This window comes from Lithobates pipiens, unplaced genomic scaffold (genome assembly GCF_037356315.1).
Source record: "Lithobates pipiens isolate NorthernLeopardFrog02 unplaced genomic scaffold, aLitPip1_a1.2 Scaffold_18, whole genome shotgun sequence".
Lineage (NCBI taxonomy): Eukaryota > Metazoa > Chordata > Amphibia > Anura > Ranidae > Lithobates > Lithobates pipiens.
In genome coordinates this window covers 623,102,119-623,390,476 of record NW_027507758.1, presented here as the reverse complement: position 1 = coordinate 623,390,476, position 288,358 = coordinate 623,102,119, and the positions used below count along the sequence as shown (strand labels likewise).

At 47.5% G+C, this 288,358-nt stretch overlaps 8 protein-coding genes and 1 long non-coding RNA gene across 13 annotated transcripts in view; 1 reads left to right on the top strand and 8 right to left on the bottom strand.

Moving 5' to 3' along the window:
- LOC143989527 (uncharacterized) overlaps positions 1-2,527 on the bottom strand; it is a 4,961-nt gene extending 2,434 nt beyond the window's left edge. Inside the window, exon 1 of the long non-coding RNA XR_013277043.1 lies at positions 2,461-2,527. This is a non-coding gene — a long non-coding RNA (uncharacterized LOC143989527). The remainder of the gene's footprint in view (positions 1-2,460) is intronic.
- A 17,373-nt stretch (positions 2,528-19,900) lies between these two features.
- LOC143986863 (uncharacterized) lies at positions 19,901-52,113 on the bottom strand. Its single transcript, XM_077485269.1, has 11 exons — positions 48,662-52,113; positions 48,254-48,388; positions 48,044-48,167; positions 46,101-46,841; positions 45,830-45,921; positions 45,657-45,773; positions 25,466-25,786; positions 24,139-24,267; positions 23,804-23,938; positions 23,592-23,715; positions 19,901-21,052 (listed from the first exon to the last, which is right to left on the bottom strand). The coding sequence occupies exons 1-11, from the start codon at positions 48,755-48,757 to the stop codon at positions 20,208-20,210; spliced, it is 2,859 nt and encodes a 952-aa protein (XP_077341395.1). The 5' UTR covers positions 48,758-52,113; the 3' UTR covers positions 19,901-20,207.
- Positions 52,114-84,241: 32,128 nt separating this feature from the next.
- LOC143989493 (uncharacterized) lies at positions 84,242-93,726 on the bottom strand. The gene has a single exon (XM_077489633.1). It carries the CDS (start codon positions 93,618-93,620, stop codon positions 92,646-92,648), a length of 975 nt encoding a protein of 324 aa, XP_077345759.1. The 5' UTR covers positions 93,621-93,726; the 3' UTR covers positions 84,242-92,645.
- Positions 93,727-94,769: 1,043 nt separating this feature from the next.
- Positions 94,770-97,589, bottom strand: LOC143986862 (gastrula zinc finger protein XlCGF66.1-like). The gene is made up of 4 exons (XM_077485268.1): positions 97,505-97,589; positions 95,307-95,407; positions 95,045-95,179; positions 94,770-94,958 (listed from the first exon to the last, which is right to left on the bottom strand). The coding sequence occupies exons 2-4, from the start codon at positions 95,400-95,402 to the stop codon at positions 94,770-94,772; spliced, it is 420 nt and encodes a 139-aa protein (XP_077341394.1). The 5' UTR covers positions 95,403-95,407; positions 97,505-97,589.
- Positions 97,590-112,714: 15,125 nt separating this feature from the next.
- LOC143989514 (uncharacterized) lies at positions 112,715-241,803 on the bottom strand. Its single transcript, XM_077489651.1, has 10 exons — positions 241,731-241,803; positions 238,923-239,045; positions 238,713-238,836; positions 238,499-238,596; positions 238,182-238,409; positions 237,897-238,100; positions 237,643-237,784; positions 232,650-234,165; positions 151,478-152,483; positions 112,715-115,812 (listed from the first exon to the last, which is right to left on the bottom strand). The coding sequence occupies exons 3-10, from the start codon at positions 238,795-238,797 to the stop codon at positions 114,532-114,534; spliced, it is 4,560 nt and encodes a 1,519-aa protein (XP_077345777.1). The 5' UTR covers positions 238,798-238,836; positions 238,923-239,045; positions 241,731-241,803; the 3' UTR covers positions 112,715-114,531.
- On the bottom strand, positions 116,589-131,196 carry LOC143989497 (gastrula zinc finger protein XlCGF66.1-like). 2 transcript variants are annotated; one of them, XM_077489637.1, is made up of 4 exons: positions 131,143-131,196; positions 118,867-118,995; positions 118,540-118,674; positions 116,592-118,451 (listed from the first exon to the last, which is right to left on the bottom strand). In XM_077489637.1, the coding sequence occupies exons 1-4, from the start codon at positions 131,155-131,157 to the stop codon at positions 118,260-118,262; spliced, it is 471 nt and encodes a 156-aa protein (XP_077345763.1). In that variant the 5' UTR covers positions 131,158-131,196; the 3' UTR covers positions 116,592-118,259. The 2 variants fall into 2 exon arrangements, with proteins under 2 accessions (XP_077345762.1, XP_077345763.1); XM_077489636.1 differs by having other exon boundaries at positions 116,589-118,674.
- LOC143989976 (gastrula zinc finger protein XlCGF66.1-like) lies at positions 153,795-154,644 on the bottom strand. Its single transcript, XM_077490221.1, has 4 exons — positions 154,520-154,644; positions 154,258-154,392; positions 154,048-154,171; positions 153,795-153,931 (listed from the first exon to the last, which is right to left on the bottom strand). The coding sequence occupies exons 1-4, from the start codon at positions 154,613-154,615 to the stop codon at positions 153,795-153,797; spliced, it is 492 nt and encodes a 163-aa protein (XP_077346347.1). The 5' UTR covers positions 154,616-154,644.
- On the top strand, positions 190,524-200,767 carry LOC143989459 (uncharacterized). Of its 3 annotated transcripts, XM_077489589.1 has the most exons (8): positions 190,524-190,586; positions 195,144-195,391; positions 195,518-195,845; positions 195,962-196,059; positions 196,149-196,367; positions 196,457-196,681; positions 196,771-196,909; positions 198,300-200,767. In XM_077489589.1, exons 3-8 carry the CDS (start codon positions 195,761-195,763, stop codon positions 199,295-199,297), a joined length of 1,764 nt encoding a protein of 587 aa, XP_077345715.1. In that variant the 5' UTR covers positions 190,524-190,586; positions 195,144-195,391; positions 195,518-195,760; the 3' UTR covers positions 199,298-200,767. The 3 variants fall into 3 exon arrangements, with proteins under 3 accessions (XP_077345715.1, XP_077345716.1, XP_077345717.1); XM_077489590.1 differs by lacking the exon at positions 196,149-196,367; XM_077489591.1 differs by lacking the exon at positions 196,457-196,681.
- A 28,677-nt stretch (positions 241,804-270,480) lies between the features above and the next one.
- Positions 270,481-279,283, bottom strand: LOC143989428 (uncharacterized). Of its 2 annotated transcripts, XM_077489553.1 has the most exons (7): positions 279,168-279,283; positions 278,956-279,079; positions 278,742-278,839; positions 278,434-278,652; positions 278,150-278,353; positions 277,420-277,540; positions 270,481-272,185 (listed from the first exon to the last, which is right to left on the bottom strand). In XM_077489553.1, the coding sequence occupies exons 2-7, from the start codon at positions 279,038-279,040 to the stop codon at positions 270,771-270,773; spliced, it is 2,142 nt and encodes a 713-aa protein (XP_077345679.1). In that variant the 5' UTR covers positions 279,041-279,079; positions 279,168-279,283; the 3' UTR covers positions 270,481-270,770. The 2 variants fall into 2 exon arrangements, with proteins under 2 accessions (XP_077345679.1, XP_077345680.1); XM_077489554.1 differs by lacking the exon at positions 278,150-278,353.
- Positions 279,284-288,358: the final 9,075 nt, after the last annotated feature.

Here is a 288,358-nt window from a genome sequence, read left to right as displayed (position 1 = left end):
TACATACTTGCCAACATTGTAAAAAAAAAAAAAATTCAGGACACTTTTTTGGCAGTAGGCGGAGTCGTGGTATAATTAGGGAGCGGGGCATGCATTTATAGGTGTGGCATAGGAAAAGGTAAAAAAGTGGGTGTGGTTTACGTAAATAGTGGGCGTGGCTTATATGGGGTGTGGCTCAAAGGGGTGTGGTTATAGTCTGAGTTGAATGCGGGACGGAGAGGGAAAGGGGGGGGAGAGGGAAAGGGGGGGCAGCAGCCCCCCGATCCTACGCCACAATAGCAATATGTGTTTTCCAGAGTTTGACAATCAGCAGATAAAGACACTCCAAATACCTGGTGTTGGCGCTTCAATCATCCCGGCGCCATGATTGTTATGGTGTCAGGATGATTGAAGCGCATTATTTCTATTATTACATTGTAATATAAAATGAAATCATTCAACTCACCATAATGCAGAATCAGTGAGAGCCATGAGCGCGTCACTAGCCACGTTGCCTGCCACCAGATGCCATCAGGTGTCCCAAGCGGAGTCTGTCCTTACATCAGGTGCCCCATCAGAGGTACCTTCCTCACATCTGTGTCCATCAGCGGAGCCCCCTCCTTACATCTGGTGCCCCTCTGGCATCCACAGACCGGCCCCCCCCACATCCTGCACAGATCTGCCCCCACATACTCCACAGACCTGCCCCCACATACTCCACAGACTGGCCCCCCACATCCACAGACTGGCCCCCCACATCCACATACCATGACTGGCCCCCGACATCCACATACCATGACTGGCCCCCGACATCCGACTGGCCCCCGACCTCCGTCTGGCCCCCGCCCCGACATCCACATTGACAGACTTGCCCCCCAACATCCACAGACTGGCCCCCACATTCACAGACTGGTCCCCGACATCCACAGACTGGCCCCCACATTCACAGACTGGCCCCCGACATACCACTGGCCCCGACCATACCACTGGCCCCCGACATCCACATACCATGACTGGCCCCCGACATCCGACTGGCACCCGCCCCGACATCCACATTGACAGACTGGCCCCCGACATGCCGCTGTTGCTGCGCGGAGAAATTTAACTGTGGCGCCGCCCAGCACACTTTACACTGACACAAACACACACTGGCAGCGGGGGTGGGCGGCGCCACAGGTGTAGACCAACTTCTGGTCTTCTTAAAAATGGCGGCCGGCCGCCGACCTCTAGTAGCCGGCGGCAAAAAAACGGGAAATTCAATTTCCCGGGACAAAACGAATTTCCCGGGACAAAATGAATTCGGGACAAATGTCCTAATACTGGGAATGTCCCGGGAAATTCGGGACAGTTGGCAACTATGCATATATCATTATAATTCCCAAGGGACAGCCAGCTTATAGCAGTCCTGTGTGGGTAGGAGGAGCACAGCAAGGAGAGGGGGGGGGGCTTGTTCTCTTGGTTGCCAAGTATACTGTAGTGTCCAGTAGAGTGACAGTGGGCTCCTGGACCTCTGAATTCCAGCACCGGGCACTGTCAGAGCCTGTGTCATGGGAAGTTATTGGATTGCCTCCCCCAGATGCAGAGCACTGACCCCTGGGTGCCCACTAGGCAATGATGTGCAAACAGACCTCCTCTAAGAATGAGTGCCCACCGAGGGGTGAAGGATTGTCCTTCTTCATTCCACTTGGTATCTCTGGACATTTAATTTGACCAGTGAGGTGGTAAGAGGGTGATGGTCGCCTTACTTTGTTGGCAGGGGTTCTGTAAGGAGGACTACAAATTAAATGGGGGTGTGGAGACCACCATAACCAAGAGTCCCCCCTTCATACCTTAGAGTCCTCCTGAGCCCTACATCCTCCTCTTCCCTCAGAGACCCGCTGCTGTCCATCCTTATCAAGGGCCCAGAGTCCTTCAGCTACATTACCCCCTCGGGTGCCACAAGGTCCTTCAGCCTCAGTACCTTCTCAGAGACCCCTCAGCTCCTCTACTTCCCTCAGAACCTTCAGCATTTTCCTCCCTCTGACACAAATGATGGAACATATTCTTCATGGCAGGCTGGGGAATGTTTTCTTCCTCCTGACCAGCAATGTAAGGGGCTCTATGCTTCATACTCCTGACCCCTGCACTCCATCATTGTGTTGGCTGCATATTGTAATGATTGCCCATTTACTGTCCGTGTAGTGTAATAATTGCCCTTTGTAGGACATGTATGGTCAGGATGGTCATCGTCTATTTATTGTCAGTGCTGTTTGTTTAGAGAACCATACTACTAGAATTAATCTCCAAAATGAGGAGAATGTTCCGGCCCCATAAGTGGGGAAATGTTCTGCCCCTGAAGGGGTTAATCTAGGTTTCCACACTATATATGTGTGTATCATCATCTGCTGGAGATAAAAGACATCACAGTGACTATGGAGGAAGAGGACGGACATGACGGGGGGGGGGGTTACTGGGTGTAAATAGAAAATAAGATCTTATTACCTCCTCTGCTGCCACTTCCAGCAATGTCTCCTCTCTACTTCCTCCCGACTCACCTCTCACCAATAACTTCCTATTTATAACTGACATCACTTCCTGTCTGTACCTGACATCACTTCCTGTCTTCTTCCATAGAGACATCCTGTCTGGGTAGAAGTGAGATCAACACCTTTTTGAGTTCAGAGGATCTGCAGCCCTGTAGTGTGAACACGGCCTTGTGCTATGTGTGCATGTACTGTATATCCTTATAGATGGAGTCATCTCCACTTCCAGCAAGGGGGATAGAAATATATTACTGCCTAGTCCAGCCTTTCTCAGTCAGGGTTCCTCCAAAGGTTTCTAGGAGTTCCTTGACCAATGAGCAATGTAAAATATATAAAATATGATGCTACATAGAGTAGACTCCAAGCATGTCCAGATTTAAAACTGCACACCCCTTTGTTGTTAAGACATGGCGTGACTCTGATCTCTGTCAAGGGCCAATCACGCGACTCTTTAACCATGTGATCTGCTGTGTCCAATCACATGTAAACATGGAAGTGCTGGTGATCGGCTTTCATGACAGTGTGTGGCGAGGAGAGATGATCGGCGGCATTTCCTCACAGGGGACACCCAAGCATGTAATCAGGGCACTGATCATCAGTGATCTGATTACAGTAAAGCCAATCAGTGACCACCAGTGCCACCAATCAGTGCCCATCAATGACACCAATTAGCACCCATTAGTGAAGCCAGTCACTGCTGCCTTTCAGTGTCCATCAGTGCCACCTATCAGTGCCCACCAGTGCAGCCTATCAGTGCCCACCAGTGCTGCCCATCAGTGCCACCTATTACTGCTCATCAGCATGGCATATTAGTGCCTCCTCATGAGTGCCACCTAAAGTGCCTATAAGTGCCACCTCAGTGAAGGAAAAAAAATTACTTATTTACAAAATTTACTGACAGAAACGAATGTAACGCTGGTATTTTTGCTTTCTAATGCTGTGTAATGCTAAACTATGGAAAATCCTATCAATTGGTATAACTAGTGGCATAAACGCGAAAGAGACTTTGTTTATTTCTCATTTCAAGAGCATAGGGAAAGCCTAACAGGAAGTGACGTAATAGTTTTTTCTTGCAAAAGGACTCACCTACCCACAATGCCCACTCCCTTACCCATGAACACTGAGTGGAAGAACTGCATGCTGGGTAGGTAATAAAAGGCCCAGTGCAGACATTTTCTTTCTCTTCTTGCTAGGACGCGTGGCCTGCCCACAAGGATCTGTGGGTGTGCGTCCGAAGAGCACTGCGGCCTGCTCGGTGCGGAGCAACATGTGAAGCCACCGGAGACAGTCTACACTACAGCTTGCTGGAGCAGCGGCATGGTCGGATCGGGGAGGATCCAGAGACATCTCAGAGCCAGACGGAGGTCCCGGTCATTGTGCGGAGCTGTGCAGCGTGACGGAGCTGACTGTGGCAGGACTGGGAACCCAAGGAGCAGAGGCATCCATCTGTCTGGGCCTGGTGTGGTGAAAGGGTTGTTGCCCAGAAGTCTAGTACTGCACCTCACACAATTAGACTAACTTTACAGCATTGCTGGGACTGGTAGTCCCACGGAACAGTTAATTTGAATAGAGTTACAAGTACATAGGCCTCAAGCTTGATTTCATTACCAAGGAACTGCCACTGGAAGTACATTCCCAGGGAAGGAATTCACAAATACTTTGCACAATTGAAGTTACTGCTTTCTATTATCCTACACTGCTTTACTGGTCGGAACTCCTGCAGATTATAAGTACTGCAGTATAAATGGCTAGCTGAAGACAAGAGACTATATTCCTTACTGTAAGGCCTTACAGTGTTGCTATTACCTACTAGAGACTGTAGGAGGAATATTGAGTAATCATACTGTCTTATCATTCTGTTTAAATACTGTGTAGCACATTACAGATCTCATAGTGTCTGCACAGTGTACTGGAAGTGGGAATGTGCCCAGTGCTGAGGGTGTTGCCTCAGCATTAGTCCCACTTGGAGACACGCCTGCAGGAGCGATACAGGTAGCTCTCATGACCTGCATGCTTTGGCCAATCCAGGCATTGTGCCTTTGGCCAATCATGGCTATGGGGGACTAAGTCCATGCCCCACACTATATAAGGCTGCCCATAAGGCTATATATATATATATATATATATATATATATATATACACACATACACACACAGCGTCAGTCTAGTGTGTATATATATATATATATATATATATATATATATATATATATATATATATATATGTGTAAGGCTCACCGCAGGGTAAGCCTGTATTTGTAGGAGGAGTCAGGCTGCATAAAGCCTGCCCTCCTCCACCTCCTCCTCGTTGGACGTCGGATCTCGTGGAGCTGACGTCACTTCCGGCGGATCGGAGGAGGATTTTCTGGTGCTCACGGACGGGGGTGCTTTTGGCCCCGCCGGCTCCATTTGTGGGCATGGGGGGGGGGGGGGGGCTTCACCCGCGGCGGCTGTCTGCACGGGGGAGGCTTTTTCCCGCCCGCCTCCTTCTCCGGCTGCCTGCTGGAGGGGAGGGGGGGTTTTCTGTCAGGCTTCCCCCGTGTGTTTCTTGCTTAGTGTTTGTCCACTGGGGAGCTTTTCGCCCGCCCGCCTCCTTCTCCCGCTGTCGCTGCCTGAGAGGGGAGGGGGGGGGGGGTGCGCCTGCCTCAGGCTTCCCCCGTGCGGTGCTGTTGGGGGGGTGGCTCTTGTCTCCATGAGGGAGCCCTTCTCCCGCCCGCCTCCTTCTCCCGCTATCGCTGCCGGAGAGGAGGGGGTGCCTGCCTCAGGCTTCCCCCGTGCGGTGCTGCTGGGGGGGGGGGGGGGGGTGGCTCTTGTCTCCATGAGGGAGCCCTTCTCCCGCCCGCCACCTTCTCGGGCTGCCCCGGCCGGAGGGGGGGCGGGAGGTTTCTGTCGGGTTTCCCCTGCGGGATTGGGGTCATCAGATGTGCAGGTAGAGGTGAGTAGTTTTCTGGCTGTTTTCTGCTCTGTTGGTGTGCCTCTTTGTTATTCCTGGGGCCGGTGGTGCCCATGTGCCGTATGGGGGGGGGGGAATGTGCCGTGATTGCAGTGCATCTGTGGGGCCCATCCCCCCCCCGGACACCCCCGTCAGAGGCAGAACACCATCGCTGACAACCTTCATTATTTCTCCATTTACATGGAAAGGAAACGTTCGCCTTCTGCAGGCTGGGAAAACATGAAGATTTCTCCTCGCAGTATATCATTTACATCCAATCCTCCCCCCGGGATCCGCGCTTGTCTGAGAGATAATCCTCCCAGATCAGTGTGTAGGACGAACGCTCCGGGCCCCTGATAAGAGGCAAGTGGGGCCCCTGGGGCCAACTTTAAAGATGGATCTCCTACTTAACTAAAATGATCCCGCGCCACGTGAGAGAGAAATAAGAGCGTTGGAAAAGAATCGCACGCTGGAAGCTTTACAGTGCCTGGAAAAGTATTCATACCCCTTGACATTCCCCACATTTTGTCATGTCAGATAGCAAAAAAAAAAAAAAAAAAAAAAAAAAAAACCTGACTAGGGTTCTACCTCGCCGCCCCGCCCCGCCCCGCCTGAGCTCCACGTGGCGTGCCCCGCCCCGCCTGAGCTCCACGTGGCGTGCCCAACCCCCGCCTGAGCTCCACGTGGCGTGCCCAACCCCCGCCTGAGCTCCACGTGGCGTGCCCAACCCCCGCCTGAGCTCCACGTGGCGTGCCCAACCCCCGCCTGAGCTCCACGTGGCGTGCCCAACCCCCGCCTGAGCTCCACGTGGCGTGCCCACCCCCCGCCTGAGCTCCACGTGGCGTGCCCACCCCCCCGCCTGAGCTCCACGTGGCGTGCCCACCCCCCGCCTGAGCTCCACGTGGCGTGCCCAACCCCCGCCTGAGCTCCACGTGGCGTGCCCAACCCCCGCCTGAGCTCCACGTGGCGTGCCCAACCCCCGCCTGAGCTCCACGTGGCGTGCCCAACCCCCGCCTGAGCTCCACGTGGCGTGCCCAACCCCCGCCTGAGCTCCACGTGGCGTGCCCAACCCCCGCCTGAGCTCCACGTGGCGTGCCCAACCCCCGCCTGAGCTCCACGTGGCGTGCCCAACCCCCGCCTGAGCTCCACGTGGCCTGCCCCCGCCTGAGCTCCACGTGGCCTGCCCCCGCCTGAGCTCCACGTTCTCGTGTTATTCACGGTTTTCCCATACAGTTTTACGTTCTGGTGCATTTTATGGTTTTCCCATGCGTTTCGGTCCCATGCGTTCCGGTTTCAGGCCATTCACGTTCTCTTAGCGGTCACGTTCTTAAAGCATTTGCGTTTTCATGCATTGGCATTTTCTTGCAGTTGCGTTTGTCATGCATTTGCATCTTCTTGCAGTTGCGTTTTCATGCAGCTGCATCTTCTTGCAGTTGCGTTTCTCAAACAGTTGCGTTTCTCAAGCAGTTGCGTTTCTCAAGCAGTTGCGTTTCTCAAGCAGTTGCGTTGCTCAGGCAGTTGCATCTTCTTGCAGTTGCGTTTCTTAGGCAGTTGCTTTTCTCAGGCAGTTGCATCTTCAGGCATTTGCGTTTCTTGCTTTTGCGTTTCTTGCATTTGCGTTTCTTGCATTTGCGTTTCTTGCATTTGCGTTTCTTGCATTTGCGTTTTGTTTCAATTACGTTTTCATGCAGTTATGTTCTCGTTCATTTACATTCTCATGTAGTTATGTTCTCGTTTCGTTTTCCGTTCTCATTCGAGTTGACGTTCTCATGCTTGTTGGTTTCAAGCACGTTGCTTACTGTTCTTACGCAATTTTGTTTTTCATGCGTTTTGGGGTCTCTCATGTGATTTACTTTTCTTATGAAGTTGTTGTTTCTCATGCAATTTTCGGTTTCTCATGCATTTGCGTTTCTCGTGCGTTCGCAGGCAGTTGGCGGTTTTTTTTAACGACGTACAGTTCTTACGCATTTATGGTTCTCAGGCATGTTAAAATTCTCAGGCTATTTACGTATTAGATGTTGTTTACGTGTCTCACGCAACTCCTTGTGTTTCTGACGTTTCCCCATGTTTTTATAGCATTTTCTGACGTTTCCCGTGGTTCTGACGTTTTCCCGTGGTACAGTTGACGGTTCATGCAACTACGGTTTCTCATGCTTTTTATGGTTTTCTCTCACTTTCCAGGTTTTCTCTCACTTTCCAGGTTTTCTCTCACTTTCCAGGTTTTCTCTCACTTTCCAGGTTTTCTCTATTGCTTTCCAGGTTTTCTCTATTGCTTTCCAGCGTTATGCGTTTTGCGTTTCATGCTTTTTGGCATTTCATGTTTTGCGTTCTCATGCAGTTATGTCCTCGTTTCATTTTACGTTCTCATGCACTCATGTCCTCGTTTCATTTTTACGTTCTCATGCACTCATGTCCTCGTTTCGTTTTTACGTTCTCATGCACTCATGTCCTCGTTTCGTGTTACGTTCTCATGCACCCATGTTCTTGTTTCATTTTAACATTCTCATACACTCATGTTCTCGTTTAGTTTACGTTCTCATGCATTTTATGTTCTCGTTTCGTTTTACGTTCTCATGCGATTATGTTCTCATTCGATTTGACGTGCTTATGCTTTGTTTTCACGCACGGTTCTCACTCGTTTTACATGCAATTGCCGTTTTCTCATGCAATTCAGTTTATGCAATTCACGGTTTCCATGCAGTTGGTGTTTCTTGAAGTTACGGTTCTTACGCAATTTTGTTTTTCATGTGATTTAGGTCTCTCATGTGATTTACATATGAAGTTGGTGTTTCTCATACTTTTGATGGTTTTCCATGTAATTTTACAGTTTCTCATACAATTGCGTTCTTGTGTGTTTTGCTGGCAGTTGACGGTTTTTAAACGACTTACAGTTCTTGCGCTTTTATGATTCTCATAAATTTATGGTTATCAGGGTTTTTACGTTTCTCATGCAATTCACGTATCGGATGCATTGTTCATGGCTGTTATTTACGTGATGCAACTTCTTGCGTTTCCCTTGTTTCTGACGTTTCCCCATGTTTTTCTAGCATTTTCTGACGTTTTTCCATGGTTTTGACGTGTTCACATGTTTCCTTACGTGTTGTCCGGTGTTTCCTTCCGTATTTCCCATGTGCCGCACGTTTCATGTCTCATGCCTTTCATGTCATTACCCTTGTGTAGTTTCATGATTCTCAGGCTTTTTTATGTTCCTCATGCTTGTTAGTGTCGGATGTATTGTACGTGTCTGATGCTATTTACGTGTCTCATGCATTTTCTCGCGTTTCCCATGTTTCTTTTGTTTCTCGTGTTTTCTTGCCTTTTCTCGTGTTCTTACTTATTCCGATATGCAGCACGTTTTGTGTCTTAGGCTTTTCTTTTCTCTTGTGTACCCCCCAGGGTTTTCTTTTATGTTTTTCATCAATTTGTGAAGCCTGCATTTCCTAGGCAGGTCGTGTTTTCTAGCAGCCGCGGTTCTTAAAGCCGCTCACGGTGATCGGTTCACGCTTCTCATGTTTTCATTCAGTCACGTTTCCTTATCGCAGGTTTCGTTTTTGTCGCAGGTGTTTTTGTTTGATCACGATTCTCTCGCTAGTTGGGTGCCATTCCTCACTATTTACTTTAATTTCCTAGCTGCGTCTCCGGCCAGGAGTTGTCCTGGGGTATGGAAGTTTGGTTAGTCAGTTTTTCACTGATCCACGGTTTTCTACTGGCTCAGGGGCTTTCGTGGATCACGGGGCCCGGGCTAGTATCTGTAGGCTCGGGTCTCAGAAGCAGGTTTCCAGTGACGCACTTTCTTGTCAGTTCCAGTTGTGGTAGATTGGTTTTCCATTTGGTTGGCACTGCAGCCTCGATCATTGGGTTTTGTTTTAAATTCCAGGAAAGCCCATGACACTGCTTGGCATGTTTCCAGGTTAGGTTTCCAGTCCTGATGGTGAAACGTCCAGTTCCCTTTGCTTTTCTGTTTTGTTTTAGTTTCCTTTTTTGGCTCCTCCAGCTGGTATCAGCCTTCAGCACTTTCTGGGCGTATCCAGTTAAGTCCCAGCATTTCATGTTGAATGATCTATCAGGTTGTTTTATTTTCGGCTTTTCCGTTTGAAGCCATCCGGGTCTCCAGCGGTGGGGACTCCCTGCTGTGCTTAGCTGGTTTTCCATGGTGGGTTTCATTTTATGACGTTCACGTACTCTCAGGTTTATCTTGTGTTGGTCGCTGGGTTGGGCTCAAGGGGGTGCTATAGCTGGCCTTGTGATTCCTGAAGCCAGGGGAGGGGCTACTGCCTTTCTTAGCGTTTCCTTCTCTGCGGCTAAGGCATAACTCATTTGCCACCACTCCAGGTTAGACGTTATTCACTGGGTCATCTGGTTGTTGAGCTTTCTTCCTACTGTGTTATTTTTTGGCCCCTTTAGGCATACTGACCACGTGACCTTTGGCACACTTCAGGTCTTTGTTTCCTTGTTGCTCTTTGTTCCTTTCCTCATCATCCACAGAGTGACTCTGAGTACAAGTGTAAGGCTCACCGCAGGGTAAGCCTGTATTTGTAGGAGGAGTCAGGCTGCATAAAGCCTGCCCTCCTCCACCTCCTCCTCGTTGGACGTCGGATCTCGTGTCCCACCCACCCATTCCCTTTTTTCTTTTAATTTCTTTCTTTACATTTCATACTTGGGTATGCCCCCTTTAGGCATACTGACCACGTGACCTTTGGCACACTTCAGGTCTTTGTTTCCTTGTTGCTCTTTGTTCCTTTCCTCATCATCCACAGAGTGACTCTGAGTACAAATATACACTCTGCATCCAGTGTAGCCTATATCTATAGTGCATTCCGTGGTGTACTGATCCAACTACTTTTCTGGTGGTGTACACCGTACAGTGCAGCCGTAGTGCAGTTGCTACTACTTTTCTGGTGGTGTACACAGTACACAATACAGTGCAGCCATAGTGCACTTGCTACTACTTTTCTGGTGGTGTACACAGTACAGAATACAGTGCAGCCATAGTGCACTTGCTTCTACACTTCTGGTGGCATACACAGTTCACAATTTAGTGCAGCTGTAGTGCAGTTGCTATTACACTTCTGGTGGTGTGCACAGTACACAATATAGTGCACTTGCTACTACTTTTCTGGTGGTGTACACAGTACACAATACAGTGCAGCCTCAGTGCAGTTGCTATTACTTTTCTGGTGGTGTACATAGTACTCAAGACATTGCAGTGTGGTGTTGCAAAACAAAATATACATCATGTCTGGAAGGCCACCAAGGAGCGGCAGATGCTCACAGACCACTAAAAGAGAGCAAGCAGGCTCTGTGTCTACAGTCAACAGTGCTGGTCGTGGACATGGTGCATCCTCTGCAGGTGGCCATGGGGCACGATTGTCCTTTTTTTCTGCTGCTGGCCATGTTATTGAGCCAGAACATGCAGAAGAGTTGGTGGAGTGGATAAGAAAGCCATCCTCATTCTCTGTCACCCAGGCTCAGAGTAGTTTGCGTTCCAATGCCGCTGCCAAAGTGCACTATTCCACTGGCTCCTTGTCCACAGTCACTCCTTCCGTAGCCCCACCATCATGCACAGAGGGGTCCCCCGAACTATTCGACCACAGTGTTGGGTATATGCTGTTGGAGGATGCGCAGCGATTTGAAGGCTCCGATGTTGGTTCCCAGGTTGATAAAGGGAGTAACGTGAGTCTAGAGAGAGGGGGAGTGCCCAAGAAGGACAATAAACTGGCAGTCATGTTCCCCCAGCCGCAGCATACTGCCAAGTTTGCTCCAGTGACAAGAAGGGAGGGGATCATGAGGTCACTGACTCTACTTGGGTGCCTGATAGAAGAGAGGAGGAGGAGGCACAATGTCTATGAGGCAGGATGTCCTCTAGGGGGCAGCTTAAGGGCAGCCACCCTACTGCATCACACCGCAGAGCTCCACAGGTGCAGGGAGCTGCTGACTCCCCGCTGATTTTGAAAGGTACATTGGTGTGGGCCTTTTTTGACACGTGTGCAGCAGATCGCACCATTGCTGTTTGCAACCTATGTCTGTAGCGGGTCAAGAGTGGCCAGTACAGCAGCTGCTTGGGCACCACATGCTTGACCACACATATGATGACCTCCCATGCGGTCCATTGGCAACAGCACTTGAAAGATCCACATCAAAGAAAAAGGCAGACTTCTCCTTGCTCCTCATCTGGGATCTCCAACCCTACTATACCTCAAAAACCTGCACTGAGAGGAATCAGTACACCTCCATCTGATTTTAGCAGGCAAATTTCCCTACCCCAGTTGCTAAACCGTAAAAAGAAATTTAGTCCCAGCCATCCCTATGCCCAGTGTCTGAATGCTAGCCTGGCCAAATTGCTAGTACTGCAACTGCTGCCTTTTCAGCTGGTAGGCTCATTCCGGCTCTCTAATAACATGTGGAAGGCAATGTTTTGGCCTCGTTGGACAGGACAGTCAGCAGTAAGGTGCATATTACCGCTGACTCATGGTCTAGCAGGCATGCTTTCCTTCATGGCGCACTGGGTAACTCTTCTGGCAGCTGGGAAGGATACGGGACAGGGTTCAGTATTGTTGGAACTCGTTCCGTCGTCACGCCTCCAAAATGCTAGTGGTGATTCTGCCACAGCTCTCTCATCCACCCCTCCTCTTCTTCTTCCTCTATGCTGCTCTGTAAGTGTTCAAGGGCCTACACAAGCACTCAGGCAAAAAGATGCCATGCGGTGATTGAGTTGGTCTTCTTAGGGAACAGGAGCCACACTGGGGCAGAGATTCTGTCAGCTCTGCAGGGGCTGGCTCAGAGGTGGTTGACACCATGCCAGCTTCAGCCAGGAATGGTTGTATGCAACAATGGCACCAACCTTCTCTTCACCCTCTGACAGGGACACTTGACCCATGTCCCATGTTTGTCCTGAATTTGGTGGTGCAGCGGTTTTTGAGCAGGTGCCCAGGCTTACAGGATCTCCTGAGGCAGGCCAGAAAAGTCTGTGGTCATTTCCATCGGTCATACAATGCCAGTGCTCGGCTGGCTGACATTCAAAGGCAATGCAACCTGCCCACCAACCGCCTCATTTGTGACATACCCACCAGGTGGAACTCAACGTTGGCGATGCTGCAGCGGCTGCACATGCAGCAGAGGGCCATCAATGAGTCCCTGTGTGAGTATGGCATAAGCACAGGGTCAGGAGAGCTTGGCTTTTTTTCACCACGCCAGTGGCTACTAATGAAGTATGCATGCACTGTCCCGTCACCATTCGAGGAGGCCACGAGGATGGTGAGCAGTGACAATGCATGCATCAGTGATACTGTCCCTCTTCTCTTTCTGTTGGATCACACGCTTCATAAAAAATAATGGACAGGGCACTTGAGGCAGAACAGCAGAAGGAAGAGGAGGACTTCCTTACCGCTCAAGGCCCCCTTTATCCAAATAGTATTCCTGCGGGACCTCCAAACGCACAGGAAGAAGAGGAGGAGGAGGATTGTGTCAGCATGGACTTGGAGGATAACGCTTAGCAGCAGTCTTCAGGGATGGTTTTTAGTCCCCAGAAACCCAAGGAATTGTACGTGGCAGGGAGGAGGTTGTTACGGATCATGTGATCCTTAGTGACCCAGAGGACTCTGCAAACTTACGCTGCATGGCCTCCCTGATTCTGCAAAAGCACCCTAGGATATGTGGTATCAAGGAGAGGGATCATTACTGTCTGGCAACCCTTCGCAGAGGATGAAACATCTTCAGGAGGCCTTGAAGAAAGGTTTGTGCAATGCGTTTCCAGACCCTGGGAGGTTACAACTTCCTGGTGCTGGACAACGTGTTGCTGAGGCTTAATTCAGTCATAGGAAGAGCAGTGGAGAAGGTAGCCAGCTGACCGACGCCTTTAGACAATTTTTCAGTCCTCCGCACCAAGGTCTGATCAGTTCAAGCAACCATTGCCAGCATCTGCATTACATAGTGCAAGAGCAGACTTGGGGACCTTTCCATCAGACCATCCACTAGGTTACTGGGTCTTGAGGATGCCCCACTGTCCAGAACTTGCTCAATATGCAATTGAGCTACTGGCCTGTCCTGCATCCAGCGTTTTTTTCTGAATCCACATTCAGTGCTGCTGGAGGGTTTGTAACGGATCATAGAGTGTACCTGTCCACAGACTCCGTTGATAGGCTGACATTCATAAAAATTAATCAGTCTTGGATCAGCAGCTATCAAGCACCTAAAGCTGATGTAAATGATTGATTTTTCTATGGATGTGGAATCCCTTGAAGACTGCCTATGCCGAGTGACTATCCTATTTTTCCTCAATGTTGGTGATGCTAGCTCCCAACAATATTTTTGGTTTAGGGCACCACCACCACTGCCTAAAGCCCAATTTTTCTGTTTAACAGGGGCATGTAATTACAATTTTTGATCTAATATTTCACAGCAGGGCCCGTTCCTGCACCCACCAAGAGTAATGTTGCGTACACACGGTCGGAATTTCCAACAAATGTTCGATGTGAGCTTGTTGTCGGAAATTCAGACCGTGTATAGGCTCCATCGGACAATTGCTGTTGGAATTTCCGACAACAAATGTTTGAGAGCTGTATCTCAAATTTTCCGGAAAAAAAATTACGAGCGCGTGTACCCAATTCTGACGCACAAAATTCCATGCACGCTCGGAATCAAGCAGAAGAGCCGCACTGGCTTTTAAACTTAATTTTTTTTGGCTCGCCATATGTCTTGTATGTCACCACCTTCTTGACGTTCAGAATTTCGGAAAACATTTGTGCGACAATGTGTATACAAGACAAATTTGAGCCAACATCCGTTGGAAAAAAATCCATGGTTTTGTCGTCAGAATGTCCGTTCGTGTGTACGCAGCATAACTGTGAGGGCTTACAGTATTGTGGCACCACCACCTCCAAAGGCCCAATTTTTCTTCCCCTGTTTAACAGGGGCATGTAACTACAATTTTTGATATAGTATTTCACAGCAGGGCCCGTTCCTGCGCTCACCAAGAGTAACTGTGAAGGCTTACAGTGTTTTGGTACCACCAACACCTAAGGCCCAATTTTCTGCAGAGTATACAGGGCAGGCCGTATAGTATATATACTTCTGTTGAGAGTATATAGTGCCTGGGGGCCCCATGCCATTTTTAAAAAATTTGGGTGTGGGGTTCCCCTTAATATCGCTAACAGACCCAAAGGGCTTGGTAATGGGCTCGGGGGGGGGGGGGGGGCATGCCATTTTTCTTAATGATTTTCATCTATAGTGCTGGGACCTGTCAATACATTAACTCCGCAAGCAGTTTTAAATTACTTTTTTTCCTTTAGAAATTTCATTTTGCTGTGGTATTGTTATACACGGGAAAACTGTGCCACTTTAAAGGCATACTATAGACACCTCCCAGACACAATATTTAATGGAATATTTCATTTTTATTGTTTTACTTTAAGGATTATTAAAATCACTGCTCCCGAAAAAACTGCAGTTTTTAAAGCTTTTTTTTCATTGATACATGTCCCCTGATGCAGGAGCCAGGTCCCCAACACTTTTGTGGCAATAACTTGCATATAAGCCTTTAAAATTAGCACTTTCGTTTTTTCACGTTCATGTCCCATAGACTTTGACGGTGTTTGTGTGTTTGAACAACCTTTTTGCATGTTCGCATGTTCTGCTGCGAACCAACCCGGGGAAGGGGTTCGGCTTATCCCTACTGAGCAGTATTCGTTATCATATGGGTAATGTCAGACATATTTATGGTTTTTATTGTATTTTTAGTGCATTTATTGCACACCCTGTTTGGGTGTATTTAGACCTTTTTTTTTAATTTAGACATTATTTATTTTAGCCTTTTTTTGCTACATATTTACCCTGGTCTCACTTACCTTACAGACACTTCATTGAGATATATATATATATATATATATATATATATATATACACACACACACATACACATATATATATATATATACATACACATACATACACACACACACATACATACACACACAAATAATCTTCATCTGTTAAATGCACACACTTTTTGAACTTGTACATATGTACTTGTTGTTTACAGTTTTTCCATTACAGTTTTTCACAGATCCACTCATTGGTTAGGCGGTTTTGGCATCTGGGTTGGTCCATGGCTGTCGTCTCCCCTGGCCCTTTCTCCAACTTCGGGGGGGCTTGGTTATTACCCTGCCTCAACCCTGGGTGAGACAGTTTGTTCCAGACCACCATTTAATCCCATTGCTGGAATTGAGCATAACTTGCGGGTTTCACTCTAAGTATTTTTTAGTAAGTGGCTGTCTGATCATTTCATTAGAAGGTTCTATTTTGTTAATAGTTACCTTATTATTTTTTTAGTAAACATGTGCATCTTACCCAGAGGCGTAACTAAAACCTTCAGGGCCCCGGTGCAAGAAACTATGATGGGCCCCCCCTTCCATCCAAGCCCTGTCAAGAATGTCAGTAAATTGTTTACACTGATAATCAGTTCCCCAATCATCAGTGCCCCCTATCAGTGCCCATCAATGCCACCTACAAGTTTTACCTATCAGTGCTCATTAATGCCGCCTAACAGCGCCCAGCCTATCAGTGCTCTTCAATGCTGCCTATCAGTGTTCCTCAGTGCCCATCAGAGCAGTCTATGGGTTCTGCCTATCAGTGGCACCTATAAATGCCCATCAATGCCTCCTATCAGTGCTCATCAGTAAATCCTATCAGTGCCTCCTATCAGTGCTCATCAGTGCCTATCAGTGTCCACCAGTGCCTCCCATCAGTGCCCCCTAGTACCTTTTGAGTGCCTCCTATCAATGCCTCCCTTCAGTGCCCATCAGTAAATCCTATCAGTGTCCACCAGTGCCTCCCATCGGTTCCCCCTTAGTGCCTTCTCGGTGCTCCCTAGTTCCTTTTCAGTGCCCCCCATCAGTGCCTCCCTTCACTGCTCATCAGTAAATCCCATCAGTCCCTCCCATCGGTGCCCCTATCAGCGTCCCCTATCCGTGCCTTCTATCAGCGTCCCCTATCAGTACCTTCTATCAGTGCCCTCTGTCAGTGCCCATCAGAGTCCTCTGTCTTCTCAGGACAGCACGGCCCTGAGCAGAGAGCGTGTCTCTCATGTAACAGTAGTACAGAGACACCGGAATTTACAGTTTTATTTCCCACTCCATCCATCCTCTCTCGCATGGGATGACACAGGACACACAGCTGATCTTCTCCCCCTTCTCCCCCCTCCTGTGTGCTCCGTGGGAAATGTAACTTGTTAGCTTCACACTTGACTGGTCGCGGAGCACACAGGACAGGGGAGGGGGGAGAAGATCAGCTGTGTGTCCTGTGTCATCCCGTGTGAGAGAGGACATACGGAGTGAGAAATACAACTGTCAATGCCGGTGTCTCTGTGCTGCCGTTACATGAGAGACACACTCTCCATTCAGGGCCCTGTGAATAGCAACCCGTCTCGCCCCCCCCCCCCCCACAGTGACGGAATGCCAGGGCCCCTGTCGTTTCTTTGGAGCCATCTAAAAAGATCTTTGCCTCCCCCCAGCACATCATAATTAACAATGTTCCCACCCGCTAGAACTCCATATTACATATGTTGCAGAGGATGCTGGAGCAGAAGCGTGCCCCGAATCTCTATATAGCAGAACATGGCAAGTTTACTACACCTCTAGAAGAACAAGGGGATATCATCTCAAATCTGATACTTACAGTGGGCCCTATTGAGGAAGTGACTTTGGATATCAGCAAGGCAGAGGCTTCCATCTCCTGCATCATACCATGCATTGCTGTGCTGAAGATGGTGCTTCAGGCAAAACGGTCACACCTCAAGGGAGATCAAAACACAAAGTGTGGAGAGATGATTTTCAAAGATGGAGGATCCCAAATGTTTGGTGCTGGCAACACTGCTTGATCCTCGGTACAAGGGTAATGTATTTGCAGGGGACACAAGTTTTTGGCTGCAAGAAGAGCATGCGATTGTGTCTGAACAACAAAAAAGAGCCACCAGTGGAGACGAAGGACCAGAATGAAAATGGACAAGGCCAAGGGTAGAAGAGGAGGAACCCAGTCCCTCTGGTCTTCCTAAGAAAATGTATGCAGACATTTTTGGGGGCTCATGGAACTCCTGCTGAAGAGAGTGATGAGCAGTTGGAAAAGTACCTCCGTCAGCCACTGATAGACAGATGGACTGGTCTGCCACTGGAATGGTGGAAACAGATTGCATTCCAACTGTGCCACCTTGCACCACTGGCAAGAAAATGTCTGTCCACCTGCCTCTTCTGTTCCCAGTGAAGGAGTATTCAGTGAGATTGGGAGTACGAAGAGGACTTTTAAGTAATGGATGCGGGTGAAGAAGAGAATCCGGGACTAGAACTGAAGCTAAAAGCCCAAAACTAAAGATAATGTGCACTTTTGTATTGTTTACAAACTTACCCCAGTAACGGCCATGACTGTTGAGGCTCAATGGGCCTAGCTCCCAATTAATGTAACACAATGGGATCAAATCCCTCACCACCCTTGCCCTTTACCCCATTAAATAAGACTCGTAGAACCATTAGGTTGGAAAAGCAAGGCCACAGCTTTATTAAATCCAACACATAACAGGTGACACATACTTAACCAGTGCCAGTCACAGTCGTACTGTGAGCACTCAACCAAAAGAGGGAAGTAGAGCCTGTCCTTACCATAAGTGCTGGACAGACAGCCTACTTCCAATTTTCCCATCAAGGGCATAGCCCATTACAGCAACTTCAACTTATGGCAAGGTCAAGAGGCCGCAACAAGCTGTGACATACTATAACAGAGGAAAAAAGGGGGCAGGAGGGTGGGCAACTCTTCCAATCGACTCTTTGGAAAGCCCAGAATTCCCTGGGGCACACATTCCCTGAGCTCAGGCCCATCCCATCCCCATGTTTCAACCAATCTTTCCCCTTGTCCGGCACCTGGCCATGCACCCATCAGTCAAGGCTCTCTTTGTTCCTCACCTGTTTTTGTGTATTTTTAAGATGCAGTATCTCACAAAAGTGAGTACACCCCTCACATTTTTGTAAATATTTTATTACACTTTTCATGTGACTACACTGAAGAAATGACACTTTGCTACAATGTAAAGTAGTGAGTGTACAGCTTGTATAACAGCGCAAATTTGCTGTCCCCTCACAATAACTCAACACACAGCCAATAATGTCTAAACCCACGGGAACAAAAGTCAGTACACCCCTAAGTGAAAATGTCCAAATTGGGCCAAATTAGCCAGTTTCCCTCCCCGGTGTCATGTGACTTGTTAGTGTTACAAGGTCTCGGGTGTGAATGGGGAGCAGGTGTGTTAAATTTAGTGTTATCTCTCTCACTCTCTTATACTGGTCACTGGAAGTTCAACATGGTACCTTGTGGCAAAGAACTCTCTGAGGATCTGAAAAAAATAATTGTTGCTCTACATAAAGATGGCCTAGGCTATAAGAAGATTGCCAAGACCCTGAAACTGAGCTGCAGCATGGTGGCCAAGACCATACAGTGGTTTAACAGGACAGGTTGCACTCAGAATTGACCAAAGAAGTTAAGTGCACGTGCTCAGCGTCATATCCAGAGGTTGTCTTTAGGAAATAGACGTATGGGTGCAGCCAGCATTGCTGCCAAGGTTGAAGGGTTGGGGAGGTCAGCCTGTAAGTGCTCAGACCATACGCCGCACACTGCATCAAATATGTCTGCATGGCTGTCGTCCAAGAAGAAGCCTCTTCTAAAGATGATGCACAAGAAAGCCTGCATACAGTTTGCTAAAGACACGCAGATTAAGGATATGGATTACTTGAACCATGTCCTGTGGCCTGATGAGACCAAGATAAACTTATTTGGTTCAGATGGTGTCAAGCATGTGCAGAGGTAACCAGGTGAGGAGTACAAAGACAAGTTTGTCTTGTCTACAGTCAAGCATAGTGGTGGGAGTGTCATGGTTTGGGGCTGCATGAGTGCTGCCGGCACTACAGTTCATTGAGAGAACCATGAATGCCAACATGTACTGTGAAAAAATGAAGCAGAGTATGATCATGATAACATAATGACCCCAAACACACCTCCAAGAAGACCACTGCCTTGCTCAAGAAGCTGAGGGTAAAGGTGATGGACTGGCCAAGCATGTCTCCCAACCTAAACCCTATTGAGCATCTGTGGGGCATCCTCAAATGGAAGGTGGAGGAGCGCAAGGTCTCTAACATCCACCAGCTCCGTGATGTCATCATGGAGGAGTGGAAGAGGAGTCCAGTGGCAACCTGTGAAACTCTGGTGAACTCCATGCCCAAGAGGGTTAAGGCAGTGCTGGAAAATAATGGCGGCCGCACAAAATATTGACACTTTGAGCCCAATCTGGACATTTTCACTTAAGGGTGTACTCACTTTTGTTGCTAGCAGTTTAGACATTATTGGCTATGTGTTGAGTTATTTTGAGGGGACAGCAAATTTACACTGTTATACAAGCTGTACACTCATTACTTTACATTGTAGACAAGTGTCATTTCTTCAGTGTTGTCATATGAAAAAATATAAAATAATTTACAAAAATGTGAGGAGTGTACTTACTGTTGTGAGATACTGTACATAGTTGCTTTTTATCTAAATTACATACAAGTGCACTGATTGGAGGCTTGTTTTGTACTTCTGTTGTTTAAAAATGCTTAATTTAAGCAATTTTCTGTTTCCCTTCTTTATTATTTAACTTTACCGTTCGATTTTATGAAATGAAAGGGAAAAAAAAAAAAAAAAAAAATCGGTAAATATCGGACAGAGAAAAACCCATATTGGTTGTACAGAAAGACAGGACTTCAGTGAGGAACAATTCCCTCACTCAGGACAGGAAAGTGGTTTCTCCCCATGTGAGTTCTTTGATGACTGGAAAGATGCGACTTCCTTGAAAAACATTTCCCGCACTCAGGACAGGAATATGGCTTTTCCCCCGTGTGAGTTCTCTGATGTTGAACAAGTATTGATTTTCGTATAAAACATTTCCCGCATTCAATACAGAAATATGGCTTGTCACCTGTGTGCAATCTCTCATGTCTGCGAAGATTGGACTTCTCTGAAAAACATTTCCCGCACTCAGAACAGGAAAGTGGCTTCTCCCCTGTGTGAGATCGCTGATGTTTGTAAAGACTGGACTTTTCTGAAAAACATTTTCCGCACTCAGGACAGGAATACGGCTTCTCACCTGTGTGCAATTTCTGATGTCTGTGAAGATCGGACTTCAACAAAAAACATTTCCCGCACTCAGGACATGAATACGGCTTCTCACCTGTATGAGATTTTTTATGCCTATTAAGATGGAACTTAGAACAGAAGCCCTTCCCGCACTCAGGACAGGAATACTCCTTCTCACCCGTATGAGATTGTTTATGAGCAATAAATCTGCATTTAAAACGAAAACACTTCCCACACTCAGTACAGGAAAACCTCTTCTCTGTTGGAAGGACGGCACCGTCCCTCACAGTCTGAGGTTCCTCAGGATAAGAGGAATACGATGGTCCATCTACACTGTGTGGTGCTGGATGGACATTTGAGGTAGTCGGGTTTTCTCCTGGACTATACTGTGTGATGTCCTCATCTTCTACTTTACAGTCTGGAGACAAAGTGAGACAATCCTCTGAGGTTTTCCTCATCTCCCGTCCATCTACTAAAATAGAAATAAAAACATTATTACTAGGGGTGGGCCGAACACCCCCCCGTTCGGGTCGCAGGAGAACTCCCAAACAGGGGAAATGTTATAACCCAAACGGCGAACCCCATTGAAGTCTAGGGAAGCCGAACAGGAAAAATGAAAAGTGCCCATTTTGAAGACTTATATGCAAATAATTGGACATAAAAGGGGTATGGGGGGGGGTCTGTGTACTGCCCTGAGGGACATTTATTAATAGGAAAAGAAAAAAAACAATTGTTTTTTTCCCAGGAGCAGCGATTTTAATTATGCTTGAAAATGAAAAATTCCTTTAACCAGTTCAGCTCCGGAAGATTTACCCCCCGCACGCCCATTTTTTGATATACCGCGCTGCGTTACTTTAACTGACAATTGCGCGGTTGTGCGACGTTGTACCCAAATTAGATTTCTGTCTTTTTTTCCCCATAAATAGAGCTTTCTTTTGGTGGTATTTGATCACCTCTGCGGTTTTTATTTTGCGTGCTATAAACAAAAAAATACCGTCAATTTTGAAAAAAAAAAAAAAACACTATAGAAAAAAAAAAAGCTATATTTTTTACTTTTCTGCTATAAAACACATCCAATCTAAAAATTTAAAAAATCCAATTTCTTCATCAATTTAAGCCAAAATGTATTCTACATATTCTTGGTAAAAAAAAAAATCCCAATAAGCGTATATTGATTGGTTTGTGCAAAAGTTATCACGTCTACAAACGATGGAATATTTTTATGGTATTTTCATTTTTTTTTTTTTTACTAGTATTGGCGGAGATCAGCGCCAGAAGGGGCGGGGCCACCAGGTGACATAACCAGTTGGCCCTGCCCCTTGCCTTTATAAGAAATGTCAAAGCGTGGAGCGGGCACCCAGCAGGCGAGAGCATTTTTATTTTTTTTTCTATTTTTTGGGTCGTCGGCATGATTAACAATGGATTTATATCAAGAAACACTGTTTTTTTCTTTTTTTAATAATTTGTCAAAAATGGTCTTATGTGGTTATTAGTTTCGAATACTTTTTTGGTAAATGAGTAGGGGTACTATGTACTTGATACCCATTCACCTGGGGGGGGCGGGATCTGGGAGCTTCCAGATTCAAATAAGCTACCTGCCCGCAGACCCTCACAACCACAGCCCAGGGTTTTCGGGAAGAGGCCCTTGTCCCCCTCAACATTGGGATGAGGTGCATTGGGGTGGGGGGGGGGTAGAGCCACCCTATCCCAAAGCACCCACCCCTCCATGTTGGGGGCATGTAGCCTGGTATGGTTCGGGGTGGGGGGGTTCAATCGATCCCCCATTTCCTGACCTGTCAGGCTGCATGCCGGGATAGGTATCAGATATGGAGTTTGGGGGACCCCACGCCATTTCTTTCAGAAAATGTTGGCGTGGGGTTCCCCTTAAAAACCATACCAGATCCAAAGGGCCTGGACTGGGTGGGACCCTATGCCACTTTTTTCTTTTATTTTTTTCACCAACGCTTTTTTTTTTAGTCAGTTGTCAGTGGGAAAACTCAGCTGTTAAGGACACCGCAGCCAGCTTCCTGGCCCTGCTTCTTAACAACCAGCTAACACTGCAACCTGATTGGACAAAGCTTTGTCCAGCCAGGGTGCAGAATGCCACTACAGAGCTCAGTGTATTGCAGGGTGTCCGTTGCAAATTCACGTGTTTGGCAAATGGCAGAACAGGGAAATGTTTGGGCCAAACCATTCCCCCATCCCTAATTATTACTAGACATGAGCCGATTGGTTCCCATAAACCAGGACTCCGCCCACATCAGGCAGCTTTGTCTCTGAGGATCTTACAATTCCCCCCTCAAGGTAACTAGTAAATGGGTCCTCTGATCTCCTACCAGATCATTTCTTTATTCATGGACCTTAGTCAGACAGTGAGAAAACATTGAGAACTGTCTTTTGCAGGAATGACAGTGATGAGCGGATTATAGGATTATTTTCCCCACCCCCCTTTATCAATCATCAATAATCACAGGGCTAAGCCCCACCAGAGGTCAGAGAGTGAGGATGTAGGGGGAGTAATCAAGATGAAGACTGGACTGATCCTGAAGACCCCCATCATTGACCTTTTGACTTATACCTCATTATCACTTTCTGTTAAAGGTTCCAAATGTATCAATATATTATCACATTATTATCAACAAGTACACAGACATATCCCTCCACATGGCACAGCTAAACAACAGAGTAAGTAACCCTGGGAGAATTGTTCTGTTAGAGATCTTGCTAGACACATAAAGTAGAAGATTCAAAGCACATGCATCAGATGAATAGATTGAGCAATATCTATGGTGAAAATCAACATTTTGCTGTCAGTTGAACCCCAGAATCTCCATAAATCCCGGGAATACAGAGGACGGGGACATCGCTCTAGTGGGTTCCCATTACTGGATCCATCTGTAGGAAACACACACACTGACTGAATACATTGTTTCTATGTGTTTATCAGATGATGGGGGATCTAGGTGGAGCCTCCGTACTGCTCTCTCCTTTACAATAAAGTCTCCTCTTACCCGGTGATGTGAGGGGCGGCTGATTGTCCATCATGACGTCCTTGTAGAGATCCTTGTGTCCTTCTAAATACTCCCACTCCTCCATGGAGAAATAGACAGTGACATCCTGACACCTTATAGGAACCTGACACACACAATGATACAGTCACCATCCAGACACATCCCTTGTCTGTTACTGGATAATGTCCCACAATTCCCAGAATCCTCCTCACCTCTCCTGTCAGCAGCTCCATCATCTTCTTGGTGATTCCTAGAATCTTCTGCATGTTGTGTCTCTCAGGTTTTAGGGAGTCACATGGAGGCACTGTGATGGTCATATGATCACCTGACTTCACAAGAGGAAATCTCTGTATTGAGGAACCAATAGGAATATCATTTTAGAATCCCAGATTCCTCCTCACCTCTCTGGTCTGGTCTGTGTTTTATTATTAGAAATAAGAGCGATGTCATGTGACCTCCCAGAACCCTCCGCACCTCACCAGACAGGTAGGTGTTTTATTAATAGAGATAAGAGAGATGTCATGTGACCTCCCAGAATCCTCCTCACCTCTCCGGTCAGCAGGTAGATGATCTCCAGGGTGAGGTTTAGTATCTTCTTAGTCATGTGACTCCGGTCCTCCTCCATCCTCATTGGTGCCGTCATTTGATCTATACAGGTCTCCTTGTAGACGGATAACTTTGATAAATTAAATTAAGAATTATTTGGATGGTATTGGCCACACAATAATAGGATGTGGATGTGGATGTGGGGGGGGGGGGGGGTAATAGGAGGGTTGCTGTACATTTAAAAGGACAATTTCATTTTTGGGAACATGTTACATGGGCGTGTGGGTCTGTGCTCATATGGCCTTGTGATTTATATACACAGCTCTGTGTGTCCAAATGAACTACAAGCTCTGACATCCGGCTGTCGGCTTGTAGTTCTCAATAAACTACCACGATGCTGTGGAGTGCTGTGGTAGCTCATTGAGTTTTCCTGTCAGCAATGTATTGGCTTACCCAAGAAGTACGGGATGTACGGGTAAGCCGATACACTGACAGTGTGCAGGAGACCTGCATGGCATCAGAGATCTGCTTTACAGGCTCCTACTACAAAAAATAATATATACATTTTTTTTACCTGCAAAAAAAAAAAAAAGAAGGTGATGGTTGCTTTCCTTTTCTGGCAGGGGTTCTGTAAGGAGGTCTGAAAGGAAAAAGCGGGTGGGGGACCACCATAGCCAAGAGTTCCCCCTCCATACCTTAGACTCCTCCTGAGCCCTACAACCCTTCTCTTCCCTCAGAGACCCGCTGCTCTCCATCCTCATCAAGGGCCCAAAGTTCTTTAGCTACATTACCCTCTTAGAATCCTTCAACCCAACTACAACCTCAGGTGCCCCAAAGTCCTTCAGCCTCCGTACCTTCTCAGCTCCTCTACTTCCCTTAAAACCCTGAGTATTTTCCTCCCTCTGACACCAATGATGGAACATTTTCTTGATGGCAGGCTGGGGAATGTTTTCCTCCTCCTGACCAGCAATATAAGGGGCTCTATGCTCCAAACCTCCTGAACCCTGCACTCCATCATTGGCTGCCTGTGTATAATAACTGCCCTTTGTAGGCCATGTACGGTCAGGATGGTCATTGTCTGTTTATTGTCAGTTCTGTTTGTTTAGAATCATACTACTAGAATATACTGTATCTCCAAAATGAGGAGAATGTTGTGGTCCTGTGAATAAGGAAATGTTCTGCCCCTGAAGGGGTTAATCTAGGTTTCCACACTATAGATGTGTGTATCATCATCTGCTGGAGATAAAAGACATCACAGTGACTATGGAGGAAGAGGACGGACATGACGGGGAGTTACTGGGTGTAAAAAGAAAAGAAGATCTTATTACCTCCTCTGCTGCCACTTCCAGCAATGTCTCCTCTCTACTTCCTCCCACCTCACCTCTCACCTTGAACTTCCTATTTATACCTGACATCACTTCCTTTCTGTATTCCATAGAGACTTCCTGTCTGGGTAGAAGTGAGATCACCACCTTGTGGGGTTCAGAGGTACTGCAGCCCAATAAAAATTTCGTAGTGTGAACTGGGTTTTGTGCTGTGTATGAACTGTATATCCTTATAGATGGGGTCATCTCCACTTCCACCAAGGGGAATACAAATATATTACTGCTTATTCCAGCCTTTCTCAGCCAGGGTTCTTCCAAAGGTTTCTAGGGGTTGCTTGACCAATGAACAATATAAAAGATGATGCATAGAGTAAATGGATACCAAGCATGTCAAGATTTAAAACTTCGCACCTCTGTGAAATCGGAACTACGGTACCTAAAACTGTTCATGGGTGATGCTTTAAACGCTTTTACAGGTTTAGAAGTAGCATGAACTATTGTCCTTGACTTATTGCTCTCACCGACTTTCATGGTCATACCTGTGCTGCAATCACCGTTTACATATGCATGCCAGACCTACATACATGTTTGTGTGACCTACATGCATGTGAGAATGGGGAGATGGGACAGCTTTTTATGTCTATTTTCATGTGTATTCACTGTATTTGCAGTACATTACATGGGTTTCCAGTGCATTTAGAATGCATTTTCAGTGTGTTTATATGCCTTTTCACTGTGTCTACATATTTTTACAGTTTGGTTTTTGCAATGATTTTTCTTTTAAATTTATTCTGCGCGTAATGCACTGCTGAACTCTGCATTGTGAGTGTAACGCACTGGTGAACTCCGCATTCTGAGCACAATGCACTGGTGAACCCTGCATTCTGAGCGTAGCGCACTGGTGAACCCTGCATTCTGAACACAACACACTGCTGAACCCTTCTGAGCGCAATACACGCCTTAACTACTTGACGCCCACCTGCCATTAAATTATTGGGTTCTGGGTGGACGTCATATGACAGCACCAAGGATGGCCACTCTCAAGCACCCACGTGGGTGCACAACATGGCGATTGGGGTCGCACCGTGTTGCTAGGAAATAGCGTGACTTCGATCTCTGTAAAGAGCCGATCATGTGTGAAAGGTGAGAAAGAGTTAACGTGACTAAAACTTTAAAATAGCTGACAGAGGAATATCTTTATTTTAGGGTCCCATTTGTCACAATGATCACAGGATAGATAAGGTCTGGTAAGAACTGGTTTTGAAATTATGTTTTCAAACAATATCAACTGCCAGCTATAATACTAGTTTAGACTATGTCTGAGATGCTACATGTTTATATAGGAATTATGCCTCATGTGATGAACCCAGTCCTCCCTCCCTCCTTTTCTTTGTGCAATATTTTTTGTCCATATCCTGTATAAAACTCCGCTCACCTGCCATTTAATTTAATTAAGGAGGATTTTATGTAAGGAGGGACTCCGTTGGGGACACAGATGTATGGAGGGGCTCTGCTTTGGACTCAGATGTAAGGAGGGGCTCGGCTGGGGACACAGATGTAAGTTGGGGCTCCCCTGGGAACACAGATGGATGGAGGGGCTCTGCTGGGGACAAAAATGTAAGGACAGTCTCCGCTGGGGACACAGATGTATGGAAGAGCTCCGCTGGGGACTCAGATGTAAGGAGGGGATCTGCTGGGGACACAGATATAAGGATGGGCTCCCCTGGGATCAAAGATGTAAGGAGGGGCTACAGTGAGGACACGGATGTATGGAGGGGCTGTGCTAGGGACACATATGTAAGGACGGACTGTGCTGGGGACACAGTTGTATGGAGGGGCTCTGTTGGGGACACAGATGTCAGGAGTGGCTCTGCTGGGGACACACATGTATGGAGGGGCTCTGCTGGGGACACAGATGTAAGGATAGACTCCGCTGGGGACACAGATATATGGAGGGGCTCCACTGGGGACACAGTTTAAGGACAGGCTCCACTGGGGACACAGATGTATGGAGGGGCGCTACTGGGGACAGAGATATAAGGATGGACTCTGCTGGGGACCCAGATGTATGGAGGGGCTCCGCCAGGGACACAGATGTAAGGAGGGGCTCCGCTGGGGACACAGATGTAAGGTGGGGCTCCGCTGGGGACATAGATGTATGGAAGTGGTCCGCTGGAGACACAAATGTAAATGGAGGGGCGCTACTGGGGACAGAGATATAAGGATGGACTCTGCTGGGGACCCAGATGTATGGAGGGGCTCCGCCAGGGACACAGATGTAAGGAGGGGATCTGCTGGGGACACAGATATAAGGATGGGCTCCCCTGGGATCAAAGATGTAAGGAGGGGCTACAGTGAGGACACGGATGTATGGAGGGGCTGTGCTAGGGACACATATGTAAGGACGGACTGTGCTGGGGACACAGTTGTATGGAGGGGCTCTGTTGGGGACACAGATGTCAGGAGTGGCTCTGCTGGGGACACACATGTATGGAGGGGCTCTGCTGGGGACACAGATGTAAGGATAGACTCCGCTGGGGACACAGATATATGGAGGGGCTCCACTGGGGACACAGTTTAAGGACAGGCTCCACTGGGGACACAGATGTATGGAGGGGCGCTACTGGGGACAGAGATATAAGGATGGACTCTGCTGGGGACCCAGATGTATGGAGGGGCTCCGCCAGGGACACAGATGTAAGGAGGGGCTCCGCTGGGGACACAGATGTAAGGTGGGGCTCCGCTGGGGACATAGATGTATGGAAGTGGTCCGCTGGAGACACAAATGTAAATGGAGGGGCGCTACTGGGGACAGAGATATAAGGATGGACTCTGCTGGGGACCCAGATGTATGGAGGGGCTCCGCCAGGGACACAGATGTAAGGAGGGGCTCCGCTGGGAACACAGATGTAAGGATGGACTCCGCTGGGGACACAGATGTAAAAAGAGGCTCCACTGGGGACACAGATGTTAGGAGGGGCTTCGCTGGGGACAAAGGTGTATGGAGGGGCTCCGCTGGGGACACAGATGTAAGGACAGTCTCCGCTGGGGACACAGATGTATGGAGGAGCTCTGCTGGGGACCCAGATGTAAGGAGGGGATCCGCTGGGGACACAGATATAAGGATGGGCTCCTCTGGGGTCACAGATGTAAGGAGGGGCTACGCTGGGGACACGGATGTATGGAGGGGCTGCGCTAGGGACACAGATGTAAGGACGGACTGTGCTGGGGACACAGATGTATGGAGGGGCTCTGTTGGGGACACAGATGCCAGGAGTGGCTCCGCTGGGGACACACATGTATGGAGGGGCTCTGCTGGGAACACAGATGTAAGGATAGACTCCACTGGAGACACAGATATATGGAGGGGCTCCACTGGGGACACAGATTTAAGGATGGGCTCCACTGGGGACACAGATGTATGGAGGGGCTCTACTGGGGACAGAGATATAAGGATGGACTCCGCTGGGGACCCAGATGTATGGAGGGGCTCCGCCAGGGACACAGATGTAAGGAGGGGCTCCGCTGGGGACACTGATGTAAGGATAGACTCCGTTATATGGAGGGGCTCCACTGGGGACACAGATTTAAGGACGGGCTCCACTGGAGACACAGATGTATGGAGGGGCTCTACTGGGGACAGAGATATAAGGATGGACTCTGCTGGGGACCCAGATGTATGGAGGGGCTCTGCTGGGGACACAGATGTAAGGATAGACTCTACTAGGGACACAGATATATGGAGGGGCTCCACTGGGGACACAGATTTAAGGACGGGCTCCACTGGGGACACAGATGTATGGAGGGGCGCTACTGGGGACAGAGATATAAGGATGGACTCTGCTGGGGACCCAGATGTATGGAGGGGCTCCGCCAGGGACACAGATGTAAGGAGGGGCTCTGCTGGGGACACAGATGTAAGGTGGGGCTCCGCTGGGGACATAGATGTATGGAAGTGGTCCGCTGGGAACACAAATGTAAAGAGGGGCTCCGCTGGGTACACAGATGTAAGGATGGACTCCGCTGGGGACACAGATGTAAGAAGAGGCTCCACTGGGGACACAGACGTTAGGAGGAGCTTCGCTGTGGACAAAGGTGTATGGAGGGGCTCCACTGGGGACACAGATATAAGGACAGTCTCCGCTGGGGACACAGATGTATGGAAGAGCTCCGCTGGGGACTCAGATGTAAAGAGGGGATCCGCTGGGGACACAGATGTAAGGAGGGGCTCCGCTGGGGACACTGATGTAAGGATAGACTCCGTTGGGGACACAGATATATGGAGGGGCTCCACTGGGGACACAGATTTAAGGACGGGCTCCACTGGAGACACAGATGTATGGAGGGGCTCTACTCGGGACAGAGATATAAGGATGGACTCCGCTGGGGACCCAGATGTATGGAGGGGCTCCGCCTAGGATACAGATGTAAGGAAGTGGTCCGCTAGGGACACAAATGTAAGGAGGGGCTCCGCTGGGTACACAGATGTAAGGATGGACTCCGCTGGGGACACAGATGTAAGAAGAGGCTCCACTGGGGACACAGACGTTAGGAGGAGCTTCGCTGTGGACAAAGGTGTATGGAGGGGCTCCACTGGGGACACAGATATAAGGACAGTCTCCGCTGGGGACACAGATGTATGGAGGAGCTCCGCTGGGGACTCAGATGTAAAGAGGGGATCCGCTGGGGACACAGATATAAGGATGGGCTCCCCTGGGGTCACAGATGTAAGGAGGGGCTACGCTGGGGACACGGATGTATGGAGGGGCTGCGCTAGGGACACAGATGTAAGGACGGACTGTGCTGGGGACACAGATGTATGGAGGGGCTCTGTTGGGGACACAGATGTCAGAAGTGGCTCCGCTGGGGACACACATGTATGGAGGGGCTCTTCTGGGATCACAGATGTAAGGATAGACTCCGCTGGAGACACAGATATATGGAGGGGCTCCACTGGGGACACAGATTTAAGGATGGGCTCCACTTGGGACACAGATGTATGGAGGGGCTCTACTGGGGACAGAGATATAAGGATGGACTCCGCTGGGGACCCAGATGTATGGAGGGGCTCTGCCAGGGACACAGATGTAAGGAGGGGCTCCGCTGGGGACACTGATGTAAGGATAGACTCCGTTGGGGACACAGATATATGGAGGGGCTCCACTGGGGACACAGATTTAAGGACGGGCTCCACTGGAGACACAGATGTATGGAGGGGCTCTACTGGGGACAGAGATATAAGGATGGACTCCGCTGGGGACCCAGATGTATGGAGGGGCTCCGCCTAGGATACAGATGTGAGGAAGTGGTCCGCTAGGGACACAAATGTAAGGAGGGGCTCCGCTGGGTACACAGATGTAAGGATGGACTCCGCTGGGGACACAGATGTAAGAAGAGGCTCCACTGGGGACACAGACGTTAGGAGGAGCTTCGCTGTGGACAAAGGTGTATGGAGGGGCTCCACTGGGGACACAGATATAAGGACAGTCTCCGCTGGGGACACAGATGTATGGAGGAGCTCCGCTGGGGACTCAGATGTAAAGAGGGGATCCGCTGGGGACACAGATATAAGGATGGGCTCCCCTGGGGTCACAGATGTAAGGAGGGGCTACGCTGGGGACACGGATGTATGGAGGGGCTGCGCTAGGGACACAGATGTAAGGACGGACTGTGCTGGGGACACAGATGTATGGAGGGGCTCTGTTGGGGACACAGATGTCAGGAGTGGCTCCGCTGGGGACACACATGTATGGAGGGGCTCTTCTGGGATCACAGATGTAAGGATAGACTCCGCTGGAGACACAGATATATGGAGGGGCTCCACTGGGGACACAGATTTAAGGATGGGCTCCACTTGGGACACAGATGTATGGAGGGGCTCTACTGGGGACAGAGATATAAGGATGGACTCCGCTGGGGACCCAGATGTATGGAGGGGCTCTGCCAGGGACACAGATGTAAGGAGGGGCTCCGCTGGGGACACTGATGTAAGGATAGACTCCGTTGGGGACACAGATATATGGAGGGGCTCCACTGGGGACACAGATTTAAGGACGGGCTCCACTGGAGACACAGATGTATGGAGGGGCTCTACTGGGGACAGAGATATAAGGATGGACTCCGCTGGGGACCCAGATGTATGGAGGGGCTCCGCCTAGGATACAGATGTAAGGAAGTGGTCCGCTAGGGACACAAATGTAAGGAGGGGCTCCGCTGGGTACACAGATGTAAGGATGGACTCCGCTGGGGACACAGATGTAAGAAGAGGCTCCACTGGGGACAAAGGTGTATGGAGGGGCTCCGCTGGGGACACAGATGTAAGGATGGACTCCACTGGGGACACAGATGTAAGAAGAGGCTCCACTGGGGACACAGATGTAAGGAGGGGGCTTCGCTGGGGATACAGATGTATGGAGGGGCTCAGTTGGGGACACAGATGTAATGACAGTCTCTGCTGGGGACACAGATGTAAGCAGGGGCTCCAATGGGGACACAGATGTAAGGAAGGACTCCGCTGAGGACACAGATATATGGAGGGGCTCTACTGGGGACACAGATGTAAGTAGGGACTCCGCTGGGGACACAGATGTAAGGAGGGGCTCTGCTGGGGACACAGATGTAAGGAGGGGTTCTTCTGGGGACACAGATTTATGGAGGGGATTCGCTGGGGACACAGATGTAAGGACAGACTCTGCTGGGGACACAGATGCATGAAAGGGCTCCGCTGGGGACACAGATGTAATGAGTGGCTCCCTTGGGGACACAGATGTATGGAGGGGCTCCGCTGGGGACAAAGATGTAAGGACAGGCTCCACCGGGGACACAGATGTATGGAGGGGCTGCACTAGGGACACAGATGTAAGGACGGACCCTGCTCGGGACATAGATGTATGAAGGGGCTCCACTGGGGACACAGATGTATGGAGAGGCTACGCTGGGGACACAGATGTAAGGAGGGGCTCTGCTGACATGGACACAGATGTTAGGAGGGACTCCGCTGATGGGGACACAGATGTAAGGAGGAATTCCATTGGGGACACAGATGTATGGAGGGGCTCCGCTGGGGACACAGATGTATGGAGAGGCTCCGCTGGGGACACAGATGTATGGAGACGCTCCACGGTGGACACAGAAGTATGGAGGGACTCTGCTGACTGGGACACAGATGTAAGGAGGGACTCTGCTTTGGACTCAGATGTAAGGAGGTGCTCTGCTGCGAACACAGATGTAAGGACGGACTCCTCAAGGGACACAGATGTATGGAGAGGCTCCACTGGGGACACTGATGTAAGCAGGGGCTCCGCTGGGGACACAGATGTAAGGAGAGGCTCCACTGGGTACACAGACGGAGGGGCTCCGCTGGGGACACAGATGTATGGAGGGGCTCTACTGGGGACACTGATGTAAGGATGGACTCTGCTGGGGACACAGATGTAAGGAGAGTCTCCGCTGGGGACACAGATGTATGGAGGGGCTCCGCTGGGGACACAGATGTAATGAGGGAATCTGCTGGGGACACAGATGTATGGAAGGGATCCGCTGGGGACACAGATGTATGGAAGGGATCCACTGGGGACATGGATGTATGGAGGGGCTCCGCTGGGGAAACAGATGCAAGGACGGACTCTGGGGGGGATACAGATGTAAGGAGGGGCTCCGCTGGGTACACAGATGTAAGGAGGGGCTCTGCTGGGGACACAGATGCATGAAAAGGCTCCACTGGACACACAGATGTAAGGAGGGGCTCCGCTGGGGACACAGATGTATGGAGGGGCTCCTTAGGGACAAAGATGTAAGGACAGTCTCTGCTGGGAACACAGATGTAAGCAGAGGCTCCGCTAGGGACACAGATGTAAGGACAGACTCCACTGGGTACACAGATGTATGGAGGGTCTCTACTGGGGACACAGATGTAAGGACAGACTCTGCTGGGGACACAGATGTAAGGTGAGGCTCCGCTGGGGACACAGTTGTATGGAGGGGCTCCGCTGGGGACCCAGATGTATGGAGGGGCTCCGCCAGGGACACAGATGTAAGGAGGGGCTCCGCTGGGGACAGAGATGTAAGGTGGGGCTCCGCTGGGGACACAGATGTATGGAAGTGGTCCGCTGGGGACACAAATGTAAGGATGGACTCCGCTGGGGGCACAGATGTAAGAAGAGGCTCCACTGTGGACACAGATGAAAGGAGGGGCTTCGCTGGGGAAAAAGGTGTGTGGAGGGGCTCCGCTGGGGACACAGATGTAAGGATGGACTCCGTTGGGGGCACAGATGTAAGAAGAGGCTCCACTGGGGACACAGATGTAAGGAGGGGCTTCGCTGGGGACAAAGATGTATGGAGGGGCTCTGCTGGGGACACAGATGTAAGGACAGTCTCCGCTGGAGACACATATGTCTGGAGGAGCTCCGCTGGGGACTTAGATGTAAGGAGGGGATCCACTGGGGACACAGATATAAGGATGGGCTCCCCTGGGGTCACAGATGTAAGGAGGGGCTACGCTGGGGACACGGATGTATGGAGGGGCTGCGCTAGGGACACAGATATAAGGACGTACTGTGCTAGAAACACACATGTATGGAGGGGCTTTGTTGGGGACACAGATGTCATGAGTGGCTCCACTGGGGACACACATGTATGGAGGGGCTCTGCCGGGGACACAGATGTAAGGATAGACTCCATTATGGATACAGATGTATGGAGGGGCTCCGCCTAGGATACGGATGTAAGGTGGGGCTCCGCTGGGGACATAGATGTATGGAAGTGGTCCGCTAGGGACACAAATGTAAGGAGGGGCTCCGCTGGGTACACAGATGAAAGGATGGACTCCGCTGGGGACACAGATGTAAGAAGAGGCTCCACTGGGGACAAAGGTGTATGGAGGGGCTCCGCTGGGGACACAGATGTAAGGATGGACTCCACTGGGGACACAGATGTATGGAGGGGCTCCGCCAGGGACACAGATGTAAGGAGGGGCTCCGCTGGGGACACAGATGTAAGGTGGGGCTCCGCTGGGGACACAGATGTATGGAAGTGTTCCGCTGGGGACACAAATGTAAGGATGGACTCCGCTGGGGGCACAGATGTAAGAAGAGGCTCCACTGCGGACACAGATGAAAGGAGGGGCTTCGCTGCGGGAAAAGGTGTATGGAGGGGCTCTGCTGGGGACACAGATGTAAGGATGGACTCCGTCGGGGACGCAGATGTAAGAAGAGGCTCCACTGGGGACACAGATGTAAGGAGGGGCTTCGCTGGGGACAAAGGTGTATGGAGGGGCTCTGCTGGGGACACAGATGTAAGGACAGTCTCCGCTGGAGACACAGATGTCTGGAGGAGCTCAGCTGGGGACTTAGATGTAAGGAGGGGATCCACTGGGGACACAGATTTAAGGAGGGGCTCTGCTGACTTGGACACAGATGTTAGGAGGGACTCCGCTGATGGGGACACAGATGTAAGGAGGAATTCCGTTGGGGACACAGATGTATGGAGGGGCTCCGCGGTGGACACAGATGTATGGAGGGACTCTGCTGACTGGGACACAGATGTAAGGAGGGACTCTGCTTTGGACTCAGATGTAAGGAGGTGCTCTGCTGCAAACACAGATGTAAGGACGGACTCCTCAAGGGACACAGATGTATGGAGAGGCTCCACTGGGGACACTGATGTAAGCAGGGACTCCGCTGCGGACACAGATGTAAGGAGAGTCTCCACTGGGGACACAGATGTATGGAGGGGCTCCGCTGGGGACACAGATGTATGGAAGGGATCCACTGGGGACATGGATGTATGGAGGGGCTCCGCTGGGGAAACGGATGCAAGGACGGACTCTGAGGGGGATACAGATGTAAGGAGGGGCTCCGCTGGGTACACAGATGTAAGGAGGGGCTCTGCTGGGGACACAGATGTATGAAAAGGCTCCACTGGAGACACAGATGTAAGGAGGGGCTCCGCTGGGGACACATATGTAAGGACAGCCTCTGCTGGGGGCACAGATGTAAGCAGAGGCTCCGCTAGGGACACAGATGTAAGGACAGACTCCACTGGGTACACAGATGTATGGAGGGTCTCTACTGGGGACACAGATGTAAGGACAGACTCTGCTGGGGACGCAGATGTAAGGTGAGGCTCCGCTGGGGACACAGTTGTATGGAGGGGCTCCGCTGGGGACCCAGATGTATGGAGGGGCTCCGCCAGGGACACAGATGTAAGGAGGGGCTGCGCTGGGGACACAGATGTAAGGAGGGGCTCCGCTGGGGACATAGATGTATGAAAGTGGTCTGCTGGGGACACAGATGTAAGGATGGACTCCGCTGGGGGCACAGATGTAAGAAGAGGCTCCACTGCGGACACAGATGAAAGGAGAGGCTTCGCTGGGGGAAAAGGTGTATGGAGGGGCTCCGCTGGGGACACAGATGTAAGGATGGACTCCACTGGGGACACAGATGTAAGAAGAGGCTCCACTGGGGACACAGATGTAAGGAGGGGGCTTCGCTGGGGATACAGATGTATGGAGAGGCTCAGTTGGGGACACAGATGTAATGACAGTCTCTGCTGGGGACACAGATGTAAGCAGGGGCTCCAATGGGGACACAGATGTAAGGAAGGACTCCGCTGAGGACACAGATGTATGGAGGGGCTCTACTGGGGACACAGATGTAAGTAGGCACTCCGCTGGGGACACAGATGTAAGGAGGGGCTCTGCTGGGGACACAGATGTAAGGAGGGGTTCTGCTGGGGACACAGATTTATGGAGGGGATTCGCTGGGGACACAGATGTAAGGACAGACTCTGCTGGGGACACAGATGTATGAAAGGGCTCCGCTGGGGACGCAGATGTAATGAGTGGCTCCCTTGGGGACACAGATGTATGGAGGGGCTCCGCTGGGGACAAAGATGTAAGGACAGGCTACACTGGGGACACAGTTGTATGGAGGGGCTGCACTAGGGACACAGATGTAAGGACGGACTCTCCTGGGGACATAGATGTATGAAGGGGCTCCACTGGGGACACAGATGTAAGGAGAGTCTACGCTGGGGACACAGATGTAAGGAGGGGCTCTGCTGACTTGGACACAGATGTTAGGAGGGACTCCGCTGATGGGGACACAGATGTAAGGAGGAATTCCGTTGGGGACACAGATGTATGGAGGGGCTCCGCTGGGGACACAGATGTATGGAGAGGCTCCGCTGGGGAAACAGATGTATGGAGAGGCTCCGCGGTGGACACAGATGTATGAAGGGACTCTGCTGACTGGGACACAGATGTAAGGAGGGACTCTGCTTTGGACTCAGATGTAAGGAGGTGCTCTGCTGCGAACACAGATGTAAGGACGGACTCCTCAAGGGACACAGATTTAAGGAGGGGCTCTGCTGACTTGGACACAGATGTTAGGAGGGACTCCGCTTATGGGGACAAAGATGTAAGGAGGAATTCCGTTGGGGACACAGATGTATGGAGGGGCTGCGCCGGGGACACAGATGTATGGAGAGGCTCCGCTGGGGACACAGATGTCTGGAGAGGCTCCGCGGTGGACACAGATGTATGGAGGGACTCTGCTGACTGGGACACAGATGTAAGGAGGGACTCTGCTTTGGACTCAGATGTAAGGAGAGGCTCCACTGGGGACACAGATGTATGGAGGGGCTCCGCTGGGGACACAGATGTATGGAGGGGCTCCGCTGGGGACACAGATGTATGGAGGGGCTCCGCTGGGGACATGGATGTATGGAGGGGCTCTGCTGGGGAAACAGATGCAAGGACGGACTCTGAGGGGGATACAGATGTAAGGAGGGGCTCCGCTGGGTACACAGATGTAAGGAGGGGCTCTGCTGGGGACACAGATGTATGAAAAGGCTCCACTGGAGACACAGTTGTAAGGAGGGGCTCCGCTGGGGACACATATGTAAGGACAGTCTCTGCTGGGGGCACAGATGTAAGCAGAGGCTCCGCTAGGGACACAGATGTAAGGACAGACTCCACTGGGTACACAGATGTATGGAGGGTCTCTACTGGGGACACAGATGTAAGGACAGACTCTGCTGGGGACACAGATGTAAGGTGAGGCTCCGCTGGGGACACAGTTGTATGGAGGGGCTCCGCTGGGGACACAGATGTATGGAGGGGCTCCGCCAGGGACACAGATGTAAGGAGGGGCTCCGCTGGGGACACAGATGTAAGGTGGGGCTCCGCTGGGGACACAGATGTATGGAAGTGTTCCGCTGGGGACACAAATGTAAGGATGGACTCCGCTGGGGGCACAGATGTAAGAAGAGGCTCCACTGCGGACACAGATGAAAGGAGGGGCTTCGCTGCGGGAAAAGGTGTATGGAGGGGCTCTGCTGGGGACACAGATGTAAGGATGGACTCCGTCGGGGACGCAGATGTAAGAAGAGGCTCCACTGGGGACACAGATGTAAGGAGGGGCTTCGCTGGGGACAAAGGTGTATGGAGGGGCTCTGCTGGGGACACAGATGTAAGGACAGTCTCCGCTGGAGACACAGATGTCTGGAGGAGCTCAGCTGGGGACTTAGATGTAAGGAGGGGATCCACTGGGGACACAGATTTAAGGAGGGGCTCTGCTGACTTGGACACAGATGTTAGGAGGGACTCCGCTGATGGGGACACAGATGTAAGGAGGAATTCCGTTGGGGACACAGATGTATGGAGGGGCTCCGCGGTGGACACAGATGTATGGAGGGACTCTGCTGACTGGGACACAGATGTAAGGAGGGACTCTGCTTTGGACTCAGATGTAAGGAGGTGCTCTGCTGCAAACACAGATGTAAGGACGGACTCCTCAAGGGACACAGATGTATGGAGAGGCTCCACTGGGGACACTGATGTAAGCAGGGACTCCGCTGCGGACACAGATGTAAGGAGAGTCTCCACTGGGGACACAGATGTATGGAGGGGCTCCGCTGGGGACACAGATGTATGGAAGGGATCCACTGGGGACATGGATGTATGGAGGGGCTCCGCTGGGGAAACGGATGCAAGGACGGACTCTGAGGGGGATACAGATGTAAGGAGGGGCTCCGCTGGGTACACAGATGTAAGGAGGGGCTCTGCTGGGGACACAGATGTATGAAAAGGCTCCACTGGAGACACAGATGTAAGGAGGGGCTCCGCTGGGGACACATATGTAAGGACAGCCTCTGCTGGGGGCACAGATGTAAGCAGAGGCTCCGCTAGGGACACAGATGTAAGGACAGACTCCACTGGGTACACAGATGTATGGAGGGTCTCTACTGGGGACACAGATGTAAGGACAGACTCTGCTGGGGACGCAGATGTAAGGTGAGGCTCCGCTGGGGACACAGTTGTATGGAGGGGCTCCGCTGGGGACCCAGATGTATGGAGGGGCTCCGCCAGGGACACAGATGTAAGGAGGGGCTGCGCTGGGGACACAGATGTAAGGAGGGGCTCCGCTGGGGACATAGATGTATGAAAGTGGTCTGCTGGGGACACAGATGTAAGGATGGACTCCGCTGGGGGCACAGATGTAAGAAGAGGCTCCACTGCGGACACAGATGAAAGGAGAGGCTTCGCTGGGGGAAAAGGTGTATGGAGGGGCTCCGCTGGGGACACAGATGTAAGGATGGACTCCACTGGGGACACAGATGTAAGAAGAGGCTCCACTGGGGACACAGATGTAAGGAGGGGGCTTCGCTGGGGATACAGATGTATGGAGGGGCTCAGTTGGGGACACAGATGTAATGACAGTCTCTGCTGGGGACACAGATGTAAGCAGGGGCTCCAATGGGGACACAGATGTAAGGAAGGACTCCGCTGAGGACACAGATGTATGGAGGGGCTCTACTGGGGACACAGATGTAAGTAGGGACTCCGCTGGGGACACAGATGTAAGGAGGGGCTCTGCTGGGGACACAGATGTAAGGAGGGGTTCTGCTGGGGACACAGATTTATGGAGGGGATTCGCTGGGGACACAGATGTAAGGACAGACTCTGCTGGGGACACAGATGTATGAACGGGCTCCGCTGGGGACACAGATGTAATGAGTGGCTTCCTTGTGGACACAGATGTATGGAGGGGCTCCGCTGGGCACAAAGATGTAAGGACAGGCTCCACTGGGGACACAGATGTATGGAGGGGCTGCACTAGGGACACAGATGTAAGGACGGACTCTGCTGGGGACATAAATGTATGAAGGGGCTCCACTGGGGACACAGATGTATGGAGAGGCTACGCTGGGGACACAGATGTAAGGAGGGGCTCTACTGACTTGGACACCGATGTTAGGAGGGACTCCGCTGATGGGGACACAGATGTAAGGAGGAATTCCGTTGGGGACACAGATGTATGGAGGGGCTCCGCTGGGGACACAGATGTATGGAGGGACTCTGCTGACTGGGACACAGATGTAAGGAGGGACTCTGCTTTGGACTCAGATGTAAGGAGGTGCTCTGCTGCAAACACAGATGTAAGGACGGACTCCTCAAGGGACACAGATGTATGGAGAGGCTCCACTGGGGACACTGATGTAAGCAGGGACTCCGCTGCGGACACAGATGTAAGGAGAGTCTCCACTGGGGACACAGATGTATGGAGGGGCTCCGCTGGGGACACAGATGTATGGAAGGGATCCACTGGGGACATGGATGTATGGAGGGGCTCCGCTGGGGAAACAGATGCAAGGACGGACTCTGAGGGGGATACAGATGTAAGGAGGGGCTCCGCTGGGTACACAGATGTAAGGAGGGGCTCTGCTGGGGACACAGATGTATGAAAAGGCTCCACTGGAGACACAGATGTAAGGAGGGGCTCCGCTGGGGACACATATGTAAGGACAGCCTCTGCTGGGGGCACAGATGTAAGCAGAGGCTCCGCTAGGGACACAGATGTAAGGACAGACTCCACTGGGTACACAGATGTATGGAGGGTCTCTACTGGGGACACAGATGTAAGGACAGACTCTGCTGGGGACGCAGATGTAAGGTGAGGCTCCGCTGGGGACACAGTTGTATGGAGGGGCTCCGCTGGGGACCCAGATGTATGGAGGGGCTCCGCCGGGGACCCAGATGTAAGGAGGGGCTCAGCTGGGGACACAGATGTAAGGTGGGGCTCCGCTGGGGACATAGATGTATGAAAGTGGTCTGCTGGGGACACAGATGTAAGGATGGACTCCGCTGGGGGCACAGATGTAAGAAGAGGCTCCACTGCGGACACAGATGAAAGGAGGGGCTTCGCTGGGGGAAAAGGTGTATGGAGAGGCTCCACTGGGGACACAGATGTTAGGAGGGGCTCCGCTGGGGACACAGATGTATGGAGGGACTCTGCTGACTGGGACACAGATGTAAGGAGGGACTCTGCTTTGGACTCAGATGTAAGGAGGTGCTCTGCTGCAAACACAGATGTAAGGACGGACTCCTCAAGGGACACAGATGTATGGAGAGGCTCCACTGGGGACACTGATGTAAGCAGGGACTCCGCTGCGGACACAGATGTAAGGAGAGTCTCCACTGGGGACACAGATGTATGGAGGGGCTCCGCTGGGGACACAGATGTATGGAAGGGATCCACTGGGGACATGGATGTATGGAGGGGCTCCGCTGGGGAAACAGATGCAAGGACGGACTCTGAGGGGGATACAGATGTAAGGAGGGGCTCCGCTGGGTACACAGATGTAAGGAGGGGCTCTGCTGGGGACACAGATGTATGAAAAGGCTCCACTGGAGACACAGATGTAAGGAGGGGCTCCGCTGGGGACACATATGTAAGGACAGCCTCTGCTGGGGGCACAGATGTAAGCAGAGGCTCCGCTAGGGACACAGATGTAAGGACAGACTCCACTGGGTACACAGATGTATGGAGGGTCTCTACTGGGGACACAGATGTAAGGACAGACTCTGCTGGGGACGCAGATGTAAGGTGAGGCTCCGCTGGGGACACAGTTGTATGGAGGGGCTCCGCTGGGGACCCAGATGTATGGAGGGGCTCCGCCGGGGACCCAGATGTAAGGAGGGGCTCAGCTGGGGACACAGATGTAAGGTGGGGCTCCGCTGGGGACATAGATGTATGAAAGTGGTCTGCTGGGGACACAGATGTAAGGATGGACTCCGCTGGGGGCACAGATGTAAGAAGAGGCTCCACTGCGGACACAGATGAAAGGAGGGGCTTCGCTGGGGGAAAAGGTGTATGGAGGGGCTCCGCTGGGGACACAGATGTAAGGATGGACTCCACTGGGGACACAGATGTAAGAAGAGGCTCCACGCTCAGTTGGGGACACAGATGTAATGACAGTCTCTGCTGGGGACACAGATGTAAGCAGGGGCTCCAATGGGGACACAGATGTAAGGAAGGACTCCGCTGAGGACACAGATGTATGGAGGGGCTCTACTGGGGACACAGATGTAAGTAGGGACTCCGCTGGGGACACAGATGTAAGGAGGGGCTCTGCTGGGGACACAGATGTAAGGAGGGGTTCTGCTGGGGACACAGATGTAAGGAGGGGATTCGCTGGGGACACAGATGTATAGAGGGGCTCCGCTGGGGACAAAGATGTAAGGACAGGCTTCACTGGGGACACAGATGTATGAAGGGGCTCCACTGGGGACACAGATGTAAGGAGGGAATCCGCTGGGGACACAGATGTAAGGAGGGACTCCGCTGACGGGGACACAGATATAAGGACAAACTCCACTGGGAACACAGATGTAAGGAGGGACTCTGCTGACGGGGACACAGATGTAAGGAGGGACTCTGCTGACGGGGACACAGATGTAAGGAGGGACTCTGCTGACGGGGACACAGATGTAAGGAGGGACTCTGCTGACGGGGACACAGATGTAAGGAGGGACTCTGCTGACGGGGACACAGATGTAAGGAGGGACTCTGCTGACGGGGACACAGATGTAAGGAGGGACTCCTCTGAGGGGGACACAGATGTAAGGAAGGACTCCGCTGACGAGACATAGATGTAAGGAGGGTCTCAGCTGGGGGCACCTGATGTAAGGACGGGCTCCGCTGGGGGCACCTAATGTAAGGACAGGCTCCGCTGGGGGCACCTAATGTAAGGACAGGCTCCGCTGGGGCACCTGATGTAAGGGCGGGCTCCTCTGGGGGCAGCTGATGGCAGGCAACGTGGCAAATGAAACGCTCAGAGCTCAAAATGATTCTGCATTATTGTAAGTTGAATTTAATTTTATATTACAATGTAATAATAGAAATATTGTGCTTAAATCATCCTGACACCATAACAACCATGGTGCCGGAATGATTGACGTGCTAACACCAGGTGTTTGGAGTATCTTTATCTGCTGATTGTTAAACTTTCTAGAATACACATATTTCTATTATTGTGTAGGATCTGGGCCTCCTGTCTCTCTCTCTCTCCCTCCTTCTCCCTCCATCCCTAGTTCATCTCACACGCTAACCACACCACCTCAGAGCCATGCCCACTATTTTGCTGAAACCACGCCCATTTGCACCATGTGGGAGGGGTCAAAAAAAGAAGGCCAGGGTCTGGCGACCCCTATCCTACTTCTTCACCAGCCACCACTGGGGTGTACATATACGTCCCTTTAAATTTTCCACCTAAAGGGCAAGCGCACACTGCCGCCGCTATCAGACATGCACGCCCATGGGTCCCAGGAACTCGATGTTCACCGGCGGCCCACGATTGCAGTGTGGAGAGGCAGAACTGGGAGATGCCTATTTAAACAAGGCATTTCCCTCTTCTGCCTTGTGACATGACAGAGATCCACTGCTACCTGTCATCGGGAGCAGTGACTGCTGTCATGTCAGTGGTAGCCCATCCCCCTACAGTTAGAACACCTCCCTAGGACACATTTAACCCCTTGATCGCCCCCTCGTGTTTACCCCCTTCCCTGCCAGTGTCATTTGCACAGTAATCAGTGCATGTTTATAGCACTGATCAATTTATAAATGACAATGGTCCCAAAATAGCATCAAAGGAACGGATTATTTTTTTGATAAATCCTTTTATAAACGATCTGGCCGGATAGACTGAAAGTATGTGCAGTAGCTCACCCTTCCCATGCACAGGCGCAAATGACCAATTGCATATGGATATGGTCAGGGGACTCTGGGAGATAATAAAGCTTTCCCATGGTACACAGGGGACCCCGAGTGGGACATAAAGTACATGAAGGAAACAGGGACCCCCCACCAATCAAATAGGGCAAGAGGAAGCCACCTCTTCAGAAGATACAATCCTTGATAGTGAGTGACTTTGTCACTGGAACTCTACTCTTACATCATTCATTCAGGATAATACCTTCATGCCCAGTAAATCTTTTGGGAAGAGATTTAACAGGAGTCTTAGAAATTGAAATTCTCTTGCCTCGAAGAGAGGGAGTAGCCATAACATCACCACTGTTCATTGGAAAGGTTTCCCTGTGGGGTTTTGTATTGCAGCCAAAGATTAAAAATGGAATTTAAAAAAATATATATTTCTTGGAAAAATATAGTAACAAACATATGTATTAAAACATGAGCTCTGTAGCTGAGGCTATCACAAGTACATCATAATGATACAGCCGTAGGTATACATCAAAAACATAGCATGATATAGGTATATATAGACATATTGATAAAACCCGATACGTTTCGACTATTAGTAGTAGAGGTCTTCTGGGGGGAAGGAGTACAAGAACTCTACAAAGAAATGTATTGTAAGAATAGACATATTTAGAAATCAAGCAGTAATATAGGTTAGTATTGACACATGGATTACAATGCTTCAATCATATTTACCACTGACGGCTATAAAGGTAGCCTCCCAAGTGCAGTGCCTAAAGATTGCTTGAGGATCCAGGCCACGTAGCAAGAACTCCCGGCCAACCGCACTGCTAAAGCGCCTGAATGTCCAAAAGGCCAGTGAGAGGGCCTACAAGAGGTCACGCTTGAACCCACCCCCGGGAGAGGGCGAGGAGGAGCCAGGAGCCGAGAATAGAACCAAAAAACTAACCAAGTCCCTAGGGGGTATAGAATAATAATGGTATATTAAATTGGATATCACTTTGTCAGAAGCCAAGGGTCCCAGTGAAACGAAGTGAGTGAAGGGTGGAGGGAAGTGATGGCGTGAAAAGGAAGTGAACAGTGGCGCCAAAGGAAGGACAAAACAGGGGAGTGATTGGGGAAGGTATAAAAAGGGGAGTGAGGGAAGTGAAAAAGGTGCATGGAAAAAGAAGGGGGGGGGGGGGTGAAAGACTGTGAAAATAGGCAGCTGGGGTCACAAAGAGAAAACATAATTTAAGTGGCAATGTAGGTTCAAAGTGAGAATGTGGGTGACTAGAAAATTAACAAAAAGTGTATGACAGAACTGGCGCCACCCAGTTCTGAAGAACAGAGGGGTATGGGTAAAAAAGACCAAATGGATAAAGGTGATGAGTGAAGTGTAAATAAGAACCAACAAACCAAAAACTGCAGAAAAAGTGAAAAAATGGAGTGTGCGGAAATAGTGCTGGATGATAGTGAAAGGAAAAGCGAGTGACATGGCAGTGCACTAAAGGGAAAATATAATAGAAGCCTAGACAGGTTTACCTAGTAAGGTAGATTGATGGTATTGATTCATTAAGCTACAATGTAAGGAAGATGGTGAGGCATGATAGCCACGCATCAAATATTCATTTGAGTAGACAAATAATTTTAAAGACCTAAAAACACGAATAGTATATAAATATATTATGTTTGGGGTGCATTCATTTGGACAGAAGTACCCAAAAGTGTAAGGAACATTACTTTAAACGCAGATGAGATTTTGGTCTATTCGGGGTGATAGCTGCCTGGGATCTGAAGAGAATCCTCGTTACCCAGGCTTTATGTATGTTAGACCCAATGTGACAAGGTATATGATAGGCCCTGTGCTCAGTAGACGGCCCCTCCCTCTCACCCATCCCCTCCTGAGTGATGGGGAAAGAGCCGCCATCAAAAGGCAGCCACCATGCGGTCTCTCCGGTGTTCCGGAAGGGAAAAACCCACCAACCGCTGTTGTCACTTCCACCACAATGTACGTGACGTCATGGCATGCACATCGAGAGATGCTCGCACATGCGCGGCAGACCAGAGGGCGCCTAGAGTGATCGCCGGACGCCGCCGGCAGGGATGTGCTCACTTGTCCTCTTTTGAGCTCCTGATGGGTCGACCTTTTCCCACACCCTGGATTAAGAAACCCTTAGTAATAGAGCAGGGAGATTTGAGATGAAAGGGTTAACAAGATCTGATTTTTGTGCAAAACATTTCCCACACTCAGAACAGGAAAGTGGCTTCTCCCCCTTGTGCAATTTCTGATGCCTGTAAAGATGTGACTTCCCTGAAAAACATTTCCCACACTCAGGACAGAAATATGGCTTTCCCCCGTGTGAGATCTCTGATGTTCAACAAGTACTGATTTTCGTATAAAACATTTCCTGCATTCAATACAGAAATATGGTTTAGCACCTGTGTGTAATCTCTCATGTCTGCGAAGATGGGACTTCTCTGAAAAACATTTCCCACACTCAGAACAGGAAAGTGGCTTCTCCCCTGTGTGAGATCGCTGATGTTTGTAAAGACTGGACCTCTCTATAAAACATTTCTCGCACTCAGAACATGAATGCGGCTTCTCACCCATGTGCAATTTCTGATGTCTGTGCAGATCAGACTTCAATGAAAAAAGCCGCACTTAGGACAGGAGTTCGGCTTCTCACCTGTATGAGATTTTCTCTCATGTCTGCGAAGATGGGACTTCTCTGAAAAACATTTCCCGCACTCAGAACAGGAAAGTGGCTTCTCCCCTGTGTGCGATCTCTGATGGCTGTAAAGACTTGACTTCTCTGAAAAACATTTCCCGCACTTGGGACCGGAATACTGCTTTTGCCCTGTGTGCAATTTCTGATGTCGGTGAAGATCGAACTTCAATAAAAAACATTTCCCGCACTCAGGACACGAATATGACTTCTCACCGGTGTGCAATTTCTGATGTCTGTGAAGATTGGACTTCAATGAAAAACATTTCCCGCACTCAGAACAAGAAAGTGGCTTCTCATCTGTATGATATTTTTTATGCCTATTAAGATGGAATTTAGAAAGGAAACATTCCCCGCACTCAGGACAGGAATACTCACCTGTATGAGATTTTTTATGAGCAGTAAATCTGCATTTAAAACAAAAACACTTCCCGCACTCAGTACAGGAAAACCTCTTATCTGTTGGAAGGACGGCACCGTCCCTCACAGTCTGAGGTTCCTCAGGATAAGAGGAATACGATGGTCCATCTACACTGTGTGGTGCCGGATGGACATTTGAGGTAGTCGGGTTTTCTCCTGGACTATACTGTGTGATGTCCTCATCTTCTACTTTACAGTCTGGAGACAAAGTGAGACAATCCTCTGAGGTTTTCCTCATCTCCCGTCCACCTACTAAAATAGAGAGAAAAAGATTATTACTAGACGTGGGCCGAACACCCCCCCGTTCAGTTTGCAGCAGAACTCCCAAACAAGGGAAATGTTCTAACCCAAAACGGTGAACCCCATTGAAGTTTATGGGAGCCGAACAGGAAAAATGAAAAGTGCCCATTTTGAAGGCTTATATGCAAATAATTGGCCATAAAAGGGGTATGGGGGGTCTGTGTACTGCCCTGGGGGACATTTATTAATAAGAAACGAAAAAAAACAATAGTTTTTTCAGGAGCAGCGATTTTAATTATGCTCGCAAATGAAAAAATTCCTTTAACCACTTCAGCTTCAGAAGATTTACCCCCAAGGCCATTTTTTGCGATATGGCATTGTGTTACTTTAACTGACAATTGCGCGGTCGTGCGACGTTGTACTCAAAGTTGATGTCCTTTTTTTCCCCCCACAAATAGAACTTTCTTTTGGTGGTATTTGATCACCTTTTTTTACTTTCTGTTATAAAACATATCCAATATAAAAATGTAAAAAATCAAATGTCTTCATCAATTTAAGCCAAAATGTATTCCACATATTTTTGGTTAAAAAAATCCCAATAAGCGTATATTGATTGGTTTGCGCAAAATTTATCACATTTACAAACTATGGATTATTTTTATGGTATTTTCATTTTTTTTTACTAGCATTGGCGTCGATCAGCGTCAGAAGGAGCGTGGCCACCGGGTGATGTAACCAGGTGGCCCTGCCCCTTGCCTTTATAAGAAATGTCAAAGCGTGGAGTGGGCAGACAGCGGGAGGACTCTCAGTAGGTGAGAGCATTTTTTTTTTTGGGTCATCGGGCGGCGTGAGACAATCCTCTGAGGTTTTCCTCATCTCCCGTCCATCTACTAAAATAGAGATACAAAGATTATTACTAGGTATGGGCCAAACACCCCCAGCTCGGTTTGCAGCAAAAGTCCCGAACAGGGGAAGTGTTCTAACCCAAACCCCATTTAAGTTTATGGGAGCCGAACAGGAAAAATCAAAAGTGCAAATTTTTATGGCTTATATGCAAGTAATTGGCCATAAAAGGGGTAAGGGGGGGGGGGGTCTGTGTAATTCCCTGGGGGACATGTATTAAGAAAAGAAAAAATATATAGTTTATCAGATGATGGGGGATCTAGGTGGAGCCTCCGTACTGCTCTCTCCTTAACAATAAAGTCTCCTCTTACCCGGTGATGTGAGGGGCGGCTGATTGTCCATCATGACGTCCTTGTAGAGATCCTTGTGTCCTTCTAAATACTCCCACTCCTCCATGGAGAAATAGACAGTGACATCCTGACACCTTATAGGAACCTGACACACACAATGATACAGTCACCATCCAGACACATCCCTTGTCTGTTACTGGATAATGTCCCAGAATTCCCAGCACCGCTCACCTCTCCTGTCAGCAGCTCCATCATCTTCTTGGTGACTTCTAGAATCTTCTCCATGTTGTGTCTCTCAGGTTTTAGGGAGTCACATGGAGGCACTGTGATGGTCATATGATCTCCTGACTTCACAGGAGGAAATCTCTGTATTGGGGAACCAATAGGAATATCATGTTAGAATCCCAGAATCCTCCTCACCTCTCTGGTCAGGTCTGTGTTTTATTAATAGAGATAAGAGTGATGTCATGTGACCTCCCAGAATCCTCCTCACCTCTCCGGTCAGGTCTGTGTTTTATTAATAGAGATAAGAGTGATGTCATGTGACCTCCCAGAATCCTCCTCACCTCTCCGGTCAGGTCTGTGTTTTATTAATAGAGATAAGAGTGATGTCATGTGACCTCCCAGAATCCTCCTCACCTCTCCGGTCAGCAGGTAGATGATCTCCAGGGTGAGGTTTAGTATCTTCTCAGTCATGTGACTCCGGTCCTCCTCCATCCTCATTGGTGCCGTCATTTGATCTATACAGGTCTCCTTGTAGACAAATAACTTTGATAAATTAACGTAAGAATTATTTGGATGGTATTGGCCACACAATAATAGGATGTGGATGTGAGGGGGGTAATAGGAGGGTTGCTGGTCATTTTTGGGAACATGTTACATGGGCGTGTTGGTCTCCGCTCATACGGCCTTGTGATTTATATATACAGCTCTGTGTCTCCAAATGAACTACAAGCTCTGACATCCGGCTGTTGGCTTGTAGTTCTCAATAAACCACCACGATGCTGTGGAGTGCTGTGGTAGTTCATTGAGTCTTCCTGTCAGTAATGTATCGGCTTACCCGGGAAGTACGGGATGTACGGGTAAGCCGATACACTGACAGTGTGCAGGAGACCTGCATGGCATCAGAGATCTGCTTTACAGGCTCCTACTACAAAAAGTAATATATAAATATTTTTTTTTTACCTGCAAAAAGATGTGCATTTATTATTTTTGTAGAAAGGTGAACTTGTTCATTAAGGACTACTGCCTCCATGGGAACACATTTCATTTGGACTGTTTAGTGTTTGTTACATTTTCATGAACCCAGAACTCTCTTGACCTGCCGGATCAGAAATTCCTTTTTCTCTGTGATCCTTCCTGTGACTTGTTTGCTCTGAGGCAGTGCTGTGAGGACAATGTCGGGTCATCATGATGTCCAGGAAGGGGAACTTGCTGAATTTTGGCCAGAATTGCCGGCTAATCAGGACTATTGGCAGCCTGCTGACTGATAGGAGTGATGTCACTCCCACAGTTATTACCTTTGGTTTAGCTTGATTCTTCCTTTTAGATTGTAAGTAGAGATGGACGAATTTCCGACGGGACGTTTCGCTAACGCGAACCGCGAACGCGGCCAAAAGTTTGCGAACCGCAAAGTTCGCGGCAGGCCCCATTGACTTCAATGGCAGGCGAACCTTAAAAACCTACAGGTCATATTTTCAGCCACAAAATACTTACTAGCTCTGCACACATAGTCCCACCACATGGCCACTGACATAACAAAAGTATTAAATGAATCTGGGTTCGACAACTACAAGCATTCTTTTTTTATCTGTGAAATTTTGACAATTCAGGACTCAGGAGCTCATGAAGGCCATGGAGTGCACCAGCACCCTATATATTGTACAACTATACCAGTCCTTAAAAGGACCTTTGTGGACCTAGTAGCCAGTGATTTGCAGACAGTCCCTCAGTCCCTACACTGATAAAAGACAGCTGCAGAAATGAGCAGTAATCTGCAGCACAGCAGTGCACCAGCACCCTATATATTGTACACCTATACCAGTCCTTAAAAGGACCTCTGTGGACCTAGTAGCTAGTGATTTGCAGACTATTCCTCAGTCCCTACACTGATAAAAGACAGCTGCAGAATAGGGCAGCAGTCAGCAGCTGTGCACCAGCACCCTATATATTGTACACCTATACCAGTCCTTAAAAAGGACCTTTGTGGACCTAGTAGCTAGTGATTTGCAGACTGTGCCTCAGTCCCTACACTGATAAAAGTCTGCTGCAGAATAGGGCAGCAGTGCACCAGCACCCTATATACTATACACCTATACCAGTCCTTAAAAGGACCTTTGTGGACCTAGTAGTTAGCTAGCTAGTGATTAAACTGACTGTCCCTGCTCCACATAGCGTCCTTTCCCTACACTGACAAAAGACAGCTGCAATCACCAGCACAGCAGTGCACTGAACCCTATATACGGTACTACACCTATACCAGTCCTTAAAAGGACTTTTGTGGACCTAATAGCTAGTGATTTGTGTCACTACAGTCTCTCCCTGCTGCACACAGCGTCCTGTCCCTACACTGACATAAGACAGAATGTAAAATGGCCGCCAGATCAGGTCTATTTATAAGGTAGGGGGTATGTCCAATTGTCCATGTGCTGAAATGTCTCAATTGTCTGTCCTGTACCCCATGATGGATGTGTCAACATGGGTCAAAGTTCTTTCACACTGTAAACAAATATGTCCGCCGGGCGAACAGCGGCAATAGTCCGCCGGTTTGGCGAATCGCGAACATGCAAAATTTGCCACGAACCGACCGCCGGGCGAACAGTCCGGCCATCCCTAATTGTAAGCTCCAAGGAGCAGAGCCCTCTAATTCCTCCTGTATTGAATTGTACTGTGCAAACTGTTATGGCTATATAAATCCTGAATAATGATAATACTGATAATGTCACTGTCACTCTCTGCAGTAAGAGATTGGATAGCAGGAGGATGGTGCTGGTGGAGTAGAAAGCTGTGGGGGAGGAGTCTGTTCTCTTCCCTCTAATAGCAGCCTAGTGTGGGTAGGAGGAGCACAAGCGGGGGGGGGGGGGGGTTGTTCTCTTGGTTGCCAAATATACTGTAGTATTCAGGAACTTGTAGAGAGTGGCAGTGAGCTCCTGGAGCTCTGAATTCCAGCACCGGTCACTGCCAGAGCCTGTGTCATGGGAAAATATTGGACTCCCCCAGAGCACTGACCCCTGGGCACCCGCTAGGCAATGCTGTGCAAAAAGACCTCCTCTAAGAACGAGTGCCCACCACAAATTTTATTTGACCAGTGAGGTGGTAAGAAGGTGATGGTTGCCTTCCTTTTCTGGCAGGGGTTCTGTAAGGAGGTCTGAAAAGTACATATGGGTGGGGGAACCAACATATCCAAGAGTCCCCCCTCCATACCTTAGACTCCTCCTGAGCCCTACAACCCGCTCTTCCCTCAGAGCCCCGCTGTTCTCCATCCTCGTCAAGGGCCCAAAGTCTTTTAGCTACATTACCCCCTCAGAATCCTTCAACCCAACTACAACCTCAGGTGCCCCAAAGTCCTTCAGCCTCAGTACCTTCTCAGCTCCTCTACTTCCCTTAGAACCCTGAGTATTTTCCTACCTCTGACACCAGTGATGGAACATATTCTTGATGGCAGGCTGGGGAATGTTTTCTTCCTCCTGAGAAGCAATATAAGGGGCTCTATGCTCCAAACCTCCTAAACCCTGCACTCCAACATTGGCTGTCTGTGTATAATAACTGCCCTTTGTAGGCCATGTGTGGTCAGGATGGTCATTGTCTATTTATTGTCAGTGCCGTTTGTTTAGAGGATCATACTACTAGAATAGATCTCCAAAAATGAGGAGAATGTTGTGGTCCTGTAAGTAAGGAAATGTTCTGCCCCTGAAGAGGTTAATCTAGGTTTCCACACTATATATGTGTGTATCATCATCTGCTGGAGATAAAAGACATCACAGTGACTATGGAGGAAGAGGACGGACATGACGGGGGAGTTACTGGTTGTAAATAGAAAATAAGATCTTATTACCTCCTCTGCTGCCACTTCCAGCAATATCTCATCTCTACTTCCTCCCGCCTTGAAATTCCTATTTATACCTGACATCACTTCCTTTCTGTATTCCATAGAGACTTCCTGTCTGGGTAGAAGTGAGATCACCACCTTGTGAAGTTCAGAGGTACTGCAGCCCAAAAGAAATCTCGTAGTGTGAAAACGGCCTTGTGCTGCATGTGTATGTACTGTATAGCCTTATAGATGGGTCATCTCCACTCCCACCAAGGGGAATACAAATATATTACTGCTTATTCCAGCCTTTCTCAGCCAGGGTTCTTCCAAAGGTTTCTAGGGGTTGCTTGACCAATGAACAATATAAAAGATGATGCATAGTGTAAATAGATACCAAGCATGTCAAGATTTTAAACTTTGCACCTCTGTGAAATGGTGACAAACTATGGTACCTAAAACTGTTCATGGGTGATGCTTTAAAAGCATTTACAGGTTTAGAGGTACCATGGTCCTTGACTTATTGCTCTCACCGACTTTCATGGCGATATCTGTGCTGCAATCACCATTTACATATGCATGCCAGACCTACATACATGTTTGTGTGACCTACATTCATGTGAGAATGGGGAGATGGGACATCTTTTTATGTGTATTGACTGTATTTGCAGTACATTACATGAATTTCCAGTGCATTTAGAACGCATTTTCAGTGTGTTTATATGCATTTTTACTGTGTCTACATATTTTTACAGTTTGTTTTTTGCAATGATTTTTCTTTTCAATTTATTCTGTGCGTAATGCACTGTTGAACCCTGCATTCTGAGCGTAACCCACTGGTGAACCCTGCATTCTGAGTACAATACAGGCCTTAACCATCCGCCATTAAATGACGCTCTCGTTCTGGTTGGACGTCATATGACGTCCACCCAGAACATATGTCATATGGCGCTTCCAAAAACAGGGGGCGTTTTTGAAAGCGTCTGATTAGAGCTGTCGTCTCTAATAGGGGTCCTGATTAGAGCCGTGGGCGCTAATAGGCTTCCAAATTGGTAAACAGTGGACGCAATGCTGTGCGTTCGCTGTTTACACAGTGTTGTGTTAGAGAAGCAAATACATTGCTTCCCTAACACTAACCCGTCTCTCAGCCAATCAGGTTGCCGGGTCTGTGTTACCTGTCACCTGATTGTCTGAAATCACAGGCGCTGTGATTGGATGCCTACCAGGCGTCCAATCATTGTAGAAGACGAGAGGAGGAGCGGTCTGGAGAAGACATAGAGGTCGGGGTGAAATGGGGGACACCGGCCACCGCCTTCCGCCGTCACCCGCTGCCCACCCGACACAAGGTAAGTGCTGGGCAGACAGGGAGCACAGTGCCAGCACTTGGGGCACAGTGGCAACATTTGGGGCACAGTGGCAGCATTTGGGGCACAGTGGCAAAATTTGGGGGCACAGTGGCAACATTTGGGGGCACAGTGGCAGCATTTAATGGGCACAGTGGCAGCATTTGGGGCACAGTGGCAACATTTAATGGGCACAGTGGCAACATTTGGGGGCACAGTGGCAGCGTTCGATGGGAACAGTGGCAGCATTTGAGGCACAGTGGCAGCATTTAAGGGGCACAGAGGCAGCATTTGGGCCACAGTGGCAGCGTTATATGGGAACAGTGGCAGCATTTGGGGCACAGTGGCAGCGTTTGATGGGCAAAGTGGCTGCGTTTGATGGGCACAGTGGCTGCGTTTGATGGGCACAGTGGCTGCGTTTGATGGGCACAGTGGCTTGCGTTTGATGGGTACAGTGGCAGCGTTTGATGGCCACAGTGGCAGCGTTTGATGGGCACAGTGGCAGCGATTGATGGCACAGTTGCAGTGTTTGATGGCACAGTGAGGCTGCAATTGATGGGGGGCTTTTTCTGAATTTTTCAGTTTGTTTGCGCCCCCCAAAAAATTTTGAGCACCAGCCGCCACTGCCTCCCTCCCTCTCTTTGTGCAATATTCTTTGTCCATATCCTGTATAAAACTCTGCTCACCTGCCATTTAATTTAAGCATTCATTGAAATGGCTATTTTGTCTTGTGCACTGAATGCTTCCAGAGTATAAATGGCCTTGCGGTTCACCCCGTGGTCGGTTCGCGGTGTTAGGTGTGACCTCAACAAGTCACCTATTTGTCAGGTTATGTTACCGTTTCCCAATTGTTAGTTAGAGTTCTTATCCAAGCAAAGAGACACGGAGATATTATTCAGTATTTCTGCTCAGAAGTCCGTCGTTAACTCTGACTGTCTCTGACTGACTGTGGCTCTGAGGCTTCTTTATTACATCTTTTATAGACAGAAAAGAGCAAACATCAGCAAATGTAAAAAAAACAACATTTTCAAAGAAAAGACAATTCTCCGGGTGTTATCAGCTGATAAGACAATCTTCTGGGCGTAGACTGCTTTTTAGGGCTGATGCGGCCTCTTCTTGATGAGTACGTGACAATAGATGACGAATCCTTATTTTACAAAGAAGGATAGAAAAATACATGTATTTAGTAAGACATACGGTCAACCATTTTGTTTAGACACCCCTTAATCCTTACATTTCCCCCTTTGACATCACCCCTCCCTCTTGCCCTGGGTCCACCTGAACAAGTTCTAGTCAGCCTATATCCAGAGTACTCTCCCTGACCGCGAGTTGTCAGAGGGGTATACACCCATCCCCCTGGACAGTACCAACATCTAAAATTCAGGAAGAGTGGCTTTTCTGACAGATGGGTGATGTCAAGGATCTAAATCTACCTATCTTCACAAAAGTTCCATCTTTTCCGCATCATTTACCTTGGCTTTCTTGCAAAAGCACATGAGCAGTTTAAAGCATACATAAAAGAAAAATACGAATAAGAGCACCCCTATAATCGTCATTGCTGCCTTCTTAACCCAAGAGAATAACCCTGAGAAACTAAAAGTTCCACCAAACGGATCCCAGTCGCGACCAATATTTCGGGCCTTCTCTTGTAAATTCTTTACTTCCGTACGGTGTTGTGCAATGATGTCATAATAATCAGGTACCTCAATGCTGGTGTTATGTATCCAAGTACAGCACTCATAGTCCTCAGTAGTTTCACAGAGTCCTGTCAGTGCTGCACTCATACTTTCAATTGCTAATTCATGTAATTCTAATTGTTGTCTGATGGCTCTGGTCTCCAGATTTAACTTAGTAATGTCATCAGAGTTTTTCTCCAAAACATCATTAATAATTCCTGTATAGTTATTTAGTCGTTTCATTAAGTCTATACCCCATCCTGTCCAGGACGGGAACCAAGCCCATGCCATGTCCTTCTTCAGGAATATTTCTCTTTTACTACGATACCTGAGGGGATATCTAGGATGCATGCTAGCTTCTAATAGGTGATCACCTCGTTCATCACCTACTACTCCCATTACTGGTACTAAACTTGCGAGGTAGCACCATCCCTGAGCTCTTCTAGGTATCCAAGTATAACATTTATCCTCACAACAGATGTATATATTGTTTCCTAGAGCTACTGATCTTGAACTGATATCATTTCTATAACGAGAGGTGTATCCATAGAGGGATAAGTTGGATACTAACCACCTGGTGTTGTTGTCTGAAATATTACCGAGGAACTCAGCTAACGATTGGTGTGTGTGGGTTATACTAGGGTAGAAGACCGTGTTTTTCCCAGGAGTAGCTTTTGGTATGAAAATGGACAAGTTAAATTTGCTGTCTTGGCATTCTCCATTTCCTCCCGTTGTGTTCCCTAGGTTGAAACACCAATCAGGGGAAAAGGCGAGACCATTTGACTTAAACATTACTGTCTCGCTGGTATTTGTTCTAATTATGTTAATGCTACTGTTAGCAAGATCAGTATAGTTTATAGGAACTGCCATCAGTGGTATACTTGCTGTGCTGGGGTGTAATTTGCTACAAATCCAACATTTCTCATATCCTGACTTCTGGGCATAAGCATATTTAAACTTCAGTAATAACATTTTTTTAGAAAATCCTTCATCCTTGTGTATTTTATTCTGTGAGGTAACCAAACTATTAGCCAGAATTACTGAAACAATAAAAAGATACATGTTGTCATTTGCCAACTGGCTCCTTTTTACAATGAGAAGCGTGGATCCAGGTAGGTTTCCCTTCCAATTTCACTGAGGTTGCTGTAATCAATAGCACCTGGAAAGGACCTTCAAACCTTGGTTCCAGTGTCTTTCTGGTATGTTTCTTTACATACACATAGTCTCCTGGTTGTAGATCGTGAGTACCTGTGACAGAATTAGGGTCTGGAAGAGAAGAATACACACTCTTGTGGATTTTAGTCAGACGCTGTTGCAACTGTATTACATACGTAGTTAAACTATCACATTGTAATTGCATACTTTGAGGAAAATATAAACCTAATCTAGGTGCACTTCCAAACAGTATTTCATATGGGGATAACCCTGTTTTTCCTGTTGGGGTGTACCTAATAGAGAACAAAGCTAAAGCTAGGCACTCAGGCCATGGTTTATTTAACTCTTGCATAGCTTTTTGTATTTTCAGCTTGATTGTACCATTTACTCTTTCTACTGATCCTGAACTCTGTGGGTGGTAAGGAGTATGAAAACTTTGTTGAACCCCTAACATTGCCATCGCATTTTGCATTATTTCTCCCGTGAAATGTGTCCCCCTATCTGATTCTATTGTTTCTGGGAGACCAAACCTAGGTATCAGCTCAGTAATCAGTTTCTTGGCGGTGGCTTTTGCCGTAGCTGATTTCACAAGATAACTTTCGACCAGCCTGAAAATAGGCAGATGCACACGAGAACAAATTCAAAGGGGCCGCTCTTAGGCATTTGTATGTAGTCAATCTGCAGTCTCTGAAAAGGATATTGGGCCCGGACCTGATGTTTACGTGGGGTTTTCACTCTCTGTCCTGGGTTATTAATCAGACAGATTTGGCATGCAGCACAGTAGTTCCTTGCAGTACTACTGAATCCAGGGGCTAGCCATCCTTGGCTTACAATCCTATACATAGAATTGGAGCTGACATGAGTGGGTAAGTGAACAGCCGCTGCCATTGCTGGGTATAGAGAAGCGGGTAGACATATTTTGTCTCCTTCTCTCCATACATTGTCAAGGCCTGGTGCAGCTCCCTCCTTAACCCAACGGTCCTTCTCAATAGCCCCTGCTTGTTCCTGTAGTTCGATTAGCTGCTGCCATGTGGTTTCGGGCATACTCACCTGTACCGTGGCTAAGGTCTCAGGGCTTACTTCCCCTAGAGCTGCCTTCTTTGCAGTTAAATCTGCAAATGCGTTTCCTTTTGCCTCAGTTGTTTTTGCGCTCGTGTGTGCCGCTATCTTCATGATGGCTACTCTTATAACCTTTTGAAGATTGTTCAGGACTCTTTTGATTCCTTCACCATGTTTAACAGGTGTACCTGCTGCTGTAAGGTAACCTCTAGCTTTCCATATGTGGCCATAATCATGTGCAACACCGTAGGCGTATGCGGAATCAGTGTAAATGTTCCCTTCTTGTCCCTCTAAGTGTTCTAGGGCTTTCTCTAGAGCGGTTAGTTCCGCTTCTTGTGCATACATGTGTGCTGGTAGTGACTTTGCCTCAATTACCTGTGTGTCCGTTACCACAGCATAACCTGTGTGATATTTACCTTTGTCATCGGCAAATCTACTACCATCTATGTACAGTGTGTGTTCTGCATTTGCAATGGGTATGTCTGTGACATGTGGGAACCCCGTGGTTTCTTGTTCCATAAGTTGAAAACAATCGTGTTCATCAGATGTTATGTCATGAAATGAAAGTGTGTCAGAATCCTGAGTATCTTGTGCTGTGTCTACACCATTATCATCATTACTCCCCCCTGTCAAATCTGTCTGTAATGGTAAAAGCTGTGCTAAGTTAAAAGAAGTGCATCGCTGAAAGGTAACATTGGGGGGTAGGAGCAAAGTGCATTGTAGACGCAGCTGCCTTGCCATTGATATGTGTTTTGGTTGGACCTGTGATAAGATGGCGTGTATGTCATGTGTGGTATGTACCACTACAGGATTGTCTAAGACAATTTCTGAGGATTTGTCAATGATAATTGACACTGCTGCGACTGCTCGTACACAGGACGGTGATCCTCTAGAGACAGGATCGAGAGCCGCCGAGAAGTATGCTACCGGCCTTTGTTTGATGTGTTGTTGTGTCAACACCCCTGTTGCGTGTCCCGTGATTTCAGCAATGTACAAATGAAATGTTTTGGTATAATCAGGGATCCCGATCGCAGGTGCCGAAATTAGTAACCTTTTTAAGGTGCTAAAAGATTCATGACCTGCTTCTGTGAGTACATAGGGTACTATTTTCAAGCAATCATATAATGGCTGCATCAGAGAACTGGCATGTGGTATCCATTGTCTACAATATGATACCATTCCCAGAAACATGCGAAGTTGCTTAAAGTTGCGTGGGATATTCATTTGTCTTATGGCCTGGACTCGGTCTTCAGTGAGGTGTCGAGTACCCTGGGATATACAGTGGCCCAAAAAGACAACCTTTTTCTGACATACCTGTAACTTAGTTCTATTCACCTTGCACCCTTTTTCAGCCAGGAATTGTAACAATGAGAGAGTGGCTTTTAAACAAGTATCGTTATCCGGACAACATAACAATAGGTCATCTACACATTGCAACAATACACAAGTGTCAGGCGGTTGCCATTCCCCCTATTTTTACTTTTTAAGGTTTAGTCAGTGGGGCATCAGTCAGGAGTCCGTCGTAACCACTTATGGGTATGGTGTCACGGGATGTCATGTGTGGAGGGACTACTGAATCAGACAACAGACTGTGTGACGCTCCTGTGTCAACCAAACAAGGAATATGTTTACCTTCCACCTTCATCAACATGTGGAGCATTTTGTTCTCTGATTCAGCTAGGACTGGGGCAAGTCATGCGGTCGGATCGTCCCTATCATTGGTACGCCTCTGTCTGTAGTCCCTCGTGTCTCTGTCCGTGTTTCCTTCCTGTTCGTCTTTTATCCTTTTCCTACAGTCTCTTTTTATATGTCCCACCTTGTTGCAGTAATAACAGGTAAGAGGTTTACGGGAGGAATTCCCTCCTTCATTGACCCGGGCAACAGTGTTAACTCCCGGTGTCCTTCTGGGTTTAGTTTCTGCTAAATCAGCCTCTATGCCTTGTGCTTTCTGCAACAATGTTCCTCTGTCCCGTATGGCTCTCCATTCGGGAGTACATGCCTTCAGTTTGTCACCTATTTGGGGTACTAGTCCTTCCATAAACTGTCGATTGAAAGCCCTAATGGTGACGGGTAAGGCTAAATCTAGACCTTCGTCAGCCATCATGCTTTCCATGTTGAGGTAAAAATCTGTAACAGTCTGACCTGGAGCCTGTTTTATGGGCGCTGTCGAACCCCTTTCCTGCTGTTTCCCTTGGCAAAATTCTCGTAACTGAGCTATAAACAGGGGTCTAGAGTCTATATGACGAGGGTGTATTCCTGGTGGATCTGTGGTAGGATCCCCATTCGGTCTAAGTGGGGTAAGTTTAGTCATGAATTGATTAAACATTGTTAGTGTCATTTTATGTCTACATATATCTTCCCCATCTTGCCAAGTTGCTTCATGTGTGTCTAGTAATTGTGTCACGAATCTACAGAATGCGGCAGGTTTTGCTACGGGATCAGGAGCATTCTGTATTAATGCCATAAGAGTGTCAGCCGACCAAGGTGTCCATGTCCTCAGAACGACTTGTCGGGTCACTGTAGGTGGCTGTCCTGCTTGACCCGCATTTGGATTATTTACTTGTATTACCCTAGTCCGACTATGGACTGGAGCTACGGGCTCTGGTCTTTGAGCGCCGCAATGCACACATTCCTGTGCCCAGTCTGGGTTCTGGGTACCGCATACTCGGCATACCCACCCTCTTCCTCTTAAGGAAGGATAAAGTTTTGGTCTTTCATTACCTGGTGTGGTAGTGTTATAAGGAGGTGGAGTATCTCCCGTATTTACCCTATCGCCGGGAGCAGAAGGAAGACTTTTGTGTCGGACCTTCATATCCCATCCACCCTTTTCCTGACAATACTCCCATCCCTCCTCTTTAGCCCTGTTGGAAACCTTAATTAAACATTGTATTTGTGATACCCATCTGTTCTGCAATATCTCTCCCTGTCTGTCTTTCTTTATTTCTTCCCAACCTTCTACACTTAGCCCATTTTCTCCATCCATCCCCAATTTCTTGAGAATCCTATTTGTGCCCTGTGCCTTATCCTTCCCATACAACATTGTAATTATGTCTTTAACAGCATAACATTTCTGAGATTCCTCCTGGGGTTTACCATGTGTCTGGCCCATTTTGACAGTCCTGCCTAGGTGGCGTTTGGATCACTTACTAAGTGTCTCGTTGCCTTCTCCTCCTAGGGTGCCAAAATATTAAAAACCTCTCCTAGATGAGATTTCTGAAATCGAATTACCTTATATGCTAGCCAACTGACAAATATTATGACCAGACTGACAGCTACAACATATACAAGCATTCCCTTTTGGTGGCCAAACACATATGACTAGGTCTCCGGGACTTTGTGGAGACCTTATTTCCGTCCCATTACCATGGAATCTCTCAGCATTCGTTTCTTATTCCTGCTTTATTGAGGCAGTCAGGACTTATACTTTCAACCCGTTTTTAGGCTCATGAATCAAAAAGCGTATATCAAACTTAAGTGTCGGACCCCCAAAGTACTCTTACGAGTTAAGGGCGCATTCCGTTACCCATTGGGATGATATATGTTTCAATTCACACCATACAAACAGGGCTTATCTCAGTCACAACAGACAGATGACAAGTAGACAGACAAGAAACAACGGTAACATAAGCCAAAATATTAAGTTCAAGACCCGCTTACTACAGAGGTTGGTGTTTACCTGAAGAACAATTCAGACAGATCAGGTGGGCACAAATCTAAGAAGCACAGAGTTTATAAGAAAATAAAGCTTTTCTTACCTGCGCAGGATTTGTCTGTGGTTCTTGATGTGCCCGACCATTTCGTTCCGTCCTTATGTTCGTTCGCCTCTTGTAGTTTCTTCAGCGAGTCCCTATTCGCGGCGCCAGAAATGTTAGGTGTGACCTCAACAAGTCACCTATTTGTCAGGTTATGTTACCGTTTCCCAATTGTTAGTTAGAGTTCTTATCCAAGCAAAGAGACACGGAGATATTATTCAGTATTTCTGCTCAGAAGTCCGTCGTTAACTCTGACTGTCTCTGACTGACTGTGGCTCTGATGCTTCTTTATTACATCTTTTATAGACAGAAAAGAGCAAACATCAGCAAATGTAAAAAAAACAACATTTTCAAAGAAAAGACAATTCTCCGGGTGTTATCAGCTGATAAGACAATCTTCTGGGCGTAGACTGCTTTTTAGGGCTGATGCGGCCTCTTCTTGATGAGTACGTGACAATAGATGACGAATCCTTATTTTACAAAGAAGGATAGAAAAATACATGTATTTAGTAAGACATACGGTCAACCATTTTGTTTAGACACCCCTTAATCCTTACAGCGGCGAACTTTGCGTGTTCGCTATTCACCGAACCGGCAAACATATGGCGCTATTCGCGGCCGCCATATTCTTTTACATTGTGAAGAACTTTGACCCATGACACATCCATAATGTGGTACAGGACATCCAATTGAGACATTTCTGCACATTGACATACCCCCTATCTTATAAATAGACCTGATTTGGCTGCCATTTCACATTCTGTCTTTTGTCAGTGTAGGGAGAGGTTGCTGTGTGGAGCAGGGACAGACTGTAGTGACACAAATCGCTAGCTATTAGGTCCACAAAAGTCCTTTTAAGGACTGGTATAGGTGTACTATTGTTTGGTGTGCAGTATATAGGGGTGTAATACACTTATAATATACTTTCTAATATAGAAAGCATATTATAGTGGATTTGTATTGTGCATCATTGTGAATGCTGAGCGGTTCTGCAGCTGTCTTTTGTCAGTGTAGGGAGAGGTTACTGTGTGGAACAGGGACAGACTGTAGTGATACAAATCGCTAACTAATATAGGTCCACAAGAGTCCTTTTAAGGACTGGTATAGGTGTACTATTGTTTGGTGTGCATTATATAGGGGTGTAATACACTTATAATATACTTTCTGATATAGAAAGCATATTATAGTGGATTTGGATTGTGCAGCATTGTGACTGCTGAGCGGTTCTGCAGCGATACTACAACTACAAAGAGTGACAAACGCAATTTGAAAAAAGTATTATAACTGGTGTGATAGACTAGTGGCCCCCCAAAATGACAGATTGAAGTGGGGTGTTATATACCTTCTTCCACATATACTGCGCTTCTCTAGAGACTTTTGTCACAGGGTCATTTAAAAAATGATAGGCAGAGGAAGAGGCAGGCCGCAGAGGTGGTAGGGGAAGGGCCGGAACACCAGGCCGGAGCCAAAGTGGGAAGTTGCAGAAGGTGCTTTCGATTAAGTCAAAGGATGCACCAGACTTGGTTGAGTGGCTCACTCATCCTTCCTTTTCTGCACCCTCCTCATCCTCTCTATCTGCACCCTCTTCACTCTCTGCTGTGTGCACCCCCAAAGACACTACCACCAACACCACCACCATATACCCTCCGCTGGAGTCACAGGAATTATTTTCCGATCCATCACAAGACATTTCCAATGCGCAGCCATTCTTGGCATTGGATCAGGAAGAGGAGGTAGCAACAACCACCACTCAGCAGTCTGATGACAGTACCCAGATCAGCCCAAGGAGGTTGGTCCCCTCTGTTGCTGCCTACTCCGAGATCTCTAATGTTAGTGGTAGGGAAGGTGATGTTGATGATGACGTGTCTATGGACGTCACATGGGTGCCCACAAGAGAGGAAGAGGAGGGGAGTTCAGAGGGAGAGATAGACCAGCAGATAGGGAGGAGAAGCAGGTAAAACTTACATTGCACAGGAGGGACAAAGCAGACTGCTAATGTATCAGGAGCGAGCCATCAACCATGTACGGTCACATCTGGCGCTCCCAGGACGCCGGCACATGGCTCCACAGTGTGGGCTTTTTTTAACACGTCTGCTGCTGACAATAGTGTTGCCATCTGCAGCCTTTGCAGTCAACGCATAAGTCGCGGTAAGCCCAACACTCACCTAGGGATGACCGCCTTAAGAAGGCACATGAACTCCCATCATCAAGCCCAGTGGGAGCAATGCCATCAGGACCCACAAAGCCACACTCCAGGCTCTCACCATCCAGCCTCTTCTACTTCTCCTCACAATTGTCCTCCACTCCACCTTCCATCATGCCATTCAGGGGCGGGCTGGGCCGGGGGGCAGGGTGGAAATTTGCCCCCAGGCCGGCACCTACATTATGTTTAAAACGGCCGCTGGCCGTTTGTTCATTTATTTTTTATTTTTTTTACGCTGTGACAGGCAGCCGGGACCCGGTTCAATAATCCCCTTCTCTCTGTGGTCACGTCGCACCGTTCTGATCAGTCCCGGCAGCGGCTGTCACTCACAGCCGAGCAGAGTGAAGCCGCCTCCCCCTCCTCCATGCACAGCACTGTGTAGACATGAAGGAGGAGGGGGAGGCGGCTTCACTCTGCTCGGCTGTGAGTGACAGCTGCTGCCGGGACTGATCAGAACGGCGCGACGTGAGTCACGCGACCACAGAGAAGGGGATTATTGCTCCGGGTCCCGGATCACTGAGCCGACAGGTGTCACTCCACTCGGGTGCTGCTCGCACCTCCCCCCTGCAATGCCACTGCCTTGGGCTCGAGGTAAATTATGGGTCCTTAGGGGGGTTCTTTACTGTGGGGGGTCCTGCACTGTAGAGGGGGTCCTGCACTGTAGAGGGGGTCTGCACTGTAGAGGGGGTCCTGCACTGTAGAGGGGGTCTGCACTGTAGAGGGGGTCTGCACTGTAGGGGGGGTCCTGCACTGTAGAGGGGGTCCTGCACTGTAGAGGGGGTCTGCACTGTAGGGGGGGTCCTGCACTGTAGAGGGGGTCCTGCACTGTAGAGGGGGTCTGCACTGTAGAGGGGGTCTGCACTGTAGGGGGGGTCCTGCACTGTAGGGGGGTCCTGCACTGTAGGGGGGTCTGCACTGTAGAAGGGGTCCTGCACTGTAGGGGGGTCTGCACTGTAGAAGGGGTCCTGCACTGTAGGGGGGTCCTGCACTGTAGAAGGGGGTCTGCACTGTAGGAGGGGTCCTGCACTGTAGGGGGGTCTGCACTGTAGGGGGAGGGGTCTGTACTGTAGGGGAAGATTCGGCACTGTAGGGGAGTCTGTACTGTAGGGGGGGTCTGCGCTGTAGGGTGGGGGGGTCTGTACTGTAGGAGGGTCTGCACTGTAGATGGGGGTCTGTATGGTAGGGAGGGGGGTCTGCACTGTAGGGGGTCTGTGTAACATGCAGGGGTCCAGAGCTGTGAGGGGCTGTGTAATGTAAAGGGGTGCGGAGGTGCAGGGTGCTGTGTAATGTAAAGGGGTCCAGAGGTACAAAGGCTGTGTAATGTAAAGGGGTCCAGAGGTTCAGGGTGCTGTGTAATGTAAAGGGGTCCAGAGGTACAAGGGCTGTGTAATGTAAAGGGGTCAGGAGGTAAGGGGTCCAGAGGTACAAGAGCTGTGTAATGTAAAGGGGTCCAGAGGTGCAGGCTGCTGTGTAATGTAAAGGGGTCCTTAGGTGCAAGGTCCTGTGTAATGTAAAGGGGTCCTTAGGTGCAAGGTCCTGTGTAATGTAAAGGGGTCCAGAGGTGCAGGCTGCTGTGTAATGTAAAGAGGTACTTAGGCGCAAGGTCCTGTGTAATGTAAAGGGGTCCAGAGGTGCAGGGTGCTGTGTAATGTAAAGAGGTCCTTAGGCGCAAGATCCTGTGTAATGTAAAGGGGTCCAGAGGTGCAGGGTGCTGTGTAATGTAAAGAGGTCCTTAGGTGCAAGGTCCTGTGTAATGTAAAGGGGTCCAGAGGTGCAGGGTGCTGTGTAATGTAAAGGGGTCCAGAGATGCAGTTGTGGAGAGGGGGGGGGTACACAGTAGTGACAAAAAGATATTGAAGGATGCAGAGGTATGCAGGGGACACAGTGGGTGTTTTTACATTTTATGGTGGGGGGGGTGCCAGATATAGGATCCGCCCCCGGGTGCCAAATGCTCTAGGTACGCCCCTGGTGTGAGCACAGCAGACTACAACTCCTACCTCCCAGGAGTCTCAGAGGCAGGCCAGGTGTGTGGCACGTTAGGGGAGGGGACGCCCGGCGTCAAGAACGCCACGTCGCACGTGACCTGCTGGGCTTATGGGGAGCAGTGGCTAGCTGCAGTCTGCAGAGAAGATGAGACCTGCTTCAGGATCATCACCCCCCCCCCCCCCCCCGAAGAGGGGCAAGGACCTGGCTCAGTGTCTCCAGTCCTCACTGAATCAACGCTCCCCAGCCTGAAGTAAGGCATCTGTGATAACCTTCACAAAATGGAATAGAATGGGAAAACCCGCTTCAGTTGTAAATTTCATTAATAATGCATAGTCATCATGACAATTTAAAATTTTGGCAGTGGCAGCATGTGTGTTTTTTTTTCCTAGCACCTCCCCCCCACCAGCGGACTTAACACCCTCCCCCCCACCAGCGGACTTAACACCCTCCCCCCACCAGCAGACTTAACACCCTCCCCCCACCAGCAGACTTAACACCCTCCCCCCCACCAGAGGACTTGACACCCTCCCCCCCACCAGCAGACTTATCTAACACCCTCCCCCCCAACCAGCTGACTTATCTAACACCCTCCCCCCCACCAGCGGACTTATCTAACACCCCCCCACCAGCAGACTTATCTAACACCCTCCCCCCACCAGTGGACTTATCTAACACCCTCCCCCCCAACCAGCGGACTTATCTAACACCCTCCCCCCACCAGCGGACTTATCTAACACCCTCCCCCCACCAGCGGACTTATCTAACACCCTCCCCCCCAACCAGCGGACTTATCTAACACCCTCCCCCCCAACCAGCTGACTTATCTAACACCCTCCCCCCACCAGCGGACTTATCTAACACCCCCCCACCAGCAGACTTATCTAACACCCTCCCCCCCACCAGTGGACTTATCTAACACCCTCCCCCCCAACCAACGGACTTATCTAACACCCTTACCCACCAGTGGACTTATCTAACACCCTCCCCCCACCAGCGGACTTATCTAACACCCTCCCCCACCAGTGGACTTATCTAACACCCTCCCCCCACCAGCGGACTTATCTAACACCCTCCCCCCACCAGTGGACTTATCTAACATGCTCCCCCCCCACCCACCAGTGGACTTATCTAACACCGTCCCCCCACCCACCAGCGGACTTACCTAACACCCTCCCCCCACCAGCGGACTTATCTAACACCCTCCCCCCACCAGCGGACTTATCTAACACCCTCCCCCCACCAGCGGACTTATCTAACACCCTCCCCCCACCAGTGGACTTATCTAACATGCTCCCCCCACCCACCAGCGGACTTATCTAACACCCTCCCCCCACCAGCGGACTTACCTAGCTGATTAAGTGGTTCAATGGGCCACTTGACTGGACTTGCCCCCCAGGCCTAAGGCTGCCAGCCCTCCCCTGATGCCGTTCTCACGTTTTTCTGGAAAAAGGCAGACTTCCGTGGGCCAAATGTTTGAGCGTAAAAAAAATGATGATGCCGCATAACCCTCTTGCCCAGCGGTTGACTGCTGGCTTGTCGGAACTGATAGCCCCCCAACTACTGCCATATAAACTGGTGGACTTGGAGGCCTTTCAAAAATTCGTGCCCATTGGAACACCACAATGGAAGGTCCCAGGAAGGAAATATTTCTTGCAGAAGGGCATCCCAGAGCTATATGGCCATGTTCAGCGGTAAGTAAATGTATCTCTGGCACACAGTGTCAGTGGCAAGATACATCTGACCACAGACACGTGGTTTAGCAAACACTGGCCGGTGAAGGTATATAACTTTTACTGCCCACTGGGTGAACCTTCTGACGGCTGTCAAGCATGTAACCCATGGCACCCGTATAGATTTGGTTTTACCGCCACGGATTGCATGCAGGCCTGCCTCTTCTTCTCCTCCTCCTACTCCATCCTCCCTCTCCTCCCTGGCTGACTCCTACTTTTCTGCTGCTACCGTCTCTTCCGCTGCGCCACCCTAGATCCCCAGAACCTATTCGACATGCCAGGTGAGACGTTGCCATGCTGTGTTGTGTCTGTTGTGCCTGGAAGCCAAGAGCCACACTGACCCTGCACTCCTTTCAGCTTTGCGTTCACAGACAGATCAGTGGCTAACACCGCTCAATTTGACAGTTGGTAAAGTGGTGTGCGATAACGGTGCCAATCTGCTGAGCGCGTTGAAACAGGGCAAAATTACGCACATGTCATGCATGGCACACATCTTGAACTTGGTCGTGCAGCGATTCGTTGTCAAATACCCTGGGGTCCAGGATGTCTTGCAGGAGGCAAGGAAAATCTCGGCCCATTTCAGAAGATCTTACATGATCATGGCTCACCTTGCTGACTTTCAGCTGCGACACAATCTGCCCGTCAGACGTCTTATTTGTGACTGCCCGAAGCGATGGAACTCAACCTTGTACATGCTTGATAGGCTGCTCCAGCAGAAATGTGCAGTTAACGACTACCTGTACAAACTCTGCAGCAGGACAGGTTCTGGGGAGCTTGGTTTTTTCACCGTGCCAGTGGCTGCTCATGTGCGACGCATGCAGACTTCTGCGCCCATTTGATGAGGTCACCAAACTGGTCAGTCACAGCCATGGCGTCATCAGTGACAGCGTACCCTATGCCTTCTTTATGGAGCGTGCATTGCGTCGTGTCATTGATCAAGCCATCGAGGAGCAGGAAGATGAGGAATGAGGAGATCAGCAATGCTGGATGAATTCCCAGGGGGGGCTACTCTATCTGAGACAAGTCAACCACAGGAGTCTGAAGAGGAGTCAAAGGAGGATAGTGACGGGGCGGATGAGGAGGAGCAAGAAAAGCATGCTTTAAATATTTCTGGGATCCCTGTTGTTGTCCATGGACGGAGGGAGGAGAACGAGGACGAAATTATCATGGATGATGAGCAGGAGCCAGGCCACCACACCACTTCCAGTTTAGTGCAAATGGGGGCCTTCATGCTCCAATGTTTTAAGAGGGACCCCCGTATAAAAAGCATAAAGGGCAAGGACCAGTACTGGGTGGCAACGTACTTAGACCCCCGGTACAAACAAAAAATGCCAGAAATGTTACCACTATCACAGAGGGCTGTCAGAATGGAGCACTTCCAGGCCTTGCTTAGAGAAATGCTGCATTCTGCTTTTGCGTGCGCTGGCAGAGGAATTTCCACTCACAGAGAAACAGTTGCGGGTACCAATCCAACAGTGCCTGCAAGAAGAGGGCGGTTTGAAGATGTGTTGGTCACTTCTGATATGAGATCATTCTTTCAGCCGACCCATCGACAGCTGTCATCCGGATCCAGCATCAGTGAACGCCTAGACCGACTAAATCGGATTAACGGCCGATGTGGACCCTCTGATAAGAGATGAACCCCTGGACTACTGGGTGAGCAGTCGTGACCTCTGGCCAAAGCTTGCCCAATTTGCAATGGAACTGTTGGCTTGCCCCTCGTCAAGTGTCCTGTCCGAAAGTACGTTTAGCGCAGCAGGGGGGATCGTGACTGATAAGCGCACTCGCCTAGCTCACGACAGTGTTGACTACCTCATATTTATAAAAATGAATGAGGCATGGATCTCGGAGGAATTCAACACATGTGACCAGTAGACCAAGTTTTATTCAAATTCCTCATGACAGGCCACAAATATCCGCCACCACCCATAACAATTCATGGTCCCTGTCTTAGGTAAATACAGCGGCATTAAAGGCCTTTTATGACCGTTGAATGTCAAATTTTTGGGGCCTGTAATGGCCAAAACTTTTAATTAACCGCTTGCCGACCACCGCACACAGATGTACGTCGGCAGAATGGCACAGGCAGGCAAATGGGAGTACCTGTGGTGATCCGTCCATAGGGGCACCCGGGCCACTTCAAGCCCGCGCTATAGCCGAAAGATGGCTACAGCGCGGTGCTCAATTTCCGGGAGGGCGTCCCTGGATGTCCTCCTATTCATTTCCCCTCTGCACGCCAGCGCAAATTGGGGAAATTCAGTGTTGGTCATGTCCCTTGGACACAGCCAATCACGGATCATGCTAATTGGCCAATCACAGTGGCCCTTTAGTACTCGATCGGAGCTTCCAATGAGAGATGATCTCATATGTAAACATATGAGATCATCTCTCATCGCCGGCTCTCCTTCCTCACATAGAGACCACATGTGAGTAGGGAGAGCTTCCTGCTGCAGTAAAAAAAAAAAATCACACAACACAGTGCCCACAGTGCCACCTGTCAGTGCCATCTGTCCCCAGTGCCACCCATCAGTGCCAACTGTCCCCAGTGCCATCCATCAGCGCCACCTGTCCCCAGTGCCACCTATCAGTGTCATCTGTCAGTGTCATCTGTCAGTGCCACCTGTCCCAGTGCCACCTTTCTCCAGTGCCAACTGCCCCCCAGTGCCACTAGTCCCCAGTGCCACGTATCAGTGCCAACTGTCATCAGTGCCACCTGTCAGTGTCATGTGCCATCTGTCAGTGCCATCTGCCCCAGTGCCACCTGTCTCCAGTGCCAACTGCCCCCCAGTGCCACCAGTCCCACGTATCAGTGCCAACTGTTATTAGTGCCACCTTTCAGTGTCACGTGCCATCTGTTATCAGTGTCACGTGTCATCAGTGCCACATATCAGTGCCATCTGTCATCAGTGTCATGTGTCATCAGTGCCAAGTATTAGTGCCATCTGTCATCAGTGCCATCTATTAGTGGCATCTGTCATCAGTGCCACATATTAGTGACATCTGTCATCAGTGCCACATATTAGTGCTATCTGTCATCAGTGCCATGTATTAGGGCCATCTGTCATCAGTGCCACGTGCCATCAGTGCCACATGTCATCAGTGCCACATGTTAGTGCCATCTGTCATCAGTGTCACGTGTCACCAGTGTCACATATTAATGGCATCTGTCATTAGTGCTACATTAGTGTCACGTGCCATCAGTGCAACATTTCAGTGCCATCTGTCATCAGTGCCACATCAGTGTCACGTGTCATTGTCATGGTGCTCCAGGGCCTTCAAAAGTCTAATAGTTAGTCAACAAGTTATAACTTATGCTCCTAGAATGCTTAATGTTGCTCGCTGCCTGTTGGGCCTCTCTATGAGGCTAGGCTGTGGAAAAGTCCCAAACATGTGGTATTGTAATACTCAGGAGGAGAAGAAGAATGTATTTTGGGATGCCACATGCCATGTGAGAGAAATAACCTGGACGACGTAAATTATTACGAAACGCGTAGGGCGGTGCGAACGTGTCGACGTCACCCCAGTCGTGTTCGTTCTTTTTGGACCAGGAAGGACGGGTCGGTCTCTGCGTTGGCGTGCATCCGGCCGGTGCACGCTTCTGTTTTGAACCTGCTTTTAAAGTCTTTTATGTAAGTGTATACGTTCGTTTTTGCAAATTAAAGTCATTTGGTTTTACACTATCTGGAGCCTGTGTTTTTCCCTATGTGATACCACGTTGAGTTGGGAGTGATATGTGGAATAACAGCCATAACCCTATCGCGTGAAAGATTCGGGATCGCCTGAGGAGGAATCGCTATCCGGATATCCTTTGACTATTGTCGCCTGTGGTGACCCTCTGTAACGGGGGGTCGCTTGGATCTGGTAAGGAGCCAATTCACTCATTCGGTAATGGGAAAAGCACATTATATCTCTGGAGAAGATTTTTAATTTGTGTACTTACAACTCAGCTGTTTGAAGTTTGTTCCTCACTGCTGTACTTCACTTGAAGTTTTACTTCACTGGTGTTCGTTTACTATATGGACATTCTACTATTATTTTTTGATATATGACTATATGGACATTATATAGAGTGTCTCTAAATACAACTTTTTTTCGATAGTTTATTTATGTAAAAATTGCAAACATTTTTTCATATTCTATTTTTTATTATTTATTTATTTTTTAGGGGTATATGCACTGAGTTTGATATACTCATATTGTGTTTGGGGAATTTACATCATTGACACGCATTTATGGTTTGTTTTTGTATCTAAATTGCACTCATTTGCATATGGTTTGCACTATAGTTTGGAGGTGGTCTTAGAGACATTAAGATATTAAGACCCATATTGTGGGTCTGGCACATATATATACCCTACTCACTTTGGGTATTCGTGGTTAGCGCAGTTCTTTCTTTTTTCTACATCTATTAGTGGCATCTGTCATCAGTGCCACATATTAGTGACATCTGTCATCAGTGCCACATATTAGTGCTATCTGTCATCAGTGCCATGTATTAGGGCCATCTGTCATCAGTGCCACGTGCCATCAGTGCCACATGTCATCAGTGCCACATGTTAGTGCCATCTGTCATCAGTGTCACGTGTCACCAGTGTCACATATTAATGGCATCTGTCATTAGTGCTACATTAGTGTCACGTGCCATCAGTGCAACATTTCAGTGCCATCTGTCATCAGTGCCACATCAGTGTCACGTGTCATTGTCATGGTGCTCCAGGGCCTTCAAAAGTCTAATAGTTAGTCAACAAGTTATAACTTATGCTCCTAGAATGCTTAAAGCGGTTCTTCACCCTAAAGGGGAAGTTCCGCTAATCTTATCCCTCCCCCCCTCCGGTGCCACAATCGGCACCTTTCAGGGGGGAGGGGGGTGCAGTTACCTGGATAATCCAGGTAACTGCACCCACTTCCGGCCAGACCGCCGCAGACCCCCGCAGACGCTCCGCCCCCCCCCGTTGTGTTCTGGGAAACACACAGTTCCCAGAGACACAGCGGGGGACCATAAGAGACGCGCAGCGCGACTCGCGCATGCGCAGTAGGGAACCGGGCAGTGAAGCCGTCATGATTCACTTCCCGATTCCCTGACAGAGGATGGCGGCGGTGGCAGCAGCGAGACGAGCGATCGCTCGTCATCTGCCGCCGACATCGCTGGAACCTGGGACAGGTAAGTGTGATTTTATTAAAAGTCAGCAGCTGCAATATTAGTAGCTGCTGGCTTTTAATATTTTTTTTTTAGGTGCAGCTCCTCTTTAATGTTGCTCGCTGCCTGTTGGGCCTCTCTATGTGGCTAGGCTGTGGAAAAGTCCCAAACATGTGGTATTGTAATACTCAGGAGGAGAAGAAGAATGTATTTTGGGATGCCACATGCCATGTGAGAGAAATAACCTATTACAATGACAATTTTGTGGGAAAAAATCTTAATTTTGCAAAGAATTGTGGGAAAAAAATTACAACATCAAAAACCTCACCATGCCTCTTACTAAATACCTTGAAATGTCTACTTTCAAAAAAGGGGTCATTTGGGGGGTATTTGTACTTTCCTGGCTTGTTTGGGTCACAAGAAATGAGATAGGACACCAGTACATCAGGTGTGATAATTTTTTTATGATTTGCATCACAGCTTGTAGACTCTAACTTTCACAAAGATGTATGGAAGGTGTCCCCACAAAGTAATTGACATTCAAAGTGTGAGAGCAACGAAAGCTAAAAATTGGTCTGGGCAGGAGGGGGGTTTAAGTGCCCAGTAGGCATGTGGCTAACTAAGTGCACTGTGTTTGGGGCACCAGATACAGTGCACTATGGGAAGCGCCACGTCTATGCAATCACAATATTGCAGACGTGGCACTTCATTGGCAGGGTTTGGAGCTGTTTCTGGCGCAATTGATCGCGCCAAACAGCATCCGCCTGGCCGGGAGCTTTGTTCTCAGTGTGAGAACAATGTCCCTTCCGACGGGCTACAAAAAGATGGCTGTCAAGGGGACTAATTCCGTTGTGTTCAGTGGAGAGGGCAGGCCCCTCCCCTCTCCATTGAACACATGGAGAAAGCCAGGAAATAGCACAGATGCGGTTTGAAGGAGTGCTGTGCTCCTAGGGACTAGGGATGAGCCGAACACCCCCCGGTTCGGTTCGCACCAGAACTTTCGAACGGACCCCGCGTTCGTAACGAACGTTAGAACCCCATTGAAGTCTATGGGACTCGAACGTTCGAAATGGAAAGTGCTAATTTTAACGGCTGATATGCAAGATACTGTCCTGAAAAGGGTTTGGGGACCTGACTCCTGCCTCAGGGGACATGGGTCAATGCAATAAAAAGTTTTAAAAGCGGCCGTTTTGGCGGGAGCACTGATTTTAATGACGATTAAAGTGAAAAAAAAAAAATGAAATATTCCTTTAAATATGGTGCCTGGGGGGTGTCTGTAGTATGCCTGTGAAGTGCCACGTGTTTCCCGTGTTTAGAACAGTCCCTGCACAAAATGACATTAAACGGAAATAACACCATTTAAAACTGCTTGCGGTTTTAATGTTATATCTGGTTCCTGCAATATGGTTGAAAATCATTGAGAAAAATGGCATGGGTAGCCCTCCCTGCCCATTACCAGCCTATTTGGGTCTTGTACGCATATTAAGGGGAACCCCGTACCCATATTAAAAAAAGGAAATGTGTGTGGCCCCCAGGCCCTATATACTCAGAACAGCAGTATACAGGCGGTGCAAACAAGACAGGGACTGTGTAGGTTTGTTGTGTTAAGTTGAATCTGTTTGTAATTTTCAACTGGTACATTTTTAAAGTGTAGCTCCAGTCAAAAAAACTATTTTTACGCTTTTTGGAAAACATAGGGAAGGGTTATCACCCCTGTATAATTTGTTTTGTCGTCCATCTTTTTTCATCTCACTTGCTGTTGTCTCCTTCCGTTTGCAAGTAAGAGATGTTTGTAAATTGGATGTTTGAAAGTAGGGGCCTGCCCTATATGCTCTGCAGAAATGGCGGAACAAGGTGTTGGTTTTGCCACAACATTGTAAGCCCTCAAAGTGACTCTTGGTGGGCGCTGGAGCGCCCTGCTGTGAACGATTATATCAAGAATTGTAATTACATGCCATTGTTGAACAGTGGTAGAAAAATTGACCTTTGGTGGTTGTGGTGCTGGTGCCACAACACTATAAGTCCTCACCGTTACTCTGGGTGGGCACAGGAAGGGGCCCTCCTGTGAAATATTATATCAAGAATTGTAATTACATGTCCCTGTTAAACAGGGGCAGAAAAATTGGGCCTTAGGCACTGGTGCCATCACACTGCAACCTCTGCCATATACTCTAGTTTTATTGCAGGAATTAGCCCTGCTGCAAAGCATTGCATCAAAAATTGTACTTAAACGCCCCTGTTAAACAGGGGCAGAAAAATTGGGCCTTAGGCACTGGTGCCATCACACTGCAACCTCTGCCATATACTGTAGTTTTATTGCAGGAATTAGCCCTGCTGCAAAGCATTGCATCAAAAATTGTACTTAAACGCCCCTGTTAAACAGGGGCAGAAAAATTGGGCCTTAGGCACTGGTGCCATCACACTGCAACCTCTGCCATATACTGTAGTTTTATTGCAGGAATTAGCCCTGCTGCAAAGCATTGCATCAAAAATTGTACTTAAACGCTCCTGTTAAACAGGGGCAGAAAAATTGGGCTGCTGGCATCACCCAGAACCAAAAATGTTCTTCCAACATATCAGCGGAGGAGGAAGAGGATAGACAATCAACATAACAGGACAGTCACTCAGCATCACCATAGGCAGTCTTGAAGGGATGTGGTATTTCAAAAAAAATTATTCGGTTACATCAGCTTTAGGTGCTTGGTAGCTGTGGGTGATCCAAGACTGATTCATCTTGATGAAGGTCAGTCGATCAACTGATTCGGTGGACAGGCGCACCCTGTGATCGGTAACGAAGCCACCAGCAGCACTGAAGGTGCGTTCCGAAAGAACGCTGGATGCAGGACAGGCCAGTAGCTCAATCGCATACTGTGCAAGCTCTGGCCAGTGATCCATCCTCAAGACCCAGTAAGCCAGAGGATTTTCAGTGGGAAAGGTGTCCAAGTCTGACCTTGCCCCTAGGTATTCCTGCACCATGTAAATTAGACGCTGGCGATGGGTGCTGGAACCAATCATACCTTGGGGCTGCGGACTAAAAAATTGTCTGAAAGCATCAGTCAGACGGCCACCTTCTCCACCGCTCCTTCTGACTGATGCCTCAGCAACACGTTGTCCAGGACCAGGAGTTTGTGATCTCCCAGTCTCTGGGAACGCGTTGCACAGAGCTTTCTGCAAGGCCTCCCGGAGATGTCTCATCCTCTGCTCCCTCTGCGATGGCAAGATAAGGTCGGCAACCTTACCCTTGTACCGTGGATCAAGGAGAGTGGCCAGCCAGTAATGGTCCCTCTCCTTGATCCGAAGAATACGAGGATCCTTCCGCAGGCTTTGCAGGATCAGGGAGGCCATGCAGCGTAGGTTAGCTGAGGCATTTGGTCCGGAGTCCTCTGGGTCACTAAGGACAACATGATCCGCAGCTACCTCCTCCCAGCCACGTACAAGTCCACGTGTTTCTTGGGACTGTAAATCATCCCTATAAGACTGCTGCTGCTGATGCTGATGCTGAGTGCCAGCCTCCACCTCCATGCTGACACAATCATCCTCCTCCTCCTCTTCCTCCTCCTCACCCTCTTCCTGTGTGATGGGTGGCACAGCAGGAACACTGTCTGGATAAAGGGGGCCTTGAGAGGCAAGGAAGTCCTCCTCTTCCTGCCTCTGTTCTGCCTCAATTGCCCTGTCCATTATTCCACGCAGCGTATGCTCCAAGAGGTGGACAAGAGGTACAGTGTCACTGATGCATGCACTGTCACTGCTCACCATCCTTGTGGCCTCCTCAAACGGTGACAGGACAGTGCATGCATCCCTGATCATGCCCCACTGGCGTGGTGAGAAAAAACCAAGCTCCCCTGACCCTGTCCTGGTGCCGTAGTCGCACAGGTACTCATTGATGGCCCTCTGCTGCGTGTGCAGCCGCTGCAGCATGGCCAATGTTGAGTTCCATCTGGTGGGCATGTCACATATAAGGCGGTTCTTGGGCAGGTTCAACTCCTTTTGGAGCTCAGCCAGCCGAGCACAGCCATTAAATGATCGGCGGAAATGCACACAGATTCTCCTGGCCTGTTTCAGGACATCCTGTAAGCCGGGGTACCTGCCCAAGAACCGCTGCACCACCAGGTTAAGGACGTGAGCTACACAGGGCACATGGGTCAGTTGTCCCTGTCGGAGGGCGGAGAGGAGGTTGGTGCCATTGTCGCAAACCACCATTCCTGGCTTAAGCTGGCGTGGCGTCAACCACCTCTCGGCCTGCCCCTGCAGAGCTGAAAAAACATCCGCCCCAGTGTGGCTCCTGTCCCCCAAACAAACCAGCGCAAGCACGGCATGGCATCGTTTTGCCTGCGTACTTGCGTAGCCCCTGCAACGCCTACGGAGCACCGCTGGTTCTGAGGACAGAGCACTGGAAGAGGCCATGGAGGAAGAAGAAGAGGAGGGGGTGGAGGAGAGAGGTGTGTCACAACCAATAGTAGCATTTTGGAGGCGTGGTGGCGGAACAACCTCCAACACTACTGCACCTTGTCCTGCATCCTTCCCAGCAGCCAGAAGAGTGACCCAATGGGCCGTGAAAGACAGGTAACGTCCCTGTCCATGCCTGCTGGACCATGAGTCAGCGGTAATATGCACCTTACCGCTGACCACCCTGTCCAGCGAGGCAAGGACATTGCCTTCCACATGCCGGTAGAGAGCCGGAATCGCCTTCAGTGAGAAAAAGTGGCGTTTGGGGACCTGCCACTGAGGAACCGCACATTGTACAAACTCACGTAAGGGGGCCGAGTCTACCAACTGAAAAGGCAGCAGTTGAAGTGCTAGCAATTTAGCCAAGCTAGCATTCAACCGCTGGGCATGTGGATGGCTGGGAGTAAATTTCTTCCGCCGGTCCAGCAGCTGGGGCAGGGACATTTGCCTGCTATAATCGGACGTGGATGTACCACTAGCAGAGTTCCCGGAAGCACTTGGCTGTGACACACCTAATTCTACACCTTCATTCCTCTCAGAGCAGGTTTCAGAGAGGACTGAAGGTCTAGTGGGGTTGGAGATGCCAGCTGATGAGGAGCAAGGAGAGGTCCGCTTTGTTCTTTGGTGTGGGTCTTTGAGGTATGCTTGCCAACGAGCTGCATGGCAGGTCAACATATGTCTGGTCAAGCATGTGGTGCCCAAGCGGCTGATGTTTTGGCCACGTGAGATACGCTTGAGACATATGTTGCAAATAGCAGCGGTGCGATCTGATGCACTCGTCTCAAAAAAGGCCCACACCAAAGAACTTTTAGAATAACGCGCAGAGGAAGCGCTCTGCGCAGGCGGAGCTCTGCGGTGTGATTCAGTCGGTGTGCTGCCCCTAAGCTGGCCCCCGGAGGGCATCCTGCCTCGTTGGACATGTGCCTCCTCCTCCTCCTCCTCCTCCCTCCTTCCAGGCACCCACGTGGAGTCAGTGCCCTCATCATCCCCTCCCTCTTCATCGCTGTAGCAAACCTGGCAGTATGCTGCAGCTTGTGGAACATGACTGCCAGATTGCTGTGCTTCTTGAGCATCCTCTCTCTCTGCGCTCACGCTACTGCCCTCCTCTAGCTGAGTGTCATCATCAGAGCCCACCAAACACTGGGCATCCTCCTGGAGCATGTACCCAACACTGTGCTCAAAGAGTTCAGGAGACTCCTCAGGAGGACGTGGTGGGTCTAGGGAAGGAGTCACTGATGATGACATTGAGAGGAGGGACGACGATGTGTTGGCATCTGCTTTTCTACTACCCTGAAACTGGGTGAGAGAGGATGAGGAGGATGAAGAGGGCTTGGTCATCCACTCTACCAAGTCGTTGGCATGTTGCGGTTCAACATGTCCAGCTGCAGAAAAGAAGGACAAGCATGTCCCATGGCCACGTGCTGATGACAATGCACCGCATCCACGACCAGCACTGTTGTCTCTAGACACAGAGCCTGCTTGCCCTCTTTTATCGGCTCGCGCCTGTCTGCCTCTCCTTGCTGGCCTTCCAGACATGGTAATAGCCTGAAGGGAGTTGGGTAAAACAGTAGTTGGGTAGTTTATATTGTGCTGGAGGCACACAACACCCACTAACTCCTGCAGATGCCTTTTTTATAGAACAGCAGAGTTAAAGGGGTATATACAGATGTATACTGTGCTGTGCTGGAAGCACACACAACTTCCAATAACTCCTGCAGATGACAATCGGGCCCAAATAGAGAACAGCTATGTAGGTGGATTATAGCGGTATGTACTGGGTACAGAGCACGCACACAGCACGCACTATCTCCTGAGTGACACTACTGACTGCAAGCTCTATTGTTAAAGATGGACCACTAGCTATATAGGTGAGGTGAATATCACGGTGTATACTGCGGTCAGGGCACGCAGACAATAACCAGAAAACAGCAGAGTTAAAGGGGTATATACAGATGTATACTGTGCTGTGCTGGAAGCACACACAACTTCCAATAACTCCTGCAGATGACAATCGGGCCCAAATAGAGAACAGCTATGTAGGTGGATTATAGCGGTATGTACTGGGTACAGAGCACGCACACAGCACGCACTATCTCCTGAGTGACACTACTGACTGCAAGCTCTATTGTTAAAGATGGACCACTAGCTATATAGGTGAGGTGAATATCACGGTGTATACTGCGGTCAGGGCACGCAGACAATAACCAGAAAACAGCAGAGTTAAAGGGGTATATACAGATGTATACTGTGCTGTGCTGGAAGCACACACAACTTCCAATAACTCCTGCAGATGAAAATTGGGCTCAAATAGAGAACAGCTATGTAGGTGTATATAGTGGTATGTACTGGGTACAGAGCACGCAGACAGCATGCACTAACACTACTGACTGCAAGCTCTATTATTAAAGCTAGATCACTAGCTATATAGGTGAGGTGAATATAGTGGTGTATACTGCGGTCAGGGCACAGACAGTAACCACTAAACAAGAGCAAGATAGTAAATCAGCCAAAAACGATTGGTGTGTAACTGTGTTGAAGGTACACAGAACACCCACTGCTTCAGATGCCAACACACTACACGAGGCCGCCTTAATGGCGGCCTTATATAGTGTGGGGCGTGCACTACACAGCCTGAGCTATGATTGGCCACAGGCAGGATGCCTGTGGCCAACCATGGCTCTCCTCGCTGCTGGCGCTGCGATTGGCCAAGCATGCGGGGTCACAGTGCATGCTTGGCCAATCGTGAGACAGCAATGCATTGCGCCATCGCAGTGCATTGTGGGCCACACAAATTTTGCCGCGAACGGCCCAAACGTTCGGAATTCGGCGAACGCACGAACGACCGATGTTCGAGTCGAACTTGCGTTCGACTCGAACACGAAGCTCATCCCTACTAGGGACACAGATGTGAGGAAGACCCTGCTGCTCCAATGGGGACACAGATGTAAAGAGGACCCTGCTGCTCTGCTAGGGACACAGATGTGAGGAGGACCTTGCTGCTCTGCTGGGGACACAGATGTGAGGAGGACCTTGCTGCTCTGCTGGGGACACAGATGTAAGGAGGGACTCTGCTGGGGACACAGATGTAAGGAGGGGCTCCGCTGGGGACACAGATGTGAGGACGGACTCTGCTGGGGACACAGATGTATGGAGGGGCTCCTCTGTGGGCACAGATGTAAGGGGGGCTCCGCTGGGGACCCAGATGTAAGGAGGGGTTCCCTGGGAACACAGATGTAAGGACACAGATGTAAGGACAGACTCCGCTGGGGACACAGATGTATGGAGGGGCGCCACTGGGGAGACAAATGTAAGGAGAGGCTCTGCTGGGGACATAGATGTAAGGAGGGGCTCCGCTGGGGACACAGATATATGGAGGGGATCCGCTGGGGACACAGATGCAAAGACAGTCTCCGCTGGAGTCACAGATGTAAGGAGGGCTTGCGCTGGGGACACACATGTAAAAAGGGGCTCCGCTGGGGACACAGATGTATGGTGGGGATCCGCTGGGGGCACAGATGTAAGGATGGACTACGCTAGGGACACAGATGTATGGAGGGGCACCACTGGGGACACAGATGAAGGAGGGGCACCACTGGGGACACAGATGTAAGGAGGGGCTCTACTGGGGACACAGATGTAAGGACGGACTCCACTGAGGACACAGATGTATGGAAGGTGTCCGCTGGGGATACAGATGTATAGAGGGGCTCCGCTAGGGACACAGATGTAAGGAGGGGATCCGCTGGGGACACAGATGTAAGGACAGGTTGTGCTGGGGATACAGATGTAAGGAGGGGCTCTGCTGTGGACACAGATTTAAAAAAGGGGGGCTTTGCTGGGGACACAGATGTAAGGATGGACTCTGCTGGTGACACAGATATATGGAAGGTGTCCCTGGGGACACAGATGTAAGGAGGGGCTCCACTGGGAAAACAGATGTAAGGACAGACTCCGCTGGGGACACAGATGTATGGAGGGGCTCCACTGGGGACACAGACGTAAGGAGGGGCTCCGCTGGGGACACAGATGTATGGAGGGGCTACGCTGGGGACACAGATGTAAGGACGGACTCTGCTGGGGACACAGATGTAAGCAGGGGCTCCGCTGGAGACACAGATGTAAGGACAGACTCCACTGGGGACACAGATGTATGGAGGGTCTCCGCTGGGGACACAGATGTAAGCAGGGCTCCTCTGGGGACACAGATGTAAGAACGGACTCCGCTGGGGACACAGATGTAAGAAGGGGCTCTGCTGGGCACGAAAATATATGAAGGGGATCCGCTGCAGACACAGATGTAAGCACAGACTCCACTGGTTACACAGATGTATGGACAGACTTTGCTGGGGACACAGATGTAAGGAGTGGCTACGCTGGGTACACAGATCTAAGGAAGAACTCTGCTTGGGACACAGCTGTAAGGAGGGGCTCTGCTGGCGACACAAATGTCAGGAGGGGCTCCGCTGAGGACACAGATGTAAGGACGGACTCCGCTGGGGACACAGATGTATGGAAAGGGTCCACTGGGGACACAGAAGAAAGGAGGGGCTCCGCTGGGGACACAGGTGTATGGAGGGTCTCTTCTGGGGACACAGATGTAAGGACAGACTCCACTGGGGACACAGATATAAGAATGGGCTCTGCTGGGGACACAGATCTAAGGAGGGGCTCCGCTGGGGACACAGATGTAAGGAAGGACTTCACTGGGGACACTAAAGATATGTAGCAGAATAAATTGTGGCCAAAATGTATGAAGAAAAATTCATAATTTGTAAAATTTTATCACAGAAAAAAAGAAAAATGTATTTTTCTCCCCCAAATTTTCGGTCTTTTTTCATTTATAGCACAAAACACCCCCCCAAAAGTGATCAAATACCACCAAAAGAAAGCTCTATTTGTATGAAAAAAAGGACAAAAATGTATTTGGGTACAGTATGACATTACTGAGTAATTGTCAAAGTGTGAGAGTAACGAAAAGCTAAAAATTGGTCTGGGCAGGAGGGGGGTTTAAATCGAAATGGATTAAAGAAATAAAATAGTTATAAAAAATAACTGTGAATATAGATATCAAAAAGATAAGTTTGTTTATATGTGAAATACTAAATCACGATGATTCTCTATCACTCAACTATTTCACACTGTATGTCTCCATGTGGGAGAAAAGAGGAGCATTATCCATCAGTATTCCATATAACATTAAAGTCCAAATTTTGTGCAAAAAACAGTTTTCCAAAGTACATAAAGTGCAAAGTGTGCAAAAAAGTGCAAAAACGTCTGTAAAAAATATCTACAACCACCAGATATTTATATATGTACCCCAAAAAAGGCTTTCCAAAAATTATATATAGCTAAAGTGCACAGTCAATGTGTATCTAGTCTCAGGAGCTATGAAGTGAATCACAAATAAAAATAAAGCATCAGGTTAAAGGTGACTTTGGTGCTTGATCAAAAAGAGGGGTTTAAAGTGGTTGTAAACCCTTACAAACCACTTTGACCTATCGGTAAGCCTAGATTAAGGCTTACCTGTAGGTCCAAGAAATATCTCCTAAACCTATGCGGTTTAGGAGATATTTACAAAAACACAGTCACCAATGTCTACGGCGCATGCGCCGTAGACAGCGGCACGCAAGTGCACTATCGCCATTAGCAGCAGCATGCATATTTATCGCATAGTAGCCCATTATGTTTCACTTATCGCATAGTAGCCCATTATGTGTCATTTATAATTGACAATCATAATTATTTTTTATAACTATTTTATTTGTTTAATCCATTTCGATATTATGTACTGCCTCATACAATAGCCTTGGGAGTGTGGATGTAGAGGTCGGTGTGTCCGATCTGCTTGCTTTGAGTGTATGGTGTGTACATGCACTCATCATAGGTTGGTACTCTGTGTGTATGATCCGGTGGTCTTATTGGATATTATAGCCTAATATAACACAAGTAGCATGTTCTTAGTATTAGAGAAGACATAGAGTAATCTTGTCTCCCCCTTTTTTAGAGGGTAGTGAGGACTTTGGAAACCCTTTTATTACTGATTGTGTGTGTATAACTTTGGGGTAGCGCCTTGGGCCCTATATTCTTTCTATAAAACTCTGCACATCCACGGCCTTCTCTAGGGGGCTGTGGATTTGTAGGGCGGCAGCAACCAAGTTTATAACCTTAGCGCGGCTATTTATAGTATTTTTTACCAGCGATATGCCGTTAGTGGCGGCTCCCGTGCGCATGCGCAGGAGTGACGTCATCGCTGCTCCAGCTCTGTGAGTGGCTGGAGCAGCAATACCCGGAAGAAGATGGACGCTCCGTACTACAGGGGGCAGCGGTGACATCGCTGGCTCCTGTGTCAGGTAAGTGACATATAATGGGCTACTATGCGATAAATAGTAGCCCATTATGCTTTACGTTTTCAGGGAGACAAAGCAGAAGTGAACCCATCAGGGTTTACTTCCTTGTCAAGTGCCCAGTAGGCATGTGGCTAACTAAGTGCACTGTGTTTGGGCGCCGGATACAGTGCACTATGGGAAGCGCCACATCTATGCAATCACAATATTGCAGACGTGGCACTTCATTGGCAGGGTTTGGAGCTGCTTTCTGGCATAAACGATCACGCCAAACAGCATCCGCCCGGCTGGGAGCTTTGTTCTCAGTGTGAGAACAAAGTCCCTTCTGCGGGCTACAAAAAGATAGCTGCCATGAGGACTAATCCCCTTGTGTTCAGTGGAGAGGGCAGGCCCCTCCCCTCTCCACTGAACACACGGAGAAAGACAGAAAATAACACAGATGCGGTTTGAAGGAGTGCTGTGCTACTGGGGACAGATGTGAGGAAGACCCTGCTGCTCCAATGGGGACACAGATGTAAAGAGGACCCTGCTACTCTGCTGGGGACACAGATGTGAGAAGGACCCTGCTGCTCTGCTGGGGACACAGATGTAAGGAGGGGCTCCACTGGGGACACAGATGTAAGAACAGACTCCACTGGGGACACAGATGTAAGGACGGACTCCACTGGGGACACAGATGTATGGAAGGGGTCCGCTGAGGATACAGATGTAAGAAGGGGCACTGCTAGGGACACACATGTAAGGAGGTGATCTGCTGGGGACACAGATGTAAGGACAGGTTGTGCTAGGGATACAGATGGTAAGGAGGGGCTCCGCTGTTGACACAGATGTATGGAGGGGATCCACTGGGGACACAGATTTAAGTACGGACTCCGCTGGGGACACATATGTAAGGACGTATTATGCTGGGGACACAGATGTATGGAGGGGCTCTGCTGGGGACACAGATGTAAGCAGGGGCTCCACTGGGGACACAGATGTAAGAACGGACTCTGCTGGGGACACAGATGTAAGGAGGGGCTCTGCTGGGCACACATATATATGGAGGGAATCCACTGGGGACACAGATGTAAGGAGGGTCTCCGCTGGGGACATAGATATATGGAGGGAATCCACTGAGGACACAGATGTAAGGACAGACTCCACTGGTTACACAGATGTAAGGACGGACTCCACTGGGGACATGGATGTAAGGAGGGGCTCCGCTGGGGACACAGATGTAAGCAAGGACTCCGCTGGGGACACAGATGTATGGAGGGGCTCCGCTGGGGACACAAATGTCCAGAGAAACGAAAACTAAGGATTCGCCCTGGGACTTTAAATGAAGTGGGTACCGTTTCCGCCAGTAAACATAACAGTAGTAAATATAGTATATGGTTTATTCAAGTACAATTGCTTACATGCATAAATAACACCAACAGTTTCCAATTAAAAAAGATACATAAACAAGGAATATTGGTACATAAATGTAGTAGTAGTCATAGTACACGGGCATCATACTACCCGACTAGTTTTGCGAGATCCAGCTCGCTCTTCAGGGGTGGATGTGTGTAACAATGTACCTAGGATGAAAAAGTATATGTTTGGCAATATAGCACAGTATTAGTTATAAAGGCTCAGGGTAGGAGGGGTTGTGGGTCCCCATACTCACCACTGAGCTTGACCATGGCTGCAGGTGTGCGGGCTCAAGACGGCAGCAGCAGGTGCCTCCCCAGGGAGCTGAGGGGGCGGAGTCAGATGGGACCCCACCAGATGTAAGGAGGGGCTAAACTGGGCACACAGATGTATGGAGGGGCTCCGCTGGGGACACAGATGTAAGGACGGACTCCACTGGGGACACAGATGTATGGAGGTGCTCCGCTGGGGACACAAATGTAAGGAGACCAGTTAAATCTAGATTTTTTTATGGCCCAGACAAATCGGGTGAAGAGGGCCTGTGCCTGTTTGAAATAGGAGGGTGGGATCTGTATCAGAAGGGTTTGGCTGAGGTAGATAAGTTTGGGTAATATGCTCATTTTAATGAGGTCGAATCTTCAAAACCAAGAATAGTAGCCTGTATGCCACTTTTCTAGTAGGGTACGGGTCTTGCATAGTAGGGGGGGAAATTTAGCTTGAACGTCCGTGAAATGTCTGAAGGGATGTTTGTACCAAGGTATTTTAATGCCATGGTGGTCCATTTGAAGCAATAATTAGTTTGCAAGTTGAGTAGGGTGTGAGGGGGAACAGCGACGCCCATGGCCCAAGTTTATCTTTAAGTGTGAAAGTGCCCCGTAAAGTTTAAATTCTCGTAGGAGGTTTGGTAAAGAGATGTTAGGGTTTGTTAGAGAGAATAACAGATCGTCCACATACGCTGATATCTTGCAATGTGTGCTGCCCATTTGAAGTCCTGTTATGTCTGGATTTAGTCTTATTGTACAAAGAAATGGTTCTAGGGATAATCCGAATAGGAGTGGGGGACAGGGGGCATCCCTGTCTAGTTTCATTTCCGATGGAGAAAGGGGTCGAAAGCACTCCTTTTGCTTTTATCTGGGCTGAGGGTTTTGAGTATATGTTGCCTATCCATTTCATCATCCTATTTCCTAGCCCCATGTGTCGGAGAACTGAGAACATAAAGTTCCAGTTCACCCGATGAAAGGCTTTCTCAGCATCGGTGTTCACAAATATACTAGGGACTTTGGTGATGCTTGCAGTGTGGAGGAGATTGAGCACCTTTATGGCGTTATCCCTTGCCTCCCTAGTGGGAATGAATCCGACCTGGTCGAGGTGTATTAGGGACTGGAGGTGTTGTGATAGTCTTGTGGCTATTATCTTTGAAAACTTCAAGTCTTCATTCAAAAGTGAGATGGGTCTGTAGCTCCCGCATGGGCCTGGGTCTTTCCCTTCCTTATGTATCAGGGATATGTGGGCTCTCAGGGTGTCACAGGGAAAGTTAACATCTGACCCTAATGCGTTGAAAAATGTCACTATATATGCAGGCCTAGGATTGGGAGAAAGGTCTTGTGTACTGGGCGGTGTAACCGTCTGAGCCCAGGGCTTTGCCTAATTTCATGGAGCCCACTGCTATTTGTAGTTCCTTTAAAGTGATTGGTACATCTAATAGTTCTTGGGTCTCTGTGCGGAGGGATGGGAGTTGGGAGTCTGTGTTATATCTGTCTATGTCTTCCTGTCTAGAGTTGGGGCTCGGTAAGTTGTAGAGGTCAGAGTAAAAGTCGCCAAACCCCTTTGAGATTTGAGTCGGGTTTGTGGCTTTCTGGCCGTTGGGGCAGGTTATCTGGGAAATGTAGGATGCTGATTTTAGTTCTTTGACCGATCTGGCTAGGTTTTTCCCACACTTGTCACCTGATTCATAAGACATGTTGTGACAAAATTGTAGTGCTGCCTTGGCTATATAGTGTAGTAAGTCTGTTATCTGTGAGCGTAGTGTCTACAGCTTGGTCTCTAAGGTCAGTGAGGGAGCATGTTTGTGTGTTGCTTCTACTGAGGCTAAGTTGGAGAGTAAACTGGTAAGCTGCTCCTTTCATTTCCTTTTAATGCGCGCCCCATGTATAATGAGGACCCCCACGGAGGGCACATTTGTGGGCTACCCATAACACTCCTGGGTCACAATCTTGTGTGTCATTCTCCTGGAAATAATGGTCTAGCTCTTTGGTCATCTCTGCAAGTACTTCAGGTATTTGGAGGAGGCTCTTGTTCAGGCGCCAAAATAGAGGTCTGGGCAAAGGTCTCTCGGATAAGGTATATGTAAGGGAGATGGGGGCATGGTTTAGACCATGTAATATGACCTATGAAGGTAGAGCTCACTAGGTGTAGTTGGTCATGGGGGATCATAAACAGGTCAATCCTAGAATATAACTTGTGTGGGGAAGAATAGAAGGTATAGTCCCTCTCACCTGAGTGGTGTAAGCGCTATTTGTCTATTACCTGGGCATTGTGGAGGGCTTGTGCTATTCATTTCCTGTACATTGGGGGGACTGAGGAACTGCCCATGGAGGTGTCTAAGGAGGGGATCAGTGGGACATTGAAGTCTCCCCCCAGAATTAGCTGGCCCACTTTGAATTTCATCAACTTGTCTAAAGTGTGTCTGATAAATTGGTCTTGGTGTTCATTGGGGGCATATAATGTTGCCAGTGTGAATTGGATCTCACCTAGTAGACCTTTCACAAAAAGGAAGCGCCCCTTAGGGTCAGGGCGACACCTCCTGGCATATCCACGGCAGCCTGCTAGAGATCAATATGGACATTCCTCTAGTTTTGGATGTGGGGAGCAAAGGGAGTCTATCCCTCTTGAAGTGTGTCTCCTGAAAGAAGGCCACATCAGTGTGTGATTTCTTAAGGTCATGTAGCAGTATGCATCTCTTTTTGGGGGTGTTCAACCCTTTGGCATTGAGAGAAGTCACTTTAATAGAGTCCACCGCCATAGGCTTCATACACTAACAGACTATCATCCTAACCAGACATACGTACTTAAGTCTCACGGCAGTGCTGTATTAGAATGCCCCCGATTCTGTCCAGGTCCACAACCCCCCCATCTCCCTCCAGTGGGCTCGTTTACATATAAAGTCCTCACCAATCATTATGTTCCTGTAGGCACCCAGGGGGAGGCAGCGCTCAAAACCTAGCAAGGAACTGTTTCAACTATCCGTGAGGTCTCCCTCCCATCCAACCCACCACCCCCACCCAAGACCCCCCCATCATGGCAGGCTTAGTAGTCTACAGTTCTAGCGGATATAGTGGAGGTCATGAGTGGTCCTTGCTGGCTAACTTCCAGCTCTCCTCTCCAGTGTACGGAGCTGTGGGGGACTGTGAGCTCGGCTGAAGCATAATAGTACCAGAGACTTTTGGGAGGAGGTTCATTGTGTGGGTACCGCACTCGGTTAAGAGCAGGGAACACATAGTCATGCGGATGAAGATCTGAGTGCCAGATCAGGATAGCACAGGGTGATTTCAAGTCCCTGATTACCAGGGGGGGCGGAAAGGCTGGGAGCTGGTGGCACGTCCAAGGTGAGAGTTTGTGTAGCCCACGTCACTTCCCACAGCCAACAGGCAAGTGTCGGGGCAGTATTGTCTCGTTTCCGGGGCAGTGTATCCAGGGCAGTGGAGGAGAGGGGGAGTGCGGGCAACAGGCCAACGAAAGTCAGAGTTGTGGGGTATTTGTGGCAGTAGGGGTTACTCACAATTCCGGAGACTCCTCTTGGGATAAGATACACGGTCATCGCTCACCTCTTTGGATCTCTGTGGTCGTGGTGCATCGGAGTTCTGCATTCTCTGGCGGCCTTGATAGCGTGGAAGCTATCCAAGCCAGTTGGGAAGATCAATTGGGTCCGCCTCAAGGAAGGCAAAGAGGGCAGGCAGAGCCTCCGGAGACCATCTCTGGCCTCTGTGGAAGGTGACCAGAAATCCCCATCTATAGGTAGCATTTCGCCTCCTGGCTAAATCCAAGAGTGGCTTCAGAAGGGCTCAACGGTGCAGCGTCGCTCTGGATAAATCGGTAGTAGCTTCACATTTGCGCTGTCAAACTCCAGGTCGTCTGACTCCCAGGCCCTGCGGGCGATGGCTTCTTTGTGGATGTAGTGGTGGAGCCGGCAGATCACGTCTCTGGGTCTGGATGGATCAGGTGAGCGAGGGCCCAAGGCTCTGTGAACGTGGTCTACTTCAATTTGTTCCCATAGGTGCTCCCCCACTACTTTTTAAAAAATACTGATCACCGCAGCGAGTAAGTATGTGGGGCCTGTAGCTTATTGCAATCCCTCAGCTTCCTCCATGCATAGCTGGAGCTCCACCGCCGATTCAGAACTGACTTTTTGCTGGGACTCCAGGGTGGACATTCTCTGCTCCAACGTCCTTTTGTCAGGCAGGTGCTCAGTGAATGTCCTTATTGCTTGATTGCCCAGATCTCCCTTCTGTGCACGGCCTCCACTCCCACTATGGCCTCAATTTCCACCTTCGTCAGGGGAGGGCCCGCAAGATGGCTTTTAGTTCTGGATCGGCCTTATAGCTGAGCGGCACATGTGGCGAGTTCCTCGGGTCTGTGGATGGGACCTCTGGGGGAGATAGGGTAGAGCGCCAGGCTTTGTGACCGCTCCGGAGATGTCGGGTTCGCCATGAGGTCGGGGGAAGGCGAGTGTGAGCCATGAGGGTCTGCCATCTTGGGATCCGGGGAGCCAGACCGTGACTGCAGAAAAAGCCTCTGAATGTCACTTGTGGCTGGAGTATTGCAAGTCGGGCTGGCTCTCTTCTTATTCCGATTGTAGGTCCGCTTCTTATTTGAGAGAATTCTGAGTCAAAAGAGTGTTTTTTGCTGGAGTAAGTGGATAAGGACCGGAGCTCAGTACATTAGCGTCTCTGCACCCCCATGTCCGGACCACGTCCCAATGTGCCTGTTTTTTATCCTTGTTATATATATTATTCAAGCTTATTCAATGTATCTGTAATTATAAAACGCAACAAAATGACTCCACACAGAGAACATTAAGTGATCATGGTGAAATCACTTTGTGATCTAAGAGGGGATTGAATGGTGAGAGAGTTAACATGACTAAAACTTTAAAATAGCTGACAGAGGAATATGTTTATTTTACAACATTTATTGTCACAAACTGGTTTTGGAATTATGTTTTTTAGACGTACATGACGTCATGGCATGCACATCGAGAGATGCTCGCACATGCCATAAAGAAGGCTGCCTTTGAAAAACTGTGCTGCCTGCAGTTTTAGCAGAAATAAGAATGACCCCCTTCCAAGACCAATCACTTGTCTGAGTTTGATACAGGAAGAATACTTGATTATAAAGCTGAATGGCATCTACGGTAAAGTATTCTCTTCTTTTCTATAACCCTCACAGGAACCAACACACGAGTTTCAACCCAGAGATGTGGTCACAATGAGCACAGGATAGATAAGGTCTGGTAAGAACTGGTTTTGGAACTATGTTTTCAGACAGTGATCAACTCTGTTCTCCCTCCCTCCTTTTCTTTGTGCAATATTCTTTGTCCATATCTTGTATAAAACTCCACTCACCTGCCATTAAATGTAAGCATTCATTGAAATAGCTATTTTGTCTTGTGCATTGAATGCTTCCAGAGCTCTGACAGATTTTCTCACTGATTGTCCAGGTCTAAGATGATTTAACCCTTACAACGTGGCTCTTTAACAATGTGATCTGCTGTGTCCAATCACAGCTGGTCACATGTAAACACAGAAGTGCTAGTAATCATCTCTCATCAACTCACACTAGCAGTGTGTGGCAAGGAGAGCCAATGAGCAGCATATCCTTGAAGGGGACACCCAGGCATGTAATCAGGGAACCAGTGCCAACAATCAGTGACCATTAGTGATGCCAGTCACTGCTGCCTTTCAGTGTCCAGCAGTGCCGCCTGTACGTGCAGCCTATCAGTGCCACCTATCAATGCCCAGTACCCACCAGTGCTGCTCATCAGTGCCGCCTCATCAGCTCCCAGTGAAGGAGAAAAAAAATACTTATTTACAAAATTTACCGACAGAAACTACGAAAATAAAATTTTTTCAAAATTTTGTTTTTCTTTAAGTAAAAAATAAAAAACCCAGCAGTGATTAAATACCACCAAAAGAAAACTCTATTTGTGTTAATAAAATTATAAAAAAATTCATTTGGGTACAGTGTTGCATGGCCGCACAATTGTCATGCAAAGTGTGACAGTGCTGAAAGCTCACAATTGACCTGGGTTGGAAGGGGGTGAATGCGCTCTGTAGGCAAGGGGTTAACCATGCATTTTGAGTGGCACCCACTACTTAACCCTTTATTCTGAGTGGAACACACTCCTTAACGCTGCATTCTGAGTGTAATGCACTGGTGAACCCTGCATTCTCTGCATAATATACTCCTTAAAGAGGAAGTAAACCCTGATGGGTTTACTTCCTCTTTCATTCCCTGCAAAGGCAAAGCATAATGGACTACTATGCATCGCATAGTAGTCCATTATGTGTCACTTACCTGACACAGGAGCCAGCGAAGTCACCGCTGTCCCCTGTAGTCCGGTGCATCCATCTTCTTGGTGGGGTCTCGCAGCTCCGCCGCTGTCATTCGGCGAAGCCGCGATGACGTCACTCCCGCGCATGCGCATGGGAGCCGACACGTGCAGCATCTTCATCATTGACGATGCCGCGCTCACTGCGCCTGCGCGCCGCTGTCTACGGGCAAATATCTCCTAAACCGTATAGGTTTAGGAGATTATTTCTTAGACCTACAGGTAAGCCTTAATCTAGGCTTACCTGTAGGTCAAAGTGGTTTGTAAGGGTTTACAACCACTTTAACCCTGCATGAGCCACTGATAGACAGATGGACTTGTCTTCCACTGGAATGGTGGAAACAGAATGCATCCCGCCTGTGCCACCTTGGGACCATCTATGACAAGAGGAGAAGGCTCACAGAAGAAAATGTAGAGGGACTGTGTTTCCCAAACTACAACCTGAAGCTCTTAAACTGGGAGTACAGAGAGGACTTTTAAGTGATGGATGCGGGTGAAGAAGAGAATCAGGGACTTGAACTGAAGCTAAAAGCCTAAAACGAAAGATAATGTGCACTTTTCTATTGTTTACAAACTTACCCCAGTAATGACCATTATCTATTGCTGTTGATTACGTTGATTTCTTTCAAAAGTTTTGGATTACCTCGCCTGTTTTTGTGTATTTTTAACATTTTAAACGTAGTTGTCTTTTATCTAAATTACATACAAGTGCACTGATTGGAGGCTTGTTGTGTACTTCTGTTGTTTAATAAATGCTTCATTTAAGCAATTTTCTGTATCCCTTCTTTATTATTTAACTTAACTGTTAGATTTTATGAAATGAAGGGAAAAAAAGAAAGAAAAAAACAGCCTAAAACATAATCCGCAAAAATCAGCATCATATATCGGCCATTGGGTGCCCCGATTTCAAAATAGCGGCATCGGCCAGAGAAAAACCCATATCGGTCGACCTCTATCCCTGATGTACAGGAAGACAGGACTTCAATAAGGAATAATTCCCTCACTTAGGACAGGAAAGTGGCTTTTCTCCCCCATGTGAGATCTCTGATGACTGAAAAGATGAGACTTTTCTGAAAAACATTTCCCGCACTCAGGACAGGAATACAGCTTCTCCTCTGTGTGCAATGTCTGGTGTCTGTGAAGAGTGGGTTTCCTTGTAAAACATTTTCCGCACTCAGGACAGGCAAGTGGCTTCTCCCCCGTGTAAGAACTCTGATGTCTGTAAAGATGGTACTTCTGTGAAAAACATTATCCGTACTCAGGACAGGAATACAGCTTTTCCCCCCGTGTGGGATCTCTGATGTTTAACAAGATCTGATTTATCTACAAAACATTTCCCACACTCAGAACAGGAAAGTGACTTTTCCCCCGTGTGGAATTTCTGATGCCTGTAAAGACTGAACTTCTGTGAAAAACATTATCCGCACTCAGGACAGGAATACAGCTTTTCCCCCGTGTGGGATCTCTGATGTTTAACAAGATCTGATTTTTGTGCAAAACATTTCCCACACTCAGAACAGGAAAGTGACTTTTCCCCCGTGTGGAATTTCTGATGCCTGTAAAGACTGAACTTCTGTGAAAAACATTATCCGCACTCAGGACAGGAATACAGCTTTTCCCCCGTGTGGGATCTCTGATGTTTAACAAGATCTGATTTTTGTGCAAAACATTTCCCACACTCAGAACAGGAAAGTGACTTTTCCCCCGTGTGGAATTTCTGATGCCTGTAAAGACTGAACTTCTGTGAAAAACATTTCCCTCACTCATGACAGGAATGTCTTTTTCCCCATGTGAGATCTCTGATGTGTAACAAGATCTGATTCTTGTGCAAAACATTTGCCGCTTTCAGAACAGGAAAGTGGCTTCTCCCTCATGTGCAATTTCTGATGCCTATAAAGATGAGACTTGCCTGAAAAACATTTCCCGCACTCAGGACAGAAATATGGATTTTCCCCCGTGTGAGTTCTCTGATGTTCAATAAGTACTGATTTTCGTATAAAACATTTCCCGCACTCAATACAGAAATATGGTTTAGCACCTGTGTGTAATCTCTCATGTCTACGAAGATGGGACTTCTCTGAAAAACATTTCCCGCACTCAGAACAGGAAAGTGGCTTTTCCCCTGTGTGAGATCTCTGATGTTTGTAAAGACTGGACTTCTCTATAAAACATTTTCCGCACTCAGGACAGGAATACGGCTTTTCCCCTGTGTGCAATTTCTGATGTCTGTGAAGGCTGGACTTCAATGAAAAACATTTTCCGCACTCAGAACATGAATACGGCTTCTCACCTGTGTGCAAATTCTGATGTCTGTGAAGATCATACTTCAATGAAAAACATTTCCCACACTCAGGACAGGAGTAAGGCTTCTCACCAGTATGAGATTTTTTATGCCTATTAAGATGGAATTTAGAACGGAAACATTTCCCGCACTCAGGACAGGAATACTCCTTCTCACCTGTATGAGATTTTTTATGAGCAATAAATCTGCATTTAAAACGAAAACACTTCCCGCACTCAGTACAGGAAAACCTTTTCTCTGTTTGAAGGACGGCACCATCCCTCACAGTCTGAGGTTCCTCAGGATAAGAGGAATACGATGGTCCATCTACACTGTGTGGTGCCGGATGGACATTTGAGGTAGTCGGGTTTTCTCCTGGACTATACTGTGTGATGTCCTCATCTTCTACTTTACAGTCTGGAGACAAAGTGAGACAATCCTCTGAGGTTTTCCTCATCTCCCGTCCATCTACTAAAATAGAAATAAAAAGATTATTACTAGGGATGGGCCAAACACCCCCATTCGGTTTGCAGCAGAACTTTCGACAGGGGAAGTGTTCTGACCCAAATTGCGAAACCCATTGAAGTTTATGGGAGCCGAACAGGAAAAAGCAAAAGTGCTAATTTTTAAGGCTTATCTGCGAGTAATTGGCCATAAAAGGGGTATGGGGGGTCTGTGTACTTCCCTGGGGGACATGTATTAATAAGAAAAAAATAATAATAATATCCTTCAGGGGCGGATCCAGGGGGGGCAACAGGGCAATTGCCCCCTCAGAGAAAATTTATGATTGACAGGCCAGTCAGCGGATGAGTGTGCAGGTTAACGAGCGGGCGGGACAGTCAGTGGGGTTCGCCAGGTGAGAGAGCCTCAGTGGGCAGGTCGGCGGATGAGTGAGGGGGGTCGCTAGGTGAGTGTGCGGGCGTGCAGGGCAGACATCGAGTGAGGGGGGCGGGCCGGTCCGCAGGTGAGCGGAGAGACTGACCAGTCAGTGAGCAATCGGGTGGAGAGCAGAGAGATGACATCATCTCTCACCACTCGCCCTGCATCACTGCAGATCCGCCCTCACTGTACAGCCACGGGCAGCAGAGAGATTACATCATCTCTCTGCTGCCTGCCTTCACTCTGACAATCTGCACCTTAGCAGGCCAATGACAATAAGCAAAGTGTAGCAGGTGATGTGACAATCAGCAACATGTGGCAGGCGATGTGGCAAGTGTAATCCACATGTGGCAGGTGTTGTGGCAAGTGACAATCAGCAACATGTGGCCGGTGATGTGGCAAGTGTAATCCACAATGTGTGGCAGGTGACAGGTCAAGTGTAATCCCCAATGTGTGGCAGGTGACAATCAGCTTCTGGTGGCAGGCAAGTGACAATCCGCAGCTTGTGGTAGGGACGTGGCAAGTGACACATTAGGGGCTCCTGCTGATTCTGCATTATGGTGAGTTGAACTATTTTATATTACAATGTAATAATAGAAATAATGTGCTTCAATCATCCTGACACCATAAAAATCATGGTGCTGTGATGATGAAAGCGCCAACACCAGCCATTGCCCCGATAAATTGCCCGCAAAAAAAGTATTTTCTTGCAGTGCCCCTCCCGAGACTAGACTCCGGATCCACCCCTGCCCTTTATACTGCTCTCTCCTTTACAATAAAGTCTCCTCTTACCCGGTGATGTGAGGGGCGGCTGATTGTCCATCATGACGTCCTTGTAGAGATCCTTGTGTCCTTCTAAATACTCCCACTCCTCCATGGAGAAATAGACAGTGACATCCTGACACCTTATAGGAACCTGACACACACAATGATACAGTCACCATCCAGACACATCCCTTGTCTGTTACTGGATAATGTCCCAGAATTCCCAGCACCGCTCACCTCTCCTGTCAGCATCTCCAACATCTTCTTGGCGACTTCTAGAATCTTCTCCATGTTGTGTCTCTCAGGTTTTAGGGAGTCACATGGAGGCACTGAGATGGTCATATCATCACCTGACTTCAGAGGAGGAAATCTCTGTATTGAGGAACCAATAGGAATGTCATGTTAGAATCCCAGAATCCTCCTCACCTCTCCGGTCAGGTCTGTGTTTTATTAATAGAGAGAAGAGTGATGTCATGTGACCTCCCAGAATCCTCCTCACCTCTCCGGTCAGCAGGTAGATGATCTCCAGGGTGAGGTTTAGTATCTTCTCAGTCATGTGACTCCGGTCCTCCTCCATCCTCATTGGTGCTGTCATTTGATCTATAATTTTGATAAATTAAAGTAAGAATTATTTGGATGGTATTGGCCACACAATAATATGATGTTGATGTGGATGGAGGGGGGGGGAGGGGGGTGTAATAGAAGGGTTGCTGGACATTTAAAGGACAAGTTCATTTTTGGGAACATGTTACATGGGCGTGTGGGTGGGTCTCAGCTCATATGGCCTTGTGATTTATATACACAGCTCTGTGTGTCCAAATGAACTACAAGCTCTGACATCCGGCTGTCGGCTTGTAGTTCTCAAACTACCACGATGCTGTGGAGTGCTGTGGTAGTTCATGGAGTCTTCCTCTCAGTAATGTATCGGCTTACCCGGGTAGTACAGGGTATATGGGATATACGGGTAAGCCGATACACTGACAGTCTGCAGGAGACCTGCATGGCATCAGAGATCTACTTTACAGGCTCCTACTACAAAAAATAATATATAAATATATTTTTTTTACCTGCAAAAAGATGTGCATTTATTATTTTTGTAGACAAGTGAACTTGTTCATTAAGGACTACTGCCTCCATGGGAACACATTTCATTTGGACTGTTTAGTGTTTGTTACATTTTCATGAACCCAGAACTCTCTTTGCCTGCCAGATCAGAAATTCCTTTTTCTCTGTGATCATTCCTGTGACTTGTTTGCTCTGAGGCAGTGCTGTGAGGACAATGTCGGGTCATCATGATGTCCAGGAAGGGGAACTTGCTGAATTTTGGCCAGAATTGCCGGCTAATCAGGACTATTGGCAGCCTGCTGACTGATAGGAGTGATGTCACCCCCACAGTTATTAGCTTTGGTATAACTTGATTCTCCCTTTTAGATTGTAAGCTCTAAGGAGCAGAGCCCTCTAATTCCTCCTGTATTGAATTGTACTGTGCAAACTACTGTGGCTATATAAATCCTGAATAATAACAATATTGATCATGTCACTGTTACTCTCTGCAGCAAGAGATTGGATAGCAGGAGGATGGTGCTGGTGGAGGATTCTGTTATCTTCCCTCTAATAGCAGCCTAGTGTGGGTAGGAGGAGCACAGCAGGAGAGGGGTTGTTTTCTTGGTTGTCAAGTATACTGTAGTATCCAGGAAATTGTAGAGAGTGGCAGTGGGCTCCTGGACCTCTGAATTCCAGCACTGGGCACTGCCAGAGCCTGTGTCATGGGAAGGTATTGGACTGCCTCCCCCAGATGCAGAGCACTGACCCCTGGGCACCCGCTAGGCAATGCTGTGCAAACAGATCTCCTCCAAGAACGAGTGCCCGCCAAGGGATGAAGGATTTTCCTGCTTCATTCCACTTGGAATCTGGGAAATTTTATTTGACCAGTGAGGTGGTAAGAAGGTGATGGTTGCCTTCCTTTTCTACCTGTAAGGAGGTCTGAAAAGTACATGTAGGTGGGGCAACAAACATAGCCAAGAGCCCCCCCTCCATACCTTAGACTCCTCCTGAGCCCTACAACCTTCTCTTCCCTCAGAGCCCTGCTGTTCTCCATCCTCATCAGGGGGTCAAAGTCCTTCAGCTACATTACCCCCTCAGAATCCTTCAACCCAACTACAACCTCAGGTGTCACAAGGTCCTTCAGCCTCAGTACCTTCTCAGAGACCCCTCAGCTCGTCTACTTCCCTACGAACCTTCAGTATTTTCCTCTCTCTGACACAAATGATGGAACATATTCTTTATGGCAGGCTGGGGAATGTTTTCTTCCTCCTGACCAGCAATGCAAGGGGCTCTATGATCCATACTCCTGACCCCTGCTCTCAATCATTGTGTTGGCTGCATATTGTAATGATTGCCCATTGGCTGCCTGTGTATAATAATTGCCCTTTGTAGGCCATGTATGGTCAGGATGGTCATTGTCTTGTCTATTTATTGTCAGTGCTGTTTGTTTAGAGGACCATAGTACTAGAATTTATCTCCAAAATGAGGACAATGTTGTGGTCCTGTAAGTGGGGAAATGTTCTGCCCCTGAAGGGGTTAATCTAGGTTTCCACACTATATATGTGTGTGTATCGTATCACAGTGACTATGGAGGAAGAGGACGGACATGACGGGGGGGTTACTGGGTGTAAATAGAAAATAAGATCTTATTACCTCCTCTGCTACCACTTCTACCAATGTCTTCTGTCTGCTTCCTCCCAACTCACCTCTCGCCTGGAACTTCCCATTTATACCTGACATCACTTCCTTTATGTAGTCCATAGAGACTTCCTGTCTGGGTAGAAGTCAGATCACCACCTTTTGGTGTTAAGAGGAACTGCAGCCCAAAAAAAAAACATCTTGTAGTGTGAACACGGTCTTGTGCTGTGTGTGTATGGACTGTATATCCTTAGAGATGGGGTCATATCCACTCCCACCAAGGGAAATAAAAATATATTACTGCCTATTCTAGCCTTTCTCAGCCAGGGTTTTTCCAAAGGTTTCTAGGAGTTCCTTGACCAATGAACAATATAAAAGATGATGCATAGAGTAAATAGATACCAAGCATTTCAAGATTTAAAACTGCGCACCTCTGTGAAATGGCGACAACCTAAAATTGTTCATGGGTGATGCTTTAAAAGCTTTTACAGGTTATCATTTTTGAGGTAGCATTAACTATGGTCCTTGACTTATTGCTCTCACCGACATTCATGGCGATACTTTTGCTGCAATCACCATTTACATATGCATGCCAGACCTACATACATGTTTGTGTGACCTACATGCATGTGAGAACGGGGAGATGGGACAGCTTTTTATGTGTATGTAGCACTGACCCCCTAAGGAGCAGCTGGTTTTCTTGGGCTTACCGTTTACCTTCTCCACCTTGTAGCTCGTCGTTCTTGTTTAGGGGTTCCCAAGGTTGATAGCCCAATAACTGCAGAGACCGACACTTGAATTCCTTTAGGAATTTTTATTTGCATAAAACGTTGAACAGAAACACAGTCTCTCAGTTGGGAATAGAGGGTATAGGTATGGAAGCTTAGGCACTTTGGAATCTCCTGACACTTAATAAATGTCTCTCTCTAGGCAATGCAGGGAATAGCCACTCACAACTGAATACTTCAACTGTCGGATAAATCCTGGTTTGTGGATTTAGTAGCCGACAAATGATTCAAACTTAGCAAAGTCTCTGCCACAGACTTGGTTGCATAACTTTAGATGAACACAGACAGTCTCTCACAGGAACTTAGTTGCAACTGAAGGATGAAATTAGGAACTTTCTTACAGTACCAGTATCTTGCAGCTGGTCCGGCGATACCGTAAGAAATGCGGATTCAATTAGTGTCCATACAGCTCAGCCTCCAGGCTCTTACCGAGCAGCCAGCCTCGTGCATGGCCCTCTTCTGAAGAGTCCTCCCCTGGTTGCATGTTGAGTTGCTGGGCCTCTCCAAAACCCGAGACAGCACCGGACCACTTTAGAATCCTCCCTCTAGTTAGTGTGCCTCAGACTAGCCAGTTCTGAGACTCGGAAACGGATGGATCCGCACCCCAGGCCATGAAGGCCTCTGGGGGCTGGTCAGGAGGACCAGGACCATGGAGTCAGAACATACTTCTGGACTGGAACCCAGAACCACGTGACCTCAGCACCTTAAGTACCCTCTCCCGGAATACACAGCGAGACAATACATCCACTGATTGACTCAGAGAGAGAGATTGGTACCCAATGCGTCCAACCAGACTGCGTTCCAATGCCTGTTAAAGGTGCTACCTACACCTATGACCAGGCAGAACAATAGCACAGCCCAGACAAACCGATGCCAAAACAACAATTTAGTGCAATTAACCCCGAGACTCAACTATAGCCTTAGGAAAAACTAAATTTACAGACATAGCACATACTCTTCAGAAGTACCGGCTCTACATGTATTTATATGTGTAGTCACTGTATTTGCAGTACATTACATGGGTTTCCGGTGCATTTAGAATGCATTTTCAGTGTGTTTATATGCTTTTTCACTGTCTACATATTTTTACAGTTTGTTTTTTGCAATGATTTTTCTTTTCAATTTATTCTGTGCGTAATGCACCACTGAACCCTGCATTCTGAGCACAACGCACTGGTGAACCCTGCATTCTGAGCGCAATACACGCCTTAACCACTTGCCCACCCGCCATTAAATGACGCTCTCGTTCTGAGTGGACGTCATATGATGGCACCCAGAATGGCCGCTCGCAGGCACCCGCGGGGGGCACGCAGCATAGCGATTGGGGTTGATTGGGATGTTTCTAGGACATGGCATGACCCCGATCTCTGTAAAAAGCCGATCACGTGTGAAGGGTGAGAAAGAGTTAACATGACTAAAACTTTAAAATAGCTGACAGAGGAATATCTTTATTTTAGGGTCCTGTTTGTCACAATGATCACAGGATAGATAAGGTCTGGTAAGAACTGGTTTTGGAATTATGTTTTCAGACAATATCAACCGCAGCTATAATACTAGTTTAGACTATGTCTGAGATGCTACATATAGGAATTATGCCTCATGTGGTGAACCCTGTCCTCCCTCTCTCCTTTTCTTTGTGCAATATTCTTTGTCCATATCCTGTATAAAACTCTGCTCACCTGCCATAAAATTTAAGCATTCATTGAAACGGCTATTTCTTTTCTTACATCAGGGGACACAAAGCCATAGTAATTACTATGGCTCTGTGTCCCCTGATGTACATCAAAGAAGAGGATTTTACAGGTAAGCTGTTATAAAAATCCTATTTTTGTCTTGTGCATTGAATGCTTCCAGAGCTCTGACAGAATTTCTCACCGATTGTCCAGGTCTAAGCAGATTTAACGCTTACAGTCACTGGAGTCAGTGTGTGGAATGCGATGATCATCTGAGATACGTGGAATGTGTCTGTTTGTTGACGCTGTTCTTCTTGCCTGGGCTCTGACAATACCGCATCCTTGTATAGTGCAAAATTGCAAACTTCCGTGCTTTTGGCAAGCACATTAACCACTACAATACAGGGCACTTTCGCCCCCTTCCTTCCCAGCCCAATTTTCAGCTTGCATCGCTCTAGCGCTTTCAGTGACAATTGCGCGGTCATGCTACACTGTACCCAAATAAAATTTTTATCATTTTGTTCGCACAAATAGAGCTTTATTTTGGTATTATTTATTCACGACTCCGTTTTTTTATTTTTTGCGATATAAGCGCAAAAAAAAGCGGAAATTTGGAAAAAAAACAATATTTTCTTTTTTCTATTTTAAAAGAAATCCAATAAAATCTAATTTTGTCATAAATTTAAGCCAAAATGTATTCTGCTACATGTTTTTGGTAAAAAAAATTCCGTTAAGTGTATAATAATTGGTTTGTGTGATCACGGACATATGTACGCAAATGATCATGTACATATGTGTGCAGGTGATCACGTACATATGTGTGCAGATAATCATTGGGACATGTGATTTTAGTGGGACATATGTGGGGGACGTTTTTATTATTAGGGACATGTGTTTTTATTATTTGGGGACATGTGTGTTTTGGGGACAAATGTGGGGACATTGTGTTTATACTGTGTGGTGTGTTGTGTGTTTACACTAGACTGATGATCAGTGAGTAAAAAACAGCTCATACTCACTGATCATCAGCCGGCTGCAGCGATCACTTCTTTGTGAGGAGAGGAGGAGCCGATTGCCTAGCAACCGGCTGTTTGTTTACATCACATGACGGCCGTGATTGGACACGGCCATCATGTGATCAGGAGGGCCAATCACAGAGCCCTCCTGCCGATCTGAGATGCGCCGTGTCCGGGTGACACGAGCACGCGCGCAATCCCGTTCCTTCTGAAGGACGTTCCTGAACCTCCTATCAGAAGTAGACGGCTCCCACCCGGCCGTATATTTGCATTGGCCGGGTGGGAAGTGGTTAAAGCAATAGTCTTTGGGAGACTGATAGTTGAAAATTGCAGAGAGGTTAATTGTAGGGATGCACCGAATGGGTTTTTTGGTGCCGAAACCGATACCGAAAATGAAAAATACACTAGGCCGAAAACCGAAACCGATACCGAAACAGCACCGATACCGAAAATGACTGTTTTTAAAAAATATTTGGAGACATGGTTCAGGAGGTGGTCAGAGACTGGAGACATGGTTCAGGAGGTGGTCAGAGACTGGGGACATGGTTCAGGAGGTGATCAGAGACTGGGGACATGGTTCAGGAGGTGGTCAGAGACTGGCGACATGGTTCAGGAGGTGGTCAGAGACTGGCGACATGGTTCAGGAGGTGGACAGAGACTGGCGACATGGTTCAGGAGGTGGCCAGAGACTGGCGACATGGTTCAGGAGGTGGCCAGAGACTGGCGACATGGTTCAGGAGGTGGCTAGAGACTGGCGACATGGTTCAGGAGGTGGCCAGAGACTGGCGACATGGTTCAGGAGGTGGCCAGAGACTGGCGACATGGTTCAGGAGGTGGCCAGAGACTGGCGACATGGTTCAGGAGGTGGCCAGAGACTGGCGACATGGTTCAGGAGGTGGCCAGAGACTGGCGACATGGTTCAGGAGGTGGCCAGAGACTGGCGACATGGTACAGGAGGTGGCCAGAGACTGGCGACATGGTACAGGAGGTGGCCAGAGACTGGCGACATGGTACAGGAGGTGGTCAGAGACTGGGGACATGGTTCAGGAGGTGGCCAGAGACTGGAAACATGGTTCAGGAGGTGGCCAGAGACTGGCGACATGGTTCAGGAGGTGGCCAGAGACTGGCGACATGGTTCAGGAGGTGGCCAGAGACTGGCGACATGGTTCAGGAGGTGGCCAGAGACTGGCGACATGGTTCAGGAGGTGGCCAGAGACTGGCGACATGGTTCAGGAGGTGGCCAGAGACTGGCGACATGGTACAGGAGGTGGCCAGAGACTGGCGACATGATAAAAGAGATAAGTGTGGTGTCCCCTCGTGCAGCCAGTGTTTGTGTCCCCTCGTGCAGCCAGTGTTTGTGTCCCCTCGTGCAGCCAGTGTTTGTGTCCCCTCGTGCAGCCAGTGTTTGTGTCCCCTCGTGCAGCCAGTGTTTGTGTCCCCTCGTGCAGCCAGTGTTTGTGTCCCCTCTTGCAGCCAGTGTTTGTGTCCCCTCTTGCAGCCAGTGTTTGTGTCCCCTCGTGCAGCCAGTGTTTGTGTCACCTCGTGCAGCCAGTGTTTGTGTCCCCTCGTGCAGCCAGTGTTTGTGTCCCCTCGTGCAGCCAGTGTTTGTGTCCCCTCGTGCAGCCAGTGTTTGTGTCCCCTCGTGCAGCCAGTGTTTGTGTCCCCTTGTGCAGCCAGTGTTTGTGTCCCCTCTTGCAGCCAGTGTTTGTGTCACCTCGTGCAGCCAGTGTTTGTGTCCCCTCGTGCAGCGTGTGTTGTCCCCTGTGTAGTCAGTGATGCAGAAAGAGAGGAGAGCCGCCTCTGCCGTCTGGATCAATAGAGCGCCGGGAACATCACAGCTTTAATTTCAATAGCTGTGTGTTCCCCCGTCGCGCGCCGCCGCATACAGCCCCTCCCCCTTGTCCGGGGAACTGTGATAGACAGATCCCCCGTCCAGGGTGATCTGTCTATCACAGTTCCCCGAACGAGGGGGAGGGGCTGTATGCGACGGCGCACGACGGGGGAACACACAGCTATTAAAATTAAAGCGGTGATGTTCCCGGCGCTCTATTGATCCAGACGGCGGAGGCGGCTTTCCTGCGCTATACACCTCCCGTGATGGGCGGCACCCCATTTTCGGCTCAATTATCGGCCGTTTTTTCCTTTCGGCAAATTGCCGAAAGGGACATTTTCGCCGATATGTTTCGGCGGCCGAAATTTCGGTGCATCCCTAGTTAATTGTAAACTGCTGTGCTTTTGGGAAGCACATTAAAGTAATAGTCTTTGGGAGACTGATTTGAAAATAGTAAAACAGAGGCTCTTAATTAACCATTTGCTGACCGCCGCACACAGATGTACGTCGGCAGAATGGCACAGCCAGCCAAATGGGCGTACCTATACGTCCCTTTAAATTTGCCACCTATCAGGCACACGCGTGCTACCGCTGGTGCACGTTCACTCCCACGGGTCCCAGGAATGCAATGTTCACTGGCGGCCCGCGATTGCACTGTGGAGAGGCAGAACGGGGAGATGCCTATGTAAACAGGGCATTTCCCTGTTCTGCCTTGCGACATGACAGAGATCCACTGCTCCCTGTCATCGGGAGCAGTGACCGTTGTCATGTCAGTGGTAGCCCACCCCCCTACAGTTAGAATACCTCCCTAGGACACACTTAACCCCTTGATCGCCCCATAGTATTTAACCCCTTCCCTGCCAGTGTAATTTACTCAAAAATCTGTGCATTTTTATAGCACTGATCCCTTTATAAATGACAATAGTCCCAAAATAGTGTCAAAAGTGTCCAATATGTCCGCCATAATATCGCAGTCATGATAAAAATTGCAGATCGCTGCCATTACTAATAAAAAAAAATAATAATAGAAATGCCATAAATCTATCCCCTATTTTGTAGACACTATAACTTTTGCGCAAACCAATCAATATACACTTATTGCAATTTTTTTTACCAAAAATATGTAGAGGAATACATATCGGGCTAAGCTGAGAAAGAAATTTGTTTTTATATATTTTTTTAAGGATATTTATTATAGCAAAACGTAAAAAATATTGCTTTTTTTTTTTCAAAATTGGCACTTTTTTTTTGATCATAGCGCAAAAAATAAAAACCACAGAGGTGATCAAATACCACCAAAAGAAAGCTCTATTTGTGGGAAAAAAAGGATGTTAATTTTGTTTGGGTACAACGTCGCATGACCACAGAATTTTCAGCTAAATCGACACAGTGCTGAATCGCAAAAAATGCTCTGGTCAGGAAGGGGGTAAGAATGGTTAAAGAGCCAGATGGACAATCAATGGGATTCTACCAAATCTTTTTGCTTTTCCTTTTAGCTTATATTATTGTTGTACATTGCAAGAGGGCCGTGTAAGGTGATATAACGGCCCTCTGTAAGTTTGTATAAGTTGTTTGTAACCAAATTAAGAATGGGTAAGGGAGGAAGTAAGGAATGCCCCCACCTAATCCCGGAGAGATATGTAAAGACTATTTGCCCAGAGTATTTGGAACAGATTATTTTTTTGATAAATCCTTTCATAAACGATCTGGCCAGATAGACTGAAAGTATGTACAGTAGCTCACACTTCACAGGCACAAATGACTAATTTCATATGGATATGGTCAGGGGACATTGGGGGATAATAAAGCTTTCCCATGGTACACAGGGGACCCCCGAGTGGGACATAAAGTACATGAAGGAAACAGGGACTCTCCACCACTCAAATAGGCCAAGAGGAAGCCACCTCTTCAGCAGATATGATCCTTGATAGTGAGTGACTTTGTCACTGGAACTTTACTCTTACATCATTCATTCAGGATAATACCTTCATGCCCGTTAAATCTTTTGGGAAGAGATTTAATAGGAGTCTTAGAAATTAAAATTTTCTTGACTTGAAGAGGGGGAGTAGCCATAACATCACCATTGGAAAGGTTTCCCCGTGGGGTTTTGCATTGTAGCAAAAGATTCAAAACTGAATTTTTAAAAATATATATTTATTGGAAAAAGTAGTAACATACAAATGTATTAAAACATGAGCTCTGTAGGTGAGATCACAAGTACATCATAATGATACAGCCGTAGGTATACATCAAAAACATGATATACATATATAGTCATACTGATAAAACTCTAACGCATTTCAACCATTAGTAGTAGAGGTCTTCTGGGGGAAAGGAATACATGAACTCTACAAAGAAATGTATTGTAAAAATAGACATATTTAGAAATCAAGCAGCAATATATGTTAGTATTGACACATGGATTACAATGCTTCAATCATATTTACCACTGACGGCTGTAAAGTTAGCCTCTCAAGTGCAGCGCCTAAAGATTGCTTGAGGATCCAGGCCATGTGGCAAGAACTCCCGGCCCACCGCACCGATAAAAGGGGCTGAATGTCCAAAAGACCAGTGAGAGGGCCTACAAGAGGCCGCACTTGAACCCACACCTAGGAGAGAGCAAGGAGAAGCCAGGAGCCGAGAACGGAACCAAAAAACTCACGAGTCCCTAGGGGGTATAGAATAATAATGGTATATTAAATTGGATATCACTTTGTCAGAAGCCAAGGGTTCTAGTGAAACTAAGTGTGAGTGAAGGGTGAAGGGAAATGATGGCGTGAAAAGGAAGTGAAGAGTGGCGCCAAAGGAAGGACAAAATAGGGCAGTGATTGGGGAAGGTATGAAAAGGAGAAGGGGGAAGTGAAAAAGGTGCATGGAAAAAGAAAGAGGGGAGGGTGAAAGACTGTGAAAATAGGCAGCTGGGGTGACGAAGAGAAAAACAGAGAGGCAATGTAGGTGCAAAGTGAGAATGTGGGTGACTAGAAAATGAACAAAAAGTTTATGACAGAAATGACGCCATACAGTTCTGAAGAACAGAGAGGGGTATGGGGAAAAAGACCAAATGGATAAAAGGTGATGAGTGAAGTGTAAATAAGAACCAACAAACCAAAAACTGCAGAAAAAGTGAAAAAAATGGAGTGTGCGGAAATAGTGCTGGATGATTGTGAAAGAAAAAAGCGAGTGACATGGCAGTGCACTAAAGGGAACATATAGTAGAAGCTTAGACAGGTTTACCTAGTAAGGTAGATTGATGGTATCAATTCATCAAGCTACAATGCAAGGAAGATGGTGAGGCATGATAGCCGCACATCAAATATTCATTTGAGTAGACAAACTATTTGAAAGACCTAAAAGATAGAATAGTATATACTACTATTTTACTTTAAACGTAGATGAGATTTTGGTCTATTCAGGGCAATAGCTGCTTGGGATCTGAAGAGAATCCTCATTACCCAGGCTTTATGTATGTTAGACCCAATGTGACAAGGTATATGATGGTCCTGTGCCTGGTAGACGGCCCCTCCCTCTCACCCAGCCCCTGCCAAGTGATGGGGTAAAGAGCCGCTATCAAAGGCGGCCACCACGCAGTCTCCCCGGTGGAAAAACCCACGAATGCTGTTGTCACCTCCGTCACAACGTGCGTGACGCCATGGTGTGCACATCGAGAGGTGCTCGCACATGCACCGCAGGCCAGAGGGCACCCGGAGTGATCGCGGGACGGCGTCGGCAGGGATGTGCTCCCTCCAGCGGCCGACATAAAGAAGGCTGCCTTCAAAACACACAAAGTAAAGGGGAAAAGAATGGCAACTAGTGGCATCATCCCCCCGCCTGCTGTGAGGCCCAAACATGGCCAAAACTAACACCACCCATAGACATACAGGGGCCAGGAATGCAAGCCATGCAGCTGGAACCTATAACAGCAAGGGGGCACAGTTTTAAAAACAGTCAGATTGTATATATACACACACGTCAGAACAATGAATATATAAACAATATTAATTGAATAAACAATAATCATGAGCCTGTAATCGATGTTCAAAAAACTGCAAAAGAAGAAACTCCTGAATGACACTAGGCAGAGACTAAAAAAATCTGGTAAATTACTGTTTTTTTGCCCGATACAAAACCCTTCAAAAACGGGGCAAAAGATATGGACTACCCTTATATCACCATTAGTATCACTTTCCATTTTGCATCACCACTTTCAAACTGAAGTCCTTCCCCCATTTCCACAGGACCACCCTCTCTGGGCTAAAGATAGTCTTGATGTAGGATACATTTCATGCACCCCTTACGAAGCAAGACTAAAACAAGGAGTTTCCCCAGTTTACCACAAGCAGTACCATCCATCCAAAGAGAAGGAGGAAGGCATCAGACCCATTATTGAGCAATTCCTGAAACAAGGAATTTTAAGACCCATCATATCGCCTTATAACACCCCATAAACCCAGTCAAAAAGATTGATGGATCACAGAGATCTGTGCAGGATCTCCGAGCCATAAATAACCTTGTGATTCCAATTGCCCCTATTGTACCTGATGTGCCATCTCTCATTACTGCCATACCTGCCTTGGAAGTATGTTTTTCAGTTATTGATTTAAGTAATGTTTTTTTTCTCTGTCCCTGTTGATGAAGAGACACAACTACTACTAGCTTTTTCCTATAGAGGGCACCAAATAACCTGGAATTGCTTGTCATGGCTATATAGACTCACCTGCAGTCTACTCAATGGCCACTTTACAGTCTTGGGTGTCTAGCCATGGTTTCGTCCTTTAATAATACAATGACCTACTATTGTGTAGTCCCTCCCAGGAGGCCTGTCAGAAAGATTCTGTTTTACTGTTAGAACATCTAGCACAGACAGGTCACAAAGTGTCTAGTTGCAATGGTGTCAGGAAAGTGTTGAATATCTTGGTTTTACTCTGTGTCATGATAAAAGGAGAATCAATCACAAGGGAGCTGCGGCTCTCGTGGGTCTTCCCTGCCCACATACCAAGAAGGAAGTGTTAACCTTCTTAGGTATGAATGGTTATTGCCGCCAATGGATACCCGATTGCTTCCTACTATGATAATTTGCTGAGACAAGCTGCTCTACCTGACAGTCTTGACCTTGTGAAATGAAATGATGAAATGGTTAATGCTTTTGTGTATCTTAAAACTGCTATAACAGCTCCTGGTTTGGGATTACATGATTATTGTAAAGGGTTTCATTTCTTTGCAAGGGACAACTGTAAAACCATGGCTGGGGTCCTTGCACAAGAGCATGGAGGAAAGGTGAGACCTGTAGCCTTTTTTTCCAGAGTACTCCCAGTTCCGGTACAAGGCATGCCAGCGTGTCTGAAGGCTTTGGCCTCTTGTGCCATGGCTGTAGAAAAGGCTACTTCATTTACATTAGGTTACCCTACGGAAGCATACACACAAACACAGTACTGATGACATTTCAAAGTGTAATGCACTAGCTGACGCCACTGCTAAACAAGCTGCTTTGACGGTCCCAGCTTTTATCCAAACAATCCCCCCCCCCACACCCCCAACTTTGCCCTGGGAACAGGTTTTGCAGGACCTACAGGCTATGGTTTCACAAGAAAATCTGGCCTATTGGCATAAACAGGATCTGACAATGAGTCCTGAGACAGGACTCATTACCAAAGAGGGGAAACCGGGCATACCAAAAGTAAGTGCACCTTTATTCATCTCACAGTACCATGGCATAGGACATGGACAAGGATGGAAAGCTACAGCTAATATGTTAACATAACATAAGAAATTCCACATTCTATATCACCCACAGAGTTCAGGTATAGTGGAAAGAATATACCGAATAATTAAAGATAAAATAAAGGAAGGCTACGAGTGGCACATTTGCCAAATGGAAAACTGTGCTGCCCGAGATTTTAGCAGAAATAAGAATGACCCCTTCCAAGACCAATCACTTCTCTACTTTTGAGAACCTAAAGGGCTGACCTTTTCCAACACCCTGGATTAAGAAACCCTTGGAAATAGAGCAGGGAGATCTGCGTTTGATACAGGAAGAATATTGTAGAAACGTGATTATAAAGCTGAATGGCATCTACGGTAATGTATTCTCTTCTATAACCCTCACAGGAACCAACACACGAGTTCCAACATGGAGATGTTGTCGGAATTCGCCAGCTGAACCGGACCAAGAAGCAAGATTACCCTTTTGGCCTGCCCACTAGCGTAGCCCCGGTGACCAGAACCGTTGTCCTCATGGAAAAATCCAGAGCCTGGATCCACGACAAGAGGATGAAGAAAGTACCAGAAAGGACCCAGAAGCAAGACACAGATAAAGCAGGTGATGCAAATCCTCGAAGAGCGAGTGAAACAGGTGATAAAAGACTCTGAAAAAGATGACCTCACTTCTCTCATCACAGACTTTTGGGAAAGCCTTGTGCCTACTCTTTATGCTGGCACTGATAGTATTTCTGCCCATATGGATCATCACTAACTGTATTCATCACCCTGAGGACTTGGGTGCCCAAAAGGCCATATACAGCCCCCCAATAGAACAGTAACTAGACAAAGGAGGGAATCCAACGTGGAGGGCCCAAAGGACTCATACCCCCCCCTACTGATAGAATGTTGTTACTTCAGTATAAGTATTCTTATGCTTAAAAGTCAAGTTATGACAAATGCTGGGTATGAAGTAAATTGCACCTGAGCACACTGCAAATTCCTCTGTTAGCTATCCCTGTGAACATAACTCAGTTTCTAAATGGTATTCCTCCTGTAATTATAACCAATATATCAGCCATATATGCAAATAACACAATTTCCTTCCCAATAATTGGTAGAAGCCACTCTCCAGATTGGTGTTTTAACTTAGGAAATTCCTTAAATAAAAAAGGTAAAAAGATATGCCGAAGCTCACAGTTTAATATCTCTTAAAACAGAAATTTGTCCTCCATGTTTCACACCAATAACCCAGAACGCAAGACAAATTTAAATACTGTCTTGAATTGGGGAGCTGGTACCAACAACCCTGTGAGTTTTGTTTTGAACCAGTTGACCATGGTCACCGTTTCTGAAAGTTTTCAGGATACTATAAACCAACAACAATGGGCAGCACAGTGGTGTAGTGGTTAGCACTCTCACCTAGCAGTAAGAAGGGTTGCTGGTTCAAATCCCAACCACGACACTACCTGCCTGGAGTTTGCATGTTCTCCCTGTGCCTGCGTGGGTTTCCTCCGGGTGCTCTGGTTTCCACCCACAATCCAAAGACATGCAGGTAGGTTAATTGGCTTCTGTCCAAAATTGGCCCTAGTATATGAATTGGGACCTAGGATAGTGGGCTCCTTGAGAGTAGGGACTGATGTGAGTGTGCAATGTACAGGGATAGGGACAATTGTAGACACTTACTGAGGTTGAACTGGATGGACTGGTGTCTTTATTCAACCTTACTAACTATGAACAACCATTTTCCCTAGGTGATAGTGTGTATGTATGTTGTGGCAAGGAATGCTATCCATGGATACCAGTTGGTACCTGTGGGTGGTGTTATTTGGCTTCATTGATTCAGTGATGAGAATCATATGGGATGAAAAATGAAAGCACCAACATCGTTTGAAAGCTAGCGCATACCCCAGGTACCCCCTTAATCACAGAGAAAAGAGATCTATTTCTTAAAAAGGATCAGGCCTGGGCATGGTTACCCTCATGGAGAGGATGGGGAATAGAACTGATGAAAAGATTGAATAACTACTAAAAAATGAAGGATGACATTATTCTGTAGACATCAAACTTAATTTTTGAACAAAGGGCTATTCATAACCAACTAGATAGGCACGAAGTAGCTATCAAATCCATAAGTGCTGGTCTGACTGGACTCTGTGAAGTAACGGAGGACTATGAGGGCTGCACAGGGATTCATAATACTAGTATTGAAGTTCTAGATTACTATGATATAATGGATAAACACTGAAAAGGAGGTGTCAAACCTCCAAGCTGAAGCCAGAGATATTGCCAAGGATGCATGGAACCCCTTTAAAGGGACTAGGGAGTGTTCTGTGATTTTTTTTGGTTGCATTTTCTCTTGGTTAGTTTTAACGTTCCTGTTTTTTTATCCTTGTTATATATATATTGTTCAATGTATCTGTAATTATACAACGCAACTAAATGACCCCATACAGAGAACATTAAGTGATCGTAGTGAAATCACTTTGTGATCTAAGAGGGGATTGAAAGAGTTAACATGACTAAAACTTTAAAATAGCTGACAGAGGAATATGTTTATTTTACAATATTTATTGTCACAATGATCACATGATAGATGAGGTCTGGTAAGAACTAGTTTTGGAATTATGTTTTCAGACAATATCAACTGCTATAATACTAGTTTAGACTATGTCTGAGATGTTTCCTGAACTACAACCTGAAGCTCTTAAACTGGGAGTATGGAGAGGACTTTTAAGTGATGGATGCGGGTGAAGAAGAGAATCAGGGACTGGAACTGAAGCTGAAAGCCTAAAACTAAAGATAATGTGTACTTTTCTATTGTTTACAAACTTACCCCAGTAATGGCCATTATCTATTGCTGTTGATTACATTGATTTCTTTCAAAAGTTTTGATTACCTCGCCTGTTTTTGTGTATTTTTATCATTTTCTACGTAGTTGTTTTTTATCTAAATTACATACAAGTGCACTGATTGGAGGCTTGTTGTGTACTTCTGTTGTTTAACCACCTCAGTACAGTGCAGTTACACCCCCTTCCTGACCAGACCAATTTTCAGCTTTCAGCGCTCTCACACTTTGAATGACAATTACTCAGTCATCCAACACAGTATCCATATGAAACTTGCGTCCTTTTTTCCACACAAATAGAGCTTTCTTTTAGTGGTATTTAATCACTAGTGGGTTTTTTATTTTTTGTGCTATAAATAAAATAAAACGTAAATTTTGTGAAAAAAAATGCCTTTTTCTTCGTTTCTGTCATAAATTTTTGCTAATTAGTAATTTTTCTTCATAAATTTTGGCCAAAATTTATACTGCTACATATCTTTGGTAAAAATAACCCACATTAGTATATATTATTTGGTCTTTGTGAAAGTTATAGAGTCTACAAACTATGGTGCCAATCACTGAAAATTGATCACTTCTGATGAGGCCTTCAGTACATCAGGTGTATCTCATTTCTTGAGACTCTAACTAGTCAGGAAAGTACAAATACCCCCCAAATGACCCCTTTTTACAAAGTAGACATCCCAAGGTATTAAGTAAGTAGCATGGTGAGTTTTTTTAAGTTGTCATTTTTTCCCACAATTCTTTGCAAAATGAAGATTTTTTATTTTTTTTTATTTTTTTTTACTAAATTGTCATATTATCAGGTTATTTCTCACACACAGCATATGTATACAACAAATTACCCCCCAAAATACATTCTGCTACTCTTCCCGAGTATGGCGATACCACATGTGTGAGACTTTTACACAGCCTGGCCACATACAGAGCACCAACATCGATGTAGTACCTTCAGACGTTCTACGAGCAAAAATGACGCATCTCATTTCTCAACCACCTATTACACTTTTGAAGGCCCTGGAGTACCAGGACAATGGAATTTCCCATAAAATCACCCCATTTTGGAAAGCAAACACCCCAACGTATAATCTGTGAGGCATAATGAGTCTTTTGAACGGTTCATTTTTTTCCAGAAGTTTTTGGAATATGTGGAAAAAAATTAAAACGCATTTTTTTTTTACACAAAATTGTCAATTTATAAGATATTTCTAACACATAACATGTATATAGCAAAAATTACACCCCAAAATACATTCTGCTACTCCTCCCGAGTATGGCGATACCACATGTGTAGGACTTTTACACAGCCTGGCCACATAGATGGGCCAAACATTGAAGTAGTACGTTCAGGCGTTCTAGGAGCATAAATGACACATCTTATTTCATTCCTACCCATCACACTTTTGAAGGTCCTGGACCACCAGGACAGTGAAATTACCCACAAAATGACCCCATTTTGGAAAGTAAACACCCCAACGTATATTCTATGAGACATGGGCTGCAAATAGGTACTCGGGTACTCAGGTGGACTGTGACAGGTACTCGGGTACTCAGATGGACTGGAACAGGTACTCGGGTACTCTGATGGCCTGGTGACAGGTACTCGGGTACTCTGATGGCCTGGTGACAGGTACTCGGGTACTCTGATGGCCTGGTGACAGGTACTCGGGTACTCTGATGGCCTGGTGACAGGTACTCGGGTACTCTGATGGCCTGGTGACAGGTACTCGGGTACTCTGATGGCCTGGTGACAGGTACTCGGGTACTCTGATGGCCTGGTGACAGGTACTCGGGTACTTTGATGGGCCGGGACAGGTACTCGGGTACTCTGATGGGCCGGGACAGGTACTCGGGTACTCAGATGAACTGTGACAGGTACTCGGGTACTCAGATGGGCTGGGACAGGTACTTGGGTACTCAGATGGGCTGGGACAGGTACTCGGGTACTCAGATGGGCTGGGACAGGTACTCGGGTACTCTGATGGGCTGGGACAGGTACTCGGGTACTCTGATGGGCTGGGACAGGTACTCGGGTACTCTGATGGGCTGGGACAGGTACTCGGGTACTCAGATGGGCTGGGACAGGTACTCGGGTACTCTGATTGGCTGGGACAGGTACTCGGGTACTCTGATGGGCTGGGACAGGTACTCGGGTACTCTGATGGGCTGGGACAGGTACTCGGGTACTCAGATGGGCTGGGACAGGTACTCGGGTACTCAGATGGGCTGGGACAGGTACTCGGGTACTCAGATGGGCTGGGACAGGTACTCGGGTACTCAGATGGGCTGGGACAGGTACTCAAATACTCTGATGGACTGTGACAGGTACTCTGATGGACTGTGATTGACAGGTACTATGAGGGGTGGTGACAGGTCCTCTTTATTGGGGGGAGGGGCAATCAGTATGTTTGGTGTACACTGTATGCGGTAACGAGATGTTACCGCAATCTCCTCCTCACACACGATCGGTGTGTGAGGAGGAGAACCCGGTAACATCCCGTTACCGCGGTTTGTTTACATTTTAGTGATCGGCTGTGAAAGGATCACAGCCGATCACGTGGGTAAACAGCCAGCCAATGGCTGTTTACCAGTGTCGGTGACGAGCAGTGTTCCCGGGGAACACGCCGCCACCGACGTGCTCGCGCGCATGCGCCGTGCACGTAGGGGGTGTGACCATCTGTGATCGGCCGTGACTTCATCACGGCCGATCACGTGGTAAACAGCCATAACGAATGGCTGTTCGCCCCCTTCGGTGGCGAGCGGTGTCTCCGTGACACGCCGCCACCGAAGAAACAGGGATGCGCGCGCACGATCGCGCGCATCCCTGTTTAAACGGGAGGCCGTCATATGACGGCCTCCCGCCACAATAGCTGCGCCGCCTGGCCGTCATTTGACGGCCGGCGGTCAGCAACTAGTTAATAAATGCTTAATTTAAGCAATTTTCTGTATCCCTTCTTTATTATTTAAATTTACTGTTAGATTTTATGAAATGAAGGAAAAAAAAAAAAAAAAAAAACGCCTAAAATATCAGCCGCAAAAATCTGCATCATATATCGGCCACAAAAATCTGCATCATATATAGGCCATCGGCCGCTCCGATTTCTAAATTTCGGCATCAGCCAGAGAAAAACCCATATCGGTCGGCCTCTTTCCCTGATGTACAGGAAGACAGGACTTCAGTGAGGAACAATTCCCTCACTCAGGACAGGAATACGGCTTCTCCCCTGTGTGCAATGTCTGGTGTCTGTGAAGATTGGGTTTCCTTGTAAAACATTTCCCGCACTCAGGACAGGAAAGTGGCTTCTCCCCCGTGTGAGATCTCTGATGTCTGTAAAGATGGGACTTCTGTGAAAAATATTTCCCACACTCAGGACAGGAATACAGCTTTTCCCCCGTGTGGGATCTCTGATGCTTAACAAGATCTGATTTTTGTGCAAAACATTTCCCACACTCAGAACAGGAAAGCGGCTTCTCCCCCCTGTGCATTTTCTGATGCCTGTAAAGATTGAACTTCTGTGAAAAACATTTCCCGCACTCAGGACAGGAATATAGCTTTTCCCCCGTGTGAGACCTCTGATGTTTAACAAGATCTGATTTTTGTGCAAAACATTTCAAACACTCAGAACAGGAAAGTGGCTTCTCCCCCGTGTGCAATTTTTGATGCCTGTAAAGATTGAACTTCTGTGAAAAGCATTTCCCGCACTCAGGACAGGAAAGTGGCTTTTTCCCCATGTGACATCTCTGATGTGTAACAAGTTCTGATTTTTGTGCAAAAAATTTCCCACACTCAGAACAGGAAAGTGGCCCCTCCCCCATGTGCAATTTCTGATGCCTGTAAAGATGTGACTTCCCTGAAAAACATTTCCCGCACTCAGAACAGAAATATGGCTTTTCCCCCGTGTGAGATCTCTGATGTTCAACAAGTACTGATTTTCGTATAAAACATTTCCCGCACTCAATACACAAATATGGCTTGTCTCCTGTGTGTAATCTCTCATGTCTGCGTAGATTGGACTTCTCTGAAAAACATTTCCCGCACTCAGAACAGGAAAGTGGCTTCTCCCCTGTGTGAGATCTCTGATGGCTATAAAGACTGGACTTCTCTGAAAAACATTTCCCACACTCGGGACAGGAATACTGCTTTTCCCCTGTGTGCAATTTCTGATGTCGGTGAAGATCGGACTTCAATGAAAAACATTTCCCGCACTCAGGACACGAATACGGCTTCTCACCGGTGTGCAATTTCTGATGTCTGTGAAGATTGGACTTCAATGAAAAACATTTACCGCACTCAGAACAAGAAAGTGGCTTCTCACCTGTATGAGATTTTTTATGCCTATTAAGATGGAATTTAGAACGGAAACCCTTCCCGCACTCAGTACAGGAATACTCCTTCTCACCTGTATGATATTTTTTATGAGCAATAAATCTGCATTTATAACGGAAACATTTCCCGCACTCAGTACAGGAAAACCTCTTCTCTGTTGGAAGGACGGCCCCGTCCCTCACAGTCTGAGGTTCCTCAGGATAAGAGGAATACGATGGTCCATCTACACTGTGTGGTGCCAGATGGACATTTGAGGTAGTCGGGTTTTCTCCTGGACTATACTGTGTGATGTCCTCATCTTCTACTTTACAGTCTGGAGACAAAGTGAGACAATCCTCTGAGGTTTTCCTCATCTCCCGTCCATCTACTAAAATAGAAATACAAAGATTATTACTAGACATGAGCTGATTGGTTCCCCTAAACCAGGACTCCGCCCACATCAGGCAGCTTTGTCTCTGAGGATCTTACAATTCCCCCCTCAGGGTAACTAGTAGACCTGAAGCGTGGAACAGTATGCTGTCTACCGGGCGCTCGGGTTCGGCACATCACGGATCTGGTGGACAGGGATACTGGGAGGGGTTGGGGAAGACCCGGCTGTCATGTACTAAAATAGGAATAAAAAGATTATTACTAGGGGTGGGCCGAACATCCCCCGTTCAGCAGAACTCCCAAACAGGGGAAATGTTATAACCCAAACGGCAGTGCGTTACTTTAACTGACAAATGCGCGGTCGCGTGACGCTGTACCCAAATAAAACTGATGTAGTTTTTCCCACAAATAGAGATTTCTTTTCGTGGTATTTGATTACCTCTGCGGTTTTTATTTTGTGCACGATAAACAAAAAAGACCGACAATTTTGAAAAAAAAAAAAAAAAATTAAAAATCCAATTTCTTCATCAATTTAAGCCAAAATGTAGTCTACATATTTTTGGTAAAAAAAAATCTCAATAAGCGTATAATGATTGGTTTGCGAAAAAGTCATCACGTCTACAAAACTATGGAATATTTTTATAGTATTTACATTTTTTTTTGTAATATTGGCGGCGATTAGCGTCAGAAGGGGCGGGGCCCCGGGTGATGTAACCAGGTGGCCCTGCCCCTTGCCTACAGTATATAAGAAATGTCAGAGCCTGGAGCGCGCAGACGGCGGGAGGACTCTCAGTAGGCAAGACCATTTTTTTTTTTTTCGGGTCGGTGGGCAGCATGATTAATGATGGATTTACATCAAGGGACACTGTTTTTCTCTTTTTTGTAATAAAGTATTTGTCAAAAACTGTCTCGTGTGGTTATTAGTTTTGTATACTTTTTTGGTAAATGAGTAGGGGTACTATGTACCCGATACCCATTCACATGGGGGGGCGGGATCTGGGAGCTTCCAGATTCAAAAAGGCTACCTGCCCGCAGACCCCCACAACCACAGCCCAGGGTTGTTGGGAAGAGGCCCTTGTCCCCATCAACATAGGGATGAGGTGCTTTGGGGTGGGAGGGCAGCGCCCCCCTATCCCAAAGCACCCACCCCTCCTTGTTGAGGGTTCCCCTTAAAAGCCATACCAGATCCGAAGGGAATAGACTGGGGGGCACCCTATGCCACTTTTTTCACAGATGCTTTTATTCAACTGTTAGCTGGGAAACCGATTGACAGCTGATGACTCATCGGCTGTTAAGGACACCGTGGCCAGCTTCCTGGCCCTGCTCCGTAACAACCAGCTTACACTGCAACCCGATTGGGAAAAGCTTTGTCCAATCAGGGTGCAGAATGCAGTGTGCAGAGCTCAGTGTATTGCAGGGTGTCCATCGGGGCGAACACCCTGCAAATTCACGTGTTTGGCAAATGGCCGAACAGGTAAATGTTCAGCCCGAACTTACGTTTGAGCCGTTCGCCCATTCCTAATTATTACTAGATGTGAGCCGATTGGTTGCCCTAAACCAGGACTCTGCCCACATCAGGCAGCTTTGTCTCTGAGGATCTTACAATTCCCCCCTCAAGGTAACTAGTAAATGGGTCCTCTGATCTCCTACCAGATCATTTCTTTATTCATGGACCTTAGTCAGAGAGTGAGGAAACAACGAGAACTGTCTTTTATAGGAGTGATAGTGATGAGGGCATTATAGGACAAGGGTCCCCACCCCCTCTATCACTCATCAATAGTCACAGGGCTGAGCCCCACCAGAGGTCAGAGGGTGAGGATGTAGGGGGAGTAATCAAGATGAAGACTGGACTGATCCTGAAGACCACCACCTTTTTACTTATACCTCATTATCACCTTCTGTTAAAGGTTTCAAATGTATCAACATATTATCAACAAGTACACAGACATATCCCTCCACCTGGCAAAGACAGCAAACAGAGAAAGTAACCCTGGGAGGATTGTGATGTTAGAGGTCTTGCTAGACCTGGACATAAGGTAGAAGATTCAAAGTACATGCATCAGATGCCTAGATTGAGCAATATCTATGGTGAAAAGCAACATTTTGCTGCCAATAAATCCCAGAAATACAGAGGACGGGGACATCTCTCTGGTGGGTTCCCATTACTGGATCCATCTGTAGGAAACACACACACACACTGACTGAATACATTGTTTCTATGTGTTTATCAGATGATGGGGGATCTAGGTGGAGCCTCCGTACTGCTCTCTCCTTTACAATAAAGTCTCCTCTTACCCGGTGATGTGAGGGGCGGCTGATTGTCCATCATGGCGTCCTTGTAGAGATCCTTGTGTCCTTCTAAATACTCCCACTCCTCCATGGAGAAATAGACAGTGACATCCTGACACCTTATAGGAACCTGACACACACAATGATACAGTCACCATCCAGACACATCCCTTGTCTGTTACTGGATAATGTCCCAGAATTCCCAGAATCCTCCTCACCTCTCCTGTCAGCAGCTCCATCATCTTCTTGGTGATTTCTAGAATCTTCTCCATGTTGTGTCTCTCAGGTTTTAGGGAGTCACATGGAGGCACTGTGATGGTCATATGATCACCTGACTTCACAGGAGGAAATCTCTATATTGAGGAACCAATAGGAATATAATGTTAGAATCCTACTCACCTCTCTGGTCAGGTTTATGTTTTATTAATAGAGATAAGAGTGATGTCATGTGACCTCCCAGAATCCTCCTCACCTCTCCGGTCAGGTCTGTGTTTTATTAAGAGAGATAAGTGTGATGTCATGTGACCTCCCAGAATCCTCCTCACCTCTCCGGTCAGCAGGTAGATGATCTCCAGGGTGAGGTTTAGTATCTTCTCAGTCATGTGACTCCGGTCCTCCTCCATCCTCATTGGTGCCGTCTTTTGATCTATACAGGTCTCCTTGTAGACAGATAGCTTTGATAAATGAAAGTAAGAATTATTTGGATGGTGTTGGCCACACAATAATAGGATGTGGATGTGAGGGGGGTAATAGGAGGGTTGTTGTACATTTAAAGCATAAGTTCATCTTTGGGAACATGTTACATGCTCTGCCCGATTTTATGATAGAACATTTAACATGTACAATCCCCAGACTAGCTGATACTGTTTGAAAACAGCGCGGGTGTGTGGGTCTCTGCTCATACGGCCGTGTCATTTATATACACAGCTCTGTGTGTCCAAATGAACTACAAGCTCTGACATCCGGCTGTTGGCTTGTAGTTCTCAATAAACTACCACGATGCTGTGGAGTGCTGTGGTAGTTCATTGAGTCTTCCTGTCAGCAATGTATCGGCTTACCCGTGATGTACGGGATGTATGGGATATACGGGATGTATTTGTAGCAGGGATATAATTGTGTAATAACGCAATTAATGTGAAGTACAATGTAAATCTATGGACAATGTTATTCACTAGTATTGGATGCCATCTAGTGACCAAAACTGGAAATGGACTTTAGCTATTTTCCTTTTTTCATGGTGTTGGAAAGATAACAGTTAGTGACTGTGTTTACTTTGGTCATTTGATCTTATCTACCCAGGAGTCTGTGTGACCTACCCATGAACACTTTGATATGCAGTGCATGCTGGTTAGGGTATAAAAGGGACTGCAGCGGCCATATTTGGTCTCTTGGATCCCCGTTGCCTGCCTGTGTGGAACTGTGTGTAAGGTTCTCAGACGCATCGGTAGATAGTCACGCGGAGTGCAAACCGGATTGTTTGCTGGGTGACTTGACGGAGCCAAGACCTGGGGATCAGACCGACGGGGATAGGAGATGCTTGTTGGAGCAGCGAAGAGCCGAATCCAGTCGGTGGAGTGACACGGAGCATCTGGCCTAGTCAGCGGAAGCAAGCTGCAGTTGTAAGACTCAAGCCATCACTCAGAACTCTGATGCGATTGGTGAGCGGGTTGTGGCCCACTGTTTAATCTATTACACGTACTTTGACTTACTAATAAGCCTTGCAGGGGCCTGTTGTTCCACGGAAGAGTAATTGAACAACTGAATGAATGAATGAAATACTTGTATAGCGCACAATGCAAACTGAATCGCCTCTAGGCGCTGTGGGGAGCTTTGATCATCTGCTAAAAGAGGAAGGTCTTGAGTTTTTTCCTAAAAGCCAGGTGATTTTCCTCCATGCGGATGTTGATTGGTAGAGCATTCCATAGCCGAGGCCCTTGGACAGCGAATCTCCGATCCCCCTTGGATTTATACCGGGCTTTGGGCACGAGGAGGAGGTTTTTGTTGGCTGATCAAAGACTGCGGTTTGGTGTGTAATGATTTATTTTCTCCATTAGGTACTGTGGAGCTTCTCTATGCACGCATTTGTGGGTGAGGCAAAGGGTCTTGAACGTGATCCGATTTTTTATGGTTAGCCAATGTAAGCTCCTCAGCGAAGGAGAGATGGATTCCCAGGGTTTTTTTCCTGTTATCAGCCTTGCCGCCGTGTTTTGGATCAGTTGTAATCGCGCAAGTTGATATTGTGGTAATCCTATGTAAAGCGAGTTTGCGTAGTCCAGACGTGAATTAATGATTGTTCCAACTACCACTGCTTTGTCATTCTTTGGGATAAAAGGGATGAGTCTGCGAAGCATGCGTAGCAGATGGTGAGATCCACAGACTACAGATCCTATTTGCGCATCCATTGACATTTGTGCGTCTAAAATAACCCAGAGACTCTTCGCTTTGGTCTTTGGGGAGATAGTCTGCCCAAAGACGGTTGGTGGAGACCAGGAGGTTTTGGTTGCAGGCTTATGATTTGGGTGTAAGATAAGAAGCTCTGTCTTTGATTGGTTCAGCTGGAGGGAGTTGGTGGTCATCCAGTCCTCTATTGATTTGAGGCAGTTTTCAAGTTGTTGTTGGTGATCTTTTTTTCCATTGATCCGGAAATAAAGTTGCGTGTCGTCAGCGTAAGAGTGGAAGCAAAGGTCTGAGAATCTGATGATTTGAAGGAGTGGGCGAATGTAAATGTTGAAGAGAACAGGTGACAAGGGAGAGCCTTGAGGGACTCCGCAGGTGACTGCCCGAGTTTCGGAGAGGAATTTTCCTAGTTTCACTGTCTGTGACCGATTTCCTAGGAAGGACGAGAACCATTGGAGATCTATGCCTTGGACTCCGGCTACTTCTGTGAGTCGGACGAGTAGAGTATTGTGATCTACTGTATCAAACGCTGCACTTAGGTCTAGCAGTACGAGGAGACACGGCTCTCCGTCATCTGCTGCTTCGAGGGCGTCATCCCAAATCTTGAGGAGAGCTGTTTCTGTTCCATGACCCGGGCGGAAGCCTGATTGCAGCGGGTCCAGGAGTTTGTAAGTATCCAGGTGAAGTTGTAGCTGATGTACTACAGCTTTCTCCATGATCTTAGAAATGGTGTTGAGGCTTGTAATTGGCCTACGGTTGTTTGGGTCCTGAGGGTCCAGGTTTGGTTTCTTGAGTAGAGGTTTGACGATGCCTTGTTTGAGGATGCTGGGAACAATCCCTTTGTGGAATGATCGGTTTATGAAGTGGGTTATGGTTGGAGCCACGATGTCGGAGCATTCTTTCAGTAGTTTTGTGGGGATGATGTCAATAGGTGAAGTACTGTCACGCAGTTTATTAATGATGTTTTTTGCCGTGTCTACGGTAATTGGGGATAGTGAAAATTTCGGCGGTTGCGGTATGTTGGTGCAGACATCCTCTTTATGTATTTGCTGGCTGAGGTTGGATGTTTTCTTCTGACAAATTGTTTCCCTGATGGTTTTGACTTTATCGATGAAAAAATCCGACAGTTTGTCACAGTAATCCTGGGATTCGCTTTCTGGGGGTTCTAGGCACACCGGATTCATTGATTGATTAACCAGTTTAAACAGTTCCCGTGGTTGGTTTGCGGCCGTTGAGATTGTATATGAGAAGTGGTCCTTTTTGGCTTTGAAGATTTCTTTCCGATAATTCTCTGTGAGACCTTTGTAGTTAAACTGACACTTAATAGGCTCGAGGCCCGTTTCACTTTAGTACCCAAGTGTGATTACAAGTTACTGGAGTTATACCTGGAGTGTTCCAAGTTAACTTTCTTTACTTTAACCTTTGGATTACAACTATTGAGGAATTATTTAAGCTAGCGAAGAAAGAAGATAAAGAAGAAAATACATTAAGTGAGGCCTCACGTAGACTTTAAATAAGGGGAGCTCCCAGGGCTAGATAGTAACATACTTGCATGATGTTTATTGTATTTGCCTGTTGACTTATGTTGTGCTGACGTTCTACATTGCAAACTCTGTAACCACCTATTTGCTATATTTTCAGTAAAAGTATTTCTGTTTAAGAGTACAAGCTACTGTCTTTCCCCACCAGGTGGAGCCAGAGGATCCTGAGGGATAGACACAGGTACATAATACTGTTTACACTGTACTGTATTATTATTGCACCACAGCTGTGCCAAGGAGACAGAGTCATACAGAAGGGGGGGTTTCTCAGTAGAGTGCAGGCCCAATTCAAATCAGCAGCTCCTTCGGGGGTCAGTGCTACATATGGGATATACAGATGTACAGCATATACGGAATATATGGGTAAGCAGATACACTGACAGTGTGCAGGAGACCTGCATGGCATCAGAGATCTGCTTTACAGGCTCCTACTACAAAAAAATAATAAACTAATAATAAAGATGTGCATTTATTATTTTTGTAGAAAGGTGAACTTATCCCATTAAGGACTACTGCCCCCATGGGACCACATTTCATTTGGACTGTTTAGTGTTTGTTACATTTTCACGAACGCAGAACCCTCTTGGCCTGCCAGATCAGAAATTATTTTTTCTCTGTGATCCTTCCTGTGACTTGTTTGCTCTGAGGCAGTGCTGTGAGGACAATGTCGGGTCATCATGATGTCCAGGAAAGGGAACTTGTTGAATTTTGCCCAGAATTGCCAGCTAATCAGGATTATTGTCAGCCTGCTGACTGATAGGAGTGATGTCACCCCCATAGTTATTACTCGAAGACTATAGACTCGAACATCGGCCGTTCGTCTGTTCGGCAAATTCAGAACTTTGTGGACAGTTCACACCAAATTCATGTGGCACGAACGGTCCACAATGCACTACGCCATCGCAGTGCATTGCTAGCTCACGATTGGCCAAGCATGCACTGTGACCCCAATTGCTTGGCCAATCACAGCGCCGGCAGCGAGGAGAGCCATATTTGGCCACAGGCAGGATGCCTGTGGCCAATTATAGCTCAGGGGGTTTAGTACACGCCCCACACTATATAAGGCCGCCAGCTTGGCGGCCTTGTGTAGTGTGTTGGCATGCAGGGAAAGTGCTAGATAGGCAGGGACAGTGTGTTCTTTTCTCAGCCATCTGCAGTAGTTAGCGGGTGTTGTGTGCCTCCAGCACAGTATACACCTGTATCTACCCTTTATTGCTGGTGTTCTTTAATACAGCCATCTGCAGAAGTTAGTGGGTGTTGTGTGCCTCCAGCACAGTATACACCTGTGTCTACCCTTTATTGGTGGTGTTCTCCAATACAGGCATCTGCAGGAGTTAGTGGGTGTTGTGTGCCTCCAGCACAGTATACATCTGTATCTACCCTTTATTGCTGGTTTTCTCTAATACAGCCATCTGCAGGAGTTAGTGGGTGTTGTGTGCCTCCAGCACAGTATACACCTGTATCTACCCTTTTATGCTGGTGTTCTCTAATACAGGCATCTGCAGGAGTTAGTGGGTGTTGTGTGCCTCCAGCACAGTATACACCTGTATCTACCCTTTTATGCTGGTGTTCTCTAATATAGGCATCTGCAGGAGTTAGTGGGTGTTGTGTGCCTCCAGCACAGTATACACCTGTATCTACCCTTTTATGCTGGTGTTCTCTAATACAGGCATCTGCAGGAGTTAGTGGGTGTTGTGTGCCTCCAGCGCAGTAAACACCTGTATCTACCCTTTATTGCTGTTGCTCTCTAATACAGCCATCTGCAGGAGTTAGTGGGTGTTGTGTCCCTCCAGCACAGTATACACCTGTATCTACCCTTTTATGCTGGTTTTCTCTAATACAGGCATCTGCAGGAGTTAGTGGGTGTTGTGTGCCTCCAGCACAGTATACACCTGTATCTACCCTTTATTGCTGGTGTTCTATAATACAGGAATCTGCAGGAGTTAAAGTGGGTGTTGTGTGCCTTCAGCACAGTATACACCTGAAGATTCCCCTTATTGCTGGTGTTGTCTGTTGCATAGCTTGCATATTAGCCTTTAAAATTAGCACTTTGGATTTTGAACGTTCGAGTCCCATAGACTTTAATAGGGTTCTAAAGTTTGTACGAATTTTAGGACCATTCAAAGGTTCTGGTATGAACCGAACCGGGGGGGGGGGGGGGGCAGGGGGGGGTGTTCGGCTCATCCCTAGTTATTAACTTTGGTTTAACTTGATTCTCCCTTTTAGATTGTAAGCTCTAAGGAGCAGAGCCCTCTAATTCATCCTGTATTGAATTGTACAAACTGTTGTGGCTATATAAATCCTGAATAATATTGATAATGTCACTGTCACTCTCTGCAGTAAGAGATTGGATAGCAGAAGGATGGTGCTAGAAAGCTGTGGGGGAGGAGTCTGTTCTCTTCCCTTTAATGGCAGCCCAATGTGGGCAGGAGGAGCACAGCGGGGGGGTTGTTCTCTTGGTTGTCAAGTATACTGTAGTATCCAGGAAAGACTCAGTTAGACTTACCGGTGACGGTATTTCTAAGAGCCTTTCAGGACAACCCCGGAGAGAGTGTAGCTCCACCTTGCAATCAGGAAACACATGCCCACTTTAAAAACACCTCCTCCTCCTCCATGGCTTCAGTTATTGTGGCCTTCCGACGCTGGAAAACAAAGCACAGAAAGCACAACACCATGGTAGAACTTAATACATTTACTAAGCATAACCTAGGGAGGGAAGTAACGGTTGTCCTGAAAGGCTCTTAGAAATACCGTCACCGGTAAGTCTAACTGAGTCTTTCTCAAATCGCCTTTCAGGACAACCCCGGAGAGGATAACCGAGAAACTTACCCTAGGGCGGGACTACTGCCTGCAGTACCTTCCTGCCGAAGGCCTGATCTGCTGCAGACAGTAGATCTAACCGGTAATGCCGGAGAAATGTCGAATAACTGGACCAAGTGGCAGCCTTGCAGATTTGTTCAGGCGTGGCACCGGCCCTTTCAGCCCAGGAAACTGCCGTGGATCTAGTAGAGTGGGCAGCAATACCTGAGGGAGGTATTTCTCCTTTTGCTTTATAGGCTTCTGTTATAGCCAACTTAAGCCACCTACCCAGCGTACTTTTAGAAGCTTTCTCCCCCTTGCGTGATCCAGAAAATATCACAAAGAGGGCGTTTGATTTTCTAAATTCTTTAGTAACTTTCAGAAACTGTAAAAGACATCTTCTCACATCCAATGTGTGAAAAACTTCCTCTCCTGCATTTGCTGGGCTTGCAGAGAATGTAGGTAACACTATTTCCTGTGATCGATGGAAAGTTGAGGATACTTTCGGTAGGAATGCTGGATCCGTCCTCAGTACCACCCTGTCCTGATAAATTCTAAGGAAGGGTTCTGTAATAGCTAGAGCTTGGAGCTCGCTGACTCTCCTGGCCGAGGTGATGGCCACCAAAAAGATTGTTTTTAAAACCACCTTCTGCAAAGAAGCTTCCTGTAAGGGTTCAAACGGTGCTCCCGAGAGACCCTGTAAAACTGTAGACAAATCCCAACTGGGAAAGTCTTTAAGGGCTACTGGTCTATTTCGAGCAAGAGCCCTAAAAAATCTAGAAATTAAAGTTTCTTTAGATAAAGTCTTTTCAAAGAAAACTGATAAGGCAGCCACCTGAGTCTTCAGGGTACTGGCTGCGAGACCCTTCTCCATTCCTTCATGGAGAAACTCCAAGACTGACACCGTGCTCTTGACCCTGAGTTCTCTAGAACTGCACCAGGAGTTGAACTTTTTCCAGACCTTCATGTAAATTGCCTGTGTAACTGCCTTCCTACTGGACAGCAGGGTCTTTACTACTTTATCTGAGAGACCTTTAGCCTTTAACAGGTCCTCCTCAGAAACCAGGCGGTTAGCTGCAGGAGTTCCACTTCTGGATGACTTACTGTCCCCTGGGATAACAGATCTTTTCTGAGTGGTAACCTCCATGGGGGCTTCGAGGCTAGGTTTCGAAGACCCGCGAACCAGGGTCTTTTTGGCCAAAAAGGAGTGACTAGTATTAAGTCTGTCCTTTCTTCCCTGAATTTCCTCAGTACTAGTGGAATTAGAGGAAAGGGGGAAAGGCATAGCACAGCTGGTAATGCCAGGGGTGAGCGAATGCATCCAACCCTATTGCTGCATCTCCTCGGTGAAGAGAAAAGAATCTGTCCACCTTTGAGTTCTGCTGGCTGGCAAAAAGGTCTACCTGAGGAACCCCCCAGGCCTCGGAGATCATCAGGAACACTTCCTGATTCAGACTCCATTCTGCCTCTAGCAATTTGCGCCTGCTTAGGAGGTCCGCAAACAAATTCTGAGAGCCCTTCAGATGCACTGCCGATAGTGAGGCTGTGTTCTGTTCTGCCCAGGCTAACAACAGATTGGCCAGCTCCATCAAGCTCCTGCTTCTGGTTCCCCCTTGCTTCATAATGTAGGTAACCGCTGTTGTGTTGTCTGACAACACCTGAACATGGTGGCCTCTCAAACTTTGCTGAAATGCCACTAAACCCAGAAAGATCGCCTTCAACTCCCTCCAGTTGGATGATCTTTGAGCTTCCTGTTTGGACCAGACCCCCTGAGATGTCTGACCATCCAGATGGGCTCCCCAGCCCCAGGCACTTGCGTCTGTAGTAAGGCGCTTGTCCACAGGAAAGGTCCACACCAGGCCCCTTGAGAGGTTTGCCTGGTCTCTCCACCACCAAAGAGCCCTTTTCGTCTTTGACAAAATTTTTAGCTGTTTTTCCAAAGGATCCTGATGGGACCAGCTTGACAGAACCTCCCTCTGAAGGGGTCTGGAATGGAACCTGGCCCACTGAACAGCCGGGATTGCTGCCGTAAACAGGCCCAGAACTGCCATAGCCATCCTGACTGAGACTGTCTGGTTGCTCTGCATCCGCTGTACAGCTAGCTGTAACTTTTCCTGTTTTTCCAACGGCAGGAAAACTTTCTGGAGAATCGAATTTAATGTATACCCCAGAAATTTCATTTCCTGTGAGGGGGTCAGGATTGACTTCTCTAGGTTTAGAAGCCATCCCAGGCCCTCGAGGTGAGACTGGGCCCTCTGGAGATTGACTAGGACCTGCTCCCTGGAGTCTGCAAAAAACAAAAGGTCGTCCAGATAAGGAACGACTGGAATCCCCTTCAATTTCAGGGGTTCCAAAGCCTCTGCCATAATCTTCGTAAAGACCCTGGGAGAGGACGAGAGTCCGAACGGCAGAGCCCTGAATTGGAGGTGCCATACCGAACTCCCTACCATTAATGCCAGGCGCAGGAACGGCTGCGATGCCTGATGAATTGGTATATGAAGGTAGGCATCCCTTAGGTCCAGGGATGCCATGAAGCATTCTGGGGTCAACAGCTTTGTGATGGAGAAAATTGTATCCATCCTGAAATGTTTGTACCGAATGAACCTGTTCAGGAATTTCAGATTCAGGATTAGACGGTACTTCCCTGAGGGTTTTTTCACCAGAAAAATATGTGAATAAAAACCCCCGCCCTGCTGGTTTACTGGGACTTGAATCAGAACCTCTTGCTGTATCAGCTCCTGTAACAACAGCTTCATTGCAGAGGCCTTCTCCTGATCCCTTGGCAATGTTGTCACATAAAACCTGCTCGGAGGTAGTTCTGAAAACTCCAACCTGTACCCCTGATCGACAACGCTCTTCACGAACAGATTTGGAGACAGCCTGTCCCATTGTTCGCGAAAAGCTGACAGTCTCCCCCCCACTGGGGAGATATTGTCACTTGTTCTTAGGGGACTGCTCTGGGGGAGATCTAAAGAGGACTCCACCCCTGCCTTTGCCCTTCTGTGAACCCCATCTGCTCTTGTGCTCCTGGTCTTTTTTATGGGACTGCTGAAAAGCACGAAAATTCTTTTTAGCAATCTGCTTTTTCTTAACTGGAAAAGCCTTCTTTTTATCGGCTGTTCTATCCAGCACAGACTCTAAATCAGGACCAAAGAGCAAGTCACCCGAGAAGGGAAGACCACACAGCTTGACCTTAGAGGCAGTGTCCCCAGACCATGTTTTCAGCCAAACTGCTCTCCTGGCTGAATTTACAAGAGCCGAAGACCTAGCGGCCAGTTTAACTGATTCTGCTGATGCATCCGCCATGTATTTGACTGCATTCAGGATCAGTGGAAAGGACTCTAAGAGATCCTTGCGGGGTGTCCCCGCCTCAATATGGCTCTTCAGCTTCTCTACCCAACATTCCAGATTCCTGGCCACCACCGTAGCTGCCATTGCTGGTTTTAGACTGACTGACGCAGCATCCCAAGCTTTTTTAAGGATGGAGTCAGCTTTTTTGTCCATTGGGTCTTTAAGGATCCCCATATCTTCAAAGGCTAGATCCGTTCGTCTGGATACCTGCGAGAAAGCTGCATCGACTCTGGGTTTCTTGTTCCAAACCTCTGAGTCCTTATCTTCGAAGGGAAACCTTCTTTTGAGAGCTTTAGAGAAGAAAGGGGCTTTTTCTGGGTCCTTCCACTCCTTTCTCACTGAGTCTGAGAAGACCCTGTGGACAGGAAAAACTCGCCGTTTTGTTTCGTCCAACCCCTGGTACATTTTGTCATGAACTGACAGTTGTACTTTTTCTTCCTGAATTTCTAGAGTAGTGTAGATTGCTTTTAAAATATCATCTACTTCCTCTAGTGATAGCTTGAATTTGGAGCCCCTGCTATCTTCTTCCTCTTCCTCCTCCTCAGAATCCCTGAAGGAGATGAGAGTACTACCCCCTTCGTCTCCAGACTCTTCAGTTTCCACCTGTCTGGATGACGACGCCCTGGGGCTGGGCGGTAAGTTCTGAGGCTCGGTCTGTGCGGGAGGGTTTTGTATCAGGATGGACTTGACTGAACTCAAAGAGTTTGTCAGCTCTTTAACCGAAGAAAACAAATCCTTATATTGTTGAGATGTTTCCTCTTCCACCAATTCTCTGATACAATTTCTGCACATTGCCTTCTGCCATGAATCTCTGAGGGGGGTTTTGCAAGAAGGACATTTTCTCTGACCTGGTCTAGCTTTTCCTAGTGATTTTTCCTGAAACGACATACAGGTTTAATTCACTAAAAGCTCTCAACAACCAGTTGCTTAACACCAAGCCAGTGCAGAGACCCACCACCAAACAGACCTACTAGTGAGACCCCAGAACTAGGCTGCAAAAGGTCAGAGCGAAGTCCACCTCTGACCTGCAGCGACAGGCCCCCAAGAGGGGGGAACAAACAAAGACATACCCACAGCAAAGCAGAGGGTGCCAGTGCACCTTACGTACCTGGGCTGGACCGGTGCTGGGGGCGCCTGTCTCCGCCATAGCTGGCTTGCACTCTTCCATCGTTTGAGTGAGGCAGCTATTTTACAAACAGCTCTCATTTTAAATTTTCCCGGCCGCCGCGTCATCAAGGCCGGCCGGAAGCGGAAGCACACGGTCACCTGACCCGCCCCATGACCCCTGCGTTCCAGGCGCTGAACCACGGCGCCACGCCCCCTCAGAGCGCCCGCGCGTCACCGTGAACGACGCCGTCGCCGCCCGGGACCCGGCGCCGAAAACGGAGCCATGCCGCTGACCTGCAGCGGCCTCCGCCAGCAACAGAGCCCTCCCTGCGCTAACAAGCGGACACCGGGCACCCGACGCCGGCACTCCGAGGGTCCTTACTCCCGTGAGATGGCGGGACCAGGAGCTCCAGGAGTCCTCTCCCCGTGGAGATGCTGCTGGGGGTCAAAGAGAAACAACCTGCAACAAAAGGTAAGCCTTACTCCCCTGCAGAGAGTGTAGCTCTCCCTGGTTCAGGCACATGCTTCCTCCAAGGAGGAAACACAATAACTGAAGCCATGGAGGAGGAGGAGGTGTTTTTAAAGTGGGCATGTGTTTCCTGATTGCAAGGTGGAGCTACACTCTCTCCGGGGTTGTCCTGAAAGGCGATTTGAGAAATTGTAGAGAGTGGCAGTGGGCTCCTGGAGCTCTGAATTCCAGCACAGGGCACTGTAAGAGCCTGTGTCATGGGAAGGTTTAGACTGCCTCCCCCAGATGCAGAGCACTGACCCCTGGGCACCCACGAGGCAATGCTGTACAAACAGACCTCCTATAAGAATGAGTGCCCACCGAGGTGTGAAGGATTGTCCTTCTTCATTACATTTGGTATCTTGGGAATTTTTTGACCAGTGAGGTGGTAAGAAGGTGGTCTAAAAACGAAATGCAGGTGGGGGGACCACCATAGCCAAGCATCCCCCCTTCATACCTTAGAGTCCTCCTGAGCCCTACAACCGTCTCTTCCCTCAGAGACCAGCTGCTCTCCATCCTCATCAAGGGCCCAAAGTCCTTCAGCTACATTACCCCCTTAGAATCCTTCAACCCAACTACAACCTCAGGTGCCCCAAAGTCCTTCAGCCTCAGTACCTTCTCAGAGACCCCTCAGATCCTCTACTACCCTCAGAACCTTCAGTATTTCCTGACACAAGTGATGGAACATATATTCTTCATGGCAGGCTGGAGAATGTCCTGACCAACAATGTAAGGGTCTCTATGCTCCATACTCCTGACCCCTGCACTTCATCATTGTGTTGGCTGCACATTGTAATGACTGCCCATTGGCTGCCTGTGTAGTGTAATAATTGCCCTTTGTAGGCCATGTATGGTCAGGATGGTCATCGTCTATTTATTGTCAGTGCTGTTTGTTTAGAGGACCATATTACTAGAATTTATCTCCAAAATGAGGAGAAAGTTCTGGTCCCGTAAGTGGGGGAAATGTTCTGCCCCTGAAGGGGTTAATCTAGGTTTCCACACTATATATGTGTGTATCATCATCTGCTGGAGATAAAAGACATCACAGTGACTATGGAGGAAGAGGACGGACATGACGGGGGGTTACTGGGTGTAAATAGAGAATAAGATCTTATTACCTCCTCTGCTGCCATTTCCAGCAATGTCTTCTCTCTATTTCCTCCTGACTCACCTCTCACCCGCAACTTCCTATTTATACCTGACATCACTTCCTGTCTGTCTTCCATAGAGACCTCCTGTCTGGGTAAAAGTGAGATCACCACCTTCTGAAGCACAGAGGAACTGCAGCCCAAAGAAACAACTAGTAGTGTGGGCACGGCCTTGTGCTGTATGTACTGTATATCCTTATAGATGGGGTTATCTCCTCCTTCCACCAAGGGGGATAGAAATATATTACTACCTAGTCCAGCCTTTCTCATCCAGGGTTCCTCCAAAGGTTTCTAGGAGTTCCTTGACCAATGAGCAATATAAAATATATAAAATATGATGCTGCATAGATTAAATAGACACCAAGCTTGTCCAGATTTAAAACTGCACACCCCTGTGTTGTTAAGACATGGCATGACTCCGGTCTCTGTAAAGGGCCGATCATGCGACTCTTTAACCACTTAAAGCGGGAGTCCACCGGGACTCCGCGTTTTTTTTTTTTTTTAAAGCCAGCAGCTACAAATACTGCAGCTGCTGACTTTTAAAATAGTGACACTTACCTGTCCAGCGCGCCCGCGATGTCGGCACCCGAAGCCGATTGCTAGGTCGTCTGTCGGGTCCTGCCGCCGCCATCTTGTGTATGGGAATCAGGAAATGGAGCCTTTCGGCTTCATTTCCCGGTTCCCTACTGCGCATGCGCGAGCCGCGCGGCGCAATCCGGACGGTCCCCGCTGCCTCTGGGAACTGTGTGTTTCCCAGCAGGCAGCGGGGCACTTACGCAAAGGGGCGGGCAGTTGCGGAAAGGGACGTAATCTACGCCCCTTTCCGCAGACAGCTATCCCGGAAGTGGGTGCAGTTACCTGGATTATCCAGGTAACTGCACCCCCCTCCCCCCTGAAAGGTGCCAATTGTGGCGCCGGAGGGGGGGGGATTCCGATGAGCGGAGGTCCATTTTAGGGTGGACCTCCGCTTTAATGGCCAAGCCTCTTTTTTAGATGTGGTGTTTACAAGTTAAAAACATTTTTTTTGCTAGAAAATTACTCAGAACCCCCAAACATTATACATTTTTTTTTCTAACATCCTACAGAATAAAATCGCGGTCATTGCAATACTTTCTGTCACACCGTATTTGCGCAGCAGTCTTACAAGCGCACTTTTTTTTTTAAAATCGACTTTTTTGATAGAAAAAAATAAGAAAACAGTAAAGTTAGCCCAATTTTTTTTTTTACATTGTGAAAGATAATGTTACGCAGAATAAATTGATACCCAACATGTCACGCTTCAAAACTGCGCCCGCTCGTGGAATGGCGACAAATGTTTACTCTTAAAAATCTCCATAGGCGACGTTTAAAAAATTCTACCGGTTGCATGTTTTGAGTTACAGAGGAGGTCTAGGGCTAGAATTATTGCTCTCGCTCTACCAATCACGGCGATACCTCACATGTGTGGTTTTGAATACTGTTTTCATATGTGGGTGCTACTCAGGTATGTGTTCGCTTCTGCACGCGAGCTCGGCGGGATGGGGCGCGTTTAAAAAATTTTTATTTTTATTTTTTTTAAAGTAGAAGGTAAAATAAATAAGTACCAGTTTTATTCCTATTACAAGGAATGTAAACATCCCTGGTAATAGAAAAAAGCATGACAGGACCTCTTAAATATGAGATCTGGGGTCAAAAAGACCTCAGATCTCATATTTACACAAAAATGCAATAATAAACAAAAAATTGTCATTTAAAAAAATAAACAAAATAAATTGGCCTTTTAAGAGTTATTGGTCGGAAGTGACGTTTTGAGGTCGCTTCCGCCCTGCAGGGTCATGGAGACAGGTGGGGGCCATCTTCCCCTCACTCATCTCCATGTCAGGCCAGGGGACAGACGCAGTCGCCTCCGCCACTACCGACGGCTCCGGTAATAGCAAGACTTGTCCTGACACGCCCCTACTGGGGAGACTAGTATGCTGTTTTTTCTCCTCCCCTAGCTCTTATGCAGCTGAAAACAGGGGGACTGTGATCACCTACAATGCTGTGAAAAAGTTATTTTTTATTTCTTTGCATATTTGTCACACTTTAATGATTCAGATTATCAAACAAATGTTAATATGACACAAAGATAACACGAGCAAAAACAAAATGCGTTTTTTAAATGATGGTTTAATTTATTAAAGCGGGAGTTCTGCCGTTTTTTGTTTTTAAAAGTCAGCAGCTACAAATACTGCAGCTGCTGACTTTTAAAATAAGGACACTTACCCGCCCAGCGCGCCCGCGATGTCGGCACCCAAAGCCGATCTCTCGATCGGCTCTCGGGTGCTGCCGCCGCCATCTTCGGTATGGGTATCAGGAAGTGAAGCCTTGCGGCTTCACTTCCCGGTTCCCTACTGCGCATGCGCAAGTCACACTGCGCAATAAGGATGGTCCCTACTGTCTCTGGGATCCGTGTGTTTCCCAGCAGACAGCGGGGGCCCTGCAGGAAGTGGCGTAAATACCCGCAGAATCTGCGGCTATCTATGCCCGGAAGTGGGTGCAGATACCTGTATTATACAGGTACCTGCACCCCCCTCCCCCCTGAAAGGTGCTAATTGTGGCACTGGAGGGGGGGAGGGTTCCAATGAGCGGAAGTTCCACTTTAGGGTGGAGCTCCGCTTTAAGGATAAAAAGCTGTCCAAACCTGCCTGGCTCTATGTGAAAAAGAAATTGCCCCTAAACCTATTAACTGGTTGTGCCACTCTTGGCGGCAACAACTGCAGTCAAGAAGCATTTGGGATGATTGGCAAGAAGTCTTTCACATTGCCGTGGAGGAATTTTAGCACACTCTTCTTTGCAGAATTGTTTTAATTCAGCCACATTGAAGGGTTTTCCAGCATGAACAGCCTGTTAAAGGTCATGCTACAGCATCTCAATCGGATTTAAGTCTGGACTTTGACTAGGCTACTCCAAAACCTTCATTTTTATTTTTTATTTTAGCCATTCAGAGGTGGGCTTGCTGGTGTGTTTTGGATCATTGTCCTGCTGCATAACCCAAGGACATTCTCCTTCAGAATTTTCTGGTAAAGCGCAGAATTCATAGTTCCATCAGCAATGGCAAGTTGTCCAGGTCCTGAAGCTGCAAAGCAGCCCAAGCCCAAAACCACGGTGGCATCGCCGATTCAAAAGGAGTGTTCAAAGGGAGGCCCAGTTTTTCAAGGGAGCAATGAAAAACCCTCAAAAATTGGAACCTTCTAAGAGAGGAGGAGGAGTCGGCGTGGACAAAGAAAATAGAGGAGGGGGGGTGTAGGGACAGGAAGGGGGAGGCCAATGAAACAGGGCAGAAGGGGCCTCCGCAAAAGTACAAGACAACCCATCTGCCCTTGGCAACGCTGTTGGTTTTTGATGTGCGCAACAAAACCGTCACGCAGCGCTCAGGGAAGGTAATGTCCTCCACTAGAACGCCTCCGACTGAGGAAGTGGATTTCGAAACTAGTTTGCCGATGTGAAAAGCCCCAAAAAAATGCCCAAGAGAAAGCCACTTGGAAAAGGAGGGTCTCGGACGGGTAAAAGCAAATGGACGGCAACAGAGAAAGGATACCGGAGAGACTAGGGAGGGAAACCGGGTGCCGGGAATCGGGGAATGGGTCGCACGTCTCCAGCCCTGCAAGACCCGATGGACAGGAAAAGCTTTCTTGATGTCTTCCCACCCAAGGAGATGAAACCAGAAGGACAAAGCAGACATAGCCGAAGAAACTGTGGAACTGGAACAACCTTTTTGTAACAAATAAACAAGGTAAGAAAATAAAGCCACGTGTCTTTCCTGTGAAGACGAGGTGGAAAACTCACTGTCCGACACCTGGACCCATTCATCCCACATGCGGCAGTACAACGCCCACATCCACAGGGACAGTGACGCCTGGAGGAGGTCTAGCAAACATCGCAATCAAGGTTCCACAAGTAGGCCGGACAGGGGAGGCCCTCTAGGGAAGCCGACGGGGCCAGGGCATGGAAGCGATCGAGCTGTGAACGAGAGAGAACATCAATAGTGTTAGCAGTTACGGGGACATGCCTAGCTCTAAAACATATGTAAAACAGCAGGCACTTTAGAACCAGAAAACGCAGCAATGACACAACCGGAGCGGCTCTGGCAGACTGTTGATTGACCACCTGCAGACTGTTGATTGACCACCTGCACCACCTGGCGATTGCGTAACCGCTCGCCCCACAGCTCAGTGTCGACAATAATCAGAAAGAGCTCCAGCAGTGTGAGGTTGCACAAAAGATCCATGCGGGCCCATGACAGACCATTCCCCTGGAAAAAGGCACTGAAACCACAGGAGCCTGCCGCATCAGTGTATAGCTCCAGCCGGTACCTCCTCCAGCAACCAACACGACTGGCCATTGTAGGACTGGAGAAAAGATAGCCACATCCCCATGTCATCCTGCATAGGCTTGGTGATGCACATATAATGATGGGGGGGCAGCCACCCCCTTCATGGCCCACGCCAGGCATCTACAGAAAGCCCTCCCCATGCGGATGACTCGACAAGGCAAAGACCAAGTGACCTAGCAAAGACTGAAGCAGTTTTTTAGCCCCTATGCCAAGTGGATCAGGGAAAGAAGCCTGGCCAGCTTGTCACTGGGCAGCCAAAAATCAATCGGCACTGTGTCGATTTCAATACCCAAGAAGACCAGAACTGTCACAGGACCCTCGGTCTTGTCAACTGACAGCGTGATGGAAAACCCCTCGCAGGTGTCCTGAAAAATGGATAGGAGCTGCTAGCACCCACCGCTGTCAGCTGGGACGACGAAGAGGAAGTCATCCAAATAGTGAAACACAGAATGCAAACCAGCCGCCTGGATGACTACCCATTCAAGGAAACTACTGAAAAGTTCAAAGAAATAACACGAAATGGCACAGTCCATGGGAAGGCTCATGTCAAAAAAGTAGCTTCCCTGAAAGTAGCATCCCAGCAGATGGAAGCATTCTGGGTGGACCGGGAGGAAGCGGAAGGCGGACTCAATGTCCGACTTGGCCAGCAAACCCTCACCAATTGGAGTGCCTTGTCAAAAGAGGCATAGTGGACCCTGGATTCCTCCTTGTCGATGCCGTCATTGACTGAGGAGCCAGAAGGATAGGACAGGTGGTGGATAAGGCAGAATTTTCCCTCAGCCCTTTTGGGGACCACCCCGAGGGGGGGAAACCTTCAGGTTGCAGAAAGGGGAAGATCAAACGGGCCCACCATACTCCCCAAATCTTACTCCTTCTGGAGTTTCTCCGCCACCACGGACTCGAATTGAACAGACATTTTTAAATTAGGTGCCATGGTCGGCTCATCCGGAGGTGTAAAATGAATCCAAAAACCACGGTCCAAACCGTCCCTCAAGATCAAGGCCTCTCTATGAAGGGGGTACCGGTCTAGCCAGGGAAGCATCTCTGAGATGATCACTGGGGTCCTCTGGTTTCGAAATGTCAGGCTTGGCCCCCGACTGGGAAAGAGGTTGTTTTCCCTTTCGGAAGCACCGGCTGGCTGGGTGAGCACCCCCGCAAAGCGAGCACTTGTGCTTAAAACGGCATATAGTGTACCACTTGCAGTGGCTCTCGTTGAACAGCCAGCATAGACCTTTTTTGGGGGCAGCCGATGCTCCAGAGGGAGCACTGGCTGGGAACTGAAAGGGCGAAGGCCTGTGGGGGCACATGAGCAATAACCACAAGCTACCGTCCTGACAATCGAAGTGGAAAAGTGGAACTCTTGGCAAGCATAATTTTACACATCATTTTGCCATAGTAACATTGCACTACTCTGGGGAAGTGATCAAGATTTTTTTTACACATTATGATTGCTTACAGCAGTGAATTTTATTGCTATAAGCAAGCATTTTACCGAATGAAATGGATGCCGTCGCCGCTGTCTTCTGTTCTTCCCTTCTTCTCTTCATATGTTGCCTCGTCGCTCTCTCTGCTCACAATGACGGGGACACGGCGTGCGGCGACTTATATAGGGACATCACCGGATGATGTCCCCGCCCAGTATGATGTCACAGTCCCAGAGGATGCTGGGACTGTGACATCATACATCTGAAGAGAAGAACAGAAGACGGCGGCGACGGCGCCGACAGAAGACCGGGCCACCGCCTGTAAAAGAGCTAGAAGAAGGCGCGGTGGCCCGGCAAGAAGAACGGAAGAGGGGGACAAGACGCCCGAAGTCGGAAGAAGAGGGCGGCGGCAACAAAGAAGAAAGCCAAAAGAGCTAGCAGAAGATAGCGGAGGAGTCCGGCGAGAAGACCCCCGAAGACGGACAGAAGACCCCCGGAGCTGTGCAATAAACTATTTTAACCCTTGTGTGTTGTGTTTTTTTTTTTTACTTTTATTTACAGGTGAATGGGTATGGGTACATTGTATCCCATACTCATTCACATAGGGTGGGGGGCCGGTATCCGGGGCCCCCTTATTAAAGGGGGCTCCGGGGATTCGGATAAGCCCCCCCGCCCGCAGACCCCGAAACCAACGGCCAGGGTTGTCGGGAAGAGGCCCTTGTCCTCATCAACATGGGGACAAGGTGCTTTGGGGTGGGGTGCCGCACGGCCCCCACTTCCCCAAGGCACCCCCCCATGTTGAGGGCACGTGGCCTGGTACGGCTCGCTCGTCCCCCCCCTTTCCTGGCCGTGTAGCGTGCTCGGACAAGGGTCTGATGTGGACCTGGGGGGAACCCCCACGCCCATTTTTTCGGCGTTGGGGTTCCCCTTTAAGTCCAAACCAGGTGACGGGGCCAGCTACCTGGAGACGTGCTCAAAATGAGCGGACTTTCCTCTGCGTGTGTGGGTGAGTCCGTTCATTTCAAAGGTACGGCGGATAGTCCGGCGGACTTAGTACGCATTATTAGTCCGCTGAAAAAGTGCTGTGTGTGGGCAAGTAGCCCATTCGGAAAGTCCGGCAGGAAGTCCGCCAGACTAAGTCCGCCGAATAGTTGGCTACGTGTCTACGTGTCATTAGGAGGAAAATTAAATGACTTATCTTATAAATTAACAGAATATCAGTTTCTGACCTCACAAACGTGCTTCTGGAAGAATGGTCAGACATTCCCATAGACACACTCCTAAACCTTGTGGACAGCCTTCCCAGAAGAGTTGAAGCTGTTATAGCTGCAAAGGGGGGGCCATCTCAATATTGAACCCTATGGACTACCATTGGGATGCTATTAAAGTTCATGTGAGTGTAAAGGTAGGTGTCCCAATACATTTGACAAAATAGTGTATGTGGAAAATGTATCCGTGTTTTTTTTGGTGTAAATTTCAAACCCTTCAAACTCAACTTTTATTTCCTCCTTAGTCATTTGTGCATCACTGAGATTAAATATACCTTCTCCAAGTATTCTCTTTTTTCTTTGCTTTGTTCTGGCCCTACATCCTCTCCTCTTCTGGGGTTTCTTCTTTGTATTCTCAATCTTTTATTTCTTATATTTTCACATGGTATCTTAAATTGTGAACACTTGGGGTTTTATTATAGTGAACACATTTATATTACTGTAGCGGTACCCTCGTAGGGGCTGTAGAAAGTTGTAGTTCCACCTGTCACCCTGCCCAGCCTGGCATTCATCAGCTTTGTTTGTTATTTTATTGAGGGATTAGAACTTTGATGGGGTAAGGGGATTATGGGATCCCCAAAATCAATAGGATGATCAATTGGAACCTCTATTTACATCTTCTAGAGCTCCAGCCTCCTCCAGCATAATGCTTATTAGCAGACTTTCTCTCTCTCCTGTACAATACTTGGTTCGTAGATCACAGCTAGCACATGGTAGGCCCAACTCTTCAGTCAAACCTGAGAAATTGCCATTTGGCATGTTATTTTTTTTGGGGGGGGGGGGGAGCGGGTACCTAGTTTTCACGGGTACCCAGCTCCCACTTGCTCTCCTGGAGCTTACGCCACAGAGCAAAAGTTCACCTATTCCTCCCTACAATTTTCTGGGATACGTCACAGGTCCCAGAATATTGCCCGGCCATTCATAACGCGAAGCATGACTAGCGCATGCACAGTGTGTGACTGGTTGTGAAGGAGCGAGGCTTTGGGCGGCCGCATCACTGGAACGCATGAAAGGCGAGTGTCTGTCTCTCCTAGATTGTAAGCTCTAACGAGCAGGGCCCTCTTATTCCCCCATGTATTGAATTGTATTGTAATTGTACTGTCTGCCCTAATGTTGTAAAGCGCTGTGTAAACTGTCAGCGCTATTTAAATCAGGTATAATAATAATAATAAAAGTCAGCAGCTACAAAAAGTGTAAAGACTTTTAAATGGACGAAACTCTGCTTTAAGCTAGGCCTGCCTAAATTTATCTGCACAGCCGTCCCATCCCAGAAGAACCTAAGAGAAGACAAAAACTGCACATCCTCCTCTTTAAATCTATCTTTACACTGTACATGGTTTCTGTTGGGAGGGTTTAGCATCCTGCCAAACAGAGATAATAAAGCAAATACATTTCTCTTGTCTTGTTCTGTCAGAAGGGGGTTACTGTATAACCGAAACAACAGAACAATAAAAAAATAAAAAAAAATAAAAAAAACATATGTACAACAGGTGAACAGTCCTTTTTAGAATTCTTGATGGGAGGGGCACCTCCCTGAACAGACAGGTTCCAAAGGGTTGGTAGAGGAACAAACTTCACCCAAGTGTCTTTGCAACAGCCAGTTCCTCTGTTGGCACATAGGGTGCCATGCTAGTTTGTTTCCTGCAAGTCAGGGAGAAAAAGAATGACCACACACTGTAACTTCCCTGCAGTCAATGCGGCTCGTTCTATGCATCCCGTGGCTCCTCACAGTCCTCCTATGCATAAAAACGAGGGTCAGGCAACCTTCTTCGACTCCCTCCTTCTACATCCCTGGAGACTGAGTAACTTTTCTTGGGCTGACCCACCCTGGACACAAGTAACAGGTCTCCATAGATCTACCTCCCAAGCTTCCATTCCTCCTGAATGTCTTTAAAGCAGGCCCAGACGTCACTATCGGGCACTCGCAATGGCTTGGAACGTGTAGGTAGTCCCAGACTAGGTCGTCCTCCCACTCTTGCCTGAGAGTTCTCCACAAAGTCCATATGTCCATAATCTGGGGTGGGAACCATGGAAAGTCCAGGCTCCACTCCTCTGCATTTCTCATTGAAACCAGGAGAATCTTGGTAGTTCTCTAGGATTCCCTGGTGAATGCAGGCATCTGGGGCCCTCAGGATCCACTGACGGTAGGCAGGCGCTCTGGTCTGGGTAGTGGAAGGCCTGTGCAAGAAGAGCTGCCTGCTACTTGTCAGGGTTCCTGCAGTTGGCTCTGGTCCATCTCCTCCCTCAAGGACTTGGGATTGCATGATCTCCCACTCCTCTTCAGAACTGTCACTGGGTGATGACAACTCCGCCAAGCTCTCTAGAGACCCGAACTTGGCCTACACTCTGGGGGAACCCAAATCAATGACCCGGTCCTCGCTTACCTCATCCAGCTCACCTGAAGGTGCACCTCCCTCTGGTAATGGCTCCTTCCAGATGGGTAAAGCAAGGGACTTAGAGCTGGCCGGCTCTTTAGGGAAGTCATCTGGCTTCTGCATAGCAGTATTTACAGTCACCAGGCCCCTGGCCAGACCACAGGTTATGGCAATTTCTCCTTCGCTGTCCTCTGTGTTCATGGAGGAATCCTCAGGCTGCAACATCCCTCCGCCTTTAGGGGGTGATCTTTGACCCTCTCCGTCCTTCAGAGCCTTTAACAGCTTTAGTGTACAGAATCCTGATAGCAGGTCGCACTAATACTGCCGCTCCTGCTGAACGGGTCCCAGTCGAGTGAGTGGCTCCCCACAATGACTCCACCATCGGAATCTGGCACTAAGGACAGAGCAGGACACTCTACTCCATCAATCACTCCCAAGGTGAGCCCTCCGCAAGGCTCTAGCCAGGCACCAGTGTCCACCAGCACCTGCATTTTAGGCAACCACTGCAAAGTGGATAGTAGTCGATCACCCTCCATCTTCTGCTGCCTCATGGTGCTAGCAGGAAACTTTTGGTCTCCTCCAGGGCGTGGCACCATCCCCTCACTTCCAGGCGGGCTGGCGCCAGCAGAACCTGTAAGTAACTTCTTCTCAGTCAGCGGGTGTAACCCCTTGTTAGACGAACTGAAGTTTGTAGACACACTGATGCTAGCAAGACTTGTCCAGGCATGTCTCCTGGCACCAACCGTGCCCAAGCAACTGAAGGCAGAGGATAGCTGAATTGTCCGGTGTTTGCTGGTAGCAACAAAGGTGGTAGCCAATGCCTCCCTGTAGAGAGCGGACATAACATAGTCCCGCCTGCAGGGACCCACAGGCTGCTTACGATCACCCTGGGCAAGAGTAGACATTCTTCAGCTTACTTTACTGTCTTTTAGCAAGAGTTTGGAGAAAAGTTCAAGATGACCAGCATTAGCAGAACACTGGACATATTTGTAATCCACAGTGAGACGTCCAGTAATAGCAGAACGCTGGACGTATTTGTAATCCATAGGCGCGGTTGCCACAGCATATAGTGAACAGTTCCTGAGTTGCAAGATTGGTACAAGTGTCCGTCCCAGCACTGGTTGGGGCAACTGGGCAGCAGGAACAGTAACTAGCTACAGTTCTTGTTGGTTGATATGGACAAAAGCACTTGTTAAACCACTGAACAATAGGCAGAGCACACAAGTCCTTCTCCTGGGTTCAATCCTCAATGGTGGAAGAACAAAACAGAGTTCTCCGTTGCTAGGGGCAACATCTGGCAGGTTACCTGTGAACAGGGGATCCCAGCTCGAGCCCCCAAATGTAGCGGTACCCCCAAAGGGGCTGCAGAAAGTTGTAGTTCCACCTGTCACCCCGCCCAGCCTGGCATTCACTTCCAGTCACTCTCCAGACAATGAACAGTCCATCAGCTTTGTTTTTTTATTTTATTGAGGGATTAGAACTTGGATGGGGTAAAGGGATTATGGGATGCCCAGAATCAATAGCAAAAAAAAATCAATAGGATGATGAATTGGAACCGCTATTTACATCTTCTAGAGCTCCAGCCTCCTCAGCACAATGCTTATTTGCAGACTGTTTCTCTCTCTCCTGTACAATACTTTAATCCAGTCTACTCTAATACAGTCAAACCTAATAAATTGACATTTGCTGACAGGGACCGCAGGCTCCTTTGGTGTGGCAACCAATAGTTAAAGTCTTTTAGTGCTATCTGTATTGAGGTGGGCTACTGATCCCAGTTAGTCCTGTACAACTCCGATAGCCCCCCAGGCTGCAGCCGCCCAACTCCAATGCCAGCAACATCTCCCTCTGGCTCTACATCCACTCCTACTAAAACACAAAAAGTTGCGCAAATATAATGTGTGTGTGGGGAGCACTGCATAAAAAAAATGACAGTGCTATATGGGTACCCTAAATAAATAATAATAATAGATGGGCAGCTTGATGGGGTTGTGGACATGCACCCAAACTCACTTAGGATGGACTGGTGTCTTTATTCAACCTTACTAGCTATGTGAAAATAATGTAATTTTATAAAAATCGTGATAAAAATGCAAAAAAAAAATGTGTAAAAATTCAAAATAAAATCTATATAAAAATTGAAGGGACTATGTGAAAAAAATAAAATAAAATCAATACAAGTAAAGATGGGTCATATATGTTGCATGTGAAATAATGACAGTAAAAAAAGCTTCTGAAACACACCAACCTACAGACAAAAATAAACGATCAACAATTCAACACACAAGTGCATATGAAAATGTATATATATATGATGATAAAACCTCAAAAAATGTCCAAAAACATACAGAAAATATATAAATATAAAAAAAAATGGGCGCATCAAATTCATCCTACACAGGTATATCAGATATTGCACATCGATCCTTTTGGGGGGGGGGGGGGGGGGACACAAAACAAGCAGCCAGATGGCTTCTTGCCAGATCTGATGGACTCCTAATTACGGGAGTCGTTCTTGCAAAAATGACAGAAGGAATCAGCTTCTGGTCTCCAGCTCTTCAGTAATCCGCATGCGCACCTGCCTGTGTTTCTCCACAATTACGGGGCTTTTTTCCTTGACCAATGTTTTTAAGATAATACCAACTCTCCATAACCCCTTAGGCGGCGTACACACGCGGGGACTGTCTGCCGAAACTAAGTTCGTCAAACAGTCCGCTCAAACTTTTGAATGAACGAACACGCCCACACACGGCACTTTTTGAGCGGACAAATACGGCAAACTTTGTTCGTCGTACTAAGTCCGCGCAACTTTTGAAATGAGCGGACTCGCCCACACACGAGGCAACAGTCCGCTCATTTCGAGCACGTGTGCAGGTAGGCGGGGCCCGCGACGGAGACGTCGCGGGCTCCGCCGCCTGGAATGGACTTAAAGGGGAACCCCAACGCCGAAAAAAATCGGCGTGGGGGTCCCCCCAAAGTCCACAACAGACCCTTGTCCGAGCACGCTACCCGGCCGGCCAGGAAAGGGGGGCGAGCGAGCGCGCCCCCCCTCCTGAGCCGTACCAGGCCGCGTGCCCTCAACATGGGGGGTGCCTTGGGGAAGGGGGGCCGCGCGGCCCCCCCACCCCAAAGCACCTTGTCCCCATGTTGATGAGGACAAGGGCCTCTTCCCGACAACCCTGGCCGTTGGTTGTCGGGGTCTGCGGGCGGGGGGCTTATCGGAATCCGGGAGCCCCCTTTAATAAGGGGGCCCCCGGATAACGGCCCCCCACCCTATGTGAATGAGTATGGGGTACAATGTACCCCTACCCATTCACCTGTAAAATAAAAGTACCCAAAAAAAAAAAACACAACACACGAGATAAAATATTTTATTGCACAGCTCCGGGGGTCTTCCATCTTCGGGGGTCTTGTCCCCCTCTTCGGTTCTTCTGCCGGGCCACCGCGCCTTCTTATAGCTCTTTTGCAGGCGGTGGCCCGGTCTTCTGTCGCCGCCTTCCGTTCTTCTGTCGCCGCCTTCCGTTCTTCTGCCGGGCCACCGCGCCTTCTTATAGCTCTTTTAGAGGCGGTGGCCCGGTCTTCTGTCGCCGCTGTCGCCGCCGCCTTCCGTTCTTGTTCTTCTTCTTGTTCTTCTCCAGGAGATGTTGACACGTCGCTCTCTCCGGCCGGAATGCCAGAGCCGCGCTGAGCGGCCACTTATATAGTGACAATGGGGCGGTGTCACATGGTATATGTCACATGGGTTGGTCACATGGTGACCCCGCCCCCTTACGATGTCATAGTCCCCATGTGACATCAACCCATGTGACCAACCCATGTGACATATATAGTGACAATGGGGCGGTGTCACATGGTATAAGTGGCCGCACAGCGCGGCTCTGGCATTCCGGCCGGAGAGAGCGACGTGTCAACATCTCCTGGAGAAGAACAAGAAGAACAAGAAGAAGAACAAGAACGGAAGGCGGCGGCGACAGCGGCGACAGAAGACCGGGCCACCGCCTGCAAAAGAGCTATAAGAAGGCGCGGTGGCCCGGCAGAAGAACCGAAGAGGGGGACAAGACCCCCGAAGTCGGGAGAAGAGGCCGGCGGCGGGGAGGAAGAAAGCCGGACTCCTCCGCTAGCAAAAGAGCTACAAGAAGATAGCGGAGGAGTCCGGCGAGAAGACCCCCGAAGACGGAAGACCCCCGGAGCTGTGCAATAAAATATTTTATCTCGTGTGTTGTGTTTTTTTTTGGGTACTTTTATTTTACAGGTGAATGGGTAGGGGTACATTGTACCCCATACTCATTCACATAGGGTGGGGGGCCGTTATCCGGGGGCCCCCTTATTAAAGGGGGCTCCCGGATTCCGATAAGCCCCCCGCCCGCAGACCCCGACAACCAACGGCCAGGGTTGTCGGGAAGAGGCCCTTGTCCTCATCAACATGGGGACAAGGTGCTTTGGGGTGGGGGGGCCGCGCGGCCCTCCCTTCCCAAGGCACCCCCCATGTTGAGGGCACGCGGCCTGGTACGGCTCAGGAGGGGGGGCGCGCTCGCTCGCCCCCCTTTCCTGGCCGGCCGGGTAGCGTGCTCGGACAAGGGTCTGTTGTGGACTTTGGGGGGACCCCCACGCCGATTTTTTTCGGCGTTGGGGTTCCCCTTTAAGTCCATTCCAGGCGGCGGAGCCCGCGACGTCTCCGTCGCGGGCCCCGCCTACCTGCACACGCGCTCGAAATGAGCAGACTTCCCTCCGAGCGGGAACAGTTTGCTCATTTCGAAAGTAGCCTACACACGGGCGGACTGTTCGCTCAAACCAAGTTTCAGCGGACAGTTTTTCGGAATTTCCGAAAAACTTTGTTCGTCAAACTGTCCGCTGAAGCCCCACACACGAGCGGACTGTCCGCTGAAACACTGTCCAGCGGACAAAGTTGAGCCAACAGTCCGCCCGTGTGTACGCGGCCTCACTCATAACCTTCCTTTTACCTAGTTCCCCTTTCCTCCCATCTTAACCCCAATAAATAGACCACACCGGAGTTTGGAGTGTAAATGGCCATAGCAGCCTTTATTAACAAAATCCAACCAAAATTTAAATAACTTTGTTTAAATATATATATATATATATATATATATATATATATATATATATATATATAAAACACCATTTGCAACGGCAATTTTAAACTCCCAGTCAGTTGGTCTTTGACCTCGACTTCACCTTTTCAACTTAACACTTTCCACCATTACACTGCAGGACCAAATTGTACCATACCAGGCCTCCAGCCGTTTATCAGCCCAGAGACAACCCCCTTTCCCGCAGTGCCACCAATCCCATATCCCAGCCTACCCTTCCGCTGGGATACACCAAAAAGGGGGGCACATACCACCTATGAGCCCCCCCACACTTCCATCACATCAGTTTCTTGCCACCATCAAAGACCAAAGACACCGCCGTTACTGCTGCTATGATGACCCTAATCACGACACCCTGAAAGAGAAGTAGACACAGACAACACAAAAACACCACAAGAAAATGAACACAGGTGGGAAACTTCCTTTTCCTTCTGCCCCCATGCTTGCAGATGAGGCTCCTCCTCCTTCTTATACCGCTCCACCCCCTCCTCTCACCACGTTCTCCTTAACCCCTGACTTGCCTACTTAAAACATTAGTCATGCCCGGCCCTCCATCCATCCCTTTCTGTCCTTTATTCTGAGCCTCCCTGTATGGTGAGCCACAGGTCTCTCACGGTCTTGTTACACAACCAGTTCCATAGGGTTTTTTAGCAAAAAATAATAAAATAAAATAAATCAGTTCTTGATTTTATCAGCTCAGCTCAGAGATTCCATTCAGGTTTTATAAAAGGAGAAAAAAAAAAAAACAGGAGGAAAACTCATGTGCGGTAAATTCTTTAGGCTTTTATTCCAACGATAAAAACATTTCCAAGCACATTTAAAAGGATAATATAAAAAAAAAAAAAAAAAAAAAAAACTCAGCAGCTACAAAAATTCATTCACATTGCCTGCTGGTGTGTGGTGACGTCACAGTCAGCTCTCCTACCAACCGGTTTCCTTGTAAAAAGCATCATCTGGGAATGGAGATATCCGGGACATCAGCCACCACCTACTTTTATAATCGGGCAGGGGTGACACCGGAAGTGTGGATTGGATCCGATCCTCCCCCCCAGTGTCGCACGTAATTATACAACACAGTGGCAAATTTACACAATTCAAGTGCAACTAAAGCACGAATGCCACGTACACACGAACGGAATGTCCAACAGAAAAAGTCAGACGGGAGCTTTTCATCGTATATCCCGATCGTGTGTATGCCCCATCTGTCTTTTTAACGTCGAAAATTCTGACGGACCTAGAAAAGGAATATGTTCTAAATATTTCTGATGAAACCAATTCCTATCGGGAAAACCGCTCATCTGTATGCTGTTCCAACGGACCAAAAACTACGCATGCTCTGAAGCAAGTACGAGACGGAAGCTATTGTCTACTGGCTATTGAACTTCCTTTTTCTAGTCCCGTCATACACGTTGTACGTCATCGCATTAGAAATCGCCGGACTTCTATATTTAACGATATCGGTCTATAGTTAGAACAAATTGTATTCTCTTTACCTTCTTTTAGAATTGTTGCTCTCAAGGCTTCTTCGCTCAGACCGTATCCCTTTCCCAACCCATTGAAGTATAAACAGAGTTTCGGAATAGGATCGGACTTTGGCGTGATCGTGTGTAGGCAAGACAGTTTCAGAGGAATTCCGCTGGAACTCCGTCGGAAAAAACTTCAGAGTTTATTCCGACGGCAAAACCGGTCTTGTGTACAGGAGATTCCGACAACAAAATCCGTCAGATTTTTTTCCAACGAATTTTGGCCCAAACTTGTCTTGCATACACACGCTCGCACAAAGTTGTCGGAAAATCCGATCATTTAGAACGAGGCGGCGTAAAACACGTACGACGGGACTATAAAGAGGCCAGTAGCCAACAGCTTTCATCTCGTAATTTATTCTGAGCATGCGTGGCACTTTGTGCGTCGGAACTGTCTACACGCGATCGGAATTTAAAACGATCGGATTTTGTTGTCGGAAAATTGTAGATCCAGATCTCAAACTTTGTGTGTCGGAAATTTCCGACGGAAAAAAGTCAGATGGAGCCCACACACGATCGGAGTCCGATCGCACATTTTCCGTCAGAAAGTCCGACCGTGTGTACAGGGCATTCGTTTTTTAAACCTTGTGTCAATAAAACACTGCACCACAAAATAGACAGCATTAAAACATACAGCAATATATGCATTCCAAATACATAAAAAAAATGGATTCAATACCAGAACCCAATTAGCAAAAAACGTGGCTTAGAACATTTCTAAAATTATCTGCCTATGTATATGGAATAATACTAAAATGGATGATTTGATCAATTAATAATGAAAATTGGAAAAAAAAAAAAAAAAAAGAAAAAAAAAAAAAAAAAAACAGGCATGCGAAATAAACGTATCCTGTCTAAACTACCCCTCTTTCTGGCAGGATCCAAAAAAACAAAAAAACCTTATTATTTTGCTTAATAAAAAACAAAATCTTTCCCACAAAACAAAAACAAGGTGCGAATTCAGCTATGATGGATTTGGCGAATATTATGAACCACCAACCCATTACGTCCCAATATGGAATTGGCCGCTCATTTATAAAGTATATGGAGGCCACTGTAGCACATATATAAGAAGAGCGGCCTAAAAATCTCTATATGGAGGTATTGAAGCAAAGAGACATACCGTATTTTTCGCACCATAAGACGCATTTTTTCCCCTCAGAAATATGAGGGAAAATGTGCCTACGTCTTGTGGTGCGAATATACGCTTGGCACCGCCCCCCGCTGCGCTCTGCAGCCTCGTACTTAGGAAAGGCCTAGCTCCGGAGCGGCGGCCATCTTGGTGCAACCAACGTTTGCAATGTCATCACTCCGTCAAATGACGGGGCATTCACTTGTAAACAAACTGGCGTCATGATGACGCCAGTTCCTCTCTCCCCTCTCTGTACAGATCTGTACAGTGGAGGGGAAAGATCGGATGGCAGCAGCGCTGTGGGCTGCATCTGTAGTGCCCACAGTGCTGCTCTGTGACAAGTGCAGTCACATCCATCCATGCTCAGCCATCCCTCCATTCCCTGCCAATACTCTGCAATTCCCTGCCAATACTCTGCCATACCCTGCCAATACTCTGCCCATACCCTGCCAATACCCTGCCAATACTTTCTATGGTAATGGTCACTCTGCATTTTCTATGGTAATGGTCACTCTGCATTTCATGGGCACTGGAAAATATTTTAGTACACCATTTGGTTCAGAATATTTTTTTTTCTTGTTTTCAACCTCTAAAACCTAGGTGCGTCTTATGGTCAGGTGCGTCTTATGGAGCGAAAAATACGGTAAATGCAAAAAGGTAATGCATCCTGCCAAGATAGCCTATATTGGCAGGATCAACGACAAAAATTGCCTATGAAAAAACAGGTTATGCTACACACCTATATAAAAAAAAAAAAAAGAAGGTAGAAAAAAAAAAAATGGAAGAGAGCAAGGGATTTTAACGGTGCAATGATGAGAGAAGATTGTAGTCACAAATTAAGAAATGTTATATATTTGATATTTTTAATAAGTTTAACCACTTCCCACCCGGCCAATGCACATATACGGCCGGGTGGGAGCCGTCTACTCCTGATAGGACGTTCAGGAACGTCCATCAGGAGGAGCGGGATCGCGCGCGCGCGTGCCCGCGCAGTGGCGCGATCCCGATGCGCCCGTGTCACCGGGACACGGCGCATCTCAGATCGGCAGGAGGGCTCTGTGATTGGCCCTCCTGATCACATGACGGCCGTGTCCAATCACGGCCGTCATGTGATGTAAACAAACAGCCGGTTGCTAGGCAATCGGCTCCTCCTCTCCTCACACAGAAGTCATCGCTGAGGAGAGGAGAGCAGATCGCTGCAGCCGACTGATGATCAGTGAGTATGAGCTGTTTTTTACAGCTTTTTACTCACTGATCTTCAGTCTAGTGTAAACACACAACACACCACACAGTGTAAACACAGTCCCCACATATGTCCCCATAACACACATGTCCCCAAAACACACATGTCCCCAAAAAATAAAAACACATGTCCCTAATAATAAAAACATGTCCCCCACATATGTCCCACTAAAATCACTTGTCCCAATGATTATGTGCACACATATGTACGTGATCACCTGCACACATATGTACATGATCATTTGCGTACATATGTCCGTGATCACACAAACCAATTATTATACACTTAACGGAATTTTTTTTACCAAAAACATGTAGCAGAATACATTTTGGCTTAAATTTATGACATAATTTGATTTTATTGGATTTCTTTTAAAATAGAAAAAAGAAAATATTGTTTTTTTTCCAAATTTCCGCTTTTTTGCGCTTATATCGCAAAAAATTTAAAACGGAGTCGTGAATAAATACCACCAAAATAAAGCTCTATTTGTGCGAACAAAATGATAAAAATTTCATTTGGGTACAGTGTAGCATGACCGCGCAATTGTCACTGAAAGTGCTAGAGCGATGAAAGCTGAAAATTGGGCTGGGAAGGAAGGGGGCGAAAGTTCCCTGTATTGTAGTGGTTAAGGTTAAAAACACATTAATACACAGCAATTCATAAAATGGTGGTCATAACAAGCAGGTTGAGTTGAAAGATGTTGCACATTAGCCCGACATGTTTCGCTATAATGCTTCTTCAGGGGATGTGAAGTATTTCAGTTTGCGCATCCCCTGAAGAAGCATTTTCGGCGAAACATGTCGGTCTAATGTGCAAAATCATCTTTCAATTCAACCTGCTTGTTATGACCATCATTTTATGACTCACTGTGTATTAATGTGTTTTTAACCTTGAACTTATTTTACATTCTTAATAAGTTCAAGGTTAAAAACACAAATACACAGCGATTCGTAAAACGGTGGTCATAACAAGCAGGTTGAGTTGAAAGATGTTGCACATTAGCCCGACATGTTTCAATATAATGCTTCTTCAGGGGATGTGAAGTATTTCAGTTTGCACATCCCCTGAAGAAGCATTTTTGGCGAAACATGTCGGTCTAATGTGCAACATCATCTTTCAACTCAACCCGCTTGTTATGACCATTTTATGATGTATTTTATGTGTATTAATGTGTTTTTAACCTTGAACTTATTAAAAATATAAAATATATAAAATTCTTAATTTTGACTACAATCTTCTCTCATCACTGCACCGTTAAATCCCTTGCTCTCTTCCATTTTTTTCTATTTTTTCTCAGGGATGTGGTGCCAATTACATTGGGTGTTTCACCATTAAATCGGACACAATCTATAGGTTTGCCTATATAAAAAAGGTATTTACCAATAACATCCTTATTGCGAAAAATTCTCTTATATACATATATGTAGCGCCTCCCACCCAGGATAACCCGTACTGGCAGGCTCAACGCAAAAAGTTGCCTTTAAAGAAAAATCTGATTTCCCTGCAACCTCATAGTAAAGATCTTTCTGTAGCTTCATATACAGAAGGATCTTCATCTCCATCCACTCCTGGCATGCCTCTCCCAGCTCTCCCGACTATGTCTATCACTCACCGACACCTGGTGGATCCCTCCTGAAAACTTGCCCGGAAGTGTTCACCGTTGTCTCCTCCTGCTCCTGTTCAGGACACCGTTTGGGCTGTGTGGGGTTCCTCCACAGCTCCAAGCCCCTGGACCAAGGTCACCCCCCAGACTAGGGGGGGCTCCCTCCTTTCCCGCACTCAAGACACTAATACAACTCAAGGGTCGTGTGGAATCCCTGATGTACAGGAAGACAGGGCTTCATTGAGGAACATTTCCCTCACTCATGACAGAAAAGTGGCTTTTCCCCCCGTGTGAGACCTCTGATGTCTGTAAAGATGGGACTTTTGTGAAAAACATTTCCCGCACTCAGGACAGGAATTCGGCTTTTCCCCCGTGTGAGACCTCTGATGTTCAGCAAGTACTGATTTTCGCATAAAACATTTCCCACACTCAATACAGAAATATGGTTTAGCACCAGTGTGCAATCTCTCATGTCTTTGAAGATTGGACTTCCGTGAAAAACATTTCCTGCACTCAGGACAGGAATACGGCTTCTCCCCCGTGTGACATCTCTGATGTGTAACAAGATCAGATTTTTGTGCAAAACATTTCCCACACTCAGAACAGGAAAGTGGCTTCTCCCCCGTGTGCAATTTCTGATGCCTGTAAAGATGGGACTTCTGTGAAAAACTTTTCCCGCACTCAGGACAGGAATGCTGCTTTTTCCCCATGTGACAGCTCTGACGTGTACCAAGATCTGATTTCTGTGCAAAACATTTCCCGCACTCAGAAAAGGAAAGCGGCTTCTCCCTTGTGTGCAATTTCTGATGCCTGTAAAGATGGGACTTCTGTGAAAAACATTTCCCGCACTCAGAACAGAAATACGGCTTTTCCCCTGTGTGAGACCTCTGATGTTCAACAAGTACTGAGTTTCGTATAAAACATTTCCCGCACTCAATACAGAAATATGGCTTGTCACCTGTGTGCAATCTCTCATGTCTATTAAGATTGGATTTCAGTGAAAAACATTTCCCGCACTCAGAACAGGAAAGTGACTTCTCCCCCGAGTGAGATCTCTGATGGCTGTAAAGATTGAACTTCTGTGAAAAACATTTTCCGCATTCAGGACAGGAATACGGCTTTTCCCCCGTGTGCAATTTCTGATGTCTGCGAAGACTGGACTTCAATGAAAAACATTTCCCGCACTCAGGACAGGAAAGTGGCTTCTCACCTGTATGAGATTTTTTATGCCTATTAAGATGGAATTTAGAACGGAAACCCTTCCCGCACTCAGTGCAAGAAAACCTCTTAGTTGTTGGAAGGACGGCCCCGTCCCTCACAGTCTGAGGTTCCTCAGGATAAGAGGAATACGATGGTCCATCTACACTGTGTGGTGCCGGATGGACATTTGAGGTAGTCGGGTTTTCTCCTGGACTATACTGTGTGATGTCCTCATCTTCTACTTTACAGTCTGGAGACAAAGTGAGACAATCCTCTGAGGTTTTCCTCATCTCCCGTCCATCTACTAAAATAGAAATACAAAGATTATTACTAGACATGAGCTGATTGGTTCCCCTAAACCAGGACTCCGCCCACATCAGGCAGCTTTGTCTCTGAGGATCTTACAATTCCCCCCTCAAGGTAACTAGTAAATGGGTCCTCTGATCTCCTACCAGATCATTTCTTTATTCATGGACCTTAGTCAGAGAGTGAGGAAACAAACGAGAACTGTCTTTTATAGGAGTGACAGTGATGAGGGGATTATAGGACGGAGTGTCTCCTCCCCCTCTATTAATCATCAATAGTAGCAGGGCTGAGCCCCACCATAAGTCAGACAGTGAGGGTGTTGGGCGGGGGGGGGTGGGGGGTGGGGGGTTCGGGAGTCGGAGTAACCAAGATGAAGACTGGACTGATCCTGAAGCCCACCATCATTGGGTTATTGACTCCTCCCTCATTATCACTTTCTGTTAAAGTTTCCAAATGTATCAACATATTATCACATTATTATCATGAAGTATACAGACATTTCATACCACCCGGCACAGCCAGCAAACAACAGAGGAAGTGACCCCGGGAGAATTGTTCTGTTAGAGGTCTTGCTAGACCCCGGCATGAGGTAGAAGATTCAAAGCACATGTATCAGATGCCTAGATTGAGCAACGTCTAAGGTGAAAAAATAAACATTTTGCTGCCAGCTGAACCCCAGAATCTCCATAAATCCAGTCTAGATACATAAATGGTGTCTGCAGCACAGAGAAGGAAGATTATCTGAGAGAAATACAGGAATACAGGACGGGGAACACAGCTCAGGAAAGTGACCAGGGGATTACAGGCTGATATCACCCAGTCCTTGCCCTACTCTGGACCAATCAGTGAGCAGTATGGGTGGAGGAATGTATTTAGTGGTAATGACCCACCTGTGCTGATCTCTGTAGGAGTGTCCTCCTCTATAAATGTCCCCGTTATTCCATCCTCCTCCATAGACCGCTGATCATCCCTCACATACCTCTCTTCTTCTTTAATCTCAACTTTTATATCTATCAGATCTTCACCCTAAACCAAGGAAAGAATCAAAAATTACATCTGTATGACATAAGCTTTAATATTGTGACATCATCAAAAAGAATCTACGAGTCCATGTTCTAGATGTTCCATTTCACCAACCTTGTAACAGCAAGGGACGGCGTAATCTTCCCAAGTGGAATAAAGAGGACAGGGACATCTCTCTGGTGGGTTCCCATTACTGGATCCATCTGTAGGAAACACACACACTGACTGAATACATTGTTTCTATGTGTCTATCAGATGATGGGGGATCTAGGTGGAGCCTCCGTACTGCTCTCTCCTTTACAATAAAGTCTCCTCTTACCCGGTGATGTGAGGGGCGGCTGATTGTCCATCATGACGTCCTTGTAGAGATCCTTGTGTCCTTCTAAATACTCCCACTCCTCCATGGAGAAATAGACAGTGACATCCTGACACCTTATAGGAACCTGACACACACAATGATACAGTCACCATCCAGACACATCCCTTGTCTGTTACTGGATAATGTCCCAGAATTCCCAGCACCGCTCACCTCTCCTGTCAGCAGCTCCATCATCTTCTTGGTGACTTCTAGAATCTTCTCCATGTTGTGTCTCTCAGGCATTAGGGAGTCACATGGAGGCTCTGTGATGGTCATATCATCACCCAACTTCACAGGAGGCAATCTCTGTATTGGAAAACCAGTAGCAATATCATGTTAGAATCCCAGAATCCTCCTCACCTCTCCAGTCAGGTCTGTGTTTTATTAATAGAGATAAGAGTGATGTCATGTGACCTCCCAGAATCCTCCTCACCTCTCCGGTCAGCAGGTAGATGATCTCCAGGGTGAGGTTTAGTATCGTCTCAGTCATGTGACTCCGGTCCTCCTCCATCCTCATTGGTGCCATCATTTGATGTATACAGGTCTCCTTGTAGACGGATAACTTTGGGAACCGAAAGTAAGAATTAGTTGGATGGTATTGGTCACACAATAATAGGATGTGGATTTGGGGGGGATAAGTGCACCTTTGGGAACATGTTACATGTTGCACCTGATTTTAGGGTGGAACATTTAACATGTTCATAGTGCTGTACCCGCCCCCCCCCCCCCCCCAATACTAGCTGATAATGTTTGAAAACAGCGCAGCCGTGTTGGTCTCCACTCATATGGCCGTGTCATTTATATACACAGTTCTGTGTCTACAAATTAACTACAAGCTCTGACATCCGGCTGTCGGCTTGTAGTTCTCAATAAAGGACCACGATGCTGTGGAGTGCTGTGGTAGTTCATTGAGTCTTCCTGTCAGTAAGTATCTGCTTACCTATATGGGATGTACAGGATGTACAGGATGTACGGGATATACGGGATGTACAGGTAAGCCGATGCACTGACAGTGTGCAGGAGACCTGCATGGCATCAGAGATCTGCTTTACAGGCTCCTACTACAAAAATAATAAACATTATTTTACCTGCAAAAAGATGTGTATTTATTATCTTTTGAAGAAAGGTGAACTTATCCATTAAGGACTACTGCCCCCACGGGAACACATTTCATTTGGACTGTTTGCTACATTTTCATGAACCCAGAACCCTCTTGGGTTGCCGGATCAGAAATTCCTTTTTCTCTGTGATCCCTTCTGTGACTTGTTTGCTGTGAGGAAATGCTGTGAGGACAATGTCGGGTCATCATGATGTCCAGGAAGAGGAACTGCTGACTTTTGGCCGGAATTGCTGGCTAATCAGGATAATTGCCAGGGATTGGATGGCAGGAGGATGGTGCTGGTGGAGTAGAGAGCTGCGGAGGAGGAGTCTGTTCTCTTCCCTCCAATGGCAGACCAGTGTGGGTAGGAGGAGGACAGCAAGGGGAAGAGTGACAGTGGGCTCCTGGGTCTCTAAATTCCAGTACCAGGCACTGCAAGAGCCTGTGTCAAGGGAAGTTATTAGACTGCCTCCCCCAGATGCAGAGCACTGACCCGTGGGCACCTGTTAGGCAATGCTGCACAAACAGACCTCCTCTAAGAATGAGTGCCCACCAAGGGGTGAAGGACTGTCCTTCTACATTCCACTTAGTATCTTGGAAAATGTTATTTGACCAGTGAGGTGGCAAGAAAGTGATGGTCATCTTCCTTTTCTGGCAGGAGTTCTGTAAGGAGGTCTGAAAAGTGAATGCAGGTGGGGGAACCACCATAACCAAGAGTCCCTCCTCCATACATTAGAGTCCTCCTGAGCTATACAACCTCTTTTTCCCTCAGAGCCCCGTTGCTCTCCATCCTCATCAAGGGCCTAGAGTCCTTCAGCTACATTACCCCCTCACAATCCTTCAACTCCACTACCCCCTAAGGTGCTACAAAGTCCTTTAGCCTCAGTACACCCCTAAGAGACCTCTCAGCTCCTCTACCTCCCTCAGAACCTTCAATATTTTCATCGCTCTGAATAATGGAACATATTCTTCATGGCAGGCTGGTGGAACGTTTTCTTCCTCCTAAATAGCAATGTAAGGGGCTCTATGCCCCATACTTCTGACCCCTGCACTCCATCATTATGTTGGTTTCTTATTGTAATGATTGCCCATTTGCTGCCTGTGTAGTGTAATAATTGCCCTTTGTAGGCCATGTATGGTCAGGTTGGTCATTGTCTTTTCTATTTATTGTCAGTGCTGTTTGTTTAGAGGTACATATTACTAAAATGTATCTAAAAAAGGAAGATAATGTTTTAACCCCGTAAGTGGGGAAATGTTATGACCCTAAAGGGGTTAATCTAGGTTTCCACACTATATATGTGTGTATCATTATAAGCTGGGGATAAAAGACATCACAGTGACTATGGAGGAAGAGGATGGACATGACGGGAGGTTATGTAACTAGAAAAGAAGATCTTATTACCTCCTCTACTGCCACTTCCAACAATGTCTTCTCTCTACTTCCTCCCGACTCACCTCTCACAGGAACCGTTCCATTGATACCTGACATCACTTCCTGTTTGTACCTGACATCACTTCCTGTTTGTCTTCCATAGAGACTTCCTGTCTGGATAGAAGTGAGATCACCATCTTGTGGAGCTCAAAGGAACTGCATCCCTGATAAACATCTCGTAGTGTGAACACGGCATTGTGCTGTGTGTGTATGTGTATGCTGTGTGTGTATGTACTGTATATCCTTATAGATGGGGTCATCTCCACTCCCACCAAGGGGGATAGAAATATATTACTGCCTAGTAAGGATGGGCGAACAATTCGGACGAACACACGAACACTGTTAAAGTCTATGGGACATGAACATGAACATGCTAATTTTAAAGGCTTATATGCAAGTTACAAAGGTCCTTCTTCCACTGACCCACCAGATGTAATCAGCCCAATCTCAGCAAACACTCGGCTAAGCAGAATGCTTCAAAAGTTATAGCACAGCAGCCACATATACAGAGATCAGAAGAAACGATCTCATTGCGTAGACATCCGATAAAACGGTCAATTTTATTAATAGAAGTAGTGTCTAAAACTCACATGTAATGAATGAAATACATGCAATAGGAAAACGTCCAGCGCTTCCTACCAACGAGATGGCGGCCTCTCCCCCATCCCCAGCTCTACATCACGCATCCCTTGTGCAACCTGACTTTTCGTCACAAACGTGCATCTTCAGGGGCATGTTTATGATGTGTGACACTGCCGCTTATAAGGGGGATGGATGTGTAAAAAAAACGATATTAATTGCTTTCCATATGGCAGAAATGACCTATTCTCAACCAAATGACAGCAACGACCAGAAGTAGTGTGCATTCCAACGAACGTAACTAACAGAAGTAAACAAATAGCCAAATGAAGCTTGCACTCCATAAAGGGGAAGCCAGATAGATTAACCAACATCAGACCACATAAACTGGAACGAACTTTGCACTCCATGGGTCGGAAATGTCAATCTCATAGCCAAGGAGTAGGGATGAGCCGAACACCCCCCGGTTCGGTTCGCACCCGAACCTTCGAACGGACCTAAAATTCGTACGAACTTTAGAACCCTATTAAAGTCTATGGGACTCGAACGTTTGAAATCAAAAGTGATAATTTTAAAGGCTAATATGCAAGATATGCAACAGACAACACCAGCAATAAGGGGTATCTTCAGGTGTATACTGTGCTGGAGGCACACAACACCCACTTTAACTCCTGCGGATGCCTGTATTAGAGAACACCAGCAATAAAGGGTAGATACAGGTGTATACTGTGCTGTGCTGGAGGCACACAACACCCACTAACTCCTGCAGATGCCTGTATTAGAGAACACCAGCAATAAAGGGTAGATACAGGTGTATATTGTGCTGGAGGCACACAACACCCACTAACTCCTGCAGATGCCTTTATTATAGAACACCAGCAATAAAGGGTAGATACAGGTGTATACTGTGCTGGACAACAATATTGTGTCAGCAGCTATTTTATATTTTTCTCAGTTTAGCGCAGCAAATTTCTTTCTCTTTATATGCAAGTTATTGTCATAAAAATTGTTTGAGGACCCGGGTCCTGTCCCAGGGGATATGTATCAATGCAAAAAAAAGTTTTAAAAACAGGCGTTGTTTCGGGAGCAGTGATTTTAATAATGCTTAAAGTGAAACAATAAAAATGAAATATTCCTTTAAATATCATTCCTGAGTGGTGTCCTTAGTATGCCTGTAAAGTAGCAAATCTTTTTTGTGTTCAGAACAGTACCGCAGCAAAATTACATGACATATGTAGGGCATAATCCCAGTAACCTGACAACCTTAAGTCATTAGCCAACCCTACCCCTTAAATAATAGATGACTCAACAAGGTGTGGAGTAAATGGCCAGCCGGCCTTTTATTAATACAATATAAAATTTAATAAATAACTTTTTTATAAACTTCACTTAAACACCTTTTTTAATGGGTCATAAAACCAAGTGCAACCACCAACCACTGGTCACTGTGAACAACTATCCTGATCTTTGAACTCTTGCCTCCAGTCGGAAAACCCCTGACTCGGAGGCGATACCCAACATGTCACAGTGACCTACCCCTTTTTAACCCTTCCGGGTTAACCCCTCGTAACCCGGAAGTACAATAACCACCCCCATCCCATGGATGGGTACTACATGTTCCATACATGTACCTCTCCTTCTCATCTTCCAGCGACCCAAAGGACTGCCACAGCCATGCAAAGGGTAACCTCACAGCATTTCCTCAGAGCAAACAAGCCACAGGTCTCCGTTACTGATTGGGCCCGACATCCACAGAGCGCGCCCATTGAACGACTCCAAGAAGTCTAGCCATACTTCCAAGTCCTCTCTGTGTTCGCCAGAGAGAGTCACAAAATGTGTCGGCGCCCGTACGCCCGCCGTTGCCAAGGACAACCAACGGCAGAAGACCCTCCCCATTGGCATGATGTGGCAGGCAAAGTTCAGTTTGCCTAGCAACGATTGCAGTTGCCACAGCGTCAACTTGCGTTTTCCCCTAGTCCCCCACACCTCTTCCTGAAGCTTCTCCAACTTGTCCCTCGGCAGTCGGCATTCCATCCAGGGCTCGAGTCCTGCGGGAACGCGTGGGAACGGCGTCCCCGCACTTTTTTCACAGCAGGAACGCCGTTCCCTTTGCAGGACCAGAGCCGCCCGAGGCTCTAACACAGTCTGCTAGCTGCTTTGTCTTCACAGAGCTGACATCGGAAGAGCAGCACAGTGATGCACGGAGGGCAGGGGCTGGCTCAGTTAACTGATTGGTTAATAGAACTGCTCTGCATTCTATCAACCAATCAGTTAACTGGGGCAGGTCCCGCCCTCTGTCCATCCCTTTGCTGCACTTCCGATGTCATCTGCTGTGTCCTGTGTAAGGTAAGACAGGGAAGAGGGCACTGTTATGAAGGAGGGAGGGGGAAAAGTATCAGAAACAGAAAGGAATGAGGAGGGGTGACATAAAAGGGAGGCAGGGCAGGAATGTGAAGGGGGGGTCTACAAAGGGGGTGAGGACAGGAATGTAAAGGAGGTGCCATAAAGGGGCTGAGGACATGTTTAAATTTTAAAACTAGCTACTTGGTCATCTTCTGTACTATGTCGCATTCGCAGTCTGATCATCTCCTGTAGTATGTCGCATTCGCAGTCTGATCATCTCCTGTAGTATGTCGCATTCACAGTCTGGTCATCTCCTGTAGTCGCATTCGCAGTCTGGTCATCTCCTGTAGTCTCATTCCCGGTCTGGTCATCTCCTGTAGTCGCATTCGCAGTCTGGTCATCTCCTGTAGTCGCATTCGCAGTCTGATTATCTCCTGTAGTCGCATTCGCAGTCTGATCATCTCCTGTAGTCGCATTTGCAGTCTGGTCATCTCCTGTAGTCGCATTCGCAGTCTGGTCATCTCCTGTAGTCTCATTCCCGGTCTGGTCATCTCCTGTACTATGTCGCAGTCTGGTCATCTCCTGTAGTCGCATTCGCAGTCTGATCATCTCCTGTAGTCGCATTCGCAGTCTGATCATCTCCTGTAGTCGCATTCGTAGTCTGGTCATCTCCTGTAGTCGCATTCGCACTCTGGTTCTCTCCTGTAGTCGCATTCGCAGTCTGATCATCTCCTGTAGTCGCATTCGCAGTCTGGTCATCTCCTGTAGTCGCATTCGCGGTCTGGTCATCTCCTGTAGTCTCATTCCCGGTCTGGTCATCTCCTGTACTATGTCGCATTCGCAGTCTGGTCATCTCCTGTAGTCGCATTCGCAGTCTGGTCATCTCCTGTAGTCGAATTCGCAGTCTGGTCATCTCCTGTAGTCGCATTCGCAGTCTGGTCATCTCCTGTAGTTACATTCGCAGTCTAGTCATCTCCTGTACTATGTCGCATTCGCAGTCTGGTCATCTCCTGTAGTCGCATTCGCAGTCTGATCATCTCCTGTAGTCGCATTCGCAGTCTGATCATCTCCTGTAGTCGCATTCGCAGTCTGGTCATCTCCTGTAGTCGCATTCGCGGTCTGGTCATCTCCTGTAGTCTCATTCCCGGTCTGGTCATCTCCTGTACTATGTCGCATTCGCAGTCTGGTCATCTCCTGTAGTCGCATTCGCAGTCTGGTCATCTCCTGTAGTCGCATTCGCAGTCTGGTCATCTCCTGTAGTTACATTCGCAGTCTAGTCATCTCCTGTACTATGTCGCATTCGCAGTCTGGTCATCTCCTGTAGTCACATTCGCAGTCTGGTCATCTCTTGTAGCATGTCGCATTTGCAGTCACTGTATTTTTATGTGAAATATATATATGCATATGAGCGTATCTTTTTTTTTTTTTTTTTTTGGTAGGGGAGTGGATCTTGGGTGGGAGTTCCCACACTTTTTTCCCCAGGACTTGACCCCTGATTCCATCCGCACGGAATCAATTTCTATGCCTAAGAACGTGATGAGCGCTGTAGGCCCTTCAGTCTTTTCAGCAGCCAGAGGGACCCCGAAACATTCCGCCAAGTGCTGAAATGTTCCCAGCAGGACAGCGCAGGTATTAGCACCCGCCGGGCCAACACACAAGAAATCATCCAAATAATGAATGATAGAGTTGATGCCCGAAACGTCCCTAACTGCCCACTCCAGAAAAGAGCTGAACTTCTCAAAAAATGCACACGAGATAGAACAACCCATCGGAAGGCACCTATCCACGTAATAGCCACCTTCCCGCATGCAACCCAGCAGCCGAAAGCTCTCTGGGTGAACCATCAACAGTCAGAAAGCCGACTCGATGTTCGCCTTAGCCATCAAGGCCCCCTGCCCATAACGCCGCACCCAGGCGACTGCCGCATCAAAGGAAGTGTAGGTCACTGCACATTCCTCCGGGGAAATAGCATCATTGACTGACCCACCTTTCGGGAAGGAAAGGTGATGGATCAACCTGAATTTATTCGGCTCCTTTTTGGGCACAACCCCCAGCGGCGAAACCACGAGGCCCGGGATTGGCGCCTTCTAAAAAGGACCCGTCATGCACCCCAAAGCAACCTCCTTGCCCAATTTTTCGGAGACCACTGCGGGGTGCAGCAGGGCCGATCGTAAATTCTTAGCCACCGGGGGAACGGCTGCCAACGAGCAGGGGATCTTGAAACCGGCGGCGCAACCCTCTTCCAGCAATTTTGCAGTCCGCCCGGTCGGGGTACCTACTGAGGAAAGGAAGCATCCTTTCCACCCCCACTGGAGTCGTCCCTCTTACCTGCAGACTCCCCAGGACGTCACCCTTCCCCTTCTTCATTGGACAATGAGTGATTTCCACCGCAGCCGGAACACGTGTTTAAAACGACAGCCCGCCCCAAATTTGCCCGTGCCGTCGTTAAACTGCCAGCAAAAACCCCATCGTTTTTTGGCCGGTTGCCCCGAGGCGAGTTAGAGAAGGGACAGTTCAGATAGCATCAGTTGAACACTGTCAATTTGATTGCGTTACTGCTAGTTTAACGCCATTTACTTCTGTGTGCGTTAGTGCCAGTTTAACACCATATAGTTTTGCATGGGTTACTGCCAGTTTAATGCCATATAGTTTTGCGTGCGTTACTGCCAGTTTAACGTCATATAGTTCTGTGTGAGTTACTGCCAGTTTAACTCAATTTACTTCTGTGTGCGTTACTGCCAGTTTAATGCCATATAGTTTTACGTGCGTTACTGCCAGTTTAACGCCATATCGTTTTGCGTGCATTACTGCCAGTTTAACCCCATATAGTTCTGGGTGCGTTACTGCCAGTTTAATGCCAAATAGTTTTGTGTGCGTTACTGCCAGTTTAATGCCATATAGTTTTGCACGCGTTACTGCCAGTTTAACGTCATATAGTTTTGTGTGCATAACTCCCAGTTTATTGCCATATAGTTCTGTGTGCGTTACTGCCAGTTTAACGCCATATAATTCTGTGTGCATTACTGCCAGTTTAATGCCATATAGTTTTGCGTGTGTTACGGCCAGTTTAACACCATATAGTTCTGTGTGCGGTACTGCCAGTTTAACGCCATATAATTCTGTGCGTCACTATGTGTGGCGCATTATATTGTAGTATATTATAGTGTATCCATGGAGGGTGTCTGTGTAGTGTGAGTACTCAAATTAAAGTGCACCAAACACCTCTTTACATTGATGAAAGTACATCTACGTACAGATTTCAACTTCTTCTTTACATTTGCTTATAAGCACCGCCCCCTCCCTCCCAATAATGTCTGGGAGGACAACAAGGAAAGGGTGATAAGGGTCAGGCAGGGGTTAAGTTAGAGAAGCATGGGGCAGTGGTCAGTGAGTCACGGAGGGGAGGGGTATAGTTTATAGTTTATTTAAGGGGGAGGGTTTTTTTTTCCCGGGAAAAGCAGAAGCAGCTTGTGATTGAGGTAGGAAGATTCCCGCCCGCCCTCCCTACGTTATGTGTTCATCTAATGCCGTGTACACACGACCGGACTTTCTGACAGCAAAGGTCTGACGGAACGAGTCCGTCGGACAATTTGATCTTGTGTGGGCTCCATCGGACCTTTGCTTGGCAAAAATCCGGCAGACTTTAGAAATAGAACATGTTTTAAATTTTTCCACCGGAACTCCGCCGGACCGAGAAATCCGTTCGTGTGTATGCTAGTCCGACGGACAAAAACTGACGCTAGGGCAGCTAATGGCTACTGGCTATGAACTTCATTATTCTAGTCCAGTTGTACCTCATCACCTTCGAATCCGTCGGACTTTGGTGTGATTGTGTGTGGCCAAGTCCATTCATTCGGAAAGTCCGTCGGAACTCCACCAAAACTCAGTCAGAAAGACCGCCGGACCTAGTCCCTCGAAAAGTCCGGTCGTGTGTACGCGGCATCGTACTTATTTATTTGCAGGTGCTGGGTGCGGACTTTGTCATGGCAGCAGTGAAGTGGCGGTGGTGGTCTTTGAGGGTGGTAACTAACCCATGGAGATGCAAGTATGGGGGGACTCGGAGGTGGTATGGGCCCCCCCCTTTTGGTGTACAGTTAATGCGGGTTAACTGAAATGGTATGGTGACTCTGTGGGTAAGAGTTGTCTTCGGGCTGGTTATCACAGCCGTAGGCCTATTATGGTAAAAGGACCGCAGTGTGGGATATGGATATAAGTTTATTGGGGAAGTGCCTTCAAAGACCACCGGGGTGAGATACTGACGTTTGTGTTTGTTGTTGGTTATAATTAATAATAATTTATATATTTGTGAATAAAATGGCTGCTGTGGCCGGTTTATACTCCAATTAAAGCGTGGCCTCGTTATTATAAGTTAAGTCATGAAGGGGGTACTTGGAGTAAATTGGTCAGCAGTCTGGGTAAAGGGATGGATATCTTATTTACACTGGTCAAGCGCAGGGTATCCTAGTAGAGATGGCCTTGCGGTTCGCCCGGCGGTCGGTTTGCGGCGAATTTTGCGTGTTAGCGATTCGCCAAACCGGCGGACTTCTGGCGCTGTTCACCCGGCGGACATATGCATTTACATTGTGAAAGAACTTTGACCCATGATGACACATCCATCATGGGGTACAGGACAGCCAATTGAGACATTTCAGCACATGGACAATTGGACATTCCCCCTACCTTATAAATAGACCTGATCTGGCGGCCATTTTACATTCTGTCTTTTGTCAGTGTAGGGAAAGGTTGCTGTGTGGAGCAGGGAGAGACTGTAGTGACACAAATCGCTAGCTATTAGGTCCATAAAAGTCCTTTTAACCACTTCAATAAAGGGCACTTTCGCCCCCTTCCTTCCCAGCCCAATTTTCAGCTTTCATCGCTCTAGCGCTTTCAGTGACAATTGCGCGGTTATGCTACACTGTACCCAAATGAAATTTTTATCATTTTGTTCCCACAAATAGAGCTTTATTTTGGTGGTATTTATTCACGACTCCGTTTTTTATTTTTTGCGATATAAGCGCAAAAAAAGCGGAAATTTGGAAAAAAAAACAATATTTTCTTTTTTCTATTTTAAAAGAAATCCAATAAAATCAAATTTTGTCATAAATTTAAGCCAAAATGTATTCTGCTACATGTTTTTGGTAAAAAAATTCTGTTAAGTGTATAATAATTGGTTTGTGTGATCACGCACATATGTACGCAAATGATCATGTACATATGTGTGCAGATAATCATTGGGACATGTGATTTTAGTGGGACATATGTGGGACATGTGTTTTTATTATTAGGGACATGTGTTTTTATTATTTGGGGACATGTATGTTTTGGGGACATGTGTGTTTTGGGGACATATGTGGGGACTGTGTTTATACTGTGTGGTGTGTTGTGTGTTTACACTAGACTGGTGATCAGTGAGTAAAAAGCTCTAAAAAACAGCTCATACTCACTGATCATCAGCCAGCTGCAGCGATCTGCTCTCCTCTCCTCAGCGATGACTTCTGTGTGAGGAGAGGAGGAGTCGATTGCCTACCAACCGGCTGTTTGTTTACATCACAGGACGGCCGTGATTGGACACGGCCGTCATGTGATCAGGAGGGCCAATCACAGAGCCCTCCTGCCGATTTGAGATGCGCCGTGTCCGGGTGACACGAGCACATCGGGATCGCGCCGCTGCGCGGGCCGCTCCTTCTGAAGGACGTTCCCGAACGTCCTATCAGAAGTAGATGGCTCCTACCCGGCCGTATATGTGCATTGGCCGGGTGGGAAGTGGTTAAGGACTGGTATAGGTGTACAGTATATAGGGTTCTGGTGCACTGCTGTGCTGGTGATTGCTGAGTGCACTGCTGACTGATTCTGCAGCTGTCTTTTGTCAGTGTAGGGACAGGACGCTGTGTGGAGCAGGGACAGTCAGTTTAATCACTAGCTATTACTATTAGGTCCACAAAGGTCCTTTTAACCACTTGACCACTGGGCACTTAAACACCCTTAATAACCAGACCAATTTTCAGCTTTCGGTGCTCTCGCATTTTGAATGACAATTACTCAATCATGCAACACTGGACCTATATGAAATTTTTGTCCTTTTTTTCACACAAATAGAGCTTTCTTTTGGTGGTATTTAATCACCGCTGGGTTTTTTATTTTTTGTGCTATAAAGGAAAAAATACAGAAAATTCTGTAAAAAAATGAATTTTTCTTTGTTTCTGTTAGAAAATTTAGCAGATTAGTAATTTTTTCTTCATAAATTTTGGCCAAAATTTATACTACTACATATCTTTGGTAAAAATAAGTACAAATTGGTGGATATTATTTGGTCTTTGTGAAAGTTATAGAGTCCACAAGCTATGGTGCCAATATCTGAAAATTGATCACACCTGAAGTACTGACGGCCTATTTCAATTCTTGAGATCCTAACATGCCAGAAAAGTACAAATACCCCCCAAATGACCCCTTTTTGGAAAGAAGACATTCCAAGGTATTTAGTAAGAGGCATGATGAGTTTTTTGAAGTTGTCATTTTTTCCCACAATTCTTTGCAAAATCAAGATTTTTTTTACTTTTTTTTTTTCACAAAATTGTCATATTATCAGGTTATTTCTCACACACAGCATATGCATACCACAAATTACACCCCAAAACACATTCTGCTATTACTCCCGAGTATGGCGATACCACATGTGTGAGACTTTTACACAGTGTGGCCACATACAGAGGCCTAACATGCAGGGAGCGCCATCAGGTGTTCTGGAGCACCCAGGACAATTCTGACATTTCTCTCCTACATGTAAAAATCATCATTTATTTGCTAGAAAATTACATAGAACTCCAAAACATTATATATGTTTTTTTAGCAAACACCCTGGAGAATACAATGGTGGTCTTTGCAACTTTTTATCTCGCACGGTATTTGCGCAGTAATTTTTCGAATGCTTTTTTTTGGAAAAAAAACAGTTTTGTGCTTAAAAAAAAAAAAAACACAGTAAAGTTAGCCCAATTTTTCCATAATGTGAAAGATGAAGTTACGCTGAGTAAATAGATACCTAATATGTCACTCTTCAAAATTGCACACGTTCGTGGAATGGCGCCAAACGTCGCTACTTAAAAATCCCCATAGGCGACGATTTAATTTTTTTTTACTGGTTATATGTTTTGAGTTACAGAGGAGGTCTAGGGCTAGAATTATTGCTCTCGCTCTAACGTTCGCAGCGATACCTCACATGTGTGGTTTGAACACCGTTTTCATATGTGGGCGGGACTTACGTATGTGTTCGCTTCTGCATGCGAGCACATGGGGACAGGAGCGCTTTAAAAAAAACATTTTTTTTATTGTTCATTTTACTTTATTTATTTTAGTTTGACATTTTTTTCCCCAAAAATAATTTTTTTGATCACTTTTATTCCTATTACAAGGAATGTAAACATCCCTTGTAATAGGAATATGGCATGACAGGTCCTCTTTACAGTGAGATGTGGGGTCAATAAGACCCCACATCTCACCTCTAAGCTGGGAAGCCTGAAAAAAAAAAAAAGATTCTGGCTTTGATCGTATTAGCGATTCGGTAGAAGCACCGGAGGGCGGTGGGAGGGGGGGGTGTCTATGGCTGGGTATTGCAGGGTATCACCGACTATGGCTGGGTATCTCAGAGTATGGCTGGGTATCTCAGAGTATGGCATTGCAGAGTATTGCGTTGCAGAGCATTGCAGGGTATTGGCGGGTGTTGCAGAGCATTGCAGAGTGTTGCAGGGTATTGGCGGGTGTTGCAGAGCATTGCAGAGTGTTGCAGGGTATTGGCGGGTGTTGCAGAGCATTGCAGAGTGTTGCAGGGTATTGCAGAGTGTTGCAGGGTATTGCAGGGTATTGCAGAGTGTTGCAGAGTGTTGCAGAGCGTTGCAGAGCGTTGCGGAGTGTTGCGGAGTGTTGCAGGGTATTGCGGAGTGTTGCAGGGTATTGCGGAGTGTTGCAGAGTGTTGCAGGGTATTGCAGAGTGTTGCAGGGTGTTGCAGGGTATTGCAGAGTGTTGCAGAGTGTTGCAGGGTATTGCAGGGTATTGCAGAGTGTTGCAGGGTATTGCAGAGTGTTGCAGGGTATTGCGGAGTGTTGCAGGGTGTTGCGGAGTGTTGCAAGGTGTTGCGGAGTGTTGCAGGGTGTTGCGGAGTGTTGCAGGGTATTGCGGAGTGTTGCAGGGTATTGCGGAGTGTTGCAAGGTGTTGCGGAGTGTTGCAGGGTATTGCAGAGTGTTGCAGGGTATTGCGGAGTGTTGCAGGGCATGCAGGGCATTGCGGAGTGTTGCAGGGCATTGCGGAGTGTTGCAGGGCATTGCGGAGTGTTGCAGGGTATTGCAGAGTGTTGCAGGGCATGCAGGGCATTGCGGAGTGTTGCAGGGCATTGCGGAGTGTTGCAGGGTATTGCAGAGTATTGCAGAGTGTTGCAGGGTATTGCAGAGTGTTGCAGGGTATTGCAGAGTGTTGCAGGGTATTGCAGAGTGTTGCAGGGTATTGCAGGGTATTGCAGAGTAATGCAGAGTAATGCAGAGTAATGGCAGGGTATTGCAGAGTGTTGGCAGGGAATTGAGGGGTTAATTTTCGGTGAGCAGCGATGTGGGCACTGCAGAAGCAGCCCACATCGCTGCTGACACCGATCTCTTCCCCCTCCGCTGTACCGATCGGTACAGAGAGGGGGAGGGAGGAACCGGCGTCATAACATGACGCCGGTTTGTTTACAAGTGATCACTCCGTCATTTGACGGAGCGATCACGTGGTAAACGGCCGCGATGAGTGGCCGTTTACCGTGATTCGTGATGCGCCGGGTCCACTGGACCCAGCGGTCACGGATGCTCTCGTGTGCGCGCCCCAGGGGGCGCGCGAGAGCAGAATTCTGGGAGGCCGTTAATTAACGGCCTCTCAGAGTTAAACAACCGCCCTGAAGCCGTTAATCGGCAATGGGCGGTTGTTAAGTGGTTAAGGACTGGTATAGGTGTACAGTATATAGGGTGCTGGTGATTGCTGAGTGCACTGCTGCCCGATTCTGCAGCTGTCTTTTGTCAGTGTAGGGACTGAGGGAAAGTCTACAAATAACTAGCTACTAGGTCCACAAAGGTCCTTTTAAGGACTGGTATAGGTGTACAGTATATAGGGTTGTACACGTATAATCTACTTTCTTTCAAATATAGAAAGAATATTATACTAGACTGCTGCCCGATTCTGCAGCTGTCTTTTATCAGTGTAGGGACTGTCTGCAAATCACTAGCTAGTAGGTCCACAAAGGTCCTTTTAAGGACTGGTATAGGTGTACAGTATATAGGGTTCTGGTGCACTGCTGTGCTGGTGATTGCTGAGTGCACTGCTGACTGATTCTGCAGCTGTCTTTTGTCAGTGTAGGGACAGGACGCTGTGTGGAGCAGGGATAGTCCGTTTAATCACTAGCTATTACTATTAGGTCCACAAAGGTCCTTTTAAGGACTGGTATAGGTGTACAGTATATAGGGTGCTGGTGATTGCTGAGTGCACTGCTGCCCGATTCTGCAGCTGTCAGTGTAGGGACTGAGGGACAGTCTGAAAATCACTAGCTACTAGGTCCACAAAGGTCCTTTTAAGGACTGGTATAGGTGTACTATTTGGTGTGCAGTATATAGGTGCGGCCAGCCTGTATTTGTAGGAGGAGCCTGAAAGGGCTATTTAAACCTCCTCCTCGGCAGGGCCAGTGTCGTTCCCTGGTGAGGGGTGGGGGAGGTAGCCGGCCGCCGCCGGCTCCCCTTCTTTCCTCGCAGGTTCGGCACCCACCGTTTCTCCTGGCGGGGGGAGGGGGAGGTGATCGACCGCAGCCGGCTCCCCCTCTCCCCTCACACATGCAGAGCACCCGATCTCCTGGCGGGGGGAGGGGGGGTGATCGGTCGCCGCCGGCTCTCCTTCTCCCCTCACATGTGCAAAGTACCGGCCGATTCTCCTGGTGGGGGGGAGGGGGAGGTGATCGCCCGCTGCCGGCTCCCCCTCTCCCCTCACACATGCAGAGCGCCCGATCTCCTGGCGGGGGGAGGGGGGGTGATCGGTCGCCGCCGGCTCCCCTTCTCCCCTCACATGTGCAGAGTACCGGATGTTCCGTCATCCCCCACACTCTCCCCTCGACTCTCCTGCGGGCAGCCCACCCGGTATTCCCGCCGGGGGGAGGGGGGGGTGATCGGCCGTCCGTCACTTACACTTTCCCCTCAGCTCTCCTGCGGGCAGCCCGCCCACTTCTCCCGGTTTTCTCACCGGGGGAGGGGGGTGATCGGTCATCTCCCCTAAGCTGCGGGTGGCCAGTGTGCAGCCGCCCGACGCTCATGTGGGGGGGGGCTTTCATCCACCCCCTCGCACCGACTTCTTGGGCTCAGTCTGGCCATGGGTGCCACGAATGACCAAAAAAGTGTTCCTGTTGGGACTTAATGTTTAAGAAAGCTGAATTACTGCTTGTTAGGAATATGCAAACATATGAATGTTTATAGCCTGGCCACTGGTTTACATTAAGCGATAAATCCTGATCCAGGGTCCATCCATCCTATAACAGGACAACGAAGCAGCAGCAAACTGATGAGCCCATCCGTCTACTCTTTCCTTGTATACACAGGAAACACCATGCAAGGCAAAAGAGCTTGACTGGCTCAAAGCATTCCCTCTAACTGGTAATATTATTCAGGATGAGTGAGCATTTTCTGGAATGAGGTAACCTACACTGTGATGCAACTTAACATACACCTAGTCTGTTATCTTAGCCCCTTTAAAGTAACTTGAAAAAATAAAGCTGCTAAAAGGTACAATGTACACATACCTGGAGCAGCTTTGTTTGTTTTTCCTGTACTTTTAAAAGCGGTTCTTCACTCCCCCTCCTGAGCTCCACGTGGTGGGTCCCCCCACCTCCTAAGCTCCACATGGTGGGTCCCCCCCTCCTGAGCTCCATGTGGTGGGTCTCCCCCCCCCCTAAGCTCCACGTGGTGGGTCTCCCCCCCTCCTGAGCTCCACGTGGTGGGCCCCCTGAGCTCCACGTGGTGGGTCCCCCCCTCTTGAGCTCCACGTGGTGGGTCTCCCCCCCTCCTGAGCTCCACGTGGTGGGTCTCCCCCCCCTGAGCTCCACGTGGTGGGCCTCCTGAGCTCCACGTGGTGGGGCCCCCCCGCCTGTGCTCCACATGGTGGGTTTCCTCCCCCCATCCGCCTGAGCTCCACGTGGCGGCTCTCCCCACCCGCCTGAGCTCCACGTGGCGGCTCTCCCCACCCGCCTGAGCTCCACGTGGTGGGTCTCCCCACCCACCTGAGCTCCACGTGGCGGGTCTCCCCCCCGCCTTAGCTCCATGTGACATTTCTGTCACAGCGCTCAGTCTAGCATTTCTGTCACGGCGTTCTGTCACAGCGTTTCTGTCGCAGCGTTTCTGTTTCAGCGTTCTGTCTCAGCGTTTCTGTGCGGCATTTCCGTCACAGCGTTCTGTGCAGCATTTCCGTCACAGCGTTCTGCGCGGCATTTCCGTCACAGCGTTCTGCGCTGCATTTCCGTCACAGCGTTCTGCGCTGCATTTCCGTCACAGCGTTCTGTGCAGCATTTCCGTCACAGCTGTCGTAGCTTTCTGCCCCAGGACTTCTGTCATAGCGTTCTGCCCCTGGACTTCTGTCATAGCGTTTCTGCCCCTGGACTGCTGTCATAGCATTCTGCCCCTGGACTGCTGTCATAGCGTTCTGCCCCTGGACTGCTGTCATAGCGTTCTGCCCCTGGACTGCTGTCATAGCGTTCTGCCCCTGGACTGCTGTGGCGTTCTGAACCAGGATTTCTGTCATGGCGTTCTGAACCAGGATTTCTGTCTTTGCATTTCTGTCTCAGCATTCAGTCTCAGCGTGTTTTCGGGCTTTGCATTTTTGGCCAGGATTCTGCTGTTGCGTCGCTGTCTCAGTTTTTCTGTTATAGCATTTCTGGCCCAGGATTTCTGGCATTTCATTTATGCCTCAGCGTTTCAGTCTTGGTTGTTGCTGTCATTGCGTTTTGCCTCTGGTTCTGTCACTACGTTTCAGCATCGGCATTAAGTTTCAGCATTTTCTGTCATGGTGTTTTTTCATCATGGCATGTTGTGTTTCTGTCTCAGCGTTTTCTGTCTCAGCGTTTTCTGTCTCTGCGTTTTCTGTCTCTGCGTTTTCTGTCTCTGCGTTTTCTGTCTCAGCATTGCTGCCAGCATGCCTGTCATGGTATTTCAGACTTGGTGTTCAGTCTCAGAGTTTCTCAGAGGGGCGTTGTTCACTCATGGCATACTCTGGTAGTCGTTCGTCTTTGTTGATTGTCATGTCCCATCATGTCTGTGTCATGTTTTGTACCTGGGTCAGGTAGCTAGGGCTCACATGTCAGGATCTGTCACGTCTATAGATCCATACGGGCTGAGGTTTCGTTTATTAATTGATTGTTGTCCACAATCTTCTCGCCCGTATACCATACGTCATACGTTGCATGTTCATTCACCACATCTATACGACTACCCACTATTGCCTGTGGGTACACTAGCCCCGAGTTTTCAGTTAATTACCTGTCTCTGCACTGCAGGTTACTCTGGCTCACTTACCACTTACATGTGGGTGGGGGGGGGGTCTGTCCATCAGGTTCTTTTACGCGCAGTGGTCTTGACTTTTCTGCTCATATTTCATTCTTAGTTAGGCAGGGGGGTATTGTTGTTCTCATGTCTGGTTGTCTGTCATTTCTCTAGTTTGTGTTTCAGGTTGGGCCGTCTTGGCATCCATACCGATATCATCCATGCTTGCTATCACTTCCTTCAGCCCGGCCGTTGTTGGGGTTTAGTTGATTGGTGCTGAACCACTGGGCTCACCCTTGGGTCAGAAGCAGTCGAAAAAATTTCCTTCAGTTGATGTCCTGTTGTGTTGAGGCCCTGGTTTCTGCCCAGGGATGTATAGTCCCTCTCAGGGTGTTTGTTAAGCCACGTCCCCGTGACGGTCCTTGGGGGGTAGGTTGGGCAGATGTCATAATGGTTTGGGATTCCACTCTTGGCTCTGATCTTGTTTGAATTTATTGCCTGGAGGTCCACTTAGGGACATCAGTCCAGTCGTCTTTTCCGATCCCCAGCTTGTTCCAAGTAGGGGGGGCTTGGGTATGTCTGTATCATGCCATGGGGACTATTTCCCCGGGAGGGAGTCTGGCCATCCTTGGTTCAGGATTCTGTCCCAGCTGTTGGGTTCAGGCTGTAGCATGACCCGTTCGTATCCGGTGGGACGTGGGTCCTGCGTCCGGTATGGTTTCTCCAGGTTGACGGTATTATTGCCATGGTGCATGGGCCTTATCCGCTTACTCCGTCACATCCATCAGGTTTCCAGCTTTTCGCACTCCTGCTAGTGGTCTTTTTGCCACTCACCCTCTTGGGGGGGGTATGTCTCTGGGCTATTTCACTGGTGGTCATTGGGGTATTTCGCCATCTTTTGCAGGGGTTTCCTCGGGCCAGGCCTTGTTCCTTTCCCCTCTCGTATCCTCTCATTTCACAAGCAGTTCATTCTCGGGTCTGGGTGTCACGGGCATCCGGCTCAAATCAGTCTTTCAGGGGATGTTCAGTTGGGTTCAGGGTAGTGTCACAGGTTCATACCAATTAACACTGCGCTATCCCAAAAAAAACAAATAAAGTAAAGCTGCTAACACAATCACAAGGATATAAAATAGTGAACAATTTGCAAATGTTAAATCATAGTGTAGCGCTAAAAAAGAAAGTGACCATTATATATAACTAATAAGTGATCTCATCATATTATACAAATGTCAAGACCAAGGATTATATGACATTCATTAAAAATCCACCATATGTGCACAATTTACTAGTACAAAAAATTATATGAAAAACCATATAGTAATACAAGAAAGTCCAAAAAGAGATACGAAAAAAAGTCTCTTATTCCACACGTGAAGTAAGAAATCACCGTCCACCTTCTTTATATGAAGATAACGTGCAGACACCACGTGATATTCCCGTCACCATTTACGATATAGGCTTACCAGATGTATTGGATCCAAACGAATATACATTCGAAGGATCGCAAAGGCTTGTGCACTCGTATGCAAAATCTTTCAAAGATAAACTCTCCAGGGAAGTTTCAGATCAGACTATTCCACTCCAGTTTTCAAAAAATGTCAAATCTTCAGTAATGTAATCCAACTCACATTGTCGAACCCATACAAAAAGAAATGAGGGCCACAATAGTATAATTCTGTTTAAAAGAAAAATTTAATAAAAAAGTAATGAACTTACATATATACAGTGAATAAAGCGCTTATTTCATAAAAGACACAGCTTCAGTAGGAGTCCCAAACTCCTACTGCAGCTGTGTCTTTTATGAAATAAGCGCTTTATTCACTGTATATATGTAAGTTCATTACTTTTTTATTAAATTTTTCTTTTAAACGGAATTATACTATTGTGGCCCTCATTTCTTTTTGTATGGGTTCGACAATGTGAGTTGGATTACATTACTGAAGATTTGACATTTTTTGAAAACTGGAGTGGAATAGTCTGATCTGAAACTTCCCTGGAGAGTTTATCTTTGAAAGATTTTGCATACGAGTGCACAAGCCTTTGCGATCCTTCGAATGTATATTCGTTTGGATCCAATACATCTGGTAAGCCTATATCGTAAATGGTGACGGGAATATCACGTGGTGTCTGCACGTTATCTTCATATAAAGAAGGTGGACGGTGATTTCTTACTTCACGTGTGGAATAAGAGACTTTTTTTCGTATCTCTTTTTGGACTTTCTTGTATTACTATATGGTTTTTCATATAATTTTTTGTACTAGTAAATTGTGCACATATGGTGGATTTTTAATGAATGTCATATAATCCTTGGTCTTGACATTTGTATAATATGATGAGATCACTTATTAGTTATATATAATGGTCACTTTCTTTTTTAGCGCTACACTATGATTTAACATTAGTGTCACAGGTTCGATAGGGGGTTCCTTCTCATCGCCAAGTCAGGAGTTGGTGTGTTCTTTTGCCTCTGCGAACACTTTCCGGTTACTTGCTGGATACGTACTGCTGCCGTCCGGGAGCACACCTTTATCCATGATGATTCATTACCTTCCCTTCTTCACCTAAATTTTGTGTCTTTTTGCCCTCTTCTCAGGCATACTGACCAGCTAGGCCAAGGCACACCTCAGGCCTTGGTTCTTATGAGTTTCGCATTTCCCGCTTGAAGACTCTGACTACAAGTTGTAAGGCTGGCCTTTGTAGGAGGAGCCTGAAAGGGCTATTTAAACCTCCTCCTCGGCAGGGCCAGTGTCGTTAGGTTTTCTTGGTTCCCACCCACCAGTTCCCCAGTTTCATACATTCTCATAGTATTTTGTTCTTATTCTTACATTCAGGGTATGCCCTCTTCTCAGGCATACTGACCAGCTAGGCCAAGGAACACCTCAGGCCTTGGTTCTTAGGAGTATCGCATTTCCCGCTTGAAGACTCTGACTACAAATATAAAATACTTGCACATATAGAAAGCATAGTATAGTGCATTTCCACTGTGCAGCATTGTGACTGCTGAGTGGTTCTGCAGCGATACTACAAAGAGTGACAAATGCAATAAAAACAAAAAGTATTATAACTGGTATGATAGACCAGTGGCCCCCAAAAACAACAGATTGAAGTGGGGTGTTATATACCTTCTTCCACATACATACTGCACTTCTCGAGAGACTTTTGTCACAGGGTCATTTAAAAAATGACAGGCAGAGGAAGAGGCAGGTCCTTCTGCAGGGGTGGTAGGGGTAGGGCAGGAGCAACAGACTTGAGCCAAAGTGGCAAACTGCAGAAGGTGCGTGCGATTACGTCAAAGGATGCACCAGACTTGGTTGAGTGGCTCTGCACCCTCCTCATCCTCTCGATCTGCACCCTCTTCACTCTCTGCTGTGTGCACCCCCAAAGACACTACCACCAACACCACCACCACCATATACCTTCCGCTTGAGTCACAGGAATTATTTTCCGATCCATCACAAGACATTGCCGATGCGTAGCCACTCTTGGCATTGGATCAGGAAGAGGAGGTAGCAACAACCGCCACTCAGCAGTCTGACGACAGTACCCAGATCAGCCCAAGGAGGAGGTTTGTCCCCGCTGTAGCTGCCTACTCCGAGATCTCTACTTATAGCGGTGGGGAAGGTGACGTCGATGATGACGTGTCTAGTGATGTCACGTGGGTGTCCACAAGAGAGGAAGAGGAGGGGAGTTCAGAGGGAGATATGGACCAGCAGATAGGGAGGAGAAGCAGGCAGAACTTAGATTGCACAGGAGGGACAAAGCAGACTGCTAATGTATCAGGAGCGAGGCATCAACCATGTATGGTCACATTTGGCGCTCCCAGGATGCCGGCACATGGCTCCGCACTGGGGGCTTTTTTTAAAGTGTCCGCTGCTGACAATAGTGTTGCCATCTGCAATCTTTGCAGTCAACGCATAAGTCGCGGTAAGCCCAAAACTCACCTAGGGACGACCGCCTTAAGAAGGCACATGAGCTGCCATCACCGAGCCCAGTGGGAGCAACGGAATCCACAAAGCCACACTGCAGGCTCTCACCGTCCAGCCTCTTCTTCTACTTCTCCTCTCTCCTCACAATTGTCCTCCACTCCACCTTCCATCATGCCATCCTCACGTTTTTCTGGAAAAAGGCAGGCTTCCGTGGGCCAAATGTCCGAGCGTAAAAAAATGATGACGCTGGATAACCCTCTTGCCCAACGGTTGACGGCTGGCTTGTCAGAACTGATAGCCCGCCAACTACTGCCATATAAACTGGTGGACTCGGAGGCCTTTCAAAAATTTGTGGCCATTGGAACACCACAATGGAAGGTCCCAGGAAGGAAGTATTTCTCACAGAAGGGCATCCCAGAGCTATATGGCCATGTTCAGCAGCAAGTGAATGTATCTCTGGCACACAGTGTCAGGCCAAGATACATCTGACCACAGACACGTGGTCTAGCAAACACGGGAAGGTATATCACTTTTACTGCCCACTGGGTGAACCTTCTGACGGCCGTCAAGCATGTAACCCGTATTGTAGATTTGGTTTTACCGCCACGGATTGCATGCAGGCCTGGCTCTTCTTCTCCTCCTCCTACTCCATCCTCCTCCCTCTCCTCCTCTGCTGACTCCTCCTTTTCCGCTGCTAGCGTCTATTCCGCTGTGCCGTCCAAGCTCCCCAGAACCTATTCGACATGCCAGGTGAGACGTTGCCATGCTGTGCTGCATCTGTTGTGCCTAGAAGCCAAGAGCCACACTGGCCCGGCACTCCTTTCAGCTTTGCGTTCACAAGCAGATCAGTGGCTAACACTGCTCAATTTGACAGTTGGTAAAGTGGTGTGTGACAACGGTGCCAATCTGCTTAGCGCATTGAAACTGGGCAAAATTACGCACGTGCCATGCATGGCACAAGTCTTAAACTTGGTCGTGCAGCGATTCGTTGTCCAATACCCTGGGGTCCAGGACATCTTGCGGCAGGCAAGGAAAATCTCGGCCCATCTCAGAAGATCTTACACAGCCATTGCTTGCCTTGCTGACATTCAGCGGCGACACAATCTGCCGGTCAGACGTCTTATTTGCGATTGCCCGACGTGATGAAACTCAACCTTCTATATGCTTGATAGACTGCTCCAGCAGAAACGTGCAGTTAACGACTACCTGTACGAACTCTGCGGCAGAACAGGTTCTGGGGAGCTTGGTTTTTTTTCACCGCCCCAGTGGCTGCTCATGCACGACAGATGCAAACTTCTGCGGCCATTTGATGAGATCACCAAACTGGTCAGTCGCAGCCATGGCGCCATGTGACATGGTACCTTATGCCTTCTTTATGGAGCGTGCATTGCGTTGTGTCATTGATCAAGCCATGGAGGAGCAGGAGCAGGAAGATGAGGAAGTCGCAATGCTGGATGAATTCCCAGGGGGGGCTACTCTATCTGAGACAAGTCAACAACAGGAGTTTGAAGAGGAGTCAGAGGAGGATGGTGCCGGGGCGGATGAGGAGGAGCAAGAAGAGCATGCTTTAAACTTTTCTGGGATCCCTGTTGCTGTGCGTGGATCGGGAGAGGAGAACGAGGAGGACGACATTATCCTGGATGATGAGCAGGAGCCAGGCCACCACACCGCTTCCAGTTTAGTGCAAATGGGGGCAAATGGGGGCCTTCATGCTCCAGTGTTTTAACAGGGACCCCCGTATAAAAAGCATAAGAGTAAAGGACCAGTACTGGATGGCAACGTACTTAGACCCCCGGTACAATCACAAAATGGTGGAAATGTTACCACCGTCACAGAGGGCTGTCAGAATGGAGCACTTACAGACCTTGCTTCGACAACTGCTACATTCTGCTTTTGCGTGTGCTGGCAGAGGAGGAATTCCCACTCCCAGAGAGAGAGTTGCGGGTACCAATCCAACAGCGCTTGTAAGAAGAGGGCGGTTTGAAGATGTGTTGGTGACTTCTGATATGAGGTCATTCTTTCAGCCGAACCATCGACAGGTGTCATCTGGATCCAGCATCAGGGAACGCCTAGACCGATAGGTGTCCGACTACATCGGGATAACGGCCGATGTGGACTCTCTGAGGAGTGATGAACCCCTGGACTACTGGGTGGGCAGGCTTGACCTCTGGCCAGAGCTTGCCCAATTTGCAATGGAACTGTTGGCTTGCCCCTCGTCCAGTGTCCTGTCCAAAAAGGATGTTCAGCGCAGCAGGGGGGATCGTGACCAATAAGCGCACTCGCTCACGACAGTGTTGACTACCTGACATTTATAAAAATGAATGAGGCATGGATCTCAGAAGAATTCAACACATGTGACCAGTAGAACATGTATATGCATAACTCTATAAACGATTTATTTAATCGAGCACACAGACCTTTTTTCTACCTTTGGCTCACTTCCTTGTACAAATAAAGCACACCGTACTATATGCCCGTACCCTCTTGTTTGAAGAGGTTGAGCGGTGTCATATTTTTGGGTCTTGCAGTGAGTTGCTGGTATCAGTGCTGCCGTCAGTGATCTCTATCTCGGTGCTGGTGTCAGTGCTCTCTCTCTATCTCAGTGCTGGTGTGCTGTCAGTGCTCTCGATCTCGGTGCTGGTGTGGTCTCAGTGCTCTCTAACTCTGTGCTGGTGTCAGCGCTCTCTATCACGGTGCTGGTGTGGTGTCAGTGCTCTCTATCTCGGTGCTGGTGTCAGTGCTCTCTATCACTGTGCTGGTGTGGTGTCAGTGCTCTCTATCTCGGTGCTGGTGTGGTCTCAGTGCTCTCTATCATGGTGCTGGTGTGGTGTCAGTGCTCCCTCACTCGGTGCTGGTGTCCGTGCTCTCGATCAGTGCTGGTGTGGTCTCAGTGCTCTCTATAACGGTGCTGGTGTGGTGTCAGTGCTCTCTATCTCGGTGCTGGTGTCAGTGCTCTCTATCTCGGTGCTGGTGTCAGTGCTCTCTATCTCGGTGCTGGTGTCAGTGCTCTTTATCTCGGTGCTGGTGTCAGTGCTCTCTATCTCGGTGCTGGTGTGGTGTCAGTGCTCTCTATCATGGTGCTGGTGTGGTGTTGCTGGTATCAGTGCTGCTGTCAGTGCTCTCTATCTCGGTGCTGGTGTCAGTGCTCTCTCTCTATCTCGGTGCTAGTGTGGTGTCAGTGCTCTCGATCTCGGTGCTGGTGTGGTCTCAGTGCTCTCTAACTCAGTGCTGGTGTCAGTGCTCTCTATCACAGTGCTGGTGTGATGTCAGTGCTCTCTATCTTGGTGCTGGTGTCAGTGCTCTCTATCACGGTGCTGGTGAGGTGTCAGCGCTCTCTATCACGGTGCTGGTGTGGTGTCAGTGCTCTCTATCACGGTGCTGGTGTGGTGTCAGTGCTCTCTATCTCGGTGCTGGTGTCAGTGCTCTCTATCTCGATGCTGGTGTCAGTGCTTTCTATCACTGTGCTGGTGTGGTGTCAGTGTTCTCTATCATGGTGCTGGTGTGGTGTCAGTGCTCTCTATCTTGGTGCTGGTGTGGTCTCAGTGCTCTCTATCACGGCGCTGGTGTCAGTGCTCTCTATCTCGGTGCTGGTGTCAGTGCTCTCTATCACTGTGCTGGTGTGGTGTCAGTGCTCTCTATCATGGTGCTGGTGTGGTGTCAGTGCTCTCTATCTTGGTGCTGGTGTGGTCTCAGTGCTCTCTATCACGGTGCTGGTGTGGTGTCAGTGCTCTCTAACTCGGTGCTGGTGTCAGTGCTCTCTATCTCGGTGCTGTTGTCAGTGCTCTCTATCTCGGTGCTGGTGTGGTCTCAGTGCTCTCTATCACGGTGCTGGTGTGGTGTCAGTGCTCTCTATCTCGATGCTAGTGTCAGTGCTCTCTATCTCGGTGCTGGTGTCAGTGCTTTCTATCACTGTTTTGGTGTGGTGTCAGTGCTCTCTATCTTGGTGCTGGTGTGGTCTCAGTGCTCTCTATCACGGTGCTGGTGTGGTGTCAGTGCTCTCTAACTCAGTGCTGGTGTCAGTGCTCTCTATCTCGGTGCTGGTCTCAGTGCTCTCTATCACGGTGCTGGTGTGGTGTCAGTGCTCTCTATCACGGTGCTGGTGTGGTGTCAGTGCTCTCTATCTCGGTGCTGGTGTGGTCTCAGTGCTCTCTATCACGGTGCTGGTGTGGTGTCAGTGCTCTCTATCTTGGTGCTGGTGTGGTCTCAATGCTCTCTATAATGGTGCTGGTGTGGTGTCAGCGCTCTCTATCTCGGTGCTGGTGCCAGTGCTCTCTATGTCGGTGCTGGTGTCAGTGCTCTCTATCACCGTGCTGGTGTGGTCTCAGTGCTCTCTATCTTGGTGCTGGTGTGGTCTCAGTGCTCTCTATCACGGTGCTGGTGTGGTGTCAGTGCTCCCTATCTCGGTGCTGGTGTCAGTGCTCTCTATCTCGGTGGTGGTATCAGTGCTCTCTATCATGGTGCTGGTGTCAGTGCTCTCAATCACGGTGCTGGTGTCAGTGCTCTCTATCACGGTGCTGGTATGGTGTCAGTGCTCTCTATCTCGGTGCTGGTGTCAGTGCTCTCTATCACTGTGCTGTTGTCAGTGCTCTCTATCACGGTTCGGGTGATCATCTCCTGCACCATCTTCATAGCCTGCCCTGACCTTTCCTCTCCTCCATGACCTTCATGCACTCCTGAATTGTCAAAATTTCACAGATAAAAAAAGAATGCTTGTCGTTGTCGATCCCAGATTCACTTAATACTTTTGTTATGTCAGTGTCCATGTGGTGGGACTATGTGTGCACATCTAGTAAGTATTTTGTGGCTGAAAATATGACCTGTAGGTCTTTAAGGTTCGCATGCCATTAAAGTCAATGGGGCCCGCCGCAAACTTTGCGGTTCGCAAACTTTTGGCCGCGCTTGCGTTCGTGAAACGTCCCGTTGGAAGTTTGTCCATCACTATGTCCTAGGTCCTAGCAGCACATCTGCCTGCAGCACACCACCAACTGTAGACTGTAGCCGGCAAATTTCTCTGCCCCATCTGCTGCAGCAGAAAAAAAAATACAGTCCCTACCACCCACATGCCCAGTGTCTGAATGCAAGCTTGTCAAAGCTGTTGGCTCTCCAACTTCTGCCTTTCAGCCTGGTTGATTCTACCCTCTTGCGTGAATTTGCACAATGTGCTGTACCACAATGGTGGGTTCCCAGTCGCTGCTACTTTTCACATAAGGCCGTTCGATCTCTCTACCAGCACTTAGAAGGGAATGTTCTGGCATCGTTGAGTAAGGCAGTCAGCTATAAAATCCACCTTACTGCTGACACATGGTCCAGCAAGCATGGGCAGGGATGATATATTTCGTTCACAGCACACTGAGTAACACTGCTTGCAACTCGAAAGGATGCAAGACAGGGCTCGGTGCTGCAACTTGTTTTGCCTCCACGTCACCATACAGCTGGAGGTGATGATGCCAGACCTATGAGCTCTACCCCCTCCTCCTCCTCCGCCACCTCCATGCCCTCCTCTGCAGAATTGTCCTATGAACATCAGGTGTCCGATAATGGCTCAAACCTCCTGTCCGCCCTTAGACTTACAAAGATGACACATGTCCTCAATGTGGTGGTGCAGCGTTTCCTAAGTACGTACCCAAGATTGCAAGATGTACAAAAGCAAGCCAGAAGAGTAGGTAGCCATTTCAGGCGGTCATACACAGTCAGTGCTCGGTTGGCTGAAATTCAGTGGGCATTCCACCTGCCCTTAAACCGCCTGATTTGTGACATGCCCACCAGGTGGAACTCAACTTTGGGAATTCTGCAGCGGCTATACATGCAGCAGAGGGCCATCAACGAGTACCTTTGCCAGTACAGCACGACGACAGGCTCAGGCTGCCTTGGCTTTTTTTCCCCACGCCAATGGCTGATCATTAAGGATGCATGCACTGTATTGTCACCATCTGAGGAGGCCACAAGGATGGTGAGCAGTGACAGTGCATGCATCAGTGACAAAATCCCTGTTGTGTTCCTGCTGGAGCAGACTCTGCGTGGCATTATGGACAGGGCACTGGAGGCAGAGCAGCAGGAGGAAGAGGAGGACTTCCTTTCTTCTCAAGGCCCACTTTATCCAGACACCATCATTCCTATGTCACAGAACACACAGGAGGAGAGAGGGGAGGAGGATGAGGAGGAGGATTCTGGCACTTTCATAGGCTTCGAAGAAGAGGAAGACATGTGTCAATCTGTAAGCGATGCCTTTCCAACCCCTGGACCCTTGGGAGTAGTACATGGCTGGGAGGAGGAAGTTCCAGATGCTGTCATCCTGAGTGACCCTGAGGAGTCTGCTTCTCAAGCCTCAGCAAATTTGAGGCATGTGGGCAACCTCATGCTTCAAAGCCTGTGAAAGGACCCAAGAATACGTGGCATAAAGGAGAAGGATGATTACTGGTTGGTAACCCTCTTTGACCACCATTATAATGGGAAGGTCTCAAAACTCACCCCGTCCCCACAGAGAGTGCAGAAGATAAAATCTCTTGAGGACACGTTAAAGAGGATTTTATTGAAGATTTTTCCTGACTCGAGTAGGTTACAGTGTGGTGGAAAATGTCATTTTGATTCTTCTGCTGGTCAGGAGAGGAGCGTTGGAGAGCATCGGCAGCATCTGCATCACATGGTGGAGGATTACCTCGGGTCTAAAACAGAGATGGAGAGCTTTCCAGCTGACGATCCACTGATTTACTGGGTCATGAGAATAGATCACTGGCCAGAACTTGCCCAGTATGCTATTGAGTTTTTGGGCTGCCCTGCATCCAGTGTGCTTTCAGAACGGGCATTCAGTGCTGCAGGAGGTTTCAGTACTGATCATAGAACGCGTTTGTCCAGGGACTCCGTGGACCGTTTGACTTTTATAAAAATGAATCAGTCCTGGATTACCAGCTATGAAGCTGATGTCACTGATTAAGTCTTTTTGGGATGTGTAATCTCTGCAAGACTTTGAGGCTGCCTAGCTTTGAGGGTGTTCAATCATTTCATCTTGAAGAATGTTTTTGGTATAGGTTTCATGGGCACAATTAACACCCAAAGACCAATTTTTCAGCACCTGTATTACAGGTGCATATCATTGCAATTTTTTACAGCAAGGCCAATTCTTGTTTTCATCAAGATTACCTCTATAGAGTTGCGGTGGGAAGGCCACTGACACCCAAAGACCAATTTTTACGTACCTTTTACTTCTATCCAAAGTCAAAGTGACACCAGAATGTATCCAAAAAATCTCTTATCTTGTTCCCAGAGAACTACATTGTGGCCTTATCATACACACTGGCTCCTCAGCTGTCGCTGCGCAAAATAAAGGCAGCTTGCAGGGAAAATTTCATTTTTTTTGGTTTTATAAATGCAATTATTACTGCAGCAGATTCCAGACAGGGTACAGATCTGCCACTTTACAGGTAGACTATGGGGACCCCCCAGGCACTATATTGGAAGGAATTTTTTATTTTTATGCTTTCACTTTAAAAATCTAAAAATCACTGCTCATTTAAAAATGACGTTTTTCACAAACTTTTTTTTTTATTGATACATGTCCCTCAGGGCAGGACCCAAACCCCTATAACCATTGTATGCCCAATTACTTGCATATAAGCCTTCAAAATAGGCACTTTGGATTTTTGACGTTCGGGTCCCATTGACTTTAATGGGGTTCGTTATTCGGGTCCGAACTTTCGTGGTGTTTGAAAGTTCGGATGCAAACCAAACAGGGGTCTGTTCAGCCCATCTCTAGTAATAATATCACTGGTCCCCAAAAAGTGTAATTTGGGGTCAGATTTATCTGCTGCAATGTCGCAGTCCCGCTAAAAATCGCAAATTGCTGTCATTACCAGTAAAAATAATAATTAAAAAAGTCCCTAAATCTATCTCGTAATTTGTAGACGTGATAACTTTTGCGCAAACCAATCAATATACACCTATTGCAATTTATTTATTTATTTTTTACCAAAAATATTTAGAAGAATTCACATTCACATGGGGGAGCCGGGATCTGGGGGCCCCCTTATTAAAGGGGGCTTCCAGATTCTGATAAGCCCCCTGCCTGCGGACTCCCACAACCACTGGACAAGGATTGTGGGGATGAGGCCCTTGTCCCCATCAACATGAGGACAAGGTGCTTTAGGGGGACCCCAAAGCACCCTCCCCATGTTGAGGGCATATGGCCTGGTATGGTTCAGGAGGGGGGGGGGGCGCGCGCTCGTCCCTCCCCCTATCCTGACCTGCTAGGTTGCATCCACTGATAAGGGTCTGATATGGATTCACACCATTTTTTATTTTTTTTTGAGCGGGGATCCCCTTAAAATCCATACAAGACCTGAAGGGCCTGGTATAGATTTTGGGGGGGACCCCCACACCATTTTTTTTTACATTTTGCTGCAGGCTTCCCCTTAACCACTTCAATACACTGTGTTATATATACTACACTGCCTGCACTGACTGAATATAGAGTCTACACTGCATCTCTAGTCTACACTAAATGCAGAGTATATACATATATTAAATACACTGCCTGCACGCCACTAACTAACCTACCTGCCTAATCTAGCTCAATCAATCTCCGTCCACACACTATACCCGGCCGCTATGTAAGCAGCCTTATATAGTATGGGGTGTGGATTTAGTCCCCCTGAACCATGATTGGCCAAAGGCACCCAAATGGCAGAAGAGTGCGCTGTGATTGGCCAAAGCATGCAGGTCAGACGCATGCTTTGGCCAATCATCAGAGGTCAATGCACTGCCATCTCGCAGTCCATTATAGGGCGTTCCACAGCCCCATAATTGTCTCGAACGTCAGGCTCATCCCTACTTGCCGCACTCTATGTCTGAGGCACTTATAGTGTTAGTATCCAAACTCGGCAAGGATCCTAAAGATTGTGCCTCCTATACACCAACGTACATCACAGTAATCATCAGAAAACGTCCTCATTACATTGGTGTTCAATAAAGATGTACTCCCTTATATTGGTGGTCAGAGGAGAAAGCCCCCTTACATTGGTGGTACAGTATATATTTACATACTTCCAAATGATTGATAAATTACAGAAATCAATTGTCATTATTTGTAATTAAAAATGGGCTGCTTAGTCTAAAGTGCCTGAGCCTATTTTTTGTCCCAGTCTGGGCCTGAATTCAGATATACATTTTAAATTTTTTTTAAAATGTGTGAGGTCTGGTGATAATATGACCATCTCATTGCCTCCACCTCCCTCCCTGATAGAATACAGAAAGAAAAAGACAAATTCAGAACCAAGACCAAAACCAAGAAGATGATGTAGCTGCTGACAGGAGAGGTGAGCGGTGCTGGGAATTCTGGGACATTATCCAGTAAGAGACAAGGGATGTGTCTGGATGGTGACTGTATCATTGTGTGTGTCAAGTTCCTATAAGGCAGGGGAATGCAATTAGCGGACCTCCAGCTGTTGCAGAACTACAACTCCCATGAGGCATAGCAAGACTCTGAGAGCCACAAGCATGACACTCAGAGGCACAGACATGATGGGACTTGTAGTTTTGCAACAGCTGGAGGTCCGCTAATTGCATATCCCTGCTATAAGGTGTCAGGATGTCACTGTCTATTTCTCCATGGAGGAGTGGGAGTATTTAGAAGGACACAAGATACACCAAAGACCTTGGACGCAGGGGAGCTTGGCTTGTCCTGATTTTTTTCCTTTATTTCATTGCAGCGATGCTTACCCAGGCCCACGGTTGGCTTACCTCAGACGCCACCAATGCAGCGACTGTCTTGGAGGCCTCAATTGTGGGGTAGTTTGAAGCACTGCAGAATGTTTTATTTCGGGGTGCTAGGGCTCCGCATCCTCTCACTACCTCAATGAAGACGGTGCTGAGGGCATGGTACGGGTCAGTCGGCCCCCGGCCGACCGAGTCTCGGGTACGCTCCCCAAATACTCCATTATGGCTTAATCCCTCCCTACCTGAATTCTACTCCATTCTGGACCCAATCATGTGGGCATCGTGGGGCATTCGGTATTTACATCATATTTGTGAGAATGGTGCCCCACTGACATTCGACCAGCTTAAATCTAGATTTGACTTACCCAATGTGTACTTCTTCCAGTTCCTGCAGCTCCGCCACACTTATAGGGCACAGTTCGGGAGCTCTCCCCTAACCCTATACCAATCTAACATGGAGTCGCTCCTACGTCAAGAAACACTGCCTAAGCCATTGTCCATGATTTACAAGGCTTTGCAGCCCTCTGTTCATCATGGTCTGGAAAAACTTTGTGACTTTTGGGTGTCGGAGCTGCCGGAGTTGGATGGGGAGGACTGGGAGGATGTCTGGGATTCCCCCTTTAGACACTTGGTCTCCTCTAGAGAACGGCTGATTCAGTTTAAAATATTACATAAATTTTAATATACCCCATGTAGGCTCCATAAAATATACCCTGACGCGGTGTTGGCGCTGTCAACCTGACTCCGCGGGGTACATACACATGATCTGGTCCTGCCCCGAGGTTCAGCATTACTGGTCACTTCCTTCATCACTAGGCTGACAACAGTTCCTATACCCCAAACTATGGAGATTTTCCTGCTTGGCTTGGTAGACGTTCTTGCCCCCTCAAGGGCAGTCCGTACATTGCTGGGATTGTTACTCTTCTATGCCAGGAAACTTGTGCTCTGGTGGAGGGCCCCCACGGCAGCTCTCACCCTGAATGCATAGAAATCGTTAGTTAACCTCGCAGTACCCTTGTATAAGGAAGCATATTCTAACAGAGGATGTCCCCTAAAGTTTCAAGAAGTCTGGAATATATGGTTGGAGTCTGAGACAACTGTGGAACAGGAAAACCCTATAGGATTAACAGTCCAATCTGATCCGTAGATCGGAGGACGGGTCCTCTGAGGTTCCCAATTGGGGGCGCACTTGAGTTGCCTGCGTACCAATAGACACCAACTTATAGACTTGGTTCTAGAAGACTGCCTGCAGTATATCAAATACCTAAGTCAACTACTGAGCAATGTATTTGTCCTGTCAATTTTAGCAGCAAGCTACGGGGTTGTTTTGTTGAATGTTCTTAGGCGGCGTACACACGCGGGGACTGTCTGCCGAAACTAAGTTCGTCAAACAGTCCGCTCAAACTTTTGAATGAACGAACACGCCCACACACGGCACTTTTTGAGCGGACAAATACGGCAAACTTTGTTCGTCGTACTAAGTCCGCGCAACTTTTGAAATGAGCGGACTCGCCCACACACGAGGCAACAGTCCGCTCATTTCGAGCGCGTGCCAAGGTAGGCGGGGCCCGCGACGGAGACGTCGCGGGCTCCGCCGCCTGGAATGGACTTAAAGGGGAACCCCAACGCCGAAAAAAATCGGCGTGGGGGTCCCCCCAAAGTCCACACGTCGCTCTCTCCGGCCGGAATGCCAGAGCCGCGCTGAGCGGCCACTTATATAGTGACAATGGGGCGGTGTCACATGGTATATGTCACATGGGTTGGTCACATGGTGACCCCGCCCCCTTACGATGTCATAGTCCCCATGTGACATCAACCCATGTGACCAACCCATGTGACATATACCATGTGACACCGCCCCATTGTCACTATATAAGTGGCCGCTCAGCGCGGCTCTGGCATTCCGGCCAGAGAGAGCGACGTGTCAACATCTCCTGGAGAAGAACAAGAAGAACAAGAACAAGAACAAGAACGGAAGGCGGCGGCGACAGCGGCGACAGAAGACCGGGCCACCGCCTGCAAAAGAGCTATAAGAAGGCGCGGTGGCCTGGCAGAAGAACCGAAGAGGGGGACAAGACCCCCGAAGTCGGGAGAAGAGGCCGGCGGCGGGGAGGAAGAAAGCCGGACTCCTCCGCTAGCAAAAGAGCTACAAGAAGATAGCGGAGGAGTCCGGCGAGAAGACCCCCGAAGACGGAAGACCCCCGGAGCTGTGCAATAAAATATTTTATCTCGTGTGTTGTTTTTTTTTGGGTACTTTTATTTTACAGGTGAATGGGTAGGGGTACATTGTACCCCATACTCATTCACATAGGGTGGGGGGCCGGTATCCGGGGGCCCCCTTATTAAAGGGGGCTCCCGGATTCCGATAAGCCCCCCGCCCGACAACCAACGGCCAGGGTTGTCGGGAAGAGGCCCTTGTCCTCATCAACATGGGGACAAGGTGCTTTGGGGTGGGGGGGCCACGCGGCCCCCCCTTCCCCAAGGCACCCCCCATGTTGAGGGCACGCGGCCTGGTACGGCTCAGGAGGGGGGGCGCGCTCGCTCGCCCCCCTTTCCTGGCCGGCCGGGTAGCGTGCTCGGACAAGGGTCTGTTGTGGACTTTGGGGGGACCCCCACGCCGATTTTTTTCGGCGTTGGGGTTCCCCTTTAAGTCCATTCCAGGCGGCGGAGCCCGCGACGTCTCCGTCGCGGGCCCCGCCTACCTTGACACGCGCTCGAAATGAGCAGACTTCCCTCCGAGCTGGAACAGTTTGCTCATTTCGAAAGTAGCCTACACACGGGCGGACTGTTCGCTCAAACCAAGTTTCAGCGGACAGTTTTTCGGAATTTCCGAAAAACTTTGTTCGTCAAACTGTCCGCTGAAACTGTCCGCTGAAGCCCCACACACGAGCGGACTGTCCGCTGAAACACTGTTCAGCGGACAAAGTTGAGCCAACAGTCCGCCCGTGTGTACGCGGCCTTAGAGTTAGGCTAGTAGTTGTAGGTTGTTATGCCTTACCTAATGTTTTGTTTATCTCGAGCCGGGGTATGCCCAGAGGCTCTGTTTTGTAACCTTTTTTTTCTTCTGAAATAAATAAAAAGAATCTTTAAAAAAAAAAAAAAAGAAGGACACAAGGATCTCTACAAGGATGTCATGATGGACAATCAGCCACCCCTCACATCACCGGGTAAGAGGAGACTTTATTGTAAAGGAGAGAGCAGTACGAAGGGTCCACCTAGATCCCCCATCATCTGATAAACATATAGAAACAGTGTATTCAGTCAGTGTGTGTGTTTCCTACAGATGGATCCAGTAATAGGAACCCATCAAAGAGATGTCCTCACTCTCTGTATTCTGGGATTCCACACAGGATGGTCACACCATCCCCCACCATCATCAGGTGCATAAGGAACAATTATTGGTAGTTGTGATTTTTGTACAGCGTGTTTGTTACAATGAATGTTTTATTATATAATCAGAGTGGAAACCTCAGTGATGATAATATTGATGTTAACAAAGAGTATAAAGAGGAGGATTAGGAGTATGGAGTTTTCAGAGGCACAAGAGGATATGATCGAGCCACCTAATACCAGGAACCCACACAGGATTCCACACAGGAAGGTCATACCATCCCTCATCTTTACAAGGTTGGTGGGAAGGAGCATCTAGAACATGGACTTGGGAAGACAATATGTGGAATTTTGTTATGTGATATTACAATATTAAAGCCTATATCTTACAGATGATATTAACTCTCATTTTCTTGCTTTTAGTGGGTAGATTCAATCGATATAGAATTTGAGCTTAAAGCAGAAGAAGAAGAGAGGTACAGTATATCACTGATACCTGTGGTTTTCTCTTACATTGGTGATCAAAGGGAGAAGGAACCCCTTATATCAGTGGTTAGTGTAATGGTCCCTTTGGTGATTAAATGGAGAAGGACCTCCTTATATCAGTGGTCAGTGGAATGGTCCCTTATATTGGTGACTAATGTGAGAACAAAAAACCCTTATGTCAGTGGGAAAAAGACATTCTTACATCGTCACCGGTGGGAAGACTGCCCCCCTTACAGATGATTGATGTCAGTTGTACTGAGAGACAGAAATTGTTCATTGATCAAGGAACCCCTAGAAACCTTTCATTGATGATTAAAGGAAGAAGAACCTCCTTATATCAGTGGTAAGTGTAGTGGTCCCTTACATTGGTGATCAAAGGAAGAAGGACCTACTTATATCAGTGGTCAGTGTAGTGATCTCTTATACTGGTAATGAATGGGAGAAGGAACCCCTTATATCAGTGGTCAGTGTAGTGGTCCCTTACATTGGTGATTAATGGGAGAAGGACCTCCTTATATCTGTGGTCAGTGTAGTGGTCCCTTACATTGGTGACCAATGGGAGAAGGAACACCTTATATCAGTGGTCAGTGTAATGGTCCCTTATATTGGTGACTAATGTGAGAACAAAAAACCCTTATGTCAGTGGGAAAAATGCATTCTTACATCGTCACCGGTGGGAAGACTGCCCCCCTTACAGATGATTGATGTCAGTTGTACTGAGAGACAGAAATTGTTCATTGATCAAGGAACCCCTAGAAACGTTTGGAGGAACCCTGGCTGAGAAAGGCTGGATTAGGCAGTAATATATTTCTATCCCCCTTGGTGGAAGTGGAGATGACCCCATCTATAGGGATATACAGTACATACACACACAGCACAAGGCCGTGTTCACACCACGAGAAGTTCCTCTGAACGCCACAAGATGGTGATCTCACTTATACAGAGATAGAACATCTCTATGGAATGCAGACAGGAAGTGATGTCAGGTATAAATAGGATGTTCTGGGTGAGAGGCAAGTCGGGAAGAAGTAGAGAGCAGTCGTTACTGGAAGTGGCAGCAGAGGGGGGTAATAAGATCTTATTTTCTATTTACACCCAGTGACCCCCCCCCCCCGTCACGTCCGTCCTCTTCCTCCATAGTCACTGTGATGTCTTTTATCTCCAGCAGATGATGATACACACATATATAGTGTGGAAACCTAGATTAACCCCTTCAGGGGCAGAACATTTTCCCCACATATGGGTCTGGAGCATTCTGTTGCTGTCTCACCTTTATTAGCAGTCTCTATTAATGAGGGATGAGATTTAGATTCGGGTTGTATTGAAATTTGCACTTCCACGCCCTTCCTCTAAAAATAACTAACTTCCTGTAAGTTACTTCCTCCTTCATGTATCTCGGGCTCCGCTGCCTCTCCTGCAGGCCCTGGACTGGTGCCACGTCACATTCAGCTACCCATCACATTCGGCTACCCGCTGGAGTGTGCGCGTGCGACGCCGCCATATGCGTTCCAACACAGGACCCCCTCGCGGGCTCGCTTTGCTCGGCATAAATATAGTCTAACTCTATGTCCACTTGGATGGTGGGGCTTGAACATAAACTGAGGGGTGGAACGCATATGGCGGCATCACGCACGTGCAGTCCATTGGATAGCCAAATATGACGGGTCGCCATTTGTGACGAAACACTGGGCATAGCACATGGAGTGGAGGGTGATCAGTTCTCCGATCTCCTCTCCAGGGAATGATCCCAGAAGATACGAACATTTCATCACTTCCAGGTTCAGAGCTGTCATTCTCCGGTCAATGTGGTCATGGAAGCAGATGATTAATCCCGATCTGTACTTCGTCAGCTTCACTGGGGTCCATAGGTGATGTTAGAGGCCTAATAGGCCCCTGATGTTTCCATAAAGAGGACCTGTCATTTCTACTATGCTATCACATGGGGGCTATTGGCAGTGGATCCTCACAAATGGGAGAGCAATAATTCTGGCAATATTATTCACGGTTAATGCTAAACTTTTAACCACTTCCCGTCCGCCATATACCAAAATGACAGCCGCAAAGTGGTTACGTTATCCTGACTGGACGTCATATGATGTCCAGCAGGATAAGCCACCGGCGCGGCGATCGGTGGTGTGTCAGTATGACACACCGCATCTCCGATCCTGATAAAGAGCCTCTAATGTAGGCTCTTTACCATGTGATCAGCTGTGTCCAATCACAGTGTAAATGGGAAGAGCCATTTATCGGCTTTTCCTCCACATTAAGGTGAAAAAACACCTGGCAGTGAGTGCCCCCCCCCCCCCCCGTGCCCCATTCTACTTACCTGAACCCTGGAACTTGACCCATGGCTTTTTCTCGCACTGACAGACGCGAGTAGAGGAGAAACGATCGGCTGCTCTACTGATGGTGGGTCTGCGCTGATAATCGGCACATTGATTATCAGTGCAGACCCATCGACGATGCCCACTGGTGACCACCACGTGAGACCACCAGGGATGCCAATCACTGTGCATTAGGATGGCACTCTGTGCCCATCAGTGATTGCCCGTCAGTGCCTCCTGATCAGTGCCGCCCATCAGTTCCCACAAATGCTGCCTATGAGTGCCCATCAGTTAGAGCTGGAGCGATTTTCTCCCAAAAAAAACTGATTTTTTATTTTTTTAACAAAAACTCGATTCACAATTCAAATCGGTGTCAGCGCCAATCCTGGTGAAAAAAAACAAAACCGTATGCTGAAAATTTGAATCGATTTGACCTCTCAACTCGATTCAAATCGATTTTTTTGCCCAGCCTTGCCACCAGTGCTGCCTATCAGTGCTACATATAAGTGCCTCATCATCAGTGCCTCATCAGCAGTGTTAATTTTAGTCTTAGGACTAAAATTGCATTTTAGTTTTAGTCTTCTGCAATTGTTTTAGTTTTCGTCGTATTCAGTCCACTAAATCTCCAGTACATTTTAGTCGACTAAAATGTCCTACATTTTAGTCGACTAAAATCTCCAGTACATTTCAGTAATTGCAATTTAGTTGTATTCATAGTCTTTTGACTAAAATGGCATTTTAGTTTTAGTCTCATTTTAGTCTTTTGACTAAACATGGCTTTTAGTTTTAGTCGTATTTTAGTCATCTCAATTGTTTTGGCTTTAGTCTACTAAAATTGTATTCATTTAGTCGACTAAAATGTTTTAGTCGACTAAAATGTTTTAGTCATTTTAGTTGACTAAATTAACACTGCTCATCAGTGAAGGAGAAAACGTACTTATTTACAAAGTTTTGTAACTGAAACAAAGAAAACCTTTTTTTCAAAATTTTTGGTCTTTTTTTATTTTGAACACAAAAAATAAAAACCCCAGAGGTGATCAAATACCACCAAAAGAAAGTTCTATTTGTGGGGGGGGGGGGAATGATAAAAATTTTGTTTGGGTACAGCTCTGCATGACCACGCAAATGTCATTCATAATGCGACAGCGCTGAAAATGGGCCTGGGCAGAAAGGGGTTGAAAGTGCCCGGTATTGAAGTGGTTAAAGTGTTGTCTATTCACCATGTTGGGATAGTGAAGTTAGTTACCACGTGTGTGTAAAATTGTATTTTTCCTTAAAGCCCACATTCGAGGAAAGGAAGAATGACCAAGACCTTAATGAGCATTCAGCCCTGGTAAAACAGGGACAGCCCCACTTAAAGGGGTTGTAAACCTTTGTGTTTTTTCACCTTAATGCATCCTATACATTAAAGTGAAAAAAACACCTGGCAGTGACAAACCCCCCAGCCCCCCATTTTACTTACCTGAACCCTGGAACTTGACCCGATGCCCGGGGGTTCTCAGCTCTTGATTGGATAGAGTGATAGCAGCCATTGGCTCCCGCTGCTGTCAATCAAATACAATGAGAGGGGGCAAGGCCGAGTCCAGCATTCAGCCTCTGAACGCCCAATGCTGGGCTCGGGAGCGCGCCCGCGAGGTAATTTCCCCGGGAGAGCGCCTCTCCGATGGGGTTATCTGATGTGGGGAGGAGCCGCGAGAGCCGCCGGGGGACCCCAGAAGAGGATGTTCGCGGCCACTCTGTGCAAAACGAACTGCACAGTGGAGGTAAGTATCATGTTTGTTATTTAAAAAAAAAAAAAAAAAAAACCCAACCCTTACAATCACTTTAAAGGATTAAATGCCCATTTAGTTGTAAAGAATCAGGAAAAGCACTTTTATTTATCAGATCCTCTGCTCTCTCAACACCCACCGCTCTCATCTCCTCCCCTATGCTCTGGCAGAGGACTATCCCCCCTCCTCTTGTCTAATGAAGGACTTTGCGCTCTGCATTGGTTTTATTGACATCGAAGAACCTGCGACTGCCGGAGCTTGAGGGAGAAGAGGCAGTGTGGACCAGTCCTTCAACCCAGAGGAGCCTGCAGGAGCAGGGGATGGGAGAAATAAGTCTCCAGTATTCTGGTCATGTTGAGTCATAGGGGGCTTTTGTCATGGAGGTTTAGATGAAAATATTTATAGGGGAGGTAAATGGGGAGTTTTGTGATGATGGTGTTTTACTGTGTGCAATAATACATTCTGAGAAGGACACAGCTCTTGTGTCAGCATTTATTATTTATAATGTCGTGAGATACCAACATACTGTTTTTGTCGGTAGTCGTTCATCCAGACAGGCTACTAGCCCCCCGTGCAGAAACTACTCTCTCCCTACTATACCCCAACCGCGCAGCAACTGCTCTCCCCCTACTATCCCCCCCGTGCAGCAACTGCTCTCCCCCTACTATCCCCCCTGCAGCAACTGCTCTCCCCCTATTCTCTCCCCATGCAGCAACTGCTCTCCCCCTATTCTCTCCCCATGCAGCAACTGCTCCCCCTACTATCTCCCTGTGCAGCAACTGCTTTCCCCCACTATCTTCCTGTGTAGCAATTGCTTTCCCCTACTATCTCCCTGTGCATCAACTGCTTGCTCCCTAATATCTCCCCTTGTAGCAACTGCTCTTCCCCTACTATCTCCTTGTGCAGTAACTGCTTTCCCCTACTATCTCCCTGTGCAGAAACTGCTCTCCCCAATGCATCAACTGCTTGCTCCTTACTCTCTCCCTGTGCTTCAACTGATCTCCCCTACTCTTTCCCCATGCAGAAAATTCTCACCCCCTATTATCTCCGCATGCTGCAACTACTCTCCCCCTACTATCTCCCTGTGCAGCAACTGCTCACCCCTAATACCTCCCTGTGCAGAAACTCTGCCTCTCATATGTGGTCTCTTTGTCTCTGTAGTAGTTTGATGGAGATAAATGTACAGGCTAGCTTTTATTTATACTATGATGATGGGGGTTGAATGTGTGGTACTTTTACTGCACACTGTTTAAGGCACCGCAAGGTGATGGCAGTCTATGTAGTCTCTAGTGTTCTCCAGATGTGTTAAGTGTATCTCTTGTTACAAAGACATACATGCATTTTCTGTGCTGCTCAGCTCCATCTAATGGACCTCATTGTGCAATTTTACTACGGCCCATAATAAAAGAACATTTGCGCAGAGAAAAAAAAAGAGCCTAAAGAACATTTTTAATTGCCCAGTTTGCACAAAATAAATGTGAAAGCAGATTTGCAAAAGGAATGATTATGCAAATGTTTTTTTTTTCTATAGATAGACTCCTAAGTATCCCAAACTATTTGCTCCAATTCGCAGTGGGGTCAGTCTGCCTATTAAATCCTTATGTTTCCATCCTAATATTGTACAAATAATACCGTCCACATGATTCTCCGCTATCCATCTACTGAGCAACCCACATAGATCACACGACCACATCAATAAGGATGGAGGAAGACTGGAGTCCCGTGACTGAGGGCATACTAAACCTCACCCTGGAGATCATCTACCTGCTGACCGGAGAGGTGAGGAGGATTCTGGGAGGTCACATGACATCACTCTTATCTCTATTAATAAAACACAGACCTGACCAGAGAGGTGAGGAGGATTCTGGGATTCTAACATGATATATTATTGGTTCTTCAATACAGAGATTTCCTCTTGTGAAGTCAGGTGATCATATGACCATCACAGTGCCTCCATGTGACTCCCTAAAACCTGAGAGACACAACATGGAGAAGATTCTAGAAGTCACCAAGAAGATGATGGAGCTGCTGACAGGAGAGGTGAGCGGTGCTGGGAATTCTGGGACATTATCCAGTAACAGACAAGGGATGTGTCTGGATGGTGACTGTATCATTGTGTGTGTCAAGATGTAACTGTCTTATTTCTCCATGGAGGAGTGGGAGTATTTAGAAGGACACAAGGATCTCTACAAGGACGTCATGATGGACAATCAGCCGCCCCTCACATCACCGGGTAAGAGGAGACTTTATTGTAAAGGAGAGAGCAGTACGGAGGCTCCACCTAGATCCCCCATCATCTGATAAACACATAGAAACAATGTATTCAGTCAGTGTGTGTGTTTCCTACAGATGGATCCAGTAATGGGAACCCACCAGAGAGATGTCCCCGTCCTCTGTATTCCCGGGATTCCACACAGGAAGGTCACACCATCCCTCACCATCATCAGGTAGATGAGGAACAATCACTGATAGTATCATTAGGATCTGTACATTATCTGCATTGTTACCATTGATGTCATTTTTATTATATCTTCAGAGTGGATACCTGAGAGATTCTAAAGTTGAAGTTAAAATAGAGATAAAAGAGGAGGATGATGAGGATGGGGTGATGGCGGAGTCAGAGATTCTAAAAAAACACAAAGATCTGTACCAGGACACCATGGTGAAGACATCTAGTAACAGAAATCCAACAGACAGATGTCTCCATCCTCGGGATTCCACACAGGAAGGTCACAACTTCCCTCACCATCATCAGGTAGATGAGGAACAATCACTGATATTATCATTAGGCTCTGTACATTATCTGTGTTGTTACCATTGATGTCGTTTTTATTACATCTTCAGAGTGGAAACCTGAGAGATTGTAAGGTTGATGTCAGAGAAGAGATAAAAGAGGAGGATGATGATGGGGTGATGGAGGACTCAGAGTTCCTAAATAAACACAAAAATCTGTACTGGGAGAACATGATGGAGTCATCCAGCTACAAAAACCCACCAGAGAGATGTCCCCGTCCTCTGTATTCCCGGGATTCCACACAGGAAGGTTGCACCATCCCCCACCATCATCAGGTAGATGAGGAATAATAACTGATATTATCTTTAGGATCTGTACATAATTTGCATTGTTGCCATTGATGTCATTTTTATTCTATTTTCAGATTGGAAACCTGAGAGATTTTAAAGTTGAGGTTAAAGTGGAAGAAGAAGAGACGTATGTGAGGGATGATCAGCAGTCTATGGAGGATGGAATAATGTGGACATTTGTAGAGGAGGACAGTCCCACAGAGATCAGCACAGGTGGGTCATTAACACTAAATACATTCCTCCACCCATACTGCTCACTGATTGGTCCAGAGTAGAGTAAACTGTTAGAAATTCTGTATATAGCACTACAGAACAGACAGTGCACAGTCCACTTTTCTGGGCGTTACTGTTTTTATTCCTATTTTTCGTCTTTAAAGCAGACTCTGCAACATAAACACCATCGCTATTTATGTTTTTTGTTTTACGCTTATATTTATCCACAAACTTGCCCTTAACATTTTCCAATGTCAGTTCATCATTTGGATGTGCATCAAGTGGTGTGGCAAGTGTTTTAAGACTTTCTGGTAAGCCACTGAGTAATAGTGCTGCAACATGAAAACCTTTTATTAGTAGCCGTTGCTTAATAGCTGTTGCTCGACCTAGACACCTGGAACATGCCTCTTCGGGATTCTTCTCCTTGCCCAGCTCTAGTAAGATCCCTGACAGAACAATTCTCCCGGGGTTACTTGCTCTGTTGTTTGCTGGCTGTGCCGGGTGGAGGGATATGTCCGTATAGTCTCAGGCCCAAGTCACTGACTACAGTCTCAGGAGATGGGAGGCAGCGGTGTGGGACCTCTGCAACTTGTATCATGTAAACATTAAAGCTTCCACTGATTACTGAATACCAATAATATGAATCTTGATTGTATAATTTTCTGTATATTGCATGGTACATAGTTCTGACCCCTGTACTATATATTCTATGTTGTACGTTACACCATTCAAGTACTATATATTCCTGACTGATGTATCCTATAAAATAAGTTTTGGGTTACATACCCCTGACTTCTGTGCTCTATTCTCTACCCACTGCTATATACTGTATAAACATAATATGTATTCTCCATTGTTACACCCATTTTCTAACAGCTGTACATTTTTTAGAAAATAATGTTGTTGATAATAATGTGATAACATCCTTAAACAGAAAAAGATAATGAGAGAAGAGTCAATAACCTAATGATGGTGGTCTTCAGGATCAGTCCAGTCTTCATCTTGGTTGTTCTCCCCCCATCCTCACTCTCTGACCTCTGGTGGGGCTCAGCCCCGCTGTTATTCATGACTAAATCATGGACTAAATAAGGAAGTGCAGGACTTCTTGTGTTGGGAAGATGGCAATGAGTGATAGAGGGGGAGGGGACACTCGTCCTATAATCCCCTCATCACTGTCACTTCTATAAAAGACAGCTATTGTTGTTTCTTCACTTTGATTAAGGTCCATGAATAAAGAAATGGTAGGATATTCAGAAGACCCATTTACTAGTTACCTTGAGGGGGGAATTGTAAGATCCTCAGAGACAAAGCTGCCTGATGTGGGCGGAGTCCTGGTTTAGGGGAACCAATCAGCTCATGTCTAGTAATAATCTTTTTATTTCTATTTTAGTAGATGGACGGGAGATGAGGAAAACCTCAGAGGATTGTCTCACTTTGTCTCCAGACTGTAAAGTAGAAGATGAGGACATCACACAGTATAGTCCAGGAGAAAACCCGACTACCTCAAATGTCCATCCGGCACCACACAGTGTAGATGGACCATTGTATTCCTCTAATCCTGAGGAACCTCAGACTGTGAGGGACGGTGCCGTCCTTCCAACGGAGAAAAGGTTTTCCTGTGCCGAGTGTGGGAAGTGTTTCCGTTTTAAATACGATCTTAATGTGCATAAAAGATCTCACACAGGAGAGAAGCCGTATTCCTGTCCTGAGTGCGGGAAATGTTTTTCACATAAGTCTAATTTTTACAAACATCACAGACTGCACACAGGTATAAAGCCTATTTTTTTCTGCCCCGAATGTGGCAACTGTTATTCATCTAAGTCACAACTTTACAGACATCAGAAATTGCACACAGGCGAGAAGCCATATTCCTGTTCTGAGTGCGGGAAATGTTATATACAAAAATCAGATCTTGTCATACATCAGAGATCTCACACGGGGGAAAAGCCTTATTCCTGTGCTGTGTGTGGGAAATGTTTTGCACAGAAGTCCAATCTTAACAAACATCAGAGATCTCACACAGAGGAGAGGCCGTATTCCTGTCCTGAGTGTGGAAAATGTTTTTCACAGAAGTTCCATCTTTCCAGACATCAGAGATTACACACGGGCGATAAGCCACTTTCTTGTCCTGAGTGTGGAAAATGTTTTTCACGTAAATCCCATCTTTCCGTACATCAGAGATCTCACACAGGGGAGAAACCGTACTTCTGTCCTGAGTGCGGGAAAAGTTTTTCACAGAAGTGCACTCTTTACAACCATCAAAGGTTGCACATGAGGGAGAAGCCGTATTCCTGTCCTGTGTGCGGGAAGTGTTTTTCAGTGAAGTCCAATCTTTCCAGACATCAGAGATTGCACATAGGTGAGAAGCCACATTCCTGTCCTATATGAGGGAATTGTTCCTCACTGAAGTCCTGTCTTCCTGTACATCAGGGATCCCACACAACCCTCGAGGTGTATTGGTGTCTTCTATATGAATGTTGCTGGACATCACAGCTCTCATGTGGGGAAGAAGCACACCCTGATATACACCTCAGATATACTCCATGGCTGATCTTCATCATGTAAGAAACAGTTGATAAGGAGATCAGAGATCACCAAAGACATGGATGAAGTGTTGTACTGTGTTGGCCATTGATAGTAGGAGAAAAATAAAATTGGAGTCATTACCTTTCAATGGCCAAGTACATTTTTTGTGCTGTACGCTTTCACAAACACTTAGGGGGAGATTTGCTATAACTCAGAACAAATGCTTATTTTGATGATAATGCTCAGTGGGCCCCCTAAAAGCTCTGAGAAGAACCAGGGCAGCTATGTTGTTCAGAGGTCAGCCTTGACATTTTTTTTTTAGAAGCGGAGACCCCTAACAGCAGTGATCTGCTTTCCATAATCCCGGAAGGACAACTGCAATTCTCACACTTTTAGCTGCATTCCAAAACATCCTTGATAGGACACAGCAGAACCTCCTACCCAAATCAACCAACATCACAACAAGGCATGGAAAACAAATAGCCCTTTGATTGAGCCATCATAAACCCCAACTACCAGAACCCAACATAATACACATCCCAATTTGACTCTTAATAGCCATCATAAACCCTTCAAGTCCAGGCTAAAGTCATTGGAACAGCAAGCAGATATCCGTCCTCGCTAATAGTATCAAACTCATCATCGTAAATTGTTCAGCTGGTAGAATGGCCGAACACAAATTTCTGGATGACTGTTACTGACTAAGTCAAAACTTCAATGTATTTCATGTCTCCTGAGATAATACTAGTACAGCAAGAATGAGGACATCTTTACCTGCCTCAATTAAATACTTCCCACCCAGCCTATAGTAATATGTAGGTCGGGCGGGATCGCTGCCATTTTGGGTGGATGTAATATGATGTCCACCCAGGATCACCCCACAGGCCACGCTGTGGTGTGATTCTGTCACTGGACACAGAAGATGACAGATCAGTGTACAGGGCCTCTTGTGGTAACATGTGATCCCTGTGACCAATCAAGGCAGATCACATGGCAATTGTAAACAATGAATGGTTCCCATTCATAGCCATTCGTTGTGTACTGTTGAGTTGATCTCTGTGATTGGTCACAGTGATTACATGGTACAGACAGGGCCAATCACAGCCTATCTGTGAGCAGGGCTCTCTGATTCCTCTTGTACCAAAAAATTGTATTGTAACTGTAATGTCTGCCTTCATTTTGAAAAGTGCTGTGCAAACTGTTGACGCTATATAAATGCTGTAATAATAATAATAATAATCTGTACAATATGATTAGCTATGGCTAATCACAACAGTACACACATAAGAAAAAAACTCACTGTTATAAGCAAAATAAAATCCTGATCACTTCTGCAAAGTAGTACACTGTTACTATGTTAACATTATACTGCCCTGGTCACAGTATGTGCAAAAAACATCCTAAAAAAAAAAAGAAAATAAATATAATAAAGAAAAAAAACATTTTTTTTTCTTCTTTTTAACATACTGTCACCATTCAGTGTCCCTGATCACCACCACACCAGTCATATGATGATTTTTTTTAATTTTCCAAAAAATTGTGACAAAAAAATTCTCCATGCCTCTCACTGAATACCTCAGACTGACTGCTTTCCAAAAAAAGGATCATTTGGAGGGTATTTGTACTGTCCTGGCATTTTTGGGCCTCAAGAAATGAGATCAGTTAGTCCATCAGTAGATCAGGATTGATCCGTTTTCAAATATATCTATATATATATATATATATACCATAGTTTGTAGACTTTATAATGTTCACACAGACTAAATACTATGCACTGATTTGGATTATTTTTACCAAAGAAATTTAGCAGAATAGATTTTTGCCTACATTTATGAAGAACGATTATTTATCTGCAAAATTTTATAACAGAAACTTTTTTTTCAAAATGTTCAGTCTTTTTTTGTTCATCAAAAAATAAACAACACTTTGATTAAATACCACCAAAAGAAAGCTCTATTAGTGTGAACAAAAGGATAAAAATGGCATATGGGTACAGTGTTACATGAGTGAGTACTTGTCATTCAAAGTGTGACCACGCTGAAAGTTTAAATATGACCTGGACTGGAAGGGGGTAAAAGTGTTCGGTGCTGAAGTGGTTAATTAGCAACATTTTAAGCCTGAACACCTCTATATTAAAAGGTACGGAAGGCAGGTGAGACACATTACATCTCCTTGCTGAAATAGTCATCGAATACCCATCATATTTGTATTCATTCACACAGTAATTTCATGCTGGACAATATTATTATACAGGATTTACACTACATAGTTACCTAGTAGGCAAGGTTGGATAAAGACAATAGTCCAACCAGTTCAACCTGGGTAGGTGCACATGTGTCAGTGTCTATAATTATTTCCCATATCCCTGTTCTTTAAGATACACATCCAAGAGTCTTTTAAAAATATCCATACTCCCCACTGACACCACCAATTGTGGAAGAGAGTGCCACATTTGTATCACACTGACAGTGAAACCCCCCCCCTGCACAGCTTACGGTTAAACCGCTTCTCCAATCTCATTGGATGGCCACGTGTTCTCTTATGCCACCTTTTTCCGACGGCATTCCGCTCAAGCTGTCTTGCATACACACGGTCACACAAAAGTTCTCTGAACTTTCGACCTTCAAGAACGCGGTGACTTACAACACTACGACGAGCCAAGAAAATGAAGTTAAATGCTTCCGAGCATGCGTCGAATTGTTCCGAGCATGTGTAAGAATTTTGCACGTCGGAATTTTGTACAGATGATCGGAATTTCCAATCGGAACATTTTCCGACCGAAAATTTGAGAACATTCATTCATGCTTTTGCTGGGCGATATTCCGTCAGCAAAAGTCCGATGGAGCATACACACGATCACATTTTCCGACCAAAAGCTCTCATCGGACTTTTACTGGCGGAATTTCGGATCATGTGTACGGGGCATGAGACTGAATTGTTTTTTTTTCCTATGCTGGGATCACCATTCAGCTATTTGTAAATGGTATCTCCTCTCAAGCATCACTTCTCCAACGAGAATACATTAAGGCCCCTTTCACACTGGGGCGCTTTGCAGGCATTGCAGCGCTAAAAATAGTGCTTGCAAAGCACTCTGAAACAGCTGCCCGAGGGCTTTCACACTGGAGCGGTGCGCTGGCAGGACGTTAACGAAAACTCTTGCAAGCAGCATCTTTGGAGCGGTGTATACGCCGCTCCTGCCCATTGAAAGCAATGGGGCAGCACAGGTATACCACGGGCAAAGTGCCGCTGCAGCAGCGATTTGCGGCGGGCAGTTTTAACCCTTTTTCGAGCGCTAGCGGCCAAATACCGCTGCGAAAACGATGGTAAAGTGGCGTTAAAAATAGTGCCATTTTACCGCTGACGCCACTCCTGCCCCAGTGTGAAAGGGGCTTTAGTGTTTGCAGTCGTTCCACATAATTGAGGTCCTCCAGTCCCCTTATTAGCGTTGTTGCCCTTCTTTGGACTCGCTCCAGCTTCAGCACATTCCTTCTGAGGACTGGTGACCAGAACTGGACAGAATTTTCTAGATGTGGCTGGTCCAGAGTTTTATAAAGTGAGAGGGTTATAGTTTTATTTCCGGAGTATATACCTCTTTTATGCATGCTAATATTCTGCTGACTTTGGTAGCTGCAGCTTAACATTGCATGCTATTGCTCAATCCAGGGGCGTAACTATAGGGGGTGCAGCAGTCGCGACCGCAACTGGGCCCTGTGATGCAGGGGGCCCATGCAGCCCCCTCTACATATGGCCGGCAGCAGCATAGGCAGTTAGGGGTACCAATGCACCATGCACACAGGTGGCTAGAGGTGGAGGGTGACTAGCAGAGCTCCATGCTCGACTATCGCACTGGCTGCTCTTTAGTTGTGCATTCCCTGCATGACCTGTGTCCCCGACTGGCTCCTCAGAGTACCCCTCTCCTGCTCCATGCATTGCCCCTCAGTCCGATGTCTGTTCTCCCCAGCCAGAGTCCCGCCCCCCCCCCCCCGAGTCTGGTCCACACTGCACTACATACTTCTCCTGAGCAAACAAACTTTAAGCACACAGATGCAGTACAGCCCTATGAGAGCCCCCCGGGGGACACTGCAGGCTTGTCTGCCAGCCCCCCTCCTCCCCCTTCATACACAGATGATGAAAGGTCTTTCTGGGAGATATGCTGATCGCCCATCCAACACACTGGATGGAGCCCAGGCCAACATGGATGAGTGCGCGGCCTACAGCTTGGTCATGGTGAGTGAGAGGACCCCATCCCCCACACACTATTACATACCCCCTCCATCTCCCCCTGGGGACAGGGACCCCCACCTCCCCTGGGGACAGGGACCCTTTCTCACCTGGGGGCAGTAACTTCATCTGCCCTGGAGAAAAGGTCCTCATCTCTTCTGGGGACAGGGACCCCATCCTGCCTAGGGACAGTCCCCCAATGGGGCACCTAAAAATGTAAAAAAAATAAAAAAAAAATAAAAATAAAAAAAACAACTGATACCAGTGGTGGAATTACAGGACTCACAAAGGTCATACCTGAGACCACGCCCTGGAGTTCTACCGCCGGACTCGGAGGGAAGGGCCCTGGCTGGGGTTTAGGGGGGTCCTTCATGGTTTCTTGCACCGGGGTCCTGAAGGTTCTAGTTACGCCACTGGCTCAATCTGTCATCTACTACAGTGTTTCTCAACTCCAGTCCTCAAGGTGCCCAGAGAAGTCATGTTTTCAGGATTTCCTGTGCAAAATAATGGTTAGCCTGAAAACATGACCTGTTGGGGCGCCTTGAGGACTGGAGTTGAGAAACACTGATCTACTAGAACCCTCAGATCTTTCTCCATCCTTGATTCCCCCAGCGGTTCCCCCCTAGTGAGTAGTGATCAGCCAAGATTGTACTGAGCCATCTTATGTTCATTGACATGACTTTGCTGAATGCACAGAACCAGGACTTTGTGACATATTTCCACTCAAACCCTTTATGTTTTCTGTTGCGTTATAGCCTCTCTTCTTCTTCAGGACCCTTTTCAGTAAATATTTTGTTTGCATCGTTTTACCAGTTTTTCTTATTAAACAAGATTTTAAAATCACAAACGCAAATGAAATTTAGCCCCTTCATGCCGACGTCACACCAATATGCGGCCCCTATGAACTGGGCTTTTTGCTGTTGGGCCGCATATTTGTGCACCTCCCCTTGTGCACGGTGTGCTCTCAGCACCGCAAGCCCCGTACTAACGATCGGGACCCAGAACTCTTGATTGCTGCGATAGCCTCTGATCAGTCCCTGTTCCCCCCCCGTTTTCTTTTTCTGTGAATAGAGGCGAAAAGTACATTGTATCACTCTCTTGCACAGAAAGAAAAAGTGTGTATAAAAAATAAAATAAAATTAAGAAAATAATGATAAATAAAATAATAGTAAAAAATACTTAGATCAAGGTTTGATCTAGGTCAGTGCCAGGGTTAGTGTTTGGGTCAAGGTCAGTATTTTTTTTTTTTTGGGGGGGGGGGATTTATTTATTTTTTTAATTAGTATCAGTGTCTGTGTGTTTTAGGTGGGATAAAAACAAACAAAATGCACACTATTGTTTCTGGGCTGTACTACATGTACATACACATCAGGATCAGGAGAATTTATTGTTCTTTGGAGGAAGGTTATGGTAGTACCAAGAAAAAAACAGCTAAATAAAAAAAAAATGTAATAAATATATTAGGGCTGCGGAAATTAAAGATTAATTCCTCGATTAATCGAATCATTTTTTTGATCGATCAAAATTCTTTTGGTCAGTACTCACCTCTCGGCTGTCGGAGATCCGGTGATGTCACGGACATCGACGTCACTGGACTCCTCCCCCCTTCCCCAAGTGCCAACGTCTGCTAACGAAGGGAAGGGGGGGGGAGTGCCTCCATCTGTTAATGAAGGGAAGGGGGGGGGCAGTGCCTCCATCTGTTAATGAAGGGGGGAGGAGTCCGGTGACGTTGAAGCTCTGATTGAACGTAACGTGTACGGGGGAGGAGGTACGCATGATCTCACCCGCTGCTGCCCTACTGAACTAACACGATTGTCGGCTTTACATGCTGTGTTTTTATCATCTTTATGTGAGTAGTTTGTGTCTGAACACAAAAATTGAATCTTATAATTAAGCGGTGAGCACTTAGATATTTTCTTTCTACCCATGACCTGATGCCCTTGCTGAGATCTAAGGAGACGTGAGAGAAGTTTATGGCCCGTGTTAACCCTTTTGATACCCGCTTGCATGACCACCTGTTTGCACAGGGGTCCATGCCATAAGGTGAGAGTGATTGGTTAGACCGGAGGTGGAGGGATTGTCATGCTACTGTGGAAAAAAACTGACTTACGTCAGTGAATGAATGAAATAATTTGTATAGCGAACTGAATCGCCTCAAGGCGCTGCAAAGAGCTTTTGTTGTCCAGCTTCTAGAAGAGGAAGGTCTTGAGTTTTTTTTCTGAAGGCCAGGTGGTTTTCTTTCAAACGGATGTTGATGGGTAAAGCGTTCCGTAGCCGAGGTCCTTGGCCAGCGAATCTCCGTTCCCTCTTTGATTTGTACTGGGATTTGGGAATGAGGAGGAGGTTTTTGTTAGGTGATCGAAGACTGCGGTAGGGTGTGTAGCGTTTTATTTTCTCATGTAAGTATTGAGGAGCGTCTCCATGCAAGCATTTGTGGGTGAGGCAGAGGGTCTTGAGCGTGATCCGATTCTTTACGGTTAACCAATGTAAGCTCCTCAGTGAAGGAGAAATGGATTCCCAGGGTTTTTTTTCCTGTTATCAGCCTTGCCGCCGTGTTTTGGATCAGTTGTAATCGCGCAAGTTAATATTGGGGTAACCCTAAATAAAGGGAGTTTGCGTAGTCAAGTCGTGAATTAATGATTGTTCCAACTACCACTGCTTTGTCATTCTTTGGGATGAAAGGGATGAGTCTGCGTAGCAGGCGCAGCAGATGGTGAGATCCACTGACTACAGATCCTATTTGAGCATCCATTGACATTTGTGAGTCAAAAATGATGCCAAGACTCTTGGTCTTGGTCTTTGGGGAGATGGTCTGCCCAAAGATGGTCAGTGCTACAGTTTGAATTTAAAATGTATTTGTGTGGATTGTGAAGTTAAGTCATGGATTGTGGAAACTAACTAGTGTCGGGTGATTGTATATAGTGTATACCACATTTACCACTGACTAATGTAGAGTTGCAATGCAAGGAGATCAGCTAAAAGTAGTTGGATCTGTATGTGCTTTATAATTAATCGAAATTAATCGATTAAAAAAAATCTATTAATCGAACACGAAAATTTTAATCAGTAACAGTCCTAATATATATATATATATATATATATATATATTACGATTTTTGACAGTTTTCTCTTAAAGTGGAAGTAAACCCACTTTTTTAACTTTTACCTACAGGAAAGCCTATAATAAGGCTTACCTGTAGGTAAAAAAAATATCTCCTAAACCTGTACGGTTTAGGAGATATTCCCCTCGGTATGCGCCGCTGACTGCAGCGGCGCATGCGCACAAGGGGGTTCTCTCCGCGAAAATCCGGCAGCGCTCGTCCGGCCGGATTTAAATCTCCCGCGCGCATGCGCGGGAGTGACGATATCGCGGCTCCGGCCACTCACAGCGCCGGAGCCGCGATACCCGGAAGAGACGCCGAGGGAGCATGTCGGCTTCCTCGGCGTGGATCGGGCGAGATGTCGGGGCCTCGTTCTAAGGTAAGTATTTCATAATGAGCTAGTATGCGGTGCATACTAGCTCATTATGCCTTTTGCTTTGCAGGTTTTAAAAAAAAAAAAAAAAAAATGCGGGTTTACTACCGCTTTAATAATAAAAAATAAATAAAAAAAAGCAGGAGATATCCATTAGCATTCACCACCAAATGAAAGGCCACCCGGATGCACAAAGTAGTTGTGATGATATGTACGGTTTTACTAACACATGTCAAAGTCCCAAAATTGTGCACTTAGGCATTTCAATTTGTTTCACCCTTAGGCACAAAGGGGTTAATTTGTATCTATAGCAATCTCCACTGTGCAGAGCTGTGTGTAAATATCACTGGACATAAAAAGTCAATTTCAACAATAAATCCAAGAAATAATATCACACATATAAAACAATTTGTTATCATCCAAGTCCTTAAATATTCAGTTATGGACCTCCCCAGTCCCCATTTACTGCTGCCTGGAGGCCGCTCAGTGCTAGATCACGTACACAGTATGTGATCAGCGTTCCAAGGAATGGGACGCACGCACGCGCCGCCGCCGGCCCATTGGTGCTGTGATTCGTTACAGCACGAATCAGTCATCAGGTCCAGGCCAATGATTTTTGGCATGGATTGGCTGTAACGAATCAGAGATCAGCCTGTGTTTACCAAAACAGACACGGGAACTGATGTGAACTTCTATCCTGCTCCAGCCAGGCTGCATGCTCGGATTTAGGGGCCGATATTGATTTCCTAGACCTAGATGGGGATCCTCTTCCTCAAAGGGTGTTGTATGTAATTTTTGTAGGATGTGCTCCAGTAACAGTGACATTTACAAAGAAAAGAAGAAGAAAAACCACGCTAATGTATATTGCATGTAGAAATAGTCCCTTAAAGCAGCTCTTCTGCGAGATATACACAGTTCAAATCATATAATACAAATTGAGTCACGGTACCACAATTATTAAATGGTGTACTAGATTGAATCATCAAATAAAGTAAAAAAGTAGTAAAAAAAGTCCTCACGTGATGAAGTAGAAAGAATTTGATTGGATATCATCGGCACCCACCACCATAAACAAAGGATCCTATGTGATTACACCACCACCAAGTGCAAAAATGCTTGTTTACCAGCTACTGTTGACCTCGTATTACAGGGGGTCATTCACGTTTTGGCTTAACCTCCTCATATGCATGCTATAGCTGAATGATGGCTACATCGTGGATCTACTTTGCCCCTTGGACACAGTCAATCACAGATCGCGGTAAATGACCAATCACAATGGCCATTTGCCACGTGATCGGTATACCCAATGAGAGATGATCTCAAATGTAAACATTTGAGATCATCTCTCATTGACAGCTCTCCTTCCTCACACAGAGACCGCATGTGAGGAGGGAGAGCGACCTGTGCTGAATAGTGAGTGATTTTATATATATATATATATATATATATATATATATATATATAATCAGCATTATCAGTGCCAACCAGTTTCACAGTGCCCATCTGTGCCATCATCAGTCTGTGCCGCCTCATAAATGCCCATCTGCGCCTCCTCATCAGTGTACATCTGTACCATCAGTTCCCATCTGTGCCGCCTCATCGGTTCACATCTGTGCCATCAATCAGTGCAGGCTCATCAGTGACCATCAGTGCAGGCTTATTAGCACACATCTGTGCCGCTTCATCAGTGCAGGCTCATCAGTGACCATCAGTGCAGGCTTATCAGTGTAGCCTATATATATATATACACAGTGCATTCGGTGGTGTATACTTTGTAATACACTTCAGGTGGTGTACACAGTATCTAATACAGTGTGTGTAGTTTCTAATACACTTCTGGTGGTGGACACAATATACAATACAGCGCAGCCATTGTACAGTTTCTAATACAGTGCAGGCGGTGTACACAGAATCTAATACAGTGCAGGCGGTGTACACAGAATCTAATACAGTGTGTACAGTTTCTAATACAGTGCAGGCGGTTTACACAGTATCTAATACAGTGTGTACAGTTTCTAATACACATCAGGCAGTGTATTTATTTATATATATATATATATATATATATATATATATATATATATATATATATATATAAATAAATTGTAAAGTTTGGGGGTTGTTTAGCTCAAGTGTAGCACCCACTAGCGAGACCAATCCACACCAGAAATTCAATTTCAGTGCTTGTGGCCCACTTTTATTAAGAAAAGTTCAAAAACAAAATCAAAGGATTTCCCTCGCAGGGGGTTTCATCGTTCATACAAAATAATGATAAATTCAGCCTCCTGGCTTATACATACAGCAGTGCTGCTCAGGCTTTCCACTTCAGGCTCTCGTCTGTCTCCTACAGACTATTCCCTTGCCAACACCATCCATTTAGATAGCAGCCCCTCACTGCTCTGACCCTCAGACTTGGGTCTCTGACTTCCACTGTGCACACTCTGGCTTTCACAGTGCAACCTGCACTCTCTAGCTACTCCAGTGCACACCTGCACTCTCTGGGTTCTCCCTTGAAAGCTGGACTCCTCAGGAGGATGGAGCCCAGAACCATGGTCCTGACTCTACTATCAGGCCAACACACACCTGAACAATCAGTGTGCCAGTGGGTCTCAAATCCCTAAAGCCCCATACACACTATCAGTTTTCTGCTGAATTTTCCCCTCAGATTTACCAAAACCTGACCTGGACTCAGGTGACCTGACAGTTTGATCAGCCATGGACCCGGCTGATGTGCCACTACACGCAGATAATCCATTTCAGGGCATAGTCCGTAGACCCAGGAATCGAATCAGACTCAGGTGATGCTATTCCTCCCAGATCTGGCTTCCTGCTTCGAGCAGCTTCAGGCCTCCTTGGGAGCCCCGAGTCAGCAACCTCAAGTACAATCGGCGGTTGCACCTATCCTGGTCACAGCCACACATTCACTACAACTGCCAGCTCTGCCCTGTTTCTTTGGGGACTCCAAGGCCTGCAGGGAGTTCCTCAGCCAATGCACTACTCATTTTGAGCTTCAGCCTCAAAACTTCCTGTCTGATTGGGCAAAGGTAGCCTATATTATTTTCCTCCTCTCCACTGAAGCTGTAGCCTGGGCTGCCCCCCCCCCCCCCCCCCCCCCCCGTGGGAGAAGAATGATCCTGTGGTTTCCAGCCTTTCCGACGTCTTGAAGCTCTTTCGAAACATCTTCGTGGAGCCGGCTCTGGTTTTTCAGAGGCCAGGTCTTCGCTAATAATCTTCTTCAGTGGGACAGTATGCTCTTCAGTTTCGTATCCCCACAGCTGAGTTGAGCTGGAACAATGAGACCCTGGTTGCAACCTTTTTACATGGCCTCTCTGACCAAGTGAAAGACAAATTAGTGGGAAGAGCCATTCCCGCCGGTCTGGACTATGTAATTTCCTTTTGTAACCAGATCGACATTCTTTTTCAGGAGAGGTTCCTAGAAAAAAGTGGCCCGCACTCCTTGGGCCCTAGCCAGTCTGAGCTCCCCTCCCTTCCTCCCGTGGAGCATCTTCTGCTTGCTGAGGAATCTATGCAGCTGGGCCGGACCAGGCTAACCCCGGAAGAATGTGCTAGGCGCAGAACTCTGGGCTTGTGTCTCTATTGTGGGGGCAAGGGTCCTTTTCGTGACTCGCCTTCTCATCTTCTTCTTCTGGTGTTCCTTCTTGTAGACACTTCTCCTCAATCAATCTTTGCATATCTGGATTCTGGGGCTGCTCTCAATTTTATGGATTGGAGAACTTTTATGGATCCTTTCGTCCCTCACTATGCCACTGGTAGTCTCTGCAATTGATGGCACTGTTCTCTCAGGGGGCCCTATCCGCAGCCAGACTCTACCTATTAAGATGTCTGTAGGGATACTTCACCAGGGATGGATATCATTCCTCATTCTACCCAAGGCCTCTACCCCCATTGTATTGGGCCTTCCTTGGATACAGCTCCACTCTCCAAATGTGGACTGGGTCTCTGGGCAGATCCTGGCTTGGGGTCCCTCATGCTTCTCGTCCTGCCTTCTCAAGGTGGTCCCCAAGGAGAGACTTCTGGTTGCAACCACATCTGTATGTTCTGATCTTCCCGCTGCATACAGTGATTACCGTGATGTGTTCTGTAAGAAATCAGCTGAGGTGCTTCCCCACAGGTCTTTTGACTGTGCTATTGACCTTGTCCCTGGAACAACTCTGCCCAGGGGTCGTACCTACCCTCTCTCTATCCCAGAGACCCAGGCCATGTCAGAGTATTTCACTGAAAATCTAGAGAGAGGTTTCATCTGGAAATACTCATCGCCTGCAGGCACAGGGTTATTTTTCATTTCCAAAAAGGATGGTACCATGAGACCCTGCATCGACTATAGAGGTTTAAACGCAGTGACTATCAAGAATCAATACCCCTTACCCTTAATATCTGAGCTATTCGACAGATTGAAGGGTGCCTCTATTTTCACCAAGTTGGATCTCAGAGGTGCATAAAATCTGATTTGGAGACGGGAAGGTGACGAATGGAAAACCACGTTTAACACTAGAGACGGGCATTATGAATACCTGGTTATGCTGTTTTGGTTTGTGTAATGCCCTAGCTGGGTTCCAAAACTGAAATCTTCAGGGATCTGCTGTACAAAATTAAATCTTCAGGGATTAGCTGTACAAGTTTGTTATCATCTCTCTGGATGACATTGTCATTTGTTCGGTAAATCTGCTTGTTCACAGAAACCTGCTGTACTTCAGCGCCTTAGCGAGAATGATCTGTATGCCAAGCTGGAGAAATGTTCCTTTGAATGTCCTGAGGTCCTGTTTCTGGGATGCTTTGTCTAAAGTTTAGGTCTTTGTATGGATCCTGGAAAAGTCTTGGACATTACCAACTGGCCTCTTCCTGCTAGCCTCAAGGCCACACAGCGCTTTCTTGGCTTCACAAATTATTATAGGCAGTTCATAAGGATTTACTCTTCCATTGTTGTTCCAGGCTTCTGCTTCCTTTCTATCCTCCAGTAGTCTACTGTAAGCATGAGCTGGGAGACCCTGGGGGGCCACATCCTGGAGCCAGACTGTAGCGAAGTCCATCCCCACCATCAGGGGCCTGCACTCCAGACCTCAACAGGGGTGCATCTGGACTCAGGTGACCTGACATATGCATAGTGAGAATTGACCCTTCTATTGTAGCCTAATCTGACTAACTAAACACTTATAGTCCAAGGCATGTTATAGTTCATCAATTTCCTTCTGGATGAACTACATTTCCCAGCAGTTTCCCCTCTTCTCCTGTGGGGACAAAAAGGCACAACTGCATTTTAAGCAACAAGCAGTCAGGCCTTAGTGCAAGGGACTGTACTTCAGAACATTGGTCCCCTTGCAAAAACATTATCAGACTGTCCACATGACAGCCGGGGACAAAGAAGATTTTCTTCTTAGGGGCAGCAACCTGCTGAAGATTACAGGTCGTCATTCAGGGTGGATCACCCCAACAATTTCAAACTTTAGCCAAAGTGGCTTCAGGTGGGCACTCCATGTATGTGCCGGCAACATTAAGCCCAGCATAGTCCAGGCAGAACAGCTCTCTGGAATGTACTCCACTTACATGTGTGTGGGAAGTGGCTGTCAGCATAGCGTCCTTGACATCACACAACACATATTTGTAATCCACAAGGTAATGGATACCATTTTGATAATGTTTCACTAGTAGTAACTGGGGTCAGGTAGAATTATGCCACGTACACACGTAGCGGACTATCTGACAGACTTAGTCTGGAGGACTTCCCGCCAGACTGTCCGTCAGACTTTCCGAACGGGCTACTTGCCCACACACGGCACTTTTTCAGCGGAATAATACGGCGTACTAAGTCCGCCGTACTATCCGCCCTACTTCTGAAATGAACGGACTCGCCCACACACGTGGAGGAAAGTCCGCTCATTCCGAGCGCGTCTTCAGGTAGGCGGGGCCCGCGAAGGAGACGTCGCTGGCCCCGCCACCTGGTATGGACTTAAAGGGGAACCCCCAACGCCGAAAAAAATCGGCGTGGGGGTCCCCCCAGGTCCACAACAGACCCTTGTCTGAGCACACTACCCGGCTGACCAGGAAAGGGGGGGACGAGCGAGCGGGTTGATGTCACATGGCGACAGTCCCAGCATCCTCCGGGACTGTGACATCGTAAGGGGGCGGGGGTCACCGTGTGACATCAACCCATGTGACATCAACCGATGACTCCGCCCCTTGTCCCTATATAAGTCGCCGCGCAGCGCATCCCTGGCATTGCGGCCGGAGAGAGCGTTGAGTCAACATCTCCAGGAGAAGAAGACGAAGAACGGAAGGTGGCGGCGGCGACAGAAGACCGGGCCACTGCCTGTAAAAGAGCTATAAGAAGGCGCGGTGGCCCGGCAGAAGAACCGAAGAGGGGGACAAGACCCCCGAAGTCGGAAGAAGAGGCCGCGGCGAGGAAGAAAGCCGGGCTCCTCCGCTAGCAAAAGAGCTAGAAGAAGATAGTGGAGGAGTCCGGCGAGAAGACCCCCGAAGACGGAAGACCCCCGGAGCTGTGCAATAAACTATTTTAACCCTTGTGTGTTGTTTTTTTTAAACTTTTTTTTACAGGTGAATGGGTAGGGGTACATTGTACCCCATACTCATTCACATAGGGTGGGGGGCCGGTATCCGGGGGCCCCCTTATTAAAGGGGGCTCCCGGATTCCGATAAGCCCCCCGCCCGCAGACCCCGACAACCAACGGCCAGGGTTGTCGGGAAGAGGCCCTTGTCCTCATCAACATGGGGACAAGGTGCTTTGGGGTGGTTCAAGGTGCTTTGCGGTGTTCTTACCCAGAAGTGGGAGCGAGTACCTGGTTTTGACAGGTATCCACTCCCACCAAAAGGTGCCAAATGTGGAAGCAGAAAGGGGGAGGAAGCAAACAAGTGGAGCTTCCCCTTTTGGGTGGAGCTCCGCTTTAACAACCGATGACTTAGCTGCCAGCGGGTTTCCCCGCAGAGAGCTGAAATGTAAATAAAAGTATGACGGCAGAAGAAAATTCAGTAAAAAAAAAAACAGCCAAAATTACATCTACATGGGGACAAGGTGCCTTAGGATGGGGCTGGGCAGAGCCCCCCCCCCCCCCCGCCCCAAGGCACCTCCCCAAGTTGAGGGCACGCGGCCTGGTACGGCTCAGGAGGGGGGGCGCTCGCTCGTCCCCCCTTTCCTGGCCGGCCGGGTAGCGTGCTCGGACAAGGGTCTTTTGGGGACCCCCACGCCAATTTTTTTTGGCATTGAGGGTTCCCCTTTAAGTCCATACCAGGTGGCGGGGCCAGCGACGTCTCCTTCGCGGGCCCCGTCTACCTGGAGACCCGCTCAATTGAGCGGACTTTTCACCCTTCGGGAAAAGTCCGTTCATTTCAAAAGTACGGCGGACTGGCATACACACGGCCGGATTGTCTGCCGAAATGCGAGTCCGGTGTGAAGATTGGAGTGCAAAACTACTTTCTAAGTCCGCCGTACTTATTGAAGGCATCCACGTAGGGCTTCATCCACCCATTGCATTTCCTTCTCAGAAATCTCTGCCAGATGAAGGGGAATGTAGGGGTATAAGTACCCCTAGTCTTCTGCCACTTTCTTTCTGAACCGAGCACTCAGCGACCACATCAGGCTTATCTGGTTCAAGGCTAGGCATGAGCGTAATCGGACGGGCTTTGGGAACCCATTCAGCTCCTTGGTCCTCCTCAAAGTACCTGGCGATGCTGATGAGCTGAGCTGCACTGGCTGACAGCGTATTTTGCACACTTGAGGTAGTAGTAGCAGGTACTTCATCCTCCTGCGCATTAAGAGTTCCAACAGACCATCAGACGGAATGTCCGAATCTGAAAAAGTCGGGCTGTAGTTGCGTTTAGTATGTGCCTTAACTGGCACCACTTTGGCACCCATTTAATGGGCACTAACATCACTTCCCCCACAGATACAAGACTCTCACTTCTCGCTGGCTTACCCGACTCTGGTACTTTCCTCCCGGGTGGCTCGGATATCAGGATGAGCAGTTGGGGCCAACCACAGCCTCGAGGAGCGATCAGTGTGCTGGGTCCTGGGGTAATCGTTGAGGCAGGGATAACAGCTTCCTGCATGACTCTGGTGATAACCAACATGCTCTGGCCATCACTCTCAGTCAGGATAGCAACTTTCTTATCCCAATCAACTTGTAGGATCCACGGAGGTAGAGTTGGAGGGACAATCTCAAACAGATGCTCTCCACACCATCCACAGACAATCCAAGGCCTCAACTGCCTGGTCAGGCCAGAAATTTTTCACAAATGGTCAGTTTGGTCTGGTCAGGATGGGGGTAAATCCTTCCAGGGCTGAAATGGTTAAATAAAAAATTTCAAAGAAGGGGGAAGCTCCTGACCCGTGGGGTATCAATATGCTGCCTGGGTCCTGTACTGTGTAATTATCATATAAAGTTACTCTAAAGCACTTAACCTCCCCACATTTCTGAGTCTCTATGTACTGTATATGCAAATACTGTATGAATGTAAACACACACACACACACGTTGTGGCGGGCTTCTACATACAAAAATGTCAATTGAGTTATACATATTACATATTGCCATGCACGCCGGTCTGAGAGCAATAATTTTAGGGCCATCATTCCTGTTTTACTCTAAACTAGACATGTGAAGAATGGAAAAATTTGTTTCGTTTAGGATAGATTTGTTATGTTACTAATTTAGTTTCATTGATTCGTTTCTGAATTCAATTAGTTTCGTTAAGTTTATTAATTTTCTACTGAATTCCAAATTTCCTGGACGTCTTGAATTTGGATCGGTCGAAAAATGATCGACCAATTTGAATTGTGTGTGAAGGATAACTGGTTGTTAAGGAGCGGGCCAGGAAGGGCGTCTGTAAAAAAGAGATTGCAGACTAGGGAAAAAAAAAAGAAAAGTCAGCAACTACAAATACTGTACAAATACTGCAGCTGCTGACTTTTAATACTGGGACACTTACCTGTACAGGGAGCCCGCAATGTCGGCACCCCAAGCCGATCCGTTCATCAGCTCCGGGGGCAGGCTCCAGCATCTTCACGAAGGGAAACAGGAAGTGAAGCCTTATGGCTTCACAGCCTGTTTCCTACTGCACATGCACGAGCCGCTCTTTCCGAATGGTCCCGCTGTCTTCTGGGACCTGTGTGTCTCCCAGAAGGCAAGGAGGAGAGGTCGGAAATTGCATAGATCCCTACACAATGATTGCGGTGTTCTTACCCAGAAGTGGGAGCGAGTACCTGGTTTTGACAGGTATCCACTCCCACCAAAAGGTGCCAAATGTGGAAGCAGAAAGGGGGAGGAAGCAAACAAGTGGAGCTTCCCCTTTTGGGTGGAGCTCCGCTTTAACAACCGATGACTTAGCTGCCAGCGGGTTTCCCCGCAGAGAGCTGAAATGTAAATAAAAGTATGACGGCAGAAGAAAATTCAGTAAAAAAAAAACAGCCAAAATTACATCTACATGGGGACAAGGTGCCTTAGGATGGGGCTGGGCAGAGCCCCCGCCCCAAAGCACCCCCCAATGTTGAGGGTATGTGGCCTGGTATGGTTCAGAAGGGGGGCACTAGATCGTCCCCTCGCTTTCCTGACTTGCCAGGGTGCATGCTCAGAGAAGGATCTGGTACGGATTTTGGGGGGGGGGGCACATGCTGTTTTTTTCCTGAATTTTCTATTTCCAGCATTCTTCTGTTTACATTTCAGCTCTCAGTGGGGAAGCCCGCTGACAGCTGATGAGTCATCGCCAGTTGTTAAAGTGGTTATAAACTCACCACTTTCACTTTAGCTCATTACAATCTGCATTGTACTGGCAGCTGATCACTGCCTGTGAAATTTTACTTACTGTTTCTTCATAATCCGTCCTGCAAACTGTAGGGACATCACCGGCGCAGTCCGTAGCTTGTTTAACGGCACGCTATGTGTGCCGTTTCACTATCTTCCATTGAGAACGGCACAGGGTAAGCTTCGCAATACTGTGCCCTCCTCCTCTCCTTGTTTCTCCCCTTGCGACTGTATAAGACATCACACAGGGGCAGTGAACTAAAGCAGCACAGAGACGTTAATAAGAAGCAGCTGTGCTAGATAGCTTGGTTTAAGCGCGACCGCGCATGCACGAAATTCCGACATGGAGGGAGGAAATTACGTTCGCACCTGAGCCAGCAATCATTAGTAAAGATGGCGAGGTCGATACCAGGAAGAGGAAAAATGTTATAAAAGATAAAAAAGGTACTTCCAAACCTCGTTGTTGCCACCTTTTAAAGAGTAAGGCTTATCAATACAGTGTTGGATGTAAAAAAAAAAAAGGAAATAAATGTGGGTTTTACTTCCTCTTTAAGGACGAGGTGGACGGTTTTCCCGGCCCGCTCCTTAAAGTGATTGCAAAGTCTGTTCTTTTTTCTATTATAATAACAAACATGTTATACTTACCTCCTCTGTGCAGTTGTTTTGCACAGAGCAACCCCGATCCTCCTCTTCTCAGGTCCCTGACTGGAGCACATGGCTCCTCCCTCCTGTTGAGTGCCCCCAAAGCAAGCAGCTTGCTACGGGGGCACCCAAGCCGAGCTGCAGCTCTGTGTATTCATTCAGACACAGAGCTGCAGTTTGGCCCGCGCCCCCTCTCTCTCCTGATTGGCTGGTTTGATTGACAGCAGCAGGAGCCAATCAGGAGGGAAAGTCCCGGACGGCTCAGACACTCGTGCACATCTCTGTGTAGAGACAGGGGTAAGTATTAGGGGGGCTGCAACACACATCAGGTTTTTTTTATCTGAATGCATATAATGTATTCAGGTAAAAGCCTTGTGCCTTTACAAATCACTTTAACAACCAGCTATTCTTCACACACCATTCACATCTGTCGATCATTTTTCGACCGATCCGAATTCAAATTGTTCCGAAAATGTGGAATTCGTTAGAAAAAGCGAATTGCACATGTCTACTCTTAACGAATGACCTGTTGGGGCTTTTGAAATGTCACCTATGGGCCATTTTTGAGGGCCGAACTTTGTCATCATTGCACTGACACACACACACACACAGTTGTTTTTTTAATAAATTCTTTATTCAAAAGAAAAAGAACAGTCCAGAAGGTATATAGGCATTGTGTATTCCAAAAAAGTAAAATGATAGATTACGATTCATCTCTATAGAGTAGCAGGGCTGGACTGGGACAAAAATTCGGGCCTGGACTTCATCATGACCGGCCCACTTTAATTTTGAGTGTCCCCAACAGCATCACCCTTTCATCAGAGTCCCCACCAGCAGCCCCCTTAAATTACAGTCCCCACCAGCAGCGCCCTTCACATCAAAGTCCCCACCAGCAGCCCCTTCACATCAAAGTCCCCACCAGCAGCCCCCTTTACATCAGAGTCCTCACCAGCAGCCCCCTTCACATCACAGTTTCCAACAAAAGCCCCCTTCACATCACAGTCCTCACCAGCAGCCCCCTTCACATCAGAGTGTCCTCCCTCTCCTCCCCCTCCCACATGTACTCAGTTTTTAAGGCAGCTTTTCGTTCTCTCTCCAATCATGTGATATCAAGTGATAGGGGAGAGAGGAAGGAAAGTCTGCCGGCTGTCTATCTCCCCCTGCAGGCTGGAGGGAGCATAATGCCTAATAGTGATGGCCGAACGGTTCGCCCGGCGGTCGTTTCGCGGCGAATTTCCGACTTTCGCCGTCCGCGGGTTCGAACGCCTTTTTCCGTCGTTCGCCCCGGCGGACTTACGTGTTTAATGTATACAAGAACTTTAACCTTTCGTGACACGTTTATCATGTGTTACAGGACAACCAATTGAGACATGACAGCTCATGGACACTTGGACATTCCCCCTAACCTATAAATACACCCGATCCGGTGGCCATTTTACATTCTTTCTTCTGTCACTGTAGGGAAAGGATCCTGTGTGGAGTAGGGACAGAGAAAACGCTAGCTATTTGGTACACAAAAGTTCTTTTCAGGACTGGTATAGGTGTTAGGTCAGCAGCCTGAGTTTCTTTTGTCAGTTTAGATAAAGGGACAGAGCGCTGTATGCTGCTATTTTAGGGACAGCTCAGCCAGATTAGTCTTTCTTCATCATCATCATCATCATCATCATTAGCTGTTACTATCAGGTCCACAAAAGAGCTGTTCCAGCTAATCGTTCCAGCCTACTCTTTTTTGCCAATTTGTATAGGGACAGGCAGGAAGCAGTGTGTCAGGCAGTGAGGATAATTTTAAAGACTTGCTGTTACTATTAGTTCCACAAAGGTTCTTTTCAGGACTGGTATCAGTGGTACGGTAATAGGCTTGTACACGTATAATATTCTTTCTTCCAAATATAGAAAGAATATTATACTTGACTGCTGCCCTTCTGCTGCAGTCTGCTAATCATTCACAACTCACTTGTTCCACAAAGCTCTTTATCAGGACTGGTAACTTGGTCTGTCTAGGGTGCTACGGTACATAGGCTTGGGTGCGGTACAGTCTGCTGTTCTGTAAGGACCGCTATCGGTCCACAATACATAGGGTTGCCGTGCACTACTGCTGACCGCTGCCCTATACTGCAGCAGTCCTTCATTGGTATAGGGACTGACGTACAGTCTGCTAATCACTAACACACAACCTGCTTGGTCCACAAAAGTTCTTATAAGGACTGGTAACTTGGTATAGGGTGCTACGGTACATAGGCCTGAGTGCGTTACAGTCTGCTGTTCTGTAAGGACCGCTATCGGTCCACAATACATAGGGTTGCCGTGCACTACTGCTGACCGCTGCCCTATACTGCAGCAGTCCTTCAGCGGTATAGGGACTGACGCACAGTCTGCTAAACACTAACACACAACCTGCTTGGTCCACAAAAGTTTTTATAAGGACTGGTAACTTGGTATAGGGTGCTACGGTACATAGGCCTGAGTGCAGTACAGTCTGCTGTTCTGTAAGGACCGCTATCGGTCCACAATACATAGGGTTGCCGTGCACTACTGCTGACCGCTGCCCTATACTGCAGCAGTCCTTCATTGGTATAGGGACTGACGTACAGTCTGCTAATCACTAACACACAACCTGCTTGGTCCACAAAAGTTCTTATAAGGACTGGTAACTTGGTATAGGGTGCTACGGTACATAGGCCTGAGTGCGTTACAGTCTGCTGTTCTGTAAGGACCGCTATCGGTCCACAATACATAGGGTTGACGTGCACCACTGCTGACCGCTGCCCTATACTGCAGCAGTCCTTCAGCGGTATAGGGACTGACGTACAGTCTGCTAAACACTAATACACAACCTGCTTGGTCCACAAAAGTTCTTATAAGGACTGGTAACTTGGTATAGGGTGCTACGGTACATAGGCTTGAGTGCGGTACAGTCTGCTGTTCTGTAAGGACCGCTATCGGTCCACAATAGATAGGGTTGACGTGCACCACTGCTGACCGCTGCCCTATACTGCAGCAGTCCTTCAGCGGTATAGGGACTGACGCACAGTCTGCTAAACACTAACACACAACCTGCTTGTTCCACAAAAGTTTTTATAAGGACTGGTAACTTGGTATAGGGTGCTACGGTACATAGGCCTGAGTGCGTTACAGTCTGCTGTTCTGTAAGGACCGCTATCGGTCCACAATACATAGGGTTGCCGTGCACTACTGCTGACCGCTGCCCTATACTGCAGCAGTCCTTCATTGGTATAGGGACTGACGTACAGTCTGCTAATCACTAACACACAACCTGCTTGGTCCACAAAAGTTCTTATAAGGACTGGTAACTTGGTATAGGGTGCTACGGTACATAGGCCTGAGTGCGTTACAGTCTGCTGTTCTGTAAGGACCGCTATCGGTCCACAATACATAGGGTTGACGTGCACCACTGCTGACCGCTGCCCTATACTGCAGCAGTCCTTCAGCGGTATAGGGACTGACGTACAGTCTGCTAAACACTAATACACAACCTGCTTGGTCCACAAAAGTTCTTATAAGGACTGGTAACTTGGTATAGGGTGCTACGGTACATAGGCTTGAGTGCGGTACAGTCTGCTGTTCTGTAAGGACCGCTATCGGTCCACAATAGATAGGGTTGACGTGCACCACTGCTGACCGCTGCCCTATACTGCAGCAGTCCTTCAGCGGTATAGGGACTGACGTACAGTCTGCTAAACACTAATACACAACCTGCTTGGTCCACAAAAGTTCTTATAAGGACTGGTAACTTGGTATAGGGTGCTACGGTACATAGGCTTGAGTGCGGTACAGTCTGCTGTTCTGTAAGGACCGCTATCGGTCCACAATACATAGGGTTGCCGTGCACTACTGCTGACCGCTGCCCTATACTGCAGCAGTCCTTCATTGGTATAGGGACTGACGTACAGTCTGCTAATCACTAACACACAACCTGCTTGTTCCACAAAAGTTCTTATAAGGACTGGTAACTTGGTATAGGGTGCTACGGTACATAGGCTTGAGTGCGGTACAGTCTGCTGTTCTGTAAGGACCGCTATCGGTCCACAATAGATAGGGTTGACGTGCACCACTGCTGACCGCTGCCCTATACTGCAGCAGTCCTTCAGCGGTATAGGGACTGACGTACAGTCTGCTAAACACTAATACACAACCTGCTTGGTCCACAAAAGTTCTTATAAGGACTGGTAACTTGGTATAGGGTGCTACGGTACATAGGCTTGAGTGCGGTACAGTCTGCTGTTCTGTAAGGACCGCTATCGGTCCACAATAGATAGGGTTGACGTGCACCACTGCTGACCGCTGCCCTATACTGCAGCAGTCCTTCAGCGGTATAGGGACTGACGTACAGTCTGCTAAACACTAATACACAACCTGCTTGGTCCACAAAAGTTCTTATAAGGACTGGTAACTTGGTATAGGGTGCTACGGTACATAGGCTTGAGTGCGGTACAGTCTGCTGTTCTGTAAGGACCGCTATAGGTCCACAATAGATAGGGTTGACGTGCACCACTGCTGACCGCTCACCTATACTGCAGCAGTCCTTCAGCGGTATAGGGACTAAGAGTTTTGTCACAGGGTCATTTAAAAAATGACATGCAGAGGAAGAGGCAGGCCCTTCCGCAGGGGTGGTAGGGGTAGGGCAGGAGCAACAGGCTTGAGCCAAAGTGGGAAGTTGCAGAAGGTGCGTTCAATTACTTTAAAGGATGCACCAGACTTGGTTGAGTGGCTCGCTCAGCCTTACTCTTCTGCACCCTCCTCATCCTCTCGATCTGCACCCTCTTCTTCACTCTCTGCTATGTGCACCCCCAAAGACACTACCACCAACAACACGACCACCACCACCACCACCACATACCTTCCGCTTGAGTCACTGGAATTATTTTCCGATCCATATCAAGAGGACATTTCTGATGCGCAGCCACTCTTGGTATTGGATCAGGAAGAGGAGGTAGCAACAAGCGCTACTCAGCAGTCTGACGCCAGTACCCAGATCAGCCCAAGGAGGAGGTTGGTCCCCGGTGTTGCTGCCTACTCTACTTATAGCGGTGGGGAAGGTGACGTTGATGATGACGTGTCTAGTGATGTCACGTGGGTGCCCACAAGAGAGGAAGAGGAGGGGAGTTCAGAGGGAGATATGGACCAGCAGATAGGGAGGAGAAGCAGCAATGACTTACATTGCACAGCAGGGACAAAGCAGACTGCAAATGTATCAGGAGCGAGTCATCGACCATGTACGGTCACATCTGGCGCTCCCAGGACACCGGCACATGGCTCCGCAGTGTGGGCTTTTTTTAACGTGTCCGCTGCTGACAATAGCGTTGCCATCTGCAATCTTTGCAGTCAACGCGTTAGTCGCGGTAAGCCCAATACTCACCTAGGGACGACCGCCTTAAGAAGGCACATGAGCAGCCATCACCGAGCCCAGTGGGAGCAACGGAACACACAAAGCCACACTGCAGGCTCTCACCGTCCAGCCTCGTCTTCTACTTCTCCTTCTCCTCTCTCCTCACAATTGTCCTCCACTCCACCTTCCATCACGCCAAGCTCACATTTTTCTGCAAAAAGGCAGGCTTCCGTGGGCCTAATGTTTGAGCGTAAAAAAATGATGACGCCGGATAACCCTCTTGCCCAACGGTTGGCGGCTGGCTTGTCAGAACTCATAGCCCGCCAACTACTGCCATATAAACTGGTGGACTCGGAGGCCTTTCGCAAATTTGTGGCCATTGGAACACCACAATGGAAGGTCCCAGGAAGGAAGTATTTCTCAGAGAAGGGCATCCCAGAGCTATATGGCCATGTTCAGCGGCAAGTGAATGTATCTCTGGCACACAGTGTCGGTGCCAAGATACATCTGACCACAGACACGTGGTCTAGCAAACACGGGCAGGGAAGGTATATCAGTTTTACTGCCCACTGGGTGAACCTTCTGACGGCCGTCAAGCATGTAACCCGTGGCACCCGTGTAGATTTGGTTTTACCGCCACGGATTGCATGCAGGCCTGACTCTTCTTCTCCTCCTCCTACTCCATCCTCCTCCCTCTCCTCCTCAGCTGCCTCCTCCTTTTCCGCTGCTAGCGTCTCTTCCACTGCACCGCCCAAGCTCCCCAGAACCTATTCCACATGCCAGGTGAGACGTTGCCATGCCGTGCTGCGTCTGTTGTGCCTGGAAGCAAAGAGCCACACTGGCCCGGCACTCCTTTCAGCTTTGCGTTCACAGGCAGATGAGTGGCTAACACCGCTCAATTTGACAGTTGGTAAAGTGGTGTGTGACAACGGTGCCAATCTGCTTAGCGCATTGAAACAGGGCAAAATCACGCACGTGCCGTGCATGGCACACGTCTTAAACTTGGTCGTGCAGCGATTCCTTGTCAAATACCCTGGGGTCCAGGACATCTTGCGGCAGGCAAGGAAAATCTCGGCCCATTTCAGAAGATCTTACACGGCCATGGCTCGCCTTGCTGACATTCAGCGGCGACACCATCTGCCGGTCAGACGTCTTATTTGCGATTGCCCGACGCGATGGAACTCAACCTTCTATATGCTTGATAGGCTGCTCCAGCAGAAACGTGCAGTTAACGTCTACCTGTATGAACTCTGCGAAAGAAACGGTTCTGGGGAGCTGGGTTTTTTTTCACCGCGCCAGTGGCTGCTCATGCGCGACACATGCAGACTTCTGCGGCCATTTGAGGAGATCACCAAACTGGTCAGTCGCAGCCATGGCGCCATCAGTGACATGGTACCTTATGCCTTCTTTCTGGAGCGTGCATTGCGTCGTGTCATTGATCAGGCTGTGGAGGAGCAGGAGCGGGAAGATGAGGAAGTCGCAATGCTGGATGAATTCCCAGGGGGGGCTACTCTATCTGAGACAAGTCAACAACAGGAGTCTGATGAGGAGTCAGAGGAGGATGGTGCCGGGGCGGATGAGCAGGAGCAAGAAGAGCATGCTTTAAACCTTTCTGGGATCCCTGTTGTGCGAGGATGGGGAGAGGAGAATGAAGAGGACGACATTATCCTGGATGATGAGCAGGAGCCAGGCCACCACACCGCTTCCACTTTAGTGCAAATGGGGGCCTTCATGCTCCAGTGTTTTAATAGGGACCCCCGTATAAAAAGCATGAGGGTCAAGGACCAGTACTGGGTGGCAACGTACTTAGACCCCCGGTACAAACACAAAATGGCGGAAATGTTACCGCCGTCGCAGAGGGCTGTCAGAATGCAGCACTTCCAGGCCTTGCTTCGAGAAATGCTGCATTCTGCTTTTGCGTGCGCTGGCAGAGGAGCAATTCCCACTCCCAGAGAAGGATTTGCGGGTACCAATCCAACAGCGCCTGCAAGAAGAGGCCGGTTTGAAGATGTGTTGGTGACTTCGGATATGAGGTCATTCTTTCAGCCGACCCATCGACAGGTGTCATCCGGATCCAGCATCAGGGAACGCCTAGACCGTCAGGTGTCCGACTACATTGGGTTAACGGCCGATGTGGACGCTCTGAGGAGTGATGAACCCCTAGACTACTGGGTGGGCAGGCTTGACCTCTGGCCAGAGCTTGCCCAATTTGCAATCGAACTGTTGGCTTGCCCCTCATCCAGTGTCCTGTCCGAAAGGACGTTCAGCGCAGCAGGGGGGATTGTGACCGATAAGCGTACTCGCCTAGCTCACGACAGTGTTAACTACCTCACATTTCTAAAAATGAATGAGGCATGGATCTCGGAGGAATTCAACACATGTGATCAGTAGACCATGTATATGTCTATAAACAATTTTTGGAATCAAGCACACAGACCTTCTTAATTCATTTGGCTCACTTCCCTGACCCAAAAAAGCACACCGTACTATATGCCCCTACCCTCCTCTTTGAAGAGGTTGAGCGGTGTCATATTTCTACTGGGGCTGCTTATTATGAGGGGTTCCCACCATCCCTGTGCTGTGCTGACTTCCTCCTGGGTGTTCTTATTATGAGGGGCTCCCACCATCCCTGTGCTGTGCTGACTTCCTCCTGGGGGTTCTTATTATGAGGGGATCACACCATCCCTGTGCTGTGCTGACTTCCTCCTGGGGCTGCTTACGGTGCTGCTGTCAGCGCTGTATGTCACGGAGCTGCTGTCAGCGCTGTATGTCACGGAGCTGCTGTCAGCGCTGTATGTCACGGAGCTGCTGTCAGCGCTGTATGTCACGGAGCTGCTGTCAGCGCTGTATGTCACGGAGCTGCTGTCAGCGCTGTATGTCACGGAGCTGCTGTCAGCGCTGTATGTCACGGAGCTGCTGTCAGCGCTGTATGTCACGGAGCTGCTGTCAGCGCTGTATGTCACGGAGCTGCTGTCAGCGCTGTATGTCACGGAGCTGCTGTCAGCGCTGTATGTCACGGAGCTGCTGTCAGCGCTGTATGTCACGGAGCTGCTGTCAGCGCTGTATGTCACGGAGCTGCTGTCAGCGCTGTATGTCACGGAGCTGCTGTCAGCGCTGTATGTCACGGAGCTGCTGTCAGCGCTGTATGTCACGGAGCTGCTGTCAGCGCTGTATGTCACGGAGCTGCTGTCAGCGCTGTATGTCACGGAGCTGCTGTCAGCGCTGTATGTCACGGAGCTGCTGTCAGCGCTGTATGTCACGGAGCTGCTGTCAGCGCTGTATGTCACGGAGCTGCTGTCAGCGCTGTATGTCACGGAGCTGCTGTCAGCGCTGTATGTCACGGTGCTGCTGTCAGCGCTGTATGTCACGGAGCTGCTGTCAGCGCTGTATGTCACGGAGCTGCTGTCAGTGCTGTATGTCACGGAGCTGCTGTCAGCGCTGTATGTCACGGAGCTGCTGTCAGCGCTGTATGTCACGGAGCTGCTGTCAGCGCTGTATGTCACGGTGCTGCTGTCAGCGCTGTATGTCACGGAGCTGCTGTCAGCGCTGTATGTCACGGAGCTGCTGTCAGCGCTGTATGTCACGGAGCTGCTGTCAGCGCTGTATGTCACGGAGCTGCTGTCAGCGCTGTATGTCACGGAGCTGCTGTCAGCGCTGTATGTCACGGTGCTGATGTCAGTGCTCTGTATTACGGTGCTGCTGTCAGTGCTCTGTATCTCCTGCACCCTCTTGTTTGCCTACCCTGGTCCCTGACCTTCCCTCTCCTCCATTGCCTTCATTAGCTCCATAGTCCTGAATTGTCAGAACAATTTCCCAAATAAAAAAAAAATGCTTGTAGTTATCGATCCCAAATTCACCTCATACATGTATTATGCTATTGTCCAGGTGGTGGGACTACGTGCTACCCCCTAATAATTACCCCGTGGCCGCAAATTCGACCTAAAGGTTTGCGAAATTCGCCTCCCATTGAAGTCAATGGAGCCCGCGGCGAACGGTCGTTTTCGCGAACGTTTGTGTCCGTTCGCGTTTCGCGTTCGCGAAACGTCCCGTCGGAAGTTCGTCCATCACTAATGCCTAATGCTCTCTCCAGCAAGTGACGGAAGCAGCTCCTCCCATGGGTGTCCGCAGATAGAGGCAAGGGGGGTCAAGTGCCCCCCCCCCCCCGGAATCGGCAAGGTGTCTGCACAGAGACACTGGTGTCCATGAGCAGGCTTTGCAGGCACGGCAGGGAGGAGGCGGGGGTGCCAGATTGTGAGCTTCACTATGCTCATAACACTCAGGAGAAGTTCTTGAGCAACTTGCCCAACTGCCACATGCTCTGAACTCTGATACAGTCGCACACTGAACTGAGGCTGTGCTTGCCTTCTTCACTGTAGCAGCCGTACCAGACAGGAGGAAGACGATTCTCCCAGGTTTGTCTGCTGTCCAAGTCAGAGAGATCTCAGTCAGAGCAGCAGTGAGGGTGGGCGGGGCAGCAGTGAGGGTGGGCGGGGCAGCAGTGAGGGTGGGCGGAGCAGGAAGATAAAGTTCACTCAGCAGCCACTGTCCAGCCCAACAGTCACCAGAGCTCACCCCAGACCAACTAAGAAGTTCCTGAAGCCATGGAAGCTGCCATTAAGGTGAAGTGCTAAATGATATTTGTAGAACAAGCTGGGTTAGTGTCAGCTTGTTCTGTGTCATGGTCTGTCTGTAATCACCAGTGCTCGCAGATTACTATTTAATTATAAGTATCCAGCAACTCTGATAGGACCCCAGACCAGGACTACTTCCCAGGCTCATTACAAATCTGTAATGGACATGTTTAAGGCTACATGTTTTGATTGCAAAGGAGGTGAGCGTCTGCAAGAATTCATTTCTGACCAAGCATGTGATCACTTACATATTCTTTAAGGTCAGTTACAAGTGTCTAAAAATCTCTCACTCAGTATAAATCTTTTTGGGCATTCTGTATGTAGCTGTTAATATTTTAGAAGAAATTTGTATTTTAAGCTAACTAAAGATGCCCAACATTAAGCGCAGTTTGGCGTCTTCGCTCTGGTCACCAGAAAAACTTGTCCCGGCACTGGGAGCGCTGCAAGTTCAGTGTCACTGGACACCATAGGAGACAGTAGCATTTGTATGGCCACAATAGGAGTTATACAGTATGGACAGAATATCATCTTTATGCTATTGTGCCTATATAGATGCTGTTGCACCCATATAGAAGCACACCAGCTTCAATATGGGCACAAAAGCAGCTATATGGGAACAACAGCATAAAAATGCTATTGTGTCCATACATATTTGAAAATCTCCACGGTCTTAAGCCAATGCTGCACCACGCAGGTGTAGTTTTTTTTGTTTTGTTTTTTTAATTGATTGCCTAATTGTATGGTTATTTATACCTTTACTGGCTGTGGTCCCTCGCAGCATATTTTTTTGCATGGTTTTACATGTGGCTCAGATTGCCACGGCAAAACCAGGTACACTCTCTCCCCCAAAAAGTGCCAAATGTGGCAGTGGAAGGGGGGAGGGTGCAAACAAGTGGAGCTTCTCCTTTTGGGTGGAGCTCTGCTTTAACACTGCCACAAACCACCAACAGGGAGGGTAGATTGAAAGTAGAATTCCAGCTTGGGCTAGCCTTAAAAACTGCCCCCCCTCCACTTACCCCTAACACCTATGTGGACTAACCTATTTTCAGACTGTTCCAATCTGGTCATGTTATCTCACCTGTGTGATCCAGCAGTGTATGCAGGGGAGAGGGGGGAGCAACAATAACAACTGTGACATGGAAATCTAGGGGTGACATCACCTCATCAGGCTTTATCGGCCATTGCCAAGCTCTTTCTCCCCTGCAGCTGCTGTTGACTGACACAGGTAAGATCACACGACCAGACCATAAAATTATGCCCCCCCCTGGAAAAAATTCTGCGGACGCCCATGGCTCCTCCTGACAGGAGTGAAATCACTCCTGTCAGAGAGGAGCGGCTCCAGGACTGCACCAGACTGGCCCACTGAGCCATTCGGCCCCCCGGGAAGCTCCCAGTAGTCCCGATGGCCAGTAGGGTCCAAATGACAAAAATAAAGCCATCCTTCCTCTCCAATTTCCTTTTTAGAATTTTAAAAAGGGCTTTAGAAGAGAAAATAAAAGTAATAGTGGGGGAGGGATACAGTGCCTTGAAAAAGTAATCATACCCCTCGAAATTTTACACATTTTCTCATGTTACAACCAAAAACGTAAATGTATGTTATTGGGATTTTATGTGATAGACCAACACAAAGTGGCACATAATTGTGAAGTGGTAGGAAAATAATAAATGTTTTTCAAAATTCCTTACAAATAAATATGTGAAAACTGTGGTGTACCTTTGTATTCAGCACCCCCGGAGTCAATACTTTGTAGAACCTCCTTTCACTGCAATTACAGCTGCAAGTCTTTTTGGGGATGTCTCTACCAGCTTTGCACATCTAGAGAGTGACATTTTTTGCCCATTCTTCGCAAAATATCTCAAGCTCTGTCAGATTGGATGGAGAGCTTCTGTACACAGCAATTTTCAAGTCTTGCCACAGATTTAGGTCTGGACTGTGACTGGGCCATTCTAACACATGAATATGCTTTGATCTAAACCATTCCATTGTAGCTCTGGCTGTATGTTTAGGGTCGTTGTCCTGCTGGAAGGTGAAGGTGACCCTAACAGGTTTTCTTCTAAGACTGTCCTGTATTTTATCTGCTTCATCCATCTTCCCATCAACTCTGACCAGCTTCCCTGTCCCTGCTGAAGAAAAGCATCCCCACAACATGATGCTGCCACCACCATGTTTCACGGTGGGGATGGTGTGTTGAGGATAATGAGCAGTGTTAGTTTTCCGCCACACATAGTGTTTTGCTTTTAGGCCAAAAAGTTCAATTTGGGTCTCATCTGACCAGAGCACCTTCTTCCACGTGTTTGCTGTGTCCCCCACATGGCTTCTCACAAACTGCATATGGGACTTCTGATATCTTTCTTTTAATAATGGCTTTCATCTTGTCACTCTTCCATAAAGGGCAGATTTGTGGAGAGCACGACTAATAGTTGTCCTGTGGACAGAATCTCCCACCTGAGCTGTGGATCTCTGCAGCTCCTCCAGAGTTACCATGGGCTTCTTGCCTGCTTCTCTGATTAATGTTCTCCTTGCCCGGCCTGTCAGTTTAGATGGACTGACATGTCTTGGTAGGTTTGCAGTTGTAACATACTCTTTTCATTTTTGGATGATGGATTGAACAGTGTTCTGTGAACCGCTTTAAAGCTTGGGATACTTTTTTTATAACCTAACCCTGCTTTGAACTTCTCCACAACATTATCCCTGACCTGTCTGGTGTGTTCCTTGGCATTCATGATGCTGTTTGTTCACTGTCTTTTTCAAAGCACTGTAATTTTCGGGAAGGAAGTGGGATCACTCGCAATTTTAAGGCTTGACATGTTGGGTATGACTTTACTCGCACAACCTCATCTTTTATATTTTACACTCTAAACATTAGAGCTCCCCCTAGCTGCAGCCTGGTAATAACATTGCTAGGAGGTCTTTTCATTTAGCAGCTACATGCTTCCTATGTTTATATAAACGTCTCCTGACTATTCATGAAAAATTTGCACAGCAATGCACGTGGTGAAAGTGTATGTACATTCCTTCTCTGTGAATGGAGGGGTACAAATGTTATTAGGCCATTTATTACACTGGTTGAATGTTTTCCATTGATTTAACATGTAAAATACCACATTTATCCTATAAATGGTGCTAATTTGTAAAATACGTGTAGCCATCTAATAGCCAAATACAATATTTTTGTTTTAAATCAATGGTTGGTTTAACCACTTAAGGACCGCCTCACGCCGATGTACGTCGGCAGAATGGCACGGCTGGGCACAAGCACTTACCTGTACGTTGCTTTTTAAGTGCCCAACTGTGGGTCGGGAGCGCGACGGCGGTAACGGCGCGCTCCTGACCCGGTCCTGTGCTCCGTGGCCGGACCCGATCGCCGCTGGTGTCCCACGATCGGGTCACAGAGCTGAAGAACAAGGAGAGGTCTGTGTAAACAAACCTCTCTCCGTACTTCCCTGTGTGGCTATCACAATCGTCTGTTCCCTTTTATAGGGAAGGACGATCAGTGATGTCACATGCCAGGCCACGCCCCCTACAATTAAAAAAACACATAACATCATACATAACACCTACACTGCCCCGTAGTGGTTAACTCCTTCACTGCCAGTGTAATTTACACAGGAATCAGTGCATTTAAATAGCACTGATTGCTGTATAAATGACAATGGTTCCAAAAATCTGTCAAAAATGTCCGATGTGTCCGCCCTAATGTCGCAGGCACAATAAAAAATAAAAAAAATAAAAATCGCTGATCGCCGCCATTACTAGTGAAAATAAAAAAATGCTATAAAAACTATCCCCAATTTTCTAAATGCTATAACTTTTGCGCAAACCAATCAATCGCTAATTGCGATTTTTTTTTTTACCAATAATATGTAGAAGAATACGCATCGGCCTAAACTGAGGAAAAAAAATGTTTTTTAATATATTTTTGGGGGATATTTATTATAGCAAAAAGTAAAAAAATATTGAATTTTTTTCAAAACTGTCGCTCTATTTTTGTTTATAGCGCAAAAATAAAAACTGCAGAGGTGATCGAATACCACCAAAAGAAAGCTGTTTGCAGGGAAAAAAAAAGGACGCCAATTTTGTTTGGGAGCCACGTCACACAATCACACAATTGTCAGTTAAAGCGACGCAGTGCCTAATGGCAAAAAGGGGCCTGGTCCTTTGGCTGCAAATTGGTCCGGGGCTTAAGTGGTTAATATAATAATAATGAATTGATGTTCTTTGGTGTCTACTGTACTTATAGTATGACATCAGTCATTTATATGAAACCATGCCCGATGACGAAAACGAAGGGGGTCTATTTAGAAAAAATTGGTTGGAGGAATGTGACAAGCCTTGGTCCAGCCGTGACAAATTCTGGCCGTAATTTAATTAACCCAGTGATTTCATATGATCGTCAGCTCCATCTATTGGCTATAATGCAGTAAATAAAAAGCAATGCTACATTATGGCCATTAGATGGCACCAAGAATCATAGGAAATCACTGTATGAAATAAAATGCTTGTAACATGTCTTCAAAAATATTTTAAAAATAGATGTCTAAGTCTTTGCAAAAGCTTACACCACCATCATTTATTTACCACAGTGATTTCCTGTGATCGTTAGCTCCATCTAGTGGTATTTTTCCTGAAATATCTCAATCACTAAAAATAGCGTGATATGGCATGATAGCCACTAGATGGAGGCAATTATCACAACAAATCACTGCATGAAATAAAATATATGTCTGAAATTTGTCATGGCTGGACAAATGCATGTCACATTCGTTCAACGTTTTTGTTTTTTTAATAGACCTCCAAGTCTCTACACCACAAAATGTACTCAGCCAATGAAAGGTAATGACTTCATTTTTATTTTTCTATGGCTATCAATGGGCAACACAGTACAACACTTCATCCATGTCTTTGGTGATCTCTGATCTCCTTATCAACTGTTTCTTTCATGATGAAGATCAGCCATGGAGTATATCTGAGGTGTATATCAGGGTGTGCTTCTTCCCCACATGAGAGCTGTGATGTCCAGCAACATTCATATAGAAGACATTTCCCGCACTCAAGGCACTAATACACCTCGAGGGTTGTGTGGGATCCCTGATTTAGACAGGACTTCTGTGAAGAACAATTCCCTCACTCAGGACAGGAAAGTGGCTTCTTCCCCATGTGAGATCTCTGATGTCTGTAAAGATTGGACTTCCCTGAAAAACATTTCCCGCACTCAGAACAGGAATACGGCTTCTCCCCCGTGTGAGATCTCTGATGTTTAACAAGATCCGATTTATCTACAAAACATTTCACACACTCAGAACAAGAAAACGACTTCTCCCCCGTGTGCCACTTCTGATGTCTGAAAAGGGAGAACTTGTCTGCAAAACATTTTCCGCACAAAGCACAGGAAAATGGCTTCTCCCCTGTGTGAGATCTCTGATGTATGACAAAACGTTGTTTATTTACAAAACATTTCCCGCATTCAAGACATGAATACGGCTTTGCCCCTGTGTGAGTTCTCAGATGTATGGAAAGAATGGACTTCCTTGAAAAACTTTTCCCACACTCAGGACAGGAATGTGGCTTCTCACCTGTGTGCAATCTCTGATGAGCATAAAGATGTGACTTCTCTGAATAACATTTCCCGCACTCAAGACAGGAAAATGGCCTCTCGCCCGTGTGAAACCTCTGATGTGTCACAAGAAGTGATTTATTTACAAAACATTTCCCACACTCAGAACAAGAATAGGGCTTCTCCCCTGTGTGAGATTTATGATGTCTGCAGAGACTGGAAGTCGTCGTAAAACATTTCCCACACTCAGGACAGGAATATGGTTTTTCCCCCGTGTGAGATCTTTTATGCGCATTCAAATTGGATTTAGAATGAAAGCACTTCCCGCACTCAGTACAGGAAAACCTCTTCTCCGTTGGAAGGACGGCACCATCCCTCACAGTCTGAGGTTCCTCAGGATAAGAGGAATCCGATGGTCCATCTACACTGTGTGGTGCCTGACAGGAATACGGATTTTCCCCTGTGTGACATCTCTGATGTGCGACAAGTTCTAATTTTCTTGCAAAGCATTTCCCACATTCAGGACATGAATACGGCTTTTCCCCGGTGTGCAGTTTCTGATGTCTGCGAAGGCTGGACTTCAAAGAAAAACATTTCTCGCACTGAGGACAGGAATAGGATGTTTTTTGCATGTGAGATAATTGATGTGCGACAAGTTGTGATTTTAGTACAAAATATTTCCCGCACTCAGGACAGGAAAATAGCCTCTGCACCGCGTGCGATTTCTGATGTGTGGACAAATGAAATTTCCTTAAAAAACATTTCCCGCACTCAGGACAGGAATGTAGCTTCTTACCTGTGTGGGATCTTTTATGCTCATCAAGATTAAATTTAAAATGGAAACACTTCCCGCACTCAGTACAGGAAAACCTCTTATCCATTGGAAGGACGGCACCGTCCCTCACAGTCTGAGGTTCCTCAGGATAAGAGGAATACGATGGTCCATCTACACTGTGTGGTGCCGGATGGACATTTGAGGTAGTCGGGTTTTCTCCTGGACTATACTGTGTGATGTCCTCATCTTCTACTTTACAGTCTGGAGACAAAGTGAGACAATCCTCTGAGGTTTTCCTCATCTCCCGTCCATCTACTAAAATAGAAATACAAAGATTATTACTAGACATAAGCTGATTGGTTCCCCTAAACCAGGACTCCGCCCACATCAGGCAGCTTTGTCTCTGAGGATCTTACAATTCCCCCCTCAAGGTAACTAGTAAATGGGTCCTCTGATCTCCTACCAGATCATTTCTTTATTCATGGACCTTAGTCAGAGAGTGAGGAAACAACGAGAACTGTCTTTTATAGGAGTGACAGTGATGAGGGGATTATAGGACGAGTGTCCCCTCCCCCTCTATCACTCATTGCCATCTTCCCAACACAAGAAGTCCTGCACTTCCTTATTTAGTCCATGATTTAGTCATGAATAACAGCGGGGCTGAGCCCCACCAGAGGTCAGAGAGTGAGGATGGGGGGAGAACAACCAAGATGAAGACTGGACTGATCCTGAAGACCCCCATCATTGGGTTATTGAATCCTCCCTCATTATCACTTTCTGTTTAAGGTTCCAAATTTGGAGGATGTTATCACATTATTATCAACATGTAAAAGTCTGTGCTCAGATCACATCATCAGATATAAAATGTCCAGCTTATAGAAAATGGGTGTAACAAAATAAAATACATTATATATAGCAGTGGGTAGATGGATAAATGCACATCTCAGAACTATGAAACATATTACAGATTGTATAAGATACAGAAGATAGGACAATATAGTATCAGAATGATGTAATGTACAACAGAGTATATAATGAAGGGGTCAGGACTACGTAATGTACAACATAGTGTTAGGACCAAGATCATCTGCCGGTGGCACTGTGGTTCCTTGTGTGGAGGGGTGTAGTTCTGGTGTCCACCAGCAGGTGTCTCCCAGCAGTCAGCAGACCCCAGTAATCAGTTTCCACCTGATGTTGGCTACTGGGAAGGTATTTAGGTCTTCCCCTACTAAGTGTTCTCAATCCAGTGTTTTGCCTGCTGCCAGATTCTGCCAGCAGTTATCCTGTTTCTGCCCTGTACCCTTTTGCCTTGTACCTGCTCCTCCTGATCCCAGTTTTGGTTCCCCCTTCCCATCTGCTCCCTGAACCTCCACTTGTCCCCTGTTTTTTGGTTATCCCCCGTTTTGTCTATATTGTTTATAGTTATTGTTAGGCTTCCTGCTTATTAGTTTTTAGTTAGGATTTAGCTAGTACTCTGCTTATATTACATACACTTCCCCTGCATTTAACGCACGGATAGATCCCTCTATAGGTCCATTACGCATGGCAACCTTTCAGACACCTTCCTCTGCTTCTTCTAACTTTCCTTTTATGCTTCCCAGTACTGTTACTACTTTCGTACCAGCAGCACAATCTGGTCAGCATCCTGCAACCACATGCATGACTCCAGCATTTAAACTGAAAAAGGAACAAAAGTTATTTTCTATTCACACAACTTTGCCATTATCCACTGCCGCCTCAAACATTGATCACCTAGTTCTTGATTCCATGTTGCCTGGTGATGGGGTCCAGTCCACCTCTATGCTGCCTGCCGATGGGGTCCAGTCCGCCTGCCTCGATGCCTGCTGATGTAGTTCAGTCTGCCTGAATGCCTGCCTCTGTTGATCTGCTGGCAAGCCTGCCTGTGAAGAACTGCTGCCAGCTGTCAAATCAGCCCCTGCTGATTCCCTGGCTGCTGCCCAGCCAAACTTTCCATATTTAATCGCCCACTGCTCAGCCAGACTTTACTGGTTCCCTATCTGCTGCTCAGCTTGGTGGGATACCCAGTCAGCTTCTGAACACTGGCAGGGGGGGCATAGTGGAGCATCTAGGAGGACCCTCGTTTAGGGTGGGATCATCTGCTGCTGGTGCTGTGGTTCCCTTGGCAAGGGCTGTGATTCCAGTATCCATCGGGTGTTTCCCAGCAGACTGAAGTAGTTTCCACCTGATGCTGTCTGCTGGGTGTATATTTAGGTCCTCTCCTACTAAGTGCTTTCACTTCAGTGTTTTGCTTGCTGCCAGATACTGCTGGCCATTATCCTGCTCCTCCCCTGTACACTGTATCCTGTTCCCTGCTGCCTTGTGCGTGCTTCTCCTTGTTGCTGATCCCAGTTTTGTTCCCCCCTTCCTATCTGCTCCATGCTCCAGAGTTTTTCCTGCTTTTTGATGTTCCCCATTTTGTATATAGTTAGTTTATTGCTAGGCTTCTGTTTATTAGTTAGGTATTTTGTCACTGGGTTTTTCTCACTTAACCGGTTCCCGACCAGCTCACATACATTTACTGCGGCACAATGGCACTGCTGCGCAACTTTTAAAAGCCGCCGGAGGTGTGCGTGCCTGATGCATGGCGGGGGACCCGATGCGTGTGGCCAGCGGGTGCAATCGTGTGCAAGAGAGCCAGCACAGGGATCTGTGTGTGTAAACACGCAAATCCCTGTTCTGTCAGGGGAGAGGAGATATATCATTTGTTCCTACTTAGTAAGAACAATGAAATGCCTCCTCTCCTAGTCAGTCCTATCCCCCCCACAGTTAGAACACACATTTAACCCCTTAAACGCCCCCTAGTGTTAACCCCTTCCCCGCCAGTGACATTTAAACAGTAATCAGTGGCTACTTTAGCTATGATCGATGTATAAAATGTCAGTGGTTCCAAAAATGTGTCAAAAATGTCCGATCTGCCTGTCGCAATGTCGCAGTACCGCTAAAAATCGCAGATCACCGCCATTACTAGTAAAAAATAATTATTTCCCATAATTTTTAGACGTTATAACTTTTGCGCAAACCAATCAATATACGCTTATTGAGATTTTTTTTACCAAAAATACGTAAAAGAATCATATCGGCCTAAATTGATGAAGAAATGTGTTTTTTTTTATTTGGGCGATATTTATTATAGCAAAAAAAGTAAAAATATTGTTTGTTCTTTTTTCAAAATTGTCGCTCTTTTTTTGTTTATAGCACAAAAAATAAAAACCGCAGATGTGATCAAATACCACCAAAAGAAAGCTCTATTTGTGGAATAAAAAAAAACGATGAAAAATGTGTTTGAGTACAGCACCGCGCAACCGCGCAATTGTCAGTTAAAGTGACAGTGCCAATTTGTAAAAAAGTGCTCTAGTGCTCAGGAAGGGGGTTAAAAGTGGTTAAAGCATACAGTCTGGTCCCAGTTTCTTAAATGTAGCCGTGCAGACCTGGTTATCCCTACTGCTGATTCCTGACATGTGCAATATATGGGGTTGAAGACCCAATGTACATACCCCAACTGCCTAGGTCCTTTAAAGCCTATGGTGAAAGTCAACATTTTGCTGCCAGCTGAACCCCAGAATCTCCATAAATCCAGTCTAGATACAGAAATTGTGTCTGCAGCACAGAGAAGGAAGATTATCCAAGAGGAATACAGGAATACAGGACGGGGAACACAGCTCAGGAAAGTGACCAGGGGATTACAGGCTGATATCACCCAGTCCTTCCCCTACTCTGGACCAATCAGTGAGCAGTATGGGTGGAGGAATGTATTTAGTGTTAATGACCCACCTGTGCTGATCTCTGTAGGAGTGTCCTCCTCTATAAATGTCCCCGTTATTCCATCCTCCTCTATAGACTGCTGATCATCCTTCACATACTGCTCTTCTTCTTCTGCTTTAACCTCAACTTTTATATCCATCTGATCTTCACCCTAAACCAAACAAATATCGCCTGTAAACTATAAGCTTTATTATTCTGACGTCACATAAAAATCCACACATCATCTTCACAACTCCATGTTCTAGATGCTCCGTCACACCAACCTTGTAACAGTGAGGGATGGTGTGATCTTCCTGTTTGGAATCCCGGGAATGCAGAGGACGGGGACATCTCTCTGGTGGGTTCCTGGTATTGAGTGATTCCATTATATCCTTGTGTCCTGAAAATTCCTCCATCACTCCATACTCCTCATCCTCCTCTTTATACTCTTCTTTGACAACAATATTATAATCCCTGAGGATTGCACTCTGGAAGATATCATAAAACATTCATTGTAACAAACATGCTTGTAAATAAATCATACCTATCACTGTTTGTCGATCATCTACCTGATGATGGTGGGGGATGGTGTGATCTTCCTGTGGTGAATACCGGGAATACAGAGGACGGGGACATCTCTCTGGTGGGTTTCTATAGCTGGATGACTCCATCATGGTGTCCTGGAACAGATCGTTGTGTTTTTTTACAAACTCTGATTCCTCCATCACCCCATCCTCATCATCCTCCTCTTTTATCTTTTCTTTAGTATCAACTTTAGACTCTCTCAGGTTTCCACTCTGAATATATGATAAAAATGACATCAATGGTAACAATACAGATAATGTACAGATCCTAATGGTACTATCAGTGATTGTTCCTCATCTACCTGATGATGGTGAGGGATGGTGAGACCTTCCTGTGTGGAATCCCGGGAATACAGAGGACGGGGACATCTCTCGGGTGGGTTCCCATTACTGGATCCATCTGTAGGAAACACACACACTGCCTGAATACATTGTTTCTATGTGTTTATCAGATGATGGGGGATCTAGGTGGAGCCTCCGTACTGCTCTCTCCTTTACAATAAAGTCTCCTCTTACCCGGTGATGTGAGGGGCGGCTGATTGTCCATCATGACGTCCTTGTAGAGATCCTTGTGTCCTTCTAAATACTCCCACTCCTCCATGGAGAAATAGACAGTGACATCCTGACACCTTATAGGAACCTGACACACACAATGATACAGTCACCATCCAGACACATCCCTTGTCTGTTACTGGATAATGTCCCAGAATTCCCAGCACCACTCACCTGTCCTCCATGATCTTTCTGGTGACTTCTAGAATCTTCTTCTTTATTTCTCTATTCTATCAGGGTGGGAGGTGGATGCAATGTGATGGTCATATGATCTCCAGACTTCACATAAGGAAAACTCTAGATTTGAACATGAATGTAAAATCAAGTGACATTCCCAGCTCAGGTTCAGGTATCCCTCCCATTCAGGTATCGATTTTCAGGCCTAGGTATCATTTACCCACTTCAGGTTAAAAGCTTGTCACAGGCATTCTGGCATCCTTGACACAATGCTGGTCCAACAGTCCTGCTTTGCACATGAGGATGCCAAGGGTCCACCCACAGTTTAAGAGCAGAGGAAATAATAGAAAAGAGCCAGATGAAGGGACATTGGGAGAAGGAACTGTGAGGTCAGTGTGATGTCATAGGATAAGTTGACTTTGGATGGAGGGACATTGGAAGGGGGAGCAGTGTAGGGTCAGTGTGATAAGAAGAAGCAGGGTGTAGAGATGATTAATAAAATGTAGCTTTAATGTAACAACAAAGCAAAGTATTCGCTTCCATGTCAAGTGAGATGAGAAGGCCGAAGTGCTCAGGAGCTCAGTCCAGTGATTGACAGCCACCCTTGGTAAACCTAAAGCCTGAACTGGGCTGTCAGCGGGGATTAGAAGCCGAACAATGTGCAAACGCCAAACAACCATACCAGATACACCAAAACAACAGAAGTGGGCTGTTCAGATCAATGGCATAGTTTCTGGGCACCTAACCGATAAGCAAGGACTCTGGATGAAGGGACATTGAATGACATTGAATGAGAATGAGCTGTGAGGTCTTTGGAATGTCATAAGAATCTCTGACTCTGGTTGGGGGGACATTGGGAGGAGGAGCTGTGAGGTCAGTGTGATGTCATAGGATTCTCTGACTCTGGATGGAGGGACATTGGGAGGAGGAGCTGTGAGGTCAGTGGGATGTCATAGGATTCTCTGACTCTGGATGGAGGGACATTGGGAGGAGGAGCTGTGAGGTCAGTGTGATGTCATAGTATTCTCTGACTCTGGATGGAGGGACATTGGGAGGAGGAGCTGTGAGGTCAGTGTAATGTCGTAGGATTCTCTGACTCTGGTTGGAGGGACATTGGGAGGAGGAGCTGTGAGGGGGGACTCTGTAATGTTTCTATACACTAGAGCTGCCACGACGAGTCGAAGTAATCGATTACGTCGACTACAAAAATACGTCGTCATGCGTGCAGGGCATCGGAGCGTCACAGTGCTTAGTATCTACCACTGTCCTCCATGCCGCCGCCCCCCTCTCTTCTCCCCTTCCATGCCGCCGCCCCCCTCTCTTCTCCCCTTCCATGCCGCCGTCCCCCTCTCTTCTCCCCTTCCATGCCGCCGTCCCCCTCTCTTCTCCCCTTCCATGCCGCCGTCCCCCTCTCTTCTCCCCTTCCATGCCGCCGTCCCCCTCTCTTCTCCCCCTCCGTGCTGCCGTCCCCTAGGGGTGCAAAGGATCGTCACCGATCTGTGATCCGAACGGGTCACCCCGCTCGGATCGGCACATGCCGCGATCCGCGGAGCGCTCCACGGTCTCGGCCTTAGGAGAGGCTGCGGCTTCGGTCTAGCTCCGAAGCAGCGGCCATCTTTCTACATCTTTCTTTCTGTCGGAGCGATCACTTGTAAACAAACCGGCGTCATGACATGGCGCCGGTTTCTCTCTCCCCTCTCTGTACTGATCTGTGCAGTGGAGAGGAGAGGTCGGATGGAAGCAGCCATCCCTCCATACCCAGCCAATACTCTGCCAGCACATAACTCTGCAATACAATACAATATTCTGCCAGCCCATACAATACTCTGCCAGCCCATACAATACTCTCAAGGTTATCCAAAGGATTAATTAGCTAATCCAAAAAAAAAACACTAGATTCATAAAAAAATAAAAATAATCGGATAGTCGTTGACTAATCAAAAAAATAAATCGATAGATTAGTCGACAGACAAATTAATCGTTAGTTGCAGCTCTACTGTACACACAGATGAATTTTTCCTGGGTGCGTCCCACCTCTCCTAAACTAAAAAACGAGCTTTGTCTCTTGGCTTCACCAGGACACGTCATATTCCTGTGATCTCCGTGTACTCTGGAGACTTTACTGATCACATTTTAGGATCAATATTTGAGACTGAGATCATTAAGGAGACATTTGTTTTCAGGACATTTAGGCCGGCCGTACCACGGGTTGCAGGAAAGAAATGTGCATGAGTCTTCTCTCGGCGGTTGGGCGGGGAAAGCTTCCCCAACTGGAAGAAGACAGTGATTATCGCTAGCGACTATAGCAGGCACTAGTGCTAATCACAAAAAAATACGACAGGCTGGTTGTACCCAAGATGATCGATTAATTAACGTGGTACATTCAGCCTGCCTATTAATGGTCTGGTTCTTGGGCGGTTCCTACTGAACCAGATGAGACTCAAACCGTGTAAGGCAGCCTTACTACAAATGACATTTTCCCCTCTTTCTTCCTATTTGAATCTTATAAAATAAAGAAATACATATTCTAATCCCACCTAAATAACCCCCCATCCCCCACCACTAATAAAAGTCATATAATCTATGAGTATAGACTTATGAGGTGAGAAGGTGATTGGTGGGAAAGGTGACACATCTCTACAATGAAGGAAATGTTCCAGCCGCGTAAGTGGGGAAATGTTCTGACACTATATATGTGTGTATCATCAATCGCTGAGGATAAAAGACGTCACAATGACTATGGAGGAAGAGGACGGACATGACAGGGGGGTTACTGGGTGTAAATAGAAAATAAGATCTTATTACCTCATCTACTGCCACTTCCAACAATGTATTCTCTCTACTTCCTCCCGACTCAACTCTCACCTGGAACTTATTTATACCTGACATCACTTCCTGTCTGTATCTGACATCACTTCCTCTCTCCCTTCCATAGACACTTCCTATCTGGAAAGAAGTGAGATCACCATCTTGTGGAGCTCAGAGGAACTGCAGCCCCGGACAACATTTCGTAGTGTGAACATAGTCTTGGTGCTGTGTGTATGTACTGTATATTTTTATAGATGGGGTCATCTTCACTCCCACCAAGGGAAATAGAAATAAATGACTGCTTAGGTCAGCCTTTCCCAGCCAGGGTTCCTTCAAAGGTTTTTAGGGGTTCCTAGAGAAAATATTTTTGGTTTATCTCTAAAATCAAATTCTTGGAGAACATCACAGGACACAGAGCATCTTCTTAAATCTTTACTGACATTGTTATTCACCACCTACAGGTGATTGAACACAAAAAAAAGAGTCCCTCCTACTGCATATCCCCACCAAGTTAAGCAGGACATTAGTTTTGTAGGAAGTCATAGACCATAACATAGATCAATGGCATAACTATCAGTCTGTCCCCACATTTCAGGGTGCTAGGAGTAACCCTAGACTTTTTTATGTTGAACTCAGCTCAGCCTTTCAGGCCTACATCCAATCCCTGTCCAAATCATGCCGCCTTAGCCTCCGCAACATTTCTAGAACAGGCCTCTTTTTAATCAATGACACCACCAAGCTTCAAATTCACTCCCTGGTTATCTCTCGCCTCAACTACTGCAACTCCCTTCTCATTAAATTACCTTTACATAGACTATCCCCCCTTCAGTCCATCATGAAGGCTGCTGCAAGACTCATCCACCTTACAACCATTCAGTGAGTGAGTGACTTGTATAGCGCTACCTATGCGAATTTAATCGCCTCAGGGCGCTTTTTTGGCATCTGCGGCTTTTGCGTGGTCCTTTACCCTGTAAGGTCCTGACATGCTTACAAACACATACAACATTGACATACACATACACATATTAAGGCCAATATTTTAGACAAGGTCTAATTAACCTACCAGCATGTCTTTGGATTGTGGGAGGAAACCGGAGTACCTGGAGGAAACCCACGCAGGCACAGGGAGAACATGCAAACTCCAGGCAGATTGTGTGTCGCGGTCAGGATTTGAACCAGCGACTCTATTGCTGCTAGGTGAAAGTGCTAACCACTACACCACTGTGCTGCCCTCCACCCCTCTCTGCCAATCCCTCCGCTGGCTTCCACTCAGCCAACAAATACAATTTTAAGTACTAACAATAATTCCCAAAGCCATCCATAACTCTGCCCCCAGCTTCATCACTAACCTAGTCTCAAAATATCAACCAAGCCGTTCTCTTTGGTCCTCCCAAGAACTCCTGCTCTCTAGCTCCCTTGTCACCTCCTCCCATGCTCACCTCCAGGATTTCTCCAGAACGTCTTCGAACCTTTGAAACTCCCTACCCCAATCTGTCCAACTGTCCCCTAATTTATCCATCTTTAGAAAATCCCTGAAAACCCTTCTCTTTAAAGACGCCTATCCTACTTCTAACTAAAACACTGTTTTACTTTCTTCATCAGCTCATACCCCCCTGCTATTACCTTTTGTATAAATGGACCCTCCTTCTTAGATTGTAAGCTCTAATGAGCAGGGTCCTCTGATTAGTAAGGTTGTACCAAATTGTAAGGTAACTGTAATGTCTGCCTTCATTTTGTGAAGCGCTGCACAAACTGTTTTGGCGCTATAGAAATCCTGTATAATAATAATAAATAATATAGGGGAGTGATCTCTGTGTGCCGTGTTTTACTCCAAGAAATATATTTTACAGATAAACCAAAAAATATTATTTTCTTCACACGGTACACACGGCATCTTTTTAATTCCTTACTAACTGGCTTATGGACCTTGTACAGGTGATTGGACACTGGGGGAAAAAAAAGACAGGAAGTCCCCTCCTGGTACATAACCCCTTTTCATTTGTGTAGTAAGTCACAAGTCACAGACCATAACACAGAGGGGAGGGATTTCTGTGTCCTGTGATGTACTCCAAGAAATGGATTTTACAAGTAAACCGAAAATCCTATTTAACACCCTCTACCTTAGGTGGGTGCCAGAGTCATATTTTTGGCCAGTGCATGTAAATTTAGGCAGACCTAGCCTGTTTGTTTTAATCTGGGAGCTGGGGAGTGGTTTAGCATAGGCTGGTGACCCACAGGCAGTGTCACTTCTTGGTTACCTCCCTCTGGCTCTCAGAAGATTCTGGAAGCAGAGGAGGGGAAGAGAAGTGGAACTGTCTGGGTTGTAGTAAGGAGCCCTGACCAATCCCCAACTAGGATTGGCAGGTGGCGGGCCTCCTTAAATACCTTGGGTCAGCCCAGCATGGGAGGAGTTGTTCTGGTGGAAGAACTGAATGATGGAGTGTTAGACTGTCAAGGCCTTGGAAGAAGCCCCCCTGTCTGGGGGCGTGTCCTTGGGCCGGGGCTCGGAGCTGTGAGGGAACCCCACACAACCCAAGATTCAAGGGGTGTCCTGAACAGGAGCAGGAGAGGACAGCGGTGAGCACTGCCAGGAAAATCTTCAGGGAGGATTCATCTGTTGGTTAGGTGAGTGGCAGGCACAGTCGGAAGATCTGGGAGAGGCATGCCAGGAGTGGATGTAGAACCAGAGGGAGAGACTGTAATGGTACTGGTGTTGAAGTCGGACTGTCGCAGCCAGGAGGGTTGGCAGAGTTCGCACAGGACTGACTGGGAGCAGTAGTCCACCTAGTTACAGCTATTGATATTGGTTGCTACACCAAAGGGGCTTGCGGTCCCCTGCCAGCAAATGGCGAATCTACAACGTTAGGTCTAATTCAGAGTTGGGCCTAGCCACGTGCTATCTGCAATAGGAACCAAGTGTTGCACAGTAGAAGAAGTAACAGTTCATGCAAGAAGTGTTGTGCTGGAGGAGTCTGAGGCTTTAGAGACTGTGAATAGAGGTTCCAATCTACATTTTCATAGATGAAATACTATTGATCTGGGCATCCCATAACCCCTTTACCCAATCCAAGTTTAACCCCCAATAAAATAACAAAAACAAAGCTGATGGACTGTTCATTGTCTGGTGAGTGACTGGAAGTAAATGTTGGGCTGAGCAGGGTGACAGGTGGAACTGCTACGCTCAGCGGCCCCACAGGGGTACCACTACACTTATTTTCTTTATCATACATTACAGGACACAGAGCACCTTCTTAAATCTTTACTAACAGGGATGTACCTCCAGAACATGAGAGGAACGAACCTCACACAGCAGCCTGCAAAAAAAACCTGTGTCCAAAGGGCAGCATTCTCCATGGCTCTAACACCTACCTGGTAAGTGTCGTAAAGAGTGGACTAAAGACCAGGTAGAGGCTTCACAATCTTGATTCACTGATAAGGTAGAGTTGTCACCTAAAAAGGTGGAACCTGTCCTTTCAATCCGTTAGCTTCATCAATAAGCTGATGAGTTCAACCGAAAAAAGTAGACTTGGAAACCAAGAGGCCAAAAAGCCAACTTCGCACAAGAGAAAAAAAACAGGAATGGCCCCTTATGGAAAAGGACAGCCAGTTCCAAAGCCCTATGAGCCGAAGTAACAGTAACCAGAACACACAAACTTCCATGTCAAACAACAAAAAGAACAAATGGAAAGTCCTGAATAAGCTCAAATAGAGAATTCTGGCAAAAACAAAAAGACCCAAATTGAGATCCCACAGAGTAAACAGGCTGACTGGATGAACAAAGTGCATGACACCTAGTACAAAGATATGCACATAGACAGTGCAAAGCAGTCAGCCTCTGAAAGAAGAGTCAACCAAAGTTGAAATCTGACCCATGTGATGATACATAAGGCCAAACACAAATCAATCCCTCTTTGGAGGAATCCAAGATATGGTCTACAACCCACTGGCAAGGTAGAAACCTCATTAGGTAAACACCACACAACACATGATTGCTTATTGGTTTCAATAGCCAATATGGTATGCCCACTGTCATAATAAGGCTGGCAAAATCAGGCCTTGCCACAGCAGGGTTTGACTATTCAGAAATCCAAGAGCAGTCCACTGGCAATTCATAATGTTCTCCTAGACAAAGTCAGAATGACCAAAAGCACAGGCGTTCCTTTCACCAGAATCCCACAGGGCAGTGAAGGGAAGGCAGAAACATAGATAACTGATTCAGCCACGCATAAGCCTTGCAATACTCACCAGAGATAAAGGCAATGGGGGAATGGGATTCCCTAATTTCAAAAATTATTATAAGGCAACACACCTTACTAGAATGATTGACTGGACCTGCCATGCAGACAATAAAGACTGGGTGGCACTGGAGAACGGTGTAGACCCTACTCCAGTGACACATTCTCCATGGATTCCGTGGGACCTATGCCCTAAACAGCTTAAGCAACATCCCCTTATAGGGACCACATTGAGACTACTACAAACAGTGACTCAAACGACAGGCATGACTACTTCCCCTGGCCCTTTAACACCGCTAGTAGATAATCCTGACTTTCCACCGGGCATGCACAAACCTATTCGGCATTTCACATGCAGGAATTTGCCACTACTAGCCACTCATTGCCTCGAGGGCAACAAAATTAAATCAATTTCAAACCTACAGCAAGATCTGGGCTTAACCTTTCTAGGCCACTGGACGTATAGACAACTACATGACTACATTTCGAGCCCACTGAGGCTCAAACACTTTATACGACCGCTAACGCCATTTGAGGCGGTTTGTTTTCAAGCCACCACCTCTACGAAAAATATCTCCCTTACGTATGCTTGGTTGCAATCCGCAGTCCGTCTGGAACCCAACCACCATAAGCTTTTCTGGGAAGCAGCATTAAATGCATCATTTACAAATGATCAATGGTTACAGGCATGTGTATTTGTCCATAAATGTGCAATTAGCACCCGATTACAAGAAACTTCTTTTAAACTTTTAACGAATTGGTATAACACGCCAATTAAACTGCATAAGTGGTTCCCCGCAGTTCCGGACTTATGTTGGCGTTGTAACCAAGCTAAGGGCACCTTACAACATATATGGTGGGAATGCGACCTAATTCGACCGTATTGGACTCAAGTGATTAGCATAATAAAACAAATAACCGATACCCGGATCCCCCTAGACGCTAAATGCTGTTTACTACACATTACTAACCTTTCGATGAGAAACTATAAAAAATCGCTGGCGAGATTCCTACTTACGGCCGCAAAGGCGGTTGTACCTAGATATTGGAGAAACACTACGACCCCCTCAATCAAGGAATGGCTGGGAGAGATACGATATCTTCACAAAATGGAAGAGATTAGGGCTATAGCACACGAAAGCACAGACAAGTACATCGTTACCTGGCGACCCTGGGTCATGTTTATATACTCCTCTGCATATGCCTCCCTGACACAAGCCTGAGGAGGAAGTGCCGCTGAGTACCTGGGCTGTCAGTGCCCACTCCTTTCTTAGGGACAACCGCATCTTTCCTCTTTCTTTCTTCCTCTTTTTCCACGGTGCCAGCCTTGAGACAGGCTGTCACCTCTTTTCTATCTTCTTTTGCCACTTCTGGCTCTTTGATTACAATTGGTAGGGTGTAACCCGATTGATAGATAGTTACAATGCAGATATATCTGGAAAGGCTTTTATAATGCTTTATCGTTTATGTTTAGGTTTTATTGCTACACTAGGATTGGCAAGGTACCTAGCCTTTTTATAAAGGGGTTTTTTCTATATTTGGAGGGGCTCCCTAGCTTAAAGGGATCTTTGTTAATCCACTTATGCGCAACCAAGATGCCTAACAATATGAGTCTGTAACCACTGTTGCTACCCTATTGTTCACTCAAGCAGTTGCATCTGCGATTATTATGCTCTGTTGTGATGTATTGTAACTGGCTATTCCTTTAATAAACTTTAACTGTTAAAAAAAATAGATAACTGATTCCACAATGCCACCAGACATATAAAGAATCCCTGGTCCTCAGACAAACTTGCCCACGTCCACATTTAACCTGGACATTTGAAAATCACATCCGGAGAGATGCACCATTGACAGAGGTCCCTGACACCTCCAGATAAAGAGCTCATTCCTCCAGAGATCAATGCTGAGAAAAATTTGCCAGGCAAACTTCCATTTATGGAGGGTGAGTGACTGCCAGAGCACAAACATAAAGTTCCGCCCAAGACATGGTGAAGACATTCACTTCCTCATGGGCCACCCAACTTTTGGAGCTTCCTTAATAACTAACATATGTCACAGCTGTGGTGTTATTTAAGTGGAACCTCAAATGGACCTTTAGCTTTGTCAACTAATGCAAGAGAATAAGCATCTACAACATCAGGGCATTGTTAAGCAACAACCTCAACCACAGCAACCCAGTCCCATTGTATCAAAAGGAAGAAAGGACTAGCCCATCAGAAGTAGTGGCAAAGACGACTACCAGCCCTGACCACTGATATTCCAACTTCTGAACCAGGTGTATCTAATGCCGCGTACACACGATCAAACAAGCGGGTGAAAAAGTCCGGCAAACTCAAGTCCGCCAAATAATCCCCCCGTGTGTAGCCTCCGGCATACTTTTTTGACCCGAAAGTATGGCGAAATTAGAATGCCATGTTGCACTCCAATCTTCCCGCCGGACTCGCATTTCGGCGGACAATCCGGCCTTGTGTGTGCCAGTCCGCCGTACTTTTGAAATGAGCGGACTTTTCCCGCACGGAGAAAAGTCCGCTCATTTCGAGCGGGTCTCCAGGTAGGCGGGGCCCGCGAAGGAGACGTCGCTGGCCCCGCCGCCTGGTATGGACTTAAAGGGGAACCCCAACGCCGAAAAAAAACGGCGTGGGGGTCCCCCGAAGTCCACAACAGACCCTTGTCCGAGCACGCTACCCGGCCGGCCAGGAAAGGGGGGGTGAGCGAGCGCCCCCCCTCCTGAGCCGTACCAGGCCGCGTGCCCTCACCATGGGGGGTGCCTTGGGGAAGGGGGGGCCGCGCGGCCCCCCCACCCCAAAGCACCTTGTCCCCATGTTGATGAGGACAAGGGCCTCTTCCCGACAACCCTGGCCGTTGGTTGTCGGGGTCTGCGGGCGGGGGGCTTATCGGAATCCGGGAGCCCCCTTTAATAAGGGGGCCCCCAGATACCGGCTCCCCACCCTATGCGCTGCGCTGCCACTTATATAGGGACAAGGAGCGGTGTCACATGGGTTGATGTCACATGGGTTGGTCACATGGGTTGATGTCACATGGCGACAGTCCCAGCATCCTCCGGGACTGTGACATCGTAAGGGGGCGGGGTCACCATGTGACACCAACCCATGTGACATAAACCCATGTGACACCGCCCCTTGTCCCTATATATGTGGCAGCGCAGCGCGTCCCTGGCATTGCGGCCGGAGAGATCGTCGAGTCAACATCTCCTGGAGAAGAAGAAGAAGAAGAAAAACGGAAGGCGGCGGCGACGGCGGCGACAGAAGACCGGGCCACCGCCTGTAAAAGAGCTAGAAGAAGGCGCGGTGGCCCGGCAGAAGAACCGAAGAGGGGGACAAGACCCCCGAAGTCGGAAGAAGAGGCCGCGGCGACGAAGAAGAATGCCGGGCTCCTCCGCTAGTAAAAGAGCTACAAGAAGATAGCGGAGGAGTCCGGCGAGAAGACCCCCGAAGACGGAAGACCCCCGGAGCTGTGCAATAAATTATTTTATCTTGTGTGTTGTGTTTTTTTTTTGTACTTTATTTTACAGGTGAATAGGTAGGGGTACATTGTACCCCATACTCATTCACATAGGGTGGCGGGCCGGTATCCGGGGGCCCCCTTATTAAAGGGGGCTCCCGGATTCCGATAAGCCCCCTGCCCGCAGACCCCGACAACCAACGGCCAGGGTTGTCGGGAAGAGGCCCTTGTCCTCATCAACATGGGGACAAGGTGCTTTGGGGTGGGGGGGCCGCGCGGCCCCCCTTCCCCAAGGCACCTTGTCCCCATGTTGAGGGCACGCGGCCTGGTACGGCCGGGTAGCGTGCTCGGACAAGGGTCTGTTGTGGACTTGGGGGGGACCCCCACGCCGATTTTTTTCAGCGTTGGGGTTCCCCTTTAAGTTCATACCAGGCGGCGGGGCCAGCGACGTCTCCTTCGCGGGCCCCACCTACCTGGAGACGCGCTTGAAATGAGCGGACTTTCCTCCGCGTGTGTGGGTGAGTCCGTTAATTTCAAAAGTAGGGCGGATAGTACGCCGTATTAGTCCGCTGAAAAACTGCCGTGTGTGGGCAAGTAGCCCGTTCGGAAAGTCTGACGGACAGTCTGGCGGGAAGTCCGCCAGACTAAGTACGTCGGACAGACGGCTACGTGTGTACGCGGCTTAAGGGTACTGGAAGTGGAAAACCCAGCCAACCTCTGTAGAGTAGGCACCAGGAGAGTCACCTATGTTTCAAGAAAATAGTGAAATAATTCCCATACAAGTAGATCATCCATGTACCCTCTATTAGGAATACCCTGGGTCTGAAGAACCTCTGGGAACCATGAACAGGTCAAATGGTAGGGCCATAAATGGGAGATGACATTCCTCCACCATAAACTGCTTGGCCTCTTGGAGAGGGCCCCCTTCATGTCCACTGATGCCAGGAAGACCCTCAGCTGGAGAGAGGCTAACACCAGGTGCACTAATTCCATCCACAAGATCGCTTCTCAGCCTTTTGGCTAAGATTAAGTGTAGTATCGACTATAGCCTTTAGGGGTGTCTCTGCTTCACAGCTAGGACGTTGAGAACCACTTGTATCTATCCAAGCCATTAGGTCCTTGTGGGGTACCCTCTGCTCGGCCTTGTAGGATCGTTGATTAAATTCAGCTTCACCTAGTGAACCTGGTGCTCCCCCTGTATAAGCTGACCTATGAAAGTAGACAATGCCCGGGGAAATTTGATAAAATTTGGTCATCCTGGATAGATGCGTCCGCTGATCTTGGTTCCCCCCCCCCCAACTTTGAGTTGAGCTGAGACGGTGGTGATCCCCCCCCCCCCCGGCTGACCGCCCTGTCCTCTCTCTCCCGACCATTTCCTCCCTGGCCCCCCCCCCTTCCGCGGGCTCGCGCAAATGTCAGGTACCTGCATGATGGCTGTGAAGTTTCGCTGGGAATGTCTTGCATTTATGATAGAGTTATGGATGCTCCTGTTATCTGTACTGCTGGATTATTGATTTAAGAATGGTTACTGGATGAAGGTGTTTTTTTTTTTTCCTTTCTACAACTGTGTAATATCGGATCTACTGTACTTTGCAATGTAATGCTGATTTGTCTAATAAAATTTTCTGTTAAAAAAAAAAAAATTCAGCTTCACCTACTTGCTGCTATTGGGCTAGAGGCTTAGCCCCCACAAGGAACAAGATTGCGGTCTTCCCTCCTCCCCCCCCTCCGCATTACTACCTCCGGGCAGTAGATGCAAGAGCCTTTATAAAGGCTTCAGAGCAAAGACGTCGAGGAACCAGAAGGAAGCCGCCTAAGAACACCTGAAGCGACTTCCATCTCCAAGACAATGGGGGAAGAGCGAGAAAAAGACCGGGAAGACCGGAAAGAACAAAAAGAATCCCGCTCCAGCCACTTCCTCCGAGACCCCCGAGAGTGTCGCGGCCTCAACTTCCACCTCCAACCCGGCCAGCGCCAGCCAGCCAAGCCCTCCCCCCCTGCAGACGGGCTCCCTACCCTAGAGCCTTGGATGAAGCAGACGGTTGTGCTGCAGCTGAAGGAGGTGGACGGAAGGGTCCCCGACATGACCCCGGAGATCTTCGGAAAGAATATGATCCTGGAGCAGGGGTTCAGCAAAGTGGAAACGCTTTCGGTGCAGGCCTTCACAAAAGGTATTTTCTTTATAACTTTTGTGTCGTTCCAAGTCTGCAGAAGGTACTGGGATATGGTAAAGGCGAGTGGTCCTTAAAGTTCGCTGCGAACTGCCCCATAATACGGGACGAGAAGTGGGTGACGGTGGCCATGAGGAACCCCCATACCCCAGGTAAGGACATAGCCACTTACCTCCAGAGGTTCTGCACCGTGGTGAAGGACCCCGTCCGAATCCTCGATGCCAACGGCTTCTGGATAGGTAAGTGGTCAGTACTCTGCAAGTTCAAGAAGGACCCTTCGGGGGACATCCAGCACCTGCAGCCATGCTTCTCCCTGGGCAACTCCACAGGCATCCTTTACTACCCCGGGATACCCTACACCTGTAACAGGTGTAGCCAAACTGGACACATGGGTAAGGATTGCAAAGAACTTGCTTGCAGGTTCTGTAGGGTCACAGGCCACGAGACCAAGGATTGTCCAAGGTCCAAAGCCTGCAACCTCTGCAGAGCGGCTGAGCACGTGTTTAAACACTGCCCCCAGCGGTCCCGGTCCTACGCTGGAGCCCTGATCCAGGGCAAGCCATCCGCCAGCACCGGGAAGAAGCAGCCGGAAAGAGAAAAAGAACCACGGAAACCCACTGGTAAGCCCACCACCCCTGCCCCCACCTAGGCCCCAGCCCAGACCCAGGCCCCAGCCCCATCCCCCGTCTCCAGCACACCCCCACCCACCACCTCTGTGCTGGAGGAGACCACCCCAACCCCTCCCCCACCCACCCCGGACCTGTCCTCCCTGGAGGACTTCCCCGCCCTCCCTTCCACCCCGCCAGTGGACCCTCAGGTAGCCGGAAACGGAAACCTAGCAGCCCAACAACAGAGGAACCCGCCACCTCCACTAAAAGGCCAAATGGGAACCAGCGCGATAGCGATGGACCAGAGCCAATAGTGGAGGACCTTGAGTCGGCGGGGGAGGAGGAGGATGAGGATGTGGGGGGAGAGGAGGAGGTCATGGCCGACCCTGAGCCTGACCTCCCCCCCAACCTCCATGTCAACATCACCCAGACGATGATGGATGCTGTCCTGGAGGAGCTCGGTCTGTCCGAGAACACAGGACAAGCAGGAGGAGGCAACTGAAGACCCCCCTCCGGTGAGGTAAATTCGGTCCCTTGCTGACTAGACCTCATACCCTTTTTCATTATGGCAGAGATCTCAATCTTTTCCATTAATGTGAGGAGTATCAAGGATACATCTAGAAGGCAAGCGGCACTGACATTTCTTGCCACCCAGCAGAGTGATGTCTACATGCTTCAGGAGTGCGCACTTCCTCCTCTGAGGAGGTACACTCATCTGACCTCCCAGTGGACCCTCGGTCCCTCCTACTGGTCTGGGGGTGGCGATTGTAAGTATGCAGGTGTAGCCATTCTTGTCAGGGATGGGCGCTTCGCGGTTGACTCCATCCACGAGCTAGTCTGTGGCCGTCTTCTGGTCATAGACGGCTCGTGGGTGGGAGAGACAATTAGGCTCATCAACGTGTACGCCCCCCCAGATAAGAATGAGCGGCTGGAACTTTTCCAGACCCTGCGGACCCAACTCGTCACCACCAGGGCAGTAGTAATCGGCGGTGATTTTAACTCTCCGATAGAGGAGGATGGGCGCAGCTCCAGCATCTACGCAAAACTTGATGCTACATCCAGGCTGCTCAAGGAGATGATCTCGGAGGCTTCCCTGCAGGACGCCGTGGGATCCATAGGGAAAGGTACCGTGAACTACTCATGGTGCCGTCCCGATGGATCGGTGCGTTCCAGGATCGACTTTGTGCTCACTTCAAGAGCAGTCAAGCATTGCGATTTCTCCATGATCCCCTGCTTCTTCTCTGACCACAGGGCTATTCACTTTCGGGGTGACCTGGGCGAGGGCTTTGCCCGCGGACCAGGCTCCTGGAAGCTGAATAGTACCCTGCTGGAAAATGAGGAATGGATGGGGGAACTCCGGGAGGCCTATGCCACCTGGACGGAGGGAAAGCGATTCTTTGGAAGGGTAAGTGACTGGTGGGACTTCGTGAAGGTCAAGCTGCGCAGCTTCTTTGAGGCAAGGGGACGTCAGCAAGTGTGTGCCAGGAAGAGGGAACTCAGGAGACTGCAACGTCAGTTGCAGTCCCTGCAGGACCTTCACCACTGTGGCTGGGATGTTAGGCAGGACCTGGAGGACACCAAGAAGAGCCTGAATGAGCACTTTGAGGAAGAATCCAGACACATTGTCTTCCATGCCAAGGTGGAGAACCTTGAGAAAGGTGAGAAGTGTAACTCTTTCTTTTTCAGGAAACTCCACTCAGGACACACACCCTTGTCAGAGCTGCGTGACGAGACCAGAACACTCCAGAAGGGAAAGGAGGCTGTGATGCAAGTGGTCAGCGACTACTACACCAACCTCTACTCCCCGAAAACAACAGACACACAGGCAGCCGACAGGTTCCTGTTAGGTATCTCTAACCCAATTGATCCTGCAGGTTCGTCGGCCGTCAATGCCCCCTTGGTGTTGGAGGAGATGCACTCTGCGCTAAATCCTTTAGACGGGGCAGGACCCCGGGCTGCGATGGTCTCCCAGTTGAACTTTATGTAACGCTGTGGGATCTCGTGGGCCCGGACCTGCTCGAGCTGTATGAGGAGATGGTGGTGGAGGGCAGAATGCCTCCGACCCTGAGGGAGGGGATGATCACGATTTTGTATAAGCGCAAGGGGGAGAGATCGGACCTGGAAAACTGGCGTCCGATCTCTCTTCTGAACGTGGACTACAAAATCCTCGCCAAGGTTCTGGCCAACAGGCTGAAATCTGTCATCGGACAGATCATCCACCCGGATCAGACTTGTGGCATTCCTGGTCGCAGGATTGCGGACAGCCATGCGCTTGTCTGGGACACGGTCCAGTACATTCATGGCCGCCGTGTGCACGCGGCCCTGGTCAGTCTTGACCAGGAGAAGGCCTTTGACCGTGTCTCTCATGAGTTTATGTGCAGCGCTCTGCGCAGGTTTGGTCTTGGGGAAATGTTCTGTTCATACGTAAATGTAATGTACAATTAAATTTGTAGTGTGGTGTTGGTAAACGGTTGGAAAACTGACCCCTTTCCAGTGTTGTCTGGGGTCAGACAAGGCTGCCCTCTCTCACCTCTGCTTTTTGTCTGTTGTATAGAGCTCTTCGCCCGAAGCATCAGACAGAACCCAGAGATCAGAGGGATCACCGCACCAGGACCGGACAGACGGGAGGTCAAGTGCTCGCTCTACATGGATGATGTGACGGTGTTCTGTGCTGACCGGCGCTCCATCGACACACTCGCCCAGACGTGTGAGGACTTCGGCCAAGCTTCAGGGGCAAAGGTCAACTGCGGGAAGTCGGAAGTCATGCTCTTCGGAAAGTGGTTCCTGCCTTCTTCTGCACCCATGCCCTTTAGCGTCAAAGCAGACTTCATCAAACTGGTACTCCGCAGCGAGATCCTCCCTGTGTTGCAGTACCTCGCCCAGGCTTGGCCCCCCCGGGTTAACACCTGCAAGGCCATCACCAGGGCAGTGTTTCACTTCATCTGGAGCTCCAAAATGGACAGAGTAAAGCGGGCGGTTATGTTCAAGGAACTCAAGGGCGGTAAGGGCGTGCCCAACATCGCCACTCTACTGAGGGTTTTCTTTTACTGTAACTGCATCTGCAGAACTTTTGTGGACAGAACTTTTGGAGATCCCTTGGATGGGACAAATGGGACAGCTCCATCCCCTACAACTGGGACACTCCTTGGTACTACTTGGATACTTTCAAGTTTATTAAGGAGCTGGGGCTACATGGAGTGAAGCCCGACTTGTGGAAGCCAAAAACTATCCACAAGTTGATTAGAGCATTGGACATTGTTGAGACTGTTCCAAGCCTCCCTTCAGCCACTTGTAAAGTGGTCTGGAGGAATGTTTCTTCAAAGAGACTCACCAACAGGCACAAAGATCTGGCATGGATGGCAATCCAAGGGGGGTTGCCACTCAGGACATTCATGCATGCCAGAAACCTGTGCAGATACAGACACTGCCCCTTTTGCATCATCCAGGAGGAAACTGCTCTGCATGTTTTCTGGGAGTGTCCCTTTGCACAGGACCTGTTGAGGGCTCTGGAACCTGATCTCAAAGACTTTGTTCCACAGACTGCTATTACACACTTTGGTGTATTAAACAGACTCTTTTGTGGAACTCATTCACAGGAGGACATTGATAGTGCCTGGCGGGTGCTGTGTTGCTTTAAGGACGCTGTTTGGTGCGCCAGAAAGCGCCTCATCCACCAGAGGCAGAGGATGTCCATCGAGGACTGTCGCAGACTGGTCCACGGTCTGCTCAGAGACTATCACTTGATGGACAACAAGGAGGAAGAGGAGGTCTGAAGATTTCCCCTTCCCCCCCCACCCTCCCACCACTATGTACCCTTTTTGCAGTTCAATAAAGCTTCGGGTCTGTGAACTCTTTTCCCTCCCTACCCCACCTTCTCCACCCCATCCCCCCCATCACACCTGTAGCTCATTGAAATGCCATTTTGACTTTGACTAAGACTGTATGACTTGATGACATGTTTTTGTAATGGTTTCAGGGTAATGCGGCATCATGCATGATGTGAGGTTTCGGGGTATTATTACTCTGCGCAACACATCAGGCATCATACCGCAGGATGAATGTAATTTATTTGTATGCTTGGAACTGTATTGTTATGTAGTGTATTTATGCACTGAATCGCAGTACAGTGTGGAATGTACCCTGTTCAAAGTATTTTGTTTTTTGTATATTTTCTTGCAAAATAAAGTATACATTTTCAATTAAAAAAATTCCATCCACAAGTTCCACACATGAAAAAACCTGTAGAAATTAATGAAATCAGAAATGGCCAACTGTTCTTGGAACCAGGCCCGGACTGGGACAAAAAATAGGCCCGGGCATTTTACATTGAGCAGCCAACTTTTCCAGAGGGACTGGGTGGGGGGGGGGGGGGGGGGGTTGGTCATCAGTAGACATTCGTGGGGTGGCTGGTATCGTTCTTCCACCTGTAATGTGCAGGAACACTGTGATATAAAGGGGACTGCACTGTAAAGGGGCATTGCAATGATTACAGTGCAGTCCCCTTTTATATTACGATGTCCCAATCCTATTGTGGCCATACAATGCTTGTACTGTCTGTCTCCTATTGTGCCAACACTGCCCAGTGACACTAACCTTTCTCTCTGGTGGTGCTGGACAGCATGACACTCTCTCTCTGGTGGTGCTGGAGAGCATGGCTCTCTCTGGTGGTGTGGGTACAGCATGGCTCTCTCTGGTGGTGTGGGTACAGCATAGCTCTCTCTGGTGGTGTGGGTACAGCATGGCTCTCACTGGTGGTGCCGGTACAGCGTGGCTCTCTCTGGTGGTGCGGGTACAGCGTGGCTGTCTCTGGTGGTGCGGGTACAGCGTGGCTGTCTCTGGTGGTGCGGGTACAGTGTGGCTCTCTATGGTGGTGCGGGTACAGCGTGGCTCTCTGGTGGTGCGGGTACAGCGTGGCTCTCTCTGGTGGTGCGGGTACAGTGTGGCTCTCTCTGGTGGTGTGGGTACAGCGTGGCTCTCTGGTTGTGTGGGTACAGTGTGGCTCTCTGGTGGTGCGGGTACAGCGTGGCTCTCTGGTGGTGAGGGTACAGTGTGGCTCTCTCTGGTGGTGTGGGTACAGTGTGGCTCTCTCTGGTGGTGCGGGTACAGTGTGGCTCTCTCTGGAGTTTCGGGGAAAAGCATGGCTCTCTCTCTCTGGAAGTGTGGGTACAGCATGGTGGTGGCGCTCTCTCTCTGGTGGTGTGGATACAGCATGGCTCTCTCTCTGGCTTCCCTCGGCACAGTCCTCTCTTTTTCCTTTAGTAGTCCACTCAGCTTCTTCCTGGGTTCCATGCTCTCTTTCCTCCAGCAGAGTGCATGCTGGGGGCTGAAGTCTGCTGCCTGTGGATAACAATGAGGCTTACCTCCTTCAGTACTACATGTCCCATGATGCATGGCTAACCTCTTCTGATTGGCCCTCCACTGTGGCCAATGGGTACAGAAACCAGCAACAAGCCAAGCAGCCAAATGAGATTAGAGCTGTGCTCTGCTGACAGGAGAGGGGGGGGCGAGCAGGGGGGATACGCTGACATCACACAGCTCACCTCCCCCTTGTCACATATGGACACACGGAGAGGCAGAGCGGCCGCTCTGCATCTCCGTCCTTTCTCCTCTCCTGGCGTCCTGGTTGCCAGGTGCCGTCGGCTGCCCGGCGCATGCGTGAAGCGGCGGCCTGGGTTGCCATGGATGGGCTTAGTAGGAGGAGAATGCCTCCTCCTCCCACCACCTGCGGCCGGTCCTGCATGTCCCTGCATGCAGCACAGAACATTAGCGGCCGGCCCTGCATGTCACAGACAGACAGGCGGCCCGGAGACCCACGGCCCACCGGGCAAATGCCCGGTCTGCCCTATGGCCAGTCCGGGCCTGCTTGGAGCCATAGGAGCTTTGAGTATAAACATGAAAACTCTTGCCATCAGGAATAATCTCTTCCTGAAACAAAGGAGGATCACAAGTTTGTGAAGGAGCACTTCTGTACAATTGTATACAATCAAAGAACAAATATAAAGCGTGAAGCGAGAAGGGCAAAGACTCCAAAATCTTAACTGGTAGTTGTGAACTGCCATGCTGACAATCTCTGCAAAAGGCCTGGACAAAATCACTACCCAACGGGTGAGGGGCCTCTTCTAGCGAGAAGGTCATTGTCTCTTGTTTAGCTGGCATGGACTCCTAATGGAACTGGGGACTGCTGCTGAAAGCCCAATGTTAAGGAGCAGTAAGGGAAATGTCTCATTTATTTAGGAGTGACAAGTTATTGGAACCATGAGTTTGTCCTACTCCCTGTCAGTACCAGAGTGCCTATAACTCCTGATAACTTCTCCTCCTTTGTCTGGACCAGGACAGGTCCAAACAAAATGTTCCTTGTGAAGAAACAAAAAACCCACATGCTTCTGACCAGAAAACTGGAAAGAATAAAGAGGACAACAGACACAAGGTGTCCACTTAGATTTATATCCAGGGCTGGAGTGGTCTACCGGGATACCGGGAAATTTCAGCTAGCCTGATGGTTAAACTGCAGTATATTGTTATAATTTGTAATCCACAGAAAATAAATGTCCATACACTTGTGATTATAGCATGCAACACACATTAATAAGCGAGGATGTCAGCGCTACACACTCCTCCTACTTTGTCTCTTTGGTCCCCAAAGAGGTTCAAAATGTTAACTCTATCCTGCATTATCGCCTCTATATGACCATATAATTCAGACAGAGGAGCTTCTCACCAACTGTCATGTGATGGGGAGCTGTCCTGTGCACTCACAGCTAATACTACCGGGTCTGGTACAGATGTGCCAAGGGGTGAACTGGGGTTGTCTCTCACTGAATCAGAAGCAGAGGGACCAGGCAGTTCAGGGTTTCTTTTGCTGAGACGCTTCAGAGCATTCGCCCAGTATATCATAAGTCAGTCTCTGTGGTGGGCGAATGTCTCTCTTTGTTCTTTGCACCTTTGGGGTATCCATTCCTTTTTGACAATTGTCTTCCTCCCTCCTCTCAGGAGCTAAGAATGGAGAGTAATCAGGAGTACTTTATGAGTTGCCGGCACAAATTCTGAGGCCTCTGCCCTAAGAGTTCCATTATTATCCTCTCCTACTTCTGAGGGGATATCATCATCTGTCTTTGAAGTTTTTGGGGGCCACAGCCAACTCATCTCTGCTTCCTCATCTTCATCTGTAGAGGGTGCAGGCTGAGATCTGGTTACTGGCCTACGCACAACAGTGGATGTGGAGGGAAGTTCCTTCTCTGGACTTATCCTGACTGCCTCTGTGAGAGGTAAGAGCTGATTCCGATGCCAAGTTTTCACTGGCCCAGTGTTTCCCTCCAGCTTGATTTCATACAATGGGAGCCCTGGAAGCTTCCTACACACAACATAAGGCTGTGATCTCCAGCAATCAGCCAACTTATGTTTGCTTGGGATGCCTAGATTCCTCAGCAAAACCCGGTAACCTGGTTGAAGATCCTGAACTCTTACTTTTAGGTCAAAGTTCCTCTTGTTCCTATTTTCTCTGGCATTCGAGGTGGCTTGAGCCTGCTCGTAAGCTATCTTCAAGTTCCTTCACAGTCTGCCCACATACCCTCGATGGGAGGTCTCTGATGTGTGGGCCAAGGAGGTACCAAAGGCTAAGTCCACTGGTAGTCGGGCTTCACGGCCGAACGTCAGTCTGTAAGGTGAATACCCAGCGGCGTCACTTTTGTTACTGTTGTAGGCATGAACCAGTGCAGTGATGTGTCTACTCCAGTGGGGTTTCTGTTCTGCAGTTAATGTCCTCAACATGTTCAGGAGGGTTCTGTTGAACCTTTTTGGTTGTGGGTCCACTTGTGGGTGGTAGGGAGTAGTCCTGGACTTTTGTATGCCTAATAGATCCAACAGTCTTTTTATCAGCCTGCTCTCAAAGTCTCTTCCTTGGTCCGAATGTATCCATTGAGGTAAGCCATAATGGACGAAGTTTTTTTCTACGAGAGTCTTTACTACTGTGGCTGCTTGCTGGTCTCTAATAGGGAACACCTGGGAATAGCAGGTGAAATGATCTGTAACCACTAAAATGTCCCCTTGCCCACTCAGGTCGGGCTCCAGGCACAGAAAATCTATGCAGACTAGATCCATCGGCCCTTGGCTTTCTTTGTGGCCCATTGGAGCAGCCTTCTGAGGCAGATTGTTCCGTTGTGTGCACCTGAGGCAGGAATGACAATAGCTCTCCACTTTGGTCTTTATGTGAGGCCAGTAGAATCTGTCCCTTGTGAGTTGAAGAGTCCTCTCGGCTCCTAGATGACCATGATGGTCGTGCAGGGCCATCAGCACACTCTCTCTGTACTTTTCCGGCAAAAGCAGTTGCCACTTCTCTTTAGGATATTCAGAGGGGCCCCTTCGGTAGACCACCCCTTGTTGTAACTGCAACCGATCCCACTCTTTCAATAATAGCCGGGCTTCTTTCCGGGGGCTCTTCCACAGCAGATCAGGCTGCTTGTTCTCCATTGCCTTCAGCACTAATCCACAGAGTGAATCTTCCTCCTAATCTCTTCTGAGATCCTTTTTTGATCGCTTGGGAAGGCCCTCTTGAATAATCTGAGAGACATTACAATAGCACCTGGGTACCCCCACTGAGGTCACTCCCACTTCTTTAGCTCTGGCCCCACCTTTCCTTTGCTGGCTTGTCCCTTCACAGAGAGCTCTTACTCCTTCAGGGGTAAGTTGAGTCCAGTCTTCTGAGGGGTTTTGGGAGTCAAGGGGCCTTGACAGTGCGTCTGCATCTCGGTTACCAACTTCTCATCTGTACTTCAAGCTGAAGGTAAATGCCGAGAGAGCAGCCAGATACCTGTGGCCAGTGACATCCAGCTTCGTGGTGGTGAGCAAGTATGTGAGGGGGTTGTTGTCCGTCTTGACTATGAACTCTGCCCCATAAAGGTAATCCTTCAATTTGTCTACCACTGCCCACTTCAGAGACAGAAATTCGAGCTTGTGAGTAGGATAGTTTCTTTCCGCAGGAAGAAGACTTCGCCTCACATAGACAATGGGCCTGAGACGCCCATCATATTTCTGATAAAGCACTCCCCCTAGCCCCTCTCGGCTGGCATCCACATGTAGCTCATACGGTTTGGCATGGTCTGCATAGGCCAGTACCAGAGCAGTGGTAAGGTTCCGCTTCAACTGCCTAAAGGCTTCCTCACATTCTGGAGTCCACTGATCCTGTATGGATTCTTTCTTCTTCCTGGGCCCTTACTTTGCCTTCCCAGACTGATCTGGGTCTGAACCAGCTTCTTCCTTGTTCTTCAGAAGCTCAGTGAGTGGGTGGGCTATTTTGGCAAACCCTTCCACGAACCTCCTATAGTACGAGCAGAATCCTAGGAATGACCTGAGTTTGGTCACATTTGTAGGCCTGGTCCAAGAAGTAACTGCTTCCAATTTCTCAGGATCTGTTGCTACTCCCTCTTCAGACACAATGTGAAGTTCAATCCCTAGCATCTTATGTCTGCGATTCCTCCCATCTGTTGGATTACCTGTTGCACTACACATGGCTCTCTCTCGATGTGACTTCCTTGTACACATCAATCCCGCATGAAGTTGGAATCACGGCATTAGGGCATTTTTTTAGCACAGGAATATAACCTACATCATCTATTGGCCCAGTTCATCTTGGATTGTACGCAATTCTGCTTGGAACACAACTACTTTAAGCACCTTGGAGGTTACTATCTCCAGATGCATGGTACTACCATGGGTGCTTCCCTTTCACCTTGTTATGCCAATCTCACCATGGGTTGGTGGGGGGAGTCATGCATCTGGAGAAATAACCCGTTTGCATCTCAGATTGTGTTCTATGGAAGATATATCAATGATGTGATCATTATATGGGATGGTCCTCCCTCTTCCATTTCCCCTTTTGTCCAGTACTGTAACAACAATAACATGGGCATCTCGTTTACTCATGTACATGATACTCAATCTCTTGTGTTTTTGGTCCTAGGTAGTTCACTGAAGGTTTGTAAAATTGGCATTTTTTCATGGAGAGCTTCAGGCCCTTGTCACAAAGCCTCTTCAGGACTTTCTCCAGGCATTCTTTGTGCTCTTTTAACGTTTTCCAAAACACTATGATATGGTCCAGGTATACCAGCACTTCAATCAGGATGATGTCGACCATTGTCTTCTCCATTAGTCTCTGGAAGGTTGTCGGAGCTCCAGACAGGCCCTGTGGCAACCTATTGAATTCGAAGAAACCCACAGAATGATAAAAGCGGTCTTCTCCCTATCTTCAGGACACAAGGGGATCTGATACTACCCGCTTTTTAGGTCCAGCACACTGAACCACTTCGCCCCCGACAGGCTCTGCAGGGCATCTTCTATTCGAGGTGTGGTGTACTGGTCAGGAATGGTCCTCCGGTTCAGGGTCCTATAATCAATGCACAGTCGTAGGGACCCGTTCTTCTTCCTTTCCACCACTACTGGAGAAGTGTAAGGACTCCAGGACTCTCTAATAATGCCCGTCCTTTTGAGTTCAGCCAGCTGTTCTCTCAAATCTTCAAGATCCCCCAGTGGGATTCACCTGACTCTCTCCCAAAAGGGCTTGTCTTCTTCCAGACGAATCCAATGAGTCACACTCTTCGCCAGCCCCACATCAAACTCACTTGTAGAGAAAGTTGACTTCCATCTCAGGAGTTGGGCTTTGGCTCTCTCCATCCAGGCAGAAGTAAGAGGTGCTTTCTTCAGGGAGAATTCTTCTTGGGAAGTCTCTCCGGCCTGTTCTCCCATTGAGCCACACGGTGAGACTGGAGTTGCTGGGCTGGCCTGTCCCAACAGTCTTCTGGCTGGCACCCTCACTGGCACAGCTACTGTGTTGCGGACAATGACTGAAATCTTGCCGTAATTCCTCTTCAATGCCTTGGTTGGCAATAATTCTGGGATAAGTTCTAACCCCCATGTTCTTCCTGGTTTGAAGTCTCAAGAACAATGAAAGGACCCGGACTCTTCCAGCTTAATTGACGGAAGCTCTCAGGCAGACTACTTCACCTGGCTGAACCAGTCTCTCTTTCTTGTCTAGAAGCCAGACTTTTCCCACTCCCTCTTCTGGTGCCTTCTCTTCATGTTTAAGGTCTCGGTACACCTGGGCTAACATTGGGTGTATTTTTGTGAGGAGAGGCTTTCCCTGCTGTACAAGCGGTGCAAGTAGTCTTCTCACCAAGTCATTGTTTGTTCCAATGATGAGGGAACTTCTGTGAGCTTCTGGAGGGAGAGGGCACACCACTGCCAAGGCGTCAAAGGTTTCTGCCTTCCCTGCTGTACTTGGGTCAAAAGTGAGCTTGACCAGCAGGTAACCGTCATATGGGAAGTTCTGGGTCCCTAATCCTCATATCTCCAGCTCCTCCAGCTTTTGTAAGGGCAGGTGCTTGAGATGCTTGTCATAGAAATCCCTGTAGAGCAATGTCACCTGTTCTCCAGTGTCCAGCAGGGCTTTGGTGTATATTCCTTTTATCTGGATGGGGACAATTGGAGAGGGCCCCACTAACATGGGAGGAGGTCCACAGGAATTGGCACTTTTGGTCTACTTAGTAGCTTGTACCTTTACAGTTGGCCCTTGTAGCCTCACCTTCTTCCATCTTGAATTTACTACAGTGTCAGGGGTCTGGTGCGCATGGGTTGGATTGCAGTTTCCTTTGATAACTGGGCACCCAGTTGACTCTTTCACTGGGGCCCTTTGAAGTTTAAAACTGGCTTTTGGGATTTTGTCCCCTTTCTTGGGCTTGGGCACACTCACCTGAGATGTCCCACTCCTCCACAGTTGAAGCAGGTCATAGTTTCTTTTATCACTGTGGGACTGGTCAGTTCTTTAGGCGTGGGAACCTCTCTGTCTGGGGGAATGGTGTATCTGGCAGTCAACAGAGCCATCATTTCCAGTATTTCTTTCTGTGTCTGGAGCAGTTTTTCCAGTTCAAGCTGGCTTGTGGGTAGATGGTGAGTGGATGAAACCCACGGTTTCTGTTCGGCACTTGCTGTTAGGACACTGAGTTCTCGAGTGCTTGCGGGAACCTCTAACTGATGGACTTTACCACTTGTGGTGCTGGGAGGTTGAAGCTTTCTCTGTTTCTGATCTCTCTTAGTCTCCATTTTGTCTGCCTCATTAACTTTCTCATTGAGTATCTCATCTGGAGTGGAGGGATCTTCCAGGTACTGCTTCAGCTATAACTTGATGTAGTCACTCCTCAGTCCTGTAGTCACGGACCTCTGGAATTTTTTCTGAACCAGTTCAGCTCCAAGGTGTTCTCCAGTGCCTTCCCCCTTTGATACAGACAACAAGCAGTCTTTGGCCGCGTACACACGCGCGGACTGTTGGCCCAACTTTGTCCGTCCAACAGTTTGAGCGAACAGTCCGCTCAAACTTAGCATGGACGGACATGGCCACACACGACGAACGAACAGTTTGCTGAAACCGTGCGCGATGACGTGAACGGCACGTACGACGGGACGCAAAATACGACGTCCTATACACTGCATTATAAGTTCAAAAGCTCGGAATAAAAAGTTCTGGGGAGTTTCTTGACTGCTCTGTGCCATATTTATTAGCTGGTGGAATAGTTCAGTGGCATCTTCCTCCTCGTAATAACTCTTAATATTCTCTTGAGCTGAGTCAGAGTCAATCCACTTTTCCTCTACAGCATGCTCCTGACACTTAAAGCTGGGCTAATGGCATGGATTACAGCCTCTCTGATTTCGGACTCCGAATATCCCTTTTGTAGCCCCAACTCATTTTGATGCAGGAGGTTTTTGTAGGACAGTTTGTCTTTCTGTCCTCTCTCTCCTATGTGACCATCAATGCTGAAATCTTTCCAGATAGTCACTTCCTGCAGGCAGCCATGAGTACGCTTCTTCATCCCCGACCCAGGTTTTGGCGTAGTCTGGATGTCTTTCTGGCCTCCGCATGCGACACGTAATCCATTAATGTGCTCAGCTATCATACTGGAGGTCTCCTGAAATTTCTCCTGTATGTCACTGTATTGCCTTTTTAGGCCAGCCAACTGTTGCTCTGACCGTGATTTGGTAGCAGTGCCTACTTCCTTGTCAAAGGGTTCTATCTGCTTCTGACCCGGGCAGTCCTTTTTTGACCTGGTGGGATGTGTCAGGTAGAACTTTGTCTTCTCTGACAATTTTACACTGGCACCTTGAAAGTTTTCAGGGACACCCTGCCACCACTCTAGTGATGCGTAAGTGCAATCAGTCTCATAGTCTGATCTCACTGCAACTACATAAGCTTTTCTGTCTGGGGACAATGCTTGCACACTTTCTTTAACTTGATTCTCCCTCCAGTCTTCTCCTGGGAGTTCAATGGCCATGCTCGCTTCTGAGCGTGTGCCTTCCGCTTTACACCACTGGACCACTGTGAGCGGATCCATACTGGCACTGCTGGGCGGGGCTTGTTTTCAGAGTGACAGGATCCCAGACGACTCCCCTACGTGTAGCACTGACTCCCGAAGGAGTGGCTGATTTGATTTGGGCCTGCACTCTGGTAACAACACCCCACTAACTTGGCTCTCTATCCCCTTGACACAGCTGTGGTGCAATACAATACAGTACAATATGATACAATGCAGAATCCACCTGCTGGGAGAAAACAGTACGCCACACAACTGGATGCTTAAACAACAGTGTATTTTACTGCAAAAATATTCAAAGAGGTGATTACAGTAATTGCGCTGTCATCCCAACATAGGACGACAGTACAATATATATATATAAAAATACCTGGGAGCTCCCCTTACTTTTTAAGCTATGCGTGAGATCTCACGTAAGTACTTGGTCTTTGGTCTTCTTGTCTTTGCTAGCTAAAGTAATTCCTTGTGATTTGTAATCCACAGGTTAAAGTAAGTTAAGTTGAGGTAAAGGTGCTCCTGATATAACTTCAGTACTTATACTATAAGGCTTGGGACATCAGAGTAGGTAGGCCTCAAGCCTGCTCAGTGTCAGTTGCTCTGCTTCTCCTCCGTGAAACTATAAATCCCAGTGAGACCTGTGTATGAGTCTAACTGTGTGTGAAAGTTAACAAACTTTGGGCCATAACCCACTCACCAACTAGATCGGAGCTCCGTGTAGTAACTTTTGTCTGGTGACTGCAGCTTGCTTCTCCGTCAGCTGGCTCCGTTCCGCTCCACTGGGTGAGCCCAGTCCTCCGATGCTCATACGAGTGTCTCTGGATCTCCCCAATTCGGTCACTGTCTCTCTGGCACCATCAGGTCACTCGCATAAACAAGCGAGGTTTGCGCTTCACAAAGGCTGTGAGCCGCTGTCTTCCGGGAGGGCCTCCCCACAGATCCTCACAGGCAGGCCATGCGATCCCAAGAGGCCTAAAATGGCCACTCGAGTTCCTTTTATGTCCTACCCAGCATGCACTGCTGGGTAGGTCATCAAGCCTCCTGGGTAAAAGGGTCAACCTTCTCATAAAAACAACAGTCACTTCCTGTATATGTCTTTTGTGCTGTCTTCAAAGCAATAAACATTTAAGTTCAGTACCAGCATTTGGCCGCTAGATGGCGCCAAATACTAAACCAAAGAAATGTGCATAGACTTGTAATTATAACATGCAACACACAATAATAACCGAGGATGTCAGCGCTACATACATAAACCTGAAACAAAACAGATCCGACTGAGGGGGAGGAAAAAAAACACACAACCCTACACCCCCCCCCCCCCCCCCGGTCACTTCCACTTATATATGACAATCTATAAATTCCTCTTATTGTCCTCCAGACATTTTCATCATCGAGTGGTCAGGTGGTTTCCTCCTTCCTCTCACAGGATCTCAAGGCTTTGCCCATCTCTCAGCTGTTCGGTAACAAACGGGCTTGCTTGTGAGTAAAAACCGGCTCCTCTTCCACAGCTCCGCACAGAAGCACGATCTGCCATACAGCCAACCAGGTCAGTCAGAGCGGTCCTTACCTGCCACTCCTGCCATCAAACACCAGCTCCAATGTGAATGTCTCCAAATACGGTAGCACTTTAGGGGACAGGATAGGAGAGAGCCCACACACGTCCTCACTCCATACTCTTCCACCTCTCGCATCCGGTCATGCCCCCTCTTCAATGGGAGGGCAAAAACAGTCTATTTCTAGTTCACTTCAAGACTGGTGTTGTCTGGTGTTCTTGTGGTTTATATAGCCAGATCCATTGGTTTTGTGTTCCAGGACTTAGGAAGCGATATACTAATGGAAGTACTCAAGCGGTGTGTGGGACGTTCTGTTACATTGGTGGCAAGCAGTGGGATACTTCCTGAAGTCTGGGATATCCAAACCTCCACCAGGATCCAAGATCGGGATAGTAGACTTCGGTCACCCCAGCGGAGATATGGACCTGGCATCAGAGTTCCTGGGGCTGCTGCAGATCGTCCTTTCAGCAAACTCCAAGACTGTGTCTGAGGATGAATACCTGGGGCTCAGGCAGCACATTTGGGTAGGACTCTGGATTGAAGCCCTCCAGGTCACTGGCATGCAACAGGGCAAGTGCTTTCCAACCCCAGAGCACCGGGCCAGTGACCAGCGGGTGTTGCTGATGGCATTCCTGGGAGAGCAGCCCCAGGAGCAATGGGTGACTGAGTTGGACAGGCTGGTCCAGCAGGAGATAGAGCTGGACAATCATTATCGGGCTCTGCATTGGCACGCAGAGCAGGGATATTTAGGGGAGACAACAGAATGCTCTCCGGAGGGATATGACTTTGGAGGCCCTGGATTGCTGTGGAAGAGCCTTACAGATTGTTTTGTGTTTGGCGATGAGGGGGAACCTATCCTTGAGGACCTGCGAGAATATAGAGAGGCTATGCTCGGTCTTGTAGGAGTCTCAGAGCTCAAACCTGATCTGGACTATTTGCTAAGGAAGGAACAGCATCTGGAAAGGGCATACAGGAAACTGCTAGAACACGTTCAGCAGCATGCCCTAGAATTAGCAGTGGAAACTCCGGAGCTTGCCATCTCCAAAGCTGAAGTAATGACAACTGGGCAGATCTCTGCTAACCTCTGCCCAGCACCGATAACATCTCCTGGGTTCTATGGACAGGAAAAGGTGAACCTCTGTTCCCAGACACCAGTTTCAGGGACTGAAGATTTAATAGATTTCTCTGCTGAGGAAGGACAACCTGGTGAGTTTCCAGAAGAAGAGCTGACATCAAGCTCTGCCCAGCACCAGCATCTGTGAAGTTACCAGAAACTTCTCCAGCTGAAGTGATGACAACTGGACAGAGGGTCCAAGACCTCTGCAGCAGTTCTGGAGGCCCAGGGAGAGGAGGTTGTTGTATTCTCTCCCCAACAGTCAGCCAGAGTGGAGGAAGCTGTCTTCCCTGCCCAACAGTTAGCCAGAGAGGATGATGTTAGAGCTGTAGCGCTAACAGGGAAGAACACTACTGGACTCTGCACACAATAATCCACTCTGCAGGAGCTCCAGGGAAAGAATGCAATCGGCACCTCACAACTGCAGCTCGATCAGTTGTCGGTGGATGAGACTCCATCTGTATACACCAGGGATGCTGGGCAGTCGGCCCAGATCTGTAACAGCATGATGGAGTGAGCCCAGCCTCTCTCCAGTGGCTGAAAGGCATTTCTCCCCAGCGGCAGGTATATTCTCTGAGAGAGGCAGAGGTTAGCTGGGTGAGTTTGGGACAATTAATTTGGGGTTGTGTGTGTATACCAGCATTTGGGGACTGGAACTGCTGACTAACTTCGAAGTCAACCAGTCTGGGGTCTCCTCCTGTGTTAGTCCCCTGCCAAAAGGGGAGAAGTGCGATGGGAGTCACTTTGGGCTGGGGGCTTGTGGAGCCCACACTCGCTTTGGAGGGCTTTAGAGGCTCCTGGTCCGGCTCCCCTGGCCCCTCCTATGTATAAATCACCCTGTGTCCATTAGGGGCACAGGGTGACCGAGAACCGAAGTCTAATCTGTGCTAGTCAGACTCGCTTTACAACTACACTGGAATGTTGTATATATGTATATATTGTGTGTTGTCTCATACTGTTGAACTCTTTGCTGGGATCGTTTGGGGTGTGGCTGTGTCCCATTGTTCTGTTGTGTCTGTCTGCCTTAGGAGAAGTGTATTCTGGAATGCATGCTTGTATTTGTGTTCCTGGCCTGTGGACTGGGGCCAGGGTGGAGAGGGGAGGGAAGAATTCCTCCAACAGCTCTCCCTGCTGATTAGACAGTCTACCCCACCCAGAATGCAAAGGGAGGGGGGAGTTGTTCCCTGAGTGTATACCTGTGTTTGAATAAACAGTTCATGTTCCAGCTTGCAGCCAAACAAGTCCTACCTTGTTCGTGGTTGTAATATGCTGCAATAATATCTATATTCAGACTGGAGGAAGCTGTATATGACGGAAACACTCAAGCAGTGTGTGGGAGGTTCCATTACAGTTGACCTGTAAAGACTTTGAAATCTCTGAAGTTTGTCATCACTGCACAGGTACATACTAGTTTTGTTTTTGTTGTTTAATAAATTAACGCAGTCATTTCCTATGATCCTCAGCTCTATCTAGTGGCTATAATGCAGTATTTTAACTGGAATACCTCCATCAAGAAAAAATATTGCAACATCGTGATATGACCGCCAGATGGAGCCAATTATCATAGGAAATCACTGTATGAGATAAAATACAACCTACATTCCTCCATTGCTGGGTGAAAGCTGGTAAAATTGGTTTAATTATTATTATTTTTTTAAACAGACCCCCTAAACACGATCCCCCCTATACACGATCAGATTATCGGACAAATGTTTGTCAGTTTGTGGTTGCATGCTAGTCTCATATCGAAAGTAAAGAGGTTACTCAACATATGAAAATTTTTGTATGACAGAATTCAACTTCAGAAGTGATGTAATGTGTGAAATTGTTTTGTATGTGTTCTTTCGTTTCTGCACATGCGTAGTCTTGCTCTTTTACGATTTTATTCAGATGTGAACCATACTAATTAAACGAAAATCGGACATTGTGTTCATATATAACAATTTTATAGCCTGCACATCCAGGTTTTTGTCGTCTGAAAATTAGAAATCGGCTGTTGAAAGCACCATACCAACGATCAGAAAATCGTCAGAACGTTTATTGGACAAAATTTTGCTTCCAATTTTCTGATCGTGTGTATGGGCCTTTAGTGTCTGTAAAAGCTTACACCACAAAATGTATTCAGTAAATGAAAGGTAATGAGTAGATTAAACCAAGTGTGACCTAAAATACGAATGATAGTCACTATGGCTGGATGAATACTTCTTCTGAGCTGTTTGTAAAATCTTACATCACCAAATGTACTCAGCCAATGAAAAGTAATGACTCCATTTTTATTTTTCTACTGTTATCAATGGCCAACACAGTACAACACTTCATCCATGTCTTTGCTGATCTCTGATCTCCTTATGAACTGTTTCTTACATGATGAAGATCAGCCATGGAGTATATCTGAGGTGTATATCAGGGTGTGCTTCTTCCCCACATGAGAGCTGTGATGTCCAGCAACATTCATATAGAAGACAATTCACTAATACACCTCAAGGGCTGTGTGGGATCCCTGATGTACAGGAAGACAGGACTTCGAGGAGGAACAATTCCCTCAGTTAGGACAGGAAAGTGGCTTCTCCCCCGTGTGAGATCTCTGATGGGTAGAAAGATTAGACTTCTGTGAAAAACATTTCCCGCACTCAGGACAGGAATATGGCTTATCCCCCGTGTGACATCTTTGATGTGTAACAAGATCAGATTTTTGTGCAAAACATTTCCCGCACTCATAACAAGAATACGGCTTCTCTTCTGTGTGAGATCTCTGGTGTCTGTAAAGATTGAACTTCCTTGAAAAACATTTCCCACACTCAGGGCAGGAAAAAGGCTTTTCCCCCGTATGAGATCTTTGATGTGTAACAAGATCAGATTTTTGTGCAAAACATATCCCGCACTCAGAACAAGAATATGGCTTCTCCTCTGTGTGTAATCTCTGATGTCTGTAAAGATTGGACTTCTGTGAAAAACATTTCCCGCACTCAGGACAGCAATACGGCTTTTCACCTGTGTGAGACCTCTGATGTGAGATAAGTTCTGATTTTTGTACAAAATGTTTCCCGCACTCAGAACAGAAATATGTTTTTTCTTCTGTGTGAGATCTCTGATGTTGGACAAGTTCTGATTTTTTTGCAAAGCATTTCTCACACTTAGGACAGGAATACAGCTTCTCGCCTGTGTGCAATTTCTGATGCGTGGCTAGGGAGGACTTCTCTGAAAAACATTTCCCACACTCAGGACACGAAAATAGCTTCTCATTTGTATGAGATCTTTGATGTGTGACAAGTTTTGATTTCTGTGCAAAACATTGCCCACACACAGGACAGGGATATGGCTTCTCACCTGTGTGCAATCTCTGATGTCTATAAAGATGTGACTTATCTGAAAAACAATTCCCGCACTCAGGACAGGAATACGGCTTTTCCCCCGTATGAGATCTCTGATGTTTGACAAGATGTGATTTTTGTGCAAAACATTTCTCACACTCAGAACAGGAATACGGCTTCTCACCTGTGTGCAATCTTTGATGTTTGTAAATATTTGATTTATGTGAAAAACATTTCCCGCACTCAGGACAGGAATGTGTTTTTCCCCGCTTGTGCAATCCCTGATGTGTGAGAAGTTGTGATTTTTTTCCAAAACATTTCCCGCACTCAGGACAGGAATGTGGCTTTTCATCTGTGTGAGATCTTTTATGCACATTAAGATGGGATTTCGACTGGAAACACTTCCCACACACAGTACAGGAAAAGCTCTTCTCTGTCGGAAGGACGGCACCGTCCCTCACAGTCTGAGGTTCCTCAGGATAAGAGGAATACGATGGTCCATCTACACTGTGTGGTGCCGGATGGACATTTGAGGTAGTCGGGTTTTCTCCTGGACTATACTGTGTGATGTCCTCATCTTCTACTTTACAGTCTGGAGACAAAGTGAGACAATCCTCTGAGGTTTTCCTCATCTCCCGTCCATCTACTAAAATACAAATACAAAGATTATTACTAGACATGAGCTGATTGGTTTCCCTAAACCAGGACTCCGCCCACATCAGGCAGCTTTGTCTCTGAGGATCTTACAATTCCCCCTCAAGGTAACTAGTAAATGGGTCCTCTGATCTCCTACCAGATCATTTCTTTATTCATGGACCTTAGTCAGAGAGTGAGGAAACAACGAGAACTGTCTTTTATAGGAGTGACAGTGATGAGGAGATTATAGGACGAGTGTCCCCACCCCCTCTATCACTCATTGCCATCTTCCCAACACAAGAAGTCCTGCACTTCCTTATTTAGTCCATGATTTAGTCATGAATAACAGCGGGGCTGAGCCCCACCAGAGGTCAGAGAGTGAGGATGGGGGGAGAACAACCAAGATGAAGACTGGACTGATCCTGAAGACCCCCATCATTGGGTTATTGACTCCTCCCCCATTATCACTTTCTGTTTAAGGTTCCAAAGTTTGAGAATGTTATCACATTATTAATAAAGTGGAACTTTCAGAAAATTATGTCCTACTAGATAGCATCACTCTGGCCCCTTTTTCAGGTATAGATATAATATGTAAAACATTAAAAATAAGTGCCTATACTGTGTGAAATCATTGTCTCACCCTGCTCTGCACATGCTTAGCTGCTCTCTTTTTCAAGGCATGGTGCCAAATTTGAAGAGGCCGATCTGCTGACAGCCTAAAGGTTTACTGCTGCTCAGGGGCTTTGGCAAAATGGCAACCTCCAACAAGAGGAAATAGGAAAAATGCTGGAGGCAATTTACAGCACACACTAAGGGCCGGTTCACACTGCGGGCGATGCGAGGCGACACGACTTGCCTCGCCGCGATCTGACAAGTCGCCCCCGTTCTGTACAATGGAACCGTTCTGAGAGGAGCGACTCGAGTCGCTCCGACTCAGAAAAAAGGTTCCTGTACTACTTCTGGGCGACCTCGGGGCGACTTGCATTGACTTCTATACAGAAGTCATTTGCAAATCGCCGCTGAGGTCGCGGCAGGTCGCGGCGAGGCAAGTCGGTGTCGCCTCGCATCGCCAGCAGTGTGAACCGGCCCTTACTTTGGTAGCATAAGCATTAAAGTGGAACGTATGTTCATTGCTAAAGAACATTTTTATTTTATTTTTTTATCAAGTTGTCATAGGTTAAGCTCCGCTTTAAGATTTAAAAGTCTGTGATCCAATCAAAACTTCAGCTATAAAATGTCCAGCTGGTAGACAATGGGTGTAAGAAAAAAAAAAGGCAGGACCAGATAATGCAGAACTCACTGTAGAAGATACAAAGTTGAGACTATATCATATCAGGACTATGTAACGCTCAATATAAAGTGTTTAGTGCAGGGAGTCAGGAGTATGTAATATATAACATACTGCTTGCATTAGGCAAATGGAAATAGGCTGAGGGTAAGTGTGATTTGGTCCCACATTCACCCTCAGCTGAGAAAATTAGTTCCAGTCCCCCGGAAAACCCATCCAGCTGCTCCTTTCCTCTCCTTCCTCTGATGGCCACTCCGTCTCCCTGATCTTCCCCTGCTCTCAGTGTGTGGACAGTGTAGATGACAGCCGGTTCAGGAGGAGCAGCTGTCCCCCTCTCCCTCCTCTCTCTTCCGCCCCCCTTCCCTCCCTGCCCCCTCTCTCTCTCTCTCTCTCTCTCTGACCCCTCCCTCTCCCCGCCCCCCACTCTCTTTCCCCTCTCTCTCTCCCTGCCCTGTCTCTCTCCTTGCCTCTCTCTTTCTTTATCCCTGTCCCCTATCTCTCTCCCTGAATCCTCCCCCCGTCTCTACCACCCCTGTCCCCTCATCTCGCTCACTCTTCCTGCCCCCCTCTCCCTCCCTGACCTCTCCCTGCCTCCTCTTTATCTCCCCCTGCTCCCATCTTTCACTCTCCCTGACCCCCCTCTCTCTCCCCTGCCCCCTTTCTCTCTCCAAAAAGTACAAGAAAAAGACAATTTCTCCTGCGCTCTGGTGTCCCGGTCTTCAAAGTGTGATACCGACAGTTTAAGATAGTGTCGAAAAGGTCTTGCAGCCCTCCTTAGAATATTGGTTATTCAAATACTGGAAAAACAAACCACCTTCCTTTTTTGTTTTGTTTTCCCTTTCTCTCTCCCCCTGCCCCCTCTCATTCTCTCCCTCCCCCCTCTTACTCCCCCTTTCTCCCTGCCCCACTCTCTCTCTCTTTCTGCCCCCTCTCTCCCCTCGCTCTCTTCCCCCTGCCCCCTCTCTCTTCCTGCCCCCTCTCTCCCCTCGCTCTCTTCTCCACGCCCCCTCTCTATATCCCCTGGCCCCCAACTCTCTCTCCCTGCCCCCCTTTCTCTCTCCCCTTCTCTCCTTGTCACCCCTCTCTCTCCCTGCCCCCTCTCTATCCCTCTTCCTGCCTCCCTCTCTCCCCCTCTCTCCCTTTGCCCCCTCCCTCTCTCCCTTCATGCCCCCTCTCCCTACTCTCTCTTTCCCCCTGCCCCCTCTCATTTCCTCCCTGCCCCCCTCTCGCTATCTCTCCATGACCCCTCCCTCTCTCACCCCTTTCTATCCCCCCTGCCCCCCACTCTCTCTCCCTGACCCGTCTCTCTCCCTTCCTCTCTTTCTCTATCCCTGTCCTCTATCTCTCTCCCTGACCCCTCCCCCTGCCCCCCTCCTTTCTCTCACTCTTCCTTCCCCCATCTCTCTCCCTGCCCCCTCCTTTCACTCTTCCTGCCCCCTCCTCTCTCTCACCCTTCCTGCCCCCTCTCTATCTCCCCCTGCTCCCATTATTCTTGTTCTATCTCCCTGACCCCCCTCTTTCCCTGACCCACCTCTCTCTCTCTCCTTATCCCCCTATCTCTCTCTGCTCCCTGTCTCCCTGCCACCCTCTCACCTTCTCCCCCCCCCTCTCTTGCCTATAGTAGACAATCATATTTTATCCTTATTTTATTTCACAGTCAGATCAATGAAATATGATTGCTTGTATTAGTGATTTTTTTTTTTTTTTCCTTATTCAGTATAATTATTACATTAAATAAGGAAAAAATAGAAATAACCAATACCAGCAATCGGCCATCACATTTCATTGATTGACTGTGATAAAATAAGGATAAAATATGATGAGCTACTATAAGCACTGTGCACATCATTACTGCCTTGTTAAATATTTTATTGCTATATTAAATAGCATTAAAAATATTTACTTAATGAGGCAGTAATGATGTGCACAATGTATCATTTCATGAGATAATTTACGAGGGCGTGTTTAGGGGCTGGGCAGGGTAGGGGTTGGGTGGGGAAAATAACTCTTAAGGCCTGGCTAGTAGCTTAGGACTTGAGATTTTGAACCCTGACATAGAGTATATAGTGAAGGCATTAGGACTATGTAATGCACAATATAAAGTATATTGTATATAGAGTGCAGGGGTCAGGAATATGTAACGTGTAATGTAAATTATATAATGTAAGTATCAGGGCTCATAATATTGGTATTCAGTAATCAGTGGAAGCTTAAATGTTGCAGAAGTCCCACACCGCTGCCTCCCATCTCCTGAGACTGCACTCAGTGACTTGGGTCTGAGACTATACAGACATATCCCTCCACCTGGCACAGCCAGCAGACAACAGAGCAAGTAACCTTGACAGGATTGCTCTTTCAAAGTTCCTGCTAGACCGGGGAATGAGGTAGAAGACCCAAGGCACATGCTCCAGGTACCCAGGTCCAGCAATGCCTATGGTGAATATGAACATTTTGCTGCCAGCTGAACCCCAGAATCTTCATAAATCCAGTCCAGATACATAAATTGTGTCTGCAGCACAGAGAAGGAAGATTATCCGAGAGAAATACAAGAATAAAGGACGGGGAACACAGCTCAGGAAAGTTACAACTAAGGTATGGGGCAAATGAGGTTTAATGTTGATAAATGTAAAGTTATGCATTTGGGGGGCTAAGAATATGCATGCATCCTACATACTTGGGGGAATCAATAGTGGAGAAGGATCTTGGGGTTTTGGTAGCTCATAAGCCAATTGAAGTTTCCAAAGCGAGCAAAGTCCTTTCTTGTACTCCAGAGATTGACACCACAAATCATTAGTAAGACCCCATCTGGGCCTATTATGCCAGGAAAACTATTTTGTGCAAATGGAAACTTGCAGACCCACCAGCAGTCTCACAATGGAGGTCAATGATGGACGCAGTACCGCCCCTGTATAAATTGACATACATGAGCCGTAAATGTCCCAAGAAATTTGACAAGATCTGAGGGAAATGGGTAAAGATTAGGCTGAATCCCAATTAAGAGCGCCTATTGGTGGAGCATGGGAGCCTGGTGTTGTACTGATCTTGCTGCAATGTGCCATATGTGATGTCCACTCCTCCCCTCTCTGAACCTCTTCTCTCCACCCCCCTTTTCCCATTCTCCCTCTTCTCCTTTTCTTTCCTGATATGCCCCCCGTCCCCTCAGTGTGCTGATCTCGGCTGATATACCTAAATGACCCTTCTCTACATACTTCTTATTAAGTGCCTTAGAATCTCAACTCAATTAACCTGACTACTCATTGAACCCTTGTAAGCATACGCTACTGTTACTTCTGCTATGTATATGGATGAAAAGTGTACCTTTTATTTCTAATGTATTTGTGTTTGATAAATAAAAACTATTCTGTTAAAAAAAAGACCTCATCTGGAATATGCAGTTCAGTTTTGGGCTCCAGTTCATAAAAAGGGATATCGGGGAACTGGAGAAAGTGCAGAGAAGGGCAACCAAACTGATAAGAGGCATGGAGGAACTCAGCTATGAGGAAAGATTAGAGGAACTGAATTTATTCTCTCATGAGAAGAGGAGAATAAGGGGGGATATGATCACCATGTATGAATACATAAGGCGGGAGGATATGATCACCATGTATGAATACATAAGGGGGGGGGGATATGATCACCATGTATGAATACATAAGGGGGGGATATGATCACCATGTATGAATACATAAGGGGGGGGGATATGATCACCATGTATGAATACATAAGGGGGGATCTGATCACCATGTATAAATAGATTAGTGGTCCATCTAGTGAACTTGGTGTAGATTCATTCACTTTAGGTCATTACAAAGGACAAGGAGGCACTCTATGTCTGGAGGAAAATACATTTATCTTCACATACGGAAAGGATTGTTAACATTTAATACACTGGTATCGTTCAGGCCTTGCACTACTCTGGATGGGGTCAGGGAATGTATTTAGTGTTAATGACCCACCTGTGCTGATCTCTGTAGGAGTAATTCCATCCTCCCCCATAGACTGCTGATCATCCCTCACACAAGTCTCTTCTTCTTCTTCTGCTTTAACCTCAAATTCTATATCGATTGGATCTTCCCACTAAAAAAATAAAATGATAGAAAATATAATCCGTGAACTATAAGTTTTAATATTGTGAACTTGTGAAGGATGATAAAAATGGTATAGAATAGTAACCTATCAAAGTGCTAAACCAGACTTCTATCCTGGGAACAACCAGCCCAATTAAGTAGAAAAATCACAAAAAGAGATACACAGATGTAAATAACCAAGAAGTCTCCCCTTAGCTCGAACACATTTGATGCAGGAATTTTAGAGATACTGTTTGAACCAGAAATGGATTCTGAAGCCCTGAAGAAGCGGCCGATGCCGTGAAACATGCAGGCGAAACCTGTGTGGTGTGGCACTTGTTCAAACGTGTTTCATGGTTATTTACATCTGTGTATTTTTAATGTATATGTGAGCCTATGCTTTGCCCGTATTGTCTAAGGTGATGTTTTTATATGTTAATAAAAAAGATTTTTTTTATACTTTAGATATGCACATTTTTGTTATATATTTTGACCTATCTAGGGAACTACCATTTAAACGCTCACCATTTAATTATGGTTTCCTTTGTGATTTTAATATTATGACATCACATAAATCCACATCATCGCCACAAATCTATATTCTAGACATCCCACCAACCTTGTAACAGTGAGGGATGGTGTGACCTTCCTGTGTAGAATCCTGGGAATACAGAGGACGGGGACATCTCTCTGGTGGGTTCCTGGTATTAGGTGACTCCATCATATCCTTGTGTCCTAAAAACTGATCCATCACTCCATACTCCTCATCCTCTTCTTTATACTTTTCTTTACCAACAATATTATAATCCCTTAGGATTCCACTCTGAATATATAACAATATATTCATTGTAACAAACATGCTTGTATATAAGCTATAAATATTAATTATTGTTCCTCATCTACCTGATGATGGTGGGGGATGGTGTCACCTTCCTGTGTGGAATCCCGGGAATACAGAGGACGGGGACATCTCTCTGGTGGGTTTCTGTAGCTGGATGACTCCACCATGGTGTCCTGGTACAGATCTTTGTGTTCTTTTAGAAGCTCTGACTCCTTCATCACCCCATCCTCATCATCCTCCTCTTTTTTAACATTAACTTTGAACTCAGTCAGGTTTCCACTCTGAATATATAATAAAAATGACATTAATGGTAACAATGCAGATAATGTACAGATCCTAATGATACTATCAGTGATTGTTCCTCATCTACCTGATGATGTTGGGGGATGGTGTGACCTTCCTTTGTGGAATCCCGGGAATACAGAGGACGGGGACATCTCTCTGGTGGGTTCCCATTACTGGATCCATCTGTAGGAAACACACACACTGACTGAATACATTGTTTCTATGTGTTTATCAGATGATGGGGGATCTAGGTGGAGCCTCCGTACTGCTCTCTCCTTTACAATTAAGTCTCCTCTTACCCGGTGATGTGAGAGGCGGCTGATTGTCCATCATGACGTCCTTGTAGAGATCCTTGTGTCCTTCTAAATACTCCCACTCCTCCATGGAGAAATAGACAGTGACATCCTGACACCTTATAGGAACCTGACACACACAATGATACAGTCACCATCTAGACACATCCCTTGTCTGTTACTGGATAATGTCCCAGAATTCCCAGAATCCTCCTCACCTCTCCTCTATCATCTCTCTGGGGACTTCTAGAATCTTCTTTGTATTTCTCAATTCTATCAGGGAGGGGGGAGGAGGTAATGTGATGATCATATGATCTCCAGACTTCACAGGAGGAAAACTGTATTAAAACACAAATAGTAAAATCAAATATTGTTCCCAGAATCCTCCTCACATCTCTGGTCAGCACTCTGTTGTTGTAAAGCCCAACTGCAGGCTGAGATGTAATTTACAAACACAGGCCCCCCTCCCTCCCCAATTATGTAGATTAAAATCTTGTTGCAAGCATTCTGGTGTCATTACAAAATATGCAGGATCAACAAACCTGCCTTGCAATTGAGGATACCAAGGGTCGCCCCCCCATCCTAAATGCATCAGAAAAAGACATAAGAGGCGGATAGAGAGATAGGAGGAGATGTAAGATCAGTGTGATGTCATAGGATGGATTACTATACAGGATTTATATAGCACCAACAGTTTACACGGCACTTTACAACAAGAGGTCAGACATTTCAGTTACAATACAAATCAATACAGGAGGAATCAGAGGGCCCTGTTCCTTAGAGCTTATAATCTAGAAGGGAGGGTCAAGTGAAACCAAAAGGTAATAACTATGGGGGATGAGCTGATGGAGAAAATGAAAATACAGTTCTTAGGTGTGGGTAGGGTAGGCTTCTCTGAAGAGAAGGGTTTTCAGGGATCGTCTAAAAGCTAATAGAGTAGGAGATAAGCGGACAGATTGGGGTAGGGCATTCCATAGGATTGGAGAGGCTTTGGAAAAGTCCCGGAGGCGAGCATGGGAGGAGGTGACGAGGGAGCTAGAGAGCAGGAGGTCTTGAGAGGAACAAAGAGAACTAGTAGGTTGGTATTTAGAGACTAGGCTAGTGATATAGCTGGGCACTAAGTTGTGGATGGCTTTGTAAGTAGTTGTTTATATTTTGAATTTAATTTGTTGGGTGAGCAGAAGCCAGTGGAGGGATTGACAGAAAGGAGTAGCAGACACAGAGCGATTGGTAAAGTGGATAAGACTGGCAGTAGCATTCATGATGGATTGAAGGATGGATAGACTATGTAGAGGTAAGCCAATGAGAGTTGCAGTAGTCGAGGTGAGTGATGACCAACGAGTGAATTAAGAGCTTTGTGGTGTCATTGGTTAGAAAGAGGCGTGTTTGTTTTAGATGTTCCGGGGGTGGAGGCAGCAAGCTTTGGACAGTGATTGGACGTGGGGCTTATAGGAGAGTTCAGAGTCCAGGACTACACCTAGAACCTTGGCATGCGGGGATGAGCTTATAGTTGTGCCATCAATTTTGACAGAGGGATCAGGGGAAGGGGCATGTGGGGGAGAAAATGATATAAGTTCGGTATTGATAGATTGAGTTTGAGGAAGTGGTGTGACATTCAGACTGATATATCTGATAGTAAATTAGTGATACGTGAGGAGACAGAGGGAGTGAGCTGAAGGGTAGAGAAATAGATTTGGCTGTCGTCAGCGTAGAGATGGTATTGGAAGCCATGGGAGGCTATCAGCTGACCCAGGGAGGAGGTGTAGATTGAAAATAGGAGAGGTCCAAGAACAGAACCTTGGGGAACCTCAACAGAGAAAGGAAGAGGAGAGGAGGAAATAGAATTGTAAGTAACGCTAAAGGTGCAGTTGGATAGGTAGGAAGAGAACCAGCAAAGAGTACAGTCACGGAGACCAAAGGCATGGCGTTTTTTTGAGGAGGGGGTGATCAACCATATCAAAGGTAGCAGAAAGTTCCAGGAGTACAGAATAGTGTTGATTGGTTTTGGCCGTTAGTAGAACATTTGTTTCTATGGAGTGTTTAGGACGAAATCCAGACTGAAGGGGATCAAGAAAGCTATTATCAGCGAGGTGGAGACTCAGTCGGTTGTAGACCAGATGGTCAAGGAGGTGGGATAAAAAAGGGGAACAAGGAGATGGGGCGTAGGTTGTTAAGATTGGCGGAGTCCAGCGAGGGCTTTTTAAGAATGGGGTTGACAAGTGCATGTTTTTGAGAGTTGGGGAAGATGCCAGAAGAGATGGACCAACTGTAGATGTGGGTTAGAGAGTGTAGAATAGAGCCAGAGGGTAAACGTGGGGGTTTCTGAAGGTACAGGATCCAGAGGGCAGGTGGTTAGCTGGACATTAGAAAGTAGTTTAGCAACCTCGTCTATAGTGGTGGGGCTGAAAGAAAAGGGAAGTAACAATTGCACACGTGGGCATCAAGTGTAAAGCATGGAGGGTACCTGAACAGCAGAGATCAATCTTCTGTTTGAAGTGATTGGCGATCTCCTGGGCAGTGAGTGAGTTAGTGGGTGAAGGAAAAAGTAGAGAGTTGAAGGTAGAGAAGAGTTGATGGGGACGGGATGATAAGTTGTTAATGAGAGTGATAAAATAGGTCTGGTGGGCAGTGAGGAGGCTGGAATTGTATTTTTGGAGGGCAGATTTATATTGGTTGAAATCTTTCTTATGTCGCGTACACACGATCGAATTGTAGTACTAGTAATAGTACGCCGGACAATTCGATCGTGTGTGGGCTCCAGCGGACTTTTTCATCGTAAAAGTCCGGCGGACTTAGAAAGTAATTTTGACAAAAAATTTGTCCGCCGGACTTGGCTTTTAGTGGACAATCCGTTCGTCAGTGTGCATGGCTATGTTTTTTCAGAATTTTAGTGTCATCTGTTTGCAAAGGTTGAAGGGGTCGGGCCTGATTTTGTGTGTAGTAAGGGGGGCCAGTGTGTCCAGGGAGGCTAAAAGTGAAGCGTTGTAGACAGAGGTGGCTAGGTTGGTACAGGATAGGGGTGAGACTTTGTCAAAGAGGTGGTTAGTAGCAGAGTAGAGATGGGTTGAGATGTCGTAGGTTTCTACGGGTAACTGTTAGTTGAAGTCACCGAGAATGATTGTGGGGATTTCAGAAGAGAGAAAGTAGGATAGCCAGGCAGAGAAGTCATCAAGAAAGGTTGATAACGTTCCAAGGGGCCCGGCAGATCACAGCTATCCTTAGAAAAACTGAAGAGAAAAGACGAATGTAGTGTGCCTTCAAATGAGGAGAGTGACAGACAGGGAGGTGGGTAAAGTACCTGCAAGGTGCTTTGTGGTGCTAGTAGGATTCCGACACACCCCCTCCCTTGCGTCCACTGGATCTGGGCGAATGAGTCCAGAGAAGACCACCATGGGAGAGGGCAGCAGAAGACACAGTGTCGGTTTTATGAAGTCAGGTTTCGGTAACAGCAAGTAGATTAATTGGGTTTGCGATAAGGATGAGCTCAGGCGTGTTCGCATGGTGCACGTACAGAGCCGGCCAGGAAGTCGGCGCAGCGCTGCGCTAATCACAGGCACACACATTGCCCCGATGTGCGGCTGCAGAGATCGGGAAATGTTTCACCGCTTGTGATTAGCGCTGCGCCGACTTCCTGGCGGGCTCTGCACATGGACCGTGCGAACACGCCTGAGCTCATCCCTAGTTTGCGATAAAGAGATCATGGAGAGAGGTGAGTTTGTTACAGACAGAACAGGCATTCCAAAGGACACAAGAGAAAGGGAGTCTTGACTTAGGAAGAAGAGAAATGGAAACTAAATTGTGTGGATTGCAGCTGCAGCCAAAGGGTGCAAGGTAATGGGTGTATATTTGTGTATCATCATCTGCTGGAGATAAAAGACATCACAGTGACTATGGAGGAAGAGGACGGACATGACGGGGGGTTACTGGGTGTAAATAGAAAATAAGATCTTATTACCTCCTCTACTGCCACTTCCAGCAATGTCTTCTCTCTACTTCCTCCCGACTCACCTCTCACCTAGAACTTCCTTTGCCTGACATCATTTCCTGTCTGTATTCCATAGAGACTTCCTTCTGGGTAGAAGTGAGATTACCACCTTGTGGAGCTCAGAGGAACTGCAGCCCTGAGAAATATCTCGTAGTGTGCACACGGCCTTGTGCTGTGTGTTTATGAAATGTATATCCTTATAGATGAGGTCATCTCCACTCGCTCCAGGGGGATAGAGATATATGACTGCCTAGTCCAGCCTTTCTTAGTCAGGGTTCCTCCAAAGGTTTCTAGGGGTTCTCTGAGAAATGAAAGTTATCGTAAAGGCTCTTGTTTCTTAGTATTATACTTACCTGCTATGTGTAATGCTTTTGCACAGAGTGGTCTGAGCTTCTCCTAGGGTCCTGTACCGGCACTCTAGCATAGCTCCCAACTGTCCCTGATTTGGAGGGACTGTCCCTGATTTGGAGCAATGTCCCTCTGTCCTTCTTTCCTCCTCATTTTGGTCTGATCTATATAGATATATATAAAATGTACCTTCTGTCTTTCAAAAAGCGTTTCTCAGTGCTAAACATTTAATCCAAATTCTAAATTGTTGCATTTGTAAACTTTAAAAGCCAACATAAAGGAATAGTAGTAGTGGTCAAAAAAAGCCCTTAGGGATTTAATTAACCTTTTGTTTTCAGTTAAGTCTCCTTTAAGGGGGTGTGTCCTATGCCTACATAAGTTTGCTAGTAGGTGTTTCTCATTCCCATCTCAAAATATTGGGAGGTATAACTCTAAGCTCATCTTCATCTCCAAGTGCCCCCGTAGCAAGCCACTTGCTATGGGGGCAATCATGCAGGCTCGATCCCAACCTGGGCTGTGTATTTTCTATAGACCCACATAGTGCAGGTGGGCCGTGCCCCCCACTCCCTCCTCACTGAATTTATCTGAAAGCAGCAAGTGTCAATAGATCCCGCTGTTGCCTGTCAGTCCATGTGTGAAGCAGGAGGGAGGAGAGAAGGCTGCAACCAGGCACAGCACTGGATCAGTACAGGAGAGAGGTAAGTGTTTAAAGAGGGAAGGGGTACAGCAACTCCCAAAACCTTTTTTAAATTAATGCAGGGAATTAAGGTGAAAAATGTTTTATCTTCAGAACTACATTAACAATTAGCTGCGGGGTAATGAGTCTTCTCAGTATCCAAGCTGTGCCTATCAGCTGCATGGTAACGAGTTGTCTTAGACTCCTTACCTTCTCCCATCAGCTGTGGGGTAACAAGTCTTCTCAGACTCCTATCTGCTTCCATCACCTGTGGGGTAATGAGTCTTCTCAGACTCCTATCTTCTTCCATCACCTGCGGGGTAATGGATCTTCTCACTCTTATCGGCTTCCATCACCTGCGGGGTAATGGATCTTCTCACTCTTATCGGCTTCCATCACCTGCGGGGTAATGGATCTTCTTACTCTTATCGGCTTCCATCACCTGCGGGGTAACGGATCTTCTCAGACTCCTATCTGTTTCCATCAGCTTTGGGGTAACAAGTCTTCTTGGACTCCTAGATGATCCCATTAGCTGCGGGATAACAAGTCTTCTCAAACTTTTAGCCATTCCCATCAGCTGTGGGGTAACAAGTCTTCTCAGATTTCTAGCTGCTCCCATCAGCTGTGGGATAATAGGTATTCTTAGACTCCCATCTGCTCCAAACACCTGCAGGGTAATAAGTCTTCGCAGACTCCTATCTGCTTCCATCAGCTGCGGGTTACTGAGTCTTCTCGGACTCCTAGCTGCTCCCAAAAACTTTTTTAAATTAATGCAGGGAATTAAGGTGAAATTTTTTTTATCTTCAGAACTACATTAACAATTAGCTGCAGGGTAATGAGTCTTCTCAGTATCCAAGCTGTGCCTATCAGCTGCATGGTAACGAGTTGTCTCAGACTCCTTACCTTCTCCCATCAGCTGTGGGGTAACAAGTCTTCTCAGACTCCTATCTTCTTCCATCACCTGCGGGGTAACGGGTCTACTCACTCTTATCTGCTTCCATCAGCTTTGGGGTAATAAGTCTTCTTGGACCCCTAGATGATCCCATTAGCTGCGGGGTAACAAGTCTTCTCAAACTTTTAGCCATTCCCATCAGCTGTGGGTTAACAAGTCTTCTCAGACTTCTAGCTGCTTCCATTAGCTACAGGGTAACAAGTCTTCTCAGATACCTAGCTTTTCCCATCAGTTGTGGGGTAACAAGTCTTTTTAGGCTCCTAGCTATTCCCATCAGCTGCGGGATAACGAGTCTTCTCAGGCTCATAGCTCCTCCAATTAGCTGTGGGGTAACGGGTCTTCTCAATCATCTATATATGCTCTCTTCAGCTGCAGGGTAAGGAGCATTCTTCAACTATCTGCTCCCGGCTGGTGCTCTATCGGTCGAGGGGGTGGCAGATGGACATGACCAAGCCCCCCCCGGTTGCATCGGTGGTGGCTTCCCCCTCAGTCTCCACCATGTCCAGGCCCTGTCGGGCAGGCTTCCCCTGCATCTCCTTGGCCTTATGTCTCCTCCCTCCTTGTAGGCCAATAGGATGGCTTCTTCTTTCAGTCAGTCGGGTAACGGGTCTCACGACCCACTTTCTGATTGGCCGGGAGGTGAACCAGTGTGATAACAGTGAATATTCATTTGCTATTGTCACACAAAAGGGTGGACTTCAGGCGTATTGATCTACACTCCAAGCCCACTTTTTTTTTTTTAAAGCCTTTTAGAGCCTCTGGCGCTAATCATGTGCTTCAAAAAAAAAAGAAACCCTCATGCCTGTAGATTAGGGGGCCGGACACAAGGATAGGGGGGCAGAGCCGTGCGCCCCTAATGGACGAGCCGCCACTGCTTCTTACTTTTACTTGCACTCAAGCATTCTGTGAAAGGGTTTTTTCAAAGATAAACATTGTAAAACAGATTAAGGCTTTTAAATGGACTGGATCTTTTGGAATCCCCTACTTTACTCACGCGCAGAGAAGGATATCAGTAGAAGTTTAGTTTACCATGGCATCCTTGTTGCATTTGCATGAATACAAAAACCAGACAGACAATCATACCAATCCTACAACCCTTAAGACCCATACACACTACCAGTTTTTCTGCTGAGTTTTTCCTTAATCATATAATATGAGGTCAAACCTTTTGGAGTTTCAATTTGTATGCAATCAGGCAGGCCCTTGCACTACATGGTTTTGGTAAATCTGAAGGAAAAACTCAGCAGAAAAACTGATAGTGTGTATGGGGCTTTAGAGGCTTGGATTCACAAATTTCATGACAATATGGAAGATGCCACTTCAGTATGAGCAACCCGGTACAGGCCTTACACCAAGTGGTTGCTGCTGCCCACTTATTCATGCACAGCTGCATACCTGAACAAATGCGGTTGTTGGTGCCAAGAAGGCCATCTAAGTTCCCATGGCCAGTGATGACTTGTCTTCAACATTACCTGTTAATCTGTATACAGCATCTCCTGTTTGACTTCCTGATACTGACCTGGCTTGTCCCAAACTGCTTCTGCTTATCCACCTGGACCCAACGACCTTTGTCTGAACCATGATCACACTTCTGCCTGCTCCTCCAACTTTAGATCTCCTCATTTGATACCAACCCCGAAATCTCATCTCTGCATCTGATCCACCTGACAATGGCTGACCCAGCTCCCCCAACACCTGAACGAGTCCTAAGCCCTGCATCTCTTCCTCTACACACCTGCTTGTAGCTTCACTGTCTACACACCTGCCTGCTTGCCCCCCCTCTGCAGATCCTGTTTCTTCTAGACATGTGCAATTCATTTAGTTCCGAAATAGTTTAACGAATTTTGACAAAAATTGGAAAATTCAAATTTGGAAATTCGGAAGTTAAAAATTTTGAAAATTCGAAATTCCATAAATTTGAAAATTCAAAAATGTGGAAGTTTAAAGATCCAAAAATAAGAATGAAAATCTGAAAATTCAAAAGAATGAAAATCTGAAAACCTGAAAATCTAAAATAACTACTAATAAAAATAAATATTAAATTATAGGCATTGGAATTTCCTTTCAAATTTGTCTGTTAAGCCCCATACACACTATCAGTTTTTCTGGTGAGTTTCTCCTTCAGATTTACCAAAACCACGTAATGCAAGGGCCTGCCTGGTTGCATACGCATTGAAACTCTGAAGGTTTGCCCTCATATTATATGGTTTTGGTAAATCTGAAGAAAAAACTCAGCAGAAAAACTGATAGTGTGTACGGGGCTTTAGTGAACGTAACAAGTATGAATTTATACGAAGTTACGAATTATCTGAAATAACAAATGCCGTATCTAAACAAATGGAACGTAATGATCTAATAATAGTAAATAACAATAAAACCTTTTTTTTAATTATTATTTATTATTAATTAGTTCCATTCCATTTATTTAAATGTGGCATTCATTATTTTGGATAATTCATAACTTCAGATAAATTTGTATTCGTTACGTTCACAAACAGCCAAATTTGAAAGGAAATCCCAATACCTGTAATTTAATTATTATTAAATTATTTATTTAAATGTATTATTTATTAATAATTAGCTATTAATAATTAGTTATCATTTATAATTTTACTGATTTTCTTTCTTTTTTTCAGATTTTTGAATTTCAGAATTTGAAAATCGGAAATGTGAAAATTCTAAATTCAAAAATTAGAAAATTTGAAAATCCGAATTTTCGGATCTATGAATTCCGAATTAAGCAAAGAAATGAATGGAACGAAAACAAAAATTAACAATTTTTTGTCAGTGCACATGTTTAGTTTCTTCCATCATGGCTGTTGCATTGTTCCAGACTGCTACACCAGTGTTTGGTCTCCTGCCTGTCATCTTCCCCCGGGGAGTCCACGCATCATAGAACCATCTAGTGGCTTCCAACCCTTGGCATCACCATCCAGTCAATCAATGAGCCACCCTATCAGGGGCCCTGGGCTGGAAGTGTATGGATGGCCACCCTTGTCTAGTGAGGCTCCTCTGACATGTACAGTATGTAACAGCAACTCCCAAATCCAGAGTGTGAAAAAAGGCAGCAACAAACTACCCAGCATCGACTCTCCTCAGATGTTGGGAAGGTCATTCATGTCTCGTCAGGCTCCCCTGTCATGTATGTGACAGCTAGAATAGTCTCTTTAAGCCAAGTTGGCCCAAACTATCACAAACAGGTGCTCTTGCTGGGCGCGCTGTATTACCAGTATACAGAGCAGCCTTCTGGAAGTAGTTTGAGGACTTCCCATCCCACTCCAACATAGGTTGGACTTGAGTCTTTTTTTGACCCCACCTACTATGTAACTCCTGGAGCAAAATAGAGTCAGGTCAAGCACTGCTCAGCCATTCACAGGAAGCCTTGTATGCTATAAATGAATACAAAGCTCCCTCTGGTTGGCTGAGCCAGAGATCATAATGTCATCCG

Excerpts from the sequence above, each read along its gene's own strand:
- LOC143986863 (XM_077485269.1), bottom strand. The coding sequence starts at position 48,757 with ATGACGGCACCAATGAGGATGGAGGAGGACCGGAGTCACATGACTGAG. Across the intron at positions 45,774-45,829 it reads AATGTTTTATACGAAAATCA|TGTGGGAAATGTTTTTCAGG; the intron begins GTACTTGTTGAA and ends TTCTGTCCTGAG. Across the intron at positions 21,053-23,591 it reads GCCGCCCCTCACATCACCGG|TAGATGGACGGGAGATGAGG; the intron begins GTAAGAGGAGAC and ends TTTCTATTTTAG.
- LOC143989493 (XM_077489633.1), bottom strand. The coding sequence starts at position 93,620 with ATGAGGAAAACCTCAGAGGATTGTCTCACTTTGTCTCCAGACTGTAAA.
- LOC143986862 (XM_077485268.1), bottom strand. The coding sequence starts at position 95,402 with ATGACAGCACCAATGAGGATGGAGGAGGACCGGAGTCACATGACTGAG. Across the intron at positions 95,180-95,306 it reads TCTACCTGCTGACCGGAGAG|AGATTTCCTCCTCTGAAGTC; the intron begins GTGAGGAGGATT and ends TCCTCAATACAG. Across the intron at positions 94,959-95,044 it reads TGGAGATGCTGACAGGAGAG|GTTCCTATAAGGTGTCAGGA; the intron begins GTGAGCGGTGCT and ends TGTGTGTGTCAG.
- LOC143989497 (XM_077489636.1), bottom strand. Across the intron at positions 118,675-118,866 it reads TCTACCTGCTGACCGGAGAG|AGATTTCCTCCTGTGAAGTC; the intron begins GTGAGGAGGATT and ends TCCTCAATATAG.
- LOC143989976 (XM_077490221.1), bottom strand. The coding sequence starts at position 154,615 with ATGATGGCACCAATGAGGATGGAGGAGGACCGGAGTCACATGACTGAG. Across the intron at positions 154,172-154,257 it reads TGGAGCTGCTGACAGGAGAG|GTTCCTATAAGGTGTCAGGA; the intron begins GTGAGCGGTGCT and ends TGTGTGTGTCAG. Across the intron at positions 153,932-154,047 it reads GCCGCCCCTCACATCACCGG|ATGGATCCAGTAATGGGAAC; the intron begins GTAAGAGGAGAC and ends TGTTTCCTACAG.
- LOC143989459 (XM_077489589.1), top strand. The coding sequence starts at position 195,761 with ATGGAGGAGTGGGAGTATTTAGAAGGACACAAGGATCTCTACAAGGAC. Across the intron at positions 195,846-195,961 it reads GCCGCCCCTCACATCACCGG|ATGGATCCAGTAATGGGAAC; the intron begins GTAAGAGGAGAC and ends TGTTTCCTACAG. Across the intron at positions 196,368-196,456 it reads ACTTCCCTCACCATCATCAG|AGTGGAAACCTGAGAGATTG; the intron begins GTAGATGAGGAA and ends TTACATCTTCAG.
- LOC143989514 (XM_077489651.1), bottom strand. The coding sequence starts at position 238,797 with ATGGAGGAGTGGGAGTATTTAGAAGGACACAAGGATCTCTACAAGGAC. Across the intron at positions 238,101-238,181 it reads CCATCCCCCACCATCATCAG|AGTGCAATCCTCAGGGATTA; the intron begins GTAGATGATCGA and ends GATATCTTCCAG. Across the intron at positions 115,813-151,477 it reads GGTCTCACACGGGGGGAAAA|AGGTTTTCCTGTACTGAGTG; the intron begins GCCACTTTTCTG and ends CCAACAGAGAAG.
- LOC143989428 (XM_077489553.1), bottom strand. The coding sequence starts at position 279,040 with ATGGAGGAGTGGGAGTATTTAGAAGGACACAAGGATCTCTACAAGGAC. Across the intron at positions 278,653-278,741 it reads CCATCCCCCAACATCATCAG|AGTGGAAACCTGACTGAGTT; the intron begins GTAGATGAGGAA and ends TTATATATTCAG. Across the intron at positions 272,186-277,419 it reads TCCTACAGAGATCAGCACAG|TAGATGGACGGGAGATGAGG; the intron begins GTGGGTCATTAA and ends TTTGTATTTTAG.